The sequence below is a fragment of the Prorops nasuta genome, unplaced genomic scaffold (genome assembly GCF_024137725.1).
Source record: "Prorops nasuta isolate Cenicafe-Biocafe unplaced genomic scaffold, Cenicafe_Pnas_1.2 PNAS00018, whole genome shotgun sequence".
Classification (NCBI taxonomy): domain Eukaryota; kingdom Metazoa; phylum Arthropoda; class Insecta; order Hymenoptera; family Bethylidae; genus Prorops; species Prorops nasuta.
Window position 1 is genome coordinate 983848 of NW_027116815.1, and position 276829 is coordinate 1260676.

General features: G+C 34.7%; 39 protein-coding genes and 7 long non-coding RNA genes across 97 annotated transcripts in view; 23 read left to right on the forward strand and 23 right to left on the reverse strand.

Annotated features, from left to right (window-relative positions):
- The first annotated feature begins 7479 nt into the window (after window positions 1–7479).
- TwdlE (TweedleE) lies at window positions 7480–11764 on the forward strand. The gene is made up of 3 exons (XM_066738453.1): window positions 7480–7635; window positions 10504–10959; window positions 11047–11764. The coding sequence occupies exons 1-3, from the start codon at window positions 7621–7623 to the stop codon at window positions 11146–11148; spliced, it is 573 nt and encodes a 190-aa protein (XP_066594550.1). The 5' UTR covers window positions 7480–7620; the 3' UTR covers window positions 11149–11764.
- A 157-nt stretch (window positions 11765–11921) lies between these two features.
- On the reverse strand, window positions 11922–15955 carry nes (lysophosphatidylcholine acyltransferase 3 protein nessy). The gene is made up of 8 exons (XM_066738431.1): window positions 15041–15955; window positions 14535–14642; window positions 14344–14466; window positions 14144–14259; window positions 13906–14064; window positions 13610–13834; window positions 13232–13540; window positions 11922–13158 (listed from the first exon to the last, which is right to left on the reverse strand). Exons 1-8 carry the CDS (start codon window positions 15135–15137, stop codon window positions 12877–12879), a joined length of 1419 nt encoding a protein of 472 aa, XP_066594528.1. The 5' UTR covers window positions 15138–15955; the 3' UTR covers window positions 11922–12876.
- A 1309-nt stretch (window positions 15956–17264) lies between these two features.
- Window positions 17265–26925, reverse strand: LOC136780204 (putative sodium-coupled neutral amino acid transporter 11). 5 transcript variants are annotated; one of them, XM_066738415.1, is made up of 8 exons: window positions 26112–26925; window positions 25921–26031; window positions 22782–22975; window positions 21791–21878; window positions 21450–21659; window positions 20833–21085; window positions 19787–20135; window positions 17265–19579 (listed from the first exon to the last, which is right to left on the reverse strand). In XM_066738415.1, the coding sequence occupies exons 2-8, from the start codon at window positions 26009–26011 to the stop codon at window positions 19088–19090; spliced, it is 1677 nt and encodes a 558-aa protein (XP_066594512.1). In that variant the 5' UTR covers window positions 26012–26031; window positions 26112–26925; the 3' UTR covers window positions 17265–19087. The 5 variants fall into 5 exon arrangements, with proteins under 5 accessions (XP_066594512.1, XP_066594514.1, XP_066594516.1 ...); XM_066738417.1 differs by lacking the exon at window positions 25921–26031 and having other exon boundaries at window positions 22922–22975; window positions 26112–26914; XM_066738419.1 differs by lacking the exon at window positions 26112–26925 and having other exon boundaries at window positions 22922–22975; window positions 25921–25980.
- Window positions 22921–24771, forward strand: LOC136780228 (uncharacterized). Its single transcript, XR_010823737.1, has 3 exons — window positions 22921–23049; window positions 23138–23796; window positions 24669–24771. It is a non-coding gene; the product is annotated as an uncharacterized lncRNA (long non-coding RNA).
- Window positions 26926–27945: 1020 nt separating the features above from the next.
- Window positions 27946–35745, reverse strand: Tak1 (TGF-beta activated kinase 1). 3 transcript variants are annotated; one of them, XM_066738414.1, is made up of 9 exons: window positions 35650–35745; window positions 34938–35163; window positions 34758–34875; window positions 34354–34683; window positions 34161–34273; window positions 33731–34080; window positions 33565–33661; window positions 30080–30333; window positions 27946–29858 (listed from the first exon to the last, which is right to left on the reverse strand). In XM_066738414.1, the coding sequence occupies exons 2-9, from the start codon at window positions 34969–34971 to the stop codon at window positions 29685–29687; spliced, it is 1470 nt and encodes a 489-aa protein (XP_066594511.1). In that variant the 5' UTR covers window positions 34972–35163; window positions 35650–35745; the 3' UTR covers window positions 27946–29684. The 3 variants fall into 3 exon arrangements, with proteins under 3 accessions (XP_066594511.1, XP_066594509.1, XP_066594510.1); XM_066738412.1 differs by having other exon boundaries at window positions 35478–35726; XM_066738413.1 differs by lacking the exon at window positions 35650–35745 and adding an exon at window positions 35365–35506.
- Window positions 35746–35996: 251 nt separating this feature from the next.
- On the forward strand, window positions 35997–37331 carry LOC136780018 (uncharacterized). The gene is made up of 3 exons (XR_010823697.1): window positions 35997–36499; window positions 37064–37109; window positions 37191–37331. It is a non-coding gene; the product is annotated as an uncharacterized lncRNA (long non-coding RNA).
- Window positions 36532–37807, reverse strand: LOC136780017 (probable serine hydrolase). Its single transcript, XM_066738046.1, has 2 exons — window positions 37664–37807; window positions 36532–37543 (listed from the first exon to the last, which is right to left on the reverse strand). The coding sequence occupies exons 1-2, from the start codon at window positions 37803–37805 to the stop codon at window positions 36711–36713; spliced, it is 975 nt and encodes a 324-aa protein (XP_066594143.1). The 5' UTR covers window positions 37806–37807; the 3' UTR covers window positions 36532–36710.
- An 838-nt stretch (window positions 37808–38645) lies between these two features.
- LOC136780016 (putative ATP-dependent RNA helicase TDRD12) lies at window positions 38646–46467 on the forward strand. 6 transcript variants are annotated; one of them, XM_066738041.1, is made up of 17 exons: window positions 38646–38781; window positions 40330–40560; window positions 40620–40882; window positions 40959–41318; window positions 41393–41531; window positions 41603–41767; window positions 41841–41987; window positions 42051–42203; window positions 42435–42669; window positions 42734–42877; window positions 42935–43116; window positions 43183–43308; window positions 43382–43530; window positions 43592–43762; window positions 43835–44006; window positions 44069–44248; window positions 44314–46467. In XM_066738041.1, exons 2-17 carry the CDS (start codon window positions 40354–40356, stop codon window positions 44557–44559), a joined length of 3039 nt encoding a protein of 1012 aa, XP_066594138.1. In that variant the 5' UTR covers window positions 38646–38781; window positions 40330–40353; the 3' UTR covers window positions 44560–46467. The 6 variants fall into 6 exon arrangements, with proteins under 6 accessions (XP_066594138.1, XP_066594141.1, XP_066594142.1 ...); XM_066738044.1 differs by having other exon boundaries at window positions 38654–38781; window positions 40302–40560; XM_066738045.1 differs by lacking the exon at window positions 38646–38781 and adding an exon at window positions 38801–39773.
- A 190-nt stretch (window positions 46468–46657) lies between these two features.
- Window positions 46658–52881, forward strand: LOC136779918 (ankyrin repeat domain-containing protein 29). 2 transcript variants are annotated; one of them, XM_066737867.1, is made up of 9 exons: window positions 46658–47030; window positions 47180–47316; window positions 48078–48188; window positions 48333–48431; window positions 50762–50860; window positions 50964–51062; window positions 51244–51441; window positions 51586–51681; window positions 51770–52881. In XM_066737867.1, exons 2-9 carry the CDS (start codon window positions 47305–47307, stop codon window positions 51965–51967), a joined length of 912 nt encoding a protein of 303 aa, XP_066593964.1. In that variant the 5' UTR covers window positions 46658–47030; window positions 47180–47304; the 3' UTR covers window positions 51968–52881. The 2 variants fall into 2 exon arrangements, with proteins under 2 accessions (XP_066593964.1, XP_066593963.1); XM_066737866.1 differs by having other exon boundaries at window positions 46658–47316.
- Window positions 52882–53027: 146 nt separating this feature from the next.
- LOC136779917 (syntaxin-1A-like) lies at window positions 53028–59663 on the forward strand. Of its 2 annotated transcripts, XM_066737864.1 has the most exons (9): window positions 53028–53599; window positions 53696–53791; window positions 53870–53963; window positions 54018–54092; window positions 58751–58948; window positions 59017–59090; window positions 59162–59299; window positions 59372–59482; window positions 59551–59663. In XM_066737864.1, exons 1-9 carry the CDS (start codon window positions 53567–53569, stop codon window positions 59620–59622), a joined length of 891 nt encoding a protein of 296 aa, XP_066593961.1. In that variant the 5' UTR covers window positions 53028–53566; the 3' UTR covers window positions 59623–59663. The 2 variants fall into 2 exon arrangements, with proteins under 2 accessions (XP_066593961.1, XP_066593960.1); XM_066737863.1 differs by having other exon boundaries at window positions 53870–54092.
- Cap-D3 (Chromosome associated protein D3) lies at window positions 53417–58741 on the reverse strand. Of its 3 annotated transcripts, none has more exons than XM_066737861.1 (2): window positions 54649–58741; window positions 53417–54558 (listed from the first exon to the last, which is right to left on the reverse strand). In XM_066737861.1, the coding sequence occupies exons 1-2, from the start codon at window positions 58173–58175 to the stop codon at window positions 54150–54152; spliced, it is 3936 nt and encodes a 1311-aa protein (XP_066593958.1). In that variant the 5' UTR covers window positions 58176–58741; the 3' UTR covers window positions 53417–54149. The 3 variants fall into 3 exon arrangements, with proteins under 3 accessions (XP_066593958.1, XP_066593956.1, XP_066593955.1); XM_066737859.1 differs by having other exon boundaries at window positions 53417–54564; XM_066737858.1 differs by having other exon boundaries at window positions 53417–54570.
- Window positions 59664–59710: 47 nt separating the features above from the next.
- On the reverse strand, window positions 59711–61721 carry LOC136779916 (lymphokine-activated killer T-cell-originated protein kinase). The gene is made up of 4 exons (XM_066737862.1): window positions 60899–61721; window positions 60583–60822; window positions 60206–60499; window positions 59711–60081 (listed from the first exon to the last, which is right to left on the reverse strand). Exons 1-4 carry the CDS (start codon window positions 61020–61022, stop codon window positions 59711–59713), a joined length of 1029 nt encoding a protein of 342 aa, XP_066593959.1. The 5' UTR covers window positions 61023–61721.
- Window positions 61722–62204: 483 nt separating this feature from the next.
- Trp1 (translocation protein 1) lies at window positions 62205–66830 on the reverse strand. Of its 2 annotated transcripts, none has more exons than XM_066737806.1 (7): window positions 66162–66830; window positions 65250–65393; window positions 64422–64516; window positions 63468–63887; window positions 63037–63384; window positions 62852–62952; window positions 62205–62784 (listed from the first exon to the last, which is right to left on the reverse strand). In XM_066737806.1, exons 2-7 carry the CDS (start codon window positions 65326–65328, stop codon window positions 62625–62627), a joined length of 1203 nt encoding a protein of 400 aa, XP_066593903.1. In that variant the 5' UTR covers window positions 65329–65393; window positions 66162–66830; the 3' UTR covers window positions 62205–62624. The 2 variants fall into 2 exon arrangements, with proteins under 2 accessions (XP_066593903.1, XP_066593902.1); XM_066737805.1 differs by lacking the exon at window positions 66162–66830 and adding an exon at window positions 65595–65846.
- Window positions 66831–67698: 868 nt separating this feature from the next.
- LOC136779889 (dnaJ homolog subfamily C member 28) lies at window positions 67699–69363 on the forward strand. 3 transcript variants are annotated; one of them, XM_066737810.1, is made up of 6 exons: window positions 67699–68027; window positions 68088–68219; window positions 68286–68378; window positions 68441–68794; window positions 68863–69012; window positions 69097–69363. In XM_066737810.1, exons 1-6 carry the CDS (start codon window positions 67920–67922, stop codon window positions 69262–69264), a joined length of 1005 nt encoding a protein of 334 aa, XP_066593907.1. In that variant the 5' UTR covers window positions 67699–67919; the 3' UTR covers window positions 69265–69363. The 3 variants fall into 3 exon arrangements, with proteins under 3 accessions (XP_066593907.1, XP_066593906.1, XP_066593905.1); XM_066737809.1 differs by having other exon boundaries at window positions 67700–67988; window positions 68863–69363; XM_066737808.1 differs by having other exon boundaries at window positions 67701–68027; window positions 68863–69363.
- Window positions 69151–74024, reverse strand: Gart (trifunctional purine biosynthetic protein adenosine-3 Gart). 3 transcript variants are annotated; one of them, XM_066737802.1, is made up of 13 exons: window positions 73586–74016; window positions 73110–73282; window positions 72760–73007; window positions 72491–72690; window positions 72085–72410; window positions 71793–72003; window positions 71585–71720; window positions 71292–71514; window positions 71033–71227; window positions 70709–70958; window positions 70006–70628; window positions 69601–69858; window positions 69151–69526 (listed from the first exon to the last, which is right to left on the reverse strand). In XM_066737802.1, the coding sequence occupies exons 2-13, from the start codon at window positions 73278–73280 to the stop codon at window positions 69344–69346; spliced, it is 3024 nt and encodes a 1007-aa protein (XP_066593899.1). In that variant the 5' UTR covers window positions 73281–73282; window positions 73586–74016; the 3' UTR covers window positions 69151–69343. The 3 variants fall into 3 exon arrangements, with proteins under 3 accessions (XP_066593899.1, XP_066593900.1, XP_066593901.1); XM_066737803.1 differs by having other exon boundaries at window positions 73110–73287; XM_066737804.1 differs by lacking the exons at window positions 69151–69526; window positions 69601–69858 and having other exon boundaries at window positions 70043–70223; window positions 70328–70628; window positions 73586–74024.
- Window positions 74025–74601: 577 nt separating this feature from the next.
- LOC136779832 (succinate dehydrogenase [ubiquinone] iron-sulfur subunit-like) lies at window positions 74602–76209 on the forward strand. Its single transcript, XM_066737704.1, has 5 exons — window positions 74602–75000; window positions 75112–75374; window positions 75447–75744; window positions 75885–76007; window positions 76075–76209. The coding sequence occupies exons 1-5, from the start codon at window positions 74884–74886 to the stop codon at window positions 76189–76191; spliced, it is 918 nt and encodes a 305-aa protein (XP_066593801.1). The 5' UTR covers window positions 74602–74883; the 3' UTR covers window positions 76192–76209.
- On the reverse strand, window positions 75875–78543 carry lok (ovarian-specific serine/threonine-protein kinase loki). Of its 2 annotated transcripts, XM_066737702.1 has the most exons (8): window positions 78398–78543; window positions 78104–78299; window positions 77757–78035; window positions 77419–77672; window positions 77148–77351; window positions 76907–77080; window positions 76682–76846; window positions 75875–76602 (listed from the first exon to the last, which is right to left on the reverse strand). In XM_066737702.1, the coding sequence occupies exons 2-8, from the start codon at window positions 78240–78242 to the stop codon at window positions 76372–76374; spliced, it is 1446 nt and encodes a 481-aa protein (XP_066593799.1). In that variant the 5' UTR covers window positions 78243–78299; window positions 78398–78543; the 3' UTR covers window positions 75875–76371. The 2 variants fall into 2 exon arrangements, with proteins under 2 accessions (XP_066593799.1, XP_066593800.1); XM_066737703.1 differs by having other exon boundaries at window positions 77757–78052; window positions 78104–78543.
- A 145-nt stretch (window positions 78544–78688) lies between these two features.
- Window positions 78689–88993, reverse strand: Lis-1 (LisH and WD40 domain-containing Lis-1). Its single transcript, XM_066738126.1, has 7 exons — window positions 88849–88993; window positions 84934–85091; window positions 82408–82561; window positions 82106–82312; window positions 81519–81929; window positions 81028–81376; window positions 78689–80914 (listed from the first exon to the last, which is right to left on the reverse strand). The coding sequence occupies exons 2-7, from the start codon at window positions 84969–84971 to the stop codon at window positions 80841–80843; spliced, it is 1233 nt and encodes a 410-aa protein (XP_066594223.1). The 5' UTR covers window positions 84972–85091; window positions 88849–88993; the 3' UTR covers window positions 78689–80840.
- Window positions 88994–89046: 53 nt separating this feature from the next.
- On the forward strand, window positions 89047–90445 carry LOC136780072 (SOSS complex subunit C homolog). Its single transcript, XM_066738129.1, has 6 exons — window positions 89047–89167; window positions 89239–89364; window positions 89514–89608; window positions 89755–90010; window positions 90106–90230; window positions 90302–90445. The coding sequence occupies exons 4-6, from the start codon at window positions 89983–89985 to the stop codon at window positions 90443–90445; spliced, it is 297 nt and encodes a 98-aa protein (XP_066594226.1). The 5' UTR covers window positions 89047–89167; window positions 89239–89364; window positions 89514–89608; window positions 89755–89982.
- A 71-nt stretch (window positions 90446–90516) lies between these two features.
- Window positions 90517–91293, forward strand: Mettl5 (Methyltransferase like 5). The gene is made up of 2 exons (XM_066738128.1): window positions 90517–90856; window positions 90998–91293. Exons 1-2 carry the CDS (start codon window positions 90517–90519, stop codon window positions 91291–91293), a joined length of 636 nt encoding a protein of 211 aa, XP_066594225.1.
- Window positions 91262–93349, reverse strand: Aldh7A1 (aldehyde dehydrogenase 7 family member A1). Its single transcript, XM_066738124.1, has 7 exons — window positions 93166–93349; window positions 92850–93066; window positions 92397–92784; window positions 92218–92333; window positions 91917–92155; window positions 91601–91861; window positions 91262–91531 (listed from the first exon to the last, which is right to left on the reverse strand). The coding sequence occupies exons 1-7, from the start codon at window positions 93316–93318 to the stop codon at window positions 91319–91321; spliced, it is 1587 nt and encodes a 528-aa protein (XP_066594221.1). The 5' UTR covers window positions 93319–93349; the 3' UTR covers window positions 91262–91318.
- A 109-nt stretch (window positions 93350–93458) lies between these two features.
- On the reverse strand, window positions 93459–98136 carry ebo (ellipsoid body open). The gene is made up of 15 exons (XM_066738115.1): window positions 98004–98136; window positions 97602–97805; window positions 97343–97534; window positions 97115–97274; window positions 96793–97049; window positions 96544–96710; window positions 96166–96472; window positions 95997–96089; window positions 95620–95927; window positions 95208–95563; window positions 94818–95145; window positions 94555–94752; window positions 94207–94485; window positions 93969–94134; window positions 93459–93874 (listed from the first exon to the last, which is right to left on the reverse strand). The coding sequence occupies exons 1-15, from the start codon at window positions 98004–98006 to the stop codon at window positions 93797–93799; spliced, it is 3096 nt and encodes a 1031-aa protein (XP_066594212.1). The 5' UTR covers window positions 98007–98136; the 3' UTR covers window positions 93459–93796.
- Window positions 98137–98292: 156 nt separating this feature from the next.
- CYLD (ubiquitin carboxyl-terminal hydrolase CYLD) lies at window positions 98293–102394 on the forward strand. Its single transcript, XM_066738123.1, has 11 exons — window positions 98293–99207; window positions 99269–99407; window positions 99487–99702; window positions 100234–100412; window positions 100474–100593; window positions 100662–100882; window positions 100958–101130; window positions 101204–101500; window positions 101566–101681; window positions 101757–101973; window positions 102035–102394. The coding sequence occupies exons 1-11, from the start codon at window positions 98737–98739 to the stop codon at window positions 102223–102225; spliced, it is 2340 nt and encodes a 779-aa protein (XP_066594220.1). The 5' UTR covers window positions 98293–98736; the 3' UTR covers window positions 102226–102394.
- A 142-nt stretch (window positions 102395–102536) lies between these two features.
- Window positions 102537–105889, reverse strand: Maf1 (repressor of RNA polymerase III transcription Maf1). Its single transcript, XM_066738127.1, has 6 exons — window positions 105473–105889; window positions 104749–105283; window positions 104291–104440; window positions 103927–104208; window positions 103714–103833; window positions 102537–103632 (listed from the first exon to the last, which is right to left on the reverse strand). The coding sequence occupies exons 2-6, from the start codon at window positions 104829–104831 to the stop codon at window positions 103560–103562; spliced, it is 708 nt and encodes a 235-aa protein (XP_066594224.1). The 5' UTR covers window positions 104832–105283; window positions 105473–105889; the 3' UTR covers window positions 102537–103559.
- Window positions 105890–106059: 170 nt separating this feature from the next.
- Wdr59 (WD repeat domain 59) lies at window positions 106060–111292 on the forward strand. Of its 7 annotated transcripts, XM_066738117.1 has the most exons (20): window positions 106060–106503; window positions 106574–106664; window positions 106785–106834; window positions 106896–107031; window positions 107101–107311; window positions 107381–107514; window positions 107573–107722; window positions 107800–108039; window positions 108101–108167; window positions 108242–108450; window positions 108532–108795; window positions 108855–109002; window positions 109063–109256; window positions 109345–109478; window positions 109552–109761; window positions 109832–109958; window positions 110148–110177; window positions 110469–110629; window positions 110704–110957; window positions 111025–111292. In XM_066738117.1, exons 2-20 carry the CDS (start codon window positions 106611–106613, stop codon window positions 111153–111155), a joined length of 2904 nt encoding a protein of 967 aa, XP_066594214.1. In that variant the 5' UTR covers window positions 106060–106503; window positions 106574–106610; the 3' UTR covers window positions 111156–111292. The 7 variants fall into 7 exon arrangements, 6 of the variants coding, with proteins under 6 accessions (XP_066594214.1, XP_066594213.1, XP_066594215.1 ...); XM_066738116.1 differs by having other exon boundaries at window positions 106060–106664; XM_066738118.1 differs by having other exon boundaries at window positions 106060–106664; window positions 109832–109952.
- Ahcy (adenosylhomocysteinase) lies at window positions 111284–113690 on the reverse strand. Its single transcript, XM_066738125.1, has 6 exons — window positions 113527–113690; window positions 113017–113207; window positions 112266–112607; window positions 111987–112202; window positions 111699–111925; window positions 111284–111619 (listed from the first exon to the last, which is right to left on the reverse strand). The coding sequence occupies exons 1-6, from the start codon at window positions 113552–113554 to the stop codon at window positions 111322–111324; spliced, it is 1302 nt and encodes a 433-aa protein (XP_066594222.1). The 5' UTR covers window positions 113555–113690; the 3' UTR covers window positions 111284–111321.
- A 3106-nt stretch (window positions 113691–116796) lies between these two features.
- On the reverse strand, window positions 116797–117780 carry LOC136780130 (leucine-rich repeat-containing protein 23-like). Its single transcript, XM_066738249.1, has one exon. The coding sequence runs from the start codon at window positions 117778–117780 to the stop codon at window positions 116797–116799; it is 984 nt and encodes a 327-aa protein (XP_066594346.1).
- Window positions 117781–120286: 2506 nt separating this feature from the next.
- Window positions 120287–126190, forward strand: LOC136779928 (protein big brother-like). Its single transcript, XM_066737879.1, has 3 exons — window positions 120287–120751; window positions 121028–121219; window positions 124941–126190. Exons 1-3 carry the CDS (start codon window positions 120560–120562, stop codon window positions 125313–125315), a joined length of 759 nt encoding a protein of 252 aa, XP_066593976.1. The 5' UTR covers window positions 120287–120559; the 3' UTR covers window positions 125316–126190.
- Window positions 126191–136581: 10391 nt separating this feature from the next.
- On the forward strand, window positions 136582–137501 carry LOC136780121 (uncharacterized). The gene is made up of 3 exons (XR_010823716.1): window positions 136582–136633; window positions 136818–137076; window positions 137364–137501. It is a non-coding gene; the product is annotated as an uncharacterized lncRNA (long non-coding RNA).
- Window positions 137502–143958: 6457 nt separating this feature from the next.
- LOC136779986 (uncharacterized) lies at window positions 143959–146979 on the reverse strand. Its single transcript, XR_010823692.1, has 4 exons — window positions 146863–146979; window positions 146488–146604; window positions 144152–144423; window positions 143959–144055 (listed from the first exon to the last, which is right to left on the reverse strand). It is a non-coding gene; the product is annotated as an uncharacterized lncRNA (long non-coding RNA).
- A 2900-nt stretch (window positions 146980–149879) lies between these two features.
- kat80 (katanin 80) lies at window positions 149880–158277 on the reverse strand. 2 transcript variants are annotated; one of them, XM_066737700.1, is made up of 15 exons: window positions 158000–158277; window positions 157620–157750; window positions 157199–157543; window positions 156939–157129; window positions 156710–156860; window positions 156471–156634; window positions 156278–156399; window positions 156070–156123; window positions 155445–155967; window positions 155088–155370; window positions 154829–155005; window positions 154611–154687; window positions 154458–154532; window positions 152068–152187; window positions 149880–151980 (listed from the first exon to the last, which is right to left on the reverse strand). In XM_066737700.1, exons 1-15 carry the CDS (start codon window positions 158031–158033, stop codon window positions 151848–151850), a joined length of 2580 nt encoding a protein of 859 aa, XP_066593797.1. In that variant the 5' UTR covers window positions 158034–158277; the 3' UTR covers window positions 149880–151847. The 2 variants fall into 2 exon arrangements, with proteins under 2 accessions (XP_066593797.1, XP_066593798.1); XM_066737701.1 differs by lacking the exon at window positions 156070–156123.
- Window positions 158278–168938: 10661 nt separating this feature from the next.
- On the forward strand, window positions 168939–169313 carry LOC136780090 (uncharacterized). The gene is made up of 3 exons (XR_010823712.1): window positions 168939–168971; window positions 169105–169153; window positions 169234–169313. It is a non-coding gene; the product is annotated as an uncharacterized lncRNA (long non-coding RNA).
- A 1814-nt stretch (window positions 169314–171127) lies between these two features.
- LOC136779855 (forkhead box protein N3-like) lies at window positions 171128–174334 on the forward strand. Of its 2 annotated transcripts, XM_066737754.1 has the most exons (6): window positions 171128–171206; window positions 172443–172827; window positions 172906–173339; window positions 173415–173718; window positions 173787–173889; window positions 174048–174334. In XM_066737754.1, exons 2-6 carry the CDS (start codon window positions 172467–172469, stop codon window positions 174322–174324), a joined length of 1479 nt encoding a protein of 492 aa, XP_066593851.1. In that variant the 5' UTR covers window positions 171128–171206; window positions 172443–172466; the 3' UTR covers window positions 174325–174334. The 2 variants fall into 2 exon arrangements, with proteins under 2 accessions (XP_066593851.1, XP_066593850.1); XM_066737753.1 differs by having other exon boundaries at window positions 172906–173718.
- Window positions 174335–179714: 5380 nt separating this feature from the next.
- On the forward strand, window positions 179715–187952 carry LOC136779854 (interference hedgehog-like). Of its 7 annotated transcripts, XM_066737748.1 has the most exons (8): window positions 179715–179845; window positions 183086–183166; window positions 183251–183508; window positions 183580–184572; window positions 184634–184865; window positions 184947–185455; window positions 185529–185644; window positions 186163–187952. In XM_066737748.1, the coding sequence occupies exons 2-8, from the start codon at window positions 183097–183099 to the stop codon at window positions 186316–186318; spliced, it is 2334 nt and encodes a 777-aa protein (XP_066593845.1). In that variant the 5' UTR covers window positions 179715–179845; window positions 183086–183096; the 3' UTR covers window positions 186319–187952. The 7 variants fall into 7 exon arrangements, with proteins under 7 accessions (XP_066593845.1, XP_066593842.1, XP_066593844.1 ...); XM_066737745.1 differs by having other exon boundaries at window positions 184634–185455; XM_066737747.1 differs by having other exon boundaries at window positions 184637–185455.
- Window positions 180092–181357, reverse strand: LOC136779856 (uncharacterized). The gene is made up of 3 exons (XR_010823682.1): window positions 181219–181357; window positions 180756–181146; window positions 180092–180661 (listed from the first exon to the last, which is right to left on the reverse strand). It is a non-coding gene; the product is annotated as an uncharacterized lncRNA (long non-coding RNA).
- A 562-nt stretch (window positions 187953–188514) lies between the features above and the next one.
- On the forward strand, window positions 188515–195179 carry LOC136779821 (putative leucine-rich repeat-containing protein DDB_G0290503). 7 transcript variants are annotated; one of them, XR_010823680.1, is made up of 25 exons: window positions 188516–188880; window positions 188950–189132; window positions 189207–189403; window positions 189480–189495; window positions 189732–189814; window positions 189883–190015; window positions 190243–190440; window positions 190526–190708; window positions 191259–191303; window positions 191362–191439; window positions 191506–191607; window positions 191696–191788; window positions 192051–192212; window positions 192280–192339; window positions 192425–192562; window positions 192618–193058; window positions 193124–193291; window positions 193351–193524; window positions 193600–193857; window positions 193930–194019; window positions 194101–194229; window positions 194295–194390; window positions 194591–194653; window positions 194723–195006; window positions 195062–195080. XR_010823680.1 is itself a non-coding variant. In XM_066737672.1 (24 exons), exons 1-24 carry the CDS (start codon window positions 188659–188661, stop codon window positions 194876–194878), a joined length of 3468 nt encoding a protein of 1155 aa, XP_066593769.1. In that variant the 5' UTR covers window positions 188516–188658; the 3' UTR covers window positions 194879–195179. The 7 variants fall into 7 exon arrangements, 6 of the variants coding, with proteins under 6 accessions (XP_066593773.1, XP_066593769.1, XP_066593770.1 ...); XM_066737672.1 differs by having other exon boundaries at window positions 194723–195179; XM_066737673.1 differs by having other exon boundaries at window positions 191506–191595; window positions 194723–195179.
- LOC136779823 (early endosome antigen 1-like) lies at window positions 195085–197771 on the forward strand. Its single transcript, XM_066737678.1, has 11 exons — window positions 195085–195203; window positions 195296–195343; window positions 195410–195507; window positions 195563–195917; window positions 196005–196298; window positions 196355–196492; window positions 196562–196750; window positions 196819–196917; window positions 196992–197239; window positions 197313–197454; window positions 197516–197771. Exons 2-11 carry the CDS (start codon window positions 195314–195316, stop codon window positions 197672–197674), a joined length of 1752 nt encoding a protein of 583 aa, XP_066593775.1. The 5' UTR covers window positions 195085–195203; window positions 195296–195313; the 3' UTR covers window positions 197675–197771.
- A 1090-nt stretch (window positions 197772–198861) lies between these two features.
- On the reverse strand, window positions 198862–206788 carry Rab5 (RAS oncogene family member Rab5). 8 transcript variants are annotated; one of them, XM_066737686.1, is made up of 6 exons: window positions 206137–206434; window positions 204670–204841; window positions 203283–203434; window positions 202985–203201; window positions 202590–202736; window positions 198862–199539 (listed from the first exon to the last, which is right to left on the reverse strand). In XM_066737686.1, the coding sequence occupies exons 2-5, from the start codon at window positions 204830–204832 to the stop codon at window positions 202624–202626; spliced, it is 645 nt and encodes a 214-aa protein (XP_066593783.1). In that variant the 5' UTR covers window positions 204833–204841; window positions 206137–206434; the 3' UTR covers window positions 198862–199539; window positions 202590–202623. The 8 variants fall into 8 exon arrangements, with proteins under 8 accessions (XP_066593783.1, XP_066593777.1, XP_066593781.1 ...); XM_066737680.1 differs by having other exon boundaries at window positions 202612–202736; window positions 206137–206431; XM_066737684.1 differs by lacking the exon at window positions 198862–199539 and adding an exon at window positions 200608–202548 and having other exon boundaries at window positions 202612–202736.
- A 532-nt stretch (window positions 206789–207320) lies between these two features.
- On the forward strand, window positions 207321–212426 carry LOC136779833 (centrosome-associated zinc finger protein Cp190-like). 3 transcript variants are annotated; one of them, XM_066737705.1, is made up of 7 exons: window positions 207321–207414; window positions 207920–208178; window positions 208330–208469; window positions 208546–208782; window positions 208862–209660; window positions 209736–210131; window positions 210210–212426. In XM_066737705.1, exons 2-7 carry the CDS (start codon window positions 208017–208019, stop codon window positions 211233–211235), a joined length of 2760 nt encoding a protein of 919 aa, XP_066593802.1. In that variant the 5' UTR covers window positions 207321–207414; window positions 207920–208016; the 3' UTR covers window positions 211236–212426. The 3 variants fall into 3 exon arrangements, with proteins under 3 accessions (XP_066593802.1, XP_066593804.1, XP_066593803.1); XM_066737707.1 differs by having other exon boundaries at window positions 207920–208172; XM_066737706.1 differs by lacking the exon at window positions 207321–207414 and having other exon boundaries at window positions 207426–208178.
- A 22742-nt stretch (window positions 212427–235168) lies between these two features.
- Window positions 235169–237233, forward strand: Pif1 (Pif1 DNA helicase). Its single transcript, XM_066738082.1, has one exon. The coding sequence runs from the start codon at window positions 235348–235350 to the stop codon at window positions 237223–237225; it is 1878 nt and encodes a 625-aa protein (XP_066594179.1). The 5' UTR covers window positions 235169–235347; the 3' UTR covers window positions 237226–237233.
- A 622-nt stretch (window positions 237234–237855) lies between these two features.
- Window positions 237856–242574, reverse strand: brun (trafficking protein particle complex subunit brun). Its single transcript, XM_066738081.1, has 12 exons — window positions 241305–242574; window positions 240956–241229; window positions 240691–240889; window positions 240399–240610; window positions 240135–240333; window positions 239649–240063; window positions 239339–239559; window positions 238910–239270; window positions 238672–238828; window positions 238423–238600; window positions 238133–238356; window positions 237856–238067 (listed from the first exon to the last, which is right to left on the reverse strand). The coding sequence occupies exons 1-12, from the start codon at window positions 242243–242245 to the stop codon at window positions 237873–237875; spliced, it is 3576 nt and encodes a 1191-aa protein (XP_066594178.1). The 5' UTR covers window positions 242246–242574; the 3' UTR covers window positions 237856–237872.
- Window positions 242575–244478: 1904 nt separating this feature from the next.
- LOC136779881 (uncharacterized) lies at window positions 244479–245317 on the forward strand. The gene is made up of 3 exons (XR_010823685.1): window positions 244479–244638; window positions 244967–245048; window positions 245157–245317. It is a non-coding gene; the product is annotated as an uncharacterized lncRNA (long non-coding RNA).
- Window positions 245318–245939: 622 nt separating this feature from the next.
- LOC136779880 (girdin-like) lies at window positions 245940–249357 on the reverse strand. Its single transcript, XM_066737788.1, has 6 exons — window positions 249198–249357; window positions 248248–248451; window positions 247798–247990; window positions 247637–247734; window positions 247406–247542; window positions 245940–247343 (listed from the first exon to the last, which is right to left on the reverse strand). The coding sequence occupies exons 2-6, from the start codon at window positions 248293–248295 to the stop codon at window positions 246749–246751; spliced, it is 1071 nt and encodes a 356-aa protein (XP_066593885.1). The 5' UTR covers window positions 248296–248451; window positions 249198–249357; the 3' UTR covers window positions 245940–246748.
- Window positions 249358–254498: 5141 nt separating this feature from the next.
- Window positions 254499–262058, forward strand: LOC136779846 (glutathione-specific gamma-glutamylcyclotransferase 1). The gene is made up of 5 exons (XM_066737728.1): window positions 254499–255593; window positions 258869–258904; window positions 259358–259623; window positions 259756–259941; window positions 261693–262058. The coding sequence occupies exons 1-5, from the start codon at window positions 255429–255431 to the stop codon at window positions 261721–261723; spliced, it is 684 nt and encodes a 227-aa protein (XP_066593825.1). The 5' UTR covers window positions 254499–255428; the 3' UTR covers window positions 261724–262058.
- On the reverse strand, window positions 259948–263439 carry LOC136779845 (uncharacterized). 2 transcript variants are annotated; one of them, XM_066737726.1, is made up of 3 exons: window positions 262830–263439; window positions 262436–262751; window positions 259948–261726 (listed from the first exon to the last, which is right to left on the reverse strand). In XM_066737726.1, the coding sequence occupies exons 1-3, from the start codon at window positions 262940–262942 to the stop codon at window positions 261316–261318; spliced, it is 840 nt and encodes a 279-aa protein (XP_066593823.1). In that variant the 5' UTR covers window positions 262943–263439; the 3' UTR covers window positions 259948–261315. The 2 variants fall into 2 exon arrangements, with proteins under 2 accessions (XP_066593823.1, XP_066593824.1); XM_066737727.1 differs by having other exon boundaries at window positions 262436–263438.
- An 8252-nt stretch (window positions 263440–271691) lies between these two features.
- Window positions 271692–276829, reverse strand: part of LOC136779973 (neurogenic locus protein delta-like) — a 34176-nt gene continuing 29038 nt past the window's right edge. The window contains exon 6 of the mRNA XM_066737965.1: window positions 271692–276829. This exon is cut by the window's right edge and continues 245 nt beyond it. Coding sequence (XP_066594062.1) covers window positions 274914–276829 — 1916 coding nt within the window. The 3' untranslated portion in view covers window positions 271692–274913.

A 276829-nucleotide genomic window follows, 5' to 3' on the forward strand; every position in this document is an offset into this window, starting at 1 on the left:
AAACACCTGGCGCGTCCGGGAACGAGAAATTAATTCAGGATTAACGCAATTCGGACTGTTCTATAAATATTTAACTCGATCTCGGAAACCTCTTATGCAACCCACCGGCGAATAGCGGCCTAGGAGAGAGAGAGAGAGAGAGAGAGAGAGAGAGACTCGGGCTGATTCGTGAAATGGAATTCCTCGACATATGATCCTTGAACCATCCTGGAATTTTCGAACATCTCTCTCTCTCTCTCTCTATCTTTATCTTTATTATTCGAAGGTAAATTGTCCCATTATAGATGCGTTTCTTAACGAAATTTACATGATTCTTGACATTTGTTACTCGATCCTTTTACACGTCAATTTGTTAAACGGACGATTCTGTTATTAATCAATGCTCTCTTGCGTAGATCAAACTAGGTTGACGCTAATCCTTCTACGGTGCGCGAACGTACCAGCTAAAACTTTTGCACGATTTTCGACATTTTTAAAATGGTTTAATGCCTTGCTCAAATTGAATAAATATAAAAAAGGATAACTTTATACGTATCGCTTTATTTCGATCGCTAAAATTTCAATACTAATTCGTTGATACGATAGAAACGTTATAATAAGTGGAAAAAAAAGTATACGGAGAAAATTATTTTGGATAGCAAGAAAACTCTCCGGTCTAGAAGAATCGTTTACGAGTAATTACCCAGGGACTGAGAAAAGGAAGGGATATGGAGGTGGAACGTTAATGGACGTGGATTTTCTAAGGCTGGGAAGAGCCGAACATTAACCTGTTCCGCGATTGTTCCGCGTAATTCCCGACAAACCCGGAATACAAATTGCGCCTGCTGCACGAATTACGACTGCGTGAACGACGTGCCGCTTCAAAGACCTTCGCTAAGAAAGTTTTCTAAGATATTCCTCATCCCTCTCGTTATCCTTCAGAATAAATTCTAACAAGATCCTTAAAAAATGCTCCATTTTGCAAATTAAAAACCAGATTATAAATCCACCCTTCCCTTTATGAGCTATATTTAATCGAAACACCCCTCCAGTACTCGCACATACGTTATATATAGTTCACTACTTGCTATTCACGCCGCGAACCAGCCAAGTTTTGCAATTGAACCGTCGTCGTAGCGTACTCGTAATTAGTTTGACTTTCACCCGCAGGCCTCCTAGGATGCACCGTCTTACCGCTCTATACGCGAGAGAAAATCTATAAACCTACCACCACTACATATTAATCTAGTTTGAATTTTTTTTTATTAAAAATGTATTTTAGTAGAAAGACAGAATTTTCCATAAACGACATTATAAACATTTTTGGAGTACAAAGATGGAATTTAAAGACTGAAAAAAAGAGTACTGCGACAAGAAGCTTGCTAATTTCTCGCGATGGGTTATTGAGGTAATGAAAAAGGAAAAAATTGTTCCCATAATCGAATTTATGCAACAAGAGACTTTTTATATATGTGATTATACGTATGTGTACGTTCGTGGAGGGCTTTCGAACAAGGGAACGGTCTGGAAGGATCTTGTTAAAACTGCGTAAGCATATCGGCCGCTCGTTTTATAACGGAGCCTCTGTGAATTATTACTGCACCCGAGACCAGCTGTCGTAAGAATTAAATGCGATTAAGATGGAAGTAACGAAGATACCGCGAGTTGCCTCACCATACACGCTACCGCGAACACTAATATGTTTTATGAACTCTTTCAAGAATAGAAACAGCCAGTTTATTAATACACCTTGCGTTTTAATAATCATCCTAACCGAAAACCTCTATTTATTCTATCATACGTGTAATTATTTCAATAAAGCGTCATCCGATTCTCGAAGAAACTTTTTTAACGAAATGTATCGAGGCTACAGTCGATTCATTATACCGGGACAAAACGGCGCGTGCGCGTAAAATTGCCTAATATCCATGGGGATTACACCTGCACGCCATTTCTCGCTTCTTGCGTGTAACATTGAAACTCGTTCGCGCTTATAAATGATCTTGAAACAAAAGAATTCGTCCGACAGTCACGCGGTACGCTTTCGTCATACCGTTTCTCTCTTCTCTCTCCTCTCTATCTCATTGCATTGTCCACCTACATCCTTTCTTCCTTTCTTTCATAAATTCATATAAACTTCAGATTTTTCAATGTATTTAACAATTCTCCATCTTTGTTGATCAAAGCAGTTTAAAACTTTAAGTAAAATTCTTATTTATATCAAGGATTTGGTTTTTAAATTGTAATTTTGTGGAGAAAAGGGTTGTCGAAGCCCATAATTGTCGGGTACAATTTATAACAGGATATGTAATATGATTTTGCAATTAAATAAATATTTCGATTATGCTCGCGTTACAATTCGAATAATAAGAAGTAATTTTAAACGTGAAATATTTCACTTTCTCCGCGAATAAGGATGATGCGTTATTCTATTCCGGGTATGGTACTTGCTATTCCAACGAGTGTGGATGTGAAATGTGCAGAGTTTGGCAATGGAAGCATTGCTCGAAAATTTTGTATTCATTCGGCTCCTAATCTTTTCGTTCTTCCTGATAGATCCACTTCCTAACTGCACCGGTGCGTGTTACGAATGTTATCGAAAAAGGATTCCTTGGATTCTACTCAACTTTTCCACTTTTTGTTTTCACTCTTCTTCAGTTTTCCCTCTAGCACTCTGTGTGGAAGGATGAACAAAAGCAGCAAAAGTTGTTCTTGGGTGATTGTTGTAAAGCTGGTGGCTTCTTCCATCTTGCGAAAGTTCGGCCAGAGACTTCACAGGATCCTGAAAGATCTGGGCTAGATAAATATACTTACGATCGTGTATTATCGTGCGTGAAGCTGATCCACTTGATCCAATGTTAATTAACGTTAATTGGCAGCCCAACCCAGCCACTGATGCTCGGATTGAATGTTATCTTTTTTCATACCGACTTTACGAGCGATTGTTCTTTCTTCCCATCTCCTTTGAAGCACACACTGGAGCATCAACAATAACGTACAATTAAAATAAAAGTAACAAAAGAGCTAAAAAAACAAAATTATAAGCGAATAATGTTAAATATTAGTGTGAATAAAGCAATGAAAAATAGTAAAATTATATATATATATATATATATTAACATAACTAGATAAGCAATAAAATAAAGGTAACAAAAAAGCTAAAAAAAGAATAAAATTATAAGCGAATAATATTAAATACTAGTAAATAAAAGAAAGAAAAATAATAAAAATATATTAACATATCCCTGGATAAGAAATAATTAGTTAATACCGATTGGCCGATCAACTTGAAAGAGATTTTTCACAATGGAATTTCGCAAAGCTACGCTTTAAATTGTGCATGAATAAGAGAGTGAGTCTCATAATAAACTGCGCATAGGAAAAAGTTAATTTCCCATAAGTGATTAGCGTCTCGACGTAATTGCGTTTGGCCAACGATGAACGAAGGAGTAAACGCAATTCGGAATATAGAAAATATGGGTCACAGTTGGTTTCTTTAAACCTCGTGTGAAATAAAAAATAAAATCGTTTTGTAACAAACGTTACTCTAGAAGTAGCTCAATTTTTTTGTTAATTCTTCGGCAAAAGAATCCCATCACCAGTTCTGTCCAACCAACTTTTGATTTTCACCAGTCATTCCAGGAGACGCGTATGCTTTGTGGGTGCGTTCAGCTATAAATGCAAAAAAAACGCTTCGAGCCGATTATCAAATGTTTTGCGGTACCGAGCCAAAAGATGCTTATCGCAAAGTTACAGCAGAGCCAATGTACTTTCCGAGTTTGCCAATGACGAGATTACAGGTTATGTTAGATAATTATCTGAAAATGGCCTCTGGAAAACATGGAAATTATAGCTAACATACTAAAAACCAAACGAGAATAAATAAATAAATCGGCAATTTTCAGTGAAAATCTTGTTTTATAATGACTTATTCTTGGAAGAGATAATATTTCTTGCATAATCGTGTTCATTCAAAGAATTAAATAATTAGTGTATTATAGTCTTTTTTCTTTCTATATTAGTGACTTCTGATGTCGTGTGTGGTTCTCTTTTTATTACAGTCACACCTTATTCCTCCGTTTGTTTACTTTACGGATTCAGTCGTTCCCCGGTTTGTTTACCTACCGTATGCCCCCCTATCCCCCTCAATGCACTAGACGCGCTCATGCAAGCGCGCTCGTACAGATGCACGAATTCCTACGTATTAAATTTGTGCCGGAGTGACGACGCGAGCTCCAATCTCGCGATGATGGTTTACACAAAAGTGGACCGTGTACCCCCAGAATTGTCTTGACACGTGGGCGTACAGGAAGATGAAAACCATCTTATTTAGTTTCTTCATAGCCCAGTGACTTAAATGGCCGTCCAGACAACGACGGTGGAATTATTGACGCTCTCGCAATTCACTCTCGAAGAGCTTGCAAAAAAATGCCAACTTGGAAGGAAAAATGTGACACGCAGGAACTAGAAATCGGTTAGATGACTGGTGACTTTCAAAGTGCGTTTGCAGCCAGCAATAGGACTATACAATTTGTCAGAAGAATTCTAAGACACGGACCTTTCGATTTCTAATGACAAAACGTAATCGATCTTCCCAGTTTATCGTTCTTGCATCTCTTACTTGGAATGCATCCAAACGTGAAACGTGCATCGATTCTCTTATTTTATAATAAACAACATAATCTTCTTTCTTTCCGGATTATATAAGTTTTCTTTTTTTCTTTCACCATATATTACCTAATTTCTTTTTTTAAACCGATAATGAATTTATCTTCGCTAACATCATTAACGTAAAGAAAATTTGAAATTATTTTAATACACATACAAAAGCAGCATATTAAGCTTATCTTCACCGATACATTAATGTAAAAAAAATTGAAAATAATTTAAAAAACATAAAAACTGTATATATTTATTTACAATATTCTTAAACAATTTTTTCTTTTAATAGAACTTCTTTCAAACACAGAAAATGAAAGCTTACGCATATTGGATAGTAGAGTTGTAAATAGCTGAAAAAATAAAGAAGGATATAGTATAGAAATTCGTTAATGCAATTCGAGGCAAGTGTCACGGTCTCCTACACGAGGATCGCATAATGATCAATTGATTACAACTGCTTTCCTACATACTATTACTCTCTACCATCCGACGAAAAATGCAAAATCTTTGAATATTGTTTTTAAGAAATTAATAAAAACAAAAAAATTCGTTTTAATTCATAAATCATATTTGGCATTGTTTTATAATTTGTAAAATTCTCTGCACAATAAATATTACATCACATTTATTTGATGAAATAAATCAATTAATTTTAGAAAGGCTTAAAAACTCATGGTCAATGTTTTTGTTGACTGACGCTGTCTCGTATCTCGGAAAAATGTGCTTTTCAGCTTACGGCTGAATGGCACCTCAGAACGACAAATTGCCCAGTTATGCAAATAAAATTCATATCACACGAGTTATTCAGTAAATATTTTTTTATTGTAGGGCATAAACTCGCGAATTTATGAAATATTTTATAATCGATCCTTCTCGGAATAATTTCCTAATCTAACACATTCGATTTTTCAACGGAATAAAAAAAAACAAAATGGCCTCCTCCCGGGAAATATTCGAGGCTATTCAATCGTTTGATCATATGACAGCAAAGTAATAAATCAATGATAAACATAACGAATTGGGAAATTCGTAAAAGGTTTCGAAGATTCGTTTACTACGACCGATTTTATTAGAGAAAAAGTCTTCTCCTCATGTATAACTAAATGTTTCGAAAACCGTGAAATGGCGCCAAACGGCTTAATCTTGCCGAGTAAAGTTCACAGATCGCGGGATAGTTTTCACGTAACAGCTTCTTATTAGAGGGAGAATGGGTTAGGAAATATGTTGAAGGTTTCAACGATTAACCAGATTTTCGTGAATAAATCGTACGGTCTGCTGTCGCGAAGACTTTTTGTAATTCATTTTACATTCATGAGAAACTGGATGCGTTTCGCTTTTATGCTTATACTTTCTTCACAAGTCGCAATAAACACTGGAGTACACTTACCTCAATTACCAACACAACCACTTTTAATCCCTCGTGATCACTGAACGTATCGCGTTTAACGATTAAGCACTGAAAAGACGAAATATCACACTTAACTAAATTTAACCCGTTCAAAAGCACGGAACGTACCGAACTTTCTGCCGCATCAGTAGCCATCTTGAAATTACTATAAAGTTCCCACGTTTGGCGCTTTTCACTATAGATTTACGGACGCCCCCTAAACAACCAATCACATTGCTCCGGTGTAATCTAAACTATCTGAAGAAAAATATTCAGTCTGTAAAATTTTAACATTCACAAAATATGCAAATGAATGAGTTTTTTTAGTAACGAGATAATTTAGCGTCGGCTAGTTGAGTGATTCGATTTTATAAATAATTTAACCACGATGCATATTGGTTATTGAAGGAATCTAGATGTAATCTTCATATTCAACTTGTTTTTTGCAAAAATCTCAATTTCCTTCGCTACGTAACGATCCATGAAAATATATCATAATAGCGATGATCGATCTCGATTTCCAATCTGAAATGTTGAACATCATCTGTAATAGATCAGGAAGAGAAACGAGATATTACGAAATTACAACAGATCGGTCAATCTGCATTTCTTGCACCAACTGAAACAATAATAAATATGATGAACAAATGATTTCAATTTGTTCCATAAATCCGAAGACAGGAGAGGGGGTTAATCTATCTAAAAACCAAGTGAACAGAAAACTCTGTAGTCCGCATGCAGCAAAAAGCTTTCTAGCCGCAAGGAGGGAAATTACAAAAGCTAAAAAAAGAGTAGGTAAATTATTTTAATATAGCTAAAAAATTTCGTTCTCTGCCCGGGGGTATTAGAGAGGTTATACGACTTCGGTGACGACAAAACGTAACAAAAGACAAGGAAAGGAGATAAAAATAGGTTATTGAACAACTTTTTTCAGTCTCTTTATACAAAATTACAATCTCATTGGTGTATACTTACGAAGATTCACTGCAGTTTGATTTTGATTTTGCGCAATTGATTCTCGCAACTTCCAATCGTCTGCGATAGCCTACTCTCGTTTTTATCGATTCGGCTCGCGTATTAAGCACAATTTTTTACCTGGCTTGTAGAGTAGAAAAACAGTGAGAGATCGAATGTAAGTCGTCCTAATTTTGTTGAAGGACGAAAGTACGAGGAGACGGGGAATCGGGGCAGGATGGGGATACTGAAGAGTCGAGGATGAAAATTATGAACGAAAGGACTGTCGTCTGTGAAGGAATGCAAGAAGAAGGCCTTTCAATCAGTAAGGGGGGAGAGAAAAGATCGGTGGGTTCTGCGTTGACAATAATAATGACGTGGTGGTGGTAGACGTAGAAGGAATAAGTAGAAGGGGGAAGGATGTTGGTAAACGCAAAGCTGGGGGCGATCGCACGAGTCCATGGGTCCACCTTCCTTTTTCCTTTGCTTAACCCCCAACTCGGCTCCCCTATAAAAGTTCGTTGGATTCCGGCTGGTCGGCACACGCGTGAAAGCCATCGAGTGATAACCGCGCCATACTTTACTTCTTTCTTTCTGTTCTTTCGTCTGTCCTCGCGAGTGACGAGTCGCTACGAAACATGAGGCTGTTCGTTGTAAGTACCCGAGACCATAACCTAAAAACATCAAACTCGTTACACATCGTGTTTCAAAACTATAATTGGACCGTTTTAAGTTCTTGCAGACGTGAAGTTACTATTTCGCTACTATCAAGAGTTCAGAACAATCAAGTTATTAATTTTTTTGGTTTATCGTCCTCCCCGAGAGAACTTCTTTGTCTCCCGGACCGGAAGTTGCAGTCGTGAAGTTATTCGTCGCTGTGAAATATTTGCCGCTGCCCCTTAGTTTCTCTCTACAGTATTACCAACCATAAACACCAATGTGATTCTGGGACTTTTGGTGATTTTTGTGTTTATCCGCTCTGTTGGAACTTCGGGTTCGAAAACCCCTCTTTGATGCAACAGATTTATAATTATAAGCTTCTCCTGAGTAATTGGCAACCGGAAGTCGGGTATAAAAATTTTGGAGAACGTAAAATCCCGAACGTAGAATGGAGAAAATTGGGGTAAACGAATCGGTCAAGTTTTTTGTGGCTCGAGAGAAGATTGGGAACAGGTGCCGTTTAATTTGGGAAGGGGCTCGGAATGTGTGTCGAAATTAATGCGCGCGTACAGCGATAGCCGATCTTTCGGGTGTTCCCCTTTACGTAACTCGAGCGAGAGAAGCCTAGCTCGGAAGACTCGATTTCACCGTGCGACCGCGAAAGTCATAAAATAAGGATTTCCCGCTCTGGGATACTTTTTCTGACATACTCGCTACACGCATAATGGTCTCTCGCCTGATCATCCCGCACAATGCAGACACGGAAATTAAAAACAAGCATCTCCCACTATCTCCACTTTTTCCGATACCATTATTCCGTCATTCTGATCCGAACATCCCACGCGGTAAAGAAGTCAATTAAACTACTAACAAAACCCGCGGTGAAAGTTTTTCTCGCTGAAATTAATCAGGAGACCCTGTAATTTTCATCGAGAAACATGGAATAATTGTTACTCAAGACTTGGAACCGGAAATGATTATACACTGATAAAGAAGTAATTTCATTCGGATAAACTCCTTTTTTAAGTGCCAGTTAAATATTTACTTGATATTAATAAAATTCAATTAAATTGATTGAAACTAATTTTATTCAAATAAGTTTTACTTCAAATAAGTCAGTTACTTATTTAAACTAATTATACATTTTATTGTAATTACTCAAATATTTATTTGAATCAGAATTTTTTTTCTCTTCATAAAAGGAGATTCCGTAGACATTGAAGGGATTGAAGTCGATCAAAAAATTTGGAGCAATTTTTATCGGCAGTTACGAAGTCACGGTTAAAATCGAGTTTTCAAGTCTTATTTCAAGTCTTATGTAAATACTGAAAATCAGATTCAGCTATTATCAAAGGGTCGCTGCTGAGATTTGGACCCTTTCCTATTGAGGAGATATCTAAAGAGGGTCCCATAATAAAAACGGATTCGGTGCGCCAACGGGACTTAACGCTTTCGCGATTTTTGCTCGTGATAATTATCGACCGTGCAACCATGAGCCACGCGAGATACGCTAACCGTTTCCGGTGAAGGAGAAAAGAATAGCGCACACTACTCTGATCCCTTTTACTTTTGCTCGAGTCTTTTATCGACCATCGAGTTTCATCCTCGAACATTGCCCCAGAAATCCTTCGAGAAACGTCCATCAACGCATCCTTCTTTAAATCACCATCGATCAAACTCGTTTCCATTATGTTCTTTTCTTCCAATTCCTACAATCAATCTCCCAACTTCACTTTAATGCACTATTTATCAAAACCAGCCATTATACTATTCATTTCTAAATTTAATTAATTAATTTTCACCCATAGTTTCATTTGTCAATTTTCTTCTGATCGTACATAACCTCTTCGGCGTCTTTCCCACTCGTCCAATAGCAATTCAACTTTAAATATATATTTGTACCCTACGTTTTCCTACTTTACAAGTTCTCTTATTCCTTTAATGGAATCCGATGTCAAATGGGAAGTAATTCAGACAGAACACTGCACGTTTTATTCGAATGACATTAATCGTTCGTGACTCCCTATATGTACGACTTTGCCTTCCCGCCAATGATGATAGTCTTACGTACACATATACAGTATAGTAACATATATTATAAATGTCACGTGTTTCTGAAACAAATATCTACGTCAGATAACGCTTTGAATACGACGAGCTTTCTCCTAAGCAACGATTTACAATTCTAATTTCTTACCACAGAGCCATCTGGGCTTTTCACGCGTCTGTGTAGTCTTGTTTGTTGCGAGTGAAGAAATAGTGTGTATCCCAAGCATCTCTGATATAATCGTAGTGACTTCTAGATTTTCGCACAATCTTCAATTATATTTTAACCGAGGCACTTTTTTATCATCGTCATTTTTAATATTATTTCTTCATTTATTATTACTGTTTCATCTCAGCTTTTAATTCTACGTACTGTAAAATAATAAATGGTTGTCATGAAAGGCGGTGATGATCCGCCTTTCAACGAATCTTCAAACGACATTTGGTCATCGTCTATCAATTACGCAAGTTAGAAAGCCGCTCAATTGCAGAAGCTATCTCGTCCATTAATCAATTACATCATTTAGCGCTCAATATGATATTTTCCTTTGGACCACTTTGTATTAGAAGGCATCTTAAAAAAAAACTAGAATCCTGAAAGCTTAAACACTCACTCTCTCTATTCCTCTCGTCCCCTTTTCAAGAATTAATGAGTTCTTTTTATGGCTTGTTAACAAGTTTGTCGCGTGAAAGGAGATTACAACAGATTTATTACGTCCCATCGTTTAGTATTACAACACACATCTGTATACGATCGGTCAGCAAACGCAGATGTAAATAGTTGCAGAGCTGATGGGATAAATTTGTATTTTCAGACGGTTTTGGCAGTGGTCTTAGCCACGGTTTCCGCGAAGCCAGCGCCGGAAGCGCCGGTGAGCTCATATTTCCCACCATCCGTTGGTAGTTTCGGGGGCTCTGGTGCGTATGGACCACCAGCGCAATCTTACGGACCACCGCAGCAACAACCGGTGATTCATAAACACGTCTACGTTCACGTGCCACCACCGGAAGCGCCTGAATACAAAGCACCGAAATATCAGCCAGCTCCAGCGCCACCACAGAAGCATTACAAAATCGTCTTTATCAAGGCCCCAACTCCACCCACCCCAACCGCCCCTGTTCTCCCACCGCTCCCAGCTCAGGACGAAGAGAAGACCTTGATCTACGTCTTGGTTAAGAAACCAGAAGAGGCCCCTGAAGTCGTTCTTCCCACTCAGGCTCCTACACAACCCAGCAAACCAGAAGTCTACTTCATTCGTTACAAAACACAGGTAATTAACAATGTTGTTAATTCAGGTTTTCTAGAATGTTTTCTTTCCTTTTTAAATAATAATGCGACAATTTCTTTGCTTTTGCAGAAAGATCAGCAGAGCCAGGAGTACGGACCACCAGGACAACAGCCAGGTGCCCCCCTCGATAGCTACGGTGCCCCACAAAGTCCAAGCGGCGGACCATACTAAAATCTGTAATATCCATGAAAGGTCATCCTTCGTACTCTTTAACGACCTTCGCGCATACTGTCCCTTGTCGGGGCTCGACACACAAATCAAATAGGACTTAGCAACAGCCAGTTCGCTACCTGGAAAAGCCACCAGGTACAGCGAAATAACAAAATTTGTTAAAAGAAAATTCCTGAAAACTAAGAAAAGTCGAGACTGATGAAGTTTCGGTCAGTTTGGATTTTTCATAAGTTACCTGAAAAGTTCTACTGGAAGTGGTTTAGATTTTTGGGATTGAAACGTCGTCGGTAACCGGAAGCTCCGGAAGACAACTGAAGGATTTCTGGATTTCACGGACATCTGTGAAGTCGAGAAAGTCATCTTTAGAAAGCCGCAGGTCTTATAGAGCCGAAATTTACCTTGATGCGGTCGCAAAAGTGGTGGAAGACAAATTTGCTTTCGCCGATGCGTTCGCGCGCTCCCGAGTACTTCCGATGAGAGAGGAGCGAGTTTTTGTGATAAAACATGCTCGATAAACTCACCAGAGGTACAATTGTAGAAATTAATGCTAAAGGATATAATGATATATCCTGTTTTTTTTTCGTAAGAAAATAATGGAAAATACACTTTTTATACGTCTTAATTGTGATAATTATTTCCCTACCTTTAACATTGTCACATAAGATTTTTGTATTTTGATATAATGCAACAGATAAATAATTTTATCACCAAAATACACAAGAGTTTAGACCAAAAAATATAGGTTAGAAAGAAGAAAGAGAAAGAACTACGTATATAATTAACGATTTAATTTGACATTAATTTTTATACAATTTTGTACAATTTCATTAAAATGAGCGTTTGACTCGACGATTATTATTGTCTGGCAGAGCTTCTTATGTACAACAGAGTCACCTGCGAGTCTAAGCGCGAGCAGGAAGCGAACAACTGTGCGTCACGGAAGGTAAGCCGGAAGTTTGTAATGTTACTATTTCAGTTTTCTTCCTTCACGATTATGCACTAATGTATAGCGAACGGTGAAAACACACGCTACATTTTCTATATCTTTACACAATATTGTACAGAGTAAGATTTTCTTTTAAACATATAAAAAAAGATCACATTCTCTACAAGAATCTGAACTATGATTTATATCTCATTCCCGCATTAGCACATAGACATGCTCTGAATCAATAAGCTATGTAAAAATCAAAGTATATAGCTTTTATGTGCGCTTTATTCTGACTTCTACCAGTTCATCGTAATTAATTGTTAAACGCTTTATCTTTATGCATTAAGCACACGATGGAATAATAATCGCGAATGATCACAGACTCATATTTTCAATATAATCCCCGTTAAATTTTTTCATTTTCTATTCCTATGTATATCAAACAATCTTTTTTCCATAGTTATAAGCACCATCCGAATAATTTTTGGCATATTTTACCCTTATTTCACGGAAACATGACAGTTGACTAGTAGCCTTTGTTCCGGCTGAGAATTAGTTTTTTGTAAATGAATAAATCCTTATAAAATCCTGTATTCAACCACAATCTGTGAATTGTAAAATCTTGTGCTTGTAAAAATAATATTTTTTTGTATATATTAATATATATAGTGTATATATATATATATATGCTCTTCTAAGAATAGAATCATTAATCTTATCATGACTGCATAATTAATCAGTGCTAGTTGGTTAAAGTGTGCTAAATCATGTATAAGAATAGTGATAAGTTGGACAGGCTATTCTTGGTGTTGTCTTGAGGGTCTTTTTGGCTTTAAAATAAGTCGTTTGAGGAATGGAGCTAAAAGGGGGTAGCCCAAGAAAACTATGTGACCACAATAATACACGCTGGCAAAGACCTGTGTATAACTTGGATAGGAAAGATAAACAAAAGGTATCAAGGCATAACCCATGAATACTAGTACATAGACCTTCAAAGTTATCCAAATAGCTATCCTGACTAGAACACTTTCTGTTTTCAATTTTTGCCATTCTTCACATTTTTGTAAAACTGGGAAAAACTGAAACAATTTTTTTTATAAAACATTTGTATAAAATTTTTAAAAACAATCAAATAAATTAATAGATACTTACATCCTTTTCAAAGTACATAATAATAAATTCCATGAAGAAGCAAAGATAATATCCAGAGTGGAAACCATGCCACACAGATAAGAAAAGCAAAGTAACAAGTTGACTGTAAAGCTTTGACCCCAAGAATTTCAGTCTTTTATAAATATATTCTGCACACCAATGATTTGTGTTTATGTTGAAAGACATAATGTAATGGTTGAATTCTGAGCAATTTTCAAATAATCCTAGTTTCACATTTTCACAGCCATTCCATTTTTCTAATCCCTTCTCATCCTTTCCATTGTAAGTTAGTCCAAACATAGTACAAACCTAAAGAAAAATTAGTTAAAATAGACTTATGTAACCTTTGATTAAAACTTGTTATGCAATTATTCATACCCCTTCTGATATAAGCCAGCAGCTTATATATTTGTACAAATTGAGTCTGCCCCATATACCAAGGATGAAACACTGCTTGAAAAAGCCAGATTCATAGAATGATGCATTCAATAAATGCTGTTCATTAATATAAATCGTCCCAATTTTGTACACGGCCACATATACAAATCCAAGACTGGCTCGTGTAAATGCAGCAGTTAGACAATTTGGTTTTGATATTCCATCCTAAAATAGAAAACGGCTTCGTTAAAAATAATGGTTTGTTTGAAATGTGAAAAGTATTTCCTACACCATACACTATTTATTAGCTTTCCATTAACATAATCCTCGTATCTTCTGTAAGAAAATTGAGGGCCAATCAAAAATGATCCTGGAAAAAGGGTGAATGCTGAAATTTCTAGAAATGATGGCGCTTTCTTTATATTTGTCTCCTTTTGGAAAGCAGATAGTTTATCCTGAAATTTTTAATAGCATTAATATAGTTTTTTAAGAAAGTCATAAAGCTGAATCTTTAAAATTAATCTTTCCACTAACATCTGATATTTTTCCATCCATCAGATTAAATGCCAGGCCAATTAATCTCAATGTCAAGACACATTGTGGCATTGTCCACGTAATATCATAATTTTTTGTACTGGTAGTGTAATAACCTATAAAAATTTGTAACTGAAATTTTGATAGTTATAACACATTTTTAAACTTAACATTGTAGAAATATTTATTTTTGTACATACCATACAAAAGATATATCATATTAAACAGGAAAATTACTAGAACAGAGATTTGAGAGCCACCAATTATCTTTAAAATAAGAAAAGTTATGCATATCGCAGCTATTGGATGAACAATATTAAAACCTAGAATAAATTTGAACTAAAATTATAATTCTATCTTATATTGTATTTCAATAAACTAAAATTATTACCATAGTTCCAATACCCTAAAACCAGGCTGCTGACTATAAAATATAAATGTTGCTGCGTTGGATTCTTTCCATAGAGATAATGTCTATGAAAAAATGCTAGTGGAAAGCCTGAAAATACATTTTTCTATTAGCAAAAAGTAATCAAATAATAAAGTAAAAAATTAGTAATAATAATTAAATTGAATTGATAAAAGCATTTACATAATCGAATGATAGGTTCTGTTGTACAATAATTTGGTATAATCACATCTTTTATAAGATGGTAAATTTCAAAGAGTGGTTGAGGAACAAATTTATTATTATATATAAAAGCAGATGAAAGAAGTATTGAATTGCACGTGCGTTCTAATTACGATATTTCATGTTGGTACTGATAACAAGATTGCTACGCGTCTTAAAAAGGCCATTAACTTATATACGCACACGACACGTGATACTTTTCAATCTCTATATTCAGAATAAATTAATTCAAGACAATTTGTTTATGCCAAATAAAAGAAAATTACCCAATAAAATGGATACTAAAAGCCTGAGGGCAGCTTCTGGTACGTTTATCAAAAGGGCGAATTGCGCCAAAATTCCAGCTGTAGATGTCGTGTCCATTTGGTATTTTTTATTGGAAAACGGAAATCTTGTTTACGATTTCATGGAAGTTTTTTGTGCTTCGACCGTTTCACTACCACTTCCTGCGCTTTACTGACCGTCTTTCGCCTGCACTTGCACTTGCCTTTCTGCAGCTACGAACGTCGAGCAGTCAGCAGCCTACACAGTACATAGTAGAATACAACCTGATTAACCTCTTCTTCTCACATTCACAGCGTACCAGCGTACCTAGCCAGTAGTTCTCTGGCTCTACTCGGCCGGCTGTACTCTGCTCTCACTCCTCAGTGAGTCCTCACTAGTCCTCAGCAGTCCTCAGTACTCCTCCCTCACTCCTCAGTCCTTATAGTTTCTTTCATGCAGCAAACACAAAAACACGTGCACAAATACGCAAACTCACATAATAATCATTGACCGATACTAACAAAAATCTAAAACACGTAACTCATAGATATAATCTCCAAGTATAGTATTCTGTTTTACTAAAAATTGTGATGCTTTGAAATTTATCTTATTTTTTAAGATACTTTTTTGACATTGTAATTGAAATGTACAGAATTCAAATTAAGTCCTGCTGTTCCATAAACAAGAATCTGAAAATAAATACTAAATTAATACAGCAACTTAATTACCTGATAATTTGTTTATTAATTGTATGATTAGCTACTAGTACTGATACTTAATAGAAGTAATGACTTAAAATTTTCTATGATTATGATGCTGTTCTTTCGTCGATGATAAGCAATATAAGCAAAAGCAAAGTAAGTTGTGTTGTATTACATATATTTACATGAATTGATAAAGTTAAATTATTCAAAGATTGGATCGTACTCATCAATATTTACAATTGAAGCTAATTAGGGATATCGAAATAGAAATAGCCTATATTTGGCAATGCTTCAAAATTAAAGTAAATTGGATGGTTAGATATGATGGTAGGATATAAAAAGTAGGCACTCACGATTAAATTCATCTTATTTTCCGTCGCATAAAATAATAACTGAAGTTAACATTAACATGTAACACTCTTATTACCTTGGCAACAATGGATCTTGGGCACAGTGGCGCAGGGTCCATTGTAGACGCTCTTTTTCTATCACAGAATAAAAATGGTCGGTAGTCCCGCGTGGAAGGAGAACGCGCGGTCGCCATTTATAAAATACAACTTAGTTTTTTATATTTATATATACTATCTAGGCATATCTGTTTCTATTCGTTCTCACTTTTTCTTTTGTATCTAGTATTCGATTAATGCCCTGTAAAAATATCCGACTTAAATTAACGATAGATTCATCCTATTTAATATCTGCATGTTGGGTTTTGTTTACAAATATATTCGCTACGTTTACAGCGCTTCATCAACTCGTCTATTTGTAAAAACATAATAGATAAAACCATTCGACATAAATCATCGACTGAGGAGAAATTTAAAAGCGGAGAAAGAAATTTTCTTTTCAGCAGTGTTACTTTATATAATTTTAGGCAAGTATTTGAAATTACTTAAAAATGCTAACGGTATAAGAAGATGGCTTCTTAAATCTTTCACTCTCAAGAATCTTACTCCACTTTCGATAATTCTACTTTCATATTAACGGTACAACTTTCATGACTCGTAAACTTCGTAATAAGTTTCTCTTTCACTGTATAGCGATTGTCGACAGCGACAAGGAAAACACGTATGCGCGTATGTGCGCACCTCATGTGACATATATTTCTGTATAATATAGTATATATATTAATATAGTTTTATAATATTATAATACCTTTTCCCACACACACTATAATTATCATAAATAGGCAATATTTATCAATCGAATTTGCACATTTAAATATATATTTATTTTTTCATTAATAAACTCTCTTATTATAGCCACTTAATACTTTCGTTAGATGGTCATTTATGGATTTCCACATATTATTAGAAGTCAAAACAATTTTTATTATAAAATATATGTTAGTATATTTATTATCCAACTTGATCCAAATTCCATCTTTCATTTTCCCCTGATAATGACCGTTACTTATAATTTGTATCACCTTAATGAAAAATGATAACCTTACTTTTTAATAGTTGAACATTCTTTAGTACCTATATATTCTCTTTGTTCTTTTATTTCATTCTCTTAGTGCCTCCCTGTATTGCGTTTTATATTGCAAATTGTAATAGGTATTCAATATTCCTTATAGGTACCAATTCTTTCATCTTAAAATGGAAATTCGAAAATCTGGGATTGATCGCTTTCAGCGGCATCTATGGAAAAGAAAATATTCCGATCACATGCACGCTGCAGCTGATATATTGTCGTTTGCAACAAGAAACAGACATCGCGGACAGAGAAAGTAATATAATGATTCATACAAGGTGTCTCAAAAGTCTGAATTGCGTTAAATAATTTAATAGTAAAACAGTTTTAATAATAAATGTTAATAAAAACTTGTAGAAGTAAAAATAACTCTTTATCGACTTTATTAGTTTGATAATGAACACTTTTCAAATTTGAGTTTCAGCTGTATGTATGTTATTTTCCTCTGAAGTTATGTACACGACCTCTGCGCATAAAAACATGTATTAGCTTAACTCACTGCACGTTAGTAAACAGCACGGCAAATTGTTTACGGTAAACACTAGCCAACAAAATATAAAAAAAAGCTCACTGCACCCTAAGAAATCTGCTCAAGGATCTGTTACATTTCTGCACATAACTTGAAAATCAAACTATGATGCAAAAATTTGATCAATTTATGAAGCTCTTCCACGTTTTTTGTAATAATGAAACAAACACTAATTATTACATTTATTCTATAAGCCCGTATCATTAAACAAAGCTAACCTCGAACTTCAGCTGAGCATTTTCTTAAGATAAAGACCTAGCTAAACACGATTGAAGTTTAAAGCGAAGTGTTTACTTGATATTAGGGCAGACAATGATAAGCTTATGTTTCGTTTAATGATGCGGACCATAACGTTTCAGAAAGCTTTTGAGCCAAGCTACAAAATTTTTTTTGTGTTTTAAAAACTGAATGTAAGTTTGAAATGACATAATCCAAGGTAAAATTACAATAATAATAAAAAGTAAATTTTTCTCAAGTCCTGAAAGTTTTGTATAAAAAATTGTGATAAAAATACTGTAATTTAAAGTCATTTAAGGCATTCCAGACTTTCATGATTAAGTAACATTCGATACTTTACATATAATCACATGCTTTTAACGCACGCTCCTTAACCAAGAAATTTGAATTGCTCCCCAAAAATCTCAACGAGAGCCAAAAGCTCGATTACCACTCATTTATAACAGGTACTTATTTTTTCCTTCTTGGCTATATTTTTGTTTTCAGCAAACTTTTCCAACGCTTGTCAACACTCCTGTAAGCGCCAACCAGACCTTTCGGTTTCAATTTAGGTAAGTTCTACCAAGCTCTATTAAGTTCTGGTAAATTAATTATGCTATCTCATATGTTAGTAGAACATACCATTATTAATTTAATAAAGCTTGGTAGGACTTACCTTTACTGGTCGGTTTAAATCGTGTATATTTCACTTGATCTTAATCGTAGCTTGAATTTAGTTTTACCAATTTTGCTAGACTACCTAAAGTTATAGCTCTTTGGTTTCTTTTTTTAATATTTTTTCCTTTATTTATGGGTTTAGGATACACACGCTCCCATTTGCCCATAGATTCTTCTGGCATTCATAATATCTAAGAAGTTTTTTCACGAACAAAGAGTGTCAAAGTCTCTATCATTTTTCTACCGTAGAAACTATTCCAAGATGGCGGATAGCGTTAATCCGTTATTGTTCTGCAGCTAGTTTCACCGTTGAATGGACCTCGTCATTGCAACATGGGGCGCACAATTATCGCTAGCTATCTCCAAATCAAGCAACCATAATCATCTTTCATTAAACAGAAAGAATCCAGGACTTTTCTCCAGAAATCATGGTAATTTGCCATAATTTATATCACTGTAGTAAGATTACTAGAAGTCTCAATAAGGTTTGTTGTCAGTTCGAAAATGGTGGTCGTTATAATGGAGCTGGGTGTTGTTGATGGTGTAAAAATGGTGGAATTTTCTACGCAATATGGCATAACCTTTCCATGTACGCAGGAATCGGCGGTGTTGTTATTCAAAATGAGCAGCAATAGACCAGAAATGGCCGCCAAAATTCCAGCAGTCATCAGTCCCAAAGCTGGAAGTTTTTTCGATGATAAAATAGGGCCTTCCTCAAGTTTTAGATAGCAGAGACCTGGGAGAACATAAGCGAGTGGTACAGCAGCTAAAATTCCGTTCAGTTCCAATACAACGCCCAGACAATCCGTGGACATTGATATTAGATAAGCCACGATAATTATTCCCAATGTTATTATTAGATACTTTCGGTCGGAGTCTGGAACGTAAGCATCGTGGTTCTCTATTTCATCCGTTCCTTTAATAGCTGTCATTATAACCTAAAAATTATGTGATTAAGTTAATAAAATATAATTTATACTTAATTATTAATCTTTACAGGACGGCGCTAACTATTACAACGGCCACTCCCAAAAATTGCATAGATTTTCTAAAAGGAAGAAGGATGTTTTCTAACAAAAGTTTCCGTCGTATAAAGTTAAAAAAAATGGCAGATCGATATACGCAAAGTGAATGAAGAAGATTACCTCGCGTGTGACGAAACACTCTATGGGAAAAGTGAGCAAAATGGTTCCACTAAACATAACCCTGGCAAGATTCATAAGATCGTCGTCCCAGCAATAATTTTCCATTAGGTCACCTTGAACGTAAGCGGTGAAGGTCGCATACCCAGTAATTCCAAAAGCGGCAGCGACAAGGAACGAGGTGAATAGGGACCAATGGGTAACCGAGTCCCATTTTTCCTGCGTGGCGCGCTCAATGGATCCATAAATCAAGAAAGTGTTGTGATGACACATGAAGGCGAACGCCATTATGCCCACGGATGGTACTATACCCGGAAAATTGGCGAATCTCCAGCTATCTTCATGGGTCGGCCTACAAGAATTTGTCTCAATTAAACAATTATTGTAGAAACTTTCTATCAACGCATCGGCTGCGTTCAAGAGTATACTGTCAGTATTCATAACATCATTCTGTCTTTGTTTACCACTAGTCAAATGACAAGGATAAATTAATGCTCTGCCAATAATGACAATAGATCCCCTCGAACACAGCCTATATCATATTCAGATATATTTTTTGCCAAAAATAATGTTTAAAATAAAGATAAATAGAGAGAGAAAGAGAGGGAGAGAGGGAGAGAGGGATGTATTTCCCTTGAAAATAAAAAATACATCAATATTATTGAAAATGCTACTAAAATAATTAATTTAAAATCATCAAGCTTTCTCTCCTCTGAAAGCAATAACTCGTTCTATTTCGTACTTGACTAGATGTTAGTAATAAATTGCCGATTGGTTCCTGTAACCAAGATCGACACTACGAGGCGTATAACGTTGTAATTAATTAAAGAGCATTTTAGTACGAAGTAAGAAATGAGAGCTGGCAAAAGTCCAAAAGTCTTCCAAGCTCGAGGTGATTTGTCACAGAAATTATAATTTTGAACTTTCTCACCTGCAACCCATAAATCTGACAAACTTATTAAAAAGGGCTAGATATATATATATATTTTACATGTAACTTTGCTACCGCTTTTGTTTCTCCATTTTATTCATACTTTTTGTTAACTTACACAAGAGCAGACATGTTTCCCATACGAATGAAAATGGCCAAAAGGATGAAACCAACGCAGACAAGCGATAAGAATGAAATCTTTGCAAGTCTGGCTACATTTTTGTAAAGGCAGAGCGGAATTGTGACGCAAAGCGTCGCCAGTAGTATAACAACTTGTCTTCGTGCGAGCCAACTGGTTTCTTGCAATCCTGTCACTCTTATCAATACTTTGGTTACTGTGTCGCCAACCACCACGTTATAGGACACCATTGCTGGAAATAACATTTATTTATTTAAGTAAAGTATGGAACAGATTTCTTTATGGTACAAAGTACTCAATATAAATAAAGTTAAACTGCGAATTTCTATGAAATAGCTCTTGAGTGTTAATTTGCTTGTGAATCAATTAAAGCTTTATAGACTTTTGGGTTATCAAATGGCTTTAAAGCTTGTAGGTATCTGTTTCTTATTATCAGTAAACCTGTTGCTTGTAGTATAAATAGCCAGCTCATCTATAAATCGCTAGATAAAGTCCTATAGTGAGTGGTTGGACGTCAACTCGATCAATAAGATATATCAAGGGATGATATGCTTCTCATTAATGTTATTATTATACCTCGGAAATTTGAAACTCACCTATGAATGGGTAGATAAATTGTAGGATAGTAAGAATGTAAAAGCCTGCTCGACCAAAACTTGCTCTCATCAATCCTTGGTAACTCATTTCACCGCACAAGTGACCACTTCTCACCATCAGAATTAAAGAATAATCTGTTAACACTGCAACCATGATCAACAGAACTATTCCAAGGCCAAATCCTGCCTGGTGAAGTGCATAAGGTATGCCTACAAGTATACAAAGAATTATGTCAGATGTATTTTTAAATAAACTTATAATTTAATTGTATTTATTTGCAGGTTTTTCAGAGAAGAGGTACTGGAATTAAAAGGTTGAAAGTTTTAGAAGATAGACTAACCAATGACGCCACTGCCAATGATGGAGTTGATGAAATTGAAGCTGGCCAGCGGGAGGCTGGTAAATTTTCCGGAGTTCTTCTCCTCCTCCTGAAAAATAATCCATAGCCACTTGTTTACAGACTCCAAATCGAAAAGGAAAAAAATTATGAAAAGAGAGACACGCGTGCATTATGAATTAAGCTGTTTGGCATGCCATCGTTAAATATTAGTCAATTAGGCGAGTCTGTCATTCGAAGCTATTAATGTTAATTGAATTAAATAGTTACATTTTTATAATTATACCACTGCACTATAATGATTCGAAATTTTCATTCAATTAACATTGATTATTCAAACAAATGAAGTCGAACTGCGATCTTCGCGAATAAGAGGCGTCGTGCTATATATGAGTTCTATTTGCATAAAAATTTTATACTAAGGCTAGTATATATATAAATCATAATAATATTTAGAACATTAACATTTCCTTCTATAATACATAAATAATTTCTAACGTTTGAGATTTAATATTTGTCTAACCATTTCCTTCATGCTTAAAATTCATTTCACATGCAAACTGGAGCCTATGAAGAGATGTTAAACGACCAGGGTAATATTCATAGGCAATAAATAAATATGTTCATAAATGCTCTAAAATTTGGAAAGAAAAATTAAATTTTGGAATGTTTGGATAGAAATTTGACGCAATGTTCGTACATCAGAGTAGTTTAAAATAAGATGAAAAAAACGAATAAGTATTGCAATATAATAGAAAAAATATAAGAATTTAAGGTGCAATGGTATACGCAACATTGGAAAAATAATGTCAAAAGAAAGGAACTTGCTTCGATTTCCTTCTTCTGGCAGCTGACATTTTTGTCTCCTTGGTGCAAGAAAATTTGTGGATATACTTAAGCGCAGGAGTGCTTTTTCTAAAGACTATAGGTTTCTCGTTTTTTTTTCTTTTTTTTAGATAGAATAGAGAAGTCATGCAACAGCACATTTACGTACGTTGAGCAAAATTCTTGGCGTTTTCTCGGCGAAAGAAAATCCGGAGAAAAGAGGAAGCAAGCAAAGCAGTCGCTCCTTTGGCCACTGCCGAGAGAGATGAAAAAAGCGAAAAGAGCTGACAATTTCAGGCTTTGCCTTACCCCAACGAGTCGTCGCATGTCGTCGTAGGATTCCTCTGATCCCAGGCTGCCTCCCTGCCAAAGTTTCAACTCATCAGTCAATTTTTTCAACTTTTTTTCTTCACAAGTGATTTTTTCTTTATCAAAACGTATACTCTTGTTACAATTAAAACTTAAAACACTTTCATCTGTTCAAAAACAAGAGCTTATTGTTTGTAATTTTTATTGTAAATATAGAAACTATTATGTGGATCTGGCAATTAAACTGCAACAAGCAGTTAATTAATAGGAAACACGAGCGAAACTCAACCAGACTTGACTGCAGTGACGTAACCAGAATTAGAAGGGACCAAAAGGAAAATCAAGAGCGAAGCGAGGAAACGTTTAATTTGATAAAAATTAAATGGGATTTCACAGATAGCACTCGAATCAGTATAGGAAAATAGGAAATTTCAAAGAAAATTATTAAACGTTTTAACGAATGAAAAACGAGGAAGAAAAACTTGGAGACTTACTGCAACAATAAATGAAGGAAGTGTGAGAAGAGAAACTAGAAAATAGTTAAAACTATCGACACTTTAACAAATCGGAGAAAATGTGGAAACGAGAAAAAGCTTTTAATTGAGCAGAGTTGCAGAGATGAAAACTGAATTGGAGCACGTAAAGTGAGCGAAGGTGAAGAATAAAAGAGAAGCTGGAGTAGTTGAGACTGTAATGAGAGACAGAAGGAAACTGGCACGCAAGGTAATCGGTAAAGTTCTGACAATGCCCAGGAGTCTCTAGGTGTACAAGACGTGGGAGTAAAAGTGCCGTTGTTGGAGAGAGGAAAGCAATGGAGCTCGGTATGGTAGTCTAGCGTAGATCCACACCGAACCAAAGAAGCCTGACCATATCCGGTATGAAAAGTCTCAATTTGACACTGAGTTATCTCATCCACCATCCTCCTCTAATTACCTATATATAAATGTATATCATCTCCCAAAAAACTCATCGATAACTGAATGCACTCCATTTTCCATATTTCAATTCAAAATAATTATAATATCTCGTGGAAGAGGTTTCTCATTATTTTAATGGTACTTATAATATATAGCTAAATTAACCACCATAATAATGATTTTTTTCTTCAATTTTTAGATTACAAAACTGCAGCTTGTAATGAATCATGAGATTATATTGTTTCATTTCATTAATTGCGATTTGCAATAATATAGTAACTTATTTTAATCTCGTTATTCCAATTCCCAAGTATCGTGATAGATTACTAAACGCCAACGATATCTCTTACAAACTGATAACAACCAATTGCTTATTATTGGTGTTGGTAACTAAAAATTGATTTTCCCACAATAATTAAGCTTCTATCATTAGAGATACATTTTCACCACGAATCATCTTACTAAGATAATATAAAAGATGAACAGAGTAGTAAACATTTCTGTGATAGCGATAAAAAACTGATATTGACTCATTGGTAATGTTAAAAAAAACTGGAGATTTTTATCAACAATCAGTATGCAGAACACGATTTTCATTAAATTTTCCTATGGGCTCCTTTGATTGGGTTAAGTTTGACGTTTCAAAGTAGCTTAATAAAAAATATAATGAAGTAATAAAGGTGTTAAACGTTCATGCGTGGGAGAGAAATTTTAAGCTTATAGTATAATATTCAAGTTTATAACTGAGGGGGTTTATGAAAATTAAAATTTTCATGCAGTAGGAATTTCCAGATTCAATGTCGACCCACTTCCTTTTTTTGCTGCTCCAGTTTTATTCACGGGTGATCGAGGAGAAACCAGGAGAGAAGGTTGGGTGAATTGTCCAACACCCAAGATTCCATCGCTATATCAACGTGGAATTTTCAATTTCCGGCGAATCCTTCAACGATCTAGGAATAACCACTTCCTCGACTTTGCATTGAAATTTTATATGAAAAATGTTAAGTTTAATTGTTAAACTAGAGGTAATTCAATCACACGTTGCCTTATAATTTTCATTATTCACTGAATAGTTAAAAATAAAGAATTTATATAAGAGATGTATTTTATAGATAAAGAATAAACCTGAATGGAGAGAAAAGGAAGAAAATATAGAAGATCGCCACGTGGGCGATAAAGTAAAGTGCGCAGATGTGTAATCAACGCTTCTCGGATGTCAAACCATTTTTTGAACTCCTCTTACGATGAAATACGTTCTAGGCGACTTATTAAACGATTATTAAAACAACTGCAATCAAAAGTGAAATATGATAGGATATTTATATTTGATAGTGCGATGTATCTGTGGCCAAAATCATCTTATCAAACTTGACCCTAGTAAGTTATAAAAAGTTATATCTCAATATCCACATTTGTATATATATATATATATATACATTAAATTCAAGGAATGAGTAAATGTAATACTTTGTTGCAAGTCGTATAACATAAATCCATAAACTGCACAGATTAACAAAAAAATACTTAATTATAAAGATAAAATATTTTTATAATGTAATTTTAAGAATAGATCAGATGTTACGTGAAATAGAATATTTTTTTAGATGGGTAAAGATAAAATTGCCTGCGCAAGGCAAAAGTGAAGTAAATCGAACGTGCGATCAACCCGAACCAACTGAAGTTCACATGAAGCATGACAGGTCACGTCCCAGAATTGCTTCTCACATTCCCAAGCGAATCCCCATGCATATGTAATTAAATAAAATCGATAATACGCTCAGTTAAGAAAGAAATATTTAACAAAACAATAATTAAATTGCGCTGGTTAAGTAAATTTTCATATTAATATTTTTCCACAGCTGATGTTTGCCATTCATAAAAGTCTCACTTAAATCACTATTGACTTAACAATTGAAGGGATCACTCATTCAAAAGACTTCTGCAGTATAAGGATCAAAAGGGACTTCACTTTCAAAAATGTAAAAACAGGAAACAAATGTCGTTTACACTTTCAACTATTCAATTTGACGTTTCTCGCTTATCCAAAACTTCCCATAGATCTTGAGGAGCAAAGAAACTCACTTCCAAATATATCAATGCAACTGGAAACGGATAAAAATGTCATACAGATTTGTCTAGTCCACCCCGAACCCCTCAGCATCCATAGGTCCATTCCCAAATCTCACCCGGAAGCTGCAGTGTAACGAGCGTAACGTGCTTGAATGATTCAATTAAACCTGTGAATGAAAATGGAACTTTGAGCTTTTACTCACATCCTCGATATTCTTCCTGGCGTCAAGGATGTAACTCTTCTCGTCGGTTTCCATAGCTCAGAGTCTCAGATTACAAGACTGGATGGATGGGACGGGAGATTCTTATGCAGTTAAGAAAAGAGGAGTGAAAAAGGGAGAAAAAGGCAAGGAAGGAAAATTAAAAATATAAAAACTAGAGAAGTAGAGAGATATGGAAAGTAGAAAATGAAATAGGAAAAGGAGAGAGAAGGAATGAGATTAAGATAAAAGGAAGGTAATATAGAAAAAGAAACTGGGAAATGAGTGTGTGCGAAAAAGGGTGATAGCAAGAGTTAAAATTGGGGGAAGGAAAGGGTGCCCGGAGAAAAACGCAGAGAAACTGAAAGGGTGGGACGAGCGAGTGTCGTGTGTAGCTCCGCGGCTGACCGAAGTTCGAGCCTGACTCCACCAGTCTCTCCTTCCTGTCACATCCTAACCACCAGTCATATATTTCCATCTCCCTTACTCCGATAGTCTCCCCAGTCTGCTTCTGTTCCCCTAAAGTCTCATATCCCCTCTCTTTTGCTTCTATACTCTCATCACCACCTTTTTCTACTTACCAGCTATAGCAAGTATCTCTCTTTTGCACTTGTCTATTTACTCCTCTCCCCACAACGTGGTCCTTTTCTCCTCCCATAGCCCCCAACTCCACTCCAAGCGCCATCCACCCTGTGTCTCATGACTCTACATTAAGAGACGCTTTTACTTCATTTTTCTTATTATTGAATCATATTAATGATTTTTAGCTAACATACCTAGCTCTAATGAATTGTTTTGTCTATCTAACACAGTGGATACTATAGATTTAGTAACCATACCTCAGAAATGATTGGTTTAGAACTTTAGAGTATCCATTTTTGAATCACCATTACCAGATAAACTATAAATTATTAAATTACAAAGCTTATCACACTTAATGACCCACCTCGATCGTTTGCCTCAGCTTGCAATTTTTCTTCTTTTCATGTTTTTAAACAGTTTCTACATGCACGAATTTATAAATAGGTTAGAAAAGAAATTACTTTTATTTACTAAATATTTTAGTTTATTTATTGTTATTTTCCTTTATTAAATAACTGAAAATTATGTAAAGAAAAATTGTAAATGGTGGCAGAAGAAAATAGCAAAACACCCTATATAGAATAGGCATGCGAGTGATCTCATTCCTAGCACGGCTTCCTTACTCAGCTGGTGGGTTTTTCGCACCCACCATGCTCCCCCTTTGTCGGGAACCTCGGAAAGCACCCTCATTTCTGTATTAGGAGTTTATTGATTTCACTCCTTCATATGTATAATTCTCTAACCGGAGAATATTTACCCTGGTTTTAGTCTCGTCGACTGGCTGATTTCTGCGTGAACTCTACGCCTGCGCGTTATTGACGACTGCCAAACTAAAAATCCACACACAGTCAACACATGAAAACTCTTTAACTCCCAATCGTTCATTCCCCACTCCCAATTATCAATTGTAACTTCCACTTGACCATTTAGATTGCCAGAGCTTCTTATCTTAATATTAATTGTTGCCAGCATCAAAAACACTCGTTAATGGATGGCAAATATTCAAATCTTAAGAATAATTATCACAACAGGCATTTCTTCATTCATTAAAAGACTGTAATGAGTTAATAAACGATAATCTAAGTGAGTACAAACTTTCCTTAATTAGCGGCAAGTCTAAGAGTGTAAATATGTTCACTATTTTTATTTTTCTGTTTTGGTGTAATTCTTATGTTTCCATTATATTTGTTTTTATTCTTCAATAAACTGACACTTTCAAAACTGCAGAATATGTAAAATGTATGGCTAAAACAAACAGATTTGATAGCTTTTTTATTATCACATCTTTAATATTATTCATCATCACATTTTTTAGGTAGCCTTATTCTGCGAAAGGCTGCTTTATTAAAGACAAAATATGCCTATGTAGAACATATCCATTATACTTGTCATGTAATCATTCATAGACACTCATACATTATATCTAAGTTATCAACACAATTCATTCTTCTCTCTTTCCTAAGACATTTTCTAGCTGACTAAATTATCAAAGTTTCAATAAAAATGAACAGAGATGACATAACAACATTACTGCTGCTGTCCCTTAGTTCTTTACCCATTATTTACAATTGTCATTCAGAATTTAAAAAAAAACAGTAATGAACAGTTACAAATTAAATCCCTTAAATTCCGTAATTAATAAACATGTTCACTTTCAAACTTGAGGGATTTCTCGATTTTGTAATTATTGCTCGGAAAATAATTCTCTTAGGTATTATTCGTGGTCAGCAAATACAAATTCTTTATCAGAGATTAAAAAGACTAGATAAATATTTCAATTACGTTCATATGTATGAAATGAAAACAACAATTCATACGGCAATCCTCGCTATCTCGTAATGTTTTTACTTCCAAACACGGCTCAGTAACATCGTTTAAAATTCAGTCACAGCTTTACAATAAAACATCTCTCAATTAGAGTACATAAAATTAATCTGATAAGGTTTCAAAGTTATTCGGAAGAGTTGTGAGTTCTATCAGTGTACTAATATCCGTATGCACTTATAGATATGTAGTTTAAAATTACAGAAATAGAACAATGGTACTAGAGTCATTAAAGAAATTCATCATATCATCAGATGGAAGAAAAGCGAGTAGAGTCGACGTTGTTACGTCGTTTCAGTCTAATCAGTCGAACAAGACATGTTTTTCTTCTCGTCAAAGATTTTCCTAATAGGAACCGGACTACGAATGCAATTCGTAAAAAAATTGCTTCGCACATTAATTAAAAGTCGAGAAAAATACGTTTGCTTCTCGTGACAGATTTTCTTAATAGGAACCGAAATATGAATGCAGCTCGGATAAAATTGTTTTGCACATTAATCAATTAAATGTCGAGTAAGACACGTTTGCTCTTCTGCAAAGATTGTTTTCCTTATAAGGAAAATAAAAAGTGGCAACTTCTGCTCGAGTGTCGAGCAATAAATACTTGATGAGCCTAGTAGAGGCGCTCAAGTTGCTTTTACTTTCAGACTCGAGTTGTTTTTACCATTAGGCTCGAGTGGTATCTAAAATTCTAAGCGTTTAATTGGTCACATTCGACGAGAGTGGTAGAATTTACTCGAGTGTTCAGTAAAGACTACCAAACTCATGTGAGTAGAACTAACTAATCTTTTAGAAAGTAGATTTAGTTATGAGCAGAAAGCTGTCACTACCACTTTTTATTTTCAGTGTATAGGTAAATTACGAACGCACCTCTTCAAAACATTTTCTCACACATCAATTAATTACAAATCGAATAAAATATATTTGCTCATCATCACAGATTCTTTTCGTTGTAAGAATCGGATTTACATAGAGCTCGAAAAGGTTGATTCACCAAACCGACCCTCGCTTCACTAATTATCCAATTAAATCCTAGAATTTCCTATAACCCTCTCTGCTTAATGTAAAGAGCTCGTACAGAAAAATCAAGCAATCTTGGAGATGTATAAAAGTAAAATCGAGAGTCCTTCTCAGTTATTAAATATACAATTACATATGCGGCATGTTAATTCAGGAAAGTCTTGAAGGGTCTTGTTGACGGGGCATTACTACCCAGCCATTATTCTCGGAAATAGCTGTTCCTATCGTAGGCCCACTGGGATTGACTAGAGCGTTGTTGCTCCTGCGACTCTTCATTATTTCAAGTTGACGTTGCAGGTTTCGATAAAGTTTCACCAAAGACTCCTAAAAAATCATTTGAATTAACACTACACAGCTGTTACTTATTTTTTAATTAAATTGGTATATATATTCATAGTTTGTAACTTTTTTCATTGACCCGTTGTAAGCCAGTACATTACTAATAGAGATAGTTATTAACAGAATACTATATCATAATGAATGAGGCTATTTTAATTTTAATGATTTATAAGGAATAAATAAATTGTGTAAAATAATTTATAAACCTTCTCGTCCTCAAGCTTTCTTAGTTCCTGTTGTTGCTTAAGAGTATCGAGGCTCAGGTTTTTCAGCATCTCGTTCTTGTGTTGTCCCAACAATGCAATTTCGGTTTGCACTTTGAGGTATTCCTGTGCCAGCTGTTTGTGCTCTTCGAAAATCTCTCGGGACCTCTCACACGTTTGGTCTGGCGTAAGAGGTCTCAATTCAGCATCCAACAGCCTATAAACATTGTCCAAGTCCTCGTTCGTTGTGCTGCTACCTGTCACAAAAACAGAATTATTAATAATAATTTATCATTAAATCTAAATATCTAATATATCTAAATTAATATATATTTCGAACTTCATTAAAATTTAAAAAGCTCCGAAGATTCTTCAAGATTCAAAGCTTTTAAAAATTATTATTTTTAAAGATTATTGAGCATAAAAGGATCGCTCGTTATTGTGAGTCATTGTTTACAAGAACAATTGAACTGTCTACATAAATGGAACCGAGCTAAACGATTTAAATTCTTGTATTTATAGGATATAAGAATGCTTATATGACTTGTAGCCACCGTGGCACAGATTCAAGAAGGCAAAACACAATAGCAGGGCCGTGCCCGCTAGTCGCAGTAAGAAATTCAACATTTACATAATCAATTTTGAATCTGTACCCTAACATTTTCATCCCTTACATAATGGGTTTTGAATTCTTTTCTATTTAATACTGACGCAGTAGTACCCAGCAACGCTTCAATGTGTCTGTGCCAACGATGTTTGGATAATCGTCGCACATGCTGCCAGATTCAAGAGTCGTGAATCCAGAATTGCTTTCGTCTTCACTATCCAGTCGTATCCCAGGCATTACACGCCATACAGGGGTAAAACTCGTTACCTCGTCATTTAAATTTGACTCATCGCTTCGAGGAAATCACTGTGTTGCGATAATTGCTGAAACCTGAGTCAAACCTTGGTAAACAATACCGAAATGATCATTAAATCAGGTTTTTCTTAGAACCAAATAATTTCAATTGCTGCTGCAATTTAATTCGATCTCTTGTCTATCGTTAGTAAGATATTTAATGAAATTGAACGATATTACTTGATAAGTAAATAGAAACATTTAAAACTAGCTCAAAGATTTATTAACTGGTCAGGTTTATAAATTCAAATCGCTGAGAGAAATTTTCAGTTGCCCTCATCAACACAGAATTCGCAGTTGGCACTTTCCAAGAACCATAAAACGAGTTGCTTTCTCAGTGTGCTAGTCACGAGACGCTATGCAGAATTTGATGGTTCGGAGAGACGATTCTCAGGTATAGTGAAAACTGAGAAATGGTTTCAAAAAAATACGGAGACAGCAGAAAATTGCTGCTAAAATCACAGAAACAATAATCGTTGTTTAATAGTTGTTTGAAGTAAAGAATGATTGATTCCACAGCTTTTGATAAAAATTATAATTATGCTTCTTCAGTCTTTTCTGCACTCCTTGAAAAATTCTTCTAGATGCTTTTATTAGAAAGTTGACGAAAGAGGCTGAGTCCAGAGTTAAGATCCTGATTTTTGATATTAAGTTGAATATAATTCGAGAGAATTTCTGGGAGGACACTGGTTCCTTTCGTTCGATCGTTGGCTTTGTTAAGAATAGAGTTTATGATCCACGTTTGGCTAGCGTCGACGGAAGGTGCTCTTCCGTGGGGAGTCGACTCTCTACTAAACAAACGTGCGTCTATATCGGGGACGCTGACTCAGCCACACCTGCTTCTAAATAGTCCCCACTTCCTCCGAAGGGACGCCACCGCGGACTCGAGAGCCAAGCCAAGAACAAACGCGACTTGATTCATCCTCGAGAATCTCGCGGCTTCATTTTCTTCCCTCTTCTTTTTTTTCTCGCCTTTCTCGCTTCGCCATTTGAGTCAAACGACAAATGCTCAACCTTCCTACAGCCATTAGTCGACAGTTAAATTTAGTATTACCTAGCTTTCCCATGCCCACACATAATCATTTTTCTCTTCAAGATTCTGTGGTAGATCTCCAATCCCTACATTAATCCTGAATTCTGAATATATCCAACTTTTTACCGAATTCTCAATCCTCTAAAAAGGTTAAATCTTCCTTTTGGTTTTCCTCTCCTCCATGACATTAGGAAATAAGGATACATCTTCAAGTTAGAGCTCCAATAAATTTGTCTAATTCTTTGTTCATCCAAGCCATGTATTGTTGAAACCGGAACGAAGCTGCAATAAAAATGGAATTGTTACTGTACTGTTTTGGTCTTCAAGGTTTGTTGATCCACTGCAATGCTGTTTCTTACAGCCCCTCTTCCATTCTAACTACTGCTCCACTTTGTGAACAACTATAATACGATTTACTCACTGAAAATAGATCATTCATAAAGTTTCAGCTTGTGAGTCTTTTTTTCCTAAATCTCATTCACCATGCTTTCCTAAATCATATTCTAGTTTTATGTGAGCTCACCTCTTCAAAATTTTTGTTTACTCTGGCTTTTCCAAATTTGTTTAGTATCGTTTTTATATATTAAAACCTTGAATTGTTTGAATATTACTGGAGTTAAAAAATCCGTACAAACGTTTCATTCCTTCCTGTCCCCAGATCCATTTGTTACTACTTACTGTTTGAGATTTCTATTGTTGGTTAATTTATCAGTTTCCATTCTTGTTTCTATTATTTTTATCATTATTTATTTAATTATTATTACTGGTTCCCAAAATCGATTGGATCGTAGTCTTCGCTAATGAGTGAAATGATGTCATCGAACCGATTTTATGGGTTTCGTGGTAGTACAGTAGAGGGGAAAGCTCAGTCATTCGACGCATTGAGTGCAGAAGCATCAGAGGAATTCTTTACTAAAGCTGACCACAACGTAGCGCAATCACAGCGGGAGAAGGACAGAAGACGAACCCGAGGGAGGCAGTTGGTGAGTCATGAAGTGCTTAGTATTTTGGTCCAAAAATAATATGCTCTCATATACTCCGACGTTGTGATCACAGACTGCGTGTACACTAGTAATGCCATTGTACTGTATTATTCTCCCTTGGTTTGCCAACCAACCTCAAATTATTCTTCATACATATAAAATGGAAGTTGCCATACAAATCAAACTTTTATTATGTGAGACATTTCTCAAAATATCCTCCACGGTATTAAACAATTTTCCATAATTTTTCTTGTTTTACATTACTGTTAGAATTATTAAAATTTAACAGATTCTAATGTTACATTGGTAATTGTGTTAGGTCTCCTAAATGATTTGTAACTTGAAAACTTTAAATAACCTTTGCACAATTGATTTGGGCACTATTTAAGCCATGTCTTGTTTAAACAAACAGTCCAATATCATTTAAATTACACATTGAATCTGTGGGAAAAAAATCTTTCCCAAGAGTAGTTTAATTCGTTTTCCAGTAAAAATTATGATTAAATTTTGCATAAATTATATCTGTATAATAATTTCCACAACTGAAATCACACATTTTTCTATAACTTACTTTGAGGAGGTTTTTTCTTGTGAACCATTTTATCTAATCCCGCCATTTTTTGAATTTCCCAAGAAGAATCAGATGAGCTTCCAAAATCCCAAGCATTCTAAAAAATTATATTTTCTTAGTTTAACATGTAAAATTAACAGGAAAATGGAATTTATTATCGACTCACCGGTTCACATTCCACGTGTAATGGAGATAAATTCATTTGTGGTAGAATTTTTTTCATTGTTAAATTTGAATTGGAGGCGAGTTCAGGATAATGAGGTGAGTAGCTGGATGCTGGTTTTGATACTGCTTTGTAAGACTGAGAGTTTTGATTTTTGTCTACTTTATTATTCGACTCCTGCCCTTGAACAGTTTGTGGGAGCAGACTTATACTATCCATATCTTCAATAGAATTATTTGCTTTATGAGCCAAAATTGTGCCATTCACAATGGATCCATTTAATCTAGAATTTAAGGTGCTCGCCATATCCAAAGTATCATTTTTATCATCTTGTTGCTCCTCCCAGTCATTGCCTATTAATTTAATTTATGCAATATATTTCAAATTTTTTACAATTTTGCTATGATATTTAATTTTAATAATACGGCCCTACTTAAAGAATATTCAACAGGTTCCATGTGTCCACTGAAAAATTCTGAAAGCTCTGTCATAATTCTGACTACTTCGTCCATAGATGGTCTTTCTTCTGGAATTTTATGCCAACATCTACATAGAAAAATTTGGTTATTTACATTAAAAGTAACACTTATAATATAATTGTTGGTATTTATCTTTTTTAATTTAACCTGATCATAAGCTCCTCAATAGGCTTTGGACAGTCTTCTATTAAAGGAGGTCTCTGCCCTATGTGAACAGCCCACATAATTCTGTAGGTGGAACCACCAATATCGTCAAAAGGTTTTTTCCTTGATAAAACCTCCCATAAAATAACACCCCAACTAAATACATCACACTTTTCAGTGTATTTCGAGCCTTCAAAGACTTCTGGTGCCATCCAAGCAGCAGAGCCTTTGTTATTTGTCATATAAGTATTTAAGTCACAAGCTGTGCCAAAATCACAGATTTTTAGCATCTGTCCACCCATAACTAATAAAAGGTTAGGTGGCTTTAAATCCCTGTATGATAAAAAGAAAAGTTTAGCATTTATATTTTCAAAATCTATGAAAATAATTTCTAAACCTAATTTTACCTATGTATTAATGGTTTTGGTTTCATACTGTGTAAATAAGCAACACCACGAGCACACTGAAGCGCCCAGCTCATCGCATGACCAGCAGTATAATGCACTCTTGGATTGTTATGTAAAACTGTGAAATTTAAATTAATTAAGTAAAACAGACAATATCAAATTTACTGTACCCAAACTTACTATTATATAGTGAACCTCCTTCTGCATACTCCATTACCAAACAAACTGGATTTTTTGTACATGCTCCATATAGCTTAACAATATTAGGATGAGCAACCCTAGATAATTGTCTTACTTCTATAGCAAAGGCTTTTCTTTCTCCTTCCGAATTGATATGCTTCACAGCAACATGCTGTCCTCTCCACTTTCCTTTCCAAACAACTCCGAATGACCCTTTGCCAACTATCTACAATAACAAATATAGTCTAATCACTCCATTTTTATATATCTAATCAATTTTTTCTAATTAGTTTTATGTTAACTTAATCATTTTAATTGTCTGTAGAAATATCATAATGATAGTAATAAACGTAGTAACAATAACAATTAGAAAACTAATTTGATAACAAACAATGAATGATGAGAAAGCGAAAGAACTATAATTTACTTGAAAAACTGTTATTGATGGTCGAGCAAGGAAAAGCTGATGTTAACGATGAAAATAACAAAATAATAATACGTAGAAAATAAAATAATACAAAAGAAATGAAAGAGAGCTACCTGCTCTGTTTCAATCTCATTGTAATCAATTTCTTCGACGAACTGCTGCTGATGGCCGATTAAATCCTTGCTAGCCATCGCACACAGTCCACATCACATCTTTCTCACAGTACATTTAAACCGGCCAAACCAATTTACAGGGAAATGTTTACTTTACTTGGGCTCGATCTACCTCTCTTCTTAGCTCTTGCCATTTTCGATCTTCCCCATTGTGTGTATTTGTATAGTTAGCTATGTCAGTGTGGTGTAGTTACGCTTTTACCAGCGATTAGGGGGGAGATCCGGAAACGTAGAGTAGTAAAAGCGGGTAAAGGGCTTTTCACAACCAAGTCGTATGACGCTGTTGGATGCCGGTCGGGTGAAATATACATTTTTGGATTGGTCAGATTGGTCTGAAACATCAGAAACATGAAACGCGCGCATGCGCCCGTCATCCGACAGCATCATAGTACGACTTGGTGTGGAAAGTCCTTTAAAAGTTAGTTCAAAGCTTGTTCTACAATTGTCGTATTATGTCGCCGTCGGATAACGGACGCATGCACATTTCGTGTTTTGGATGCCCCCAGTGGAGCCGTGTTCCGTTACACTGTGGTTGCTTTTCAGTTGTCTGAAAATCTCCACATTCAGAGTAATTCAGACACAAATATGTACATAGTTTGTGTGACATTACAATGGGTGTTTTCCAGTTAATCTAAAAATCGGCACAATCAGAGACAAATATATAATTTATATGACATGGAATATATCAGTTGTGTTTATATTGTCTTATTTTAATTGATTGCATCAGTTTAATGGTGCAGCAAAAAGGAACAAACCCAGTGTCGATTTTCACTTCAGAATACTACGGTGCCAAAAGTACTTCACCACATTCTCATTGAATAGAACTTACTATACAGTTTTTAATTTTTACCAAGCATAGGAGAAAAACTTGTCCTAAACTCCATGTATAGCCACTTACTACACGCCATAGGATAATTTAAAATAACAAAATTAGCAATGCTGAATTCAAATATTAGTTTAATGTAAGTTGGTCATACTCGGTCTCTATTTACTTTATTTTTGTTGTAAAGAAAAAAAACACTTCTTTAACATAAATAATTCTCTTTAATAAACTATTATAAATTAAAAAAGCCCTTAAAATAATACTATTCACAGTAGATTTACATTATTATATTAAATATATATATATATATATATGTAGAATTAATAAATTTTTTAGCTAGCTATTTTATATTAGTCATACTTTTTTATAAAAGGAAGAATTGATTCAGCAACAACCTTTGGATTTGTTAAGTGAACATGATGTTTTCCTGGTACAACTGTGTGCCAGAAATCTGCTGACGTTCTCTTTAATATATCCAAAATATCATCATGAGCATATTTTTTGTCAAAATAAGGAGAATCAGTTGCTTTTATCACCATATAAGGGCAACAGATAAGTCTAGCCATGTTCTGATATTGCTCGTGTACCATACCAAAATGTGTCCAGTATTTTAGTATAGGATCTCTCGAAAAAGCAAACTTTCCTTTCTCCTTCTCTATAGCTCCTCTCTTCATTAAAATCTTACACGCTGTTTCATTTACAGATTTATTTGTACCTTCCACCCACCTTCTGATAGCTTCGTTTTCTAAGTAAACAGGATTTTCCATTTTTTTATCTTCAGCCTTAAATAAATCCTTAAAGGCCTTTGATATCAGTTTGTTATTTTCAAGGACTTCTGTTGATTCTGGCTTTAAACCATCTACAGAAACTACAAACTCAGTTTGACTTGGAAATGTACCAGCATATATGAAACTTAAATTCGCTCCCATTGAGTGACCTAAAAGTTTCACTTTTTTCCAGCCATAATGCAGCCTTATTCTCTCGATGGTAATTAGATAAAGCATCCCATTATAATAGCTTCCAGGTGACAACCAACTTGATAATCCATGTCCTGGAAAATCAATTGCAAATATCGAAGACCTTTCAGTCAGCAAAGGGGCTAGATTGTCAAAGGTTCCAGCATTGTCTTGCCATCCATGAAGAGCTAATATAGGCTGCTTATCACCTTTACCCCATATTTTACCTATACAAAATGAAAATAGATGAATGTACTAATGTATTTATAATAAATAACAATGTAAAAGCTGTTAAAATGAAAAATTGAAAACAAAAAAATTCTTTACTTGTAACTTATAAATTTCACCTGCTATTTTTCCCCATGGAACATTAATTTCCACTTCTGATGAACATTCATTCACTAGATCTTCCTTGTAATGTAATTTTCTTATTTTGGTTGATTGGATGCCAATTTGAGTATTACGATTAAAAATGTGTCGTAATGCCATTTTGAACAAATAATCCTTCTGGATATACTAAACACTTTAATTATTTATGAAAATTAATTTCAAAAAAGTTATTCTAATTTTTCAATAGACGTCAACTTTTTACAGTGATGTAAGAAAACGTGATTGACCGAATCAGCTGAATACGGGAATTCGAGACTCACTAATCTCACCATGACCTTCATTCGCTATGCTAGGTCTGCTAGGAAGTGTTCAGTCTGTCAATGTAGAGTAGTAGGGATCGCGCGAATTCTCACTTTTTTGCAACACGGGCTCTACTACTGCATCTCTAGATATGTTCCACTCGTGCCTCATGTATATATGTATAACTTCACTCTAAAATCAACCTTTGTACCCCTTTCAACTATAATAGCTTCGAAGAAAGAAAATATGCAACTTTCGCATTTTTTCGTCACGAAATAGTGATCAACAACTTAACGGGATCCCTCACGCCTACTTTATCGACAGTTAAAGTCAATAAACAATTAGTTTAATGAAATTCAAATGCGAGGTAAATTAAACAATCGTGCCTTTGTAGGACATGGTGCCAGTTCTAACGAGTCAAACGAATTTAAAAACACTCAAATTAGTTGAAAAATAACGCTGTACCATTGTGCCGCGTTCTTGGAGAGAGGTTACTTTTGGTTATTTCCACTTCAAGAACGCGGGACAGTGGTACAGCGTTATTCTTTATCCGATTTGAGTTTTGTTAAACTCGATTGACTCGTTAGAATTGGCACCTTGTCATAAAGAAGCCTGTTTTTTCAATTTGCTTCGCATTTGAATTTTATTAAACGAATTGTTTATTGACTTGTACTGTCGGTAAAGCACGCGTGAGGGATTAGAGATCGGTACGAAGATCGCAGAGAAAGACTTTTCAAATTGTCGTACACTATGTCGGTAATATCGGTATTTTGCGTACTCAAGATTGAAGAAAGCTGAAATGGAGTATTGAAATATTTTGACAGGAGGAGAAGAGGTTAGTGTTAGGAGTAAACTGCAGAAACAATCATTTTTAGTGTATTATACACTAGTTATAAAGAATAAATATCAGATAAATATTTCGTATGTCATATAAAAGTATATAATTATTTATTTACTTTAAAAGATGTGGATTCTTTGTATTGTATGTGTTACAGATTGTTTCCTGAATTCTAATATATAGCACATATACCTTCTGAAATCTTACAGTAAATAATTTTATTTGCTATTAGTACGGGCAATAAAATACATGCATTTAGTTTACAGCGAATACGTTTCAATATTATAGATTTATATTTGTTTCACATACATATTTGTATTTAGTTATATTTATATAATATAATGTATATTTATCTGTGGCAATATCCGGCCCAATCCGGCCTTTCTGGAGTATCTTAGCGTGATTTGCCATGATCTGCATTATCGTAAAATTAATAGTCTTTCTTTCGGAGTAATTAATAAAAAAGAAATTAAAATAACAATACAAGTCCAAAGATAAATCATTTAAATCTAAAAGTAAAATGCTCACGTTATACCGATCCGGTGAGTGATATATCATATTTACAGTCTTAAGAATATTTAGTTCGACGATATAGAAAAATCATACTGTGTGAATGTAAGGTGTGTACAAAACTACTCAGATCTATAAATATTACGCATATAAGAATAGTTCAAAGTGCAAACTGGTAATGATTCCTCTTACGTTATTCATTAATTGTGCAAATCTATAAATTACAAATCGTACATGAGAGAAGGAAAGTTTCAAGAACTTTCAGAGTAAGATTATAATTGAACGAAACACTAAGGGTACGTTCACGGAGAATGCTATCAACGCTACTGCGCACAGTGCGCAGTAGCACAAATAGCGCTAAATAGCGTCTCCGTGAACGCACCTTAAATGCTCTTGTGTTTTATTTATTTGTTCGAAAAAGATCGCTTATTGCCAGGGTCTATATATGCATAATGTGAAGTTATCAAGTAAATGTAAAGGTGAGGGGAAGAAGGGTGGCCACGCCATCTTAGTACAAAGAATATAGCTATATTATAATATTATATGTATATGTATACATATTGTGGTGTATTGTGGGTGCGTTCATGGAGACGCTACCAAGTCTACGAACGCAATTTAATAACACGGGAGTGAATGCTGTGAATGCAGAGGATTGGTGAATGTCAGGAAATAAGAATATTTACCAAGTGCAAGCTGGTGCAAGCTAGTGCAACTTGGTGCAACTTGTGCATTAGACTCATTAGAATTTGGAGTAACCTATAACAGGCTATTACCGCTATTATATAAACCTATTAAGGTATTTAAAATAAATAATAATTTGTATAAAATAACGTTGTTGAAAATATTGCACATTCAAATTAGCATAAGAAGCTTATAAAAATTTGCTTACATTTAATAATTGCATACCGAATAATTTTCCGCCATTCACCAATCCTCTACATTCACTCAATGTTATTAATTTTTGTCTTTGTTCACGCCGTTCACTCACGGTATTCTGGAAATGTTAGAGCCTCTAACCTCTAACCCGTATCATAGGTTGCCACAGTACCACAAGCAACAATGGAATTTGCAGGACCTGGTTGTAATATTCCTTTGACAGCTGTTGCTGTACACATTACCAATATCATTACTTTATACGACATGAAAATGTATGAAATTAAAGACTACACAGAGAAATTGGATATTATAAGTTTGGAGTTAATGCAGCTCTGGACATCTGGTTTCTTACAAAAATATAAAGATAAAAAACAATTAAAGTTAGGGGATGTAAGTTTTTATTTGATAATTGTATTAATGAATCATAAATAATTACTTTTATTTAACAGTACCTAGTTGTAAACAAAAATTCTAACAATATTGAGGAGCCACCATGCTGGGTTAGGGGTCAACTAGGACGAAAAAACTATCAAGGAAACTATGAGATCTTTTTAAATGATTATGGTACTGTAATCATATGTGGTATAGAAGATTTTATAGTTGTACCAAATGACTTGTTGTCAAGAAAATTTTTAACACAAACCATTGGACTATATAATATTTTGCCTGCTAGATTAGAATTTGATATAGGATCTTTTATAGAAAATGTTATGTTAGTATTAATTTCAAATTTTATTAAGATTTACATTTTTTCAAAATCAATTTATTACACCCTTCTTTATTTAAAGATTTGTAGAATATTGGACAGAATCAAGCATTCAATTTACAAAAGAAATATTAACTTCTGCGACTGACATATATTTTGACTATCAAGCATATGGAGAAGAGGAGAAAAAATATGGAGAATTGTACTTGTATATTAATAATAAGGCTGTTTCACTATCAAAACTTTTAATATCAAATTGCCATGCAATTTATTTAGAGGAGCCTAAACTCTTAAACAATGCAGGGAGTGATATTGACAGTATATTAAGTACTGAGACTGAGGAAGGATCTGTTAATCGTTTGTTAAATAATCAGACTAACCAATTACAAAAGGATATTGTTAAAAATGAATCTACAACAGAAGATGCCAATAGCTCCTTTGGGTAAAAATATAATTAAATTAATACAAACTGATTGTAATATTCAGAATTCAATCAATTATCCTTTGTTTTTGTAGTGAGCAAAATATTTCTGTTAAAAAGAAATCATTACATCCAGAAGAAGATAAATTTAATAAAGTATTAGTATATGGTTATAACAATTATGAATGTTTAAGTTCTGTTAGTGAAGCAAGATTCCCAAAAGAAGTGCATAAGGTATTTATTATTTTTAATAAGAATGAGGAAAGCTAAATTAAATGATTATTTTCAATTTCACTTTTCTCTAGGCTTGGTTATTTCATACCAATTCAAATAGACCAAAACGAATTCAATCTTATATGTGGCCAGCAATTAGGGAGAAGCTAGATGTTATTGCAATTGGAGCCAAAAATAGTGGAAAAACTTATGGATATACATTTGGAATTGCAGGCACTATAGCTACTCTAGATATTGTAAAAAATTTAGTTTACATAATTGAGACTTTTATAATTGTATAGTTATAGTTTCTATTTTGAATTATTGTAGACGAATTCAAGGAAACCAGCAGCATTAATTTTATGTTCCACTTCTATTGAAGTTTTCGATGTTAAAGGATTGTGTGAAGCTTTTTTACAAAATTATGATATAAAATGTGTTGCAGCTTACAATGGAAAATCTGATAAATCATTAGCAGTAAGTAAATTAATTATTTAAATATAGGAAAAATTATTATTTTAATATAAATTTAAATCGTAGGCAGAGATATGCAATGGATGTCAAGTTTTAATTTCTACACCGGAATATTTAATGCGATTTTTAAAGACTACTAAGGATTTTTTACATTTGGATGAATTGAATCATATAATACTTGATAGTGCTAATGTTATTTTAGAAAAATATTTTATTACGGTATATTCTTAAATTTATATCAACCCATTTGAGATCTGTTCTTTTTTTAACATCAATTCTTAAGCAAATTTATTTCCAAAAAAAAAAATGTGTTATTAAACTTTACCATCTTTTTTTTTTAAACAATGTACGATTTAGAAATTTGAATAAGCAAATGTGGTAACTGTAGGTCTCAAATGGTTAATTACCTCAGTTGATATATTTGGGATTTTTTATCTATAATTTTTACAGACCATGCGTTTATTAAAAAAATGCAATGTAATTAAAGTAAAAGATAAAGAAGAAAAAAAGAAGCAATTTATTGTGGTTAGCAGACATTGGACCAAATTATTAAAGCGATTTGTAAATGAAGTAATGACGGATCCATTCATCTGTATATCGTCGTATTTAGAAGCCATGATTTACAAATCAATACGGCCAAAATTATATATTACGTCAAGCGAAAAAAAAAAGGAAAAACTGTTAGGTTAGTTGCATTAGAATATTAATTTAAAGGGCTTTCAATGCCAAGTGATTTTCTTTAATTTCAGGCTTGCTAAGTGAAGAGGAACGCTTGTTTAAAACAGTAATATGTTGTACAAACATGGTAGAAGCGACGGAGCTAAATGATTTTTTGTCTAGTCGTAAACAAACCGTCCTAGCACATGAAAAAATGAATTTCCTTAATTTAAATGGTATTATAATTCATTATTATTATTTTTATACCAATATAAAATTTTGTTTCATTTTAGCGCAAAGAAACCAATGGAAGACATTCAATGCAGAATTATATACAATTTTAATTTGTACTGATGACATTTTATCTAGTATTAATATTACAAATGCAGACTGGCTTATCCATTATTCGATAGATTTAAGTCTGAAATCTCAGTTTAACTACAGATTTTCTACCCTCTTGGAAATTCTTCGAAGGGTAATTCAAATTTTCTGAGTTTTACTTCTTTAGTTTTTTAATTTTTTCGAATAATACTTTTTCCAGGACAATCCTAATTGCAAAATAACTATTTTTGCCGATGAAAAAAATGATAAGCAATTTTTAAGCGTAGTTAGATTGATGGAGAGAATTGGAACTGCATTTCCATTAATTATGAAGAAGTCTATTGATGTAATTTAATTCAACACTGTGCATTTTTCTTTTATATTTAGTTTTCTTTTTACTTATTTTTTTTTTTTTGTAGAGAATAGCTATTACTTTAGATCAAGAAAAGAGAGAATATCAGCTCTGCGATAACGTAAAATCGTTGGGTTTTTGTCCGTATAACAATACTTGCAATTATCGCCATTGCGTCCTTAGCGAAGTAGATAAGCCTATAACAGATATCCAAATGTAAAATTCCCTTTTTTTTTTATAAAAAAAAATTCAATATTTACAAAAAACGTCTTTTTAGAAATGACATAGTGAAACTGAAAGTAATACAATTGCACGATGCAAGTCATTTTTCTGCCAGGATAATTGAATATACAAAACTGGAAACATCAAAGACAATAAGTTTCTCCCAGACAGAATTTATTAATATATCAACTAGAATGCAAAAGTATTATACAATGATTTCAAACAGGTAAATTTGCTATTAATTATTGCTAATACAATGCAATTGTTACAAAATGAGATGTCAATTTCTGCTGAATAGAAAGAGAGCAGAATTCGTCAAAGTCGGTAAAATCTATACAATTGAAGAATCTGTGGACAATTACAAACGAGTACAAGTTTTGCATCTCTGTGAAAAATATCTAAATTATTTAAACGACTCGCCAATGGCACTAGTCAGATGTATAGACAGTGGGAATGTTTTGAAAATAGATGTAAGTTCTTTTCAATATTGGTTTTAAAAAACTGGATTTGGTTCAATTTATTCTTCTTTTAGGCAAGAAGTTTGATGGAGATACCAGAAGATTTGTTAAAATTACCAATACATGTTGTTGAAATATTTATGGATAATATTGTACCATTCGATAATGAGTACATATGGAATAGATGTGCAAATGATAGTGCTTATCAATGGTTTAACGATAATTTGGATAAACATTCTTATGTAACTGGCATGGTAAATATTAATTTTGAGATAACAGGATTTATTAAAAGTTGGTAATCTTATAAATAAATTTTTAGGTATCCCTTCATTTGGGCAATACGATCTGGCTCAGAAATCTTGAATGTAAAACAAAAATAATTGGTTACTCCGATTTGGCCAGATCAGAATTAAAGGCTTATTTAACAAAAGAAGGTCATGCAATTAAAGACGAAGATCACATTAGAAAACTTTACAAGCTATGCGAAAATGCAAGACTAACAAAAATCAATGGTTGCGATGTAGACAATTTAATGAATCCAAAAAGCATGACAATTGTGCAATAAATTAATTAAAAAGGTTATTCGCTATATGCATACCTACACAGTAGCATTAGGTTATGAATATTTAATGATGCATATACATAATATCAGAGCTCTGGCTATCAGTAAATTTTATTACTTTTGCCGGACTATGTTTATATATAGGGCATTTCACATCAAATCACCGAATTCAGGTCCCAACCATTTTTCTTTTTTTTTTAACATTTTTACTGTGTAGAAGTTTTGAATTTTTGAAAAAAGCTTGTGTAAATTTTCGAGAGCTTCTCATTAATCCTTTACGGGATCCCTTACGCCTACTTTACCGACAGTACAAGACAATAAACAATTAGTTTAATAAAATTCAAATATGAAGCAAATTAAACAAATGGGCGTCTTTAGGACAAGGTGTTAGTTCTAACGAGTCAAACGAGATTAAAAACACTCAAAATGGATAAAGAATAACGCTGTACTACTGTCCTGCGTTCTTGAAGTGGAAACAACCAAAAGTGACCTTTCTTGAAGAACGCGGGACAGTGATACAGAGTTATTTTACATCCGATCTGAGTGTTTTTAAGCTCGTTTGACTCCTTAGGACTGGCACCTTGTTTTAAAGACGCCCGTTTGGTCAATTTGCTTCGCATTTGAATTTTAATAAACTAATTGTTGATTGACTTGTACTGTCGGTAAATCACGCGTGAGGGATCCCGTTAAGAAAGATACGAATGTGTGAAAATGCAAGATTGTTAACGTTTTCAATGTTTTAAATGCTTAAATCTGAAAGAAAAATTAAGATATTTTAACGTTTGGTATGCCATTTTCTTCGTTTTCAATTGATTTTTTTTATAAATAATGAAATAAAATTTTCTGTATTATTTACTTATTTTTTTATCCAATTAAAAAGACAAGGTTTTGATTTTTCAAGGTGAACATCATTTTTCATTTTATTAGAAAAATTCTATGATAAAAAGCACAATCTTTAAAGCTAATGAAATCATGGAACGATTTTCGGTTCTTTTGTTTTCCTAAAATTAGAAGAAAATCACTTTTTTTAATAGGATAATAATTTTTTAATTAAAAGATATAATTTTCTTCTTATTTTTAAGAATAACAAAAGAACCAGAAATAGTTCCATGATCGCATTGACTTTAAAAATTGTATTTTTTATCATAAAATTTTTGAATTTAAAAAAAAAATTAAAAATGATGTACACTTTGAAAAATCAAAATCTTGTGTTTAAATAGATAAAAAAAATAAGTAAATAATACGGAAAATTTTATTTCATATTTTTATAAAAAAAATCAATTGAAAACGAAGAAAATAGCACGCCGAGCATTGAAATATCTTAATTTTTCTTTCAGATATAAACATTTAAAACCTTGAAAACGTTAAAATAATCTTGCTTTTTTTAAAAGTTCGTATTTTTCTTAAGGATTAATGAAAAGCCCTGAAAATGTATACAGAAGCTTTTCCAAAAAGTTCTAAACAGTAAAAAATGTTTAAGAAAATGAAAAATATAGTTGGGTCCTCAGCTCGGTGATTTGACTTGGAATGCCCCGTGTACAGCTACACAAACTCAAATGATGGCCACCGTGTAGGTTTGCACGGTCCTAATACCGACAATCCCTTAATTAGTTTAATTGCTTGGATGAAAAATAAGTGCTTTTCTTATTTATATCTAAACTATACTTTATTTTTAAACAACAATGACGGATATGCTAATCTCTGATTGTATAACTAGTGTTTTAAACAAAATGATCTAATTAAATTATAAATTACCTCAACTAGATTTTAGCATAATTAATGTTGATTTTTTAAGAAACAATTTTTATTTGTTGATATAGTCTTTTCATGGAAACATAATTTATTCAAAGAAAACACTATAAGGGCTGTAATTAACTATAGAACCCAATAAAAAACATTTATTTGTGAAAAGTTATTCCAATACAATTTACACTTGGGAAAGAGAAAAGGTCGGTAAAATAGGTAACTTGCTGGGATTGTACGATCTACCTTATCTTATGAATATTCCAGTAGTGCTGCTTTCTAGGGGACCAACATCAGGTATATTTCATAAAAGTTAGCACACCCACCCGACGGCCGACTTCGTGGCTCGTGCCTGTGCCCTGGCCCCTGTGCCTGCGCTTGCACTACCCCCCATCCACACTACCCACACTACTCTACCCACTACTGCCCACTACTAACTACCCACTACCCAGTCTGCTAAGTCTGCTTCTGCCGCTTCTGCAGTCTCTGGTCTGCAAGTGCAGTCTGCACCAGTGTACACTCTGCAGTCAGTCAGTAGTAACCGCCCGAAACAAGCGTCAAGCAGGGATCATCAGGATCATTCGATGACTTGTGGCTCATAGAGTCGGAGACCGGAGCAAGTTAGACGTCAGACTTAGTTGAAACTTAGTAATCAGTCGTCAGCACACAAAACTGCGTGTAATTCGAGACTGCTTGGATCTGAATCGGATCAAGTCTGGTCGAGTCAACCGGTAAATTTAGTTGTTTACTACGTTTCGACATAACGTTCATAAAAATCTCTTTGTTAAACAAGGAATTACTGAAAAAAATGTTTTTGAAATTTCCTTGATCAAACGTTAGGGAGATTATCATTAAGAAGTTATCACAATTGTTTCTGCAGTTTGTTGGAATAAGTGAACTAAACGTATTGCTGCATCTGTCACAATAATGTATTCGAAGTTTACAAATCCTTTGAGTTTTTGTTTAAAATGAATTCTTAGTTCTTCCTCAAGTCCAATTTAAAAAATGTCCATGAAGGTAAGTTTGTAATATTACAGCATATTTCTTTCTATAATTTGATGTACTTTTTTAAATGTTACTCTTTTAAAGCTGACCTATCATTGCCTGAAAATAATCACATTTGAAATTGAAATAATAGCAGAAATAAAACGTGAAACAATGAAAAAAACTGATTGCTAACTAAATACTTTACGCTTTTTATGTATAAATAACAGTATAACTCATATATATTTAAAATAATTAATTATATAATAATAAACATATATATATTAATATAATGAAGAAGGTATATAGAGTTGGTTTACATTTTAGTTTAAGAAAATAAGAATAATGGATCGATAACAAAACATTTAGAAATGAGAAAATAAGGCAAGTTATACATAATTTGATGAAGCAGTGATTCAATTCAACCCGATATAATTTCTTTACAAGCACATAGGTTTCTTGTTTTGTTTTGAATCGGTTCGTGATTTTTTGTATGCTTGGAAGAGCATATAAGTTATACTTAGAAGAATTGCTCACTGTCGAGAAGTTTCCGCACGACTGGACAAATTCTCAGACTCAGAGATTTCACGCTTTTCACGATTTTTTTCACCTAGTTCATCGGCGATCGACACGAAATAGTCTGAGCTAAAATTATTGTGAAAATCTCTCAATTTCCTCACCTATTTCGCTGTAAAACGCGAGATTTTAAGAATGAAGAAAATACTTAAACAAAAATATAAAAATAAAGGTTAGTTTATTGAAAATATGGAGTTAAATATTCATCAAATTTACAGAAGGAATCTCCTTGGGATGTGGAACTGCATTTATCCGCGGCACGTGGCGATGCAAAACGATTACAAGTTTTGTTGGACTCGGGTCGAGTTCACGTGGATTGCAAGGACAAGGTCAGTAGAGAACTATATTTTAGCCGGACCATCGTCTTCCTCTGCTACTGAATATAGCATGCGAACTATTACAATCTTTCTCGTATAGAAGTAACAGGAATATTAGGATTGTTAATAATAAGATTAATTAATATTTTTTTTTAGGATGGGACAACCCCTTTAATACTGGCAGCTGCAGGAGGCCACATAGAGGCAGTGACTGAGCTGTTACAGCAAGGGGCAGACCCAAATGCTAAAAGGCTGGTGAGTTTTGGACTGAAGGATCAATGAAATCCTCTGAAAGGATGAATGAAACCAACACTAGTGGTTGTGAATTGTCCCAGTAGCAAAACCCTGCGCTAGTGAGACTTGAATTGACCAAATCTTCGTTGTTAAAAAATTCAACGTTTTTAGATCACCGTTTATATCTTAAATCAACAAAGCGGAATGTGAGCTAGACAGGTCATAGTTTTTTACAAATATGACCTAGTTTTGAGCAAAACCGCACCTGCGATTGCGACAGGCTTGCGTAAACTTTGAGCATTATTACACTGGTTAACTTTTTCAAATAATACCAAAGAGAGTAATAATTTTATCATCAAGTTAAAAGAAATTCTTCCAAATATTGAGAATATTTTAAAATTGTAAATGAAAATTCGCACATTCATCAGGAGAAATATGAATTGAGAGGACATCCCAAGGTTCAATATTGAAAAATATGTAAATTTTAAAGAAATAGAAATATAGTATATAGAAGATAAGAAAAATAGCGTGATACTAATAGCTTTAATGACTGAATCTTCACGACACGCTAGCAATATTAAGAGCATCCAATTTTATTACCGATAGTTCATTATTATATTTTTCATCTATTTTTTTGTCTTTCAAATTTGCGGATAAAAATACAATTACTTCCAAGTATATTGTAAAAGATATCGGTTAATAGCAGAGTGGCACGAATGGAGAAGCAAAGCTTCTTGCTGAAAATATCTCTAACCTTTAATTACTGGCCCACTTTACAGTACTTTAAAACTCTTGAATTTTCAACCTGAAACTGTTACATCACTAACGAAATGGTATTAATACTAGATTCGTCATTCTTTGAATTATTTTTACCATTGCTTGATTCAATGAAAAGTCAATTTTTTTACATGTATTCTGCCAAAATCAATTTTATGTTGTTAGAGAATTTTCTATGCCAGTAAATCAATGCTCTTCATAAATTTAAAATATTCATGTTACAAAAATGAAGAAAATTCAAGCTCTTTAAATTTCAGAATAAATATTAAAAATGTTAAATGATTAACCGATATCTTATCAAAAATGTAATTTCTACATAACAATGTATCTGTGAAATTTATTATTAAGATTACTAGCAGTAGTTTTCTGATATTGAAAAAATGTTCGCTAAAATGTCATCGACTTGGCCAGCAGAGGAATATCTCGCTGTGATGTAATCAAAGAATTCTTGAGGCACACAGTTTAAGCTCCAACTCACGCAGCTATCACCATTGCATTTGTCGACGGCATAATAAACTGCTGGTCGACTTTTTATGGAGCTGGACCGTTATAGTATTCTAGTTTTAATTCGTCCCTCTTTTCCTGGTTCCAAATAGGCGAGTGAAAGTTCATTTGACTTGCATTCCCCTTTTACTTGGTAGCACACACAACTCCAGTACAGTTTCCTCTTTCTTCTCCACCTGAAAAAAATACCAACTTCTACGCCCACTTTCACTCCGCTCACTGCCATTTAATTTTAAATACTCGTCCTTGGACGCCACAAATGAAACACGAAAGACTAGGGGAATATATGAAGAATCACCTAATAATTGTTGTAAAATTTTATATTTCTTAATAGAAATATTATTATATTGTATATTAAGTACTATCGAATTGAGATTGTGTAAAATTAATGTTATAGGTATGTTAAAGAGGTGGAGAATTTGGAAAAGAAGAAATAGTTTACTGGTTGTGGCTGTAACTTTTAAGTACTTCCTCGAAATTCGATAAAACAAAACGCGCTGGGAGGGGGGAGCGAAGCTTTGCACACAACCGGTTTTACCACTAAAATTTACCGTTAAATTCAGATGCACAGCATTGAGAAATGAAAAGGCGGACGTGATAAGGCTGACATCAACAGGGTGAAAAGTTAAAAAATCAGCAGGAGTTGCTTTAAAAGTAAAAAATTTGAGATTGGATCAGCAGAAATATTGTATTTGTAAATCGAAGGATAAAATTGTTTTCTGTGAACAGCTCAAAATAGCCTCATTTATGTATATTTTATAAACTAACTATAAGCATACCTGCATTTTCAACCAATAGCATCTATTTCTATATATTAATCAGTCTTAGAAACGATTTAACTTTTTTGCTCTGACTCTTATTGTTATAAAATCGAATTGAATGAGTCATTTTAAAAACAATAAGAGTCCTCTCTCTCTCTCTCTCTCTCTGTTATAAATTAGAAAAATATAAATTATAAGTTTCACAATTGGAGATTTAGAATTTGCTGTACTTTAAAATGACTTATTTAATTGATTTGCTTCTTCACAGCTACAATGGGATATTAAATTAACCGAACTTTTTTGTCATAGACCGGGACAACAGCATTATTTTTCGCTGCCCAAGGTGGTTTCTTGGATATCTCTGATCTGCTTTTGGAGCATGGAGCTCTCGTGGATTCCTGTAGCGTTGTGAGTATTAAAAAGTTTAATAAACAGAAAAAAGCCCTTGTTTTAGATTTGTTAAGACATTTTTTATTGCAATTTTCTTGAGTGATATTTGACTTTATTTTAGGATGGAGGGACGCCCTTGTTCGTCGCGTGTCAATATGGTCATCTGGATGTGGTCCGTAGCTTGATCGACCGAAGGGCTGACCCAAATGCACACATGAAGGTAATACAATGTAATGTAAACTTAGTGATCAAAACAAGTGTTAATTTTCTTATGAGCCTAAAAAAAAATTGTGGTCAACATTACCACACACACACACACACACACACACACACACACACACATATATATATATATATATATATATGTTAATTATAATATAATTTTAATGATCTGTATTTAGGATGGAGCTACGGCCTTGTTTATAGCCGCTCAGAATGGTCACGAACGTATTCTGGAGGTACTTTTGGAGCATGGGGCTAAAACAGATGCAACGAGAACTGATGGCGCCACGCCACTTTGGATCGCAGCGCAAATGGGCCATGATCACGTCGTAAGAAGTCTCCTAAAAGCTGGTGCCAAGGTTGATGCTACCAGACATGTAGGTCATGTAAAAGATCATCACGTTTAACTAAAAATTTCAATTGCCCTTTTTTGCTTTGTCATTCCAAAATCAGATTATACGAACATTAATATAAAAATAAATGGTTTAATTATAAACAGAATTCTTGATATTTTCTTAAAGGATGGTGCAACACCTCTTTTTAAAGCCGCCCACAAAGGTCATACGGCAGTTATTGGTGAATTGTTGAAACACAGACCGTCCCTTGGCATTCTGCCGGTAGGTTATTTCTACAATCAATATTTTCGGCTGCATTTTAAGAAATTGATTTTTTTATTTATTAATTGTGACTTTTGCTACACTTCAGAATGGAGAAAGTGCTCTTCATGCAGCAGCCCTTTCTGGTCACATGACAGTAGCGAGGCAATTAGTAGGAGCTGGTGCAGATCCTCTTCTGGTAAACCAGGAAGGACTCAGCCCATTGCAATTGGCGATTAGGCACTCGCACAATCAAGTCGCCCATTACCTTAAAGATAAAGTAAGGGCGAGAACTGCTTCTCGTTAGTACAATTTCTTTTCCTGTACAGCAGTATTTTGACAGAGAATGTTTATGTATAGTATAGCAACAACTATTTATGTATCACAATTAGCCATAGATTGTTAAAAGGTACGACCTCGAAATTACGTATTTTATCTCCTACGCTTTATAGGACTAATTGTAATAACTATGAAAGCTTCCTCTTAAAAATTTATGAGACCCCAAATTTAACACTTTTTAAGATTTAATTTATGATTTTTTTTAATTTTTCTCAGATTTAAATTTGTAGTAAAAGATTTTCATCTTGTGATATTAACTTCGAAATATCATTAATTCTAACGTAAATATTCTATTTCTTGCAAGATATCTTTATTGTTTTCTAAAAATTACCACATTAAATATATAAAAAACATTGGCAATTAGTAAGACTGAATATTTGGCCTTTTTTAAAGTAAAATAGATTATAATTCTTGAATGCGGATTATTAAAGTGGAACGTAAAGAGTTTATTTTGATTAAAGAAGTCAAAATTTACATAACATTCTAATTGTTATAATTTAATTATAAATAATTGTCTTCCCCTAACATCAGTTATAAATTATACAAAATATTGTTATTGTTGAACAAGCAAAGATGTAAACATGAATCTTTTTATAGAAAGGTTTGTTATTAATATAATATATTATTTATAATTGTTAAATTCTTAAATGAAATTTTATGTAGAAAATCAATTATCATCGAAGTTTCAGACAACGTTGAAACAATCGATCAAATATTATAAGCGGGCACCAAGTTAATCTATGCCATTTTTAATGTAAACTCTGAGTTTTTACTGATTTATAAATATCATTAATTTTATATAAACATTTATCTTTGATATATAGAAATTAATTTAAAACCAAGTCATACGAATGTTACAAATAAAAAATGATATGCTTAATATATCACAGATTTGAACATTTTATCTTGGACCATTCTCAAGCTACCATCGGTATTTTATTAGATAATGTGCATTATTTAAATATATATTATATAAAATTTAATAAAGATTTTCTATTAATATATTAATTTTATTTTACAGAAAAATTTATGTTAGCAACGTCATATTTGCTTTACCCTTTATATAACTAAAAGGTATCTTTAAGATACAGTCCTATGAGATGATTAAAAAGTAAATGTTACAAGAAAATTTAAACTACCTCTCGAGCTCGGCCTTGCAACAGGCAGATGCTAAGTGCTTATTTCCTTCTCCGTTTGTTATGCAAAAGAACTCCAGTTAGAAACAGTCTACTTCTAACTCACAAGTGTCACGATAAAAACTTGGAAATAGATGCGCTTTAATATTAATGTTGATTAAAGTTTACTTTTAATTTTTACTTAACTAAAAACTTAAACATTAATTTGTATGTAAAGCTTCCCAAAATTCAACCGTGAATTTAACTGAGCTTCTTCATAATTTTAATTTTTAAAAAGGCAGGTATCCACCCGAACTCTACGTCGATGAATTTTATCAATTATCTTTAGTACGCTGATAAGGATATGAAGATAAGAAATTCACAGCTCTCGTAAATTTGTACAATTGTTTTCATTAATTGTGTTCAGTTATATACACCATTTTCGAATCATCATGGTCCGTGATAGGATGTCAGATTTGCATGCCGTTAGTGTTTTAAATATTTGTTTCTAAATAAATAATTTTCGCACATTACAACTGCAGCTCACATAATATTTATCTGTATATCTATTTCTTTTTTAGTTGCGAAGTAATAGCTCAACTTTTAATAAAGCATTTCTACAAGATATTATCATTCAGTTGTCTCAAAACAAGAAGTTAAGAGAAGTACTTGATGAAGTATGTAACAAATTTTATCCGATAAAAAGCTCTATTTAAATATTTAATTTTATATAAAAATAACAAATTTTGCCACAGGCAGAAGAAATTCGCGGTCTAATAAATATTTTGATAGAAAATATATCATCTGTCAGGAGTTTACATAATAATATTCTATCCCATACTAATAAGGGTAAGTTCTATTTACAAAATAAATTACTTATTCTAATTTTTAAATCTTTCCTAGATTTAAAAAATGAATTAGAAAATAGGACTTATGCCATTTCTCAAACTTCTTTTCGAATACATGGAAAGCTACGAGGTAAGATGCATGTATTATATTAATTTTCAATTCAGTTTAAAATTATAATTTTTAGATTTAATCTGAGTTATTATCACTGTCGAGTTCTGTAAATTTCCTTTTTAACGAGCGTCGATACTTCGAACTAATGCTACCAGATTCAAGGCTATCATAATTTGATTTGAATACTCGTGGTGTGCTGGTACTAGGTCCAGGCTCTTCTAATAGATTTTGGGACATCTGACTGGGGGACATACATATGTTACCACTGAAATTAGAAAGCTCCATAGATCCACCCAAAATTGGTGAAGGACTCTTCAAGTGTTTGCTAGAATATGTTAAGGATGAAAGTCTTCTTAAAATAATTCTTGGTGTTGGATAGCATATTGGTGAATTAGCTCTAATATCTGGAGTGCTAGTAACTAAACAGGAACTTTCGTTGCTATCAGAACTCTCACCATCCAATTGATTTCTTCTTTTGGATTTTCTGAAACTAATACTATGTTTTATTATTTTACTCTATTTAATTTACTAGTTTGATTGATTTTAATTTTCAAAGATCATGTTAATTAATTACCTGGTTTCGCTGTCGACTTGCTTTTCCATTTCTGGATACTCGTTTAACAAACTAGTCAATTGTTCTTTACTATAATCAGAAAAAGTTGTAACAAAATGTTTTTTGACACGATATTCCAAAGGTGATTTTAATTTTGCTAGCTTTTTCCAAAGTTTAGCTAATGTAGGTAGTAAAACTTCTAAACAATGTTTTTTCATGCCTTCAATTATAATATTTACAGCACTGGTTATTGATGAATTTATTTGAGTTGTAGTTTCCTCTTCTTGAATATCATCACTGCATTTATTTGAGGAATGAGCAGGCTGTAGTCGTTCATTCTTTAAAATATATAGTGTGTCTTTCAATATCCAAGCTCCTTCATCAGTTTTGATATCAATTATTCCATTACAAACTCCACCAAGCACCTGATTTGTCAATTTTACCAATAACTTTAATTTTCCTGGAGGATCTAAATGTTCCAGCATAAAATCATAAATTACTCTACGTTTTTGTTTGTTTTTTTTTCCAGGGAATGTCAAAGCTTTCTTCTCCTTGTCCCTCATTTTTCTATCATAGAACTTATGCTTTGATTGGTAATTGTTATAATGATAGATACTCTCCAGAAACTGTTGAGATATCAAGGTTTTATTTTTTGTTAAGAGTCTTTCTTCTATTAAAAAAACAGTTAACTCACGAATTGTTTCTTCTGGATCAGAAAGCATTGTTAATATATGAAAGAAAAAAGGTCCTTTTAGTTTTATAAAATCTTCCAGTAGTAGCTGAATAAATATTACCACAATAACTTCTCTCACTGTAGAATTTTTATCTTTCATCCCAAGACACATGTCTGGTAAATATGGCTCTACTAGAGCTGTAAACCTCACACACAAATCTGCTAAAGCTTTGGCAACGTTAACTTTTATGGCAGCCTTTGTCAAAGAATCTGCATTTACCTCATGTCTTAATAATTGGCCAAAAATTGGAATTATTTCCTGTGCAATTTCTCTGTCTCTCATGGATTGTTGTCCTAAGAGAGCTACTGTGAATGGCTGTAATTCTTGCAATTCCTTCCATGACTCTGGTAAGGAATCCCAATCTAACAAGAATCCTTCTAAAATATACAATGTAGACTGTGAAATTGTTCCTGTACATAAAAATGCTGTGTGCCCCAAAGTGCTCAATGCTCGTAAAAATATTTTTTTGTATTCACCAATACAATTTTTATTTTTAAAAATTTGTTGGATTTCTGTCTCTGATAATTCCATTAATTTTAACATGCCTGATTCTAAAGATGCATCACAGTCTTTATTAAATAAATGTAAAATAATTTTGCTTAAAACATCTAAGCATATGCTTATTAATCCAAGATCAACCTTAAATTCCTTGAGCTCTTCAAATAAAAAATAATACAGTTTTTTTATCTCTTCATCCATTAAAGAGGACCAGGAACTTCTAAGTACTTCCAGTATCATGTATGATCGAAATTCTTCTTGTAAAAGATTGTTATAATTATTGATATATTTTCTAATATTTGGTAATTGTTTGCTTTCAGACAAAGCAGCTAATAGTACCCATGCAGTTATGTCATTTTGGGTACCAATGTGTGACTGTATATTTGTCACTATCTCCTTCGTAACAATGTTTGTTTTAGTCCACAAATTACAAGCTTTTGATAAATGCTTTCTCATCTTCAAATTAATTAATTCATTTAAAATTCTCCATGGTAAACTTCCATCATTATCATCTACATAAATAGAAAAATTAGTAATTTTATTTAACAATAAATCTTGCAGACACTCTATTACTTTTTCTTGCACTTTAGCTTCTACATCAAATACTTGAGGCATAACCGATTTTACCCATTCTGCCATGAGTTTAAAATTACTAGGGTACCTCTGTAAGATTTCTGTCAAAACTTGCACAGCTGATTTCCGCACTAATAATGCAGGGTCTCTACAACGTCTACTCATAAAGGGCAATAAGTTATCCACTAATTCAGGAAAAATTGTACATAAATTTTTAAAAATCTGTATAGTACTCCTCCTTACCAATGCTCTTTCATCTTCAAATTTCTCCATTAGCATTTTAGTAACAGTATTTAATCCTGGTAATATATCTATGTCATTAACAAGAGACTCTTTTAAATCATCAAAAATTGGAAATGATTTATCCTTATCTATACATTTAAATATATCATGCATTATATTTTCATCATCATTACCTATAAAATCAGTAAATTCTGCAATAATTGCTAATGCTCTACCACGCACCATATTTGAGGAGTCTGTGCATCTACTTAATATTGTAACAATCAAAGTCTTTTTGAATCTATTCTTCATAACTTCAGTCACCACAGTACTAACTGGTAAACCTTCGGTTAAAAATTTAGCCATAATATCCTGAGCAAATATCCTACATGCAGTTTTATTATGATGAGAAAGTAATAGTAAGCTTTTAATGGCATCAATTAAAATTGTTTTTTCACAAATAGTCATTAATTTAACTATAGCCATTGCCTGTTTCTGACGTATTTCTCCACGTTCTGGACATTTTGTCATAAGATGATGAAACAATGTTACAAAACCAGCTTTTGCATCCGACTCATGAGTAGTTACCAAAGTTTTTAAAAATCTTATTGTCACCTCTCTTACATTTACCATATACTTTAAATTAGAATCAGAATGAGTAAATAAGAAACGTGGCAAAATATACTTTGCAATTAATGTTATTGTTACATCTACTGGGCCATGTTTGCAAGTACACAAGGCTTGCAAAGCTGAATATGCATTATATACCATTGAAGTTACTGTTGCGTCATTTGAAAAAGTGTGCAGCTGGAATTGGCTTAGATCTGCATCTAATTTGGTGACTTCCACAAGCATAGATATTGTAATATCTAATGACAAAAAATATTCCTTCAGCCAAAATGATTTAATCATTAAGATTAAATCATACATTATACTATTTAAACTTTTGATTAAAGTAATTTTTTGAGAAGACGTCAAAAGCTCATCAATCTGTTCTACTTCATCCATATATAAATTTTCCAAATCCATTGATCTATTAACTTTCTTCACTTGAGGTATTAAGTATTCAGACATCTTTAAAGTTTCTATTGTTTGTTTATATAAATTAGGATGGAACACATTAAAGGCATTACTACCTGGAATAGCTAATAGCATAAGATAAAGGCTAGTAGCTCTAAGACAAGCTTGCCTAGAATCCTCATCTGCTTGGTAACTTTTTCCACTCTTTATTATATAACCCAAGACTGCTAAGAAACTGCGAACATTTACATTTAATACAATTAAAGTCTGCCATGAAACATCAGACGTATCTCCTTCATTATTTTCTGTATTGTATAGCCAATTTTTTATAGCAGAGCAAGAATCTTTGAGCAATATCTCCATATCTTCACTATTTAAAAACATCAAGTATTCAGCCGGTGGTTCATCATAAGTTGTGAATTCTCCATTCCAAATTGAATCTACCCATTTGGAATTGACATCATTCAGTTTGAAGTTTTCTAAAATTTGTAACGGCTCCATTTTCAACAAAGTTTTCAAATCACTTTAACTATTACTATTGACAAGCTTGCACCACATACACTATGAGTCCAATAAACATCAACATAACCTTAATTATTATTGCATCATTTCACTTCAAATTATTTTAAATTACAAAGAGCATAAAACCGTTCAACATTGAAATGTCTAAGCTTAAAGTTTTCCGTTTTAAACGAAGCATTTTAAAACTTTTATCACGTATCATATATAACACTTTGTACACTGATAAACATCAAACTAACCTTCTTTTGCTAAAGAGATCCAGTTTCTAGTCAAGTTATCATGCTTCCCATTAAAATTGAAAGTTTTATCGTATTCCACTTGCAAATGAAAACGAAGCCTTCTATTTTTAATTTAAAATACATTTCAAAATCGACGTTGATTGAAGTATAAATTACTAAAATTAGACTTCAAACAACGATTATTGTTGACTACCGCGATTGCAATGATTAACTTTAAGCGGGAGTTTAATAACCAATCAGATTCTTCCATAGCCGTTAGGAGGTAAAATTGAAAATATAGGAGAATCGCATGGTCTTATTGTTCTTCCGTTTTAGATATGGGAAAAGGAATCTCCATCATTGATAATTTAACCATTAATAGTGCAAGAGAGGGTCCTGCTTATAAGCGTATTCAAGTCTTGCAATATACCACTATGTTAAAAATGTTTTCCGATACGATGTTGAGTTATAATTCGTCCTTGCTCAGGTATCATGATAAATGCACGCTACTTTTACTTCAACAAAGAAACCTAGGTGAGCCGTGAAACTTAAACATAAAATTATAAGTTAATTAAATACTGTTAATTTAATTCTTTTTATAGTGACAAAACACGTCGCAGACGAAGAATTAGATGTATTGCTTGACGATGAAAAAAATCATTTATTCGTAGATAACGTAAATATTCAAATTAAAATTTAAATAGTAATAAATTGCTTTATTTAAATAATGAGTTAAATTATGAGTAGATTTTAGAAAATAGCAGAATCGCCAGGCAACAATTATGTGAAATACAATCGAGACACGATGATATTTTAAAATTGGAACAATCCATCACAGATGTAAGAGATATTTTAGTTGAAATGGCATTTCTTATAGAAAAACAAGTAAGAATCTTTGATTGAATCTATAATAGAAGACAACAAGTTTTAACTGAGACACTTTTATAAATGTTTCAGGGTGAACTATTAAATACTGTAGAATTCTTCGCTGGTAGAACCACAAACAATATAGATCATGGACGTGTTGACCTTCAAAAAGCGAAAGAAACTAGTATCAAACATAGAAAGGTAATATGATTTTCTACTTATTTTAAATTATTTAAAAATAGTTATTAAAGATTATATAATATTTTCAGAGGAAAATCCAAATTGTGATTATTATAAGTATTGTAATTATTATTTTGTTATTACTAATAGTGTTTTTATAATAAATTTTTTTATAAATGATCATAATTTAACTAAATAAAGCCTTTTCAAAATATATTTGTGTAAAATTTAAGTCAAAATTAAAATTAATTATAGAGGCTTTGTTTGCTTGTTTTTGTAAACATACTCTTCAAAAAACTTTACCAAACCTTTTGCACTTGGCCTATTCTCGTATTTGCTTTCAGTACAAATAAAAAATGTTTGTAAAACTGTGTCATATTCTGGTCCTAAATCTATTGCTGGTAAAGGTGGTCTGGTAGCAAATTTTTCTTTTGGAAAATCATCAAAACTTTCATTCATACTTATATTATAAACTTGATTTTCCTTTTCATTCAAAGTATTAAATGATTCTTCCATCATTGAATCTTCAGTCTCAATGCGAGGTGCAGATAGAGCTATCATCTCCCATAAAACAAGTCCATAGGACCAGATATCAGCTTTGTCTGTGACTTCCCCATCACCTAAAAAATTAATTTTAATAAAATTAAAGTAATACCAGATGATTGCAAGAAGTTTATACATGATTCAAAGATAAATGTCAGTAACCATGTAAAAAAAATAAAAAGTGCAAATAAAAATAATAACCAAAAATAATTTCAGGAGCATTCCAGCACTCTGTGCCAATATAACAAAATTCTCCATTTGAGTCATCCAACACTAATTTATCATTAAGAGGCAAAGACACCCCAAAGTCACAGAGTTTAACTGTACTAAAATCTTTTGAAACTAATATATTATAACTCTTAATATCTCCATGCAAAATATGTGCTGTATTATGAAGATACTCAAGACCTTTTGCAACTTCGTACCCTACTTTTAAAATGTAATAAGCAGCAAAAGGATCTTCTGCATTTTCAAATTTTTCCTCAATTATATTACCTGTAACATTATAATAATATTAAAAAGAAACACATGAAAAATATATATTACAGATACTCAACTAAAAATTGATCTTAACTTACCAAGAGATGCATCCAGTTTCTCCATTGCAAGACAGGGGTCATCGTTTGGTGCATCCATGAAAGCTCTAAAGCCTACTACATTTGGATGATTTAATTTCTTTAATATATCTGCTTCAATTCGAATGCGTTCACTGTAAGTTTTATCCGTTTTGGGGGCCTTACGATTTCTTTTCTTTATAGCCCAAGGAGATCGTATAAAACCTACTTTTGGTGATCGTTCAAACATGTAAACATTTACACCTAATTTGTTAATAAAATAAAAGCAAACTGAATTAATAAAATCAATTTTCCTGCGTAGCAATACAAAAATACATACCACAACCATAACCAATTTGTTGGAGAAAAGGTGACGCTGGTATTTTAATCGGTGTTTGTAAATTCGTATTATCTACAATTTTCTTTCTAAACTTTTGTGAAGTAGGCGTTTTAAACTCCGTCATTGTTAAAAGTATAAACTAAAATTAATTTTAAATATAAAATTATCGGCTCCTGAATTATTGGAAGACGCTGTTGAATACTATTGAACGCGTAATATAATTTAAATTATTCGAAATTCAAATAAAACGATCAAAACAGCATAGTGATATGTACCAGTGCTGCCAAAGCTCTGGTTATAAAGAATACAAGCTAACCAATCCGATTCACAGAGAAGAAACGAAGTATAGTGTTTTAGGTATAATAATAGCCAATAACATACACCGCTCCCTCAACATTTGTCTCTACTCTCTACCAGTCTCTACTCTCTACTGAATGCAACCAACGATAAGTGGAAACGCACTCCAGATTTCAAACTTCTCCATCTTCTGATTGCTCTTTAGTTTTTATTAACCCTTTCGCTGCGCATGTCACGTATCCGTGACGTACCAATCTTTCGAGGGGTGCGAGCGGCACGGATTCGTGACGCAAGCCAAAAATCGTATATATTTGCATGTACATATACAAAAATTCTAAAATTATATAAATTAGGTTCAAAACTATTGAAAATCCGACCCACCACTTGGTTACACTTGTACCATTTTTGTTCGCAGCGAAAAAGTTAAAAAATGCAAATATATCTCACTAACTCGTAGATAGATGTTGGAATTCGAAATTGGATCTTAAAGCACTCGAAAAAAGCTAAAAAATTATGCAAAAAAATATAGATATTAATCGAAAAAATATTCATGACCTATAACGTTTTTCTAAAATTAAATATCTCATAAACGTTTTTGTGTTAAATTTTTAGTAAAAATAAATTTCCGTCTTTTGAATATATATATTTACCTATTTTTTTTTTGTTTTCGTAAGAAAACGGATATTTACTATTTATCTTTATTATCTTTATTGAAATATTGATAAACTCCCGATTCAATTACACTTACAAGGACAATGCTTGTACTATTAGCAATAATAATAATTACGACGTAATTATGTAGTGATAATAATTGTAATAATAATAATAATTGCGATTAAAAATGTTACATAAATATATAAAATCGGTTTAAAGCAATTAAATTTGCTAAACTCCGATGGTAAAATGTATAAACTTTTACCCATAAAAATTTCATGCTGACCTTGAGCTATATGTGGACAAATAGCTTACAGGTCCTTTGGAAAGAATTTTGTATAAGAGGGTATAAACATCAGTTTAAGCAGTGTTTATTTAATCAATAAAATTTACATTTAATTGCACGATCTTGTTATTCCCATGAAAAACAAATTAAACTAGCACAGAATTAAATAAATTCACCTAATTTTTACAGATTGAACACGAAGGTCCAATTTGCAAGTCACAGAATCCTCTCCAAAGGCCCATTGCAGGGTCAAGATCGTTTTTATTATTATTTAAATTGAACGAACGGTGCACCCATTGATTAAAGCCACGTGCCACCGATCGTTGAAATTCCTCAAGCTACCCAATTCCTGCTTGAAATCTGTTTTCAGAATAGATAATTCATAATGACAGAATTATGTATGGATTAATTAATTAAGAAAATAATTAATTAATCAAGAATTGACACGGCCTCGGGTGCTCCAGGGCTAATTATTGCCAGAATTAATTTTCAAAGCATCACAAAATCTTTGCCAGTATTAGATTTATCACTTTCTGATCCTTCGCTACCTTCCTCCACCTCATAAGTTTCTGATGAAGAAGCTTTTATTTTATCCACATTCTCACCTAATGCCTCTTCTGGTTCGCTTGTCTCATTTTGTTTCTCTTCCCTGTCCACAAATTTAGTTAATAGATATTTTTTAATTCTCAAAATAATCATTTAAAATTCATACTAACGTCTTTAACAATGGTGTATCTTCGTTATCAGAATCCTTATCCTTCTTTTTCTTTTTTTTACTCTTTTTATCATTCTCTGTAGAGGATCCAAAGTAATCATACTGAAAATAACAAATAATTTAAATTTTATATTTTATTAATTTAGTTATTAGTTCATTAATTTTTATTCATTAAATTAATGATACCTGGTATAAAGGCCAGAATGATGCAAAGAATCCAACGTCAGCAGTCAAATTTGGTAAGAGCCAAAAATGGCATCTACCCAGAGTGGGTATCCAAAGAAGGCAAAACACTATCATTCTTATAATCACTAATGCTAGAATAAAAATAAGAAGCCCAGCTGCTGCAACACTTAAATAATATACTCCATGACGAATAGTCAATGGCCACAATGGAAACAAACAGACACATATTGCACCCAATACAACAAGAGCCCCAATGCACCAATAATATATTGGAACTTGTTCATATATCCAGACATATGCATCATTACAATCAACAAAATATTGCTCCATGTGCATTTCAAGCCTCACCTGAAAATATTAACATTGTATTGAGTTTAAACTTTTAAAAAATTTAAGTTAATTATAACTGTTATTTTGATAATATCTTTTACCTTTGGCTTTTTCTTTTGTTCCTTTTTCTCTTCACTTTTATCCTTCCCATCTTTACTCTCTTCCTTATCATTTGATTTCTTCTCTTCTTTTGGTTCTTTTATCTTTTTCTTAATGCCTCTCATTTTACATAATTCCTCCTCTGATATTACTACCTTCTTTGCTCTGTGGAAAAACTTATGTCTCAGCATAACATCTAGGAATTCTGTGACCTGCTCCCTGCTTATAAATTTTGTCTCTCTCCATGGAGAGTTTTCCAGTAAAGCATCGACAGCTCTGGTCCCTGTGAAGTACTCCACATTGTGATGTCTGTCAAATTTAGTTTTCTTTGATGGTACATTGTTTCGAATCCATTTAGCTACTTCATACTCCTCCTTGGATGGCTTGTCCTGCTTAGTTTCATTCTCCAAGCTGGTAAGATCCTATTATAACAAAAAAGAAAGGAGTAAATCATAAGTGGAACAGGATGTTTACAAATACTGATTCATACTCCAAAATTAAATTAATGAAGAATAAGAATAAAATTCATAATATTTTCAAAATAGCAAACCATAATTTAGAATTCTCTAAAATATTTAGAGTAAAACTATATTATTTAAATTTAGGATGAATTCTGAAGTAGAATGTGTGTTACAGCTGGTAATCAAACACCGGATAATATTTAGTGTAGATAATTAAATGAAAAATCTAAGCTTCTAAAAAACCGGAAAAAATGAAGAATTTGGTGAAGATATTTTCTAGAAGAAAAGATGATTTTTACTAGGGGCTTGGCTACGTCATCTGGCATAGAAAAAACAAACGGGACTCTCAACCCGACACGTGTAATATATTATTTTTGTCAGGGGAAAAAAAGGAGCAAAACGTCAGGAACGTTCCTGAAACTTTTTAGCCAAGACGTGAAATTTTTTAGAAAAGTGAAATTTACGGATATATAATTAAAAATATGGTTTGCTTACATCTTTGCGCTTCCTGTTTTTCTTGCGTTCCGCCATGTTGTAAATTGTTGGATGCGCCTGCGTCATGGAATTCACGGAATTTCGCACTTCCAAAACTAAAAAAGATCAGCAGGCAGAAATTCTTCGCAAATATTCTAGCCTCTATGCTGTTGTTAACGTTGCCGTCGTTGCCTGATGATATGACAAAGTAATTTAATGGTCCGACTTAACCCGAAACCTAATCCCCTTCATTTTAAATGTTTCCACCCTATAGCCCCTTTAGGTAAGGTTAGGAGGATGATTAGATAAAATATTATTGTGCGTAAAAACAAAGGAAGAAATTAAACATTTTTATACCTACTTCTCCCTAATATTTTTCACAAAACTTATGATATTTCTATATAATAATAAATTCTTTGACTAAATAAACCTTTCATTTAAATAAACATATTTATATCAAGCAAATATAATAATCATATAAGACTTCAAGAAAAATTTTATGAAATTTTATAAAATTAATATTAAAAAATAAAAATGATTTTACAATATAATTGGACTGGTTAATTAATTGCTTAAACAATCAATATCAATGTTTATTTGTATGATATATTAATATATATACAGTCCCTCGTTCTATTTTCTATGGAAATTGTGTATGAATTTGTTGTAGTAGACATAGATTCTAGGACATTATTTATTTTATTTTATCTGAAAGATTTTTATGGCGTAAATTAAAGTGATTAAACTGATTAAAGTATTGTGTCATGAGGAGATTACACGATCAGCTGATTGAGCTACGCGATCCACGTGGTTACTAATACACAGCAAGCATGTACCATACTACCATACCATATTCCACAGGAGTGAAGTCAAAGTGGTGGGGGAAAGAGTCTGACCGCCATCTTGACTGTACTTCTATATAGCACATACTAACCCATGTGTGGACTTTATAATTCCGTGTGAACGAAAACTACAAGAAACAAGCACGACTATCTAGAAAGAAAAAGAAAATATTGGTTTGGCAAGTGGAGACTAGTATATTATTAAATACATTTGTGTTCTAAGAATATACTATATATGTAATTGACATTAGTTCAAAAATCTTTCGTTCCATAGATAAAAAAATTAAAAAGACAACAGAAGATAAACTAAGATATATACATATTTTTAGAGAAGATAAATTTCTCGAGGTACCTTTTCCACTAGATCTATTATTTCTTGCGAAAACAGGGGCACTTCGCGAAGGCTATTGTAACGGTCCTGAATAGAGTAAAGGTTTTGTTTGTTCTTATTTATTATGTTAATTGCTAAAATTAATTTATCTCTATAATAAAAATATTTGGTATACATATAAAAAGCAAAATATAAAAATTCAAACACGAACAAAATTCGTTCCACTTATCGCTGTTCCTGCAGAGCACGTGGTTGCTACTACATCCGGGAAGAGAGGGGGAAGAGATTTTTATAGGAGAAGGGAATCACAATATTTCAAAAGGAAGGAACCTGAAAAAGAAACCCTACTTAATACCGAAAATTATAATGCCTCAAAGCTAAAGGGCCTAACTATATCAGAAAGCTAACCCTGAAAAAAACACGCGCAAAATAGATATAATATCGTCAAGAAGAACCTGAACATTACGCAAAAAACAAGAAATGGTTTTAATCGAAGGAAGATCGATTATAAAACCCACCGATAGATTTTCAATTATTCTTTAGGTTATTGGTAAACAAACTTTCCACAGATTTATCCGTGGGACTCACTCATTCGCACTCATTCGGCGAAATTCCCCCAACGATTCATCTTTAGGATGCGGTAGTGATGACGATAACGATAACACTCACGTTGATCACCTGCGATAATTTAATTTAAAAACGGTACGTCGCGACACGGATTTTTTAAATTTCATTCTTAACGTGATTGTTTCAAACACGCACTTACATCCCAAAGCGAGGTTGCCCAATTGTAACAAAGAAATAAAATATGTATGTTATTAAATGAAATCGTTTAGAATTAATTTAGAATTTATTCAAGGTTTGAAATAAAAACAATGTAACTTTCAGTAGGCTATGAGAGTCCTTGAGAGGCTGTTGCCTTGGCTGTTGCAAGTTGCAACCACATAAACACAAACACACGCGCTGCACACTGACAAAACATATGCGAGAAGTTCTATTATTTAAAGTATTTTTATGTGCAAGCAAATACTTTTATTGTTATCACATACTGCATCTCAATATTATTTTGTACTTTAAAAAATTTTGCAATTATTAATTTAGAAAACTGAATTTCGGTAAAATTATTTTAATCTAATATTGATTAAAATTGCACATATGTGATACAAACAAGATAGTAAGTGTCTTTAATCGCGAATTTCTTTAAAAATATTTCAACTACTACGAAGAAACACGGCGTGCGATTATCTGACAGCACGTCCGCGGAAATTCGAAAACTCAACTGAACCGGCAGAGCACAATAGGACCATCCGAAAAGGGGGTAATCGCATCTAATTGGTTTAGAGCGTTAGGACTACGCCAATCAGGTGCTATTGTTTGCTTAGTAAGTTGTCAATGAACAATCCCGTCCTGCGGATGGTCCAAATACCGGAATAGAGACCGTGCACACTAGCAAAATGACAGTGAGATAAGAATTATTAAGAATGTATATTGGTGTATACTGTATATGCATACTATCAGCGCAAACTATCGGTCAATTTTCGCAGTTTTTGAGTGTAATTTATTTATACGTATACAGTTATACATTGACACTTCGATATCATTGTGTTGGTGTGCACGGTCTCTATAGCCCTGGAATCGTTTTGTAATTGAAATGGTGATTGCTAATTGGCTATCTGCATTCTTATAATCAATCAGCGGTCGGCATTCCAAATTCAGCAAATTACAGCATTTACAGCACAGGTGGACCGAGCATATTCACACCTTAGCACTAGGATAGCGCTGAAGATGCTGCTTTACTTATAAAAACGCTTTTCTACATACATATGTATACACGATGGAAATAGGCTAGCAAAACATGTTCATACATACATACATACCTACGAGAGTGAAGCCAAAGTGGTGGGAGAAAAAGGCTGACCGCCATCTTGCTTGTAGGTAGATATAACGGATATAACACATAAATGATATAATATTATTATGTGCTATAACTATTTACAATCATAATGGCGGCCGATCTTTGTCCCTCTACACTCTACAGTCTACATATCAATTTAGCTTCGCTAACCGCTTTTCTGGCCTGAAAACCCCCTCCCATTCAGGTAACATACGTGTACATACATTGATGTAATCAAGAAATTCCTGAGTATACGGGGTCAAGTTCACGCGTGTTTATTACTATTACATAAACAATGTGACTATAACCTAAAAATGATAATGACTGATGTTTCTTGTAAAATAATTAAAAGATGATGAATTGTTATATGTTCCATGTATTTATTATTATTATTATTATTTAATAGTAAAGTAACGAAACGATAACTTTTGAGAAAAGATATAAGTAACAATATGACTAATTTTTACCCTTGGAAATTATTGGAGAATATTCTATGCTTTTATTCTGGTATCAACTTGCTTGTAAGATACAAGCATCATTATTCAAAAGCTTCCATTAGGGTAAATTTAAAAATGATTATTTATAAAAAAATTACATAATAATTTTTTGTTTTTATTTAGAGATTATATGATATTTTGGGAGTGCGGGAAGACTGTGATGATGAAACCTTACGATTGGCTTTTGTATATTTAGCTAAGCGTTTTCATCCTGATAGTGGAACATCAGAAGCAAGTGACAATAAATTTTCTGAGGTAATGTTGAATAATTCTAAAGACACATCCATGAAATTGGACTTTCATTATAAAGTGTATTTACAGATTGAGAGAGCATATAGAGAAATTCAAAAAATTAGATTTAAAGAAAGAGAAATGCAGCACATTGAAAATGATGTTGAGGAGTTTGACATAAAGGTAAATATAATAAATTTGTGATTTTATATTTTAGTTATTAATATATTATTTAATTAAATCAGCACACAGCTCCTCAGCACCGTCACTATTTAAGTTATAATGTAGGAATAGGAACTCCAAGCAAACGTCAAAAACAATATATGATAGAAAAGGCTCAAAAAGCTGTAGATAATATTTTAGAACACAGGATGAAAAAGATTCAAGCAGCTGAGTGCAATACTTTGGTTGGTATTGATAAAAAACATGCTAAGGATATAAAGACCCGTTATGGAATGGACCGTCTTGTAGAAGATTTAATTCAAGAAGCAATGAATAAGGGAGAATTTAATGATTTACCCGGCAAGGGTAAGCCTTTAAAGAATAACTCCAGCTCTCAAAACCCTTACGTCGATTTTGTGACCCACAAACTCAATCAAGTAAAATAACATTTTTAATGATTAAAATTGTCAAAAAATTATTTTAGTTTTACTAACTATTTTTTAAGGTATTAATCGATAATGGATTTACACCAGAATGGATTCAATTGTCTAAAGAAATACGGGACAGTACGCAAGAGATTAAGAATAATTTGTCGAATATGCGAAATAATTTCAACCCAGAACCATTGAATTCAGAAGAACAATCCAAATGGGCGGTAATTGTGGAAAGCTATAGATTTTTAGAAAATCAAATTAATAAAAAAATAGATAAGTATAATTTATTAGTTCCTTTACTTCAGAAACAAATGATTCATATTAATCTGGAGGTAATAGCCCGGGAAATATTATCAAAGTCTCCTGAAAAAACTTTAATAAAAAATACAATTAATTATAAAAACTGTACAAAACAATACCAAAGCAAGAATTATACGCTCTTCGATTTTATCAATATGTTCTTTAAAAAGTAAGCTTTTTAACCCATAAGATTATCATAACAAATGTTACGATATAACTTAGTTACATTGCTGATAAGATGTAAATAATATATCAGTTCCATTGTATAGTTCCATTTGGTTTCAAAGTTAATTTTCCTGTGGCCAAATGTTTTAAAGCTCGCGGAAACGCACGATGTTCTGCAGTCTTTACGCGTTCTTGAAGAGTTTCCACAGTGTCATTAGGATAAACTAGAACTGTTTCCTGTTCTATAATAGCACCAGCATCAATGTCCACCTAGAACAAAATTATTGCAGTAAGTACATAGGCCCTTAAAGAAATAAATATTCATTTTTATAAATACTGTTTACCTCAACAAAATGAACTGTACATCCAGAAACACGAACCCCAGCAGCCAGAACATCTTCGTGCGCATTTGCACCTTTGAAGGATGGTAATAGAGATGGATGAATATTTAATAAGGCACCCTTCCAATGTTTTACAAATTTCTCTGATAAAATCCTCATAAATCCAGCAAGACAAACTATCTCCACTCCATAAGCTTCTAATTTTTCTGTCATTACCGAATCAAAACTTTCTCTATTTGGATAATTGGTGTGCTTAATGACCTATGTTAAGTCAAGTAATATTCAATTAATTATAAAAATTTAAAGTAAACCAAGTGAAATTAAAATAATTAAACACTATATAATTTTCATTATCAATTAATTGATATTGGGTAGATTAGGAATAAAATTTTTGAAGATTATCTTTACCATTGTTGGGATACCAGCTCTCTCAGCACGTTTCAACCCTTCAACCCCTGCTTTATTGGAAATTACTAAAACGATTTCAGCTCCAATGTGCTGGCTAGGATCCTGAGTAGCATTGATCAAAGATTGGAGATTCGTACCACTCCCTGATATTAGTACACCAACTTTTTTCTTTGGCTTAGCTAGAGAAGCGACAAGGCTCGGCACATACTTTCTCATATCTATTTCCAAAACACATTCAAAGTGTTTTACTTTAACTCTAATCTGTTCTCCTTCATAGCAAGAATTGACTCTCCCAATTACAACAGGATTTTCTTCTACTAACTTTTCCATCACTATACTTTTATCTTTCTCTGAACAAATTAAAACTCCACCAATACCACAATTGAATGTCCTCAGCATCTCTTGTGTACCAATTCCTCCTACAGCAGCTAACCAACTAAAAATAGGTAAAACCTTCCAATTCTTAGCATCCAAGGTGACTCCAATATTTTCTGGCAAGATTCTTGGAATATTTTCCAGAAGACCTCCTCCAGTAATATGTGCAAAAGCTTTAACCAAATTCGTTCTTAGTGCAGGAATTACTCCTTTTACATAAATTTTTGTAGGCTCCAATAGAACTTCGCCTGAAATAGAACTTTAAATTAGATAAATAAACATAATGCTACATTGATAGATTAAAAGATAGTTAAACATCTCCATATACCAAGAGTTTTTTCAGAAAATGGAGCAACGTCGGAATATCTCTTATTAGCAGTTTTCAAAACCTTTCTGACTAAACTAAAGCCATTGCTATGAACTCCACTAGATGGCAAACCGATCACAAGATCACCAGGTTCTATGCTTTGTATATTTGGGAGCAATTCGTCTCTCTCCACAGCGCCAACTGCAAATCCTGCTAAATCATATTCACCATTTGGATACATATCTGCCATTTCTGCAGTCTCACCACCAATCTTAAAAATAATTCTTTATATCACATGAGCTTTGTGTTATTATCAATAGTAAATTAATTTCGTTTTTTATTTACCAAAGCACAACCTGCTCTCTTACATCCTTCCACTATTCCGTTTATTACTTTTATAGCAGTGACGATATCCAAATGTCCACATGCCAAATAATCTAAGAAAAATAATGGTTCTGCACCATGTGCAAGAATATCATTTACACACATTGCCACCAAATCAATGCCTACAGTGTCATGCTTGTTACATTCAAAGGCAATCTAAAAATTAAATTGCAATTGAATCTATAAATTTTAGTGAGAAATTTCATAGGTTATTATTTACTTTTAATTTAGTTCCAACACCATCTGTGCCAGAAACTAGCAATGGATCTTTATAGTTGGCAGCTTTTGTGTCAAATAAACCACCAAAACCTCCGAGGGATCCCAAAGTTCCAGGACGTTTAGTGAAAGCTGCTACTGGTTTAATAGCAGAAACTAAGGAGTCTCCAGCTTCTATATCTACTCCACTACTCTTATAGGTAGTTTCTCCATGATTTAAAATAGATCTGTTTCATAACATATTATATCAAATTATTTACTACGATTACTCTTATTTCTAAAATTACTCTAATTTACCTAGCAATTCCTTTATGTGCTATGTCAGTTCTGAATTGTTTTCCATCAAAGGAAATACTATGGGCAGCTAATGTAGCTTTGGCTGTAGCTAATGCTAATGTTGGCGATGCGTTTACCGTGATTAATACTCTTCCACCTATAAAAATTAAAAATAATCTTTTATATTTTTTCCAACTAGAACTAAAAAGTTTAATAGTAAATATTTTACCATTAGTTAAAACTTCGCCTTTAGGAGATAAGGAAGTTCCACTATGGAAAACATAGTAGTTTGGTTTTTTGGAAATTTCTTCAATTCCTGATATCACCTGACCTTTTGAAGATGAGCTTGGATATCCACGAGAAGCCAAAATTACACCAACTGTAAATAATCTTTTTTCCCAAGATACTAAAGATTCATCTAGAGTTCCATTACAACAAGCCTAAAAATTATTTTATATGGTCTTTGTTAAAACAAAATTTACATTTATTTAAAGGATTTGTAGGATTTGACTCTAATTCACCTGCATTATTTTAAATAAATCAGATCTTAACAATGGTAATATAACTTGTGTTTCAGGATCTCCAAATCTGCAATTAAATTCTAAAGTTTTTGGTCCATCTTCAGTTAACATCAACCCAGCATATAAAATACCAGTAAATGGAATATTTTCTTTTTTTAAACCATATACAGCCTTTTGTAAAATATTTTTTGTTACTGATTTGTATTCTGTTTCATTTAGTAGTGGACAGGGGCAGTATGCACCCATTCCACCTGTATTAGGCCCATTGTCTCCATTAAAAATTCTTTTATGATCCTGTGCTGATAGCATAGGTACAACTGTTTTACCTAAATTTAGAAAATTTTTAATTAAAAATTTATCTTATAATATCACTTACAATCTTTTTAAAAAAACATAAAATATGTACCATCTGTAAAAGCCAGTACTGAAATTTCTTCTCCCTCCAAAAGTTCTTCAATAATAATTGTTTCTCCAGCTACTCCAAATATTTTATCTCCCAACATTTCATCAATAGCTTTACAGGCTTCTTCATTATCTTTTGCCACTACTACTCCCTTACCAGCAGCTAATCCGGAAGCTTTTACAACTAGTGCTTTAAAAGGTGCACTAAAAGTTTATAAAGTAATAGAAAAAATTCATTTTAAGAATTTCAAATCAATTTCGTATAAATTGTACTTTTTAACAAAATTCTTTGCTTCTTCTGTGTTTGTGAATCCTTTCCATCTAGCTGTAGGAATATTATGTCTATCCATAAAACTTTTGGCCCAATCCTTGTCAGTCTCTATTTGAGCTGGTGCATGTTTAGGTCCAAAACATAATATGTTATTCTTTTCCAATTCATCTGCCAATCCCCTACCTAAAAACTCTTCAGGTCCCACAACAACTAGGTCCACACTGTTCATTTTACACCATTCTGCTACCTCCTAACAAAAAATAATTCAAGATTTATAACAAAGGTGTTTAGCTAATATGAAACACCAATATGAAATTATGACAAGCGAATCATGCAAACATAAAATAAATACCTGATTATTCTTAACATTAATAGAAACTAGTAAAACTTTTTCTACACCCTCTATTCCTGTATTACCAGGTGCAATGAAGATTTTTTTCACTTCTGATGACTGTGAGAGTTTCCAGCAAATAGCATGTTCCCTGCCTCCACCACCAATTACCAAAACTGTATGCTGACCCATTTCTAAACTTGTTAAATATAAAAGATTGAATTTCCATTTATAATAATTGATTTACATTAACCCTTTGAGTGCTGATGACGCCAATTGTCGTCATTTGCTTCGCTAGCGGGAGGCTGATGACGCCAAATGGAGTCATGGCCCTTTTGACGTCCTTGTTAGGAATTTCGGATACAAACTTTTACTTTCGTGTCAGTATTAGATTAGAAATTCATTATTTTCCAAAAAACCTTGTCAGCCTCTGGGGTCGCATATCCAAATTTAATCAGCACTCAAAGGGTTAATAAATCCTTCCTTGTTTCACTCACCTTTTTACTTAATTTTGTATATTTACAATATTGTACAATTAATAATAAAATATTTATTGAAAACTAAATGAAGTTAACTCCTTTTACTATTTATTGTTGATAGATTTGTTATTTGCAGTAACTTCTTATTACTATTAATAGTATTTACATGCAACAGGTATTTTCTTCACAGAATTGTAGGGTAAGTTTAGGGTGATGATATTAACGTTTTATAACTGCGAACTGATTCAACAAATTACTTCACTTAGGCCTAAAGTTGCGATGTAACGGGAAATTCGTGCGCCCACTATGAATTTTAAATGCTACACGCTGGTGAACTCGTAGGAATCATAGTAGGAGAAAGAAATTACCACGAAATTGTGAGTTGCTTAGGCCCCTAAAGCCGTGTTGGAAGAAAGCGGGAATTCGATATTCCCACCATGACTCCCATCCCCTATACTGGTAAGCACAATAGAGTTAAAGTGGGGGTTCCGAATTCTCGCTTTCTTGCAACACTGCCCCAAAGACATACTCACGTGACTAAATATTAGCCAATCAAACCTGAAATAACAAAAATTTCTCAAGATTAATTCAATCGTAACCTTTTATCTTTGTGATAACATTCATAACCTTTGATAGGTCTACCAGCAATTGCCAAGATCCTTTCATTATTATTTACAACAATAATCCCAATAATATAATTTAATCCTATTCAGTAAAGTGTTTAAAAATTCTAGCAGATCATATTTTTATCGTTTTCGTCATAACAAACTTAATTATTTTAACAATTAAGTTTTAAAAATTAATTTTTAAAACTTTTTAGAAAATAATTGAAGAATTCATTTTATCTTAACATTATACGCTAGTAAAGTACTAATACAGAAACAGTGAAGTGAGAATGTGTAGTAATGCATATGCATACTAACAGCGTTATCTATCGGTAACATTTAGCATTTTTGGGAGTACGTTTTCTTATACATATATTGCAATACAATCTCCCTACATTATGATTGTATTAGTACTTTACTAGCGGTAGTTCTCAGACTTCAGAACTAAATGTTATTGAACGTATTCACTTCACAGTAATTTATTTACATTTATGCGTTTTCTTCACTTGTTTTTTTATAATCAGATTCTTAAATGAAAACAAATTACGCAAATGGTTAATAGAGTTGACGTTCTGTTTACGAATCGTAATTGTATTAAGTTAGATTAGAGAATTAAAGACTGCAGGGGGCAAGCATCTTCCCAAAATAATTAACCAAACGTTGGAAATAATATTTGTGATAGAGAAAAAAAAAATTTGGAAGTATATAAGCATGTTTTTTAAGAAAATCAACATTTTTCGCCAGAAATCCCTAAGGCACCTTGTGACAAAGCTGGAATTTTCATCAAAATGCGATACCCAATGTCAAGAATGTCCTGACGAAGTTGTTGTATGAAATAATATCTATCAACTGATCTTTTTTTTATTTTTGTTTACAATACAATTCCTTCTTTTATGAAATTTTATCGCCCATTTTTCTTGTAATTAATAATTTTATTAGGAAAAAAAACCGAAGAAAGACCAAAAACTAATTCCAGTTAGAATCTATCGCTGGAATCCTGAAAAATCTGATAAAAAACCTTATATGCAAAATTTTCAAGTTGACCTAAATGAATGTGGTCCAAGTCCACTGGTCTTAGACGTTCTAATTTATGTCAAAGCGAAGCTTGATAGTAGCCTGACTTTTCGTCGATCTTGCAGAGAAGGAATTTGTGGAAGTTGCGGCATGAATATCAACGGAGTTAATACTCTGGCCTGCATCACGTAATTTTGTTGTAGAATATTGACTTATAAAAATATTCAAAAGTACCAGCGATTCAAATTTTTGTTTTTCAGAACATTGAAATCCTTCACAAAGCCTTTAGTTATTTACCCTCTGCCTCATTGTTATGTCATCAAAGACTTAGTAACGGATATGACTTTCTTCATTGAACAGTACAAAAAAATTGACCCTTGGTTAAAACGACCAGGTGAAAGTGATTCTAAGTATTCGCATGAGCTTTTACAAAGCCCAAGAGAAAGAGAAAAGCTAGATGGGCTCTATGAATGTGTCCTCTGTGGCTGCTGCAGCTTTGCTTGCCCTCCATACTGGTGGCTTGGAAATAAATATATGGGCCCTGCCACTTTGATGCAGGTATTTGTCAATATTAAATAATTAAAGAAAGACACCGATTTGCCATATAAAATGTCACTTTATTGTAATCACGTTTTAATAAGAATATTTCTTCTTAGTGATAGTCAAGTACATTTTAAAGTAATATTAAATTCTTTAAGGCTTATAGGTGGATTATAGATTCTCGAGACCTAGCTCATAAAGAACGATTGTCGAAGCTGGAAGATTTCTTTTCGGTTTTCCGATGTCAAACAATTTTTAATTGCACGAAAACATGCCCCAAAGTAATTTATTAGTTATTTTTCTTAATTCTAAAATACTGTTTAAAATCTAAAAAATTATTTTTACCAGGAATTGAATCCTGGAAAAGCAATAGCTGAGTTGAAGCGACTGGTAACTGGCTTGGCAAAAAAAGAAAAACCAGATTACGACAACTCGCCGAAATCACAGAAAGATAAGAAATGTTGATCATTTTTATTTTGTAATAACAATCTAGCATATTTTCCTGAAAAATGTCTAACTTAATTTTTTATTAAAAATCTATAGTTTTATATTATATATCACGCAAACTTGTTACATACAATTTGTACTAAAAGTGGATACTCCAATGCATAATATTTAAACAAATAAATCTTTCAGCTTTAAGTGTTATTTGAATCGCGGTCTTTTAATTACAGTCTTGCATGTCTCAATTTCATTTAATTTATTATTATTATATTTGGCGCCAAGATCTATGAGGGGACCAAAATTCTCACCTAGTTTATTTCTCATTAAATCGTGAACTACATCTTGCATACTACGATCTTTCAACCAAGGATCCAACAGAACTTGATTAATTGTCGCCCTTTTCTTCGGATCTACAGTTAACATTCGTTTTATCTAAAATAAGAATTATTTTTTAATCAAGATCTTTTTCTGCATCTTTTCTCAGCTTAAAATTTAAAAAAGTCATTTTTACCAGCTCTTTTGCCCTGTAAGTTATTTTGCCAAATTTACTATGGGGAAAACAAAAACGCCCGCTTAATATTTGTTCTTGCAAACCCTTATTTTGATCATTTATTGAAAATGGCATTGCACTACTCAAGCAGGCATATAATATTATACCCAAGCTCCATATGTCAACCTGTTAGATTTTAATAATAATAAAAATCCAAAAAATTATTAATTTTTCAAGTTCATTTACCTGGCTTGTATAAGCACCACGTCCATGGGTTTTCAAAATCTCTGGTGCTACATACAGTGGAGTACCGCAAAAAGTTTTCATCATAGTTTCAGCATCCACTAGTTTTGATAATCCAAAATCTGATATTTTTATTAAGGTTACCTCTGCATTGTCTGCTAGCAATATATTTTCTGGCTATATCAATTTATAAAAGTAAATAATTTTTTCTTTTTTGATTTATGTTTTAATTATTATAATTTACCTTCAAATCCCTGTGTGTAATTCCACGTTCATGCAGGTAACGTACAGCCAATACCATTTGATAAAAAAATATTTTAGTTATTGGCTCTGGCAAACCATTTGTCCCTTTTATTCTGTCAAAAAGCTCACCTCCTTCCATTAATTCCAGCACTATGTAAACTGTTCGTGGTGTGTCCACTATTTCTTCCATTTTTATTATGCATGGCTAAAATTTGGTTTATATAATTTTAGGATTTAAAATATAAAGTCACCAAATCAAATAAAATCCTTACATGTTTCAATGTCTTCAAAATTTTAACTTCGTTCATAATTTTTTCAGGATCATTCAGTAAATTCCTTGGACCACTCGAGAATGTTCTCTTTACTATTGACTTCATAGCAAACCTCTTGCAACCAATTTTAGAAAAAACCATTTTTACTTCTCCGCAAGCACCAGATCCCAATTTTCTAGACACAGCATATTTACATCTTAATTCTGGAGGCAAGTCATTTCCTTCAAACGCTTTTGTACTCATAAAAACATAAACTAAAAATAAAATTCAATAAAATAAGACAAATTTTTAAGTCTTATAAAATAAAAAGTAATTAAATCATTTCACCAGTGATTTACCTGCAAAAACAGGTTGAGCTAAAGATATAATATCATTGCTCTCCAAAAGTATCCTTTTTCCCTTTCCTACTAAAACTTTATTAACAAAAGTTCCATTTTGGCTTGTATCTTCTAGATACACAACAATATCATCATTGTTCCCGTTAATAATTCTCTCCTTAATTATTTTACAGTGTACTTTGCTTATCACTCCAAGCCATTTAGGCTTTATGTTATCTTTCGTAAAACAAATATCACAGCTATCTGACCGGCCCATGGTATATTCATCCTTAATCATTTCTGAAAAATAGAAACATCTTACGAAAATAAAAAAGAAAGAATAACGAAAAGTACAAAAGATACCATACCCATAGTCTTTAAGGTCAAATTGTTTGGGCATAATCTACCCCAGATGATTGGGACAGGTTGAGAATCTTGCGACTGACTTAAGCCATCAGCATTTTGGGTGTCAGGCAAAGTTAATGGCATAATTTCATCAGTTATCATGATGATTATGATAATTACAAGATAATAAATAATAAAAACTTTGGCTATAAATCACACCTACATATATATATATATAATCATAAAAATTCTTTTAAACGATTGTTTAACCTAAACCATGACTTTGTCCTTTCTGAATAAGAATTAGAGTTTCCTACCAGTTCTGCAGATCAGTGAAAGATTCATTACATTTATCGATAATTAGCAATATTGTGGATTTTCAAATGCGCAAAATTTGTTTCGTACTTATAGCCAAATAAACCTATTTAGTACGGTACCACCAACTTAAAGTGGCTGAACTCGTTGTTATAAACCACCGGAAAAAATTTGAAAATAGTAATAACTGCGTCATTATTTTTTGTTGGATTCGTCGCGTCGATACAGCAGGTTTCGTATATACCTCAAATTAAATATTTGAATTGTGTGGAATTGGAGTAAATAACTCAAAATATGATCCTAAATTTATACAGTATATTTTTTTTTCATGACTTATTTAAAAATATTATACATAGTATATGTATTGCAGTCAGCGTCTTATAATTTCAATCGCAATTTGAGTTTTCTTTCTTTGATTGTGATTAACCTAAGAATAATAAGTCAAATGTTGAAGTGAGAAGTTCATTTATTTACCACGAAAATAATTTAGTACCACATCGATAATTATCTCTTAAGAGCAGCTCTATCTAAACCACGGTATAGAGATAAAAATCAGAAAGGACTTAGAATAATGTACAACCTGCAAATAAATCACAAGCACGGAATAGTAAATTTGATACTGCTTACGGCTGCCAATTTCTTTAATAATCAATCTTGTTCCATTTTTGTATTAGTATTAAACATACTTGCTGCACAGTTTACCTTTTTTTATCTACTTTGTCTGTGTGTTATACTATATAATGATGACAAGAGCTAACAATTACGGCTATTACCATCTTAGGGAAACTTGAGCTAACAAAAACACCTTTCGCTCTTTTCGCAAGGTTTCTCTTGACTGTTACATTAAATTTGCAGTTTCGCACGTTACTTTCCTATTGATTATCGTTATTATTATTAGTTTTATTATTATTAATGCACGTTTATAGGACGTAAGCTGGGTCGAATTATTTTTCCAAGGAGAATAACACAAAGATTATTAAATGCCTCTTCCTAAAATTAAACTCGAGTTAACAAAAATTAATTTCGCAAAACTTTTTTCTATTATTTTTTGTTGAAATTATAAATATAATATTTTTATATGAATTAGCATCGATATATTGATGACATACCACAAAAACCAAATTTAAAATATAAAGTAGGAAAGTAATCGTCGACAAGAGAAATCTAGAATAGAACGGATTAAATTAAGGGGAGGATAAAATACTCTTCGGTAATTAGTCGCTTAAGCTTGAACTGATTGCGGCTCATTTTTCTGTTTCTACGATTGTTTATTTTACAGCTTATATGCAATAATAAATCAGACATGACTCCTAAGTATGACTTGCAACGGGTGTACAGTAGCAATTCACAATTCTACGTACTAATCACTCGGTATTATACCAATCATTAGCAAAATTCTCGTTAATACCAAATATTGACAATCGATTAAGTGACGTTGCATCTTCTTTTTTAATATCGGATAGTCATGCATAATATATATAAGTAAAGGAGCAGCTTTGTTTCAATTTGTCAGATACAATCGAGGAGAGAGAGAGAGAGAGAGAGATAGAAAGAGAAATAATGAAAGGGAAGGAGGAAGAGAAATATATTTATATATAGAGAGAAAGAGAAGGGAATTTTTAAAAAATAAATTTTAGTAAAGTTATTCGGTCAACAGAAAACTTTGTAATCATATATAAAATTCTAAAATATCATTCAAAAAGTTTTGTTCACTTTTAAATTTAACAATTATTAATTATAAGGTAAAGAATCGTTTACATTTTTTACTCGAAAAGGACAATTAATTCTCTTCCAATGCTGTAACTTACAAAAGACTCATGTACAAGTGGAAAGAGGGTTGGTGAAATTAATCCAAGGGGAATGAAAGGGAAATAAAATATATATATATCCACATAGCTTAAAATGAAAGACTCTCACTACGCAATAAAAGCAAAAATATGTACAATACTTGAGGCTAAGGCTCAGCCCATTAGTCACGTCTAGAAAGCTATCTTAACGTTAAGAATAAATCAAGATTAAAACATGGCAGCGTCCTCTTCAAGATTCCTGGGCATCTCCGTATTTATTTTTCTTTAATAAATAACCTCTGAAGGAATTGAATGAAGGAAAAAGCAAAGGACTCGCTCTCCTCGAATAGTGCAGCGTTCTTAATTTTTTGTTTGTATGCTTTACCGCAAAACGATATATAATATTAATAATTACTAATCATATTTTATTATAAATAATTAAAGAGCTTTCTTAACCATACGTGTTTATGTGTATATAATTGTAGTAATATTAATATTAATAATAATAGTATGTACGATAGCTTTTTTGCAGCAGCTTACTCTTTCTGCCGTTTAACATTTTTTTGTTTTCTCGAGTTTCTTTTTTCTTCTTGACGCTATTTTGTTGTTGTTGTTTGCTACACATAAAGTCGCAAAGACAATATTCCTGTCCGGTTGACTAGCGACATTCCCAAATTTTCACCGTTTGATCTACACTACTGGTCACCACATATGGATGATTCTTGTGGAAATCTATAGGAAGATAAAAATTAGAGTTAGTTGTTAGTAATAGAGGGCCTGTTCTCTAACGGTGCATTGGTGCAATAACAATGAATAAATATAAAATAACAAGATTCAAGACTAACCAACGGCTGTGCAGAAATGTACGTGAGCCTCGAGGGTCTTCATTGCGCGTTTGTTACGAGTGTCCCAGACCCGGAGGGTTTTGTCGTCGGATGCGGAGACGATAAATTTGCCACCGGGATGAAAGACAATGCCTCGTACCCAATTATCGTGTCCCAGCAAGCTAAATAAGCAAACGCCAGCGCCAACGTCCCATATCCGGATACTTTTATCCCGTGAGCCGGAAGCCAAGAAAGGACCTTCGTGAGCTCCTTTGTTATCGGCACCTGCAGCTGCGTTTATCGACGCTCTGGCTGTCTCTGGAGCCCAAGCAATGCATTCTACGACGTGGTCATGATCTCTTAATTCCACCTAAAAACCATTAAATCATTTTACAAACTGAGGACTTATTTTTCTGTTTGAAGCTTCGATGGTCGTTACAAGTGTTTCATCGACAAAAATTGAAGATGACATTTTTCCATTAAATAATAATAAATTCTTGTATATTTAGTACCTTTGTCTCTTTAGTTGCAACACTCCAAACTCGAACAGTCTGATCGTTAGAGCAGCTTGCTATTAATTCACCACAGGGACTGACCCTCGCCATCCTAACCCACTCCCTGTGTCCGGTGAGGGTTTTTACGCAATATCCCGTAGCTACTTCCCAGATTTTTATTGTTTTATCCCTGGATGCGCTCACCACCAAATCCCCCTGCGGTACAAACGCTACGGAGTTCACATTGTGATCGTGTCCGTGCATGGTTTTCACACAGGCAAAGGTCTGAGTGAAATCCCAAAGTTTTATGGACATATCCGCGCTACACGAAGCCAGTAACTTCCCTGAACCATCAAATGCCACGTCTTGCACGCTGTCCGTATGTCCTTTTAACGTCCTCTCGTATTCCCCACTCTCAAAGTCCCATACCTTACAATAAAAACATACAATCAATCATTTATTTCAAAGCTAGGAAGCATATAGCACGAATTACTTTAACCTTTTAGCCTCAAGAAAATTATTTACTCTCTGATAAATCGTGACTAAAAGTCGTGATATTATTGTAGAGAGAAAAATAATGTAATTTTCAAATGTGATTCAATCACCTTAATTGTAGCATCTTCACTGGCAGATACTATGAGACTAAAAACAGGATGGAAAATGACTCTGTTAATAGGTGCTCGGTGTCCAGTGAGAGAATATTTTTCTGGTGGCCTTGGTATCCATTCAGCAGGTGACCTTTTACCTCTGGTTGGTGCTCCTTCAATAAATTCTTTTTCTGCTTCGGAGAGTTTAGACTCCAGCTCCATCACCTGGTAAAAAAATAATTATTATTTTCAAGCCTTTGTTAGTAGTTTAATACATTTGGTGATTATCAAGCTTATTGATCTCTATTTTTACATCATACCTTTTTCTGTAACCGTATGACCGAGGTCCATTTCTTTTCCAGGAGACCACCATATTTCCTCTCCAATTCACCTGGCATATCAGCCTCTTTCTTGAATGCTTCCAGAGCATCCTGATAACCGTTAGTACTGAGATAATCTGCGATCGCCTTATTTCTATAAGAAAGAAAAAAATTCAATCTTAATGTCCATGATTAATGTATTTTCTTCAGACAGATAGATATAATAGAATCAATGCAGAATTATTAAATTTCATTTAGAAACTGAATAGCTGGCTTAAGATGCAGAATGATTAAATTGCACTGAGCGACAGAAACAGAGTGGTCGAGCTAGATGAAGCCTGACGCAATCACCCGTGCCACAGAGTCCATTAATTACGCCCTCGTATCTCTCTTAAATACATGCCAATAAATACGCCACGGACTGTGCTAGATTCTAAGCTAATGATACACAATAAAGTACAAGGTAAACATACTATGGCCGGTAGAGAAGCTTTTATATGCAAAGCAGCTGGCATTCTACGCAAGAATAAATTATGAACGCCCAACTATCATAATCTTTCTCTCTCTTTCTCTATCCCGTCACCGCCAACGATAAGCTCTAATTACATAAGTTGCATTAGGATACATGAAATTGGAACCAGCGATACGGATTAATCGTGGATTTTGAAAACTACAAGAAAAATAGTGAAACTGAATACAACTTGGATAATAGAAAGTAAAAGAACGTACGGAAGTAAAAATAGAATAACAAATAACAAATTAAGAATAACAAAAGCATCAAAATAATTACTATAAATACAAACGATAAATTGATAGATTAAAATAAATATTTGAAAGTAAAGAGCTTCACAGTGCTGTAAAAGTACTTTACGACATTTAAAGCAAGCGTAATAAGTTTTTTGTTGGATTGCAATGCAGGTCAAAAACCATTCGATGGGTTTCTACCGTCTCGACGATTCTGTAAAAATTATGCGTGGCTGCTGGAGTTGTCTGAGAGAATCTAGAAAGAAGATCGCGCAGCGAGTAGCATCCAGGAAGAAGATAACGCGTCAAGTTCTGGAGGGTATTGATGAAGACGAGAGATAAAATTCTTCAGGAAAAAGATAGTCTCTCCGTGGTACTCGAGATACAAGAGAATGGTTTATAGTGGCTTTGGCCATGAAAAAGGACAAAGAAACGGCTCTAAAAATGGATGATATCCCAATAGGAGTTTTCATAGAAACAAAAAGCTTTCCTAGCTTTAAGGTAGAAAAATTAACGTTTTTTTGGCATTATTAAAAGATACGTAAGCGCGAAAGAGAGCGTTCTGTACGACTTGGTAGTACCACGCGTGGTGGCAGGTGAATAGAGACGAGCGTCCGACTTCAGGCCTTTCACCCTGCCCGACTTTCAATCTCTTTCCCACGTGCCTAAACGAGCCAGCGAACGTGTCTAAGACATCCATTGTGTGGATTCTACATCGAACACATAGATATAATCGCCTCCAAGCACGTTCCAGTTGAATTCAACCTTTTCATGGACCTCGTTTCCTACATTATCCACCAGCAACATTCTACGTTCCATGTTGCAAATTTTTACAAATCAATCCCTCTTTCCTCCAAGCATCGAGCAGCAGGTGCCTTGGGACACCCAAGACCATCGTCTTTAACAATTCGCAACGATTCTGGGAACCTCGTGTGAGTCCTTATAATCATGAATCGGTTCTCCTGCGAACAATGATTAACTCATGGCAATCCTAGCAATCGATTCAGCAAATAGCTGACTTTTGACTGATATGTAAAAGGTAGTTATCCATCGTGGAGAAACTTTCGACGTGGTTCTTCATGGACCTCTTTTCCTACATTATCCATCAGCCACACATTACGCTCCATGTTTGAAATTTTTACCAATATCAGTCCCTCTCTCCTTCAACCATCAAACATCATGTGCCTTGAGACAACCAAGACCATCTCATCTGTAATAATTTCCAACGATCCTAAGTATCTCCTGTAAGTTCTTGCCATTCTGAACTGGTTCTCATGTAAACAATGCCAAACTCCTGACAATTCTAGCAATCGATTCAGCAAATAGCTGAGTTTTGATTGATATGGAAAGGTAGTTATCTATCGTGAAGAGACTTTCAACGTGGTGAAAAGAGGAGGACGGGGGAAAGCAGATGTCGAGCGACTGGCTGATCGATGAAACCTTTTTCTCCCCACCATTTCAGCCATCTCGAGTCTAGCTTTCTCGCTCCGTTATCGATCTGACTAGCTGCGCCTGCTCAACACCCCTGCAAATCCTCTTCTCACCCTCCCAGACTTCTTCTTCCTCTTCAAACCCTTTCCGTTTGATTTCCATCATGAATCCTTGTTAATTTAATCCAAGACAAAAATATCCATTCTGATCGATACAAATGACTTGCAGCAATATCTATCCTCGTCCTTTCCTTCCATAACAAAATCCACTATTTTACATTTTTTCTCATCTCTCCTAAAACTCAAAAATTCCTATCGTTACACATGTAAGTTTTCTGTGGTCGATACTTACAACTCCTCCCTCTGACGTTGAGACAGCACCATTTTCATGATCTTCGTGTGTAAATCCAAGCTGATACCTGCTGGTGATTTTTGTTTCGAGCGCGACTAGATCCTCCAGTCAGGCAGCTCCTGAGTGAAAATCTTCTAATGATCTGCCATCGGTAGATCCTGAAAACGGGGTTTTGGAATTAGTTCTTGGATAATTTAGGCGAGGATTCGAGTGCCTGTTTCAGGGGTTTTAAAGCAATCCAAACGAAGATTGGATTCGCTCTCGCGCGCGCGCGAGGAAAGGGGATCTTATCGATCAAACTGAATCGGGGGAGGCCACTTTGCACTTTCTAGAAAACGCGAAAGGTTCTCAATATTCTGTGGCTTCTGCCATCCCGGTGACACTGATCGTGGAAAGTATAATTTTTCGTATCGTGCTCCACTTCGTTCATCGATTCTCCTTACTCTTTCATTTCCATTGTTATGAAATCTATTTTTTTTCCTTTATCAAACCAAAGTCCTAGTTAGAGTTTAGCCACTCGTAAAATTAAAAAAAGTAAATACAAAGACTAAAAAAAATAACAAAAGTATGCAGTGAATAAATAAAACATGTTTTTCTAAAATCACACAAACATAAACAATTTTTACGTGTTTGATGCTCGTAAAGCATAAATTATGCCTGCTCCAAATAATGAAAGGTACTTTGTTGTAAAGTACAGATAGAAACCCTATAGTCCCAGTGGCAAATTACCAACAAAATGCATTTCTCAGGCTACCATTAACCATGCTAACTCGCATTTTTACGACGTGAGAAATTCAACAGTAGCTTCTCCCCATTATGAATTTTTAACATCCTGCACTAATCACCGTTTATCCCTAATTAATTGCCATTCGATGCAACGTTGAAGCAGACGTTAATGGCATCATTAAATAATGAAATTCCACTATAATTAACATTAGTTGATCATTATTACTCGATTATTATTACAAAAATATCTAATTATTGTGAAAATTCATTTTACAAAACTAATAATATTCTACATTTCTATAGATTTTATATTAAGGAGCTGTGTAACAGTCCAAGCAAGCAAATTTCAAATACAATATAATGGAAACAATCTTGGAGCACAAATAATTGTCATTAACTTTTACAAATTTTTCCTGGTATAGTTTACAAAAATTTTTGCTACTTCGACTATTTTACATTGACTTTAAAAACTCTAAAATCTTCGCTGGATTTGATGCGATTGCACACATTTCTGATAATTTTTAAAATTAATTTTATAGAAATAATAATTTTCTCTTTTCCTAAAGCACTTGTATAAAAACTTCCAAAACTTCTCTGCTAGATTTGAATCTAACGAGGATTCGAGGAACATCCCTTATAAAGAATGATTATTATTTTCAAGTGACGCAATCACCGCTGGCAATAATACCGTCCAGAGAAGCACGTTTTGAATGAAAAAGAAGCAGCTGGACACGTGTGTAAGCGAAATGGCAAGGATAAGCTATCCAGTCATCAGAGTTATGACTCATGATCCACTCGAAACCTGTTGATAATTCATGGTAAGAAATTTACCGGTTTATCAATAATATCAACACGTGCTAATCATCCTTTCTCCATTAATTACTCCAAATTGGACTAATCATCGACCACGTGACGTCATAGTAACAATATCAATAATAATTATTTCTAACAATTGCTCAATTGTTTAAACAATTAAAAAGCGTTTCTGTAAATAATTTTCCTGCATTAAAAATAAGAGGAAAAATTATTTTCACTTTTCTGACAACAGTCTATTTTCATTACGGAAAGAGAGAGAGAGAGAGAGAGAGAGAGAGAGAGAGAGAGAGAGAGAGAGAGAGAGAGAGAGAGAGAGAGAGAGAGAGAGAGAGAGAGAGAGAGAGAGAGAGAGAGAGAGATCCACAATAATCGTTTAATTTTTGTCTAACGATTATCCAATTATTTAAACCATAAAAAATCGTTTCCATGAATAATGCTTCTGTACTTAATATAGGAGAGAGGATTATTTTGATCTCTGACACGTCTGTTTTTTTTTTAGGATAGAGAGACGATGGCAGTTTCTGCGGCTGAGAATTTGGCATTTATGAGATAAATTTAGTGGTAGGGCGTTGGTAACATAAGGGGAGTCGATGCTTCCTTGTACCTTTTGCATTCTGTTCCCTTCCTTTCGCACGGCCTTCGCTTATTTCGCTCTCACGAGCATTGACTTTTCTCACCGACTTCTCTGCCAAGTAGCTTCTTTCTCTGTCTCTCTTTGTGACTCCCCCTCCCCCCCCCCCCCCTCTCTCTCTCCCACGATGTCCCTTTCCTCATCCACTCATTGTACAGAGTCGCGTGGCTCCTGGGTGGAGCAACGGAGAAAAGGAACTCGAGCAAAATAAGACCTTGAAACTCGCGACGCTGGCGTCGGGGCGCCTCGCGACGACATTATCGCAGCGACGCGGTACGAATCGATAACCGAGATGCTTAGATTTGCTCCCAGCGCTATACCAGTCACCGATGCTGCACTCTTGTACTCATGCATCAACCTCCTTCACTTGATATATTTCCTCTTTCCATTAAAAAACAGAACTTAAAAAAAATAAACAAAAATTAATTGTAGAACATTGGTAATTTTTACTCACTGGCTAATGACTCACGATGTTATTTGCTTATTCTTAGAAAAACCTCCATCTTGTTTGCAAATTAAAGTGCGCGGCCCAAAAAATGTAAGAAATGTTGCCCAGCGATAAATTGCGTCACTTGTTGCAAAAGCTTTTCACCCCATTGGCGGATTTAGTATTGACCAGGTACACGACTTCCGGTATCCATGAAACTCAAGTCGTTCGGGTAAATTTCGACCAAGTGAAAACCTATCGGCTTCTCATCGCTAATGGGCTTCAAGTAAATTTCATTAAAAAGATCATTGACCGCTTTATTAGTCTCCACAGTTCCTCTTTTTAACCGTCTCTTCTTTTTTCTTGCGGGAAATTCAATTAGGCAAATCCCCGAGCATAATGAAATCATTCCAATCCAATTAGCAGGTTTTTGTTCGACACCAATCACGAATTTGTACCACTAATAATACAATTAAGCAAATTGGAAAAACAATTGAAATCATTATCTTGATTTGAGACAGTTTTACTCTCACAGTGGATTCGATGAATAGATTTTTAGTTCTTATTGATTTTTACTTTTTTTTTAGGTTAACTTTCTTAAAACGCTTCACCTCGAATTAGCCAATATAAGGTTTTCGAAGAGAGTCAGGGATCAAATCTCCTGTATTGATAGTAATAAATATAGTACTTCTGGCGAGGGTTGTCAAACACTCCAATTGACAGCCCTGACAGCTGATCAAAGCTCAACAAACACGATACAGGAAAAGTCCTTGGGGGGAGTTTTTCTCGGTTACTTCAGAAACGCTGGGGCTAAAAATCAAGTCTCCTGCGAATCGTCCAGGTAAAATAAAAAAAATCGATTGGCCCTATCGGGGACTAATCTATTATGAAAGAGTTCGGAGTCGCAGAAAAAAGCTCAATATCTTGGGGCGCGAAATGAAGTTTTCCAAAATACATCAATTTTTGACACTTCCGGGTCACGGGTCGCTCGCGAAGTTTGGCAGTGACTTTTTAAAAAACTTTTTTTCCCCCAGATATCGACCAACGACTATTGACAGCTACGTCACCGGAAGTGGATAAAAATCGCCGGGGACAGGAAGATTTTAGGGGTTAGCCGGGGGTTATCGGGGTGCTGGTGACAGGTCGAGGTGGTTGTTTGGCGATTAAAGTGTGAAACAACCGTTTGTTGTAGATGGTGAACGGCCATTTTGCTAGGAGCCGTCACGTCTGGCTTGGAATTTGCGGATTTTCACCGATTCTATCTAAAAGTTCCTTGACCTTTCGCATGGAACTTTGACCTTGGCTAAGTACTCACGTCTTTTTCACGGAGTAGCTGCGATCGGACACTCTTGGATTAGGAAATATCGCGTGGAAACCGGGGGAGCGCACGTAAGAACTCCTCGAGGCTGAACTTCTGCGACCTGACTGATCCCGACAGACGGCGCTTCCGTAGAAATCCATCGGCTCCGGCGCATGTGCGACGCTGACTACGTCACACACACTACCTTTTCTTGATTATCTACGAATCTACGTCGTGTCTTTCTTTCCTCATCTTACATTCGCACATTCATCTCCAATTTCACCTTTCTCAACTCATTTCCAATTTTGAACTCTCCTGCAACCATAGGACAATTGTAAGCCCTTGACTTTCGCTATAAACAGCACGACAGTCTTAAATTTAATTAAAAATTAATACAATTTTCAGAACTATAATTCAAGTTTCCCACCATACCTTATAAAACATTAATTCATGCAAATTCACCAATAGCACAACGCTCTTAACTTCCACCAAACAGGGAACTCTGCTTTCCTATAGCCAATGAAAATCAAGGTATAAATTTTTCTAATATTATTTATTTGTATTTTTCCGCATTTTATCTTTTTAAGATATTAATTTCTGAGCAATCTTGATTTTATCAGGAGATATAACTTTTTCTTTCCAACTAAACAATTATTTTTTTAAACGCTTGTGTCAAATAGGTTAGAAAATTAGAGAATATAAACGCGGGGAGCAGGGGACAGGACATAACCAATGGCAATCCACACCCACTCGAATTACTTAAATCGTTTATAAGGTTCGTTTTTTTTAATATATTAATTTCTATATTTTATTTATTTAATTAAATTATGAGAAAAGCGATTTTTTTAGATAGTGAGATATCAAATTAAATCATTTGTTAAAATTTAATTGTGATGTAATATATATTCATTGTTCTTTCAGGTTATGCTAGATCAAAATACACGTAGGTTGACTAGGTTGTAAACATTGGTCATCCAAACTCCTCAATTAACGTCAATATAATTTATTCGTCGACTTTAATTGAAAAATAGAGCTTGTCTCTTTTCTTTAAAGAGATAATATTGTTTATTTACAATAACCATATAAGTGTTCTGTTCTCTTTGTTACAAGAGATTCATAGGTTTTTAATTATTTATTGAGCTGCATTTGATGGCGTTTTCTCAACCAAATTCTAGGGGTAATTCTTTAATAAAGATATTTTTTAAAACATCTGATTATTTGTTTCTAGTCAACTAATTTTTTGTTCTTTTTTTCTGTTACTATTAATGATAGAATTACAGAATAGAAAGATTTTAGAAGAACTGCAGTTAAAAAAGCAAATGCTGTTAAAGCAAGGTGTTGCTCCAACTTTAAATAATCCTATCACTGTACCATCAGCTGCCTCTACTCCCAATTTGGTAAAATTAAGAATTTCTATATCAACTATTTTTAAATTTCTTCTATTTATTTTTTTATAATATTCTTCTAGCCTTCAACGCAATCTTCAGATGGAGTAACAATGAGAGCCTCCCAATGGGCAGCTCATACTGCCTCTTTTGGTTATTTTGTAACAACAGATTCTTCATTTGGAAATTTAATTTTACCTGTTCTTCCAAGATTCGATAGCAAATAAATTTAACTATTAAACGACTGTTCAATATTAAACAACACTTAGCTAAATAAAGTTACTAAAGCAGACGAGAGATGGCTGCACTACCACTACGAAAGTTGGAAGAGTATTTGCAGCAACTGGATGTGTTTGAGGAACCAAAAATATTATTAGAACAATATCCAACCAGTGCACATATTGCTTCTCATCTTTTATACACAGCTCAGTCACAGTTTGAGGACATTGAGAACAAAGCTGTGGCAGATTTAGGCTCTGGTTGTGGTATTCTTTCTCTTGGAGCTAAAATGCTTAATGCAAATTATGTAGTTGGATTTGAGATAGATTCGAATGCATTGGACATTCAGTATAAAAACTGTGATGACCTAGATTTATTTGTTGATGCTGTACAGTGTGATATATTGCAATACCTCCCAGGTAAAAAATGTAGAAAACAGAGTATTAAGAATCGTTTCATATCAAAATGCACAGGTCTCGGAGTATTTTTCTTAGCGCGTTTTGACGTGAAATGGTCCATTATAGTATAATTTAATAAAATAAAATGGTTGTTTCTTTCAGGGAAATTCGAGAAATTTTTCGATACAGTTATAATGAACCCACCGTTTGGGACCAAGCACAATGCTGGTATGGACATGAAATTTCTCGAAATAGCAGTAAAGTTGGCAAGAAATACAGTATATTCTTTGCATAAGACAAGTACTCGCAGGCATGTTCTTCGGGCAGCAGAGAAGTATGGTGCAAAGGGCACTGTTGTAGCTGAACTGCGATACGATCTACCACGAGTGTACAAATTTCACAAGAAGGGCTCTGTAGATATCGAAGTAGATTTTGTACGATTTATATTAAACAATTAAGTTTCACGATACTCTACAAGAGGCCTTATTCAAATTTAATGCCCTGGGCTAGTGGTAATTCATTGCCATGATTGACGGTGACTGTAGCTCTACGCATATAGTGCTTCCATGCATCTGAGCCACTTTCACGTCCCCCGCCAGTTGCCTTTTCACCACCAAAAGCTCCTCCAATCTCTGCTCCACTCGTACCTATGTTTACATTTACAATTCCACAATCCGATCCATGTGGTCCAACCCACTAACATAACAAAGTACAACATTAGTATTTATTTAATTTTAAAAATATTTTCTGATAAGCAAAAAGTACCTGGAATACGTTGCTAATGCTCCTTGTAAATAGTGAACTGCTCAAACCTTGTTCTACGTTATTATTGAGAGCAATTGCTTCATCTAGGGAACCAGCTTCTAGTATATAAACGATCGGGGCAAATGTTTCTCTCTGAATTACTTCAGCATCCGCTGATATACCGGAAATAATAGTTGGTTCAACATAGAAACCCGGACGTTCAATTTGTTTTCCTCCAAACTCTATGGTTCCACCTGACTCTGTGGCTTTCTTTATGGTTTCCTGTAAATTTTTGTCATAAAATCATTGATACAAATTTTTATCATTTTCTTTTTACTTTGTAAGCATCCACTGCTTCCTGATTGTGCAATGGTCCATATAAAGTTCCATCGTCTAATGGGTCGCCGATCCTTTCCAATATACTCTTGTAAGCAGTCTTCAGCTTACTTAAGAACTCCTTTTTTACTTTGCTGTGAAGAATTAGTCTTCTAGTAGTTGTGCACCTTTGACCAGCAGTTCCAATGCAGGAAAATACCGCGGCCCTGATAGCCATCTCTAAATCAGCATCTTGGGCCACTGTAATAGGAATTAATTAATTCAGGGAAGCATCTAGTTATGAAAAGCAAAAAATATTTTACCTATCAAAGCATTATTGCCACCTAGTTCAAGCAGTGATTTTCCAAACCTATCTTGAACTTTTAAGGCCACTTGTTTTCCAACTTTAGTACTTCCGGTAAAGGAAACCAAAGGCACTCTACAAAAAATTGAAACAAAAATATTAGGAATGTAAGAAGATTTACAATTTAGCGATAATTACCTTTTATCAGTGGCTAGAATTTCACCAACATCTGCCCCACCACTCACCATGGCAGCTACGGATCCAGGGACCCCGTTACGTTCAAGCACTCCAGCAATGATTTTAGTGGTAGCAATTGAGACTAGAGAAGTGGTCGGTGCTCCCTTCCACACTACAGTATTACCACACACCATGGCAATTGCACTGTTCCACCCATAAACAGCAACAGGAAAATTGAAGGCTGAAATAACACTGACGACACCCACAGGATTCCACTTCTCCAAAAGAGCATGATTTTTCCTTTCTGAAGGGAAAATGCTTCCTGGCAGCATCCTTGATAATCCTACTGCATAATCACAAATATCTATATACTCTTGGACCTCACCAATACCTTCTGGCAGTATTTTCCCTAAAAGAATGTTCATGTTAATGCATTAATACATTCAATCGCTCTATAAAAATAATTTCATTTACCCATTTCCAGAGAAACAAGACGACCAAGGGGCCTAAGATTTTTTCTCAATTCATCTCCAATCTGACGAACGATTTCTCCCCTTGCTGGAGCTGGTAATGCGGCCCATTGTGGCCAAGCTTTCCTCGCTTCTGTTATTGCATTACTTGCTTCCTGAGGAGTGGACTCTCTCACCCTGGCAATAACTTTTCCTGTAGCTGGTGAAATTGACTCGGCGATCTTCGTTAACATAGAAATTATTATATTTCATTAGATCATACTTGTTTATCAGTGTGCAAATATCTTGTAAATAAGGCAATGGCGAGAACCAGGGTTTACCTTGCCAGATCCTCCCCATCTGCCATCGAACAGTCCATGATTTTCAGCAGTGATCCCCAATTGCTTTAGAAAATCATATTTTGGATCTGTTACCAGGCTCCTGGTTATTATTAAACGCGGAGTAGCTACTTTTCCTAACAATAGCCGAGACATTGTCGACGATCACTAAACGTCTAAGACGGTAAGAAGAAGGATCGTAGGGTTATCTAGCTGATTTCATTTATCAGGAGTGGGGAAAAACGATAAGAAACTACGAAAATATCTACCCATACTTGGATAAACATACTGATAAGCTCTGCATCTCATTTATAAAGACTTCTAGTGTAAACAAACATTGCAATGCAATTTAATCAGTTTCTTTTATAAACTATTACAAAAAAGAAATTAAAATATCGTCTACTAAAAATTTGTTAAGGAGAATGATATCAAGGAAGTAAAAAGCAGGGCATTTATTTCGACTGTTGCCTGCAGCATTAGTTCTTTTTACATGCATACTTTTTTATACAGATTAAAAATGCTAGTGAGTGGTTCTTGATCCTTCCAATGGGAATGTTAGGATTTCATTTAGATGTCAGAGAGTTCTCGTAAAATGCACTTTTCTCAAAATGCTATAATTGCAGTTATCAGTCGTTCAACCAGGTCGGCATAGCTGATAACATCGAAGGTCAGAAATCAGTCTAAGAACAGACCTCATCAATGTTGGTTGATCCTAAAAAAAATAGTCATACCAATAATGATGATATATACTTGTCACAGTACCCTTTAGAGAAATGTATCATAATAATATTTAGTGTAAAACTTACGGTGGACTTGTCAAAATTGGTTAACAATGTCGTTCGTTGCATATCATCTATGCCATCACAGCTAACAAGAAAAGAGGGTAAAAATTGTGCAAAGAACCATCCAATGTTAACAGAAGCTAGACTATGAATAGCAGCTGCAATTTCATCAGCTAATAAATTGTGAGATCTAAAACATTTTTATTAGGTCGATTAAATTTATTATCGGTTTAGTCTACTGTATAGAAATAAATTATCTTACTGTTGGAATAAAACAGTGAATAGAGCCATTAAAAATCTATTTAAAAGATGCTCTTTAAAAACAGAACGTTGGTACAGTCTCCATCTAACGTTTAACTGTTCTAAACTTTGCAAGCTCTGTCTGAAAATATTGACATCTGGCTGAAGCAATGCCTGACCAAATGCCTCCAGAATAGCAACTAATTCCTCTTTATGCTCTACTAGCTCATCTCCATCCGGATGACCGAGAGTTCTTAATACAGAAGTATTATAGAAATACTGCCAACGATGCATTAAAATACTGAAAATGCCCGTCAATTGGATAAGATTATAAAATTTGACCTAGTGATTGTTAATATCTTTGTCATACCTATGGAAAAGCTTTAACAATACTAGAGTTGTATCTGGATGTGCTCCAAGATCATGCCCTACTGCAGGCCAAACCTGGCCCAAACACAAACTTGTAACGGAAGGAACAAACGCCTTAAATGCACTGCTAGGCGCTGAAACGACTAATATTAAAATTTCCAGTAGCTGATCCAGTGCTGGTCCCGCTGGTATATTTTCTCTGTTAACAAAAAATATTAATAATTGATTATCATAATTAATCTAAGCAATAAAAAGAATTTTTACCTTGTGTATATCTGTAACAAAGTTTGGACTGCATTTTGAGTAAATTCAGGACCTAGCTGTTGTTGAAGAACTAGAAATGTCGAGTGGAGAAAACTAAGAAGGGCCTCACACGTGCTCTGAGTCCTTATGCAGCAAGGTAGTAGCTCTAGAACTCGATTTATTACAGTCTCCAGACAAATATGAAGCATTTTTTTTATTGTTGTAGATGAAGAAGAACAATCTTCCAGTAATTGGGTCAATGGTGGCACAGTCATAGATATTGTTGAGTCCGAAGGTACTGCTTGTCCCAAAGTGCCCAGTGACTCAGAAAGAGCAGCTACCATTATACCTGTTGCAATAAGGTGTTAAATACTTTTCAAAAAAATTTAAAGCTAATTTTGATAATTATACCCATTAATCTCTGTCTTGTAGCTCCATCTCCATTTGGTAAAACAATAGCATTGATAAGCGCCCTCCTCAAAACTTTGACAGTGTCTGATTTCAGATAATTGTACGTCCCTACACAGATTAAATTTCTGAATGTTGGTTGATCCCATAAGTTAGGTTTGAGAATGACAATGACACTTTGGAATAAATGGGTGGCTGAATGTATTAGGTTCACAGGTGGAAGCTGATCGCAGGAAGTGTACGTTAAAACCCAAAAACAGGCATTGATGCAACGTTCACAAAATGATTCTCTTGCCTTCTCTGGTCCTTTTAGTATCCAGTGACACCAGGCTTGCAGCGAAGCTAGGAACTGCGAGTGACTATAAATTGAAAACATTAGATTTCTAATATTGCATGTAATTAGGCAGAAGCTCACACTTCAATTAGATCCAAAGCGATAGTGGGTGGCTGAATGGCGGCCCGATGAAGCTGATTGTCCTTTGCAAAAATGCAAACATCTAATGTTTGGGAAACCACTTCTTCTGCTAAAGTTTGAACTATATCTGGCTGCTCGCCAAGGAATATAGAATATAATCTAGCCACAGCTTGTGTCATTGATGCTAAATCTCTTAGGTGTGAGTGAACATTTGATGCATCTATTTCATTTAAAAGAATTACTTGGCCATTGCTCAGTGCTGAGCCTAATTTCCCAAATATTACCAACCCCTCTCTCCAAGATTGATACTGGAAATATTGAAATCGATTTTATTTAACTCATATAATAAATTTTGTTAAATATTATTCTATACTAACCAGTAATGTGAAAACTGGCATTGGAAAAATATCAGCAATTTTTGCCAAGCACTCTATATTGCATCTTAAAAAATGCTGCCATTCTGTTTCTTCCTAAGGAGATAGAAAATATTTATTAAAAACAATCATTTAAAATTAATTAGTTTTCAAAAATATTTTTGGTTTTTACATTTTCATCCAAATTTTCAGTGTCCAAATCCTTCAAAACTCTAGCATTTAATTTAAAGCTGATTTTTTGTAAAACCTTTTCGACTAATGCTAAAGCAACTTGGGAATATCGCGATTGGGTACTTTCAAACAAAATATTCCATACTTCTAAACAACGCAAATAACAATTTATCGTAGAGCATTGCTGAAATGTGTGATGGAATAAAAATTCTAGCAAAGCATTTACTGGAAACTTGGCACAAGATTCCAATCTTTTCAGATGATTTGTTACAAAAAGTTGTAAGAACTCTGTAATTTTTTCCATATAGCTGAAAGAAAAAGAATATTATTCCTGTTATATTTTAATTCTATTTGTACTTTTTTGGTATAAATTCTCTACCTTTCATCTATGGAATCCAAGCATTCCATAGATTGAAAGAGAAAGATTCCATTCTGAAAAATTTGCAGTAGTAAACGATCTGAAACTGTTGGAGAGCTTAGTGGACGATACAAAAGTTCATTTATTGTTGTCATTGCTTGAATTGCTGTCTCTATTTGCCTATTATTCTGTAATAAATAATTAAGATATTTTAGTGTTTTAATCAATATTATTAAATGAATAGAAAAAAAATTACAGAAATTTTTATACCATAGAGTCGTTATATCTGGCACAAGAGAAAATGGCATCTAAAAGATTGGTTGAGATTTGATCTGTAAGATCAATCCAACTGAAGAAATGTGCAATAACTTCTAATGTAGCAATACCAGCTTCGCTAGCTCCAGTTGCAAACCCTTCCACATCAAAAATTGCTCTTATAGGTGGAACGGTTTGCCCACTTGTTGGTGATGGTGGTGGAGTAACAGTTCCTGATCTGTTTTGTAATCTCATGGTTTCAATTAACAGCACTAGAAAAATTATTTTTTATTATAATTAGTAACAAGTTTTTAAAAATTTTCAATTTTCTACATACCAGTAAGTGTGTCTAATGTCAGAGGCACTTGGCTGCTTAAGAATCGAAATAATTCAGTCTTCCTTTGCAATGGTAAATCTTCCCTTGGTGTTGCCAGCTCCTCAGAAGCCGTTCTTAAATAAACTAAACCCAGCAGTCTTGTATGTTTGTGTTCAAATAACTTTTGGAAAAATGACAGAATTAATAAAAATCAATTTATTAATAATGAATTATTAAAAATTAATTTACCTGTAAAATGTTTGAATAAAAATCAGGATAAAAATGTGGCCAATCATGTCTTGCTATATCTACGACTAACTTAACTACTTTGTTTCTCACAAATGGAGCAACTCCTCTTTCAAGGGATAAAGTATACAGAGTGGATCTTGTAAGAGCCCTGTCTTCCCAAGGAAGTATGGGCCACCTCCTTGCAATAGTTTTCTAAACAGTAAATACAAGATTAATAACTGAAATATCAATTATTAACTTTAATATAGATAAAACTTACCTCCAATGTAGACAAAGCGAACATGCTGACATAATGATTATTTGTAGATGATAAAAAATGAAGGCAGGGTCTCCAGGAATTAACTTGAGCCGCAAATTCCTGAAAACTTTTTTCAATTGTTCGCTTTCGTTCATTACTGGTTTCTGGTGAAAAAAACTCTGTTGTTAGCCGCTCTAAGCTTTGAAGAGCAGCTACATCGTCATCCTAAAATGGTTATTTATTTATAGTAATTCAGTTAGAGTATAAAAAATATTGATAATCAGTTTCTTTTCATTTATGATTTTTAGATTATAAACAAAAACGTCAACTTTAAAATGACAGACATCAAATTCTATATTTGTCAGAGATACTGTTTCATTGAAGCCCTATTAGCCTTAAAGGTAAGAGAGTGATAATTCGTACCATATTTAAAAAGTCAAAGCGGATTATTGTTTAAAACTACAGTAAAAATTGTAGAAATCCATTAATTATTTAAAAGGTTAAACTGCAGGTTAAACTTTCACTTGTCAGACGTATAGTATAGATAGTATGTATGTATAGAAAATCAACAGAACAGGAAAGACTTCAGAGTAGCTAACTTCACTTCGTTTAAATTCTATAAATTGAAGTTAGCTGAAATGTAGTGACACATCTTAATAAATGTATATATATATAGAATGAAGACGAATTGCGCGAAAGGTGTATTGGATTGGAATTGGAGCCGTGATATGACCATGAAATTACAACAGAAGCAGATTCCCATCAGGTTCGGCCATTCTCTCTCATTCTTCTTGGTTCCATTGTGGACCCACTAATTGCAGCAACCCAATCCAACCTTCAAGTTATTAGTGTTATCACTATTATCAGTTGATACTAACGATACCAATGTTTTCAACACTTTACTGGAGAATCAGAAACCTGCAGATATCCTCTTCTTTACCCTCTTCTATGTATGAAATAAACGAGCCTAAACTGCAGTGAATGTAATTAATAATATGTCCTTCAAAACATTTTTTAATTCTTCCTCAATTAAGCTGCAATTATGTCTAAGGTTATAATAATTCAATGGAACACAATTGAATCCTACCATGTGTTTTCTGCGGTAGATTGAAAAGTTTTCTGTTAAAGATGTGATCTTAAATATTTACAATAAAACATGGAAAAGTGTGCTTACAATCATGGGAATCATCCACAGCAATTTTACATTGCTAAACGAAAGACAATTCTGACAAAACTATCTGGCAGCTGCAGTGTTAATGTAAATACACTGCAATTAGGAACAGTAGTTGAGGCTCTGGAAGAAGAAAAGGATAGTTTTATCAGGGTACGAGTGAGAGATGTTGAGTCTGATCTATGGTCTAACAGTGAGTGGCGTTGCCACAGATATGATTTACTCCCTATTCCTTCCAAATTATGGGAATTCTTACCTGCTATCACTATACCCCAAGAAAGAGTTGCTTTGATGGCTAATAAGGCCCTTTGTGAGGAACTTAAATGTATTTCTTTAAATGACAGAGTATGGTACCAACCTGATACTAATTCTTGTGTAAAACATCTAGCTATTGTGAAATACATTGGTCCTGTATCAGAACTTAGCACTGGATTTTATTTTGGATTAGATTTATTGGTAAGATGATAATTCTAACTTTATATAAGAATTTGTAACTTTTATTGAAATATTTTTACAGGATCATGAAGAATTGTCAAAGGTGTCATTATTAACATCAGAATATTTTGTATCTACTCATGCCAGTGGAGTTTTTGCTCCATTAAATAAAATTATTCCTTATAAAACAGAACCTGCAATCAGCAAAAGCTTTGAGAAAAGTATGAATGAATATAGCAAAATTTTTAATGTTGGTTTCTACAAAGAAACAAAAATAATGAAACTTATTTTTTATTTCAGCTTTACCTATAAAGAACAATTTGGAAGATGATTTTCTGGATGAAAAAAAAAACATATTACAATCTATGTTATTGGAAACATATGGCTCTTTTGATGATAGTAAAAATAATAATCATAGTATTGCCTGCACCTCAGATGCTCCAACAAGTTCATTGATCTACCACAATGAGCTTGATATTAGTGAAAAATTAAAAACACAAAGCAACTCACATTTAGGTAATGATAATTTTATTATTATTTTTTATCTATCCTTAAAATACTGAGAAGAAAATTATATATATAGCTGACAGTTCATTTAATCAATGCTTAGCTAAAATTTGGTAAACTTGTGTGTAAGTTTGGCTTTACTTTCACTTCCGTATGCAGAGAGAACTAATTATAGCCAAGGTGGATAAAAATAGACCAACTTGGTCTGCTGTCTGTAAGTTGTTACCTTCAAGCATCTTAGTGCTAAGAATTTTGTAGTTTTCTAATAACATGGCAGCACTACAAAACATTCCTACAGTTGTCTTGGAGCACAAGTGGAGTAGTGATATAGAGTCAAATATTTACAGTGACATAGACGAATTCAATCATCTAAATTTAATTAGATCTAGTAAGCTTATAGTGTTTTCTATTGATTTAGTAATTTTGGTTCTCAAATTAAGGATATATATTTCTAGACTTCTAAAAACCTACATAAAGCAATTATCCCTGAAAAAAAGCTTATTTTATTTATAATAGCAGAAAACTTAAAATCTTTTACAGGTAAAGCATTGGAAAAAAATGAGAATAAACGGTTCGGACATTGCGAAAATTATAAAAATTTAAGTATAGATTCGGTTGTAAAAGTATGCTTAGGCTCAGATGTTCATTATGGAATATTACGCTGGATTGGGACACCTGCAGGGATGGCAACTGGAAAATTAATGGCTGCTGTAGAATTGGTAGGGACTTTTATACTTCGGAGGCATAATATTATTTTACATATATATATTGATTTTTAAGGATGAGGTGCATCCACTTGGTACAGATGGAACTTATAATCATGTGCGATATTTTCAATGCAGACCATATAGAGCTATTTTTACAGATATAGAACACTGCTTTCAGTGTGATAACAAAACGGTAATCAATTTTTTTAACAAACTATATTTAATGAGTAAACTGATTAAATGATGACAAATATTTTACAGACAAAAATAGAGCATGGTTCTTACAATAGTGTGAATAATTATGAAAGTCAAGAGGATTCTGTTATTACAGGAATTGTAAGGCCTATTTGCGTAAAAGAAAACCTGGAAAGTATTTGCGGAAAATATCGTGGAATTCAAGGCCATCATAACTCTTGTTACTTGGATGCCACATTATTCAGCATGTTCACATTTACCAGCGTTTTTGATACTCTTTTATATCGGTAACAAAAACATTATTTATAAAAAACTGTGTGTGTTTAATATTATTCAAACAAATATAAAATTATTCTTACTAGGCCGCCTAATGAAAAAGACTGTCCTCAGTATGAAGAAGTGCAAAGAGTGTTGAGGGAAGAAATTGTGAATCCACTGAGAAAAAATATGTTTGTAAGATCAGATCGTGTTATGAAATTACGAACATTATTAGAAAGGCTATCTTCAGTTTCTGGTCTCACTAGTGAAGAAAAAGGTAAAAATATTTAATTCAAACATTTTAATAAAGCAATAGATCATAATGTGAAATGGTAATTATATTTTTTCAGATCCTGAAGAATTTCTCACATCGCTAGTCGCTCAAATTCTAAACGCTGAACCATTCCTAAAACTGAGTTCAGGTCAAGATGCTTATCACTATCAGTTATTTGTTGAGAAGGACGAGCAACTAAATTTACCTACGGTACAGCAGTTGCTAGAACAAAGTTTTTTAACAAGCAATATAAGATTAAAAGAAGTTCCATCTTGCTTAATCATTCAGATGCCTAGATTTGGCAAATCGTTTAAAATGTACCAAAAAATTCAACCTACTCTACTCCTAGATGTCACTGACTTAATAGAAGACTGTGAGTGTTATAAGACTTCTATTAATTAACTTAAGTTACTTAACAAATATTTAATTAATATATAGCACCTCGACAATGCACTGTTTGTGGGAAACTGGCAGAATTCGAATGCAAGGAATGTTATGGACAATGTGGAATGGGCTTGGAAAGCATAGCTTTTTGTTTGGCATGTCTAGAAAAAGTTAGTATTATTCTGAAACAGATAAAGCTGTTAAAAGCGATTTATTTACAAATTTATATATATAATTAATTCTAGGTTCATAGTCATGAGAGAAGAACCAATCATGAGCCTAAAAAACTGGTTGTACCCATGGAATTCGCAATTCTACAAGAGCATTGTCCGGTTCCACGTTTGTACTTAGAGCTGTCAGCTGTGGTTTGCATAGAAACCTCTCATTATGTATGCTTTGTAAAATGTGGCTCTGGATCTGAGGCCCTTTGGTGTTTTTTTGATTCAATGGCTGACAGGAAAGGTAAAGGATCATTTTTCTGGATAAGTTTATTAGACTTTATAGAAAATGTGAATTTCTTTAGGAGAGCAAAATGGCTATAACATACCTGAAATGGTGCCATGTCCAGATTTTCCATACTGGCTAAGCGAAGAAGGAGGAAATTACCTAACCGAATTAACAGATGATCGTCATCTTCCAGAACATGCAAAAAGACTACTCTGCGATGCTTATATGTGCATGTACCAATCACCGGATGTTATGATGTACAAATAGTCTTAAAATCCCCGTGAGTAAATTAGTGCCGATTCCAACAATTCTGCTTAAAAATTGAAATGAATTCAAAATATTGATGCGTCATGCAGGTTGGTTTAAAATCTGTTTAAGCTCCAATTAATATTAGCCAAGTTGGTGAAATCGGCTCTTAGTTTACTGTAATTATGCATAATATTAATGCTTGAATGATATTCAAACAGAATGTAAAGACTTTCTCCAAAGCAGGATATACCGATTTTGAACATTTATTCGATAATGGACATATAGATTTTTGGTCCAAATAATTAAAATGACATATATATTCGTACATCTATACTAAAAGCTGAATTTTATTCTCTTAACAAAGTTCTATTAAATTAATTTGAAAGCAAATTTGATTAAGATACAGATATAATTTTATCTGTTGACTGTTTATCTGGATATGAATTGCTTGATTAAAGCATCATCACACTGAACTGTCATAATATTGCACAGTTTCTGTAATAATTATTATTGGATAATTAATCTACGATGTGCATGAGCATCAAACCTATTTAATGAGATACATATGAAGACTCTTTGTTTTTTTTTTTTTTGTAATAATACAATTAATTAAAACATGTACATTTCTAATTTCATCACTATAATTTTGTACTCATTGTATTATTCTATTCTGTAATACATACAGAAAATTCCTATAATACCTCAATATCACCAATTACTGCAGATATCTATTTACAACACATAATTTTTTGTTTCAATACTATCAGCCTATCATTGTAAAATTTGGATCATCAACTGGAAAATGTCAACTAGAAAAAATTAATTATTAACGAAATTAGAAATCCACATTACTTTTACAAAAACCTCACAGTACTGTAAAATACTGATACTAATAATTAGTAATGGTCTGTTTAAAGTCAGTATATCTGGTAATGTTACTAAAATAATGAAGTTTATCACAAAAATATAAACTGTCATAAGTGAAGCTTATTTACAAAAGCTTTGTGAATGAATACAAAAAAAAGGAAAGAAAGAAAATAATATTAATGCTTTCTTTCATAAAAAAAAAAACTATTTTCAGTCTACCTTATCACTCTCACTAATAAAGCTATAAAAGCTGTGTACAGGTAAAAATTTAAAAAAAGTCTCTTCCTGATTAATCATAAGATACTGGAGGCTGAAAAAACATACTGAGATTATCATAATACAATTGTCATAAACTAAAGAAAAGCACGTTTACATGATAAAAAAAGCCCAGAAAGATATTTCTTTAAAATTTAAAGTAACAAAAAGGGTGAATGGATTAAATTGTTCAGCAGTTGCAAAGAGTTTTTAACAGGCTCTATATTGATTTAATAATGATCCTCGTCATCTTCGTCCATTGCGAAATCACTTCCAACTCCAGAATCTAACACATAGAGTGGACTGTAAATAAAAGAAAAAACCAAACGTAAATAATAGAAAAAAAAGTTTTTGAATGGAAAATTCAACATGACTTATACTTACTTTATTGCCCTACACGTAAAAAATACAATACGTTTCAGTTTTTTATTATAGAAGAAATAATTGAAAGACCACAAGCACCCATCTTCTCCAAATGGGTCAGATGCAAAATCCGGATTGTAACTTGAATTATCAATCATTTAGTTAATATAACTCTATTTAAAAATGTCCAGTAATCAGAGGAAATACTCTTATTTTAAACTGGTCAACAATTACCTGTAGATATCACATTCGTTTAATGATATTTCATCATCTACAGCAGCCCACAAAGCAGATCTTAAAGTACGGTAATGATCGCCGGCAGTAGCACTGAGATTACTATCCACGGCATTCATTACCCATTGTAAGCTAGGCTCTTTGCTAAATTCATGACTCTTAGCATCAGAAAAATCGTAATCAGGATGAAAGGCTGAATTCAAGGTTGCAATTAAGTAAAATAGAGTTTTGCGGCTGATAGTATCGCACAATGGGCCATCCTCGTCACCCGAAATGCTACGACTGGATAAAAATGTTATAATCAGTCAGCTTAAATTATTGGATTGAATTGAAAATTGCAAGTGATATCTTTTTTGTTATATACCTATATAAACCTTGAGCTGGAGAAGTTCCAAGTGACGTTTGTGGTGGTGATAAAGCTTGTAAATCATGCGGCTTGACGCCTTGTTCTGCGTTAAAACGTTTGTATAATTGTTTATCATTACCAGCCATTTTGCATGAATAGCTCTCTATCCTGAAATATTTTGTTATTTATCAAAAAAAAAAAAAGAAATATTTAATTGACTTCTAATGAAAGAGTGCCGTATCACGTACTGAATTGAGAAAAACCAGTTTTAAGTGACTATCAAAATTCATTAAAATGTTAGCAACATTTACTCTACTTCTATTAGCTCTTGAATATGTAGGATATGTATTACTGACAATTTAATGAATGTTAATAATAATTTTTGATTTCCTCATCTTAGTGTTTACTGCAGATACAGCATTTTTTCACTGTACTGCAGAGAAATGTTAATAAAATTTTATAAATTATTGATATACCTTCCAACAATCTTACTGTCTCCAGTCTTAATAGACAAGGCACTGTTTATAGCTTCAAAGCGCGTGCTCTCTAATAGCTTCATGGTGGCAAAGTAGCTTCTCTAGTAAGTAAAAAAACAAAGACTCTGTACCAGAAACTTTTGGTGCATCTCCAAAACTGAAATGCTTCAAGGGATACTCAGTGCTTCTTATTGCTCTGTAACACTGAATGAGAAAAAAGTAGACCTTGCGTAAGAGAACCTGGCCAGGGTTGCTCAATAAAGAGGACACGTCAAAAAACTTCTTGGACTTCGAAGATTTATCCAAACTTTGTACATTTTTTGTATGTCTATGAAGATTCCTTTCCTTTTCGAGTGTACGAAATTAATCATGGACGTGATGATTTTTCCTGCAACGTTCTGCTTGTACATCACAAATCACTAGCTATCCCAGATATTCCTTGTCAAATTTCAGCTGGCAGTCCTCTTTCTCTCTCTCTCTCTCTCTCTCTCTCTCTTTCAGTCTGACCAATTAATGGCAGATAAGCTCGCGATTTCTGCACAACAACAAAGGGGATAAAAGGAAATAGCCTGATAGCCTTGAAGATTCAATTAGGAACAATGATTTTTAGGGAGAATCCCTATTAGAATGTTTTGTAACGATTTGAAGGAAACTTTTCGGAAAGTTTAGGATTCACCACATACGATTTTAGAAGAACTTGGAATAAAAGTAACAGTTGAATTACCTCGCAATGTTGAGTGACCTTGAAAAGCAAGTAGAAACAAAAATTTAGCAAGAGGACGCTTCTCTGGATAGAGTTTGGGAGTAAGTTTAAGCAATTTATACGGAGAGATAAGGGGATTAATTGAAGACTAAAACTTTTGATCTCCTTAAGATATTGTCGGGGTGAAAATGTCACCTTGGCACTTGTAACGTCAGTGTCCGTTACTGATAGAAACAATCCATAGTCGCGAACATTGTTGTCATTCACAGATTAACACTTTTCAGAGCCAAATATAGAAAGGTGAATTCTCCTATATTTCTTGCATAAAAGCGAACTCGGCTGCAATTGAAATCGTCACTCACACTATAATCTGATGTTTTCTCTTTAAGCTTTTACTTGAAGAGCTTTAATTATTTGCGTATACCTGTCTTTGTATTAAGTAGATGCGTCTTACGTGACAGAAATAGCGCATGAAAGCGTCTTACCAGCCCTCTCTTTCCCTCTTTTTTCCTCCTATACTCGCTTTCGCTTTATCTCTTTCATGTTGTCCCCTCTCCACCATTTTTAGCCAATCAGCTGGTTTCTTGCAAATGCCTCTGCAGATTCCACCAATAACAGCACCCAATTTTTTATATGTGTTTGTTTATGCCGAAAAATCACATGCGATACTTTGAATATGTGTGATGCGTTATTAACATTTACTAAAATTTATTTACATACATATATCAAAATATTTGTCCTTTTGAACATATTTAGATTTGCAACGAATAGATTCTAATTATTCGTCCTGACTCTTATATTTTCCTTACTGATTTTTTAATATTCCACCAATCACAGATGATCTTTTACGGATCGACCAATCAGTAATGAAGATTTTCGTGAATTGCGTGGCAAAACATGTCAAATTTCTCAATGCGTGTATGTGTATTACTTTTGATTTCGTATACATGAGGTTGAGATTCACACTCTTCATAAATTTATCTTGTTGTTTATATAACAACAATGAATCCATAGTTGTATAAAGTATAGACCAATCAAGAGCCAGTGTTTCGGTTAGTAAGAATATTATTCGAGTTTACCATTGTTGCCCATGTGTTTGTGAACAGATGCGGCTGATTTTAGATTGTAGTGTTTATTGGAATTCTAACGACAAGTAAAAATGTCAAAACGCTGGAGAAGCAAGTGTGTAGTCACGGAGCACTGTGACTTACAGGTAAACCAAAAGAAAAAACAAACAAACTGCCTTTTAACAAAACATAAAAATGCTTAACCTACATATTTCTGTCAACTGAAAGATTATTTTAAAATAATTGTTATTTCTCTTTATGACAAGGCTAACACAATGGCTGTCAATGCCACTGAAACGCACGTTTTACTAGCTGGGTAAGAGATACTTAAAAGTTTGTGTTACTTTTGGCATTTACAACTGGCTTTTTTTTACTAGACGGAGATATTTTGCTATTAAACAGTTAGATGAGAGTATCGATACCCTAAAAAAGTTTCAAAGACAGAGCAAGTATGAGGTTGGATCTGCTGAATGGAATCCGACTGCTCCCAATTGTCATTTATGTGCAATTTCAGTATGAGCATAAAGCTATTGAAATAAATCTGAATAGATTTGCTATGATATTAAAATATTTTATTTTTAGAGCAATACTAGAGTGGAAATATTAAACTTAGCAAATGGAGGAAGTGAGTTACATACCGAGCACAGTTTGAAAGCTCATACACGTGTAGTAAGTGATTTAAATTGGCATCCTAAGGAACCAGATATTATTGCATCTTGTAGTATTGATACATTTATTCATATATGGGATATAAGGGATCAAAGGAAGCCTAGCATGTCCTTATCAGCAGTAGGTGAGATTAACATTCTCTTTTGATTCAATTAATTTTCTAAAAAGAAATATTAACAAAGAAAGATTTTAGCTGGTTCATCGCAAGTACGATGGAATCCTTTAACACCTCACATATTAGCTACTGCTCATGATGGAGATATAAAAATATGGGATCAAAGAAAAGGAAATAGTCCAGTACAATACATAGCTGCACATTTGACAAAAGTAGAAAATAATTTAACTTTTCTAGTGAAATTATTTCTAAAAAAAACATTTTTTGCAGATACATGGGCTAGATTGGTGTCCATTTAAACAAAATCAATTAGCAACGTCTAGTCGAGACTGTACAGCAAAAATTTTTGATATTGGAAATCCCAGAAGAGCAGAGGGTATTTTAACAAGTCTTTTTCCAGTCTGGAGAGCTAGATATACTGTAACGTTTTTTCAAATTAATAATTCAAAGTTGTATATAATAAATTCAAAATGTAATTAAAAAAATTATTCTTTTAGCCATTTGGTGAAGGATTGGTAACAACAGTTGTACCACAATTAAGAAGAGGAGAAAATAGTTTATTATTATGGAATACTTCAAATCTCAGTTCTCCCATTTATAGTTTTGATGATCATAATGATGTTGTCTTAGAGTTTCAATGGAGGCATTCGAAAATAGAAAATAATGATTTTGAACTAATTACATGGTCTAAGGATCAATGTCTTAGAATCTTTAGAATAGATCCTTTTCTAAAGAAGGTATTTCTTTATGTCATATTTAATTAGTGATAAAAAATATATATTAATAAATATTTTTTAGCTCTGTGGTTATGACATTAATGATGGAGCTTCCGATTATACACAGTATTCCGAAGGCAATAATTTAAGTAAGAACAGTTAGAATACAAAAGAAATGAAATAGATCTTGATAAATATTATTGATTCATAATTCTATTCTAAGGGGCCTTACAGACAGTACAGCAATTGCAACTAAATGACTCTCAACATGAACATGAAATAAATTTTATTTCTTCCAAAATCGATGAGACAATTTTAAGACCAGATGGCATAAATGAAATTGAAATTAATAAGGAAGTATCGTCTCCTACACAGCCAAAAACTTTGCAGCAAGAATTTTCTCTTATAAATATGAATATACCCAACATAGAAGTAAGTAAATTTTTTGTGATGTCAGAAAAAAATTGATTCCTAGCTTCCTAATAACATTAAAAATCTTTTAATACTTCTAAGCTAAATGCAATGGATGCAACTGAGAGAAGCTGTACAGTAACGGCAAGCAATCAGAATTACAATGTAGTATTAAAAGTTAATTTTCCTGGGAACTATCCATTTAGTGCCCAGCCAACTTTCCAATTTTGTCCAGGAACCACTATCGATAATGCTACAATGGTTAAGATTTTAAAAGTATTGAAACAAACTGCACAGCAGCGTGTTAAAAAAAATCGGTCATGTCTGGAGCCCTGTCTCAGACAACTAATAATTGCTTTGGAGCAGGTAATGATACATAAGAAACAGTACATTTCTGTAATTGTTATTAAACAAAGTAATTTCAGACATATAAAAAAGATGAAACAGATGGAAATCATTTGTACCACATACAAGATAACTCTAGTTTCTTAAGCAATCCTGGAATGTGCACGAATTATCAAGATACATATATCCCATTTCCCAGAACTTCCGGTGCCAGATTTTGTAACGTTGGTTAGTACATATTTTTCCTAAACAAAAGTTATTTCTAACGATTAAAGAAAAAAATTGCAGGTATCCTTGTTTGCTTTGGAAGATTATCTTACACTAAACGGTCCTCGGTAAAGTCAGATAGTGTTACTCCAAGAGCTTTATCTGCTCTTGGACCAGGAATGGGAAGCAACGAAGATTTTGTGCAGCTGTATCCAAATTCCTACACTCAAACATCGGATAATCTACCAATCAGCTCGTTTTATTTTCAAGATCGCGTATGCTATTTTTTTTATTTGTAGATTAAAAATTGACTTTATCTTATCATATTGATCCATAGTTACTTGTAACATATAAAAATTCTAGAAGAGAACACAACGTGGTATTCAAACTAACCGGTCAAACGACAGATCTTGCTGTAAAAATTGCCATTCCATGGTAACAATTTACGACGCCTCAGCTTTGTTTTTTGTAAATAAGGAACTTGCAAAAAGATATATGTGAGTAGGTCATATGTAACATCTATTATGATGGATTAAAAGAAGAAATAAAGATGAATTCTGTTGGTTTTAGCATCAACACTACTGATATTCCAGCAATGTGTCATTATAATGCAAATATAGCGGCATCTTTGGAGAGACCAGATCTAGTTCAAGCATGGTATTTGGCAGCTTTAGTAATTTCCCAGTCGCTTTTAAGTATAGGCCAAAATTGTAACCAGTCAGCAGAGATTGAGTCGCCCTGGCCTTTACATCCATTTGGCCAGAATCTAATTCATTCTTTGTAACTACTGATATTTAATTAACCTTAAATAATTAATAATTGAAATCTACGATCTATCGTTAATTTTTAGAATTCAACATTATGCTAATCAATCGGATGTTCAAATGGCAGGGATGCTAAGCTGTGCCTTTAGTCAAAGATCAGAAGGTTCGGATTCTTCCCAAACGAGAATTAACAGCAAATCAGTAAACGTTAGTGTAAGTTTGTCTCTATATGAGAAAAAGGAATTAATTATTAAAAAACTGTTGGTTTAAAGATTTTTAGCAAAAGGAAATTTACCTTAATTAGCGCTTTGACCGAGAAACCCAGAACCATGAAAAGATATCAAATCTCCTAATATTTTTGGCATACCTAATTTTATTTATTATTTGTTGTCTTTGTTATAGAGGCTTTCCACAGGAAAATGGCGCTTAAAGGTAAGATTTTGCCAAATTATGAGTTTCGTTGCCATCCTCTGTGTGCTGTTTATTGGTTCTCAGGGTTCTCCGTCACTGTAATTTACCACTCGTTATTGTAGACACTCATTACATACTTCTGAATTTTTGGCACAGTGCGAAGAAAAAGAAAATGCATGCAAAAAGCAGAAGAGCTCTTTGTTACTTTAGATTAATCATGAAATGAGATTTAACTGCGTTTTGGAACTGTATCGATTTTGTCTACATATTAATCGTGATTTACACCCGAAAATGATTAGTTTTATTTTATAGCCTGGTGGTTCTCCATATCACACGATACATTTAGCTGATACGACTATGGAGGGATGGAATTATCAGAATTTGAAACATCATAGATCCAACTCCTGGTCCGAATCTTTGGATGACTTAAAAATGGTTTCAGAAACTTTTGGGGAGCCCCCTAGGAGCAATAAGTATAATTTTAATTATAACATAATGAGTTTAGTAAAAAAAATTGATTTTATAGTTTCAATTTAATAATTTTTAGATTACTGGACGAGAAGTACACTGTATTGTATGATAGTTACAAGAAAGCATATGCCGAGGTTTTGCACAGGTGGAAATTGCTCGATGCAAGGGCACAAGTGCTGAAACACGTTAGCACAACACTAATGGATACACATAAAGAAGTCGATTTTCATTGCGAATGTGAAATATGCGGAATAGTTAGCTGGGGTCCGCAATGTTCTAGTTGCAAAAGATTAATTTTCGAATGTGTAATTTGTCATATTTCTGTTAGAGGTCTGTTAATTTTAATAAAACCCTCAAATTGCTAGTAAATCGAATTTTAAAATTCAATTGATTTCAGGTCCTAGCAACTTCTGTATTCTTTGCGGCCATGGAGGCCATACTCAACATCTAGCAGCATGGTTTTCCAATCAACAATATTGCCCAACTGGCTGTGGCTGTTTTTGTCGCCGAAAATCTCTGTTATTTTAAACAAAAATAAGTGCATTGATGACTCATATACGTAACTGTGATTTTAATGATAAATAAATTTATTTTTATTCTGATAAGTCTACCTATAGAAAATCAATTGAGGATTGACAAAACGTTGAAGCATTCACTGCTCTGCACAAAATTTATTACGCATTTCATCTGTAGATTAATATCTATAATGATCAGGTTTGTAAGGCCCATCGACAGGAACATCCAAATACTTGGCCTGTTCTGGTGTCAGTTTTGTTAATTTAACGCCAAGATGCTGTAGATGCAAGGCTGCGACTTCTTCGTCCAATTTTTTAGGCAACATATGGACACCAATTGGATATTCCTTGAACTTTGTCCACAGCTCGATCTGCGCCAGGACCTGATTAGTGAAAGAATTGCTCATGACGAAACTCGAATGGCCTGTTGCGCATCCCAGGTTAACTAAACGTCCTTCAGCTAGTAAAATGATGTGCCTGCAAAGCAAGATGGCTTGTAGAAAATCGTGGGAATATTCTTTTTCTACTTTCTTGTTAAAATTTGGTGTTTTCCCACCTTCCATTGCTTAATTTGTATCTATCCACCTGAGGTTTGATATTCTCTTTCTCTATAGCATGTTTTTCTAACCAGGAAACTTGGATTTCACAATCAAAGTGACCAATATTGCAAACGATTGAATCATTTGGCATTTTCATAAAATGCTCCCCTATGATTATGTCTTTGCATCCTGTTGTTGTAACATAAATTTGACCTTTCTGAGAGGCTTCCTCCATTGTTGTTACCTAATAAAAATTGGCAAAAGTGAGGAAGATATTTGTCAAAATTTTAGAGAAGAAAATCTACCTCATATCCTTCCATTGCAGCTTGCAAAGCATTTATCGGGTCGATCTCGGTGATAATTACGCGACCGCCTAAGGCTCTCAAACTCTGAGCACATCCTTTGCCTACATCACCGTAACCAGCAACTACGCAAACTTTTCCTGCTATCATTACATCAGTAGCTCTTTTGATACCATCAATCAAAGATTCTCTACATCCATAAAGATTGTCGAATTTGCTCTATTTAAAACATTTTTCATCAGAATCAACTAGGATCTCAAACAACCTTCCTATTCAACTAACCTTTGTCACTGAATCATTAACATTAATTGCAGGAACTTTTAAAGTTCCAGCTTTTAACATTCCGTATAAATTGTGTACACCAGTGGTGGTTTCTTCTGATATGCCTCTACATTCGTCTAAGTATTCTGGGTATTTCTTGTGTACTAAATTGGTGAGATCACCTCCATCGTCAAGGATTAAATTTAAAGGCTTTCCATCCTTAAAAATAAGTGTTTGTTCTATACACCAGAGATACTCTTCCTCAGTTTCACCCTTCCATGCATAAACTGGAACTCCTGTCTTTGCTATAGCTGCTGCAGCATGGTCCTGCGTGCTGAATATATTGCACGATGACCATTGTACCTTCAATTCAAGAGGGATCCTATTTCAGTTTAAAGCTTTCATTCACAAAAGATTTGAATTGAATAAAAATGTTTCCTTTTCATAAAAATTCTAGGTCATTCTGTCATGGGGTCAGAGGTGTGTTCTAAGTTTACATAAATACTAAAGATTCTTCAAATATGAGATATTATAAATAGTATAAAAAAAGGCTAAGATTAAGACAAGATAAATCTGACTCACGCACATAATTGTGTTTGTCACAGATAATGTTATGCAATCAAGCTGCAAAACAGCATTTCCACTTTCTGCTAAAATTATATTAATCTCAATATCAATTTGTAACTCTTGATAGCTTTGATTAGATAAATTTATCAATATTCTAGGATTGGTTGGGGAAATATGAATAGATATGACACTAATTTTAACTCACCTCAGCACCAAGCTCTACCAGAGTTTCAATTAAGACAGCAGTTTGAATGGTCATGTGGAGGCATCCAGCGATTCTAGCACCCTTCAAAATCTTTTGTGACCCATATTTCTTTCTGATAGCCATTAAACCAGGCATCTCATTTTCTGCCATAGTAATTTCTTTTCTGCCCCAATCAGCTAATGATATGTCGGCTATAATATTAATGTTTCAAATTATTTCTTCTATATAATTACGTTTAACCCATTATCTACTAACCATAATAATAATTACTATAAAAAATAAATTAATTTTACATTTTTTGTGAAATGTTGGACTCTTTATCAAATTAATTTAAAAAAAACGAATTAACAGGATGTTTATTAAATCTAAGAAATTAATAGAAGCACTTTTGATATGCAAAAATCAAATGTAATATGTGTTTTAAATAACGAAACTTTACGCAACATAAGCACGTGTTGCTCTAAAGGATTGACGTGCAAAGAAAATAAATTAAGGTATTTGCCGACTTACCAATTTTAAAGGGTTGTTTGCCTGCCATGTTTCTTATTTTCTAATACAAAGCACGTGAAAATCGTATTAATAATCCGAAATCAGCAGTACAAAAACGTTTAACCTGCACAGACTAAATAGACACAGGAACGCCGGCATCTGCTCTTTTATCCGCAGAAATTTCGTTCAAGAATATTGTCAAGTGGGAGAGGGGAGGTGGTGAAAAGATTCCAGATACTGAAGCTAAAGTGGTGGGGAAAATAGGCTAACCGCCATCTTCATTGTACATAGGTAGATACAGCATACAATACATATATGTATATATGTTACGTTCTAGAATTTACAATTCCGTAAATGAAGACTAAAATTAATATCACGAACAAACAAGAATGAGTAACTAGAAAGGAGAATAAAATATTGGTTTGGTGCAAGTTGAGACCAGCATATATCATTACATTCATTTGCTCTAAGAATATGTATTTAATATGTATTAATTAAAAAGCATTTTTGTTTCGTTGAAAATCAAAATTAGAAAGAGAACAGAAGATAAGCTGAAATTAACACATAGTTTTATAGAAAGGTAAATTTTTCGAGGTACCTTCTCTTCTAGATCCATTGCTTTTTGCAAATACAGGGCATAGGGGCGCCTCGCGAAGGCTATTGAAACGGTCCTGAACAAAGCAGAGGCGGCAGAGGCTTTGTTTGTTTATTTTTGTTGTGCTAATTTTAACTTATCTCTACGATAAACATAATTTTGTACATTTGAAAAGCAAAATAAAAAATGAACAAAACTCGACATAGCGTGCACTTATCTCTGTTCCTGAGCACATGGTTGCTCTTATCCCCTAGAAAGGAGGGGGAAGGGATTTAATATGGGAGAAGAAAATCACATTATTTCAAAAGAGCTAGAGAAACCTGAAAAAGAAAACTTGCCTAGCACCGAAAACTATAATACCTACCCAAAACGCAAAGCTAACGGGCCTACGGATTTTCGGAAAACTAACCTTGAAAAAACAAAATACGCAAAATAGTTGTAGTCGCAATGAAGAACCTGAAAAAGAAATCCTGTCTAACACCGAAAGCTATACACTAAACATATAGCTAAAAGGCCTCCCTATATCGAAAAGCTAAACCTAAAAATCAAGCAAAAAACAAGATATGGTTTAATCCGAAGGAGGATCGAAGTTTTTCGATCATCCTTAGGTTAGTAAAAAATAATTCCAGTTTTACCCATGGAATTCACTCATTCGGCGAAATTCCAACAATGATCCATTTTTAGGATGCGATGGTGATGACGCTGATGACGATAGCATTCACGTTAATCACTCGCGATAATCTAATACAAAAACGGTATAACGTAACGCGTATTATTTACACGGCACTACGCACACACTATGCGAAGCGGATTTTGTAATTTTAACAACGCCATATAGATTTTTAAAATTTTACAATGCAACGCAGATGTTCGAAACACGCATTTACATCCCAAAGTAAAGTCGCCCACTATAACAAAAAAAAATAAATATTGTCATTAAATGAAATCGTCTAGAATTAATTTGCAGTTTATTCGAGGTTTAAGATAAAAACAATGTAATTTACAGTAGGCTATGAGAGTCCTTGAGACTGTTGCCCTTGACCACTGCAACTACACAAACACAAGCACACGTGATGCACACTGGCAAAATATACGAGAAGTTTTATTATTTAAAATTTTGTACACAAGCAAATACTTTTATTCTTATCACATACTGCGTTTCGATATTATTATGTATTTTTAAAAAAAGTGCAATTATTAATTTAGAAAACTGAATTTCGGTAAAATTATTTTAATCTAATAATTATTAAAATTGCACATATGTGATAGAAACAAGATAATAAGTTATTTTTAATCGCGAGTTTCTTTAAAAACATGTCAGCTATTACGCAGAAATACGGCGCGCGATTAGCTGACAACCCGTGTCCGCGGAAATTCAAAAACTCAAATGAACCGCCGGTGCACAATAGGACTATTCGAAACGGGGATAATCGCATCTGATTGGTTTAACGTTAGGGCTACGCCAATCAGGTCAGATTGCTCGGTAAGTTGCTCAATGAACCATCCCGTCCTGGATGGTCCAAATGCCGGAACGGCTGCAAGGCGCAAGCAATTTGGATTTGAAATGGTGATTGCTGATTAGTTATCTGCATTTTTAACCAATCATTGGTCAACATTCCAAATTCAGCAAACAATTCAGGACGGATCTAGCATTAAGCATGTTTAGACTTGAAACACCTTAACCAGCATTGGGATAGCGTTGTTTAAAAGACGCGTTTGATTGGTCGAATTGACTGAATTGACTAATCATAACAAGAAGTTAAGGGCTAAGTTTCTGCTTTGCTTATAAGAACATTTTTCTACGATGGAAATAAGCTAACAGCATATGTCCGTGGAAGTGAAGCCAAAGTGGTGGGGGAAAGAGGGTGACGGCCATCATCATTGGTAGCATTCAGCAGAGGTAGCAGCTCAGTAACGTTACCAGATTTCTTTTTAAACTTCTACTTCTATTGGATAAAATTATAGGATCTAAGAGTAATAGCCAATAACATACACCGCTCCCTCAACATTTGTCTCTGCTGAATGCTACCATTGTATGTACGTATATAGATATTGGGATCTGAAGTCTGAACGTCTGAACTACCCGGCGTCAAAACCAATATGGCCGGCGCAATCCTGAAAAATATCACGTGTTGTGCAATACGAGTTTGAATATATATTAATAATATAGTGTATAAAATGTTTCTTACAACAGAAGGAGTATGCCGGTTTGCAAGTACAACTCCTTCTACGAGAAATTTTTTACATATGAGCTGTAACTTCAAATACTCAAATTGACTTTTCAGGAAAGAAATAGTTTAAGTAATGGCCACTAGAGGCGCTTTGGAGTTAGTCAGATTCCAATAATAATAATAACATTTATGTGCTATATCTACTTACAATCAAAATGGCAATCAACCTCTTTTCCCCTATCACTTTGACTTCGTTTTTCTGGCCTTGAAATGAAACTTACATTCCCTTCAGGTACTTCGTACCCTCATGTTCTTTTCCCTCACGGAAAAATATGTTAATAAAATAGAAATCTGCGATTGATCGCTGTTGGTAAAAGATGAAAATCTTATGGTAAAGAAGCTAGATATATAATATTACAAATAAAAATTCAATAAAAGTACTAATAATTACTTAAGATAGCAACAACTTAATTAATATTTTACTCCATAAATATTGGAAAATGCGTTAAATCTCGGAATTATATTTTATTCGTCAAGGCTGTTATTGTCACGTGTATCACTTTCATTAAGCAAATCACGAGCTTCCGTCCTTTCCTGATTCAAAACTGGATCCTTGTCAATTCTTTTGAGATTAATCAGCATAGACAAGATTTTTAATCGATAGGTCGAATCTTCTTGAGTTTCTTCCAACTCCGCAAGAGGGTTCTGCATAAGCAGGAGAACTTCCAAACTAGATAAACAATTTAATTTCTCAATCTCCGAGATCTTGTCGATACGATTCTTCCTTAAATTCAGATATTTTAATGGGCAGTTCGAAGTGAATCCATCCAGATTGGAAATTCGATTGTTTCTTAAATGCAGAACTCGTAAATTTACCAAGGTTCCTAATCCCTCTATTTTCTTTATTTTATTTCCAGCGAGATAAACATGAGTAAGATTGGGACAAGATATTCCATAGGTGCTTTCCAGTTTATTGAAACTTAAATCCAAAAATTGTAAACGTTTCAAGCCAGATGCATTTAATGTCACAGTGGATATTTTATTTCTTTGTAACTCTAAGCGTTCGAGCGTCGGATGTTCAATTCCAAAAGTATTGGATAATTTGTTTTTATTTAAGGTTAAAACTTGAAGATGGGCCATTGGTTTCAAAATGATGGAATTCAGTTTGCAGTTATCAGCTTGTAACATTAAAAGATACGTCATTTTCTCAAGAACTTGGAGAGATTCGGATTTGAGGTTATTTCCGGAAACATTGACAAAAATGACATGTTTAAATGTGGGTATAACACCTATATCTGTTAACAATTTATTAGAGGCGTTTAATCCGAGATAAGCATATCCAAATCCTGAGTCAATTTTACCGAGTGTATGCAAACACTCGCAAGCTTCTTTATGTGTCAATACCGTCTCTAATTCCGGTTTATTCAATACCAAAAAATCTTCCTCTTCTTCTACCGATTCATTTTGGATTTCATCATCTTCCCATTCTCTTTCAATCTCCTCCTCCATTTTTAATCTTTTACCTTATAATTATAATCTTTGTTCAAGAATATCACTATCGATGCGACAAAACGACTTATCTATCTTCTTACTATTTTGTGTTTTCAAATATATCTAGGAAGTGAAGTAGGCTGCTTAGAGATCGATATTCGTTACAGCACTCGAGCTTGTTCTATTTTCAACATTTTCTGCATCTTTCACTGTATACTTTTTTCATGATATCACTTTACACGGTCAAAGCTAAAAAACGAAAAACTTTAGTTGCTATTTTCAGAGATACAAGAAAGATAACAGAGTAAAATCCCATGAACTATTTTAAGATGACGAAAGATTTAATTTATTTCGATCAATGGTATTAAGTATAAATGAAAAAAAATTAAGTAACAGGGCCCAGCACTGGCAAAAATTTAAATCAGTGAGTTTTTAAGCACGTGCTGCATTGCCAAGCGACTCTCTGATTTTCAACCTTGGCTTTTTTCCTATGCATAATGTTACACAATTTCTTCACTAGAATAAAATTGTCTCTCGCGATTTTTGCCTGGCGTTCTTTCTCCAGTTGAGCTCGTTTGGCATTATGAGTCACGTGGGGTCTACATTCCGGTGGCACTACGTCTATCCGCGATGTGGCCTTATTAACCTAAAACACAACATATTAAGGAATTTTTCATCCGATAAACTACCTATAATTTCTCCCTTTACCTTGGATCGATGATATTCGTAAGCTTTACTGTGCTCGAAAGAAGCACTTTTGCAGATTTCTTTTCTACCCGGCATTGTCACTTCTTTTTCCAAAACGTTCTGTAGTCAGTAGTCTGTACAGTTCGTTTGTTTACCTAAGCGTTTGCTCGATACAGTCCCATCCGCGTCTCTCTGGCAACGCAAACTTCCAGCTATCGATTCGGTTCGCAAAAGCTTCTAAATTTGAATAAGGTTTTATAAGAAGCAAAATTCTTTTTATCTCCTTTTGCACATACGTTCGAGATTATTGTGATGGAACAACTCAATGCATTATTAAGTTTTTTGTAAATCCTTATTTAGTAAGCCTGAGGGATAAAAAAATCAATGATTTCTACTCGGTTTGGGCGTGTGTATTATTGAAGGGGACGGCGGGACGCACGCATTTTCGCATGTGTGTGCACCCCGTGAAATGGACTGCAGTGATTGGTCGAGCTCTTCCTGCCAATCCGAATGCTGTAGGCGTTACCGTATAAAAATTCCCCCGCGTTTCACTCTGGGGATGCAAAAAGATCAGGCGAGGCGATTCTGCATCACCTAACAAAAATAAAGCAAGTAAATTATTAGAACAATATAAGTTAAGAAGAAAAATCAAGAATATTGTGAAATAATATTTAGGTAATTTAGACACCTTAAATCTTAATGCTTTCTCTCAAAGGACCAAGGATGCTATTAAAAACGGTGGGTCTATTAGAAAGTAGTAGCAAAAAGGTTATTTACCGGTTGATAGCTGTAAAGTCTCATAAACTCGGACCATAAAATTGATTGCGCCTAGTTTTATTTTCAGTGAGCTTGCTGCATTTTACCCTCGAGGGTTGCTTCATAAAGTTTCTAGGAAGAACAGGATTTCCGACCTGCGGCATTTTTCTCAAAAATAATTGAAAAACAAATTGTCCCGTCGGTCGTGGCAATAAACTTTCTTTAGTAGGATAATCCGTAACTTTCGTTTTGCTAAGACACAGTTTATCTGTGTACAGATACAGTGTTGACAGTGAAAAGTTTTATGAACTAGAGAATAGCATTGGATTGGTATATATAAGAATTGGCAGGATGGAGGTATTGGGAGTAAAACGCGACGATGGAGGGAGGGGTAAAGGAAGGTGGTATTAGCGAGTATAGTGAAAATATAGGGATCCCCTCGAGGCAAAGGGCCCTCGTTCGTTGTCGAGTGGCTCATCCACTTGAGAGGATCATTGTTAAGGATCCATGCGATTAAGATCAACGACCCTTTGCACGATCCGCGTTACCAGCTATATACGTCCATTTATCTTTTTTTACTACCCCCCCCCCCCCTCTTTCAACGATTCCACTGTCAGAGGTAATAGTATCCGTTTTCTCCCTCCCCTCTTATATACAGTTTTCCATTCTTGTCTCTCACCCCCCGTTTTGTACTTACTTATAAAGATTTCATCGTTTGTTCGTTAACGACGGAAATTTCTATTCTAGCCGGCTTTACTTCAAGATCAAAAGACGCCAAAACTCGATCCTAACCTTAAACTTAAAACTACGAAGATAAATCATTCCAAGAGCAACTGACTATAATTTGTAAAAATTTATGATATATTCAAAATTATCCCGAGATGGCGCGCGGGAGACGAAAAATTGCATGAATTATGAGAGTTGCAGAGGGGTTGACAAGTTTTGGAGTGGGGTAAGGGAGCTACACCCAGAGGCGTGGCGATGGGAGCGCTCCCCCTAAGCTCCCAGAGAAACACCAGGTTCCTGATAATGGAGTGGGGGCATAAATCCATCCACTCTCCTCAGCAACTGTACTGTACACGAGTCTACACAACCTAGGCACATTTCGTACCAAACCAGTCTCCACTGAGACGCTGAACGATACACTGGGGAACCCTGTGATCTTTCTCGCTTCAAAATTTCGGCCACCTAGAGAATTTTATCTACTGCATGTGGAATGTTGGTGTATCGGATTAAAACGTAGAGACGAGGAGAAACCCCATAGAGATTTTTTTAGCAAAAGAAGAGAGTGAAGAAAGTTGGAGACTTGAAAGTGTTTTTGTAGTATAAGTGACATCTCAGAAGTTTTTGGAAAATGATGCACGCGATGAGTGAACACGCGGGTGGAGCCGGTGGGCTCGGTGTGGGCGTTTTGCCATTCGATGGCATGGGACTTTACAATCAACCACAGTCAAGATTTGTCTTCAAAATGCCACGAGTCGTGCCGGACCAAAAAACCAAATTTGAGAGCGATGAACTTTTCAGAAGGCTTAGTCGTGAAAGCGAGGCGAGTATTCTTCCATATTTTTGTTTCAAGCGGATAAAACTGAAAAATCTCCAATAATCTGTAACTGTTTAAAAATTACCTAGTATCTAAATAACGCGAAAGAGATGTTGTCTGCGCGAAAGAATTTGCATGGGGGGTATCTAATCTATGTTTATGAATTAATGATATGTACGATCTTACGAAGAATATAATAGCAGGAATAATGCTAAATTTCAAGCTTATTTATAACGGTTGATCAGGGATGTGTAAAAAGTGGTTTATTAACTATAATTACAGGTAAAATATACCGGATACAGGGACAGACCTATCGAGGAGCGTCAGGTTCGTTTTCAAAACGGTTGTAGGGAGGGCCACACTGAAATTGCATTTGCCGCAACTGGCACGAATTTGCAACTCGTGTTTAGCAGCACTTCGGGGAATTACGCAGTTGACCCAAGGGACTGTGATTTCGACAAAGAGCATGGCAAGGTGAGTTTCGCCGAATCCTTCAAGCTTCCATGAAAATTCCAAGAACAAATTAGATTCGTTCCACTTTTTCTTCTACATTTTAGTACACAATTGACCTACTTTATCTTACTCGATACAAATTGATTCTCCACAGAAATGCTTCTACACTATTTACACAGTTTTTCCGAATATAAAAGTCTTATTTCACGAAACATCGAAGCTATCTCAACGGGGGGTCTTGGGGTTCGAGGGGTAGGCGTCAGTCCGAAAATTTTCCTTTCTGACAAATTGGCGTCGGGCTGACGGTGGCGCCGGCGCAGCGCGACGGCTTCGCCATTGATTTCCCTCTATCTGCGCGCCACTCTTCCTCTAATTTGGTCGCCATTTTGCTAAACCCCCTAGAATAAGAAATAAAACTAGATAAATGATTGGGAAACTAAAAAGGAAAAACTAGAAATTGAAGGAATAAAAGTAGATAAAAACTACCTGTTATAAACATTTTAGACCCAGGTGTTGCGTGGCATGGGTTAAAAGAGATAAGATCGGGGAGATAAAAGATTTGTAGGGCTATTAGAGCGTAGCAGTGCCAATTAGCGGAACGTGAAAGGCAAAAGCGACGTAACGTCACCAGATGTTTCTGAAAAGGACGATTCCTGGTCAAAAGTAGCCTATAAATCTTTCCTCTCTACAAACTCCTCCGCAATTTAAAGGATCGCTTCGGAAGCCCCCAATCGTGACTCGTTTTCACTTTACAAGCTTAGAAAAGTTTCTCTTCGGATTTCAAAGGATCATGGAGAGATCTCGAGGAATCCGAAAGTTTCGATTTGGAAGGGAGATATGGAAATCGTATTGAGAGGGAGAGAGGGGGGGGGGCACGTGGGGATCGTTGTTTCAATCAGGAAAGCGAATCTCCTTTAATTAAACGCCCGCTACGGGGCACCACGCACGACTCGAGAAAATAATAGGCCACGTGTGGTCCTGCCTGGGAGACCCCCCGGTCTCTTTCCTCGCTCTTATTGTAGATTAAAACAAAAAGTTCATAAACACACAACCAAACCCGAGATCGTGCTGACGAATAAAAGCCTTCCTCTCCTACTTTCCTTTACAATTCTTCTTCTACCTACACCATCATTTATACACTCTCTAAAAAATCGTTTTCCACGAATTCCCGGCAATTTTAATTTTGTATTCTCAGTGCCGTAAAACTCGAGGTCTTTTTTCAAAGGATGAAAAAGGGGGCAGGGGGGATTTAGCGGCGTTGAGATATTATGTATTATAGTGTACACTATAAAATTTACAGCGACCGTTTGTAGCGTCGTTGGGGCGAAGGAACAACAAGACTGGACGTGAAAAAAAAAGCTGACCGTGCTTGCACGCCCTGTTTACTTGACGAATGACCCGGGCGAGACAGAGAGAGCGAGAGTGAGACCCTAATGGAAAATAGAGCGACAAAAAGGCAGGAAAAAGTCACGCCTACCGAAAAACAAAAGAGACCCGAAATAGCCGATCGTTTGTCTCAACCCTTTTCGCAAACTGTTCTCCGTCGCATCTTGTTCCATTCGTCACATGCAAATTAGCCTTAAAATTCGTTACGAGCTAAACGGCCAATCGGTAAAATCTAAAAGTTCAAGGTTACTCGTTGGAAGAACAGAGAAAAGCAGTTAATATCTCCACTAGAAATTTTCTTGATTTTCCATGAATTTTCCGATTTCGAACTTGCAATTATACGAGTTTTCTCTTAGCATTTTGAACGTCGAATAAGCTCTATTCGCGCTTATTAATTTTTTTATCACTCCACTAGCAGTCGAAATGCAAATTAGCCGTCGGCAATGGAAGGGTTAAACGCTGGTAGCGCGTTGCGTTTCGTGTCGTTGGGTTTTATGCGACGATAATGACTCGTCACGCCCAGTCCAATGAAAGAAAAAAAAACACGAAGAAAGGTTATGTGAAAAAAAGAAATTCAGACTTTTTCCCATGAGAAACTGCTACGTTCACGAGACGCATCCTTTGCCCCGCATATAACAATTTTTTTGAAGGAGAAATCAATCGATTAGTTGATATAAGAAGGCAATTATTTTCTTTTCTTTAATAGAGAAATTATGGAGTGCGTGGAGTGACCTACCTGGCTCGTGGTAAATAGTGGAACGCGTCGTGTGATGTCGGCCTTATAATTATGGAAATGGAAAAATTCGAATGCAGGAATTACACGGGGTGCGTGGACCGTGGAGTGACGCGCCTAGCGCAGGATAAATAATGGAACGCGTCGTGTGATGCCGGCCTTACAATTACTGAGATACATACATGCATTTCTTTCTATCTACGTCTCATTGTAATTTTTCCCCTTAAACTGATGCAGCAGTGAATAATTTGAAGCGAGAAAACGATAGTTTGTCTAATTTCAACAAATTGCACTAGTTCAGAAGCGCAGCGATAAAAAGACTTATTTTCACGATTGTTTTCTAGCCGCTTTTTTCTCTGCCGATAAAATAGACAGTGGCAAGTTTTACGATTCTCATGAGGTCGGCTTTTTGCTCGAGGTGAGAGCAGCAGCCGGACTTTGTATCTCAGCGGCATCCGAAAAAGGACCAGACTCCAGGATCCGTCGGAAAGTATAAAAAGACGCGAGATAAATCAGTCCGACACTTAATGGTCCTGCAACTCGATTTTATCCAATAACCAATTATAAACGAAAGATAATTACTGAGATGCGTGATCATCCTTTGTAAATATCGCTGAGACGATCGTTAGAAATTGGACGGATTTTTGTATTCATAATAATATTTACTCGAGTAGGAAACAGTTGGAACAAAAATCTTAGAATTTTTCTACAGCGAAATTTCTTGGTAAGTCGCGTAAACAAATGTAAACCGTGGAATTGTTTGGAAATTGACGTCCCGTCGCGCGTTCGTGTTTCACTGGAATTAAATAGGTACCAGAAGGGGGGGGGGCTTTATTCCTCCCCAAAATCTGCCAAACAGCTGGCAAGTTTTAATGAGAAGTCACTGTGAATCCCCCCCTTCCCCCCTTCAGGCAATTCTTTCCGAATCCTCGTTTTGTGAAAAAGCAGTTGAAAACGCACGAAAACCCAAAAGGCTGCTGAAAATTTTCATGCTCCTCTCTTCTCTTTACACGGACCGGAAATGGGTAGGAAATAAAATTGAAATAAAGTATAGGTCTTTCATAATTGACTCTTTTTACCTGCTCGAAACGAGAATCGAACCAACGAGGAATTCCTATGAAAAAATTCGATTCGAGGAAGGAAAATGCAGATGGAGTTAATTAAAAAGCTGAAAGTTTTAAGAATTACAAATTTTGGTAGGAATTCGGTAAATACGTGGAACGACTTGAGTAGTAATAAAACAGAAAAATATAGTCGTAGAGATGAAGAAAAAAAAAGAAGAAAACAGTTGAAATTGAATTTTGTAGCTGAAATGGGTCGACCGAGCCGACCTCGCAATTTCACCTCAGCGGCTCTAACCATCCAATCTGCGTAATCGTTCTTGGAAAATAAAGAAGCATTTGCGGCGAACTGGCTTGTACCTCAGTTGCTTGATTCTCATGAAACGTCCCACCTACAAAACAGAATAAAATTTTACTCAACTTGTTTATTCTTGCCGCTTTTGAAACAATATGCAGCATTGTTTTCTTTTTACTTACACAACAATACAACTTTTTTTCTGTTTGAATATTTACTTTTTCAAGTCTCAAAAAAAAAAACAATAATTTGGAATTTTTGTTTTAGGTGCATTTGCGTTCACATTTGATCATGAACGGTGTGTGTGTTCGCTGGCGAGGATGGATCGACCTTGAACGTTTGGACGGTGTGGGTTGTTTGGAGTACGACGAGGAACACGCTGCAGAAGAGGATGCTCTTTTGAGGGACCAGTTGGAGCGTTACAATCAAAGGTTGAGGGATTTCGAGGAGAAACAACGAGCTTACCGAAGCGGAGCTGCTCAACCGCCCCATCTAAACCATCATCACAATCATCATCATCATCACCATCATCATCATGGACACGGGCATCACGTGCCCGGTGCTGGAGCTACGGCTGGCCTTGAACCTCATTTAACCCACAGGCAGGACCCCGAAATGGAAGTCAGACTTCGTGCCTACTGAGGCTGCGAGAAACCTGGCCCCCCACCACCTCAACCTGCACCGGACAGCTCCTCTTGAAGCACACAGCTTCAATCCTCATTATCGTACAGCGTCACGAAACCATAGCAATATCGCGCGAGGACACCAAAAATTTTGTTTCATATATAAAATAGTTCTTCTTCGAGTACCATTGATCCGTTTGTGAATCTCTGTAATCGTGTCATCCTCGAGATATCCTTGACATCATGGTTTTCGTTAGGAATATGGAAGAATTACCAATATGTTCATATAAAGACCTGAAAGCAAATTTTAATAAATTCCAATCAATTGGGTAAACAGAAAGTCAGTCATAATGATATACTATATTATATATCTATCTAATAATATAATAGTAATGATATATACTATATACTGTAATAAGGAAAAACGGTTTCCTTACAAAACTCTTGGAACTTGATGAAAATTACAGTTTGATTTTCTGTTCTTTTTACTCTCTTGATTATATTTGCCTTCTATAAAGTTTCTTCTCAAGCGTTTGAATTATTTTTTTTATTTTGAAAATGGTGAGATAGAAATTAATAAATTAATAAGTGAGAAACTAAAAGTGCAACGCATTCAGGTAAAAAGCGATTAAACATTGAATGTTCAGCGAACGTACTCGGGAAATTACTCGCCTGGGTTATTCCAGTCTGACTTCATCGTCATTGGCGATTCGAATGATTAAAATTTTGCCTGCCACGCGATGACTCACATCTATTCGTTATAGAAGTGCGTTCTTCTATACTACTGATAAATACAGGTATATTATGTTTTTCGAAATATCTTTTACAACTTTTTGTTGTTATTGTAAATATTTGTAAAAAAATAAACAATTATACATAATTCCATGAAAAATACTCAATGAAGTTTTACTCCAGAGCAAATGTACCAAATACTGTTTTCAAATCATTGTTTATAAAACTAATAGATAAAAAAAGAAATTATGAATTGGAAGGAGGAAAATCGGTCGATTGATGATTCCTATAGAAGAATCGATAATGGATTTGCAGGGAACATAATTTGAAGGTCGTATTGGAAGTGGAATGGAATATTTCAGCAGAGTTGCCAGGGGGTCCCCCAAGGATCACCAGGCGTCGAAGCGTGAAAATCCAATGGGGACCTCGTGGAATACCCGCCCCAGGAATTGTTTTTATTGTTTCAGTTGATTCACAACGAAATTAATTTAATCCTCAAGAACGATATACAAACTAGGGGTCAGCAAACCAATGTTTTTTTCTTTTTTAGTGCAAATAATTGCAATGTGACGTAACGTTGTATATTTGGCTTGCTAGGGTGACATTTAACGTGTTTAAGTATCTATATATAACTGCAGGTGCGTTTGAGGGGCTTTAGGGACGAGGCTTTATACCGAAGAGCAGCAAATTAGAAGACGGACGTCTGGCCGATGTAAGACGGTAATCTACACGCAGGAATTCTTATAAGAAGCCCTGCTATTCGACTGAAAGATTCGATACGAGGGAGCCACTCATTCCCAAGCTTCCCACGATTCCCGCCTAAAAAGTGCAATACGCAGTAAAAAATTTTCAACACATAAACTCTGCTAAGGAAATCAGGAATAAGAATATTGCAAAGAAAGATATCAGACACGAAATTTAGCGTCGTCGATTAAAATTAAAACGAGACTGAAAATTATCGAGCATTATCACCAAAACTTCTCACAGCTGTTTCCCGTTTTGCGGTTTATAGATAAAGTGCTATCTCACCTAGTTACTGACTTCCCTGCTATTTTTTCTCTTTTATAATCATTAGTAATTATACAAAGGAAGGAAACGTTTGGATCGAATTGTTAGGTTAAACCGACCAGACAAATATATAATAGGAAGTACATACATGTAAATAATATTTAGAGATACGTTAGTTTTGTATTCTTACAGTGTTTGATCAAGTTATAGGTTAGAGACCGAAAAGAGACCCAATTATAGTGAAGCATATAAAATATGAAAACTGCATTGGTGAGGTTAGGAGAGAACTAGAAAGAGAAAGATGGGACAGTATTGATATACGATTCAAGGTCTAATATATTATTGGTAGAGGGGAGTGAAGTGTGAATATCTACTAAACGGGCTTGTATTTGTAGGAGAGGAAGGCCAGTCACACGTCACAACAGAAAAGTTGTTTAAGGGAGGACAACGCCTAGATGAATCGGACACCCGTCGAGTAGCGGCCGTAGGCGCTGCATCTGCCTTCGATTTATTTCAATCGTAATTGATGACTCCCCTCTTCTAGGTCCTCTCAATCTTGCCCACTCGAGTTTCCAGTTTATGCCGAAAATTCTCGAGTATCCCCCTCTATACAGAGAGAGAGAGAGAGAGAGAGAGAGAGAGAGAGAGAGAGAGAGAGAGAGAGAGAGAGAGAGAGAGAGAGAGAGAGAGAGAGAGGATCCGTCACTTAATAAATACCCTAAAGCATACATACGAAAACATTTGATTATTTTCGTAAGTATTTAAGGTAACAAATTTCTGCATAAGTTTTCTGAACTCAAATTGTAAGAGGTTTCCAAAAGGTCAGTGAAAAAATTTCATCTCTTATAGTTACGGAGATGTTTCCTTGCAACTATGCTTTGAAGTGTTTTTAACCCATTGTCTGTACACTATATTTTTCCGGCGTCATATATACACTATGTTCACAAATTTATATTGTTAAATGTTCTATTAAAAAATCATTATAAAAATATAAAAACATTACAATGCATATCATAATACCTCTATTTGTTAACCCCAAAATTATTTCGATAACCGAGAAAACGATACATTATTTATAATAATTTAAACCATACTAAACATTTCGTATTAAATTTTCATTGGTGCCCACAAGGACCCAGTGTGCAGACGAAGGGTTAAATAGCAAACTTTGTATATTCCTTTGCTCTTTATTTTAATTAATTTTTAAGATTACTCTTATCGAGAGGGAATTTAACATCAGATGCATTGAATAACAATTATTTTTAATTGCTGGGATTATTTCTAATCGAGTTTATGCTAAACCGACTAAAAACTTTCAATACTATTCTTAATGTAAAAAACTCGATTTTCTTTTTCAATAACAGACAACAATTCATTGTTTCAATGAGAGAATTTTATCTTTTCGAACGAGACTTTCGAAGGGAAGGAGACTCAAGGAGAAGCAGGCAGGGACAGATGTTTACGTTTACAAAAACAGAGTAGAGCCACTAGAGGCCGACCTGGAAAGGTGAGAAGTGCGAGTATAAAAATAGTGCGAGAGAATCGTGATTCTTCAATGGTTCCTCTTCCTTTGAGAATTGAGAGCTACTTTATATTATTATACCTATCTCTCTGTCGTCAAACAACGTGCTGTCGAGAAAAGCACGTTGCACACTCAAATTTATCACTTCTACTTAGACTCACCTTACCAAATACGATAGCTAAGCACGCTTCAAGTGAAATACAAAAGAGAAAAAAAATATGATGAAAATGAGGAAAAGCTACAGGTGTTAATTGGAAAATTCTAAATGAAGACGTACATATACGATCCTACTTAGACTCATCTTACTCCAAATAGTGGAACTAAACAAACTCCAAAGGCCAAATAAAGAGAAAAATTTACGATAAAAACGAGGAAAAGTACCAAGGGAAAATTGGAAAATTGATGAGATGGATCTAGAATTCTTTTGGATGATTTAGACTGCTTATACTGTGCCATCCACGTGGATGCGTTCCTCGTGCATAATAAACACGTACACGCACGATCACAACAACAATAGACTCTCGCTGTCCCGTTGAGTTTTGTGTGCCAACAAGCTAAATGCGTTTCACGCTTGGCCGAACGTCCTTAAAGCACACTACACTTCTCTACTCACTGTATATACATATATATATATATATATCTTGACGCTTAACATGACCCCCCAGCTATAAGAAGTACTCTCTTCTTTCCAAAATCTCTCTGACTTGTCAATTTTCCTTTGCTCTCTTTTACAGAATACACATCTGTCGATCTGCCCGCCATCTTGAACATAACCTTAGAGCTGCATATCACGTTGATCGCCCATTAAAATTCCATTCCCGCCCCCGATAAATGCAAAACAACAAAGAGAGAATTGAATCTTGCGCGAAGGTGGCGAAAGGCCATAAATCACGATAAAAACACGCACCGCACGTGCTCCCTTCCCTCGCTACGTCGACTAATCTCGCTTGGTTTTGCATATGTCCACATTCGGCACACTCTAGCCAAAACGAATCGCAGCAATTATCGATAGCCCTGATTTCTGTACAATGATTAAAAAAGAAAATTCTATTGCAAATTTTCCAGAACTTTCCCGTTTGTAGTTAAAAAAAAACATGATTGCTGTTTTGGAAGAGAGTCAAAGAAATTTTTTTTCTTTTGTATATGAAGTATTGGTGAGTATGTCGAGTAATATAGTTATATACTACAGTATACACAGGCAAGGAATGCAATATTCTTGACGAAGGGTTGCGCACGGGGCATGCAAACTATTCGATGAGCCCCCCATTGGAAGTGAAATAAAAGAAACAGCCCTTCGTGGAGGGGCACATCTGGGCTGCGTAGGCAGGGTCGTTCGCGTTTGGGATTTTATTTTATTAATTCACTCCGGCACGTCGAGACACAACGCTGGCCGTGCCCCCTCCACATTCCCATTTATTACTTAATTGCACTTCGTAAATTGCCAGCTCGTTTCGCAGGTGCTCAGCATTTCCTCCTAATGATCCTTCCAATCGATCGCTATTCCACTGATGCAATCCAATTAACGATAATGAAAATACTAACAAAAATAAGAAAAGCTTCACAGGTTATTTAAATTTTAAATAAAAAATTAACAGAATAGAAAATTGAAATAAAATTTCGGAAAATTCGTGAAAAGTAATTATCAGGTTTTCCTCCTCGTGCAAGCGAAGATCGATTTCACGGATTTTTGTTCAAAGGGGTGAAGAAGAGCACCCTTCGGTGCATCTGCGTGGGGGAAGAAGCATAAAATTTGAATAAATGCTCGGAACAGACCCGAGCCGGCTACGGCAAATCAACTGACATGCTAATCTCAACTCGCCTGTCTTCTATCAAATTGAATAATCACTCTGTGAGACACCTGCAAAAAATACCCCAAGAAATTGTCAGCATGACACTCTTCAATCATTGTTCTCATTATTGTTCAATGAAAATCATTCAACAAAATCTACTTGTGCCTTTTCTTATCTTCTCACTGCTCGAACATTCAAATTACAATTTGTTATTATTTTCTATTACATCTCTCTAACATCAATTACTCTCTCAGATGGAAAATTCCCATGGAATCCTTCTTGTGGAAGAAAAAAACGTGACGAATGAGAGACCTGAAAAAAAATAAAAAATAGTGTTACAACACTTTCAGTGTTTCATGGGTTAAATGTGTGAAATCAAGTGGAAAGTTTAGTAATTTTTGTGTCGGTATAAGTCAAGCTTTGCACCTGGTGGAAATTGTTGAGTTGGAAAAACGTGGAAAATTTGTGCATGTAGAGTGCAAAAAGGGGTTGAGGTATTTCCATGGATTTTACGTCCTACGTGTCATGGACCGATTTAATTGCTTATGGGGTGCTTTCCCTTTGGAATCCTAGGGATTTCACGTGGATCGCGATACGACGATCCTCTCCAGGGGCTTAAGGCAAATCGACGCATACTCAGGTGTCCGCTCTCCCACGTAATTCAGCCCCGAGATGAGGGATGCTCCCATGTTTGAGCAAAGCATTACGACAAAAAGCACTTGGTCCTACTACTCTTCTTCAACGCATCCCTTTTTCGTTAAATCCTAACCTAAAACAATCAAAGGTTCGATTATTTAATGGAAACTTATCAATAAAATCGCTAATGCTTGAATTTGAAAGGTATACTTTTTAGAACGATCTATATAAGATTTTAAATGTGAAATGGAAAAGGTTGAAGGGTCGAGACGAGCGAAATTTTGTCCTTGCATGATAATCCCCACGCACGCAGCTTATCCCGGCTGATCCCGGCTTATCCCAATCATTCCTGTCCTGCCTGGCTCCTTCCCAGTGCCAATTACGTCAAATCAACGTCACGTCACAATAAACTGCTTGTATTCACCGTTCAATCTAACGATAGAAATTTTCTACGCCAGAAATCCAGCCAGTAAAGAAACCCCTGTATTTTTCCGATTCAACGGTCGATTAAAAATACTACAGCAGTACCGCATACTAGACGTGCAAGTCATGCAACCAGCTTCAATTCATACTTTCTTCCTATATGTAGTAACTAAAACACATTCTACCAATTATGAATTTGATTAAACAATAATTAATGCAATTAAACGCGTGGAAGACAGTGAAATTAGATAAAAATCATAACTGGATATCATGCAAATTATTAAAAGCAGTAGAAGAAATAGGAAATGAAATATAATCGATATTCTAGTATTCTAGAATAGAAAATTTATAACCTACCTTTTTGGTAGTTCAAAACATCGAACGTAGCGCCACAGATGCAAATGAAGCGTAGCGTTGTACAAAGGGGAAGCCAATGAGGGCAGCAGCAGCAACAAATGTAAAATCTGTCATTTCACACTGGCCAAGTTTATCCGCGATTACACGTTATCGCCTGTGATGAATCTAAGCCGGATCGATCCGCTATCCATTACGATAATCCACTTTGCAATACTGAGCCCTATCTCGCACTCACTTATCACTCCCCAACTCTCCTTTTCTTTCTACGAGCATTTCAATCTCCGTCCCTTTGCAGTATGCAAATCCATCGTCTTCGAAAGCCAAACGTCCTATTTGAAACATCAATCCAGAGGTCAAATGAACAACGCAAGTAATCTTTCACTCCTAATTCCCAATATTGGGGGTCGCATATACATGTATAGCACGCGCACGGTGATATTAACCAGTGAAAAAGACATTCTAACCTCACTTTCAGTGTCTTTTGTTACGATCCCTGTTATTTGTCGATTTTTCTCTAGAAACTAGAAATAAAAATGCTATTTGCTAAAATATTTCGATCATTTATTTTTTCATATCACAATCGATGAATTGCAAGATGCAGAATTGTGAAAAGTAAAATCGAAATCATTCTTTCGAACGTTTTTCAGTGCTTAAAACGTGCAGTGTAATTAATTCTGTATTTTCGTTTTCGTTAATTGGAACTTCCTGGCTTTGAGAACGGACGTACATATACCGTTACAAGAGGTTCGCCGAGATCTAAACGAGAAGAAGGGAGGGAGAATAATAGTGAATAAAGAAAGAAAGGGAGATAGAGAGAAGCAGATTGGAGGGACAGCAGAGGGCGTAATTGGCAGGAAATTCGCAGACCTGTCGTAGGGGCTGGAAGTGCAAAGAGAAAATCCAGGGATACGGTCAATATTGACCCTAGACGTATATTTCAGATGAATGAGTCTGCAACCACCCCCGCATTCGTTTAGCTTCGACAGCCGGTTGGGTCGCTAGTAAAGCTGGAAACGCGATACGAGCCGATTTGCTTGTTTTGTTGTTTCCCCTCCCTCTATAGATTTAGAGAGAAACTACCTGTCCCTTTCTCAATGACTTTTGGAACTATCGGTGATTGACGCATCCATTTTACCAGCTAGATGCCTAATGATTTACCATTATAGCAGCATTATTCAATAATTTGCTGCTTTTACCCTGCAACAGCCCCATTCACGTTTCTTCCTCTCCGAATGAACTATAGAGACCCACGATAAAACGAACTTTAATCAGAATCCATCTCTTTTGCCAGAATTCTCCTTTAATTCTTTCTAACCTCAAATTGATTCCCGCGCACTGGTACAATAGCGTTCTAACCTTTTCAATCCTGGAAATCGCTGTAGTGACGCAACGGTGATGGATGCATTTTCCAAGTTTATTCCTATTACATCGAAGAAGTATAGTAGTTATAATAATAACACTTAAGGAAACAAGATGTCGGAGCTGTAAAGATTGATTAAGTTATAGTACAAAATTATATTAAATCAATAATGAAGATCAATTCTGTACTACGATACCATGTAATTTTGTTCAGTTTTTCGAACTTGAAAATCAATCATTATCTCTCTAATACCTGCGTATAGGCAGTTTTATATTTTACTGCTTCATTTGTGTTATTCCAAAGGTAAGCCTGGATGACGATATTTTTGTTATATATATAGTATAACTCGAGGGGGGAGTATAGTAAACGTATTCAAGCTCACGATCGAGAGCATAGAAGGTAGTAAGAGGAAAAGGAAGGAAGAGGACGTAATAATGGAGACGTCAGTATGGGAGACGCGTGACGTGTAATTAAACGTAGTCGTGTAGAAAGGTGGAGTCGCGTGGCCCTTGCACTTTCTGAAAGATCCCGCTGATCCCCCGTTGATGCCGGCAATTACTGCCAGCTTTGCTCTGGACAGAATCGAGGTAGGGGTGGGGGGAAATGGGACCCTCCAAGGGACACGTGTCCTCAACCGGCTACCATCCAATATTCATATCCTTTCTTCTCCCTATTTCTACCTATATCTTATATCTATTCGCCATTTTTTGAAATAATTAGAAACCGATCATTTTTATTCTGCGCGCATAATTTCCCTTCATGTTGGAGGATCAGGGGTCAAAAATCTTAGACACGCTCTCCATGTGTATGTGTGTGTAAGAATGAAATAAATATGCTAAAACTTAACCACAATATTCCAACCACACAATCGTGACTCTTTCCATTCTTTGGAACATCGTAAACTTCTGAATGCAAGAGAAACGTTCTTATCAGACATCCTCATGAATTACTTGTAAAATTTAATCCACTATAAATCTTTAACGAGCGTTGCGTTTCTGAATGACTAGCATTTTTCTCTCTCTTTATTGCATAGACTATAAATAAATTAATATATATTAATAAACAATTTGTTGATCCAGCATTAGAAGTGAGAAAAAACCATCACTTCTTCGAATATTGATCAATTAAATTACTATACACAGTATACATTAAAAAACTCACAAATATCCTAAATAAATTCCTAGAAAGTGAGAAGTATAGCCAAATATTCCGTGAATATACACAGTATCCGCAGGATATTTCACACTGTCACTGGTATAAAGAGGCGTCATTGGCTGTTGTGAAATATGAAATCCTATACGGGATAATTTTTTTGTTGCTGACTGCGCAATAAGGCTCAGGGGTTGAAAAAAAGAGAAAGAGATCCCTTTCTAGCCGGATAGACGTCTCAATCGTGCTCGAGTCGTTTTACGCGGCTACAAATAAATCCTGGTTGTTCGGGCGAGGGTTCAAGAGCGACAGAGAGAAGAGGCTGAAATAATCCGACGCGAAGGAACGATACGTGTTTGCACATGTTTTACATCGACGCCCCGTCTGTTTGTAGACACTAAATTATCAAGCACAATAAGCTCGTTCACCCCTTTCGTCTCTTCCGTTTCGTCGCTCAAACGGAAAAAGAGAGCGATGCTCTTTTGTCGCGCTCAGCTTTTCTTTCGTTCCCGCTTGGCAGTCAGTGGCAGCACCAGCGGTCCACGGACCGAATTTCACCATCCTCCCCCCTCTTTCTCCCTAGAAATACATAAATGCATGGATTTCGACCTGCAGACGCTTCTAAATCCCCACAATTGCAACGTCACGAGTTTTTCGATGGCTTTTTCTATTTTCCGGCGAACGATAAGCAGTAATTGATTTTCCGGCGACTGATTTATGTCGGGGTCAAAAGGCTTTTTGGGGTAAAAATTCCGGCAACCCCATCGTTTGGAGATTCGCGTTGTAACATGTGTCGCAGTTCCCCTTTTCTGGTAGAAAATTACCATGTATATCGACGTTTCACAAAAATTCGAAAGGGGTTTTTTCACGATAAAGTGAAGAAGGAAGGAGGAGGGAAGAGTAAGAACGCTGGTTGGTCCAGCGAACGAAGTTTACGGAAAGAGTACCGAAATGAAGTTGCCAGTTCAATTCACTACCCGTCCCGAGCACCACCCGACTATACCCGAGCAAAGTTGACGGCACGGCACATGATGCTGGGTCCGTGCTGGATTTGGAACGGAAATTGTTGATTGGCTAGTTGTATTGTTATAACCAATCAGCAGCCAGCGGTCCGGATGCCCCACGGACCTAGCGTCATGTGCCGTCAGCAAAAGAAAAGGGTTGCTTTCTAGTTATTTTGAAAATTGACACAATCAGAAACACAATATAGTTTGTATCACATACAATCTACTATTTGTTTGATTATGTCTGACTGTCGTATTTCAGGTTAACTGAAAAGCAACTAAGGTAACGAGTTACAGCATGTGTCATTGTTCCCCTTATCTGGCAGAAATTACCATATTTATCGAAGATTCATGAAAACTGTAAATGGTTTTTTTTCAACAAAGTGTTGAGGGAAGACGGAGGAGGAAACAAGAGGTTTATATGAGAGATTGGAGATGGAATGGCCGGTTGGTCGAGCGAACGGAATTTACGGAGAGAGTACTGGAGTGAAGTTGCGAGTTTGATTCGGTACACGAGTAAGAAAAGGTATAATAAGGGTTTAGTAAGGGGGGAGCGGAGAGACATTAAAGGGGCCACGACCCGCTGAGCGTCAAAGCGAGTTAACGTCGAATAAATCAAAATAAAAGGGCTCGTAAGCCCCGCGGGGTGACGGCCCAGAAAAATCAGAGGGGCTCCCAGCGAAAGAGTTACCTGCGCTTTTGCTTCCTAACCTCTTCTCTCCTTCTGGATCCATAATTCTTTCTAACCTCTCTCTTCCTTTTACTTAACTATTTTCATTATTTACCAATAAAATCAGAAGACAGAAACTGTGTTCTATATATGTAAACATAGAAAAATATAAAATATTATCAAAAGACACCAATATTAGACTGATGCATATTAACACGAGGCTTTGGAACTCGGCATGAGGAGTGATGCATATGCACATTAGCAGCACTACCTATCTGTAAATTTCATCGTTTTTGAGGTATCTTTTATATATGCATATACAATTACACATTTCACTTCATTGTCATTGTACACGTATGTAGCAGATCACTATCTTACACATTAAATTCGTATACCATAAGATGAAAATTCTAATCAAATACTATATAAAAAAATAATTTTGATGTATGGTATAATTTAAGCAGTATGAAAAATCATTACAGGGATTTCGTGGGAGGAGACGATGTACGAAGAAAGAAGAAGGGGGAGGAAGTGGGGGAAGTAGACGCAGGCGCCGCGACGCTCCCGTCGGCCATCGGGATCAAATTGGGACGCGTCTGTCGTCATGGATACCAGGGAGGAAACCAGCTGAGGAGCTTGGTTCTATCGATCGCGCGTTTCTCTCTCTCTTCTCTTCCCAATTATATGTATATTTAATATCCTCCGCATTTTCTTTCTTCCCCCAAACTTGTATTAACATACAATATGATAATTATTATACTTTTGATATAAATTTACATTTAAAATTGCTGACGCTTCACGGGAGGATTAACTCAAATCATCTAATCATCAAATCATTCTTTTAGTAATAAAAACATGAACTGTTTTCAGATACTACTCTTTGATGACGTCAGCAAGAAAATACCGGAAATATCGATGTCCGAGGTGACATTAAGGATTTTCACACGTTGGCCGATAAACGTCAAAACGTCAGAGGGCGAAACGGTGGCTAAGCCGATTTTGCCAGGTTTACCCGTTCGCTCCCGTCCCAGGAAAAAGCTAGGTTATTCTTACATGGGAAAGGCAAATAATGGCCGACCGCGCTGATGTCAACAATAAACACGCCCGAGATCCTACCCGAATCCGATAAGTACGAAATTCATACAAAATTCTCTCATGCCTTCAGAGATGTGTATATGGGCGTTTCATACTAAAGATTTCGTTGGTATGTTATATAGAGAAATAATAACAAAAGCTAAACATTTCTTTCAAAAAGAATTTCATCAGAATTCATGTTTTTTTTAAGAATAAGGACAATTGAGATTTTAGACTAATCTGTTTTTAAAATTTTTTAGGTATATAAGTACCAATCTACGAATCTGTTTCATTGAGACGTGGCAATCGATAACCTGGGTATATCCTCTTTGTGTCTTTTAGAGGGCGAGAAGACTCGTGTCCGTCGGGATCGTCGAGATCTCATCGCCTCCACGCTCTGCTTCTCACCGCCTGTACGAGTGAAGAGAAAGTAAAAGAAAAAAGAAGAGGACAGAAGAAGCTTGACGCGATGCATTTAGGGGGAGACGAAAGCGATCCAACAAGATAATTCGCTAAGAGTATCCATTGCAACCAGATAAAATCAGTGATCCTTCATTTCAAGGACCTCCGCGGGACGTCGTCGGCGCCCTTTGACGACGCGATCTTTTTTTCGATCAAGAATCACACGAAAACCTCCCACTATTTCTCTACGATCAGATACACTCAACCAAACTGCTCTGTGATCGATATTCTTCACGTGATGAAAATGATTTATAAGTAAAAACTTGTGGAATCAAATTTGATCATTGAAAATTGTGTGGGATGACGTAAAACGGTATTTTTGCATTATGAAAAGTTTGAGTTTTGGTTGAGGGAATGTGAGGAAAAATCACGTAGGATCCGTCAAAAATGTCGACGGGCGAACTACAATGGTAGTTTTTGAGATCCTCTTAAGAGCGCGAATTTCACGCTCGAGGAAATCCCAATGGCTATCGATCACGTTCGCGCACGCTCTGTTCAGCTATGCTCGAATAGACCGACGGCCACTCTTATACTTTTCCTTGCCCTCTTGTAACTGATATCCTTCGCTGGCCAAACGTGAAATGACACCTATCTCCCGGGAAACCCCAACGATGCTCTTCTAACGCAACTTAGGTTCTTTTTATATTGCACATGATAAAAAAAATATGGGAAATGAAAACAAAATTGAAAGTACGATATAACCCTATATAATTAACGTCATTCAATCGACGTCTTGTTTATTTAGCGAGAAGGATTGATTATTCCATACTCTCTTTCTCTATTGAAATCTTCAGAATATAATAAACAACATGTGAAAAACCTGAGGCTAGATACTTGAAGAAAGAGTCATCATCGGATTACCACGCTTTTCTTCTCTTTTTAATCGCGAGAAGTAGCATACATGCCTAGGTGTAATCCGTTATTTCGCTCCTGGCTAGATCCCTTTTTTGCCCCAAACTCTTATTTGTATCGTCCCACTATAACATTTTTTATTTTTCAACGGCTTTTGAATTCGAGTGCCACCGTGCTTTCTAAAGAATTTGTAATCCTAACCTGTTTGCAAACAGTACCTTGAAATCTGACGAACCACTCAACATACACGGCGCGTGGAGTGGCACGCCACACGCGCGGCAGCTAGTGAGAGGAACACGAAGCGAGTGACAGTCGAAACGCGCGTTCGGCGTTCCTTCGTTCACTCACTATTTACTGCGAGCCAGTCGCGTCACTCCACACGCCCTGTAATTCTGACTTTACAGTATAAATTCAAGTGCAGAAGAAATTATTAAGCTATCATGAAAATAATAATTTATAACTATAACTTAACAATTTGTAATCTAATTATTATCGATTTATTCTCATTTTCTATTTTAGAATATTATTCTGAGAAGTAATAAATATTGTTAGTCCTAGTCCTCGGCTCTTCCTCGTAACCCCATTCCAAAGCTTGCAATGTTTACTACTCGCAGTTTCTATACAGACAATTCTGTTGTCGAGAAATAACAACGAGGAATAATCGATAAATAAGGGGAATTTTGCACGCTGCTGTGTTGTGAAACTTTTTTTCTTTCGTCTTCTTGGGCAAATTGAGAATTCCCGGAGGAAACGGCCAAGCAAAGTAGCAAATGTTGACCGATGTGTTTATTTGTGTGCCGCGGACTCGAAGAGTCTATTGTGTGCTTGTCGACGGTTCTTTGACGGATTCGTTGCTCGTTTTTACACGGAGGAATTTCTGGCTTGGTTTACCTGGTCGAAAATTCGCCGATCTTTCCCTATGCCCAATGCGTCAGTTCCGCTTCCGCTATGCGCTCGAGAAGAGTGAAGGAAACTTTTGTACCGATCCGAGACGAATTCGTGCTCTCGAGCTCCTACAGCTCTTTCCACGCTTCTGATTTTTCTCTCTCCCTTTGCAACCAAACCCCCCTCTTTACCGCCGCGGATGGACGAGTACGATTCTCACCCAGGGACAACCGGAAACGATTGATTTTTTTATTCCCCCCGGTGTGACGTCGAAACGCTCGTGCCTCCAGTTTTTACAACATAATTGCCGTCCGACGGCTCTTGAACGGTAAACATTCTGAACTCGAAAACGAAAGTTTCTCCAAACCCTAAAAGAGCAAATATTCCGTAAGATCTGCCATAAATATGAGATTTTTGTTTACTATGAGCAAAAATGAAGAACAGATTTTGATGCAGACTTTCCGGTCTATTTTAGAGTTCTCTGTGCTGGATTGACCAATAGAGTGACCCGCCTGTTTCTCACGGGAGACGCGAGATTTATGTATCCTTTCGACGAGCAGTATAGAGATCTCGATCGACTTTACAAAACTGGAGAATGGTGGAATTCCGAGAAGGTTAGAAAGGAAGATGCAGAGCACCATGCGTCAATGTTGCGCCAAAGATGCAAGAAAGAAAAATTGGAGAAGAGTGCGAGAAAGAAGCGATGGGACGAGGAAGATAGAGTAGCAGGTAGCAGAATTGGTTGTAATACAATTTGGTGCCATTCTCGCTATTCGACACGAGTTTCTCTTCTCTCTCCCTCTCTCTGTCTCTTTCACGAACCTATGTCACAATCCCCTCCCCCCTTCCATAACCGGCCGGCCTATACCCCCTCTCTTTCATTCCGCCTATGTATTTCTTCGCTCTCTCCCCCCTCCTCCTTCTTCTTCGCTGCTCATTGTGCGCCCCTCGCTTTATACACGATGCCCATTGACGAAACGACTTCCCGTCACGCCACTGACGTTCCTCTTTTTGTCCACTGCAAAGTCTCTCTTGTCGTACGTGTCCCAGGACGGGACTTTTAGTGCTCGAAAAACTTATACGCATTTCCCTCATCCTCATCTACCGACAAATACCGACGGCTCAATCACCGTAAAGTCACTCTGGAATTATCAATCAAACTCGTAGCTGTCAGTTACATTAAAATTTTCAGTACCGAAAAACGGATTTTCCTCACTCAGACCTGCAACACAGTTGCCTTTCATAATTCATTTAGCATCTCGTTAGTGCGTGTTACGTTGCATCTCTTCGGGTCTCGTGTTATCGTTTAGTAATAAAACTCGTCATATCCGGCTTGCCCTTTCAACCCCCTCGCATTTGGCATTCTTCCCATAGAGCTATATTAGGATTATGAGTCGAAACGTTAACGATCTTCGGATAACCTATAAAATTGTCTACGTAAGAATAAATGAAATTTCTATGATGAATATCGAGTGTCATTAAGATTCCTTACTTTTCTTTCTACTCCTTGGTACTATGTAAGAAAGAAGGTAGCCGAAAAAGTCTCGCGCAAAGTTTAGCACCTAGAAGACAGTTACGATCGACGTTTGAAATGCGGCCCGTTGCAAACCGCTAATTTCACAGTCGTTTAAACGACGATAATTCATAGAGATTTATAGCCTGAGTCTAGTCTAAGACCAAGACTCACCCCTTACTTTAAATCATTTTTGACGCCATTTTTCTTCGTTCGAGTGTCGTCGTGAACTATTTCTTCGGTAGATTTTCTTTGTTTTTGAAAAGACGCGTTAAAATCGAATAATAAGAGAGTTTTCTCAATGACTGTACGTTGGAAAGTGTGTTCGGAAGAGAATTGGATCGTCGCCGTTGGGAGGGCGGTGACATGTCCGCGGGGGTCCAAAGGGGGTGAAGGAGGTGAAGGGTGGCTGCTAGTCAAGTTCTCAGCGTGATGTCAAAATAACCGAATGTCAACAGTGTTGCAAAAAGGGGCCCTTCGTATAGAATCATCGCGTTGGGAGGGGGTCGCTAGAAATTCTTTCGTCAATTAACACGCAGCTGCGCGCACTCGATTCTCGCTGGAAAGCATTGGCCATTCGCATTTGGCCATTTCACAAGTTCAGAAGGCTTGACCGCTAACGCCCACTAACGGAATCTCGCCAATTCACCAGGCTCTAGAATTACTAGCTGGCACTGACCACTGGTTCGTTTTCCGGTTCCTTGTAATGTGTAATAACCTATAAGGGCCAATTTGCACGTGACGGAACCACGCGGTAGATCGTAGTACTTACTACTTTAATTGTCACAAAGTTATTGGCCCGCCATTTTTTATCACAGATTAAATTTTGTATTTATCCTGAAGCGTTAATTAAAAACATTTTAAAACATGTTTGGAAATCAGCTGTAGATGTAGATCAATTTAAGATAGATCGTTGGTACTGTGTTGGAAATCGATTCGATTGGTTTTAGCTATATACTTGGAGAAATGCGTCAAACCGTTGAAATGTACTGCACTGATTGCACATAACAGAAAAGAGGTTATGATCTCTCTTACATTTTTTTGTTATTTTAATTAATCTCTACATAAAAGGTCAATAACATTCTTTCGGATCTATCTTTATTTAATCTAGGGAGAGAGAGAGAAACAATTAACCCCTATAGAAAGTAAGTATAAACTGTTTAGAGGTTATATTATTGAAAAATAACCCGTCAATGGGCGCGCGGGGTGTCCAAAGCACACCGAGAATAGAAATTTATCGGTAACTTAGCAAAAAATTTGTGCAGTCACTCACAAGTATTAGCGTTTAATTAATAGAAATAACTTAAAGACTTGCAACTGCTATTATATACTAAAGGAAACGTCGCATATATGATATTTATTGAGAAATAAATCTGAATTCGTAAATAGTTTACGTCCTGTAACGAAAAATAAATTTGGTGTCCGTGGCACCTCACGCACCTATCTACCTAAAAAAAAACACATGCCTATTGGCGGTTTAATTGCATAATCACCGTTAGTAAGAAAATTATAAACATTTGACACTGTGTTGAAGTTATCTCTTGAAAACATTGAAATAGCAAAAAGTACAAGAATCATTTTAGCTTTTTTTATGTTTTAAGTATATTCGTAGTTTGTTAAAATTTTATGTTACAACCTGTGTAAATTTTCAGAGGCTTTACAAAGTTAATTCAAATGTAATCAAGCCAATTTTTCGCAGTATTTATCACGTCTAGTAATGTGATTTGCTCTCCTCGGAAAATTCCTCGTTTTTCTTCTTATACGATACATAAAACGTATACTATAAATGTTCCCGTTTGCCGGGGAATCCCCAGGGATTTCTCCAGGGACGCTCGAAGCAAGTGTTGGAATGATTTGGGCAATTCCAGCGAGTTTCACTACAGCTAAAATTTTTTATCTTTCCAGGGACACGTGGCAGAAGTCTTGGAATCGCCCGAGCAATTCCAGCGAAACAGAGCGACTAGGACAGAATTAAAATTAATCGTCTGGGTGGCACGCAGTGCAGAAGAAGAGCTGGGGCAGTGGAGTGAAAAGGAAATCAGAATAAATAAACAACGAGGAACATACGGGGGGCTTTATGATCGCAATTTTATTGCTCCCCGTTCGTAAAATCAGCTTTGACTCAGCAGTGTGCCGCTCTCGGCTCGAATTACAAACATTTCTTAGCTGTCTCCAGTCGATAAATAAGTCTTTCCTCTAGATCTCCGTTCAAAACAATTCGTCGTAAAATCAGACGTCCATTAATTAATCCTATTTTTTACGTAAACAACATTTTTAAATTCCTTAAGAAAAAACTTATGTTTCGAGCAGGTAAACCAAGTCTTTCTTGTACTTAATTATCCTTACAATTATCATGTAATTAATCAAATCTCTAAATTTAAAACTTGTTAATTAAATATTTTATATATTTCACACTGCATGCGTAACAAAAGTGACAAAAAGTTTTCTTATAAAATTTCTACTGCTCTATTGTTATAATTATTATTATCATCAAGTTTTTGGTCGTTTCAAAGATGATACCCGGACCGGGTGCGTTTTACGAGGTGTTTTTCCTGTATGACTGAGCAGTGTGCAGGGCGGTAGCCCAGCATTGAGAAGATGTACAAAACGTTAATATCCTGCGACGAGGAGTTAATGGACAGAGCGTGGAGCACGCAGGAAGAGAAAAGCGCAGTAAAATATATATATATATATATATACTATATTGGAGAGAGCAGACGTAACAAGGTTGTACAGGCTGCACCCTTTCGCAAAACGTGACGAGGACAAATCGTAGGCCCACCAAGCCCTTTTCAGCTTCAGCCCTTTGCCTCGCGCGGTACGCTTGATGGATGGTCCTACCAGGTGATGCACCCCAATATCAACGCCCCCGTTTCACGGCTAATCATTTTTTACATCATTACAAGCAGTTTATTAAAAATCCTCTACTGATACACTCGACTAAAGAAAATCTAGCATGGAAAATTACTCGACAAATTTTTCCTCCAAAGTTATGCACTTTTTAATCCTTTTTGTCCGGGAAATCTCGGAGGGGAAGGGGGTGTCAAGTTTGATAAAGAGTGAGACAGAACCACGCCAGACGGTCTGCGCGATAAACTGCAATTACACGCATCCCCTTTCATTCCCTAATTCTCGTTTTAATTTAAACCAGCTCGCCGTCTTTTATTTCCATTTCGACTCCCATTCTCTTGCCACACTTTTTGTACTATATGTAGTACCTCACCCTATTTGCATCCATCGTAATCAGCTGTTACGCCTCTCATAACAATTGTTCAATTTTTGCTTTCAGAAAATTGTCTATTAGTTCAAACGTTGGAGTAATCTAAGGAAAAGTGGAAAATTAGTTTTAAGTGGAAGAGCATTGACAATAATTGTAATATAATGAATGTTTGTTTCCAGAAAAAGGAGGGAAATTTACACGTGTGTGTATGTGTGAGGCTGGGTGTTGCAGGGTGAAAAATAAGGTTGGCACGTGTTTACCGGCGGAAGTAGAGAATACTATAAAGCGTTGGTTCTGGCTCCTCGTTGATCTGTGTTTGCTCAGCCTGACCCCGAGGAGACCTCGGCTCTCTCAAAGGTCCTTAAAGGTCCTCGAAGAATTACCAGATGCTTATTTTCAAAACGAAATCACGACATTGACGATTCATGACTCGCTTCTTTTTCGCTGCACTACTAAACTGCTACAGTTAACTGAAATAAGAAAATTATGTGTTAACTCATTGTAATTCCATTGAATCAGTGCGAACCTAAAAGGTATAATCTTATAATTCTCAATTTTCCATTGATTTAATTTCTAATTTTAAATAGTGTATATATATATGTATATATATATATATTCTACAGAATTAACACAGATTCCATTTTCCAATTATAAATCACTATATGAACGATCACAGTTTTAAAACGAAATCACGACTTTGACGATTCACCGTTTGGTTCTTCACTGCACTACTAAATTGATACAGTTAACTGCAATAAGAAAAGTATTTGTTGACTCATTATAACTCTATTGAAGCAGTGAAACTAAAAAATACAACTTTATCAATCTTAGCTTCCATTGATTTAATTTCTAATTTTTAACACTTGGTATGCGGGCAACGTATTTTTTCGTTTTTTGCAGTCTGTCACTGGAGCGTGGGTCACGTAAAAATACGTAGTTGCAGTATATATTTAAGTGTGAAATAAAAGAAGTTTCGTTCATGAAAACGAAGTAGTTTTCAATTTACTGCGATTTTTCTGAATATCCAAACCTTCCGCGCGATTCACGAAAAAAACGCCCGCTGCACGCATAATTTGGCGGGGAAGTATACCCGAATGCCAAGTGTTAATAATGTATATATATTCACACAATTAACAGATTCCATTTTTCAATTATAAATCACTATTTGAACGACCCACGAAGGTCAGTGCTTTATCGTCGTGGCAGATTAGACGCGATGGAAGTGGAAAATCAGGACGATCACGGTTGAGCGTGTAGGTAGACGGTGATCGATATCGAATTATACGGCGTCTTGGATCGAGGATGAAAAATGATATGCAAAAACACTGCTGCGATCGGTTACAGCGACACGCTTCGCCAAGTTTTTCGTTGAGCTGCGGTTTTCCGATCGACGCTAAGGTAAGGAAAGAAACGCAGAATATAAAAGTAAAGCCGCGATAAAAAGAAGAATAAGAAGAAGAAGCGAAAGTAGACGCGGTGCAGGAGGGAATGAAGGAAGTAAAAAAGGACGAAAAAGAAGCTTCCTTTGTGCGGTTCTACACGGTCCTCGTAACTTGCACGAAGAGACTCTCCTGCTGCAGTTTTCACTGAATGAAACTCACCAGCACTAAATTAAGAAAAAAAAAAAACGAGCTGTTCAATGTGAATATTAACATTCATTCTTGTTACAGTTTTCATTGTAAAAGAGATCCATCATACGTACCGCGAATTGTTTGAGTGTTTTGAAAAATATTGTCTTTCTGGTTCCAAATTTCATTGTATAAGAAATTTAAGATGCGGTTCTACACGGTGCTTGTAACTTACACGAAGAGACTCTCCTGCTTTTTTTTCACCAAATGAAAAAAAAACACTGAATTAAGAAAAAAAAAACAAACGAGATCTTCACTGCGAATATTAACACTCATTCTTGTTACAGTTTTCATTTTATTAGAGATCCATCATACGTACTGTGAGTTGTTTGAGTGTTTGAAAAATATCTAGAGTCTTTCTAGTTCCATTTTCTTTGAATAAACAATTTTAAAACTGCGATTTTTACCAGTTAAGGAAAAATGGATCTCGATCTGAGAATAAAATTACTAAAAGTGAAAGAAGAAAAAATGTGAGAGAAATTCGGTTTCTATAGGATCAAAATCATGGTATTTAAATTACGCAAAGATTGCTTGATTAGCAACTTATTTGATTTGTTTGTTTCAGGAAAAGAATCATCGTTAACGTCGGAGACGTTTCTTCCTGGCGAGTTTACGCGCAAAGTAGAGCGCGTGCACGCTTGCCAGCTGGATATTTCCAGTTGTTTGTCCGGTTGTTCTGGGCAGTTCCTCGAGTGGCAGGCAAGCAGGCAAGCATGCCACTGGAGAACGCGAGGCCCATCTGGCATCGTTCGCGTGATCTCCTGCACGAATTATCCTGACAGTCGCGATGACTCCTTTCAAGGCCACTGCAATCTTTTCTTATTCTCGTAAAATCACTCAAAGAGAAAAAAACCCGATTATTCTCCTTGGAAATCTCAAAATTTACAAGTGATCAATGGCACGTACCGTTCTGCCCAGGCAAATTTTCTTCAAAGGAATTGTAGAGTGAAGAAACAAATTGGTGGAGATCAACGTACTTATTTTTGAAACTGGATCGAGAACTTCTTATTTCTGTAGTATCATCTAAAAAGAGAAGAAGTATCAGAGAGCAGTATGTGTATATAGTGATAAATGACACGTGCACCTGAATATTTTTTTTAGCTAGTAAACATTTTTATTGTAACAATGGATAGATATATTGATATAATTAACAGTTCATTTTAATAATGAAATTTCTCATGATTCGTTATATCCATAAATTTATTCGTTACTGCAGAAAAATGTTTACTGACTGAAAACAATTTTTTGAGTGCACAGTTTCACAAATTAACATTTACAAACCATCCACAAGCAGATTCGGACTGTGTAACTCACTTTAATAAGCAAGATGGATGAATGGAACGAAGACCATCGATATTTTTTACAGCATAGAGTACGACGGTCCCTGTACATTATAAAAATAGCATTGTGATCGTTGCTTGATTCGCGAAGAGACACAAAGCAAGGGACAAAATTCAAGGGTCGAGGAGGGTTGAAAATGGAAAGAACCGGCTGGCAGCCAATTCCGCGTTGCACCATTGTGCACGGGGGTTGGGGAGGATCTTCCCTTCAGAGTTTTCATCCCCTGGTCCCTCGGCGGGACCAGCCAGGGGCTCCTGAAGGAAGATTCAAAATCATTGGCTCGTAATAAAATTGCTGCTGCTGAATCCCTGCCTCCCTATTGGCTAATTATCCTCCGGAGGGTGAGTCCGTGACGTCACTGGGCGGTCTTGCAGGCCGATTGGCGGAACCAAGGAGGGCGAAACAACCCCCTTTAACGAGGAACCAGCCCCAGCCATCTAGGATCGATAACATCTCCACGAGTTTCCTGCTTTTTTTCTTTAGTTTTTCCTTTTTTCTCTTGATTGAAGAGTTCATCATCTTTCTTTCTCATCAAACGTTTTTCAGTTGTAAGTTTTACAAAATTTATTCATATTTCTTTCCTTGAACTCCTATTTAACACTTCTAATTTTTATTTTGTCCAAGTTTCTTAATCGTTTCTTTTATTTTGGTTTTAGATCTTCGAAAATACCTTGAGTCATACACGTAAGAAAATCTTGGTTTTTTTCTCTTTCTTTATAATTATTGATACTATCATGAATTTTGCATAAGATCTTTCCGAGTTCAAATATGTAAAGGTTTTTAAAAGGTCCGCAGTGTTGTTATTTAATATCCTTTATATTATTTCAGAATTGTATTATGGTCTTCTTGTATTTGCACTCTGAAGCATTTTAAATGACATGTCTTGTCTACATAATAATATATATATATATATATATATATATATATATATATATGTACTGATTTTCTGCTACTCCACAGTTTCAGAAATGAAAACTGATGCACTCGACTGGTAAACCTGGAAAATCGGATTACATTTAGTTATAAGAAAAATAAAGAAGATTGAGGTAAACTTGAGAAAGCGTCAGGTGTATGGGTAAAAAATGTAGAAATTGTGAGATGTGTGTGTGTAAAAATCGCTTTGGAAGTAAGTAGGCGAGCTCGTCTTCCTTCTGTTGTGACGAGATAAGTTAAGCCTCCTTTTTGTCGGCACCTCGAGCGACGAAAATGCTGTTTTCTCACAAAACCCGCCAACAATGCCACCGTGAATGACGAAACGGACCCGGGAAAACGCTATAATCCGCTTACGCAGGACCCAGCAACGATACCGATACTCACCTACACATACAAAACATTCACTTAACGATACCTGCCAATAACAATAGTTAACCATGAAAATTTTAAAACAAAAATTTTTCATCCATTTTCCAATTTCTTCTAATATATTCCTCTAGATTTTCCATTATATATATATATTTTATGAAGATCGAATTTTACGTTGAATCGAATAAAATAAATAAAGAAAACGAAAAGAAAAGAAACTAAGAAAATCTTGAAGGAATCGATGGTAATCTGGGATTATTCAGAGTATTCGAATTTCAGACTGAGCAGTTTTTTACGCATCCAGGATGTATAACATATTTACGAGAGGATCGAGATTAGTATCTTAGCTTAAGTAGGAAGCGTCGATTTTTCTACATGGATTCCTCAAAACAGTTCATCTCTATGGACTTATTGGATTTTCAAATAGACTAACACGTTTTTCTGATTTGTTTACTGATCTGTCTTATTTCAGTTTATCGCACGATAATCCTCGATATTCTGCAAATTTACTCAAAATAGCTCACATCTGTGGATCGTAGTTTCCTCTAGTACAGTATAATGTAATGTTTATATTACAATTTGTATAACAAAAACATAATGTGGTTTATTTATTAAAAGTGTATGAACGGTTTCAATAAACGCAACTAAGATTGAATTTTAGCTTGGAAAATACTTACTACGGATACTTACGACGAAGACTGAGTTAAGCATTGTATTAAAGGTTAGGGTGAGACAATTGATCTTAGCCAAAATCGTACTAAGCTAAGCTTAAGTTCCGTTATTGAAACCATCCTATATTTTTCTCTCATTATTATAATCTTCAAATTTTCTTATGTACTTTACTTAAACTTTCAGATGACAGTTATAATGGATTCTCGACTGCACTCATATTTCTAACATTTTTGCTGATTTTACTTATCTCAGTTTGTTGAGCGATAGTCTTCAATACACCGTGAAAACGGAGCATAAACTCTGGATAATCCGTGAAATATCGCGATCGTTTAAAAAACGTGCGCGTGCCGAGTGTTTGCGCTCGGATTATGTATTCATGGGAGATTACTCGTGTGCTAGAGGAGGGTTCAAACACCCAACCCCTTCCCTAACCTATAATAGGACGTTTCAAACTTATGAGAAGTACGTACGTTTTCAAGTCTCGTATTTTCAAGTCGTCACGTTAAACACGAATACTAAGTGTAAATGATGCGATAAGGACGTTTTTTTAGTAAACACAACTACTCCTTGATTTTGCGCGATAGTCCAATCATGCAAATTTATGAATTTTCGGTTGTACGAATCGCAAATGACGCAGAAAACTTAGTTTTACACGTTCGTCCAATCGTACAAATTTATGACTTTGGAGGGGAAATAACCCCTTCCCGTAAAATCACCAATTTTTCGTCATTCGACTCACAATCGACGCAGGAAAACAATCGGACATTGATGGATCTTCCTGCTTATCCTGTTATCGAGTTTTTTTATTTTTTGGAAAAAAGTGGAGATTAAAACACGACAGTGATCGATGAGATAATCTGGTAAAATGATGAATTTCGTTTGGATCTCACTATTTTCCATAAAAATAGAGATAGCATGAATTTCCCCTTCCTCGGGCAAAGTGGTAATGAGTATAAAAAAAAAGGTTTTAATTGTTACACGTCTTGTGGTTTTATTTTGTAAGTCGAAAGATATATTATTTGTATTCATATACTTTTGTTTTATATTCAGCATTATAATAAATGGTAAGGTAAATTATACAAGCAGTAGGCCTTTGATAAAAAAAGAAAAGCCATGGAAAACTTAATGGAGTTTTGTTTAAAATGTTACACATATTGTTGTAAACCACGCATTCCAATTAAATATTACACACAAACATACATGCGCGCGCAAACACATAGGGACTCTCGGTCACACATTCACAGTTGGTTAATTAAATTAATCCATCGCTACTATACATAAGGATCTATTAAAAAAGAAGCTATTTTAAAATACTGTACATAGACATCGTCGAGCTCGCTAATCGACGTGTCTTGAAAATAACGAACGCTTTCGGGCAATCACAGAGGGACTAAGAATTATTACTCGTTATTTATACTTAATTAGCTTAGTTGTCTTGGTTGGTTAGTCGCACCGCTTAAAGGCACTTCCCGAAAAGCCTGCAATATTATTCATTCTTCGCTTCGCTTAAATTATGATTCTAATTTTATACTATCAACCAATACAATTTCTTAAAACCTAAATCCAAAATCTCATTTCGTTTCTATACTGATTTTCGGATTCAATTAAAATTTACTGTAGGACACTGGATATTCTCACTATGTGAAAAAATATTCTTTTCTCTCTCTTTTCATGATTCACGTAACAGTAGTGATATCTCATCCTGATGTACCAAATTTTTATTATTCATTTGCTTTCTCTCTCTTTCCCTGTATTACACTTAATAATCGTATTAGGAATAAACGATTCACAACTATCAATCAGAATAAAATGTTTTTTTCAATTGTGCAATCATTGACTGATAATTACGCGATTCAAAAATATTTTGCACGGTGAATTCGCTCGGATGATCTTCTTTCTGGAAAATAATTGGACGGAACACATCTGGCGAAGAATCGCCTGTTCAACTTCAAAGAAAAATATCACCACAGTTCTTTTCTCCTGAAACAACAAGCTGCTTCTCTACTTATTTTTCGTCAATTGGGCAAAACCAGATATTTAATTATTGATATAAATGCATTCATTCTATTTAAGTACATAATAATAAAAGAGACCAAAAGATTTCGAATAAAATCATCTACTCGTATATCTGAGCTTTCTTCTAAGACGCTTCAGTAGTATATTTGCTAGAGAAAACCGAATTCGATAGTATTATAAGTTAAATTTAACCAGTGAGCTTTATATTAACTGTAGTCCTTTATAAATCTATTCGACTAAACTCGTCAAGAAAGTAGTATTTTTTTTACTTTAATTTATTATTTTTAAAAATTTAAGCGTTCCATGTTTTAATTTATTTGCCAATACAGTTTCATAGTAATTCGTGATTCTTTTTACAATTTTTTTGCTAGATTTTTGTCTCCCTTTCCTTCAAGATTAGATATATGTTAAAATTAGTACACGAATAGACTCTGCAAAAATACAACGTCTCAATAGAGACGATCTTATCTGGCTCCATCGTCTCTGTTATTAATTAACAGTCAATCTTTTCCAGAACCGACCTGACAAAAACGTCCTAAATTGGCAAGAAGACTATTCTCACTGGCCCATTCATAGACCATATTTTCTTAGTTAACTTAGTTGTTGTTAAATATCAGCAATTATTCACAAAATTTCCTGAAATTATACGCTCAAGTGGTGGTTTAAAAAACTGGACCACTCTAACAATGTTAATAAGGTTAGTGACTGATCGCAAAGTTTTCTAGAACTTTGCAAAGATCTTTAATGGTCACAATAAAAAATTGGAGGCCAACCGAAATTCCTGGATATTTAAGTTCGTTAGTTTCTCCGTTAATCATTGCATCTTACTCCTTTGACTACGATGGTTAATCTTCTTTCTGACAGGCAGCCTTTCATTTAAATTTGAATATCACTCATTTAATTCTTCTACAGACTTCTCTCTTCTTTCTTCTTGGTCATTCGAGGTTCCTTATCAGAATTGATAATTGCCTGAAACTGGCCCCCATCTTACCAGTTGTTGATTGTTTTTTTCTTAAAATTTCACGAATTGTTGAAAGCTTCTCATAACAGGAGAGACATTTGTGATACCTAAATCACAATAATTAAAAAATTACTGATCAACTTTAAAAAGACAACTAACAAATTAATTAATTTAATTCTGATAGAATTCATTACCTTTCCTCCCTGGAAACATCCACACCGATTGTGTGAAGAGGTGCTTCCACGTTTGATTTTATTACAGAAGAAAAATTTTTTAAAATTATTCTTAGTGCAGCAGAGCCCACATTCACGTACCTAAAATAAAAAAAAAACATCAAAATACATAAAATTTTCTAATATAAATTAATTCTTTCACAAAACGTTAATCGACATTTGTAAATAGAAATGAGATATGTCTGGATATAGAAATTGACTGAAGAGTGAATGAGAGCTTCATTTTAAAAAATATGATAAAGCTGCTAAAAGTACAGTAAGATAAATATATGATTAATCAAAAACTTGCAACAAATTTAAAACTAATCGCAAGCATTAGTCGACACACACACAATTTCCTTTAGTTACATGTACGTGCCTACTAGTCTGGAGGGTGGTTAGGGGTGAATTTCGTTACAGCTCGTCATGCCTAGTTGACGAATAACTGCTATTAGCCCATAACGACACCAATAAATAAGGAAAGGAATGAAAGGCTTGCTGGAAATTCGTCTCGCCAGCCAAAGGGTTCTAATCGGAATCTGCGAGACGAATTTTCGCCAATAAAATCGATCCTATCTAAACGGCTCAACGTAACAGTCAGAAAACGAAAGATTTTTTTTATCATTCATTAACTAGCAAAATCTAGTTACACTTTTCTCGATAGGAAATAATAGTAAACAAATTTTAATAACAAATTAAATTCAAAAATTATAATTAATTTGTACTTGGTGGATTATAACGAATAATAAATAAATAAATATAAAAATATTCTTGTGAAAATATAAAATGCTTTAAACGGTGCTTGAAGCTTTCAGATAAAGATAGCTAAACGATCAGGCGTGACGCCCTATGCCACGTGGCTGGGAAAGATGCGAATATATTCATCGACGTTGTTTTTTTTCTCACGCGTTTCAAGTCCCTGGGAAAACCGTGAATGATTTAGCGTGAAATTTCTCGGCCATTATATATGCAAACTTTAGTGAATAATCTCCCTGAAACGTTTGTATTTACTATTTGCACAGCAATTTGACGCTGAGTCAACCACTCCATTTGTTTCTTCAGATTCAGACACTTGAAAATGAAAAATTCGTCAACCTCGATAAAAAGTATGAAAATAACAAATCCAAATTCAATCGTGAAATAATTTTATCCGTTGGATTATGAGAAATATCACATTCGTTGACAACAATTATCAGAAATTCTTCAACAGTGGAAAAGGGATGTCTGATGATTCGTTGTACAAATTAAGGGCTAATTTTCAGCTTGGCTGAGTTTCCTCTTTAATTCAGCCGGAAGCACAGTCAATCTGTTGTATACAGCACTACTTAATCACAGGTAGAAAAAAATTAATGAATTTTTACTGTGATTTAGTGAAATTAAATAAGGTGTATTGAGAGGTCTTCAAACCTGTGATAAATCATTTTCTTAGTTATAAATATGAGTGAAATTTTTTGGTAGCCAAGTTAATTGTTAGAAGTAAATGAGTGTTGCGAACAAATGGGAGGGGAAAAAGCAAATTACAGAAAGAAGGAAATGCTCGTTTCTCTCTCAGTGACAGGACAACAGCTTGTGACTGAGCACCAACCGGTTAATTACCAGTTATAAACGCTGCTCAGTCGTAACGATAATTAGATAGATCCAATTATACCCCGCTCTTTAAATACTACGTCCATAAACTGTGAAATGCGGAACGCACAATTGCCTACTACACTCAATGACTTTTAAGTACGACTATTAATATTAGCAGCCAATAAAAGTCCATTTAACCAGTAAAAAATATCTTTAAAAACCTAAAAAAAAAAAAAAGAATAAAGTTTTTATAGGAGCATTAAAACACTCAATTTCAAAATTAATATGAGAAACAAGGTTTGATGGGATATATACAGATATATATATATATATATATAGAGAGAGAGAATATGAGCTTCGAAAATTTATAGGACGGACGAATCGATTTTCGTACGAAGACTAAAAGTTCAAGAGCTACACTCGACAGGATTTATAAGCGAATTTGGCATATGCACACCACGTGCTCTTCAGATTTCAATTGCAACGACAAAGAGTGAATGACAAGGAGGATTCAAGGCTGAAATTTGCATCTGGCAGTATCTCCCATTGTCTTGGCTAATTTCGCGAACCCTTCTTCGATCCGGTTTCGATGAATTATCCATTCCCATACTAAGGTTCCCCTCCAAATAATATTTTACCCCTACCACCATGGCCCCCTTTCACCAAGGGGACTCCATTCTCAAAGTATAAAATTTCAGAAACAGTATATCCCTCGCATCAAATCTATTTTCATCCATCCTTTTTCTCTGTCCATTAAAACCATTCTTGCTGCTGAAAATTTTTATGTTAAAACAATCACTCACATCTCATATTTACTCTGTAGAAGATCCCCTATAGGACCTAGTAACGAATTGCACAAATCCAAATTCCAGATCGTTCTGTAATAGATAGAAACGTTTATGTAAAAAGTATGTATGCCTTTTAATTCTTTTTTTAAAAAAGGAAGCAATACGTACGGTTTTAACGTGAAAATACTCAATAGATCTACGATTACTGATAAATCATTCATCGCTACTGCAGATTCTACAGCAGTCTGAAATAAAATTAGATATAATATACAATATTTAACCACATTATGAATAAAATTAAATACTTATAAACATTCTTAAAATTGTAATGTTAGTTGTTAAAGATTATGATTGACTAATCAACGAAATGATTTTACATAATTTACCTTCATATCTTTGCTATGCCACAGGGAATAAACTATTTGTAATGACCTATGTCGACTAGTAAGAACGGCCATCATAGGTTCGTGGCTTCTCATCATACTATTTAATACTTCGGCTTCTGACATTTCGGATAAAACTCCTATTTGTGAGTATCCAAGTACGGAGGACCTTGAATTTTGCTGCAAATATAGTAATCAAGTTAGCGGCATTAATTCGATTAGATATATTTTAATATAATTATCTTATATGGTAGTATTTTACTGGAAGAAACGTTTCAACGTCTAGGCCATAAGGTTTGTCTGCAGACATTGGCACAAACTCTTCCTTTTCAGGTGTGTCCATCGTTGCTTTCAGCTGAGGGACTCGAATATCGATCTTATGATTGGGAGGTACTTGAGCCTTATTAGTTTTCTTTGCTGTGCAATTGCGTGCCGATAACGGCTGTGAGCTGGAAAAATTTCTACTTAAAGGCAAAGATCGGTTTTGTGCGGTGTTTGGCCTGTTCAGTGCTGGATCAGATGGGCTGTGCCTTATATTGTTTATTCTGCAAATTTACATAATTTCATTAGTTACGCAACTAAACAGCTAACTGGCTAGCCAACCAACTAATATACTTACTTTACAGGGTAATCGCTTTCATAGCCAGGTTCACTGTCAGTACAGCTGCTTTGTCTTTTTAGGTAATGCTTAGGAGAGTCAGGACTGGGTACTCTGTTTTTTAGTTTACCATCATCCATAACTGGATGGACCGCAGCAACACGTGGGGTTAGAGTGGAGTTCGACCTCTGGGGTCCCAAAGGCTGAGGAGGAGAGACTTGATTGCCAGTTTGAACCCTCTTACCAGGGAAGGGTGTTATATTTTGTTTTAACGGTGGAATGGAGGAAAAATTCTTCGACCTTGCTTCGTTACTTAAATTAGTCCTGATCTGACTCGTGTTCGTTATCATGTTCTTCTGAATAGGCAACGATGACCTTAACGGTTGCACTCTCACTGGTACCGGTTTTGACAAGGACACAGTTGGCACTGGTACCGAAGATGGTGAAGAAATCGGCTGTGGCCTCGATACATCTTCGAAATCTCCAATATTTAAACTTGTTACCGATGTCGATAGATTCTCCAGGATCTGCGGAGCTATTGGATCTGCAAAAAAAGTTATGAATCAAAGAAGCATAATTTTTTTTTCTATATTTATTTTCAATTCATATAGTTCACAGTATGTCTATTTGCTCTCTACGAACTTACCTATTTCATTGGGCTCTGGGAAAGCCTCCGGCTCTGTGGGAGGTGTACGAGACACTGAAACATATCATGCGCTACATGCTCATTCACGAACAAAGTAAAACAAACTTTTGCGAAGAGATAGAAAGAAAGAGCGACTAATCCGGAATAAAATTAAGCACACTAATGTGTTATCGTTAAACATCGTATTTTCGTCTGATTTAAAACTTACATGCTCTATTTGGTTGAAAAACGTGACGATATTCTGTGGCATTGGGAATATCAGCGTAAGTAACTTCATCTTCAGGATCGGTCCCTGATTTATCTACTTCTTCGATCGTCTTAACTTCTATTCTGTAATGTTTTCATTAATTGGTTTAAATTAAACAATCTAGGTAAATTACTTTATTTACCATTGAACATACTTATGATTTCTTTGCCCAGTTGGTTTTTCTTTTGAGAAACTTTTCCTCAGGGAATTTCCATGGCTAAATGGAGAGGTAGAGGAAGAAACCTCGCCAATGGCTCCTGATTTCTTCAAATTGCAAACATAAAGAACTACGTAATCCGCACGAATAGTTGCTCCAATCTGAAATAAATTTCTTTAGTCAGTATCTGAATTTTTTTAGTGAATGAGTTTTACATAAACAAATAATCCAATTACCAATTGATTATGAGCTATAGCTATGTCTTGTACTTTTCCCCAACCAGTTAAGATTGAATCTAATATTCTTGCTGGTTCCCAACCATAAACTTTCAAATTATCTTGGCTGCCGGCATAAAGGCATTCTCCACCTTGACTGAAATATAGACACCTAAAGGGATTTTTAAAAATTTGTTAGTCTCCCATTGTGCCTTTTAAGCTACTATCTTTTCAGATAAAAATAATTTACCTAATTGCATGAGAGCTGGCCTGCTCTGTAGAGGATACTAGCTCAAATGATTCCAAATCCCAAAAATGAATAGTTTTATCTGCACCACCACTTGCTAAAAGGAATTCATGTGGATGAAAATCAACTGTGGTTACAGGTCCTGTGTGTTCTTCAAATTTTCTTAGTTGTCTGCCAGCTCTTAAGTCCCATAACTGAAAAATTCCATTTTTTAAACATATTTAATTTTGATAAGTATATTTAATGAATTTTAAATTTATTACCTTAACCATTCCTTCCTCCCCTGCACTAGCAATCCATTGTCCGTCAGGGCTAAACTTTAAACTATTTACTGTCCTATTATGTCCCTTATATGTAAAAATACAGCCTTTTCTTCTAGTGTCCCACAATTTAATTCCAGTGTCCAAACTTCCAGAAGCCAAAAGTTCCCCATAAGGATGAAATTCCATACAACGAATTGAAGCAGTGTGTCCAGTTAATGTACGTATGAGCTTTGCATGTTCCAAATCCCAAATTTTTAATGCCCCAGTTTGTGAGCCAGCACAAACTAGATCTTCTGTTTGACCAAATTTCACACATTCTATAGGAGTAGAATGGCCACTGAGGCTCTGCAAATATTAAATAACAAACAAATATAAAATTTAGAACAAAATTATATTTTTATAACAGTTGAAATATTATTACCATAATACAATTTTGCTTTCCAACAGCCCATAAGTTGACCTTTTTGTCATCTCCACCAGTCACCAAGACACGACCAGATTTGTGGCCAAGTGCGAGACAGTTGACATTGGATTCATGAGCAGCAAAATCATCTAGAAAGCGCAAGATTGATCATTTTCTATACATGAAGTATAACATTTGTCATGTGGCAACAAGGAAGGCTACCACCAAAGATGGTCAATGTTTTCAACAAATGGAAACCTGTTACTTCAGCAATAGTAAACATAGAACGTTTAACGACCTTCAGGAAAAGAGATAAAGTTAGGAAATAGTGATAAAACAGTTGGTGCGAAAAATGGGTGGATTTATGATAAGTGAAAGTGATTTGTTTGACAACTTACGGAGTTTCCATGATCTCTTAGTAGATGAAGCCATATTCTGGGACCAGAAGATTGCCTTGTACTCGACTTATTTGGCAGTGAAAACAATCGGAAATTTCAATTTCAGATGGGTTTTTTCTTGCTTGATTTTTCACACATCGTTCTCTACTACCATCGGTCAATGTCAATTGTTTCACAGCACGGGCCCATTTTCTCGATTGGGCTGTGAATTTTTTCCACTTTCAGGATCAGGAGAATTAAATCAGGGAGTTTTTTTCACACATGTAACCTTCCTTCCATGTCCGTGTGAAATGACAAAGAAGAAGCGTTGTTGCGCGCGCAGAGCTCATGTGTTCTCTCTCGCTCATAAAATCGGAATTGTGAAGATTTTCGGGATCTTGCTACAGATGGGGCGGTTTTATACGTCGATAAAGTCATAATCAGAATTGGCGTTTTTTACAGCCACCAAAAAGCGGTGGAGAGGGAATGCCAATCGTACTTATGTACACAGCGTATGTACATTCATATACATCTACATGGGCTATGTGTTTGTGTATGGCTCTGTAAAATAGTGTAAAAACGCCAAATCTGGCAAATGGCAACTGTCTGACTTATGCAGCCGTATGCAATCGTTTCTAAAAAGTAAGGTCGATACCGACATTACAGAGTGGTAATTTTAGTTTTCAAAAAATATCATTGTTTATAAACCGATTTTCAAATTTGTGGTGGTTTTGTAATCGCCAGAATAGCAGTTTTGGAATATAACGAAGAAAAATTGCAAAATTAAAAAAAAATATATGAAAATTAATTAATAAATATTAAAAATTAATTATGAAAAATGGTGAAGATTTCGCTATTTTATCTCAAAGGCGTTATTTTGCTGGTTTCAAAAAACCTACGAAAACAAAAATCGGTTCACAAATAACACTGTCTTCTGAAAAACTAGTAATTTTGATTTGAAACTTGTCCAAATAGACGTAATGTCGATAAAACAGAAAAGTTTTTGTAATAGAATTTATACCCATAAGAGGGCGCTGTAAATGCTTAATTTTGAAAATAAATGCATTCAAAACCAAATATGACATGCCTGATTTATTATTACATATGCGATATATTTGAAGATGCTCAAGCTTATGCTACAAGGAGAGCAATGCCTCGGGCGCGTTTACTTCACAATACACTGTGCTAAAACAACAACAAAGACGATCGGACTACTAGTTTGGATGTGTTAGGTCTGAACAAGGCTGTCTGGTTAGATCTTCCTTATCCCTCTTGGTTCGTTCGTAAGGAAGTAGATTCACGATTTTGCCCTCTTTAGATAAAGAGGTTTGTTGTAATTTTATTACATTCGGGATATCGTTGGTATCACTATGCGTAATTGGAATCAAGATGGTAGTTGATTGATAAGATTTGATGAGAGTTTTTATGTTGATTTATTATTGCTTCGTAAAATGAGTTTTTAAAGAATGTTAGTAATATGAAAATCACTAAGATGAATAGGAAGATCAGAAATTTACTTTAGCTGAACTCTGTTATTCGAATACGTAAAACTTATTTTCTCCAGGGTAATTCTGTAACTCTTACCGACAAATTTCGGTATCGTTAAGTAGAAGTTAACGATAAATATCGGTACGTGCAATGATAAAGGTATATATATATACTATATCAGTTTCGGTCCGTACCGACACCGAAAATTTTCGTTAAAGTTACAGAATACAAGGTCTGATAACTATTTCCGTTGTCACGAAAAAATAAAGTAGAGCTAAGACTACGAAATCGAAGCATAACAGTAACAGCTATAAGAGTGAAACTTGTAAGAAAATAATGAGTAACAAAAACGAGAGCGTCTGAAGGTTGTCCAGGGTTTTTCAAGAATCATCCCCTTGTTGAAGGAAAAAGCAGTCCAGCGTTGCTGTTGTGGACCAATCGGATCTTGGGTTTTCTCAAGCGTCGTTGCGTTGCTATGGAGATTTTGGAACTAGGAGTAGGGAAGACTAGAAGATGTTTTTTGGACTGGAAGTAGTTTTCTACGTTACAGGAGAGTTTTCTAAAAAGGTATAGCTAGTCAGATTATGGTAAAAACCCACGATAAGATGTGTACGTCACAGGATAAGCCTTAGGTATTTGGGAAAAAGAGACACTCGCGGATAACTGATCTGCACTGCAGATCAGTTTTCCCCATGTTTAAAAAGGATAGCTAGAAAAGAAAAAATTGTAGGTACGGGTTGCGGTTTATTACCGTGTTGGCGAAAGTTCAAGTAAAAAAAAAGGGATATAGGAATGCTCTCTGTATGACTAAGTTAAGAATATTTTCCTCTTAAAAATATTCTAGTAAAATCTAATTTCTAGTGTTTATTTATAAATTTAATGTCTACCAAATATTTAAATGTCAATGAGTATGCTTGTTATTTAGATTCATAGGTGCTGATGCTGGAGCGTATGCCAGCACGTAACAGATGCAAGAAATGTTTAAATCTATCTGAGCGTTGATTGGAAAAGGACAAGCGTAGTGATTTATGGTTCCTATTTTTTCTATCAATAAATCTCTAGAATATGCAATAAAATCAAGAATATGTAATGGATATAATATAAGTAGATACTAGTATTTATAGTTTTTAGCTTATAAGCATACGATTTTCTCAGATTAGAATGCTCATAGTTGATGACAGAATAAGAGCGACGCATGCCGTAATATCTCTATCCTTTTCCAACCAACGTTATATAATATTTAAACATTTTTTGTAGCTAAATCATTGGTCCGATCGAGATCATGTTTGTTTTAGCTGATAGTATGGTAATTAAGGAAGCTGTTATACTTTTTCAAGATTTTTGCCATCACAAATAAGCACGTGCTATCAAATTTAGTGCAACGCTTTTGTTGGCGCCCCTCTCCGGTATTCATAAACGAAACTTAAGCTCAAGTTCAAGCTTAAGACGTGTAAAATCTATATTCTATGTAGCTACAAAGTATCGACTTTAAAGTTGATGTTAAAATATAAACTAAAATGCACATGTAAACAAAAGATAATGCATTAGGGCCAGGTTCTACAAGTCTTGTTTAAACTGGATTAAGTTATAATTATGCTATATTCTGTGTTACATAAAATGTAGCAAAATTATCTTAATCCAGTTTAAACAAGACTTGTGGAACCGGGTCTGATTAATTCTTCGGATCTGACAAAGGGTTAAAGAAAAAAATTCTGCTTTGCTGATAAAGAAAGATTTTTTATTTTTGGTAGAAAAATACAGAAAACTTATAAAATCAGGGAAAGGATTTTTTTTCTTTTCAATATTTATTTTGGATGATATATAATATATAAAATTTAGATAAAAGTATAATAAAATACTACAATATAAATGGTCGCATCTCCCCCCCCCCTCACCATTGATTCTAATCCCTTTGACTTATTATCTTTAAAGCGAAATATGTATAAAACTATTTTCTCGCTCTTCTCTTCTCGACTGGGCCATTCCACGTCAAAACAGACAGATTTCGGAGTACAACACCGATTTTTTTTTTAAAAATATGTGTTAATATATAAGAAAATACAAGACTTTTGGCGCTAGTTTGAGTCAAAAATCTTTTTTCGTTTCGGAGATACGAGCTGTCAAAGTTTGCAGTTTTACTGTTTTTGGTAAAAACACGTAATCTTTGAAAATTTATATCTCCTAAACGAATAAAGATAGAAGACTCTGGCTGGAACGAGTGTACTCAGAAAGAATCATACTTTATTAGAAAAATATAAAAAAAGACAGTTTGTTTTAATTGGTTAAAACTATTAACAATTAAAATAAACATTTGAATTAACAAATGTGTTGTCATGCTCTGACAATTATAAAAAAATATCAGGAATGTTCCTTGGAATGTCCTCTACAAAGAAAAAAATTAAAACGCGTATACTCTCTTGGTGTTCATAGTGAAAAAAAATATTTTATCACGACGCGCTCGGCCAGAAGCGTCGTTCGAGCAGCGTAAACCGGTGAAGCGCATGCGTAACTGAGAGCGACTAGTCTCTACATGTCGGAATCCATCAATCTATGAATAATGCGAGCTAATAACATGTTTTAATTGTTTGTTTATGTTTTTATAAATATTATAAATTAACAATATATTTATTATTATTCTGCTTTATAAGCAGTCGTTATTTATTTACAAAATAATTAGCAATAAGACATTTGAACATGGCATTGAATATACAAATTATATACTAATTTATATTTACATATTTTATTAAATTATGGCAGAAGAAAATATTATGAATATGAAATTTCTGTACTGAAAATATTTAACAAACTTTAACAATTGTATAATTATCTGATTGAGGAAAAGCTTTAGTTTGTAATTGTGTCTTTGAATCTATCGTTAAAAATGCACGATAATTTCTAGTTCCTTTAACTATTTTTACTTTTCAAAAAAATCTCGTTTAAATTATTTTAATGCTTATTAAAACACTTCGTACGAGATTTTTTGAAAAGTGAAAATAGTTAAAGGAACTTGAAATTATCGTGCATTTTTAACGATAGATTCAAAGACACAATTACAAACTAAAGCTTTTCCTCAAACAGATAATTATACAAATGTTAAAGTTTGTTAAATATTTTCAGTACAGAAATTTCATATTCCTAATATTTTCTTCTGCCATAATTTAATAAAATATGTAAATATAAATTAGTATATAATTTGTATATTCAATGCCATGTTCAAATGTCTTATTGCTAATTATTTTGTAAATAAATAACGACTGCTTATAAAGCAGAATAATAATAAATATATTGTTAATTTATAATATTTATAAAAACATAAACAAACAATTAAAACATGTTATTAGCTCGCATTATTCATAGATTGATGGATTCCGACATGTAGAGACTAGTCGCGCTCAGTTACGCATGCGCTTCACCGGTTTACGCCGCTCGAACGACGCTTCTGGCCGAGCGCGTCGTGATAAAATATTTTTTTTCACTATGAACACCAAGAGAGTATACGCGTTTTAATTTTTTTCTTTGTAGAGGACATTCCAAGGAACATTCCTGATATTTTTTTATAATTGTCAAAGCATGACAACACATTTGTTAATTCAAATGTTTATTTTAATTGTTAATAGTTTTAACCAATTAAAATAAACTGTCTTTTTTTATATTTTTCTAATAAAGTATGATTCTTTCTGAGTACACTCGTTCCAGCCAGAGTCTTCTATCTTTATTCGTTTAGGAGATATAAATTTTCAAAGATTACGTGTTTTTACCAAAAACAGTAAAACTGCAAACTTTGACAGCTCGTATCTCCGAAACGAAAAAAGATTTTTGACTCAAACTAGCGCCAAATGACTTGTATTTTCTTATATATTAACACATATTTTTTAAAAAAAAATCGGTGTTGTACTCCGAAATCTGTCTGTTTTGACGTGGAATGGCCCGACTGCTAAAGACTAAACATTGAAACTATATAGCCTTGCTTATTTTGTCTTTAATTTTGCACAAATTAAATCCAAATATAATGGATTTATGATGCGTATAACGATTACATACCTGAACTTTTAATAATTATAAAACTTGATGATTTATCGCAACTACAATAATGAATTACATTTGATAAGGACGATACTAAATACAGGTGTGCATTTCGTATTTTTATCGAGAGAAAGAGAGGAAATAAGAATGCTAAGGTATCAAAACTATTAAATTTTATTTTTTCAAATGGCCATAAACTGCATAATCAACTTCATAATAAGCCTCGTTTTTAAACCGTTTGTTGTATGCAAAATACATTCGTTATCATCATCGTTACTACATTTTGAGCACCAGATGCTTCTTACCAATGAATCTACCATGGGATTGTTTTACCCGAAATGCGTTGCGCATCTGTCATCGAATTTTAAAATTTTACCAAAGCTGATTTTAAATTAATTTTAAGAGGAAATAAAAGTTCATACTTATTATTATGATTTATCCAATTGAGCAATTTGAAAATTATCCCCGCATGTCTTTTATATATGATTCAAAAATTGCTTTTCTTACCAAAAAAATGATGATAAACATATAAATCCCGCTAAAAATTTTTTACGTATTAAAATTAGACATTACTATATTATATTATGTATTTAAAAATTTATATTTTAATATTAATTAATTTTTGAATGGATAGTATTAATAGTTTCCATAAAACCCCCAGGGACCATTTTACCTCGAGGGATTATTTTGTCTCACTCTCCCCTAACTATTAAAACTTAGATTTTAAATTGAATATACATAGGAGTAAACATTCCTATCCTAAGAACAAAGAGAGAGCATCCCTATACCTTCTCTACCTGAATTATCGCTTGTACAGCAATAAACCACGAATCGTCTACAAAGCTTACCCTTTTTAGACGACTTTTTTTCCAAACGGGGAAATACATCTGCGGCGCAAATGAGCCACCCATGAGTTTCCCTTTTTTTATTACTATCCATCTTGCGACGTAAACATCCTGCCATGGCCAACTCTGTTTTTAGGAGAAATCTTCCTGTGACATAAAAGAGGTACTTCCCGTCCAGAAAAAATATCCTTAGCCTTCCCTACTCCGTGTACCAAAGATTTCTTCAGCAAAGGAACAACATTCGTTAAACTGAAGATCTGATTGGTCCAGAGCGTCGGCGATGGACCTCCTCCTTTTATTCCCAAGGAGGGATAATTCATTCAAAAACCCTTGTCAGCCCTTAGGCGACGTCTTTTTGGCTTTTTTCGTCTTTGGTGTTGGTTTTTAAGTTTTTGCTCTCAGCATATCAGCGAAAATCGAGAATTAATATCAGTTCATTTTTTAATTTACTGATTTCTCTGGTGAAATTTAGTGTAATTGTGTGAAAACATTGTTAAAAATAGTAAAAGTGATAAATACAGAAAAATATAACCTACAAATTAAACTATACATCATTCAACTACCATCTTCATTCCAATTACGCATAGTGATAACAACGGTATTCCGAATCTAAAAATCTTCAATAATAAAAATCTCTTTCTAATCCAAAGGAAAACGGTGTATCCTTTAATCCCCAGATTAAAACGAACTGTAGCTGTAAAGCAAAGTATCGTATAACCGTCCATTGTTCAAATTAAATAAGTGTTCCATAAGTGGATTATCAATAACATCGGTGAAATACATTTGAAGCATATATTAGAAAAATAGGAGTAAGTTTGTCACATAAAATCTCTTCTCATCGCTTCTACTAACATTTATAATTTTTAAATTTGTAACAATTTTGTTGATGTTTCTTTAAAGGATTTTGATAATGGAATCCGAGCAAGATTCGTCTGGAAGTGCTCAGTCCGAAAGCAGGGGTCAAACGCATCGAAAGATTTGGGAATCGGATCCTGTTTTGAAAGATTGTCTTCAGCCTCACACTTCCAATAAGAAAGCATTATGCTCCAAGCGCGCATCTTCCATTTCGGTGCACTATCATACATTACGAAAACACGCTCGAAGTAAGAAACATTTGGATTTGATGAGGGATACAAGTAGCACAGATAGTGTGGAAACAAGGGAAACTGCTTTACAACTTCAAAAAAAAGTAACAAGAATTGAATTAATTTTGACAGGATTCTTTGTAGAACATAACATAGCGTATCGTATAGTAGATCATCTAATACCTCTATTAGGACATTGTTTTCAGGATGTAGATGTTTGCAAAATGTTACGTTTGGGAAGAACAAAATTAACCTCTATGACAGGTGTAATAGCATCTTCGTATAATAAGAAATTATGTATTACTTTACAAAAACGAAAATTTAGTATACTGACAGACGAAAGTACAGACGTCTCCAGTATTAAAGTAATTTGCATTATTGTTAGATTTTTCGATGCAGAAATACAACGTATTCGTTGCGCTTTATGGGATTTAATTGACATTGATAGAGATGAAGATAGCAATGAAACACCAGAAAATTTATATAATAATATTATTAATTCATTTACTGTTTGCAACATTCCTTTAGAAAATATAATCGGATTTGGTTCAGACGGATGCAATAGTATGATGGGTTCACATAATTCAGTAGCGTCTAGATTTAAAAATGATTGTCCTAATATTACTATTTTTAAGTGTATATGTCATACTGCACATTTATGTGCAAATTATGCTTGTAAAACATTGCCACGTGAATGTGAAGATTTAGGGCGCAATATTTATAATTTTTTTCAACTTAATAGTAAGTGGCAACACCAATTTAAGGAATTTCAAATTTTGTTGGATGCTGAAGTGCAAAAAATGTTATATAGTGCTCAAACGCGATGGCTTTCCTTAAAAGCAGTTGTAGATCGAATTTTAGAGCAATGGGAGCCTCTTCAAATGTATTTCTCACAGTTGTGGGAAGAACAGCATTTACCAGCAGCAGAGATAATTTACTCATCCTTAACTCACCCATTCGTAAAATGTTATTATTTGTTCTTAGAATGGGTATTACCAAAATTTACAAAATTTAATTTACTATTTCAGTCTGACAAAGTTATTATTCCATTACTTTACAATCAAGCAGCAGTATTGTTTAAAGATATTCTAATTTGTTATATGGACAATAGGTATGTTCTCAGCACGAATGTTAAGGACATAGATCCTGGCAATGAGCTCCATTTTCTACCATTAAATGAAATTTCTTTAGGTTTAAAGGTAAATACCGAATTGCAGAAACCAGAAATAAAACAACAAGCGAAGCACGTAGAGAATTTTCGTCTTAATACGTTTAATTTTTTGAAAGAAGCAAGCAAAGAGTTACAAAAACGTTTTGATTTTACGGATTTACGTTTGAGAGATTTGGAATGTTTTATTCCTCACAAAGCTATTGATCCCGGATTTCATGTAACGGTACCAACATTAGTTTCTATTTTTCAAATGTTTCCTCGTAATTTAGATTCTTCCTCTTTCACCAGTCAATCAGTAGATAATGAATGGCGTCTACTAGCTTTCGCACAGCTACCACTCGACATTACAAATGAAAAGGTAGTAGATGTTTTTTGGGTTAAATTATTAAATTATGAAGATATTATGGGCCTACAAAAGTATAAAAATTTATCTCAATTTGTTTTAAACTTGCTTTGCTTACCTCATTCAAACGCTGAGTGCGAACGACTTTTTAGTAAAGTTAATTTAACGAAAACGAAAAATAGGAACAAAATGAAAACAACTATATTAAAAAATAATTTGACTGCATGGGAATGTGTTAAAAATAGTGGTACTTGTAAACTGTTTGAACCATCCGCAGATATGATAGATCATTGCAATAATAGCATGTACAATTTTCATACATCAAATAAAGATCATGAAAATATAGGTGTTTCCAATGAAGATTCAGAATGATCAATGATAATTTTTCCACTTAGAATTGTTTGTTATTTTTGCTAGTAGTTCTACTGAAAACAAAATTATAAGCGAAATTGATTATTTATAGGTAATAAATTTAATTATTATAACTTTTTTAATACAATTCTGCATAAACAAAAATAAAATTATTCTTAATTTTTATAAACCTGTAATTATAATATAATCAAACTATATAATCGACATGTACTCTAGAATAAATTCCATTAACCACAAGGACTATTTTGGAATAATTTATGTAATCAGAATTTAATTGTTCATATACAAAAGGCATAGCAATTAGAAGATTTTAAAATAATGTAATAAAACCTATATGTAAAATTCTCATATATACAATTTGCGTTTCTACTTCAAATTTGTAATGTTACATTATGATATAACTATTAAAATTAGATAAGTATAGTCATAATGTGTTTTTGTTTTATTATTATTATTAATTTCCATATTTCCTTATTCAAAATTCTTCCTTCTCCATCTAAATGTTGCTAAAAAATAGCATCTTCGAAAATGACTTGCTACGTATGTAGGATACTTACAAATGAAATAGAATATATTAGAATTAAATGCAAATTTATATATAATTCATAGTAAATTAAGAGGGCAGAAATACATATATCAACCTTCATTAGAGCCGTAGTACTGGTCGGAGAAAATTTTTGTTTCAAACGATCACGATCGAACTATCTTAATATACTGAGTGCATACTGCATACTATGAAAAATGTCCGTCAAGAATAATGAAATTTATTATTATAAGCTGATGGTGGCATGAATGCATTATATATCAATTAGACTACCAGAACTATCCATTACTTTAACGTTAATGTGTTGGTATAAATACAGGAAATGCTTGATTTTAAAATCCTTTTTCAATAAAGTAAGAAATAATCATAAAAAATTTTGTTTTTAATATTGAGGTTTTCATAACTTACAAAGAATATCGGAAGATAATAAAATATTACAATGTCAATAGTGTATTTCTATCTATGAATTTATTACTCCTGAATCTAAATTTTACCTCGGGAGAAATAAATTAATATAATCTTGCGCATTACTGTAGAATTTATGCTCTAATATATTCAATTTTTGTCCAGAAGTTTTTCGAAGTCTCTTGCTATTTGCTTTCAAAAAAGTTGTATATAGAAATAGAATATCTCTTATAATTAAGAAAAATTAGCGTCTTTTTGTATGTACATGTTCACACTGGGATGAATCGAGTGGCTATTCCTGTATAACAGAGATGGTTGAAACGATTAAGGTTATTTCCATCCTCAATGCACTCTCCGTATTAAAAGTAATTTTTTTTTTAAAGTATCTCTACCGACTTCCTTTTCTATCACTTCCTCTCTTTTCATATATTCTATATATAAGCGATTTTAAGCGTTGAACGAATTGAAATTTATAATTCAATTGAAATTCCTACATATACAATAACAAGAATAAATACATTGTTGTCTTTATATTGAGATCAAAAAATATAAATGTTTAAAAACTTACATATATTTTAACCCGATATTATAACGATTTTATAACTATTTTCTATCGATTTTATATCGAGTTTATCATCATAGTCGTTGTCAATTGTTTAATTTGCAAATTAATTCACATGGTTAGAAACAATCGTAGAAAAAGGAACTACAATGAATGTAAGTGCACAATTTTGATTTTCCTTGTTTTAAATTTACTTCATTCCATTTATACAAAAGAAAATACTTAAGTTTTAATATATTAATTAAACCCATATTGGAAAATAATTTATATTATTTTATTATGTTACAGAGTAGCCATAGCAACGTCGCCAAGGGCCCAAAGGAACAAGAAACTAATGGTAATTAAATTCAAATTGTTAAATTTTTGGAAATCACACATTTTTAATATACGTATATATAATATTTTATTTCTTTACAGATAAAATTGAGCAGCCATCGTGCAGCTTTTGCTGCAAAGGCAGCAAGAAAAAGGTGGACGAAGAGAAGGCCGAAGTTGGGACATGGGAGGAAAAGACTGATGAGGAGGTGGTGGAGGAGGACCAGGAACTCCGGGAGGCGAAGGAAGCTGGAGGAAGCAACCGCCAAATGAATGTTCCTCCGAAGTACAAAAGTAAGTACATTATATTAAAAATAGTTATAGAATGACTTTGTTTGTGTGTGTGTGTGGAAATTCATAATTGCTTTCTCAGTGCAGTGAGAAATATTTGATACGACTCGTTAATCAGTCAATGCTTTTTCAAATTAAATAATCTATCAAGTATTTTTCATTGTGCTAAGATAACTGTTATGTTTTTGACGCAGCCATTCTCAAAATCTTAATATCTGAGAGGTTATAAGTTTAACAGAGAAAGAGAGAGAAGAGAGAGGGAGAGAGAGTGTGAAAGAATGATGTAAATAGATTATGATTATGTTTGTTCATTTTTGTTCCAGAGACCAGGCGTAAATACAGGGCTGGCCGCCGTGTCCAGGAGCAGTTTCGACAGAGAGCAGCGGTGAATTCGAGGAGAATGATGGAATTAACTAACTTTTACTTTGACCAAATAATGGCCTCCATGGAGCGGCATCAGATGATTCGGCGTGGGAGGGGCAGGGGCAGGGGCAGAGGCAGAGGCAGGCCTTATTAAAGTTCTAATTTTATTCATTTTTAAACGTTGAAAAAAATTTCAAATTTATATAATTAAATCTGTTTTTACTTAATTTTGATAAAAACAAAAAAATATATCATTAATATTAATTAATATTAGTTTAAAATTGTATTCTCAATGTCGGTGCAATATTCACATTGTTAATAAGTTATTATTTATTCATGGAAGCATGGCATAACAGCTTCGTATTTCGTGGAATGTTAATGGTTCCATCAATTCCATCTAGTCCCATAGGTCCCACCGCTCCTACTGGAGAAACTGTTTTTCATTTAATAATAAAACTTGCATCGAAGTTCTTCATTATATATGTTGTAAGGTTGTAACTCAACACTGTTCAAAATTGAATCATGTACATGTATAGTTTCTGCTTCCCTGTATTATCTTATAGCAAAAGTACTTATCGCCAAATTGATTCATGCCCATCAGTGGCATCAGTCCGTCCCAATTATTCCCAAAGGGAAGCAGAACCTGTACGTGTACATACATGATTCAATTTTGAACAGTATGTATCCGAGACATTCCGAGATATACCGATGTAAAAGGCATCACTATTCACTGCTTCCTCCATGGTCTGGCTCGACTAACCACGACTAACGATTAACGATAAACGAATGCTAGCGATGACAGCGTCTCCTATGACGTTGTATGTGAATGAAAACTCCTTTTCCCTCATCACGCTGCGCCATCTAACCTTCTATCTTTAACAGCTTCACTTCACTCGATAATTAAATGATTAACGAATAGCCATGATCAGCAAATAAACCTAAAGTTTTTAAATGTTTACAACTATACCAAAAGAATAAAAAAATCCATTCGAAAGCAGAGAGAAATTATTAGATTTGTATTTTTTTTTTAGTTTAAAGCCATATTTCAAATGAATAACATTTGTTGGGAGTCGATTAAAAACTAAAGAATTAAATAATACTTTTAATACAATTAAAATTTAAAATGTAATAATTTTTCTGTGATTATACGTGAGTTTACAAAAGTTTTAAGAGGCCAAAAGAGATTAATACAGTAGATTTTTGTACTGGACTAGCTCGGCAGTCCGCACGAAAGGCTCGTCTAATCCAACCAGCCGGTCGACCTTATTTATTATTCTTCTTTTTCATGCCGAGGGATGTTTCGGTAACCACGTGATGACGTCAGAACATGGCGTCTCAATCAGCTGGGTGTTGTGTAGAGACTGCTTGAGATGGTCATCTTTGGAAAAGCAACAGGGACCACAGCCTATCAGCCAAAATATGTAAGTCCCAATGAAAGAGAAATCTCGCTCTCCTGCTTTAACGGTAATTAAAAAAAAAATCGTCTAAGACACCCACTGAACGTTAAATTAACTCTTAAAAATACAGTAAAGCTAGACAGACGGAAAAAGCTAGTTTCATTTGTTAAGTAACTTATATGCGCTTCTTCTACTTGTACCTCAGACCTGAAAATCCCAAATTTGTTTATATAGAAAACCTTTCTATTTGTCCGTCAATTAGTTATTTTTTTTATTAAAAAAATTGTCTTTTCCCTTAAGACTTTTGAGAATCTTTCTAGTTTATACAGTGCAAATTTCCAATTCTCTCTCTTTTTAACAAAATATTTTGTTTCTTTAGATCAACCAGAATATCCTGAATGATTTTTTTTTATCAAGTGTTATTTCTTAGTTGCACTCTCATCATCGCTTTTAAATGCCATGTTGTTAAAATGCAGTTTGAACGATGCCGTGGCCATTTTCGCGTTTGCCTGAGTTTCGTAATCGTTTATCAACTCCATATTTGAATTTAACGAGTAATGCAGTGAACGAAAATTACAGAGATCCCACGGGAATATCCCGAGGTTAGTAGAAAAATGCATTTTTGGATCCCAAGAAAAGGACATTCATGACGAAGACTGAAGCTAAACAACTTTTTCCACTTTCAACAGAAAAAATACAGTTTTGACACCAGCTCAAATCCTTTCTACTTTTTTCTTGTTTTTCTGGCATTACACATGTTGACCTGCAAATTGTGAAAATTTAGAAAAAATGGCTCGTAAATTATGGATGGGACTCTTCGGATACCTTTAAACGTGTAGGAACACGCATGGCAGACGCCATTTTACGAATGTGGTTTTGAGAATTTTATTTCTTTTCTTCGTGCATTTAGTGAGCTATCCATATTTCTTCTTCATTTCTTCTTGAAGAAATAAGTCATCTATGGATATCTATTAATTTTTCTGCAATTTTTTTACCTCTTTCAACCTAATAGTTCAATATGATACAAAATAATAATAGATCGGGCTTGAAGCTTATTAGTAGATAAACAAATGTTCCTATTGGTGCTTCGATTGTGGAATTCAATGACGTCACGATGGCGGTTTATTCAAATGGTTCTTAGAAGTATGTTTTTCTATATTAGTTTTTGGATACAATCATTTCTTTTTTTTGTGATTAAATTATTTTCATTCATTAAACTCCCATTTTCTCTCTCTAATATTATTTTTTTTTTTATTCCAGTGACAAAAAAACACTGGATGCACCATGCCACCAGATAGGCCAGATTCTTCAGGTATGGAAACTGCTGTGAGGATGAACACTACACAACCATATAATTTTGGAGAAATAGAAGAGAACTCTTATACTAAGGCTAATTCAGCAGAGGAATTAAACGAAGAGGTTTCAAACAATGTAAAAGTCATTGAGAAGAATAGCCAGTCAGATGATGATCTCACTTCTCTTAGCTGGCTACATCAACAAAATCTACTGAAGAGCCTGGATATTTCGGATCCATCCAAAGACATAAAAAATGAGAATATTTTGAATAACAATGTCTGTGATGATGCTGCAGATTATTCTGAGAATACAAATTCAATTTCTAGCTTAGATGATAATTATTGCTTGGGTATGATATCTTTTGATTTTCTATTTTCCCCATAAAAAAGCTAAAAATAGTGGTAACATTTTTTTAATATTTGTGCAGAGAGCAATGGTAAAAGAAATTCTCCCATATCTCATGGCCATGGACAGAACTACCAGAATTCTGGGAAGAATTATCAAAAATCAGTGCAAGTTTATCAAGAGACAGTTAAGACCCATTACAACTCATCCCAAAGTAATCAAACAAAGATTTCTTTGAGCAACAATAATTTACCTGTATCAAATCGCAATAAGCACCCAACCCACATACCTTATGATCCCCATTTACATAGAAACAGTAAACCACCGTACTCGTTTTCCTGCTTAATTTTTATGGCTATTGAGGATAGCCCAGTGAAAGCTTTACCAGTGAAGGAAGTATATGCCTGGATCCTGGACCATTTCCCATATTTTAGAAATGCTCCTACTGGCTGGAAGAACTCAGTCCGACACAACTTGAGCCTGAACAAATGTTTTCGCAAAGTGGAAAAAGCTCCAGTAAGTATATTGAACCAAACTATAGTAGACAAAGTCTGTATAAGGTATATTAATAAATTCTTGTTAATTTCTCAGAGTTTGGGAAAGGGTTCACTGTGGATGGTGGATGCACAGTATCGTCCCAATCTAATACAAGCATTATCAAGAGCCCCATTTCCACCGCCAACTGCTCAAAATATTTCGTCACCAGAAAAAACCCAGAAGAAAAATGTCAGTACTCGACTACCAGATCCTATACTATTTCCATATCTCTCCAAAAGGCTGGCATCCAGTAATATAGTTGATAGTCCTGAAACTGATGTTGATAGTGATGTAGATGCAGCTGCTGCCGCCATGTTGTCCTTCAAACATGGGCCTATTATTCTAAATCATAGCAAAGGTAGTCTGAAAACTTAATATCATATCATCGACGGCGTGGAAAAAATTAATTCCTGACTGAATTTTTAGATCGGAAGAAAAAATCAGAGCCAGAAAAGTTAGTTCCTATAATAACAAGGAGTTCCAGTGAGGACCACACGTACAGCTGCGTCACCTCTATAAAATTAGGAAGGTATAATTTACTTATTAATCACTTAAATAAAATACAATCACAAATAGCAAATTATATTTATACTACCGACATATTATTTTTCGTAGAAAGCATTAAGCTTGCCTGCTATCGCGTCGATAAATAATACTAATATAGACTTTTGAATGATTTTTCATCAGCAAATGTTCAAACGACGAAACGGGAGTTGATTTCGATGAGCAGAGGAAGATTGCAGAAGGTGCGGACGCTCTTTTAAATCTGGCTGGAGTAAACACGACGCACAGTCACGGTAGAGCACACCATGCACAAAGCGTAGCTGCGCCAAAGTCGGAAACTTCCAAATCCAAACGGCGATCCACCGGCAATGACTATCCCAGTCCTGCGACTGATAAGAAACGTAGACGCTGGAAAGAGTGGGGAGAGGGTAATCGTTACGTAAAACAAATTAGGGGTTAACAACGCTTCTCTTTCTTTCTTTCTTTCTGTTTCCATTTTTCTTCCTTTTCGTTACTTATATTTATATCATTATAGAGACCTTCTAAAAGCGTTTAAAATATTTTTTCTAAATCGTATTGCATAATATCAATTTCATAATTGACCATAATCTATCTAGTTTCATGAGCAATTATTGCGAACGAAATGTATCAAATGCTGCGTATAGTATCAAGTATAGAATCTTTTCACTACGTTTACGCTCAATGCGTGAAACGAAACGCAGCCAGAGTTGATTCGACACACAGTGACAAAACGCCTTCTTAACGGGATCCCTCACGCCTGCTTTGCCAACAATACAAAAGTCAATTAACAATTAGTTTAATAAAAATCAAATGCGAAGCAAATTGAACAAATAGACATCTTTAGGACAAGGTGCCAGTCCCAACGAGTCAAACGAGCTTAAAAACACTCAAATCGGATGAAAAATAAATCTGTACCATTGTCCCGCGTTCATGAAGAGAGCTCACTTTTGGTTATTTCCACTTCAAGAACGCGGGACAGTGGTACAGCGTTATTTTTCGTCCAATTTGAGTTTTTTAAAGCTCGATTGACTCATTGGGACTGGCACCTTGTCATAAAGACGCCCGTTTTTTCAATTTGCTTTGCATTTGACTTTTATTAAATTAATTGTTTATTGACTTGTCCTGTCGGTAAAGCACTCGCGAGGGATCCCGTTAACTAAAAAAAAAACAGATTCGCGAATCAAATCCAAACAAATATTTAACGACGAAGCGAATTTTTAATTTTAACTCGACATGAACAATTCAATTGCGAAATTCCACTATTCTTTTGTTTTAAGTTAGTGTAGAGTTTTTCCACTCTTTCTCGAACGATTAACTCGTCCTCGTACGAGGAGCCCGTAGATAACATTGCGTACTTAAAAATCGCGAGATGTTGAATGGAGAATTCTGTAAGATGCGTTATATACAGTTATCGGCAGTTGCTCAGGGTTCAAAACTCGCTATATGCCAAAATAAGTTGATTAGTACTAATGAAAAAGCAATAATAGGAGGAAGAGAGTAGCGTTAAAGGAAGTCTTTGCCATTTGCGCGTTTTTTTTTCTTCTTTTATAAGAATCGAATGTCTGAAAGATCGTTAGACTATTCTGAGAGAAGAAAAGAAAAGCTTGTGCGAAGCAATACTAATTTATATATTAGGCTAAACAATATTGATCTATCTAGAACTGTTGTGACAATTATAGATATTAATTCATAGAGAGTTTAATTATTCATAGATTTCTATATTAGATTTCTTTCTGTAGATATGTATAGAGATTAGTATATCTATTTGAAGGAGAGATTGATAATATATTTAAAATGATTATGCATATACATATACTGTATGTATATATACATATGGGTGTGCGTTAAATATACGAAACAACCATAAATACACGTATATCATAAATTTCATGCACGCGACTATCTTACACTTGAGGAAATTGATTAATGCGTACGTTGGCTAGCTGCACTTCGTATGATACTTTATAGTTCTATAATGTAATATAGAGCAAACATGCACACGAATCAATTTTCCAGAGGATGTATGATACGCATTAGGAAAAGCATCAATATTGAATCAAATTAGATGTATGATCTCTGGTATCCATGAATATTTGTGGACAAAAAAACTTCGAATCAAACGCCTTTTTATATTTGTTAGGTAGCTTTTGTCAAAATCATTTTCGACACAGTACTGTATATATACATATATGTAAACCCTGTAATTTATGCATAGGCCAGTTTAATAGGCAATCATTAAGATCCATTGAATTTAATCATTCTCAAACTAATCACAAATGAACTCATATATCGGTCAACGTGGAATACATATAAATTATATTATTGTATATTAAGGCTCAACTGTGATTTCATTATTGAGATAAATAATCGATAATGAAATGAGCGATTGCTAAAAGTCTTTAGTGGGGAAGGAACGAACGAAAGTTTTTCTGGCGTCGATCAATTGTCGTACGAGTTTAACTCGGGCGATTCATGATATTCAGTCAGTGTTTCGATCCCTCACATTATCACTAATTTGGCGATTAATTGATAAAATAGAAGCAAGACTTCGTTGTATTTTTATAAGAGAGAAAGGAAAGAAAAACAAAATAATCTTAAAGTTAAGGAGCAATTATTGGAGGAAGTGGCGTGATGTGAACATTTTTCAGAGGAAACAAAATCGATCTTGTGTACGATTAGTGTGCGTAGTTCTATTATAGAAGAGAACGTATATTTTTACAGGGCACTGCCCGTGTGATAAAAGTTCTTCCTAATAATTCGCTAACGGTTTATTAGCTTGTACATTTAATGAATTATTGAAATTTAGCAATTCACCTGAAACACGTATACATTAAAACACATTGGTAGCTACCCCGAAATATTTGAAAGAGCATACAACAAAAAAGTAAAAAAGAGAGAGAAAGACAAAGAAATATTTATTGCATCGAATTTATGGAACTGTAAAGAATTTTGTAAATTGTTTTTATTAGAGTTTATACCTATATAACTATATAAACGTATTGAGTTTAGGTAAATTCTTTGCAGAATTTGTTTTCTTCAGATTTTTATTAAAATTAATTTATTTGTTATAACTAAACGTATATATAGCATGTTTCGTTTTAACGTATCCAACAATTGTCACTTCATTTAGAAGATAATAATGTAAAGTGGTATCATTGGTTTCATTTTGGACTGTCATTTAAAGGTCACATGAAAGTCACCTTGGCCTTTTATAATGGAAGCCTATCTTTTTATTTCATACTGTTATAACTTATCTCTCAAACGATTTCCAAACTATAGTGATTTATTATTTTATTCAGTTGTTCATTAGATATTTCAATTATACATATAATGCGTATTGTTGTAGGTTTCGCAATAGTAGTGTATACGACCATCACGCGTACATACGCAGAATTGCTCGCCTAATTGTAATTATAAATACAAAATAAATTTTAAAAAACTGGATGAAATGATAAAGTAATGTATGGTTATGGAAAGCTATTATGATAAATTATAAGAATATGCAATAAAACATAGGGGTTCCATTTAAAAAATCCAAAGCGACCTTCAAACGAGGATTCAAGATCAAATCAATATTATTTTATATTCTCCTTAGTGTGAAAATACTTTTGATTGAAACATTTTTTTCTACAATCAAAAATAAGAATTTTATTTAGGATAGAGCACATTAACATGAAACATCCTCTATACACAGACTATATATTATGATATATACAAATTAATTAATTAAACTCTTAGTAGAGGTGTTTTATTTGAGAATATTTTACATACACTTTAGAGACTTTGCTTCTTCCAATAGAACATATCTAATTGTAAAATTTTATTAGACCTCATTTTATTTATTTGTTTGAAAAAAGGTAGTCTATTGCGATATTCTTGATTATTAAGAACACAAAGAAGAATGCCATGGTTTTTTGTTTTTTAAAATATCATTAAAAGTTTTGATGAAATGTTTTATTATAGTTGCACTTTGGAATTTGCAAGAGATAAAAAGGATGGAGATATGGTAGATTTGTAGATTTTGTTTTTTGTTTTTTATTATCTGTGATAATGTTTTATTGTAAAAATTTTTCTGAGAAAAATTAATTATATAATCATATATATGGCATTCTCGTTGACGCCTGTGTTCAAAATAATGTGTAATTCGTTAGCAATGAAAGATGGTTTCAGAATGTTTAGTAGGTTATAACTCTTTTTGCTATAACCGAATGTCTGTTCTTCCATGTAGCGTATTCTAAAAATCATCGACAAGAGACTAATTGTTAAAGAGAACCTCTTTCACGTGCCTGAACGAATGAAGATGTACAGAGATTTTTGTCACTCATATGAACGTTTAGCAACAAAGCTATTTATAAATTAAGTGTAGATGCGTTAACATTCTTCCGCTGAAAAAGTTTAATTTTTCTGTCTTTCAAACTGTCTCTTCTCGGTTCTAAATCGATTGAGTAGGGGTGGATGCCACTTATTACCACAATAGTAACATAACAAGAAAATAATCGCTATAGAATTAAATCACTAGAATTAATCGATTAGCCACATAATGTAAAGCAATACACCAGTAAATCCTGATGTTTTAACGAAATACTCTAGTCAGCCGGAACGCCTATGGATAATTATTTATCGTGTAGAATTTAATATTAATAATGATTTATCGATATTCATGATTGATGTTTTTAAAATAAATTGTTTGGAGATTGTATTTAGGAAATAAGGAAGACAAATTCACACATTCAAAGAAAAGCAAAAGATAAAAGTCAATTTATACTTTTTTAATTGTTTTATGAGAAGTTTTCTTCTTGTTCATTATGCAATGATTGTTTGTTATTCCGGCTGGCGTTTCTCACGAAAAAAATCTTGTAGTGAAAAAGAAAATGGAAAGTGGAAGGTAGAAAGAAAGAGAGAGAGAGAACCCATCACACACCAAAAACCATGGACAATCAAAATAAAGCATGGTATTTGATTTGCTTTCCTTATGCATTAATCTGTGCCAAATGTATTTTGTTTATAGAAATTCATAATGTAGAAGTCTAATAATATTATTTTACCCATATGTATACATACGCATGCTCGTTTGTGTACATATATATTTATATGCAAATTATAATATAAACATTGTTGGCGTAATGTGTAATATCTTGATTATTTTAAATGAGAGTTATTATTATTATTACTAATTTTAAAAGAAATTATACTGTAAAATGTTTGTTAAGTTTTTGACTTTGCTTATATTTCTTAAGTATATTTAAAATATTTTAGACTGTAACCATGATAAAAACTTTATCTAATGAAAATTACAAAAACATTCGATAAATAGTATTCTTATATTTATTCCTGTGATTTTAATTAAAATGTAAAATAGTAGTTTAAACTTAGCACAATGAATATTTTGAGCGGACACATTCAAATTTGCCGCCGTTTGTGGAAGGAAAAAATGGCGTTGATACGTATAACCTGGAAAAGCAGCTTAAAATAGGAAAAACTACATTTTTCTATAAATTATAGGATTTTTAGTGTACTAATGATTTATTTAAATGGTTTACTTAGGAGTTCCAGCGCTTATTTGGTAAAAAATTGCTATTTTTGATCATCCGGTTTTTGTCGTTGTCATGTGATCTGGTGACGTCACGATGGTAGAATAGTGCATGGGGGAGTTGTGTATACTGTATACTACACGAGCAAGAGGCAAGAATTCAAGTTCACCTTACTATATTTCGCTTCTACCGGAGCCGAAAACCTGTCGGTTCGCATTCCAGTGTCCTGGTGGACGCCAAGAAGCGTTGTGCTCCCGAAGGATATATCAAGAAAGGTGAAGCGTTCCCGCTCGTGCCCTCGACAACATGAAATAATACCACAGGCCAAGTGACCAGTGTAGTTACCCAAGCTCACTCGGAATTTGCATCTATTCTGGATTTTGCGACTGCGTCTCTTCGTGGCTTCCTCTTTTAGCTGATACGAAAAGGGTAAGCGACTTGTGTGCCTGCATCTTTATTTTGCCTTTTTTCTTCTTTCTCTTCCTCTTCTCTTTTTTTTTCTTAACTCTCGTTTCAACACAAGTTTTGCCCGACATTCCGTGCAAGACGAATTTTCGCGTTCCATCCGCAAAATTCCTGTTCTTACGAGGAGAAGCTCATTTCTCTTAAAACTTTTTGTCCATTACTCGTTAACAATTATTATATCAAGTTTCCTATATGAACATTGTACCGAAATACTATGTAGTATTCTTGATAATATTTTATTTCTCTTCTCATATTTCAAGATGTTTTAATTTGCACATATTTTCTTTTCAGAATTATCGATTTTATTTCTAAAAGATTTTTTTTCCAAGTATTTTGGTAGCGACTGGCCAATTTCAGTATTTTAGGAAATTGGAAAAAATCCAGGAATTTGATTTATGCTAATGTTTAAGTAATAAATATTTCATTTGCTATAAGGCAATGACTTTGTTATGCTTGTAAAGAAGGTTTATGGGACATTTTTCTGCTGGTCGGATTTTGTTTTATGGGGTCTCCCGGCATTGTCTTTGGTGGTATCTAACAATCTGGGCTACACCTGCGGGTTCTCTTATTGTGCACGGGATCTTCCCATGCGAAATTTTTCTCCCTTCTCATCCCCTAACAAAAACACTCAGCCCCTTCCTTCAAACCAGATATTCCCGGCTTGTTACTTTGAAATTTGTTGAACTTTTTCTCCTTTTTGCGCCTGCGCCTACATGCTTTTTTTTACTGCCACTTGTTGAACCTCGCAAAATTAATTGGTTTATTATTTATCGAATAGTCCTGAAAGTCCAAGAAATAGTTGCATCATGTGAAAAATATTTATAATCAAAAGCAAATATTATTATTTTTATGTCGTTATATTTGAGTTTTTTACCATTACTTGAATTCTCTAAAACTCAATTTTTGCACCAATTAATTATCGACAAGAGGGATATTTATAAATTTTCCATCAAGCTTGGGAGTAATTGATTTTTAAAGAGTTATAACTGAAACAAGCATTTACAATGAAAATACAAATTCGTCGTTGGAAAAAGCCAAAGAAGGAACTTCTAAGAAATCCATACATATTATGTCGTGACTGTCGCGAATACAAGGAACGCATAATCTGGCCGCCATTGATCCAGTGTTTGTTCTCTTATAAAGGGCACAAATAAAAGTTTGTATTCTTTCCACATAATGAACCAGAATGAACCTCCAAGAATTCATGAAAAAACGCATACTACTTGCCTTCTCCATGAGATTTACAAGAAAATTGACTGTCAAAGCTACAAAGTCCTATAGAATGAGTTCAGTTGACTAGAAGAATTAAATAAAGCAACAAGCGAGTGTTGTCCTACCAAGGAAAACGATGACACAATCTTCTTTCGATGATATCTCTTCCAGGAATCACAAGATAATCGAACTATGAGAGCACACATGGCTGCTTTAATAAAAATGCAAGAAGCAATCTGTTTTCTCGCTGGATTTAGCTTACTATTCACAAATGGGACAAAGCAATTAGTGTCAGAGGGCACATCAAGGGACACACTAAAGTCCTCAAAGGTCGTGAAGTGCCATCTATCATATTTTTCCAAACTTTTTGCGTAATTTCTGGCAGATTTTGGTGTTGCTTGACGAGGGGGGCTTATGATTGGTCGGGGGCTAAACAGGTTGATTTTTGAGCTTTCGGAAACTCACGTCAAGTCTCTCAGCGCGTCGTGGGTCTGTTTTGTAATACGGTTGACCGACGGAGCGTGTCTAATATTTGGAATTCGGGTGTGAAGAAATTAAAAAAGCGAGGCAGTGCCGCTTAAGTTGTCGTTAAATAGTAGCACGAATCTGCCGATGATATGTAACAGGTGAGAAGGTCCAAGTAGGCTGGTGGTCGACGACGTTGCCTCTCATAAAAATAAAGAAGTCGAATTCCAAAGCAGCGGTTGTCAACTCTGCCCCCGTTAACTCTTCTTGCTCTCCTCCACTCTACTTTTCTGTCCCCCCTGTCCACCTTTTTTTACCTTTTGCCATTCGTGCCATCTCACACACGCACACAGTCTCGGCCACTACCAAAAAAACCTATCTCCTCTCTTCTTTCAGCCAGCTCTCGTCTCGAGCAAATTTCAAGCTTGATTTTCCCAAGGCGGAGAACGATTTCCACCGACACAACTGAAAGTGAACGTGGGTGACTCGAACGTTTCTTTGTATGAATGGAACGACCCACGCAACTCGAACCTATAATCAATTTTCAACATCTGTAAATTCGTTTTTCTTCTCATTCATACCTTCTACTTTTTCTCTAGCATTTCCCTTACAATTTTTACACTTTTTTCAAACGTCAATTATTTGCCAATTTTTTTATCAATTATTCTCAATCAAGCTCCATCAGTTATTCGTTTTTATTTCTATTACTCGACTCATCGTCCCTTCAATATTTATAAGCTTTTCCTCATCACTCAACCATTCCATTAACCCCCTCCCCCTTCTTTCGCAGTGTTGTCACTCCTATCCTCCCGAACCACGTGGGTGGAAAATGGCGCGCGCCGCCAGATTTCGTAACCTTATATGGATTCTATCGCTAGTTCACGTACCAATGCACTCAGATTTTTTCCTTCTTTAATCAACCTAGCAATTATTAGCCGACCCACTTCATCCCGTAATTTTTCTACCCACGATTCCCATACTGCGGACGCAACGCTTTCTCATTGGTCCTCACCCCCCCCCCCCCTAAAAGGGTGACAAAATTCCCGACAGAACCAACATTAGATGGAATTCCAAAGATTTCAGACGCTTCCCTTTATTCGAAAACTTATTTGCGGTTCAACTGGACTTCCTGGTGAATTTGGCGGGCAGCCAGAGACTACATCTCGTTACAGTTATCTTCAATGCGGAAGAGGATCGATTCGATTTGTTGATTGCTCATTGAATAAAACAAGAATTCAAGTTAATTATCTTTCTGCGGTGAAATATTATTTCCTAGGGATTATTTTTCAGGCGCGTATAATAGAAATTATTCTATTCTCTTACTTTAGTCAATTTATAACTCTTTCACCCCCACCCTACCCTATCTTTTGGTTCGTCGCAGGGGGTATCTAAAGATAAACCAGGCATGAATTTCACTTAGTATCTCTCGCTTGACTTTTCTTATACATTTAGGTCATTCAACCTCCAAGCAACTTATTTTCAATAAAATTAAAAATATAAATTTAATGACGTTTTAATTGCTTTCAGAATGTGTCAAGATGAGACCAACCGCCTCCCTATGTGGCACCGTCACCCTCCTGCAACTGATTGTACGATGTTTTGCATCAGGTTAGATTTTACATTTTTCTATCTTTGAAAACGATACAAAAAACTGAGTGTAAACTGTATAATTGAAAATTTCGAAAATTTCAGGACAGCGACAAGAATTGGGAATGTCATTCGTTCGTCATCCTCAGCCCCTTGCAGTTCCATTGGGCGATGAAGTGAACTTCGAGTGTATCTTGGCCCTTGCTGCCGACCGGTTTGAATGGCGCCATAGGCCTCTCGGCACCGACAAGTGGAAGCCACTTTTTCACGCTTCCAACAGTAACCCTAGCAAAACGTCCAGGCACGATGTCAATTTCGACAACAAGGCTAAAGCTGGTGACTACCGCTGCATCGCTTTCTATGGTTTGTTTTAATTGGATCGACTCGATTTATCCACATAGCAGGAAAATTAACATTTCAATTTTTATTCAAAGGTTCCAGTGGAATAGCCTCAGACCCAGCAAGACTGACTTTAGCAACACTAGAGAATTTCACTGATAGGAGTAATGTGGAAACGACTGTAGCTGCAGGGAACACAGTACCAATCACTTGTCCGGTACCTTATTCAGCCCCAGAAGCCATTGTTCAGTTCTACAAGAATGGGAACCTGATCAGAAATGTGGATCTGATTGGTAGTAAGACGTTGGTCCTCGAGAATGTCCAGCCAATGGATTCTGGGGCCTATCACTGCGTAGCCAATAATTATATAACGACTCAAGCGTTCACCAGCAACTACAAAACGATACTTAACGTCCACTCGAACACGAGTTACCAAGCTCCAACCTTTATTAAGCAGCCTCAGACTGAATACAATGTTTTGCGTGGTAATAACGTAACAATGGAATGTTTCGGAGCAGCATATCCGGTGCCTAGAGTCAATTGGACTAAATTGGGCAGTGATTTGCCACAGAAATCTCGAATCACTTCAATGGGATTGACCATAACAAATGTACAGCCATTCGATAGGGGAGAATACGACTGCACGTGGAGCAATGGAAAGAGATATGTAAAAGCAGCCATTATTCTCACAGTTGCTGAAGCTCCAAAGGTCACCAAACCTCCAAAAGCTTCAACTTTTTCAGAAGGAGGTGAACTAGAGCTTTCTTGCAGTGCTACTGGCCAGCCAGAGCCCACAATCGAATGGCTAATCAATGGAGAATCCTTGGTTCCCAATGCTAACTTGGAAATAAAAAATAACCTCCTCATGATTTCCGAGGTTGAGAAAAAACATGCTGGATATGTCCAGTGTGTTGCCAGCAATGAATATGGCTCTCACTCTGGCTATAATTTATTGAGGGTCAATCCTAAGCAGCACGTGGGTGGCGTGGGCGATATAAGAACGGAATACGGATATCCCAACTCCAAGCACAAACACACCAGAGGTGGAGGTCGGAGAAGAAGCAAGGATGGAAAAAGAAAGGGCACTGGTAATATTGCATTTTTATTCCTTTGACTAGACTCGTTAATTTATTTCACAAATGCTTTCAGAAGTTTTGGTACCACCAAATCAGCCAAATGTGACAAGGCTCTCAGATGTATCTGTAATGGTGAGGTGGTCAGTACCCGAGAACAAAGGATTACCAATTCGGTTTTTTAAAGTTCAGTATAGAGAACTCGGACAGAAGATGAATGGGAAGCAAGCAAAGTGGATGACAGCCAATACCGAGATACCGAATCATGTGAGATCATTCGAAGTGACTGATTTGCAGCCTGATCACACGTACAGATTCAGAATAGCCGCAGTTTATTCGAACGACGACAATAAGCTTAGTCCAAACTCTGTAAGATTTCATTTGAATAGGGACGGTGGCTTCGAGAGTAATAAAATGCCGATTCCACTGTTGACAAATACAGAAGCTCTGGGATCAAACGAGGTTTTACTTATCTGGCAGAATCCAGATAAATCGGTCGACATTGATGGTTTCTACGTTTATCACAGAGCATCTACTTATGCTGGCGAATATATAAAAACTACGGTAGAAGGCAAAAATTCGTCCAATATCACGATCTCTCATCTCCAACCAGATACCACTTACGAATTCAAAGTGCAAAGTTTTTCCGTCGATGCAGCTTCAGAATTTTCAAAAATACTTAGGCAGAAAACGAAAAAAGCCGTAGTGGAGCCGCCGACGCAACAAGTGGTAGCTGAAAATAAATTAAGACCCACTGAAAATGACAAAAATGCCAGTACATATGCAATTATCGGGGGTGTAGTGGGGGGATCCACTCTTTTAGGAGGTCTTGCTGCTATAGCTGTGGTGTATAGGAGAACCAAACACAAACAAAGCAGGGAATCTTCACAGAGCGAAGGTAGTAAGCTATATAATAAAGTTTTATTTCATTTAAGCGTTAGATTTTTCAAAACTTCTTTTTTTTCCACCAGGAAAACCCATTGCAAATGGAAGAGTCATGAATGGAGGTGTTACAGATTCAAAAATCAATATTACGTCCAATCCATTGGCTGGTTTGGATACTTCTGAAGATATTATGCAGCCTAAGGTTGGTATTTGTAAGTAGAAATATCTGTACTTTTGCTCCAGTTCAGGAGAGAAACCTCTGAATTTTTTAACTGAACACACTTCAAAGTCTATGTCATATCATATGCAGGGTAATAAGAACATTTAATATTGCTGATAAGAACACCAAAAAATATCAGTTGCAGAGTTCAGACTGTTCTTCCCTACAGGGAGTGTGCAGCAAATACAATGATAGCGAAGTGTCAATGTGTAACTGTATACATATATATAGAATTTGGTACCCCAAAACTGCGAAAATTGACTGATGGTTTGTGCTAATAGTATGCATATACACATTCTCATCTCACTGTCATTGTGTTAGTATGCACGGTCCCATGAGAAGTTAGAGACAAGTCACTTTTCCCTGTACACTACTCTTGGTGAATTTTCTGCACTCTATGGAACTGCTTCTCCTTCTATTTTTCGTGAACACGACACACGTACTTTACTTACACACTCTAGATCTGAAAGAAGCGAACGAACACGCATGTTTCTGAACAGAGCGGACAGCAATCATCGATGGAAATGACATCGTTCCTCAATGGTCAAAATAACAACGGCAGCAATCATGCGAGCACAGAGCCTGCCGGAGCTGATTCCAATTTATCACACAACGATCCCATCCACCATGGACTGCCTATTGAACAACCACTGTGAAACTTCAACAACAAACTGGAATTCTTTATATTTTTTTGAAGATTGAATTTATTGATGAATGACAACTATAGTCCTTATTCTGATCATCCGCGGTTTTAGATTATTACTGGATTCCTACTTTTATTATAGGATTTGTTTTACCTGCTGCGGCACTGTTTCTCTAATTGATATAATAAGTAAAAATCATACAAAGTTTAGTTGTCTTATTTTCACTTATTGTAACAGTAGAATACGAATTAATAGACTTCGCAATTATTTACAAAACCCCTAAAGAACTGGTATTTTTAAAAGACGTTGCAAAACATTTCCTTAGCTCAAACTAAGATATAGAAAAGAGTACCTTGACCTTTATGTGGGTAAGATAATATTTAATGTACCTGTAAGATATATATATACATATACGTATATAAATTTTTCTCAAGAATCTGCCATAAAACCCACTTAACGGTCGATGTGTAATTTTGGGCTCATTTGAAACTTTATTCAACAAATGAATAAGTGGGCCCTGAACTGATGACCTTTATATCATTTTCTTCGTAGCTAGTGATGCATCGTGCATTTTAATTTTAAACGGGCAGCTCCTATATTACGAATAATTCTTAAGATAATCATTAAAATTACCGCATCGTGTAGTTTTTATCATTTTTTCAATATAGCTGCTTAATTTAACTCGATCCTGTCTGTAAATATTCGTCGAGGCTTTAACACTAAATCAATGTCACTACCGGTTAAATTGGCCATTTTTAAATGAAACAAATGTGTATAAAAATATTTCAGTAGATTTAGTGTTAAATCATTTAATTTCTGTTGTTTATTTTCTCTTTAACAACTGATGATATAAGATTCTTCACGAATTATCCAGTATTGTTTGAATTGCTTCCATAATTTGTGACTTACACTTCGTGACTTCTGTACATAGTTTGACAATTGTGTGGAGTTTTACATTATTTTTTGTAAATTAAGCTTACGGCAATTTTTTTAAAAATGTGCTAAAATATAATTCAGTTCAATCAACTGTAACTGATATATTTGTAGGATCTTTTTTTATTATTTATTAAAGTTAAACAATCATTTCTAGGTCAATTTTATCGTAGTCGTTTCTTATTTTCAATATTTGACGACCCTTTTTTAGCCTTCGAGTAATTGATTATAATCAGAAAACTTTGTGAGTTAGAAGAATAAAAATAAAAGTGAGAATTATGACTGTTAAGCGATAAAGTTTGTAGGAGTATGCAAAATTGTATATAATAGGATTTTTATCACAACAAATTTTAAGAAAGAAAGGATATTTTGTTCAACGTTTCGAAACGTTCGGTAACACTTATATTTATGTACTATACATAGTTATATTATTTTTGAAACGTTGTAATTTGTATTTTTGACATATCAGAGGCATTGTAAAGCGTGTAAATTTCCACGAGAACTCGAAAGTCTAGTAAACTGTTGTAAATATTAATTTTATTTAATGTTAATAAATGAAGACGTGTGCCTTGGAATCTTGCCTACAACGAATCTTGTTAAGCATAATAAAATTATTCTATTTATGTATATAAATATAAACGAATCACTTATATGTATAGATATGACACATTTATGTACTTAATTTTTAATAATAAATAATAATGTAAAAGTGACGTGCAGTTTTAACATTACAATTCATTTATTATTACCTTAATAAGTTTAAAATTGTAAAATTTAATTCAGTTAACTAATGGGAAAGAATTATTTTTTTAAACAGATTATTTATTACATAATAATATATACTCTACAGGAAATTAATTCATTTATGATTCAGAGGTTCAATCATTAATTAGCATGTTAAAATGCTGGGTGTAGCTAAAGATGTGGGTGCATGCCGCGTGTGTATTTTACGCACCGTATACTCGTACTTTAACCTGCTTTAACCGAATTGCACATGAATAAATTTCCCGCTGTGGCCTGTGTGCCCCTAAAAATTTTAGGGGTAGAAAACCTTCCATTGTTAACAACTGGTAACGTCACATGTACTTGTATTTACACACGTTACAAGCTTTTCTTCTCTCATTATAATTGATTATAAACTAATTATTACTCCCATGCATAAAATTGTTCAGATTATTTAACATAAGTTTATCCTGTGTTTGCATTTTTATTATTATTTTATAATACGTTTATAGATTGTTTTCCTTTTTGTTTGTAGTTTTCGTTAATCTCGTAGATGGCGATGGCGTTCCTAGGTTGGACTGGACCTAGCGACTAGCGTGTATATTTATTGGCATTAGAAGCTTAGAAGGGTGTAGAAATTAAAAAATCATTTATATTCTATCAGATATCAGATCCTGAAATATTAATTAGTGTGCCATGTATTCTGTTGATGACAGCATTGACAGTTCCGCTGCTGAGCAGGGAAATTGCTGCAAAGGACTTACTGATGAAGCCACAGGCCCGACGTGTCAAGAAAAGAAGGGTTTGCAAATCTTGAGAGAATTCACAAAACTCTATGAAGATAAAATACGAAAAGCCGAAGAAGAATCAGATAATGAGTCTGATAAAACATCCGTAGGCTCCAAAATTATTTTGCTTGTATTAATTGGATTCTGTAATTAAAAAGTAGATTTATCAATTGGGTTAATTTCACTGATTCTATCATAGATCAAACTACAAATTATGACAGATTGGATACAGGATTTAGGAGAGCAAAATACTATGCTGGTTCATGTGGTTGAAGAATTGGAGGAAGCTGCTTCAAGTAGGGTTAAATTACTATCTGAAAAATTGCAATTGTCTTCAGACTTAGCTATCAAGGCTCATGTCAAGGCCAATCATTCTGAGGAGGTATATTCATAGATTTAAGTAGAATACTGTATTTTTATACCATTGTAATAATTGTCCAATTTTAATTTAAACAGAATATCGACCTACTTTTATCTCAAGTTAATACTTTAAAGGCACAGAAATTGCATTTGACTCAAGAAATAGAGTTCCTGCAAAGCGATATTAGAGGACTCTTAGAACTGATTAGAAGAGCTCAAGAAGATAATTGTTGGAATACAGAAGGGATCAAATTCTTTGCAATTCAACCTTCAGATATTCCTGTACCTGTCAGGTGAATTTTACACAAATAATAATATAGAACTATTTAAAAACATTGTTTAAACTCAACAAAAAATTTTATTTTTCAGCTGTCTTTGTAGCCAGGTAAATGAACAAAATAGATAACCAGAAATTGTAATCAAAGTTTTAAAAATTCCAGGAGTAAATGTTTCATTTTTCATTAATTTCTAAATTTAACTAACACTTTTATTTTTCTACACCCTTTACTAAATTATTTGTTACTCAATAGTTAAATAAATACATTTTACTTTTATGCACTACATCAATGGAATTAAAATTAATTCATATAATTTATTTTACGAGCTATTGTAATTAACTAGGATATCGAAGGAGACAAAGGAAAAATCAATTCTTTGGAGCAGGAGATACAGAGGCTGCAAAATAATGAGACTAAAGCTCTGGAGTAAGCCTGTGTTATATTTTATGAATCTACTTGGATTTAATGAAATTTATTTTATAACTAATTTGTAGGAAACAAGAGGAATTAAAAGAGAAATTAGCTTACATGACAAAAAGAGTTCAAAATCTTGGTGATGCTTTGAAAAAACCATTCAATCAATTACGAAATAATCCAGATCTGTCAAGCATTGATCCCATTTCTCATGTAAGTTATTTTAAAAGTTATATAATAGATTCTTCATTAATGAACAATGTATTTTTGCATGCAATTCTTTCACAAAAACAAATATCTATTCTTGCAATTACCTTCCTTAAAAAGTACCAAGTATTGAACCGAAAACGTCCTCAGGCAACCATGCTGAAAAAATAATTTTCCCATAGTCCATATCTTTCTAAAAAATACTTTTAAGAGAAAAATGTGTTGCTGTTCAGATCGACTTACTCACTGACATAGTGGAAAATTTGTTAGTTGAAAAAGATCTTGAGGCTGAAAGCTTTCGCCAGAAATTGCAAGAAGCTGAAAGTAGATTTAATAAGTCCCTGCATGATACATCAAGTTTGCATACCCAACTTGAAGAGAAATGCAATGAAATCCTGAAGCTAGAGCAACAATTGACTAACTTGAACAAAGTTTGTTTTATGTGTTTTCTTTTTTATTATTTTTATGGAATTTCATTTAATGGCATCCCATGTCTTCATTATTATTGGTTTCTAGGAGTCCCAAGAGACAATAGAAGCTTTGGCAAATGAAATTGCTGAAAAACATGATACTGTAATGCAGCTAAAAAAAGAGAATGCTACTTTAGAGAAGCAATGTAGGCATGCAAATATGCAAACCCACTTTAAAGATGATATAATCAAAAAGCTGAGAAAGGAGAATAAGCAAGCTGCATTTAAGGTAATTTTTTTTTATAAACTTCGTTGACTAATTGTTTTTATTTAATATCTATTTCCTTTTAGTCCAAAATACCTGACCTGTGTATTCCTAGCTCCTTCAGTCTAAGTAACATTGAAGAAAAAATCATCCTTTCCAACAGTGAAAAACTTTTAATACCTTGCACGTTATGCATATCATCTTTCAAGAGTAAAAACGTCTCGTTTCTAAAAGATTTTAAAACTTGGGATGATTTGACCATGTCTCGGTTTTGCTTCAGAAACTCTTTAAATGACTTAATGGGAAACACCAAAATAAACGATAAAGAGATTTCAAGGCATAGGAAACAGCGAGAAGCTGATAAAACGATTTTACAGCATAATAAAAGAATTGATCCTCCTCAGAAAAAGTCAAAATTTTAAAGTCAATTGATGTAATTTTTTTCATAGTATAATATTAATGCTATAGAAGGAGTGAAATATTTTAAAACTATTTTGCAAATTTCAGTATGGTTGCCTTATCAATTTTTAAGTCTAATAAATCAAATTCTTAATTAGTATTCATTTTTTTTCAGGATTTTCCTCGAAGAGTTCGAATTGACACAAGCAGCTGTCAAGAGGTGAGAAGAAAAATATATTTAGTTGTTAATTAATTAAATCATTAAATTTCTTTTACAGAGATCTGTTTCATGTTCAAATAAAGCCTGTGATTTTAAAGATGATAAAGATATATCAAATTCCTTCCATGAACAACAGGTATTTCATTATAAAGGAAGATATCTTTTGGATGCTATTCAATAAAATTATTTATTAAATTTGCAGGATCAGATTATTCTGTACTTGACAAATACAAAACTTTTAATGGAAAAAGAAAAAGATGCCTTAGCTAAGTTAAAATTGGAAATGGATAAAGTAATGGGAAAAGTAACAAAAATGAACAAGGCTTTTAATAAAAATATTTTTGCAGTCATGTATATCAAAATAATGATTAAAAACTAATGTTTTGTTATAGGGAAACGACCATCAAGAAATACCTTACATTTATAAGAAACTTGAAGTTATCGAAAGTTTACTGAAGGAAAATATGTCTAAAGTTTCAGAGCATGTAAGTTTACTATTTGCTTACGTATTGACTGGTTTATTATTGATAAACATTTTTCAGTACTCTGTAAAGGTACAGAGAAAAAACAAGAGAGTGACATCTAAGTAAGAAAAGTGGAATTCCTGAAAAGAAACGAATTAATAATCTGTGGAAAACCATAAGGATCTCATTGGTCTTTCAAAAAAGTTATTAATTGGAAAAATGTTTATTGATATATCCAATTCGAATTATTTGTGATTATGTATAAATATCTTTAAATTTTTAGGCCGAACTCGAAGAGAATTTGAATAATTTTAGGGAAGTAAAGCTATATTTAACTGAGCGAAAAACTCCAATTGAAATTGTAGATACTATTAAAAAAACCATATCGATGATCGATCAAATGAACTTTGAAAAAGAAAAAGGAATCACTATCATAGATTATGTTGTATGTAAATATGACTTTAATCATCTATTAGAATAGTGCTAGTTTTTTATGGAAATTTAATTTTCAGATTAAGAAATTCAATACCCTCTGTTTGGCTGAAGAGGATAATAAGGACTCTATGAACATGGTAAAGTCATACTTACAGTTTACACTAAGATAAATTGGTTCACTAATTAATAATTTTATTTATGACTGTTAATTATGCTTAATAGCCAAGTCCCAATGCTATTCAGCAGTTTAAATTAATGGAAGAATTTAGAGTCTGTACAGTTGAGGCGCAAGCAGCGACTGAGGATATTCGAGAAGAAGTTGATTGCGTTACTTGCACTATGACTAATTGCCAGGACAAGGTAAATTAATGTAAGACTTTGAAGAAAAATTATAATAATTTCTTAATATTTTCAGTACACCAACCTAGCAAAGATGGTTACTGATACTTATGGTTATATAACTGCAACAAGAGAAGTTGTTATGAAAGTTATTAATAAATTAGATTTATACGAAAAAGAAAGAAATAGATATAACGAAAGAATCGAAAATGGAAGTGTTAAATTGAAAGACGTTAAAAATAATTTTAACCGAGCGCAAGCTGAACTTTCCCGGTGTATAAATAAAATATTGGAAAGCTCTCATGAAACTCGTTCAATGGATTTTCAATTTTCAAATGCTAATCTATGCAATGATCTTTTAAGTTTGATAACAGATGAGATTGAGCAGATTTTAAAAAATTTACAAGTCTTCCAAGTTCAGAGCTGTTGTACATTATCAACGCTAGAAGAGTTGAAGAATCAATTATTTATTGTAGATAATATTTTGAAAAATTTGCATCTGAATATGGATAAAACGGTAAATAAATTATATTTATTATTTCCTCAAGTATTTCATAGTTTATTATTTTTCCATTTTTACAGCTATTAGAAAATGAGTTATCACAAACAACTTTCTGTGAAAGAATGAAAAGACTAGAGAAATTAGAAGGGCAAGTGGATTGCTCGCAAACGAAAATGCAAAATGTTTTGGAAGCCTTTTTATCTACCAAAGACCAAGATAGTTTAGTTATTTGTACTGTGGACAATCAGGTAAAAAGTAATTTTATTTCTCTATTGTGTTTCTTGACTAATTACAATATTTATTTTAGGCTGAGGAAACGATAAAAACTAAAGAGGACCTCCATAAGTTAAGAAAAAAGTATAATGACCTGAAAATGAAAACAATGCAGGAATCTTGCCGAACGAAATTTGATGAAAAAATCAATCAGTGGGAGATTCAGATAACAGAATTGCAGAATCAAATTAAATTTCTACAAAACGAAGTATTTAAAATCTATAATTATCAAAATTATTCAATAAAAGCAAAAGTAAATTATGTTTTCTAAAAAAATTTCCAGAATAAAGGAAAAGAGGATATTACTGTAACTTTACAAAATAGCATTGCTTCCATGGAGAAAGAATTAAATACTGTACAAAATATAGCATATAATCTTAAGATAAGCCATAGTGCAGATAGTACGGAATTAAAAAAACAAATTTTAGAATTAAAAACCCAGATTAAAGCACAAAATGAAGTAGATGTTAGGAGATCGAAATATTTTTACTCAGAAGGTGAAGATGGTTCCGTCAAAAATGGTTATTGTATAAAACACGAGGTAGGGAAGTTTTACTATTTTGATCAGAATAAACAATTGATTCTTATAACTCATTAAATGTAATTTTTACAGAATCCATTAAAATTTTTTGATATTTTGCAAGCAACCATCACCTCTGCTAAAGATAATTTACAAGAGATCGAAACGGAGCTGAAAAATATGGTAATTTTTTGTAAAACTATAGATTGTATGGTAATTTTTTAAAGTACTATTTTTAATAATGAGCTTTTCATGGCACTGCAGGACAATTTTGAGAAACACGTTTTAATAGGCCGTATTATTAAAAAACTAAAGAAGTATGAAGAAAACATTAACAATTGTTCTGAAGTAATTGAAGATCTAAGGAATTTCTTGTGTAGTAAAGATGAACTTGTCAGTATTGATTAATTTTAAATCTTATTTATTATTCACAAACTTATTTTTAATTTTTTCTACAGGTTGAAAATTTAAATCAAGTTATTAAGATACAAAAAAATTCCATTTCAATGACTCAGATTGAATTAAAAGATGTCCATCAAAGGCTGCAGCAAAAGGTAAGCAAATATTTCAGAGAATGGATCACTTAATTTACTTCATATTATGTTGATTTGTTATGTCCAAATCTTTTTACTTTTAATTTAATTGGTGATCAAATTCATACTTTTATTGAAATCTTTCACAAGACTGAAGTTACTATTCCAGGTACGTAAAGTTTATAATTAATAAAGAAGAAAAATTTATTCTTTCTTCTCAGATTTCTGATCAGGAGTTAGTCATTTCTCAACAGACGAATGAGAAAAAACAGTTGATAAAACAAGTATGTTCAAATCTAACATATTTGTAAATGTATTTTTTCGAATGAAAATAATAATTTCTTTATTTGTAGAATGAACTACAAATTCAAACGATTCAGCACTTGCAAGATGCAGTGGTTGAAGCAAAACGATGTTTGGATCAAATGGGACATAAACCTGTGAATGAAGTAAATGAAATTTGGCCCACATCATCTGCCTACAGCCATGGAAATGTGCATGACGTTTAGACAAGTTTAATACGACAGTAGATTGTACATAATAGCAGTATCAATTTGCACTGTAAATATATTGATTAGTATTAATATTGTGATTTACATAGAAATTAAAAAGGCCGAAGCAATTACTTAGATACAAGGTACAAATTTTATGCCTGTATTTATTCAATAATTTTATTCTTTATCAACTTTTAGAGACAACCTAATGAATTTATTCATGAATCTTAACAATTTTAATGACTCATTGACCATGAGACCAATCATGATATTTTTATCATAGAATTATAATATATGTCCTAGAATATTGTATAGAATAAATTGTGGTGATACAAAAAATGTCTGTGATTTTTCCTATTTAATTTTATTTTTTGGTGAAATTAAAAAATGTTTTTTTGTATAGAAGAGTTTTAATAAAGTGATCTTTTGCAGGAACAAATAAATGCAAAAATGGACAATTATAGTACACTAGAGTTGCAGGTATCTATGTTAAATACAAAAATGATTGATTCTATAAGTAACTAAATTTTGATTAAAACATTGTAGCTGAAAATTATGATAAAGGCCAAAACCTGTTTGGAAGCAAAGTATATGAATATAAAAAAGTTGTGGCAAGAATCTGACAAAGAATTACAGGAATTAAAGTAATAATATTAATAAATAGCTTTTCTTATAAATATTCATGCTTTTTTTCTTTAGATTATTGAAATTGAGACTGAAAACAAGTGAGACTCAGACGAGACGAGTTAAAGTGGAAAATAAACTGTGCATTACTGATAATTCAACTAGCGGTACCGAACTAATTGAAGATTTAAAGGAACAAAATCAAAATCTATTAAAGGAAAACGAAGACATTAAAAACCAACTGCAAAAGTGCAGATTGGATTTTGACATTTTTGAAAAAGAATTCAATCTGGAAAAGGAACAATTACAAGGCAAATTAGACAAGCATACAAAGGAAACTGAGAATCTTATAAGGGAATTATTTATTATGAAGGATAGCAAGGAAAAATTAATAATGAAAATTTCAGAATTAGAAGAGAAATTAGAACAGGTATTTAAGTTGATGAAGCAATGATGCTATGACTCTATATGTTTAATTACCGGATGATTCAATCTTTAAAAATGTATTTTGTTATAGTCATTGGAAGTAAACGTTTTGTATAAAAGAGAATACGAATCAGAAAAATTGGCGATAGAAGACAATAAGACAGAAAAGAATTTATTTATAGAACTGAGCGAATCTGAACAAACAACTTCTGTACTTCAAGATAGGATTATCTCTTTAAAAAATTTATTAAATAAAGAGTCATTAAAAATGGTGAAACTGGAAGCTAATTTTAATGTCTTGAAAAATGAAAACACCATTCTGAAAACAGAAATGGGCATTTTGGAGAACAAAGCTACAGAGGAAATTACTCAATTAAAGGAGCAGGTTGTTTTTTGTTAAATCAAAAATTAAATAAATATCTTGTTATTTTTATTCTTTAGTTAAAAGAAACGCACATGGATTTATCTATCATAAAAGATAATTATCAAAGAGTAAAGGAAGATTTTGAAAGGATACAAAATGAACTATTGAAAGCTGTCAAACGAGAAGTCAGTCTACAGGAATCTTTCACCAATATGGTAGAATTTAACTGCTAGAGACTAAAATATTACATAAAAAATATGATATTTTTTTACATATTTTTTTAGGAAAAAAATTATTGTTCAAAGTTGATGAAAGCTGAGATAGAAGGTAGTAAACTAGAGGATCTAATAAACAAGTTGAACGAGGAGTTAGCGAACCTTCGGAAAGAACACTGTTTCAAAATTTCTGAACTGCGCCAGACTCAGATAATGTGCAAGTCTTATTCTGAAGAATTGTTAAATTGTCAACAAGACGTAAGTACAAATTTGCTCGTAACAAATGTAAAAAAAGTACAAAAATTAATTTTTGAAAATTGCGACAGATGAATTGCACAAGAGAGAAGATTGCAAAATTAGAATTAATGAATTGTCGTTTATTGAAAGAAATGAATGAAGAGAATGGTTGCAAGTGCATTCTGGATGTGAGATTTTTCTTGATAAATATTATAAATGCAATTAGGGATAGAAGCTTAAAGTGGAATATGGAATATTACAGCTGAAAAGAATGCACAGTGCTATAATGGAATTAAAAAGGGAGTGTCAGTCGAAAAGCGAATCTAAAGTCTGCATGAATGTCGAATTAACTGAGGGAACTACCAGCAGATCTGATATCTATAATGAATTTCAATATGTAGTTTCGTATATTCATACGTGGATCGAACAGCGACAACAATTAGTGGAGAAGCTCAATTTGAGATTAAAGTCCTTGGAGAAGCAAATCTTTAAATTGGAGCAAGAGAAAAAGTAGTTAGCTCGATACAATTGAAAGTGATAAAAAGCTATTAATTTTAACTGAAATGATATCCTTATTTTTTAGAGAATTGAGAAGAATAAATATTTCACCACAGAAAAGTTTTAAAAAGAACAGAAAAGCAAAGAGGGCCATGAGTAGTTTGAGTGCAGAATGCACTTTCTCTTCAAAACTCTCCCCCTGTTCCAGCTACTGTCATTTGTTCAAAGTATAAATATTTTTTAATGATTGTAGTTATTTAATTTAATTTCTAATCTCAAATTTATTAGAAATGCTCCGCTGGACCTATAAAATCGGCCAGGAGAACAACGATGAGAGGAGATAACTGGTACTTTCCAAAAATGGAACATATTGCCAAAGAAATTCTAATGAACAATGAAATTTGGCACACAAATTTTTGTCCTAAATCTAACAGTAATATACCTTGATTGAAATTAGTGACTGTCGATACCAACCTAAGATCAACATATACATATTTTTCTACAGATATATTGTTAGCAAAGAATATATTTTGTAATAAACATATATTTTAGTAGTTTATATTATTTATCCAATTTAAGTATTAGCTGATAATATGGTGAGCAAACTACACGTAAGAGTATTAAGTTTTCCATAATTAGTTCATTAAAGAGTTTCCAAATTTGTTCACACTCTGGCAGACTGAATACATAATCCATTTTTGGTGGATCCTATAAATATGAAAGATTTAGGAGAGAATGATAAAAAAATCCATACTTCCTAATACTGACTAGAACTGCATGTAACAAAAGCCCATTGTAAAAATAATCATGAACATCCTGCATTGTAAGGTGAGCATTTGTCATAAAGAAATTAAATGTTAAGTATATTAATCCTAGGAGTGCTGAACATTGTTTCTCAGTAAAATTATTGTTTCTGGAAAATAGAAAACACGTAGTTTCAGTTTTAGCTATAATTAATTTGATAGAACATATAGTAATGAAATCACCTGGCAAATACAAAAGATTTCCAAGCGATCTTCTGGAAAATTTCTACGTTGATTCTCTTTGTTGAAATTTCTTTGGTCAGTTTAAGCTCTATGGTAAATAGGACAGTGATGATAAATATAATTTTTCAGATAAAACAATAAATATATACCGCACAAAAGTACCAATTAGATATTGTAGTTTTGATTTATCGCGATAATTGCATTTCAAGAATCTTATATCTGCCCTAGAGATAAACTTCCAGGTACACAGAATCGGAGCAAGTTGAATATTTGATTTTACGTGAGCCGGATTCTCTGGCAAGGACCACGAACCAGTCAAATCTTCTTTTCTTGTTTTTCTAATAGGTTCCTCTGAACGTGATCTTCTCAAAACAATCTCAGAGCTTTTAAATTTCTTCTCAAAATTTGGTTCAGAAAAAAATTCGGCTGCTCTCAATTTCTCTATACTTCTTGGTAATCTATTGAAATCCAAAAAACGCTCTTCTTTTTCCATTCTCGAACTAATCATGAAAATATATGGAAATAAATAATCGACAAATTGATTAATATAAAAAACAAAAAACGATTTCACTATAAAAGTTAACTCGTTTATATTATAATATTCACAAGTTTATTCTTTTTCTTGCATAATTAATTATAATTTATCAATAAAATTAATATACAATATATTTTAGAGCGAGAAGTGTTATACATGTTACAGTCTAAGAAAGTATATAAGCATACATATACACATTTATAAATAGATTTGGTATTGATAAGTGTGTACATGTACAAATGTAATTATGTTTATGTATATATTTATATAGTAAATGTAGTAGCAGGAATGGCCTCTACTATCTTACACATGATGTTTCGCAGACTGTAGTTTTTGAAAAAGTTGCATTTTCATGGTGAGACGTACAGCTATCCTTACTTCAGTTATTAATTACCATCGATATTATTATTATTACACAAATCATAGTCACCTATTACGATCCAAGGTATAGTGTATTTATATATATTTATATATTTATAACGAACACCGCCCATGCTACTAGAAATTACAATTGGGAGCCCCTTAGCCTTCCTTTTTACTACTGCGCTGTATTTCGTATCTCAAAATAGATGATATTTAGTATTCTTCAAATACATCAGGGAGACACACTTTTAATAGTCAATCACTTGTTAGTTCCTTTTTTGTTTATTCAATTGTTCACTTGGCCATTCACACTTATAGCTCTTTTTCGTTTTATCCATTTAGTGGCTCATTAACGCTTGAAATCCTTTTGCAGATATTGCAGACACACTTATGGTGCACTTAGTTTTGTTGAAGAATATGGTACATACCTGGAATCAGAAACAAATGCAAGGAGAACCTTTCACTGGCAATGGTTTTTTTAAAATGCATAATTAACCAAACGCTTCTCAGGCATCACTTAATGACAAAAATCCAATCAGCCCAGCATTATCCAAAAAAAACTCTTTGATATTCTGTGTCCTTAATATCTATTGAATATACAACTGAACGGCGCGAATGAGAAAACAATGAAATTTAATGTATGAAAGACAAATTACTATCAAACAACCAATTATATTATAAAATTATATGTTGATTAATTATAGATTAATCATAACAAATTACTGAGAATAATTTATATTAATTTATTGATATAAAAGTGACCTACAATTGTTTTGAATTCACAAACTTATCGAGTTTTAGCTTTTTTCCCATTTAAATAATTCATTACTGAATTTAATGCAATATGAGTTCGTGAAAGAATGGCTTAATGCTATGCGGTAAGACTCATTATAACTGTAAATAAACTATAATTTTCACACGATAATATATAACGTTCGTTTATTTTACTTGTATATATATATGTGTATATATATATTCCACAATTTGTTACATTCACATTTTTATAAATTAACGCTTAAACTAAATTCGTTCAAGATTCAATTGAGAATTTACCAATAGCATCTTAAACCTTTTTATTACCCAACAATACTTATCACTTTGAACAAAAATGTATGAAAGGATTAACGAGTGGCATCCTTTACTTATTTTTATGTATGTGTGTATTTACACTGGTTCAGAGAAAATATAAGGATAAGAATTTCATCTACATAAGAGTGGAGCAAATATACATTTGAATTGGCTGCAAACATTTCCAAATGAGTACCGCAGCACTTTATTAAAGAAATATTTAAAATTTTTTCAAAACAATGGTATTCATTTTTAAGCTATTGTACAATAGACTCGAGAGTCAAACTACTGCTAGTTAATGTTTTACAAAAAGAAAATTGTAATGCACAAAGTTACACACTATAAAATTGATTTTTGGTTTTCCTTACGTATGACATTATTGAAAAAATATACAAATAAAGCTGCTTTTCAGAGAAAGTACGCGTTAATATTTTTATTTTACTTTATTTAAACAAAGACGAAAAAGCCATTTTGCGACTTACTTTCTCTCCATGTGCGTCAACAATATAATGTGGGCGATACAAAATTTTTTTCCTTAATAGCATTAATATATAATATATAAGCTTTTCACTTTAAACGTGATAAATATATTTATAATACAAGTATTCTGGAAATTCAAAACAAATCGGTTTGAAAAATCCGGTTTTAACGGGAATCCGTATACCGACATTACAGAGCGAAAACTATTTCGCATGCAGCGTCGTTATTTGTTGACGGATTGTAAAGTTATTTCAAGTTTTTGGAAATGCCAGAAGCTTGTCTACTAAGTTACGTTAGGAAAATTAACAAAAAATGAAAAAAAATTTTTGTTTAAATAAATATATTAACATTATTGAGAAACAACAATTAAATCGCAAAATCCCCCAACGTACTTTACTAGATAATGTTCATACGTTTCCAAAAAGTCCACAAAAATGCAAATCTGTCAAGAAATGACGATGCTGCATGCGAAATAAATAATGGAAGAATTTCGTGTTCGGGAAGTCGCCAACACGAAATTCTTCCATTATTTATTTCGCATGCAGCATCGTCATTTCTTGACAGATTTGCATTTTTGTGGACTTTTTGGAAACGTATGAACATTATCTAGTAAAGTACGTTGGGGGATTTTGCGATTTAATTGTTGTTTCTCAATAATGTTAATATATTTATTTAAACAAAATTTTTTTTCATTTTTTGTTAATTTTCCTAACGTAACTTAGTAGATAAGCTTCTGGCATTTCCAAAAAGCCTGTAATAACTTTACAATCCGTCAACAAATAACGACGCTGCATGCGAAATAGTTTTCGCCCTGTAATGTCGGTATACGGATTCCCGTTAAGAGTTAGAGAAATATAAATGTTCATTTATATATACATACAAATTAATTTATATATATATATATATATATATATATATATATATTTTCGGATTGGTGTCAGATATTTCCAAAAAATGAGAATATATTTAGCAAATTTAAAAATTAATCATTGTAAAAAAATACTAATAATTACGCGAATCGCATCACTTACTGCAGTAATTAAGCTGCAGCAGTTATTCATATTAAATGCCACCTTACAAGCTTGGGAAAATCAGAGCATACCGATTATTACTATAAATGTGACAAGAAAATTATATTCAAGCTTGTGAATGTACTAACTAAAATGCAGTTAAAAAAAGAGCAAACCAGTTGTTCTTGGAACGAGCAAGTCTGCATCTTTACCATTATACAAATTGCATCTTCGCGATAGCTTGGAATACAAATACTTCGTTTACACAAGAGACAATAAAAGGGACCCTTGAATTTTAACACCTATTCTTTTCTACATCGTGATTCTGCCTCTTCTTTTTTTGATAAGTTAAAGATCCTAACTGCACAAAAAATGCTATTGCTTTCAATCGAACAGCAATTGCGAACAATTGTTTGCTTGTTGTTTTGCTTTTTGCTGGTATCTGCCAATAAATATAAGGAATGAGAATAGTAATAATACATTTTAAATAACAGTAAACATAACAAGAAATTTAATGCCTGGATACGACCCAATAGGCATTAGATATTCTGATGGTAAATATAGAAATGTTACTTAAAATATCTCGTGAATTGCAAAAGTGTCATTTCATTATTATTTTAATTAGAAAATCGAAATGGATCATTCTGTGTATATGTTTGTATCTATGCTCGTACTGCAAACTATGTGTGTTATAAAAATATGCAAACGTACAATGTGTATTCTTTTTTTTCTCACTTTTTCTACTTGTTTTTTTGAGGAATCATGAGGAATCTTTGAGTTTCCAGTTTGATTCTAGGTCAACCATTTTTCTTGTTTAATTCCATCAATTTTTTCTTTATAGTTTTACGTATTATATTTTATCCTAATCGATCCATCGATCTAAAGAATGGTAACTTTAACTAATGTAAAAATAGATATACCAGTATGATTTTTGACACGTACGTATTTAGATAATCACTTGCAACAATTGCCGGTTGTTGCCTTTTGTCCTTCCGATTCGACTAGTCGACGCCCTTGACCACTTGTACTCGCATTTCCAGATTGCTCATTCTTCGGAAGTTTTTTAGCTGAAAGGACAAATCTGAATTAATTTAATTTCTAAATTTTAACGTGCTATTTGGCTTAATTTACGATACGAAAATTATATATGAACGAATGGGATATTATCAAGGTCTGCTTTATCGTGTTTGATTGATATTGGTGCCTGCGAAATACCGATAGTAAGTAATAAGAGACTGGGCAGCTCAGATATGTAGATAGTCTTGTATTGGCATGATCTGGAAATGTTTCTACTTTCGCATTTTTTTTCGTTTACCTATTGCTAAGAATATATCATTGACATTCATCGCTGTTTTCGCAGATGTTTCCATAAATAGAAGGCCATTTTCATCTGCGTAAGTTTGAGCTTCCTCATATTCAACAACTCGTTTATTCGCGAGATCCGCTTTATTTCCTGCTAAGGCTATCACTATATTTGGGTTAGCTTGCCGTTGGAGCTCCTTTACCCATGTTTGGGCACGCACAAATGTGTCCTGCATAATGATATAAATAAAAGTATATTAAAGAATTAGCACATTATAATATAACTATCTATTCTAACTACACTTTCTTACCTGGTTTGTTATGTCATATACCACAATTGCTGCTTGAGCTCCTCGATAGTACATGGGAGCAAGACTATGATAACGCTCTTGTCCCGCTGTATCCCAAATCTCAAATTTTACTGTTGTGTCATCCAAACATACAGTCTGTGTTAAAAATGCAGCTAAAAAGACAATTTTGTTTTAGACAATTTTCAATATATAATAATTGTAGGTTTATTATAAGTAGTTTATTCAACAGTAAGTTAAAGATTAATACCACTTTGACAAATCTTAATTAACATTCCTTTATTCACATAAAATACACATTATATCCATAAATATTATATTCTTTTACCAAAAATTTATTTTGAGAAATAAAGGTCAATTTTTCAGCTACAGTAGTTTAAACAGCTGACAACATTAGGTGAAATCTAAACAAATTTTTGTACTGAAAAAGTCAAAATAATTTTAAAATATGTAACTTCATAAAAACTTCACATTTTTAATAACAGTTACAAAATTTATTTGCTTTTGAGATATAGAAAATATTTCTTTTTTTTACTCTTCTAGAGTAAGTTTAGAAGGAACTATTGTGTTTATCATAAGAGATTAAAATCTTGGGGCACTTCGACGCGCTAGCTGTTTAACCAGTAGTTTCTAAGATTATGAAATGAAAATATTATTTTAATTACTTCGAAACTTATACCAAATAAATTTCCCTAAAAAGATTTTAAAAGATTCTTCATATTTTCTTTGAATAAAATATCTTACAATTTCAGACCTTCAAAGTAATATTACTCCTTAAATAAAAAATTAGTCACTTTTTTTGCCTACTGACTTCGAGCTCCGAGCGCTGATACTATAAAATTGAACACTGTAATAAGATATGTAACCCAAACCCTTTTTTCTTGATGTAAATTAAAATTTCTATCTTTCGAAAATAACTTAAGAAAAAATATTAATAATTTAGTTATATTTTTCCGATTAAAAAGTTCCAAATACGGTGTAAATCGGATTATTTATAATTATTTTATAAATAAATTTATTCAAACTTGATGTACATATTCCTAAATTAATTTCATTTATTGAATTTATTCTTCAATTAATGTTTATTTTTTAATTATGAGTTTAAAAAATAATTATCTATAAAATAATTAAAAATAATCCGGTTGACACTGCACTCGAACTTATTCTAATTGTAAATATGAATCTAAACTATTGATAATAAGATCATCAAACTTATGTAATTAACCAAACAGAGACTGTTTGCATTGACGAAAAAATATAAGGATTACTACTCGAAGCTAAGTGACAGGAGGTTAAAAAAATGTTATGGGGATAATTTGGCATTTCGCGCGTTACTAGGAAAAAATGCGGATCTTAACCGGGAATTACACATTTATTAAATTATACTTACCGCCAATGGTACTTTCCTGGTATTCATGAAACTGTCCTTTGACAAACCTTAGAACGACACTTGATTTTCCAACAGCCGATTCACCAAGTAAAACTAATTTGAACTGACAAATTTTCCCTTGTGCCGAACCATTTGGCCTCTGGGCTGTACCCCGGTTAGCCATGATAACCTGCTAAGATCATAAATCAATAAAGAGCCACCGATAAAAGTGCAATACTGCTAAAAATAATGTTCACTAAGTAAATAATACAGAGCAAACAAGGAGTCGATTAGAGTAAAAACAAAAAAAAAACAAAAAGAAAATAAACAAAAGACTCGTGGTTAGGTGCTTCGATTTGCTAGAGCGTTTTTTAATACCGACTGCAGTATCATTAGCGGAATTATCAGAATCTGTCCTAATCAGCTTTGTCCTATCAGAACAACAGTGGTAAGCGAATTGTAAACTGCAATAACGAGATATATTCTATAAAAAGCAGCGGAAGGAATTAAAAGCTGGTGAAAAGTAAGCAAACAGGAGGTGGAGAAAAAAAGGGCTGTAAAAAAATAAAAGGGAGAAACGACATTCGTTAATCATATTATCCAATTAGATCAATGATTCAGAGTTCGTGGCTCACCTTTTCTATAGACTGATTAAAAATAAAGATACAGACTCTGATAAGATGGACATCCAAGGAGAAAAAAAAATAAACAGAGATGGTGAGTGCAAGAGAATGAAGTCAGGGAAGAGAAATAGAATTAGAGGAGGGGGGGGGGCATAGTTAAGAAAAATAAATTAATTATCTTCGTAAAAAGAATGGGTAGAAAGTAAATGAAAATACGAGAAAATTTTAAAAAGATAGAAGTGAAAGGTGGGAGGGAAACGGTAGACAGGAAACCCTGATAAAAACAGCAATTACAAACAAATCCCAGTCACGTTCTTCCTACCAACCCAAAAGTCATTAAAATGACAAGAGTTCTTGGAGCATCATCACCAACCAAGAAAATCATAAGAAAAATCTTGGAAGCCGTTAAGTGGTAATCTTGGATGGGTGGAGAGACACGGTGATGATAAAGAGAGAGGAAAGGGGAGGGACACATAGGAAGACCGTAAGAGAGGCAGAGAAAGAGAGAGAGTGTCCGATTGTGCGAAGGAGAGAGAGGAAAGATAAAGGGGAAGAAGAGAATTGTTACAGCCCTGAGAATTATCACCGCCCGTGAAACGTCAGCAGAACGGAAATTATCGACTGGAATTTATCATAGGAAACCAAATGTTTTTCCTTTGGTAGAAAGGTAAACGGGGGGAAAGCATTCTGCGAAATCTCAGAAATGGCACACAATGAGCACATCCTGGCCGAACAGTGGGAAGCATAAACATGCAAGAGACCACGGGTTTCAGTGCTTGAGGAAAGACAGAAAGAGAGAAAGAGGAAGAGAGAAGGAAGATCCATCGGGATAAGATTCCTCAAGCGTTCCAATGGGATGATTAACCTGGTTTGCCTTCGGGGAGGAAGTCGAAGTTCTTGTTAAGGATGAGCCGCCACTATTAATGTCAATTCACTGCAAGTCGTACACCAGACACACGATTCACTGGGGGAAAATCGGCATAGATCGCGCAATTATATAGAACGTTCGGTTTGGTTGGCTCTCTGACAGCTATCGGAGAACACCGGAAACGCCCGAATATCACCGACTGTCGTCCTTCAGGTTAGGTCACTCCCCAAGGAGGAGGATCGTTAGGGCTTCGTCAAAGCTTCCGCGATGGAAATTTTACAAATAGCTACGACGTACTATGACTTTTTCTGCTTAGGATTCTGATTCTTAGAAAAACCAACCTTAACCTAGGAGAAAGTTGTCAGCGCCCGACACGATCTATACAACAGCAATAGCAGTATACTGTGCGTCACTTCTTTTCAGCTTGGAAAAAGAAAATGGCCACCACACTCACACTCTTGTACTACTCGCCAGAGTTCGCACTCGGTCGTCTTCGGCTATTTCCGCTCTTCTTTAGGCTGTTGTCGATTATTATGGACGAATCCTTTTCGAGTCACTTTCAAATAGCGAAACTCCTTTTAGTAATTTTATCATAGTTTCTTGGGGATAATACAGGTGAAGGGAAAAATTTTCCTCCGTTCCTGTTTCGCTGGGATAATATCTTCTTACCTTTGCTTAACCCCTTTTCGTTGCACTGCTTTATGTTTATTCGTTTCCTTATTTTATCCCACTCTCTTACACCCTATACCTATACCGTGCTATACCGTATTCTCTCCTCCTTTTCATCCCTCTCGTTAACAAATAAATCCCCTCTTTCGGCCATTTGGTTTTGCCGCTAAATTTAAGTTTCTTATATTATACAAACTGAACTTGCACATTACATAAATTTTTATCATTACTTTTAAGTTATGTACTTGTGGAATAAGGATAATAATACTTTTTCCTATAGAGTTCCATTTTTAGAAAGGTGAAGATATTTAAATGTTATATTGTTAAATAATATTATGATGGTATGTATGTAGTACAACAGGCACCGTGGCTGGGCTAGGTTGGTTGGACGTTGGACCCGTGATGAACCAATCAAAAGCTAGGAGAGTATATGATGATCCTAGTGAGGGGTTTATCATCTACATCTTTTTTTAATTAGTGCTTAAAGTTTTAAAAGCTCCATCTGTGAGTCAGTTCGCACAGTGGAAAGCTGAATTTCAGTTGTGTATTAAATTATTTTTTAAGAGATGGAGCTGAGTAGACAAATATTAAACTATTGCTAAATAGGTATGTGCAATTTAAGCTGCAACATGATTAAAGTCATTAATAATTAATAAGAAAATAATTTCAAGATCTTTCAACTTTAAAATATGTATATGACGATAGAGTCTTATGTGTGTTCATGACGCGTCATGCAGTCCAGCTTTCAATATTCTTATGTGGAATATTTTAATAAATTATATTTATTTCGCATTTTCTATATGTGATTTAGGAAGTTTTCTTCCCGCTTTGACTTTCCGGCTTTTAAATTGTAGTCACATATATTTTTAAATGGAGAACTATAATTATTGTAGTCCTTTTCAGATTACTATTGAATCTTTTTTTTATTTTCCATTAGAGATTTGGAATCTTTTATATGTAGAGTGTATATGTACAGTCAAGTAGGCTGGCAACAAGTTTCAAATTCTAACAATAAAATGATCTGTTTAAATCATTTTATAATTTATATGTTATATACACCTATATGTGTATAAGTATATATATATATATATATATATATATATCTTGACAGGCAGCTTCTCTTAGACAAGCAGTTGACCTGGCATTAGTATGGTCGTATTTATTTAATTCAACAAATTTGAACAAAGAAGACCATTAAAAACATATAAATGGGAACAAATCAAGAGAAAACTCTACCCTCAAGAGGATTAAAGCAGGTGAAGGTAGACAATTGGGGTACCTTCTTTTTACAACGCCTTCAGCAATTATATTTCGGCGAGGAATTACTTGATATTACTATAAAATTTCCTACTAGTAATATTAAGGTACAGGTAATAATACATGCATTGATATAATTCTTGTTATGTATCCTAAAATCTGCAAAAAAACTGTTTGATTTTTCATTTTTGTTTTAATAATATATCTTATATGTAAATATGTTTTAATAATATATCTTATATATAAATCTGTTTTAATCATTAGGCACACCGCTTGGTTATTACAACATGCACAGATTATTTTACACAGTTGGAGCGTCAACAGAAAGAGAATGATGAAAATTTTGATGGTGTTATTGTGATGCCTTCCGATATGCCATATGAATGTGTCAAATCAATTATTAAGTAAAACAAGCTAATATTATAGACTTTCTAATAGGATAATTGTATTTGTTAATAACTAATTTATTCTTTATATTAGTTTCATGTACACTGGACAATTAGAATATTGGACTTCAGAGCAGTATGCATTATACAGAACTGCCCAGAAGATGAATATGACTGTTTTAACCAAATTACTAGATGCTCAATTCAATACCAATTCACTTCAGCAAAATTATCCACAAAAATTACCTGGCAGACCAATAATAGGAGTAACTAAATCACCATCAACTGTAAAAAAGACAGTTCTTCCTAATCAGCCTTTACCAGGAAGGAAGTACGTACAAAATTTTATTTCTAATAATTTTTATGCGGTAAATTTTTTTAAATATAAATATTTTAAAAAAATCATTTAGACTACCTATTTGGAAGAGAAAGTTGGACGTCCGCTCACCCGGGCCACCATCCGACTACGAAGTTGGCTCGTATGTTAGATCTCCGTTTAAATCAAAACAATCTGAAAGTACCCCAGGACCGTCGCGTTTTGATCTTCCGGAGGCGGAAGATTTTGCTTTAGGCGTATTTTCTTCCTTCGATGATATTACATATAATACGAAACCTATCGTTCAAGCTTCCGATAAATCAAAAAGAAGTACCCCAGAGCGGAAATATCTTGCTGATACGGATGGTTACAATAAAAATGATACAACCGAAGATGAAGATGAGGAAGGGCAGGATAAAAACTCGAAAGAAGTCAATTCGGATGATGACTGGACATCTCAAAAAGAGGCGATGTCCCATAATGATCAGGCACCACCTACCAAAAAAGTTCGTTTTAGTCTAGAGGAGAAGGAAAACCCAGAGAAGACAAAAAGCCCGTCAAATTCCAATATCGATGAATCCATTGCCAATCATGCAAAGATTATTCGAGAAGTTCTTAAGAAATATCCTCATTTGGTTAAAAATAATAAAAACATTCGTCTAAAAATTATGCAAAAAGAATCAAAATCTTTAGAACCCAGTGGTCCTAGTAAAACTAAAGTGTCTTATGTGGTGTTAAAGTCAGATCATTTAATGTCGAGCGTCCTTCCGGAAGAAAACGACGGGAAAGTCAATGGAAGTCTTGATGGTTGTGAAACAGGACCCTGGAAATGTACTAAATGCGACATAGATGAGGAATATTCAAACTATTACATGTTCCGTCGGCATATGCAGGTATTGCTTCAATTTCAGTAGTTTAAAACACAAATAAATATAAAACATTTTTTTAATTAATACTCTTTCCCTTAGGACGTTCATGGTGAGAAATTTGATCCACGCGTCTGCGAGCATTGCGGATACAAAGCAACAAAACGCAACATCCTTATGTATCATTTATACACGAAGCACAACGTTCCACCGCCGAAAAGCATGTTTTTCCCGAAATGCCAGTTCTGCTCCTACGTAGCACTGTCCCAAACTTTATTAGTCCGGCATCAAATCAACCATAATCATCGACCAGATTCACGACATGCTTTATCTTCATCTGAGGAAATTCAATGTGGTCGGTGTTTGCGAACTTTCAAAGACGTTATAGAGCTAACTACGCACGAAATAAACTCTGGTCATGGTTCAGCCACGGAGGGCAAATGCGGCCATCGTTGTCCACACTGTGGTAGAACCTATGTCAGAGCTGCAAATTTGCAGGTAGGGTAAACAACTAGTAAGGGAAATAATATTGAAATGAAAATAGGCATAATGATCTATGTTGAATTAATTACTTAGGTCCATCTAAACTGTGCCCATAAAAATTTGAGGGAGCCACCTGTATTGGAGCCTTCATCGGAAGCTGAAGCATTAAGCCATGTGGCAAGTGGGATTGCGGCATCACTAGCTGTTGGCGACAGTGAAGAAACTACTACACTTAGCGTTGGTGATAATGCACCAGCTACGGAGTCAGTGGTAACCAGTGACACTAACATGACAGATTACAGCATTCCAGATATGGATCTTAACAATGCTTCTTCGCACACTGAAGATTTCTCAGGAGGAGAGTTAAGAGGCCAACCGATGATAATGCTTATAGACGGAAATGGATATCAAGATCAAACTGAAGTTCATCAGCAACCCCAACAATTAGATATTTGTGGGAACGAACAGATTGTTATGCAAGGAACTGATGATGGAATGATTGTATACATACATGGTGGTGAGGAGAGACAAGGATATCAAGATATTATCGAGAGATATCAAGATATTACCGTAAATCAAGAAGAGGAAGAGATTGTTGAAGAAGTCGTCGAGGAGGTGGAAGAGGAAGTAGAAGAAGTTGACGAAATTATGGATACTAGAGAAGTAGTAGAGGAACCCGAGAGAATTATGGAAGATTGTGCAGTTGATCAGATAGAAGAAGTAATACAATACGTAGAATACGATGAAGAGCATAACAGCGATAGAAGTAATAGTAGCGGAGATCATCAAGAAGCAGTTATGATAATAGAAGAGGAAGAAGAGGAGGAGGAAGAGGAGGAAGAGGAGGAGGAGGAGGAGGAGGAGGTGGAGGAAGAAGAAGAAGAAGAAGAAGAAGAACAGGTAGAAGAACAAGAACAAGAACATTCTGAAGAAAATATGGTTGAACAAGAAGATTCTACTATAATCGCTACTAACAGTTGCAAAATTGCTAATACTACTTCAGCAGATGTTATTACTACTACCACTACTAATACTAATAAAAATAGCGAGATCAATAATAAGACAGCAGATTTTGCTACAGAGTGGGATGAAGATAGCTCGAGTTTAACGGAATCATGAACCAATTTTGCACGAAAGAAAACAAATTATTCTATACTTTCATGCAAGCAATGCATGGTTTAATTTTAATCACTATATAATATTATTACTCCTCTTCTGTTCTATTATCTGTGTAAAATGAAAGTGTTATTAAAAAAAAAAATATTTGATGAAACAATTTAATAACAGTTTCCATTAAAATGTAACACTGTCATGATTTCGTAGCGTATTTAAACGTGAAAATGATTAATTTTACATCTGACTAAATCACGATTATGAGCATAATTTATCAATAATTTATAATTTATAGCTAAGAATAATTTCACAATATAGGAACAAGAGATCTATTCAATTGATAAATTACAGCATAGACATGAAAACACTCTTTTAGTGTTCATTACAATGAGGAACTTTAAAGAGTAGTATAGCAAAAAAATTAATGAAGATTATAAATATCCACTGAAATGGATGCAATGGGTATACATATAGTTAGTATTTTTCAATAATCATTCATTTTCTTAATCACTTGTTAATTCAATTTCTTTATTTTCAACGTTGCTTTTGTTTAATTACATTCAATATTTGTTATGTACACATTTTTGGAAATTTTTTCCTATGCGTAATCTAAGCTAGACTATATATGTTAAAAATTAAGGAAATTATGATAGCTTATTGACATGCTATGAAATATATGCAAATTATATTTTGCAATTTTGCAGAGCATTTACTGTCACAGTTAAATGAAATGATTGACTTAAAAGTATTGTTCCAAAACTGGTAAGGTTGTAGCATGTCTTCAATTATCAAATATGGGTTTAATATTATTTGTTTATCAAATTAATTTCAATAGACAATAATTTTCCATTTTATTACTGTATAATGCCAGCACAGTGAAAGATGAATTAAATCCTCTTTGAGTCAAATAATTATAACAAATACTTGTACTACTGATAAAACTGTATAAATGAATTATTTATACAATGAAATTTTAAGTAAGCAGTAAGTATAATGGATTTTAATTATTATCCCTACTATTTCTTTCAATACATTCAGGCAACACGACAGTAAAATCTTAGACATGATTGGACGTATATAATGTAACCGCCGTTAGAAAAACATCCTGTGTGTAAAAGAGTAGGTTTAAAAGAAAAGACATCATCATCATCACGTAATTTAAAAAAATCCTTTAAATTGAGTAAAATAATTACCACGTTGTTATATATATTTCTTCTATAAATTTTTCAAAAGTTAAATAATACATCAATTATAGCAAAATGTAACAATTAATTTGATACAAATTTTGACCGTGAATACTGAATGGAATACCGAGGATTCGACTATATTGACAAATACGACGACAGTTGATTACGGAATAAACTGAAATGGAGTAGATGTTACGTCTTGGTAAGGCGGCCTGGCTAAATCTTCTTTACTCCTTTTGGTTCGTTTGTATGTATGGACGTAGACTCACGATTTTGTCCTTTTTAGATATAAAGGTTTGTTGAAATTTTGTAGATTCGCAATACCGTTCGTATCACAATGCGTGATTGGAATCAAGATGGTAAATGATTGATGAGATTTGATGAATGTTTTTATGTTGATTTATTATCACTTTGTACAATGAGTTTTTACAAAATGTTGATAATACAGATGACACTAGGTCGAACAGTAAGTTCAAAAAATAGACTTTAACTGAACTCTGTTATTCGAATACGCATGACTTAATTCTCTGATGACTATTTCCGTTGTCATGAAAAATACAATAGAGCTAAGACTACGAGATCGAAGCGTAAGAGTAATATCTAAGTTAAGAAGTATGCATGAGTAACAGTTATAAGAACGAAATCTTATGAGAATTAATGAGAGAGTCTGAGCCCTCTGAGGGTTTTCAAGGGTTTTTAAAGAATCATCCCCTTGCTAGAGGAAAAAGAGGTCCAGCGTCGCTGCTCTGACCCCTTGTTCTGTAACTTTAATGAAAATTTTTGGTGTCTGTGTCTGTATGTACTACTCGGTACGGACCGAAAAAGATATATATAGATATTCATTTATCATTGCACGTATATACCGATAGTTATCGTTAACTTCTACTTAACGGGATCCCTCACGCCTACTTTATCGACAGTTGAAGTCAATAAACAATTAGTTTAATAAAATTCAAATGCAAAGCAAATTGAACAATCGGGCGTTTGTTGGACAATGTGCCAGTCCTAACGAGTCAAACGAACTTAAAAACACTCAAATTAGTTGAAAAATAACGCTGTACCATTGTGCTGCGTTCTTGAAGAGAGGTTACTTTTGGTTATTTCCACTTCAAGAACGCGGGACAGTGGTACAGTGTTATTCTTCATCCGATTTGAGTTTTTTAAGCTCGATTGACTCATTAGAATTGGCACCTTGTCATAAAGAAGCCCGTTTTTGCAATTTGCTTCGCATTTGACTTTTATTAAACAAATTGTTTATTGACTTGTACTGTCGGTAAAGCTCGCGTGAGGAATCCTGTTAACGTTATCGAAATTTGTCGGTAAAAGTTACAGAATTGCTCTACTGGATCAGTGGATCAGTCGGATCTTGATTTCTCATAAGCATTGTTAGTCAGTAAGTCAGTTGTCATTCGTGTTGCTATGGAGATTTTGGAAGTTACATAGGGTTGTATAGTGCATAGGAGTAAAGGCTAGAGGTGCGTTCACGGAGACGCTATCAACGCTACTGCGCACATATTGTATATAATCAGAAATGGTGTATGTTACGTGAACTATAGAATTGAAACTTGAGTCGAGGTAGAGGAACGATTGTGGACGTTTACGTTCGTGATCCGAATGTACTACGGTAGTACCGAAAGAACAGTAATCGCCAGGTATGGCTTTCCCATAATTTTTCGATGCTTTTAGGAATCGCATTAAAAAGACCAGCGCTTTTACCAGAGATGAAACGGGAGATTGCTCATGGCATTGTCCTAAAATAATCCTTGCCGGTAGGCGGCGCTGATGTTTGTTAGAAGTCGAAAATTCCATAAAACCACTAACGTCATCTGTCGGACGCGAATGGAAAGCACTTTGTTAGGCACACACACCATTACTGTGGTGCGAATGCGTGTGCAACCTCCTTCGGTTACCATCGCTCAGCTTCGGACATCTTCGCTATACATCGAGTTCGAGAGAGAACGGCATAGTTTTATCGGATCTCTCTCTCCCTCTCGATCTAACTTTCGTTTAGCCGAAGAGCCGAGTAAAATTCCTTTTCGTCCTGCTAGGCCAGGCGATAGAGCATTTTTGCATGACATAAATACTAACAGCAAACCGCCTGTGCGATTATATAGAAGGGGGTGCGTAGATTAATGGCTATTTTAAATCTCTATTGACTGGCCTATTGAGGCTTCTGCTCTTAATCGTTGCAAGCATTAACACACACACATGCGTGCAACTACGTTAATTATTAATTATCAACATATTATAATTCTTCGCAGGGTCAAAACTATTCTTAAATTTAAAATTTCTATGAAAGAATGACAAAAATATATTTTTCTAGGAAGGTAATTTTTTCGAGGTACCTTCTCTCCTCTAGATCCATTGCTTTTTGCTAAATCAGGGGCACCTCGCGAAGGCTATTGCAATGGTCTTGAACGGAGCAGAGGCTATGTTTGTTCCTTTTTGCTTGATTTAAGTTTTAATTTATTTTTAATATACAAATAATTCATATATATTTAGAAAGAAAAAGGCAAAAACGAACAAAACTCATTGCGCGTAACTCCGTTCCTGAGCATGTTTGCTCTTACCCCCTGGAAGGGAGGGGAAGGGTAATAAAATTTGGAAATGGGAACCTGAAAAAGAAAGCCTACCTATCACCGAAAGCTATAACGCCTACCTATAGTACGCAAAGCTAAAAAGCCTACCTATATCGAAAAGCTAAACCTGAAAGAAAATACACACGCACGCAAAATATGATAACACAATTGAAGAACCTGAAAAGAAAACACACGCACGCAAAATATAATAACGTAAACGAAGAACCTGAAAAGAAAACACACGCACGCAAAATATAATAACGTAAACGAAGAACCTGAAAAGAAAACACACGCACGCAAAATATAATAACGTAAACGAAGAACCTGAAATGAAAACACACGCACGCAAAATATATTAACGCAACGAAGAACCTGAAAGAAAAAAACACACGCACGCAAAATATAATAACGCAATGAGAACCTGAAAAGAAATCCTGCCTAACACCGAAAGCTATAATGCCTACCTAAAACGCAAAGCTAGGGGGCCTACCTATATCGGAAAGCTAAACCTGAAAACACAAGAAAAAAAGAAAAATATGGTTTTAACCGAAGAAGGACCGATTGGAAGCTACCGGTAGCTTCTCTCGGTCATTCTTAGGTTAAATAAATAAAATCCACAGTTTTACCCGTGGGACTCACTCGTTCGGCGAAAATCCAACGATGGTCGAGCTGCAGTCTGCGGGAGATGACGACGATGACGGAAACGGCACTCCCGATATTTAAATAATTGTATTATTTCGACGCGGCGCGACGCGCACTTTTTAAACGAGACTACATACGCGACGCGGATATTTAAACAAATTAAAAATCGCGGACGCGGAAGATTAAAAATTGCACTCGCGACGCGAAAGTTTCAAACTGTACTGCGAAAAATCGGGTTTAAAAATTCACTCCGCGACGCGGATGTTCGATTCGCGCACTTACACCTCAAAGTGAGGTCGCCCACTATAACAAAAAGAAACAAAAAGAACTCCATGTTATTAAATTCTATCTATTTGATTGTAATTGGATGTTTATTTCTAGCTTGAAAAGAAAAATAATGTACTTACAGGCTATGAGAGTCCTTGAGGCTGTTGCCCTTGGCCGCTGCATCCACCAAAACGATGCACTACCACAACACTCGCGCCGCGCACTGTCTTTATTTTCGATTTTTTTTCGAACGTAAATACTTTAATTTTAATCACACTATGCATATTTCACTATTGTATTCATTTAATTAAACCCGCACTGCGAAAAATATCCTCAATTAATGAATCATTTTTCATTATAACAATGGTTAAGTTTCGTTAATATAACAAATAAATTCATCGATTTAATAACGAATAGTTCATTACGTACTAAACTATTCGTTAAATGAATCAATGTATTTCTTATATTAACTCACTTTTTTCATTCTTATAACAAAAACTTGTTCAATTATTTCAGTATTTTATGTGGGGTATAATTAAAGAATCACAATAATAAAACTACACTTGTGTGATTAAAATAAAGTATCTTTAATTATTATTATTCGCGAATAATTAACTGGTTGTCGATGATTACGACGAAAAAAAAACCGGCGCGCGCGATTCACCGACAACCACCACGTGTAGATTCGGAAACTGAACTGCCACTTTTGACAAGCAACGTGCTCGTCCAGAAGTGACGTAATCGAATCTGATTGGCTGGAGATTTGGCTACGCCAATCAGTGCGATTACTGACTTTCGGTTTGGATGATTTAAAGATGGGAGCCATTTTGGATTTAAAATGGCGACTGCTGATTAATTATCTGCATTTTTATAACCAATCAGCGATCAGCATTCTAAATTCAGCAAACAATTAAGCATTAAGCGTGTTTAGACAGTTTAGCACTGTGATAGCGCTGCTTAAAATTAAAATGCGCCATGATTGATCTCGAATTAACAGAATTGACCAATCATAATATAGCGTTAAGGTATTTGGATTGCTAATAAAAATGATTTTCTTAAAATGAAACCAGGCTAGCAATTGGCTAGTTTTACTGGCAAGTCCATTTAGGCAGACACTATGCAAAAAGTATCAGGCAAACGCCGCATAAAGCTAAAATTATTCTTAATTTTGTGGCTTGTCCTTTCATAGAATGAAAAAAGGCCTATTTATTCTTAAAGGGATCCTTCAGGCTCTCGTCGTAAGCCGCAATAATGAAAAGATGAAACGACTTGAATGTTAATCTACACATAACGTCGTATCATTGCCCAAAAGTTTCAACTTAATAGGTGCTTTCGAGGATTCCCTTAAAAATAGACAGAAAATAAATTTTATACATAGGCCAGGCGATAGAGCATTTTTGCATGACATAAATACTAACAGCAAACCGCCTGTGCGATTATATAGAAGGGGGTGCGTAGATTAATGGGTATATGTTTTTCACTCGAGTTTCGTGTCCGGCTAATTGTTATAAACAATTTAATGCCAAAAAATCGCATTTTTTTCAGTTTTTTGCTTGTAACTTTTTATCTAATGGAGCAATCTTAATGCCCCCAGGAAATAAAATGTAGAGCATTAAAATACGAAGAGATTGCCGGGTCAAAAGTCCTGATCGGATAATTAGCAGCGGAGAAAAATCGGAAAAACCGGAAAATTAGGCGTTTTTTCAAAAATTCATAACTCGGCCATTTTTTGAGCTGGAGCACCGGGCTTTTGGGAAAAAGTAGAGAATTGTAGGTAGTTTATGTGTGCAAAACCCTATTACTGTGAAACAATTACTTTAGTCACAGCAGCAGTTTGAATTTTCGAGAGCGCGATTTTCGAGCGAGGCTGTATGAAATTCTGTTGGGGTGATTTTAATTTTGAAACCAGATTTGAAAAGTTGACATCGTGCCCTACAAAACTGCAATTTCAGTTTTTCGATAAAATGCTTGTAAGTGGGTGAAAAAGCTACGTAAAGTCGGCGAAAAACGGCCGAGCGCGCTCGCGCGGTCGAGGAGTGGAGGACCGACCGGCGGCGGCGGGGAAGATATATGCGCGCTCGGCCGTTTTTCGCCGACTTTACGTAGCTTTTTCACCCACTTACAAGCATTTTATCGAAAAACTGAAATTGCAGTTTTGTAGGGCACGATGTCAACTTTTCAAATCTGGTTTCAAAATTAAAATCACCCCAACAGAATTTCATACAGCCTCGCTCGAAAATCGCGCTCTCGAAAATTCAAACTGCTGCTATGACTAAAGTAATTGTTTCACAGTAATAGGGTTTTGCACACATAAACTACCTACAATTCTCTACTTTTTCCCAAAAGCCCGGTGCTCCAGCTCAAAAAATGGCCGAGTTATGAATTTTTGAAAAAACGCCTAATTTTCCGGTTTTTCCGATTTTTCCCCGCTGCTAATTATCCGATCAGGACTTTTGACCCGGCAATCTCTTCGTATTTTAATGCTCTACATTTTATTTCGCGGGGGCATTAAGATTGCTCCATTAGATAAAAAGTTACAAGCAAAAAACTGAAAAAAATGCGATTTTTTGGCATTAAATGGTTTATAACAATTAGCCGGACACGAAACTCGAGTGAAAAACATATACCCATTAATCTACGCACCCCCTTCTATATAATCGCACAGGCGGTTTGCTGTTAGTATTTATGTCATGCAAAAATGCTCTATCGCCTGGCCTATGTATAAAATTTATTTTCTGTCTATTTTTAAGGGAATCCTCGAAAGCACCTATTAAGTTGAAACTTTTGGGCAATGATACGACGTTATGTGTAGATTAACATTCAAGTCGTTTCATCTTTTCATTATTGCGGCTTACGACGAGAGCCTGAAGGATCCCTTTAAGAATAAATAGGCCTTTTTTCATTCTATGAAAGGACAAGCCACAAAATTAAGAATAATTTTAGCTTTATGCGGCGTTTGCCTGATACTTTTTGCATAGTGTCTGCCTAAATGGACTTGCCAGTAAAACTAGCCAATTGCTAGCCTGGTTTCATTTTAAGAAAATCATTTTTATTAGCAATCCAAATACCTTAACGCTATATTATGATTGGTCAATTCTGTTAATTCGAGATCAATCATGGCGCATTTTAATTTTAAGCAGCGCTATCACAGTGCTAAACTGTCTAAACACGCTTAATGCTTAATTGTTTGCTGAATTTAGAATGCTGATCGCTGATTGGTTATAAAAATGCAGATAATTAATCAGCAGTCGCCATTTTAAATCCAAAATGGCTCCCATCTTTAAATCATCCAAACCGAAAGTCAGTAATCGCACTGATTGGCGTAGCCAAATCTCCAGCCAATCAGATTCGATTACGTCACTTCTGGACGAGCACGTTGCTTGTCAAAAGTGGCAGTTCAGTTTCCGAATCTACACGTGGTGGTTGTCGGTGAATCGCGCGCGCCGGTTTTTTTTTCGTCGTAATCATCGACAACCAGTTAATTATTCGCGAATAATAATAATTAAAGATACTTTATTTTAATCACACAAGTGTAGTTTTATTATTGTGATTCTTTAATTATACCCCACATAAAATACTGAAATAATTGAACAAGTTTTTGTTATAAGAATGAAAAAAGTGAGTTAATATAAGAAATACATTGATTCATTTAACGAATAGTTTAGTACGTAATGAACTATTCGTTATTAAATCGATGAATTTATTTGTTATATTAACGAAACTTAACCATTGTTATAATGAAAAATGATTCATTAATTGAGGATATTTTTCGCAGTGCGGGTTTAATTAAATGAATACAATAGTGAAATATGCATAGTGTGATTAAAATTAAAGTATTTACGTTCGAAAAAAAATCGAAAATAAAGACAGTGCGCGGCGCGAGTGTTGTGGTAGTGCATCGTTTTGGTGGATGCAGCGGCCAAGGGCAACAGCCTCAAGGACTCTCATAGCCTGTAAGTACATTATTTTTCTTTTCAAGCTAGAAATAAACATCCAATTACAATCAAATAGATAGAATTTAATAACATGGAGTTCTTTTTGTTTCTTTTTGTTATAGTGGGCGACCTCACTTTGAGGTGTAAGTGCGCGAATCGAACGTCCGCGTCGCGGAGTGAATTTTTAAACCCGATTTTTCGCAGTACAGTTTGAAACTTTCGCGTCGCGAGTGCAATTTTTAATCTTCCGCGTCCGCGATTTTTAATTTGTTTAAATATCCGCGTCGCGTATGTAGTCTCGTTTAAAAAGTGCGCGTCGCGCCGCGTCGAAATAATACAATTATTTAAATATCGGGAGTGCCGTTTCCGTCATCGTCGTCATCTCCCGCAGACTGCAGCTCGACCATCGTTGGATTTTCGCCGAACGAGTGAGTCCCACGGGTAAAACTGTGGATTTTATTTATTTAACCTAAGAATGACCGAGAGAAGCTACCGGTAGCTTCCAATCGGTCCTTCTTCGGTTAAAACCATATTTTTCTTTTTTTCTTGTGTTTTCAGGTTTAGCTTTCCGATATAGGTAGGCCCCCTAGCTTTGCGTTTTAGGTAGGCATTATAGCTTTCGGTGTTAGGCAGGATTTCTTTTCAGGTTCTCATTGCGTTATTATATTTTGCGTGCGTGTGTTTTTTTCTTTCAGGTTCTTCGTTGCGTTAATATATTTTGCGTGCGTGTGTTTTCATTTCAGGTTCTTCGTTTACGTTATTATATTTTGCGTGCGTGTGTTTTCTTTTCAGGTTCTTCGTTTACGTTATTATATTTTGCGTGCGTGTGTTTTCTTTTCAGGTTCTTCGTTTACGTTATTATATTTTGCGTGCGTGTGTTTTCTTTTCAGGTTCTTCAATTGTGTTATCATATTTTGCGTGCGTGTGTATTTTCTTTCAGGTTTAGCTTTTCGATATAGGTAGGCTTTTTAGCTTTGCGTACTATAGGTAGGCGTTATAGCTTTCGGTGATAGGTAGGCTTTCTTTTTCAGGTTCCCATTTCCAAATTTTATTACCCTTCCCCTCCCTTCCAGGGGGTAAGAGCAAACATGCTCAGGAACGGAGTTACGCGCAATGAGTTTTGTTCGTTTTTGCCTTTTTCTTTCTAAATATATATGAATTATTTGTATATTAAAAATAAATTAAAACTTAAATCAAGCAAAAAGGAACAAACATAGCCTCTGCTCCGTTCAAGACCATTGCAATAGCCTTCGCGAGGTGCCCCTGATTTAGCAAAAAGCAATGGATCTAGAGGAGAGAAGGTACCTCGAAAAAATTACCTTCCTAGAAAAATATATTTTTGTCATTCTTTCATAGAAATTTTAAATTTAAGAATAGTTTTGACCCTGCGAAGAATTATAATATGTTGATAATTAATAATTAACGTAGTTGCACGCATGTGTGTGTGTTAATGCTTGCAACGATTAAGAGCAGAAGCCTCAATAGGCCAGTCAATAGAGATTTAAAATAGCCATTAATCTACGCACCCCCTTCTATATAATCGCACAGGCGGTTTGCTGTTAGTATTATGTCATGCAAAAATGCTCTATCGCCTGGCCTAGCAGGACGAAAAGGAATTTTACTCGGCTCTTCGGCTAAACGAAAGTTAGATCGAGAGGGAGAGAGAGATCCGATAAAACTATGCCGTTCTCTCTCGAACTCGATGTATAGCGAAGATGTCCGAAGCTGAGCGATGGTAACCGAAGGAGGTTGCACACGCATTCGCACCACAGTAATGGTGTGTGTGCCTAACAAAGTGCTTTCCATTCGCGTCCGACAGATGACGTTAGTGGTTTTATGGAATTTTCGACTTCTAACAAACATCAGCGCCGCCTACCGGCAAGGATTATTTTAGGACAATGCCATGAGCAATCTCCCGTTTCATCTCTGCTTTTACTTCGCGCACCTAACTCACTCGCTTGCTTCGTTCGTATGTATATACTACAACTATAAATTGAATCGTGTGTGCTTTCAGCTATAGTGTATAGTAATCATTTTCCATGTTAAATTACAGAGTGAAGCTAGCTGAACCATACACGATTCAATTTTCCACTGATTTCCTACTGTGCACTACATACACCATAGGAAATTGATTCGGTGACCTTTCAGTTAACTTCACTTCGTACTTTCTCTACGAATTTCAAAGACGGCGATCAATTTTCCACAGTGTCTATACACTATTAAAAAAACTTATAAAAAACTTCGTCTGAGCTCGGTAAATTTCGTTATACACGTCAGATGTAAGCGGGAACTATAAATAGTATAAATGCAGACATTTGTTTAACAGAACATCATTTATTATAACATGCAGATGTTTTAAAATATTTATTAACTACATTTTTTATTGTAAATTAATTGCAAAACAGCATATATAATGACGATATTCACTTACAAAAGAATTATTTTTAAACGGCACTACGCGACACGAATTTTTTAAATGTCACTACACGGCGTGGAATTTTTAAACGCGCATTCATTTTAGAATAAGATCGTCTAATGAATAACAAATATTATTTTATTAAACTGTAGTGAGTTCATTTTATAGTTCATTTAACTTCAAAATAAAATGATGAGAATTATGGATTAAGAGAGTCTTTGAGTCTTCTACTTTTAATCGTGCAAGCACTAAACACGCACACGCGTGTGCTGCACACTGACAATTTTTACGAGTTTTCTAATTATTACACTTCTTTTACAAATGAAAGCTTTTATTTTCATCACATACAGTATTTCATTAAATTATTGTATTATATAAAATCAATAATAATGAATGAAAATTTACTTAAAATTAATTAAACTGTAACAAAATAATTTATTTTAATTAAATTTACATAGATTTATTAAAGAGCGGTAAAATTTTATTAACATAATAATAAAATAGCACGTATTTGATGAAAATAAAACACTACATTATTTTTAATCGCGACTAATGCGAAATAAATGTCAGTGATTATAAAAAGAAACAGCGCGATTTACTGACAACTCATACGCGGAAATTTGATAGATAAACTGAAACTCGCGCTTCAAAAAAATACCATCCGGTACAGGTACTACTCGTTAAGATTCTTTTTCACTGGCTTTTAAAACGCTAAATTTGCCATATGATATAAAATTGTTAACATTGCAATGTATTAGCATAAGTATTTTCGAAAAAATGGTCAATCCGTACTTGGCAAAATAATCATTTTAAAAGTTGGTGAAAGAGATCCTACTCATACCGATAGCAGTCGCAACTGATTTGCGGAATATCTCAAATTGCAACCAATCAGGTGCGATTGCTAATTAACCCGCCCACAATAAGCGATACCTGTTCCGCATAGCCCTCTCGCGTAGCGGGTACATCAACTCAGTTATCAATTATCCGCGTACCGGTCGTCAGTGGATCCCGCGTTGTGGTTTTTCGTAACCACTGAGTACTGACATTTAGTTTAAATTAGTCGCGATTAAAAATAATTTAATGTTTTATTTTCATCAAATATGAGCTATTTATTTTATAATATTAATAAAATTGTGCCGCGTTTTATAAAATTTAAATAAATTTAATTAGTTTTTATTATTTTTATACAAACAATTTAAATTTATTTAAGATTTTATTAATTATTATTAATTTCTAAATAAATTTAAAATTCTGGTTAAAATTTTTTAATAGTGTTGTGCAATTATAAGTATTCGGCATTGGTGACAATAAATTGTTTAAAAATTAAACTTAACTTTTCTATATAATTTCCGCATATTTAATTATGTCAAGAGGGAAATTTAAGTAATGCAGTTGGGATATTTTAATAGAATATATAGTAATGAATGCAGTGTGTGATGAAAATAAAAGCTTTTATCTGTGTGTAATTCGCGTAATAAATAGAAAATTTGTGACTACAGTCAGTGCGGAGCTTGTCTATTGTGTATGTGTGTGTGATTGCTGCAGCGAATAAAGACAAGCCTCAAAGACTGTTAAAGCCTGCCAGTTTAACTTTAATTATATTAAAGTTAAATAAATTAAAATTAACTCTATAAAACTACATGCAATAATTTATTTCTGTTACGGTTAGCGACTTCACTAAAGAGTGAGAGAGCGCGTTTAAAAATTTCACGTCGAGGAGTGTCGTTTGAAAAATCCGAGTCTCGTAGTGTCAGTCGATAAGTGCTCGTCGTGGAGTGCGGTTTTCCAGAGTAGTATACCTTAAAATAAAACTCGCGTCACGAAATGCCGTTTGAAAAATCCGAGTTTCGAAGTGTCAATCGATAAGTGTTCGTCGCGCAGTGCGGTTGTCCCGCGTAGTATACGTTGAAATAAAATTCGCGTCGCGCAGTGCCGTTTGAAAAATCCGAGTTTCGAAGTGTCAGTCGATAATTGTTCGTCGCGGGGTGCGGTTCTCCCGCGTAGTGTACGTTTAAAAGAAATCGCGTATCGCACTGCTACTTTAAAAATCCGAGTCTGTAGTGTCAGTCATGAATTGCTCGACGCGTAGTGCGGTTGTCCCGGTAGTGTACGTTTAAAAGAAATCGCGTAGCGCACTGCTACTTTAAAAATCCAAGTCTCGAAGTGTCAGTTGTGAAGTGCTCGTCGCGTAGTGCGGTTCTCTCGCGTAGTGTTCGTTAAAAAGAAATCGCGTAGCGCATAGCTGCTTTAAAAATCCGAGTCTGTAGTGTCAGTCGTGAACTGCTCGTCCCGTAGTGCGGTTGTCCCGGTAGTGTACGTTAAAAAGAAATCGCGTAGCGCACTGCTACTTTAAAAATCCAAGTCTCGAAGTGTCAGTTGTGAAGTGCTCGTCGCGTAGTGTTCGTTAAAAAGAAATCGCGTAGCGCATAGCTGCTTTAAAAATCCGAGTCTGTAGTGTCAGTCGTGAACCGCTCGTCGCGTAGTGCGATTCTCCCGCGTAGTGTACGTTTAGTAGAAATCGCGTAGCGCACTGCTACTTTAAAAATCCAAGTCTCGAAGTGTCAGTTGTGAAGTGCTCGTCGCGTAGTGCGGTTCTCCCGCGTAGTGTACGTTCAAAACAAATCGCGTAGCGCACTGCTGATTTAAAAATCAGAATCTGTAGTGTCAGTCTTGATCTGCTCGTCGCGTAGTGCGGTTGTACCGGTAGTGTACGTTAAAAAGAAATCGCGTAGCGCACTGCTACTTTAAAAATCCAAGTCTCAAAGTGTCAGTTATGAAGTGCTCGTCGCGTAGTGCGGTTCTCTCACGTAGTGTTCGTTAAAAAGAAATCGCGTAGCGCATAGCTACTTTAAAAATCCGAGTCTGTAGTGTCAGTCGTGAACCGCTCGTCGCGTAGTGCGGTTCTCCCGCGTAGTGTACGTTTAAAACAAATCGCGTAGCGCACTGCTGATTTAAAAATCAGAATCTGTAGTGTCAGTATTGATCTGCTCGTCGCGTAGTGCGGTTGTACCGGTAGTGTACGTTAAAAAGAAATCGCGTAGCGCACTGCTACTTTAAAAATCCAAGTCTCAAAGTGTCAGTTGTGAAGTGCTCGTCGCGTAGTGCGGTTCTCTCACGTAGTGTTCGTTAAAAAGAAATCGCGTAGCGCATAGCTACTTTAAAAATCCGAGTCTGTAGTGTCAGTCGTGAACCGCTCGTCGCGTAGTGCGGTTCTCCCGCGTAGTGTACGTTCAAAACAAATCGCGTAGCGCACTGCTGATTTAAAAATCAGAATCTGTAGTGTCAGTCTTGATCTGCTCGTCGCGTAGTGCGGTTGTACCGGTAGTGTACGTTAAAAAGAAATCGCGTAGCGCACTGCTACTTTAAAAATCCAAGTCTCAAAGTGTCAGTTGTGAAGTGCTCGTCGCGTAGTGCGGTTCTCTCGCGTAGTGTTCGTTAAAAAGAAATCGCGTAGCGCATAGCTACTTTAAAAATCCGAGTCTGTAGTGTCAGTCGTGAACCGCTCGTCGCGTAGTGCGGTTCTCCCGCGTAGTGTACGTTTAAAAGAAATCGCGTAGCGCACTGCTACTTTAAAAATCCAAGTCTCGAAGTGTCAGTTGTGAAGTGCTCGTCGCGTAGTGCGGTTCTCTCGCGTAGTGTTCGTTAAAAAGAAATCGCGTAGCGCATAGCTGCTTTAAAAATCCGAGTCTGTAGTGTCAGTCGTGAACTGCTCGTCGCGTAGTGCGATTGTCCCGGTAGTGTACGTTAAAAAGAAATCGCGTAGCGCACTGCTACTTTAAAAATCCAAGTCTCAAAGTGTCAGTTATGAAGTGCTCGTCGCGTAGTGCGGTTCTCTCACGTAGTGTTCGTTAAAAAGAAATCGCGTAGCGCATAGCTACTTTAAAAATCCGAGTCTGTAGTGTCAGTCGTGAACCGCTCGTCGCGTAGTGCGGTTCTCCCGCGTAGTGTACGTTTAAAACAAATCGCGTAGCGCACTGCTGATTTAAAAATCAGAATCTGTAGTGTCAGTCTTGATCTGCTCGTCGCGTAGTGCGGTTGTACCGGTAGTGTACGTTAAAAAGAAATCGCGTAGCGCACTGCTACTTTAAAAATCCAAGTCTCAAAGTGTCAGTTGTGAAGTGCTCGTCGCGTAGTGCGGTTCTCTCACGTAGTGTTCGTTAAAAAGAAATCGCGTAGCGCATAGCTACTTTAAAAATCCGAGTCTGTAGTGTCAGTCGTGAACCGCTCGTCGCGTAGTGCGGTTCTCCCGCGTAGTGTACGTTCAAAACAAATCGCGTAGCGCACTGCTGATTTAAAAATCAGAATCTGTAGTGTCAGTCTTGATCTGCTCGTCGCGTAGTGCGGTTGTACCGGTAGTGTACGTTAAAAAGAAATCGCGTAGCGCACTGCTACTTTAAAAATCCAAGTCTCAAAGTGTCAGTTGTGAAGTGCTCGTCGCGTAGTGCGGTTCTCTCGCGTAGTGTTCGTTAAAAAGAAATCGCGTAGCGCATAGCTACTTTAAAAATCCGAGTCTGTAGTGTCAGTCGTGAACCGCTCGTCGCGTAGTGCGGTTCTCCCGCGTAGTGTACGTTTAAAAGAAATCGCGTAGCGCACTGCTACTTTAAAAATCCAAGTCTCGAAGTGTCAGTTGTGAAGTGCTCGTCGCGTAGTGCGGTTCTCTCGCGTAGTGTTCGTTAAAAAGAAATCGCGTAGCGCATAGCTGCTTTAAAAATCCGAGTCTGTAGTGTCAGTCGTGAACTGCTCGTCGCGTAGTGCGATTGTCCCGGTAGTGTACGTTAAAAAGAAATCGCGTAGCGCACTGCTACTTTAAAAATCCGAGTCTGTAGTGTCAGGCGTGAACTGCTCGTCGCGTAGTGCGGTTGTCCCGGTAGTGTTCGTTAAAAAGAAATCGCGTAGCGCATAGCTGCTTTAAAAATCCGAGTCTGTAGTGTCAGTCGTGAACTGCTCGTCGCGTAGTGCGGTTCTCCCGCGTAGTGTACGTTTAGTAGAAATCGCGTAGCCCACTGCTACTTTAAAAATCCGAGTCTGTAGTGTCAGTCGTGAACTGCTCGTCGCGTAGTGCGGTTGTCCCGGTAGTGTTCGTTAAAAAGAAATCGCGTAGCGCATAGCTGCTTTAAAAATCCGAGTCTGTAGTGTCAGTCGTGAACCGCTCGTCGCGTAGTGCGGTTCTCCCGCGTAGTGTACGTTTAAAAGAAATCGCGTAGCGCACTGCTACTTTAAAAATCCAAGTCTCGAAGTGTCAGTTGTGAAGTGCTCGTCGCGTAGTGTTCGTTAAAAAGAAATCGCGTAGCGCATAGCTGCTTTAAAAATCCGAGTCTGTAGTGTCAGTCGTGAACTGCTCGTCGCGTAGTGCGGTTCTCCCGCGTAGTGTACGTTTAGTAGAAATCGCGTAGCGCACTGCTACTTTAAAAATCCAAGTCTCGAAGTGTCAGTTGTGAAGTGCTCGTCGCGTAGTGCGGTTCTCCCGCGTTGTGTTCGTTAAAAAGAAATCGCGTAGCGCATAGCTGCTTTAAAAATCAGAATCTGTAGTGTCAGTCTTGATCTGCTCGTCGCGTAGTGCGGTTGTACCGGTAGTGTACGTTAAAAAGAAATCGCGTAGCGCACTGCTACTTTAAAAATCCAAGTCTCAAAGTGTCAGTTGTGAAGTGCTCGTCGCGTAGTGCGGTTCTCTCGCGTAGTGTTCGTTAAAAAGAAATCGCGTAGCGCATAGCTACTTTAAAAATCCGAGTCTGTAGTGTCAGTCGTGAACCGCTCGTCGCGTAGTGCGGTTGTCCCGGTAGTGTACGTTAAAAAGAAATCGCGTAGCGCACTGCTACTTTAAAAATCCAAGTCTCAAAGTGTCAGTTGTGAAGTGCTCGTCGCGTAGTGCGGTTCTCTCGCGTAGTGTTCGTTAAAAAGAAATCGCGTAGCGCATAGCTACTTTAAAAATCCGAGTCTGTAGTGTCAGTCGTGAACCGCTCGTCGCGTAGTGCGGTTCTCCCGCGTAGTGTACGTTTAAAAGAAATCGCGTAGCGCACTGCTACTTTAAAAATCCAAGTCTCGAAGTGTCAGTTGTGAAGTGCTCGTCGCGTAGTGCGGTTCTCTCGCGTAGTGTTCGTTAAAAAGAAATCGCATAGCGCATAGCTGCTTTAAAAATCCGAGTCTGTAGTGTCAGTCGTGAACTGCTCGTCGCGTAGTGCGGTTGTCCCGGTAGTGTACGTTAAAAAGAAATCGGGTAGCGCACTGCTACTTTAAAAATCCGAGTCTGTAGTGTCAGGCGTGAACTGCTCGTCGCGTAGTGCGGTTGTCCCGGTAGTGTTCGTTAAAAAGAAATCGCGTAGCGCATAGCTGCTTTAAAAATCCGAGTCTGTAGTGTCAGTCGTGAACTGCTCGTCGCGTAGTGCGGTTCTCCCGCGTAGTGTACGTTTAGTAGAAATCGCGTAGCGCACTGCTACTTTAAAAATCCGAGTCTGTAGTGTCAGTCGTGAACTGCTCGTCGCGTAGTGCGGTTGTCCCGGTAGTGTTCGTTAAAAAGAAATCGCGTAGCGCATAGCTGCTTTAAAAATCCGAGTCTGTAGTGTCAGTCGTGAACTGCTCGTCGCGTAGTGCGGTTCTCCCGCGTAGTGTACGTTTAGTAGAAATCGCGTAGCGCACTGCTACTTTAAAAATCCAAGTCTCGAAGTGTCAGTTGTGAAGTGCTCGTCGCGTAGTGCGGTTCTCCCGCGTAGTGTACGTTTAAAAGAAATCGCGTAGCGCACTGCTGATTTAAAAATCAGAATCTGTAGTGACAGTCGTGAACTGCTCGTCGCGTAGTGCGGTTGTCGCGAGAAGTGTACCTTAAAAAGAATTCGCGCAGTGCCGTTTAAAAATCATTTTTTCGCGAGTGCATAACGTCAGCGTCCTCATCTCCATCGTCATCATAAACGCCATTATCATCGCCATCAACATCACCATTCCCATCTTCGGTATTATCGCAGAATATGTATGAATTGTGGCTGGGAATTCGCTGAATGAGTGAGTCCCACGAGTAAAACCGTGGAAATTTTTTTTATTAACTAAAGAATGACCAAAAACCTATCAGTAGGTTACAGTTGGCCATTCTTCGGTTAAAATCATTTCTTGTTTTGTTTTTAATGTTTTTCAGATCCTCCGTATCGTCTATTACTATTTTGCGCGTATTTTCTGTTTTTCATTAGGTTTAGATTGGCGTTATATGTAGGCTCTTTAGCTTAGTGAATTAGATAGTCATTATAGTTTTCGGTATTAGGTAGGGTATCATTTTCAGGTTTCTTAATTCCTTTTAAAATAAAGGGAATCACCTCAACTTCAATTTCCACGGAGATTCTATCTTCCCACATGTCCAGTTCAACTAATAAAGGCACATCTTAATTGAATTAACGTTCACTCTCTCGAGAGAAAGATGCATCTCATTTAATAACTACAATCAAATACCATTTTCCCTTTTTTTTATAATCGTATGTTTTTGGTAGAATCTTCGTATTAAATACCATTTTTGCCAGTTCTTGAAATTCCAAATTATAAAATGAAATATGGAAATATTTTTTTTGAAAAACCTTCCATATTTCAGGTTAAATACTCGTTTTTCAAATTTTATTAACATTTCTTATTTTCAGGTGGAGTGGAAGAGGACTATTCCTAGTGGCAAAACTGTCCAATATCGATATATATTCGATATGGAATTCATACCAACCCTGTACCCTTTTCTCCATCAGTTGGAGAAAGACAAACCATTATTTGGAGTCAAACCGTCATCAGAGGAGGACGTACTGACAAATATCCTAATTATTTTTCTACTTTTCATACTTGCTTAATTTTTTTAAGTTTTAAGAGGGACAAGTATAGGGCAAGGCTGTCAACGAGTAAAGCTTAATTACCTGTCCGTTTACTTAAGTCCACATTTATTTAAATAATTTCAATGATAGGCAAATTTACTTTTATTACTTTCATTAATTGTTAATTCAAGTACAGGTGTTTATTGAGAAGTGGACTCTCGAGTGTCAACTGGCTCGGGCTGATCCTCCTTCAACGACTATCAACCCTTACTTACTTTGTCCTTGTGGACTCTCGACGTTGGCTCATTAAGTTCACCTAATAGGGGTCCATCTTTATTGATGTGTAAATCGTTTCCTCGACGTAGTAGTTCTTCGTGTGACAACTCGGATCCACACCAAGGGACAAAGAAAGTAAGGGTAATTAGTCACTGAGGAGAGTATCAGTCATGATCTGGTTGACCTTTGTGTGAATTAACATTCACGCTCGAGAGGAGGAAGCTTTTCAATTAACAGCTAGAAAGAAGTAACAATTTAGTTAGTTTCTCTATTCATTCACTTTTTGTAGCATGCTTTATTAATTTATATCTTTGTCTGTCTTTGAAATTCCTAATTAGAATCTGAAATGTGGGAATATTTTCCTTGAAAATCCTTCCACATTTCGGGTTGAATTCTCGTTTTTTTTTTCAAATTTATTCTAATTTTTTTGTTTGTTTCAGGTCGAGCGCTAGAGGACCATGGTTAGTGACCCCGTATCCAATATCGATATAAACCCTATAACGAATCGACACCTTTCATGCGGTCATTTCCACCTTAGGTTGGAGTGAGTCAAACCATCATTCGGAATCGAGCCGTCGTTGGAGGAAGACGTACAGGCAAATACATTCTTTTCTTATTTCTCATACTTGTTTAATTTATTTTATGTTTTAGGAAGGACGCTTATAGGACAAGGCTACCAAGGAGTAGGAAGTAAACACTCTCCGTTTACTTAAGTCCACATTTATTTAAATAATTTCAAGGATAGGCAAATTTACTTTTATTACTTTCATTCATTGTTAATTCAAGTACAGGTGTTTATTGAGAAGTGGACTCTCGAGTGTCAACTGGCTCGGGCTGATCCTCCTTCAACGACTATCAACCCTTACTTACTTTGTCCTTGTGGACTCTCGACGTTGGCTCATTAAGTTCACCTAATAGGGGTCCATCTTTATTGATGTGTAAATCGTTTCCTCGACGTAGTAGTTCTTCGTGTGACAACTCGGATCCACACCAAGGGACAAAGAATGTAAGGGTAATTAGTCACTGAGGAGAGTATCAGTCATGATCTGGTTGACCTTTGTGTGAATTAACATTCACGCTCGAGAGGAGGAAGCTTTTCAATTAACAGCTAGAAAGAAGTAACAATTTACTTAGTTTCTCTATTCATTCACTTTTTGTAGCATGCTTTATTAATTTATATCTTTGTCTGTCTTTGAAATTCCTAATTAGAATCTGAAATGTGGAAATATTTTCTTTGAAAATCCTTCTACATTTCGGGTTTAATACTCGTTTTTTCAAGTATATTTTTGTTTTCTTTCTGTTTCAGTTGGATCGGGAGAGGACCATGGGTAGTGACCACATTGTCGATTGTCGGCATAAATCCAACACAAACCGACACCAATCATGCGCCATAGCCACCCTGGGTTGGAGTGAGTCAAACCATCATTCGGAATCGAGCCGTCGTTGGAGGAAGACGTACAGGCAAATACATTCTTTTCTTATTTCTCATACTTGTTTAATTTATTTTATGTTTTAGGAAGGACGCTTATAGGACAAGGCTACCAAGGAGTAGGAAGTAAACACTCTCCGTTTACTTAAGTCCACATTTATTTAAATAATTTCAAGGATAGGCAAATTTACTTTTATTACTTTCATTCATTGTTAATTCAAGTACAGGTGTTTATTGAGAAGTGGACTCTCGAGTGTCAACTGGCTCGGGCTGATCCTCCTTCAACGACTATCAACCCTTACTTACTTTGTCCTTGTGGACTCTCGACGTTGGCTCATTAAGTTCACCTAATAGGGGTCCATCTTTATTGATGTGTAAATCGTTTCCTCGACGTAGTAGTTCTTCGTGTGACAACTCGGATCCACACCAAGGGACAAAGAATGTAAGGGTATTTAGTCACTGAGGAGAGTATCAGTCATGATCTGGTTGACCTTTGTGTGAATTAACATTCACGCTCGAGAGGAGGAAGCTTTTCAATTAACAGCTAGAAAGAAGTAACAATTTACTTAGTTTCTCTATTCATTCACTTTTTGTAGCATGCTTTATTAATTTATATCTTTGTCTGTCTTTGAAATTCCTAATTAGAATCTGAAATGTGGAAATATTTTCTTTGAAAATCCTTCTACATTTCGGGTTTAATACTCGTTTTTTCAAGTATGTTTTTGTTTTCTTTCTGTTTCAGTTGGATCGGGAGAGGACCATGGGTAGTGACCACATTGTCGATTGTCGGCATAAATCCAACACGAACCGACACCAATCATGCGCCATTGCCACCCTGGGTTGGAGTGAGTCAAACCATCATTCGGAATCGAGCCGTCGTTGGAGGAAGACGTACAGGCAAATACATTCTTTTCTTATTTCTCATACTTGTTTAATTTATTTTATGTTTTAGGAAGGACGCTTATAGGACAATGCTACCAAGGAGTAGGAAGTAAACACTCTCCGTTTACTTAAGTCCACATTTATTTAAATAATTTCAAGGATAGGCAAATTTACTTTTATTACTTTCATTCATTGTTAATTCAAGTACAGGTGTTTATTGAGAAGTGGACTCTCGAGTGTCAACTGGCTCGGGCTGATCCTCCTTCAACGACTATCAACCCTTACTTACTTTGTCCTTGTGGACTCTCGACGTTGGCTCATTAAGTTCACCTAATAGGGGTCCATCTTTATTGATGTGTAAATCGTTTCCTCGACGTAGTAGTTCTTCGTGTGACAACTCGGATCCACACCAAGGGACAAAGAATGTAAGGGTATTTAGTCACTGAGGAGAGTATCAGTCATGATCTGGTTGACCTTTGTGTGAATTAACATTCACGCTCGAGAGGAGGAAGCTTTTCAATTAACAGCTAGAAAGAAGTAACAATTTACTTAGTTTCTCTATTCATTCACTTTTTGTAGCATGCTTTATTAATTTATATCTTTGTCTGTCTTTGAAATTCCTAATTAGAATCTGAAATGTGGAAATATTTTCTTTGAAAATCCTTCTACATTTCGGGTTTAATACTCGTTTTTTCAAGTATGTTTTTGTTTTCTTTCTGTTTCAGTTGGATCGGGAGAGGACCATGGGTAGTGACCACATTGTCGATTGTCGGCATAAATCCAACACGAACCGACACCAATCATGCGCCATTGCCACCCTGGGTTGGAGTGAGTCAAACCATCATTCGGAATCGAGCCGTCGTTGGAGGAAGACGTACAGGCAAATACATTCTTTTCTTATTTCTCATACTTGTTTAATTTATTTTATGTTTTAGGAAGGACGCTTATAGGACAATGCTACCAAGGAGTAGGAAGTAAACACTCTCCGTTTACTTAAGTCCACATTTATTTAAATAATTTCAAGGATAGGCAAATTTACTTTTATTACTTTCATTCATTGTTAATTCAAGTACAGGTGTTTATTGAGAAGTGGACTCTCGAGTGTCAACTGGCTCGGGCTGATCCTCCTTCAACGACTATCAACCCTTACTTACTTTGTCCTTGTGGACTCTCGACGTTGGCTCATTAAGTTCACCTAATAGGGGTCCATCTTTATTGATGTGTAAATCGTTTCCTCGACGTAGTAGTTCTTCGTGTGACAACTCGGATCCACACCAAGGGACAAAGAATGTAAGGGTATTTAGTCACTGAGGAGAGTATCAGTCATGATCTGGTTGACCTTTGTGTGAATTAACATTCACGCTCGAGAGGAGGAAGCTTTTCAATTAACAGCTAGAAAGAAGTAACAATTTACTTAGTTTCTCTATTCATTCACTTTTTGTAGCATGCTTTATTAATTTATATCTTTGTCTGTCTTTGAAATTCCTAATTAGAATCTGAAATGTGGAAATATTTTCTTTGAAAATCCTTCCACATTTCGGGTTGAATACTCGTTTTTTCAAGTATATTTTTGTTTTCTTTTTGTTTCAGGTGAGGCGGCGCCGCCTCCCTCCCCGACGGTGTGCCACCTTGTCGTGGTGGGGGGGCTCACTTCTACAAGATCCCTTCCGATTAGTAAATGATTCGAATTAATTTTCTGATCTTTGGGAATCTTGTAGGAGTGCCAAGAGCACACCACACCTTAACGGGAATCCGTATACCGACATTACAGGGCGAAAACTATTTCGCATGCAGCGTCGTCATTTGTTGACGGATTGTAAAGTTATTACAGGTTTTTGGAAATGCCAGAAGCTTATCTACTAAGTTACGTTAGGAAAATTAACAAAAAATGAAACAAAATTTTTGTTTAAATAAATATATTAACATTATTGAGAAACAACAATTAAATCGCAAAATCCCCCAACGTACTTTACTAGATAATGTTCATACGTTTCCAAAAAGTCCACAAAAATGCAAATCTGTCAAGAAATGACGATGCTGCATGCGAAATAAATAATGGAAGTATTTCGTGTTCGGGAAGTCGCCAACACGAAATTCTTCCATTATTTATTTTGCATGCAGCATCGTCATTTCTTGACAGATTTGCATTTTTGTGGACTTTTTGGGAACGTAAGAACATTATCTAGTAAAGTACGTTGGGGGATTTTGCGATGTATATACGAGATAAGCGAGGATGAGTTATACATAGGCGCGCGTATTAGCACTACATAGTAAGAGCGCTGGTGTCTTTTTAAAGCAGTTCCTAAATACATCGAAACATTAGAGAAAGCCATACCTGGCATTGGTTGTTACTACACTTGGCAACCTTGGATCTGATCTAGATCACGATCCAACCTCGCCGCAGGAATGTAACGTCGAAAAAAAATTACTAGATGAATCAGAGGCTTCCGCGTGAGCTCGATGATCTCGATGATCGAGTTCACACGGAAGTCTCTGATCCATCTAGTGATTTTTTTTCGACGTTGCATTCCTGCGGCGAGGTTGGATCGTAACAGATCGTGATCTGGAATATCTGGATCGGATAGATCGGATATGATCGGATCACGAATGTAAACGTCCTGTGAATACGACGTGATACAACGATTTTTGTAAAATTTTAACTGTTCATTAAAAGCAGTGTAGAAAATAGGTATTCTGCTTCGTAATTTTATTCAAACTATATTATTTTTTAATATGGATACGGAAGACAGTTCAGTAACCTGCTCTGTAGTTTTGGAGTGGTTAAACGAATTAGGATCTACTGTGAGAAAAATAAATCACAGAACAGCTACCTTACGCTTGGTGAGAAATATTGAACGTGAAATATTTGTTGAAGTTCGCCCAGAAAAGAATAATCAAATTATAAAGTTAGCTATAAAGGGAATTTCGGTTTTTAATAAATTTATGGCTCAGGGTAAGGCGTCGATTAAATTTCAACAAAATAAATGTACTCTGTTCCTGTCAAATGCTCCTTCAGCTAAATTAATAGGATTTTTAAAAACAATATTTATTAAGATGACTGGCCATGTACCACAGAGCAAAGGAAATTGTAAAAACAAATTTGCTTTAAAATCGTTAGAAGGAATTCAAGAAATAAGTCCTGCTACTAGTACAGAGGTTAATAGAGCTAAGGAAAAGGCTTTGGCTGTGTCGCGAGCGACTGTTACAACTCCATCACCTAGTTCTGTAAGAAAGCGAAAGTTTTTAGAAGAAAATGGTGTTAAAATTCCTACAGCCAAAAAACTTTATGAAAATCCGTTAGTGGGAGAGATGACGGAAGAGCAAAAAGAAGTGTTGAAAGCAGTACAATGTGGAAGAAATGTGTTTTTTACTGGAAGTGCAGGAACTGGCAAATCTTATTTATTAAAAAAAATTATTTCTATATTACCTCCAGATGTTACTGTTGCTACAGCAAGCACCGGTGTAGCAGCTTGTCACATTGGTGGAATAACTTTGCATCAGTTTGCAGGTATTGGCCTTGGTTCTGCAGTATTAGAGAGATGCTATCAATTAGCTTCTAGACCTTCCATTGCCAGTATTTGGAGAAGAACTAAGCACTTAGTAATAGATGAGATTTCTATGGTTGATGGAGAATTTTTTGATAAGATAGAAGCAGTAGCAAGGCATATCAGAAGAAATGACAAGCCTTTTGGTGGAATCCAATTAATATTATGCGGAGACTTTTTCCAATTACCCCCAATAGCAAAAGTTAATGATCAAATTAATTACTGTTTTAAAAGTGAATCATGGAAAAAATGTGTTCACTTTAATTATGAGTTAAAAATAGTACATAGACAAAGTGACCCTGAATTTGTAAAGATTCTTAATAGTATAAGAATAGGTAGAGTAACTGAAGATATTACTAATAAGTTAAAAGCAACAGCTAATCAGAAAATAGAAAGAAATGGTATATTGGCAACAAGATTGTGCTCTCATATTAAAGAAGCTGATGAAATTAATAACTTTCAGTTAGATGAGTTAAAAGGGGAAGTAAAAGAATATAATGCACATGATTCTGATGAGTCCATGATGAAAACACTGGATCAACAGATAACTGTTCCTAGCAGGCTGATATTAAAAATTGGAGCACAAGTTATGCTATTGAAAAATATTAACATTAACAAAGGGCTGGTTAATGGAGCTAGAGGAGTAGTTACCAAATTTGTTGATGGAATGCCTTCTGTTCTATTTCGTTCAGGGACCAATTATTTAGTTAAGGCAGAAAAGTGGTCTGTAAAACTTAGTACAAATGCAATAGTATATAGAAAGCAGCTTCCATTAAAATTAGCATGGGCCTTTTCTATACATAAAAGTCAAGGATTGACTTTGGACTGTGTTGAAATGTGTCTATCAAGAGTTTTTGATGCTGGACAGTCATATGTAGCTCTATCCAGGGCTCAGAGCTTGGATTCTTTACGGGTTATAGACTTCAATGAACAACAAGTATGGGTTAATACAGATGTTTTACAATTTTATAAAAATTTTAGAAGAAATAGGCATGAAGTAGAAATTATACCTTTAGGAAAGAAATTGAAAATTGAAAAGAAAAATAATTACTTAACTAGATCTTAATAATTAAAAGTGTATACCTGACATCATTGAATTTCAATAGAATAAACTTGACAAAATAAATGTGACTCTTGTTTAGATAAAGTTATTTGAACTCTTGTTCACTATTTGACTCACTATCACACTTGTGTTAAATTTTCACTACAATTTAAGCTGTTCTCTATATTACTGCAAGTAAGTTTCAAGTACTGATAATCTTTATGTGATAAGTATTGTAGAATTTCAATATTTGCAGCTTACTTCCAGTAATAACGGAATATAGCTTTAGCTAAAACTTTATTCTGTAACTGCAATTTCATTATTATTTATATAAAGTATCAAAGAAATTTTGTATACTCATCTATTTTGTTACAAATTACCATAAAAAATATGCATTTGTCCAGTTTGAATGTTATTTTATAAAAACATTACACAGAATACCAATTGATTCCATTTCCTACTTATCAACAAAAGTTCTCAAAATATTCTAATTTTTCTTTCTCATGAGTGGCTTGACCCCTTAAATAAAATTATTTATCAATAAAAACAATTGTTTTGAGCTTCATTTTAACAGAAAGTGAAAACTCTATATATTATTCTTTCCATTCAATTACTAAGGTAGTTTTTTTTCTATAGACTTTACAAATTTTGTACAAATAGATTCTACAATTTCAAACATCATTAACAGTGATTTCAATGGGCGGTATATAACGCCATGTATGCCCAGCATTTGTAAGTTCTGTACAGCTTTGGGAATTATTGGAGGTCGTGGGATCTTTGTTGCAACACCGGATATCTGCTTTATATTGACCAGTATGGAAAAACAAAACTCGGCATTCGTGGTAATACGTGTTGAACTCCTGTAACTAAAATATAATTCTATTACTTTGATAATGGATAAATGAACAAGTGTAAAAATAGAGTCACATACAATCGGTATCATGGCTTTATTGGCACCAATAATAGATAGTTTTGTTTCTAATTGATAATTATGAACACCATTCTGGTGATCTTGGTAAAAACATATGGATAATTCTAAGTCTTTCAGCGGATAATCTAAAGCATTGGTAACACCTATTCCAATATCAACACATTCTCCTAAGTCACATGTAAGCTCATCTTGAACTTTAATTATCTTATTGTTTACTGTCACTTCTGGAAAGAAATTATTTCTTTAAATCTATCATATAATTATTTGAAATTATTTTAATATCAACATACCCCATTGCAGCGGACTCATTCGGACAAGGTCAAGCATGTCTTGAGAGAGTATGATATAAGATAACGTAGCCTTTCCTGTTGATTCAATACCCAATAACTGCCATCTTAAATCAACTAATGAGGCTATGTGTTCTGAGCAAATTTTTTGAATTTCTTGACCATCGGTTATCTCATTTAGCTGTTGACAACCATTTGCAGTTTTAATAGATTAAATAAATGATTGCATATACATGTTATTTCTTCAGTTACCTTGGTAAATTTATCAAGTGGACATCTTGCTACTGGAACTGGAATTCGACAAGGTTCCTTTCCTTCCATATATATACATTTACTATCTGTATAATAGAGTTCCATTTCATGATTTGTCATGTTCATAACGTCTAATACTAAGTAAAATTGAGATGGCCTGTAAAGTTGGACTAATTAGATCGATTCAGTACAAGTTATGATATATATATATATATATAGATTTAGAGATAATTTGTACAATTCTGCTGGTAAGACATCCCAATTCGTAATATGTACACTTGGCAAAATATCGATTGTAATGAAAACCGAGGAAATCCTGCAATAGCCAGCTACTAATCCGGCACCGCCAGAATATTTTATTTTCAATTCTCCTTCTATAACGTTCGATGTGTTTGATGGCACTGCGAGCTTAGATAAATGTTTACTTGCTATGGAAGAATGACCAGAACGCGAACTCATTCCGGATCTAAAAGACGACGTAAGCTCTGACTGTCTTTTTGTGTGATGATGTGGGGAATTCAATCTCGATGGCAATGAACTGGGTCCTGACTGCGACATTAAACTATTTGACTGGCTGAGACAGAAACTGTTGGTAATATCTAAAAATAAATAAATTTTAATTTATTTCATAGATTTTTTGAATTATTTACTTTTAGAATAATATTACCATCGTAAGGGCTGGGTACTACGAAGTCAGTAGCTGCATATACGTATAACGTAAAACTAGCACTGTTGTCAGGCATTAAAGGTAATTGAGTTATTAAGTTTTCATCGCTCCACGTGAAAACTTTTTTTTCCGTTACTGTATCAAGGGTAGATTGTATTGATAATTCTATTGTATCCAGGGGGACTTGGCTTACATTTTTAATCGTTATTGTACATTCGGCACTAAAAACCAATATTTTCATCAGATTTTCGTCATCTTAATACATTATTATATTATCTGGATTATTAATTGAAGTTACAGAATAAAATACCTTTCCCCACCGAATAAAGAAAGACTAGCACTTGTAACAATATTATCTCCTGAACTGAAACTTGCAGTTTGTGGGAAGCTCGTGGCAACCTCAACTCGTGGTAGAACAGGTATTACATCTACTGTATACTGCGGATGAGGCATACCTTCCATATGCCTTAATCGACAGTTTGATTTGACTCCTAAAGTATGAGTACTAAAACCTATTATTTCCAGCTCACCAACTTCGCGAGGTTTACCCGCAAGTGTAACTGCTATTGGCCCAGTTTGTGCTGGCAATGTAATGCTCTCTGGTAATGATTCAAATACTATTCCATTTGTTAAAAGTCTCATATTTGATACATGAAGCTCAAATGGCAATGGATTTATCAACTGCAAAGAAACCTCACAAATATCTCCTTCTACCCATAAATAATCTGCAATAAATTAAACATATTAAAATTACAAGTCTAATTTTCGTATTTACATTTATAAGTTATTCACTTACCAACTTTACTTTTGGAGGTAACTTTTCTCTCTAAAGAGCCAAAATTTATTGGTGTAAATAAAAATGGACCATGATCCTCTTTAACCCTTTGAATCTTTTGAGGCTGTAAATGTGGTTGGAGATTCTTTAACATAAAGGACTTAGTCTTTGGTATATTTACTAAATTTGCAGGTGGTATTACTATTCCAGAATCTAAAACCTTTAAGAAAAACACCTTACTTTCTCATTAACTTTATTGTTTGCATTGTAAGTAAAGATACCTACAAGAGGAACTGGTGCTCCTTCACATTGCTGGGCTACGTTTTGAAGCTGCAAGGCGATATCTTTCCTTTCATTTGGAGTTAAATAATTATACATGGTTTGTAATAAAAATGTTAAGTGTCGCGTGGCTAATGCTGGATTCCCCATTCGATTTGCGGCTGCAACTAGCTCAGTTAAAACTTGGATTTGTACAGCTGGCCAGCCTCTGCGGTTTTCTTTGCAGTTACCAATTTTTAAAATTATATAGGATTTGTTATTATCATATTAAACACATATATTAACTCTAGTATCTTACCAGGAGACATTTCTACTGGATCTAGCGATAGTTTAAACCCTGGTGCTGCTTGTAGCATTAAATTGTAACATTGTTGCCAATCTGGATTAGGATTATTTTGAGATACGTAACGTGTTGCAGCAAATCTTAAGCAAAAGGATGCTTTCCTCATAAACCCACAACATGTGTACAAGTCTGACAATGTAGTAAACCTATCGATCTAAAATATTTGTATGCATAATGGTACAAAGATAAATCTTAGTATTAATGAAAAAGTGATACATACCTTTTCCTGTTCACTCAATTTTAGATTAATAAAAATAACATTATTCAAAAATGATGCTGCCTGTAGTGTGCAGTTCTGCTCAATTGAGATTCTACTAGCTTTGAAGCTAGCTTCGGTTTCTATAACGCCTGCATACTGATATTTGCTATAATGAACAATAGCTTCTTTATACTTTTTGGAAATATCTTCAGGTTGTAATATGTAGGGTATATTGCTCTTTGTTGCTTCTATAACAGGTGGTGAAGGTAAAGTAGCTGCAATCTGAGATCCATGCCTTAAGATAGAAAATAAATTATTTTTTTGTATTAAGAAAATTGTTGCTTTTAATTATCTCAATATTTATACATACCTTTGCTTACCTGGACTTCCTTCCTGAAGAGAAGAATTCCTTTGTAAAGGGAGGTTTCTACACATATTAGGATATAAAATTAAGACTGAAGCTGCGCATAATCCTTCGCATGCTGCTCCTAGCCATAGCCAATCATTAACAGATTGCAAAATATTGGCTGCTGTGCTATAATGACTCAAGGCATCCCCTGGAAGCCCTGCTTGTAAACACAAGTCTCCTAAGTTTTTTGTTATACGACCAATGCATCTTTTTCGATTATTTCTGGATTCTAAATCAAGACCAATGAAATCTTTTTTTTCAAATGGAGCCAATAAAAGAGGTACACCACGATCAACTTTTTCTCTAGAACGCTCCAGCCTCTTAGATTCCAGGACCCAGAACAAAGAATTAAGGCACTCCATGATATATACTTCTAAATCAGGACAAGTATCATCCATATAAAAAATAGCTTGAGTTTTAAAATTGTTTGGTACAGTCATATTTGGAGGCAGTTCATGAGGAATATTGTTGTGAGCTGGTCCAAAGAAAATGGCACGAGAATCGTATAATGTCATGGTATATTTGGCTTTCAAAATTTCATGTTGCCTACATAATTCATCTAGCTCTATTTGGTTTTCATACCTTCCCACTGTGATTAGACCTAAGAGCTTCCTGTGAGTTTGAAAGTCTCCCCAATCATTATTTTCAACAGGATGGTCCCTGACAAATCTGGCAAGCATATCTCTCGATCCAATATTGGAATCATTTACAGTGAATCTACTGCCAGCTTTGACAATGCGTTCGTACAGCTTGGCAACTGTTTTTGGCTTGATTTGTGTACCAATCGGTCTAACGAGTAACAAGAGTGCAGCATGATCATGAGACGTTTGTTCATAATCAGGACAAGACATCTTATTGTCCGGTACCGGACTCGACAAAATTACACTAATAGCTGATCTCATTTATATATCAAATGACATTAGATGTCAATCAATTAGTACGTATTCTTTACAATTCTCTAGTCATACTTTCCTGATATCTATTGTTTTCTATTCATGATAATAATAAGATAAACAAGATATCTCAATAGAATGGCATTTGACAGAACTTCAAAACTTTCAAAACATGTGATAACGGTTAAGCCTAAGTTATATGGGTTTCTATAGAACACCTACTACCAAATACTTGGTCAATGAAAGGAAATCTAAAAAGACCAGAAAAATAAGAAAGGGAGCTATCTAATATTGGGCGGTTAGTTACTGGTTACGTTCGCAATCTGATTAGATTTCAAATTACGATTCGACATCGAATGGCAGTGATGCAACCTTCGGAAAAAAAACAGATGAACTGGGGCGCGTTCCAAACCTTTCCCCGGAGAGCATGGGGCGTATTGCACTTAACGGGATCCCTCACGCCTACTTTATCGACAGTTCAAGTCAATAAACAATTCGTTTAATAAAAGTAAAATGCGAAGCAAATTGCAAAAACGGGCTTCTTTATGACAAGGTGCCAATTCTAACGAGTCAATCGAGCTTAAAAAAACTCAAATCGGATGAAGAATAACGCTGTACTACTGTCTCGCGTTCTTGAAGTGGAAGTAACCAAAAGTAACCTCTCTTCAAGAACGCGGCACAATGGTACAGCGTTATTTTTCAACTAATTTGAGTGTTTTAAGCTCGATTGACTTGTTAGAATTGGCACCTTGTTATAAAGAAGACCGTTTTTGCAATTTGCTTCGCTTTTGACTTTTATTAAGGGGATGCATTGAGTGACTCAAACACTCATTCAAGTTTATTTCCCAAACTATTAGGAATATGAACTTTTTCGTAGAGATTAAATTTACTATTTTGACTGTAATGAAGCGCGCTACAAACTCGATTTCTCAAAATTACAAAAAAAAATTTCATGAAAATTATAAATAATTGTAATTTTGTTGGTCATAATAATATTGAAAATTAGGCCTTGTAGCGCATTAAGAAAACTTCTATGACTAATTTCAGACCAAGAAGAAACAAATATACCTAAAAATGTGGAAGAATTTTTTTAAAACTAAATTAGCTATTGAAAGACAAGTTTTACACTATTTTACCGACGGAGAAGTTTCACAGTGCGTTAGACAAGGACAGGCCTATTAGCTCTCTCGCTGTAGAAGGGGTAGTTATATGAGGCTTGCCTGTTTTGAGTGAATTGGGATCTGACAATGGCCGTCCAAAATATACTTATTGTTTGTAAAGTTTTTCTTTAGTCCAATTTACTGCCACAATTTTTAATTGCACAATAAACTTTATGGCTATTTTTTTATTTTAATTTGACTCATATTTGAATTTCTAAAGAAACAATATTAATAACCCATGGGTTTTTAATGGTTTGGTGTATTTTGAATAGTTAATTTTTTAGCCACCAGATGTCACATCAACCAATTCAGATCAGATCGTAATACATTGGCCCTCGGAGGGGCTCACCCTTAGGCTGCTTTCACATGCGGTGTAAGGTGCGTAAACGTAACTTACGCTAAAACGTTACCCAATCAAATCATTTTCGCGATAATACGCAAGCATGCTGCTGGCCGCTGGGTGCTGGCATTGGGAACTGACAGATTGGAATATGACATCTGGTGGTAGAAATCAAAACTATTTTAAGCATGCTTAGCTATTAATGGTATGATTGATACCTATTACTGATTATTAGATTTGATTAATATTATAAAAAATAAGAAATTATGGAAGTAGGAATTATTTTAGCACGTGAGAAATAAAAAACTAGGCTGTATTGTGCAGTAAACATTTGCTAAAGTAACTCCACGAAGGATTTAACCTTTACACACCATTCTTTTCCTAAAGCTGGCTATCATTTGATTATCATTACTAATTTCTTTGTCTCAGATTATCACCCACCCATGATATTATTTCAATTAAGTTTAAATACATTTTTAAACATACGTCTATATGTATTTCTTTATTATAATGCATGCTTCTTTCCGCCATATTTGCCCCCACTCTTCTCCCATGTCAGATCCCAATAGTATGTACATACATACTACATACATATCTTACACCGCATGTGAAGGCAGCCTTAGGCTGCGTTCGTTTATGTACTGCCAGTACTGAAAACCTATATTTTACGTGACATATATTGTAGAGTTTTAGTACTTGCAGTTAACAAACGAACGCAGCCTAGTCGTTGGTAGTCAAAAGCAGTAAGGAAGGAGCAAAAACATTTTCGCCGTTCGCCGGCGTCCCTGTTCGCTCTTCCATATTGGTTCCCGAGATAGAAGGTACTGCGTTTGTGTGATCCGCAAGAATCGAAGAATTCTAGATTAATCTAGTCTTCTTCACCGTCAATAATGAGAGCGAAGGTAATTGTTTATTTTCTACTGTAATTATTTTTAAAAATTTTGTTTGTATTTAAGATAAAAGTCCTGGTTTTATAAAAGTACAAGAATCTGATAATTTGGCACATATCCACTTTTAATGGTTTAGGAATTGCTGTTATTCTAATAACTCGTAAATTTTTTTTATGCTTTTTATGTAATTGCTGTTTGTATTAAAGAAAATTTTTTTTTTACGGTTATCAGCTTTAATTTTACTTAACCTAAAAGTTTACCACGCACGCTAACTCATGCTTAAAACTTCATATGTCGAGAATGGTTACGGAATAAATTTTAATGTAATTTTTATTTATAGTGGCGTAAAAAGAGAATGCGCAGGCTAAAGCGTAAGAGAAGGAAGATGCGTGCAAGGTCGAAGTAATTCATTCTCAAACTCTGTAAGTATTTATTCAAGCTATATTCACGATTCCTTTTCATTTCTATTTCTAGTACACAGGTAATATACTTCTTTATAAGATTTTATGTAGATGAATTATTTGTTATAGCTGTGAGAAAATCTTATTCCTGACATCATTCGTATCCAACTACTTCAGAATTTGGTGGAGATTGCATTGATTGAGGTTGAAGCACCTTGTTTCTACAGAGAGAAGAAAATTTTATAAAATTTTTAACTTGTATAGAACAATAAAAAGACTATTCAAGGTAATACAGTTTTTTTCCTGTAACCAAGCCAATAACATCAAAGTTAGTAATATTTGTGTTTTTATTACAAATTTAAATTTTAGTTTGTTTTTTGTTGCTTCCTATAATATTTCAGTAATTGGAGGTAGTAAACATAACCTTTGCGTTCATTATTAGTAAAGTGTATAGGACTTGTATTAGAAATTCTTCTTAAAGAAATAAGGGTGATACATATGAGTAACGTGGATAGGAATGCTGATTATTAACCATTATTAATTCAATATGTTGAACATTAAAGCATACAAGTTTGTACCACATATAGTTAATACAGGCTATAATTGAAATATACTTTTACATTAATTTAATTTAGAAATATCATTTACAAATCTGTGTAATTAATAAACTTTCCTATTAGGGTGAATTTGTAAATGCTTGAAGCAGTAAATGCAAGTATTCTGTAGAAAACTGTTTTTAAAAACAATTGAAAGAATGTTCTTTACGTATTATTACACTATATTATTAGATATAAATATATAACAATCATTTCAGACATAAGGGAGCATTGTATGATAAATATGAGTATTATTCAGATACTCCCACTTAATTAGAAATATTTAGTAGAATCAAATATAATAATTAATTATGTATTATTTTGATAATATGTCTATTTGTTTTAACAGAAAGCAGCTACACTTTTTATACTTGATGAACTTATAAGGATAATTTACACAGTAGATAAAGACAGAAATACTAACAGTGTAAGAAGTATAGTTAAAATGAACAAGCGTAATGCTGTTTACAAAACATAATGTGCGCTGTTAATTTTCATAAACATTAGATAAAAATTACATAATTATATTAAATAAGAGATCAATTATTCAATAAATACTTGAATACACTCAAACAATATCAGCTAGTCATTGGATGCTATTAATTCATGCTAATTTAGCAATACTCCTAATATTACATGAACATTGGTCATATGTAGATAATATTCCTTCAAACTGGTATTATACCTTTAATAAATTTAGACATACAATGTATTTAATTACTGCAGAGTGGTTAATGTTTTTAAGAATCTAGCTCTTATAATGAGAACTATATATCGCTTTCATATTAATTTTCTTTATATATATATAGATAATAATTCAGCAGATAAAAGTGATGCAAAAATGTATTGTAAATTGAGAAATCATTTTTCAATTTCATTATATTGAGTAAAGATACGTGGGGGTAGCCTGCAATCCATAACATGGTACATTCATAAATAGTTTGTGTTAGCAATATTTTTATAAATCATTAATATCAGTCCTGCTATAAGAAGCACTGTGCAGGTGACTGATATCCATGATCATAATATTAAGTATGCTCATTAGTTGTTACATATTGATATTTTTTATACATGTACACCTTGGGACATAGACATAAAGTTGTTTTTCATTGTGCAGACTTATGCTTATGAATCATTTGAATTTATATCCTTATTATAATTACGACGATTATAGCGTTCTGGATCTCTACGATCTCTATGTATTGTTGGTTCTTCGTTTTTACGATATTTGTAAATGCCAGGATGACGGGAGAATTGTGGTTCATAAAATGGAGAATCTGGTTTTGGTCTTTGGTTTGGAAGCTGAGGTAATAAAGCATTGGCTTCTGCACTATGATCAAACCAGTCATATGAATGTCTGCTATTTCTGTGACAATCTCCTCGCCTATGTTGCCAGCTGAATTGTGTCATGAGAGGTGGAAACTTGTAGGAGTTTGATTGTTCGTGCCCTGCAGTTACGGGTCCACGATCATGCCCGCGATAATTATAACTGTTATTACTTTCACGTGATCGAGCGCCTCTGCCATTATTTCCAAGATTTGCAGAGTTAGCTCTCAGTGCGGCTATCTCTCTTTTCTGATCAATATTTTGTTTTTTCAATTGTTTCGTCATTGCTTTAACATTTTCCAAGCTATTTACAAGAATTTCTCGTTCATAATCCAAATCATCTACTTGCACCCCAGAGTCTATTTTTTTTGGTGCTTGCAATAATTCCAATTGTCTGCATTCAACAGAATTAGTTAATTGTACTTAATTTTTATTTTATATTTATGCTATACTTACCTTTTTTGCTGCTGTATAATATCAGATAAATTTTTATTATTTGTCTGTGCCTGCTTTAACGAAGCTTTTGCTTCTTCTAAGTCTTTCTGTAAAAGTTCCACTTGGAGAGGTGTTTTGTTTAAATTTGTTGGGCTGTCCTATAATAAAAGCAATTAAATGTATTTATCTTATAGCAATACAACTAAACTAATATTCAAAGTTTATTTTTTTAAATGTATATATAAATAATACTTTTGTTTTCTCAGACCCATAACTATTATCTTCAAGAGAGGAATCTCCATTAAATGTAGAAGTACTTCCATTGCTAAGAACTATTTGAAATTGCAGATCTATAATAAGATAGATATATTGGTATTAAATAAATATTGTTCTATAGTAAATTGCAGTAATACCTCTATTTCGTTGTCGTAGTGTTTCCACTTCCTTGTGTAAAGCCATTAATGTTGCTTGATGTTGCTCTTGAAGAAATTTCATATTCTGTTCAAGTTGAGTTGCTCTATCTGTATGCATATTATTTTGTCTCGTTTGTATCAGGCCATCTTTCTTTCCACCTAATGCTACCATTTCTGTTGGTGTTTTTTTAGTCTAACAGGTTGAAAAGTCGTAAAGGATGATAAAGAAACTTGTATAAAACTTAAGGATGTCAAACTTGGATAAGTAAACACTTTAATCTTTATAACTAGAATACAGAGCCCACTCCTAGTGTTTGAAAATATTCTTGTAGCTAGAAGGACAACTGCATCAGTGAAAATTTTGAGAGAGACCATAGGTCTCACTTATCCAGGATTGACTATATATCCAAAACTGGATATCTTGTAAAATTAAATATTTATCTTACTAACCTGAGGGAATGGTACTGCTGGCAATTTAACTAATACTTTTGAAGCCATGTTAGAAAGTTATTATGATCTGTTTTTAATTGTTTAAATGAAGTGTTTCTATTAAATATTTCATTCAGTTGTTGACACACATATTTTAATTGTAATATGTGCAGAGAATGAAATAGAAATTATTAGAGTTTAATGTGTTCTTTGAAGTAAAGTGGTCTAGAACAAGTAGGACAAACAAGAAATTTATTTTTATTTTTAAATCTCTTTTATTAAACCAAAGCAAAAAAAAGTATAGAATGTATCTCAAAACATTATGCAATAGCCTTGTAATAAGTAAAAAGAACTACAAACATTACAAATATATGTATATATATATAAACATCAATTGATGTATTGTTGAATACACAATCTTTTAGAATTATTTCTATTATTTAATGTCAGCAAAAAAATCGATTTTGATCAAATAAATTAAAAAGCAGCATATTTTTTTCACTTTTTAACACGAATTACAAAATTTAAATTTAGATTTGTCAAAATGCGACGGATATTTTTGTAGTATTATATTACACTTTTATTAATTAGTAATAATAAGAATCAATTATCCACAGCTGCTGTCATTATACGGTCGCGTGTTTGATTGTTCCACATAAAAATCAAGAATTCAATGACATGAAAAGGGCAGTCGATAGTAGCACAATGAACCACAATAAGCAAAGCAGTAAAATAAGTTTGGAAAAACTGAAAGACGCATTATGATTAGTGTTACACGATATGCAACAATTATACTAAAGAGAAGTTATCTCAATCAGCCAAACGTTTAAAATCATAAAAGGTTTTCATATATACATAGAAAAATAAAGAATAATGCGAAAAAATGTAATAAAAGAAAGAATTAATAAAATAAATAAATGAGGATTATCATGCAAGGTACAGAGCTTATATTTGAATAGAATGTCCGTTACCCAGACGTTTAAAATTATAGAAGCTTTCCTTGAATATTGAAGGAATAAATTTAAGGGTGCTATGTGACTAGTGTTACGCTTTTCTTGTTGGTTTTGCGCAAGGCAATTTTGACGTCATTGTTCATATTAACGGGATCGTCGGGATCCCTCCAGCCCTCTGTTACCAACATTATGGAACGAAAAACGAGGAAGAATTGTCCAGCGTTATTTTTCGTCCGCTTTCAATGTTTTTGGGTTTGTTGGAATCGTTACAACACACATCTTGTAATAGCAAGCGGTATTTTCCAAAAAACGGAAAGAAAAATAACATTGTTTAAAAATTTTCATTAATAATATTTAAATGCAGAACAAATAAAAAAATCGGGCTTCTTTAAGACAATAAGATGCCAGACCTAACAATTCCAAACAAACCCAAAAACATTGGAATCGGTTTAGCTGTACCATTACCCGCGTTTTTTATAGGTGAACGAAAATAAAAGATTTTCAGGAAGGAAGTTAGCTTCTCATGCCTCTCACACTCTTACCCCTCTCACGGCTCATGCTCACGTGTTCTTGATAGGGATGAGCAAATTCTAGTGAAGTATCGATACTGGACTCGATACAGGGTGTTTCTTTTCTGCGGATTGGATCGAATTGGAATCCAGTGATAATCATGCAACTGACAGAAAAAAAACTAGATTCCCTAGGTCAATCCGGCGTGCGTATTATTGGATCGGATTAAAATGGCGTCGCACACACATGGCATTAATGATAACATGTCAAAAAGTTAGGTTAACTGTCATGTTTGGTTCAAGGTTGTGTTCATTTAGGCTTGTTAATGTATATTGAAGCAGTTAATTTAGATGAGTATAAATTGAAATAAAAATCATATATATTTAACGGGAAAATCTTTATACCGACATTACAGAGCGGTTTCACCAGAAATCTTAGTTTTTAAACAACAGCGTTGTTTATGGACCGATTTTCAAATTTGAGGTGGTTTTGGAATTTGCAGAATAGTAGCTTTGGGATAAAACAAAGAAATATTGCAAAATTACAAAAAAATATATGAAAATTAATTAAGCAAAAATGTAAGATTTTGCTGTTTTATTCCAAAGGCGTTATTCTGCTGATTTCAAAATGAGCGCGTGATCAAAAATCAGTTCACCAATAACGTTGTCTTTTGAAAACTATTAATTTTTATTGATATTTGTCCAAATAGACGTAATGCCGGTAAAACCGAACAGTTTTTCAAACAGCATTTTTTCCCACAAAAGGGCATTGTAATGCACAAGTTTGTAAATAAAAGCATTCAAAATAAAATACGGCTTACCCGATTTATTATTACATACAAATCGTACAATATCAGAGAATGCTTAAGTTGAAAGTACAATGAGAGCAATGTTTCATTTACAACATCGAATACGTCGGACTAATAGTTTGAATAAAATAGTTTGAATAAAAATAATGTATAAATATAACAGATTGATGGTTGGAAAAGGATAAACATACTGATTTCTGCTTCCTATTCTTTATAGCAACAAATCTCATATACATTCAACAATATAAGAAGATATAATGATAAAAAGATCAAAGAATAGATGCTATTGTATAGATTTTAACCTATAACATTATACTTTTGCCTGTTTCTAATGCTCAGCTGATGACAGAAAGAATACAACGCATGCTGTATTACGTCTGTACTTCTGCAATCAATGCTCCTTTCGACTGAAACATTTTTTGTAACCAAACCATTGGTCCGAACGAAATCATCTTTATATTTTAGTTGATAGTGTGGTAATTGTAGAACCTGTCATATTTTTTCCAGATTTTTTCCATCGGAAATAATCTTGTGCTATCGAAAGTAGTGCAACACTGCTTTTTGCCGCCCTCTTTCCCCTTCACAAACGCGTACAGACAGCGTGAAGTCAAGTTTCTTGGCTATTGCACGGTAGGGGGGAATATGCTCCGCTGGCTAGCGGGCGAGATGGAAGAAGACGCGAGAGGAAAGCAAATTTGGGGAGACGAATTTTCATAGTACGGGCTTGGCTTATTTTTAACGCTAGATTTACGGAACTCGTCAATTTCACGGAATTCAAACTTTTCAATGAAATATCTCGAGAACCACTGCTTCATCGATTCCAACCGTTTTGCTTCGTTAATTAATCAATTTTTTTAAAGAATTTATTCACACAGTTTATTTTTCCCTAAGTCTTGTACTTTCAATTTAACGGGTGCCACAGAGATTGGTATATAAAACATTCGTAAACCTTAGAGTTAAAGGGAAAAATCTGAAAAAAAAGTCAGGCATGTTCCTCACTAGACAGACTATGGGCTAAAACAAAGATATTCTCGATCCGACCAATAGTTTGGCTGCAAAAAATATTTTAATGCAAAACTTGCATTCCCCTCGCGTCTTCTTCCGTCTCGCCCGTTGGCGAGCGAAGCATTCCCCTTACCTCATACCGCGCAATAGCCTAGAAGCTCAGCTTCAAGCTGGCTGTACATAGGCGTTTGGTAGAGGGAAAAGAGGGGCGGCAAGAAGCAGCGTTACACTATTTTCGATAGCACGAACTTATTTCTAACGGAAAAAATCTGAAAAAAATATGACAGATTCCACAATTACCACACTATCAGCTAAAATAAAGATGATCTTGATCGGACCAATATAGTTTAGCTGCAAAAAATGTTTTAATCGAAAAGATCGTTGATTGCAGTAGAACACAATTATAAAAATTACTAATTCTGAAAGTTTGGCCTTATATTTCGGAATGAATCGAAGTACTTTTGGACTTTTTACAATCGTTGAAGGATACTCTTTTGAATGAAGAAGCCCATCTTCGCAATTGCATTTTTATTTTTAAAATATAACAATTTTGTTATTTTGAATATCTTTTTTTATTTTAATTGAGAAATACTTTTTTTGATTTAAAAAATTCATCTCCGAGGACTCAAAAGCCGTTGTAAATATTGAAATACCGTTGCATTTTGAAAACTAAGATTTTAGGTGGAGCCGCTCTGTAATGTCGGCATCTACCTTGCTCTTAAAAGCTCCAATTATAGTTAATTCTTACATATATATGTATATATCATCGGTAACATCGTTCCAAATTTTAGCAGAGTATCCCTACATGCATAAGTAACACTTCTTTAAAATTTTATTTAATACTGCAGAAATTTTATTGGCGGTCGAACCACCTTAAATTGCACGCGCGCATCCAATATAGATTGTTTTGTTATATGCTCTGATTACAATAAATACATAGGTTTCGTTGATAATGCAAATCGCTTGATATTCACAAATAAAATTGATCGAAAATCTAAAAAATGGTGGCTCATAATATCTTGGTACTTCACTGATGTGGCGGTTGTAAATTCATTTATCATATATAAAAAAATAAATACCGATAAGTCTGTGACTTTGAAAAAGTTTAGACTACTTTTAGTGGATGAATTAATTTCTAGAACTATCCCAACTAAAAAGGGAAGGAAGCGTCAGCCCTTATAATTATCGGTTATCAAAAACCACAAGTGTCTATTGAAAAAAGGCGTTTTCAATCAGCACATATGCCAATACACATTGAAAATAAAAAACGATGTGCACCTTGCAGTACAACAACAAATAATGCACGGACTCATTGGATGTGTAATTTGTGCAAAGTACCATTATGTTTACAATCGGACAGAAATTGCTTCTTGATCTATCTTTTGGGGAAAAGGAGAAAAAAATTAACGTGAAAAAATTGTAAAGTTTACTATGAAAAGTAAGATGAATTAAATTTAGGCGAAAGAAAAACAAAACATAGAGATGATAACCGCCATGTCCTCGTTCGTATTTCTCGGTTTGGCTGAGAGGGTATCTCTTTATTGATTCTACTATCCTAAATTTCTAACGATTCCAAATCTCTTTTCACAAAAATCTAAGCTCAGCTTCGTAATCAGCGACCCCGAAAACAATTGTGTAATAATTTTTTCTGAAATAAAATAATAATTGAAATTTTTGTCCGCCATCTTGGATCTGCAATTTGAATTTTTAGATCCTGACATCAGATTCGTAATCAGCGACCCCAAAAACTATTGTACAATTTTTTCCGTACGATGATGTTTAAAAAGTTCTTCAATAAAGTATTTAAAAAAAAGGTTTGTTTTTTAATTTACTAAATAATATAAATTAATTAACAAACAAATTTATACCTTATTGCATGAATTTTAATTCTGTAACACCCCACGATCATAATACTACAAAAAAACATTGATTAAATCGAATTTAAATTACTTCAAAATTGCAAAAAAATGTTTCATAAAAGGTGACACCATACGGTGCCACCGTGCTGCAAATGGTTAATAAAAAATTATTCTTAATTTTGTAGCTTTTCCTTTCATAAAATGAAAAAAGGCTTATTTATTCTTAAAGGGATCCTTCAGGCTCTCCACTTATTAAGCCGAAATTTCGAGACAAGACTATGGCTTTACTTAAAAACCAATTGTCGAGTGTTTTGCTGTTGCAATCATGCAGCAAGCTGTTCTATCTAATGAAATAGTAAGATTTTTAAAAACAGACAAAAATACGATTTCTTATATACTCGCTTTTTTAATATAATACTAACTTTTTGACCACCTTAGAGCAATTCATATTCGCATCACCGAAAAGATAAAACGAATTGAAAATTAATCTACAAATAACACCTTATTATTCTCCAAACTTTTCAACTAAATGGATACTATCGAGGATCCTTTTAAAAATAGGCAGAAAATAAATTTCATTAGCACCAGGATCAGAAATATAAGACGTCAGGAGGTAATGTTTGTAAATGGTATAGTTTAACATGTGTGCGCGTGACAATACGGAACGGTGAAGTACGAGCTTCTCTTGTTTATCGAGAGGAAAGTGTCAACGAATGTGAGAGTAAAGTAATTTTTCCGTTGCATCGAAACCCTGATTTATTGGTTTAAAATTGATTCATCTCAGCAATGATGCCTTTACGGATGTTATAATACAGGACTTTTCTACTTAGTTTATGCTCAAGAATATGTGGTTAAAATTAAAACATCATTGCTGTTACGCACCCTGTATATTAAAAAAAAAAGAAATATATAATTTATTATAGTTTAAAAAAAATCTTGGCGCTGTTACTAGAGGAAACAAGATCAGCTCACAGTTCTGTCAAGAATATATACGATTTGATAAAAAAAGAAAATTATTTTTGAAAATACAAATGACCTTCGTATCCCTACTCGGAATATTTTTGACTATAAAGCATACTAAATGACATTGGATTGTATATATATGTATCCATTAGAAACAAAGTAAGTTATATTTAAAACATTCTTTAAATCTGACGTCAGAAAAGAAACGATTTATTTATAAGTAGCTATTTCAAAAACTTGGTACGTGTTATGACAATAGAAAAGAGTAGACGAGCAAGTTAAAAAATTAATCGTAACTAGCAGTCGTAGGAGGATTATTACGAATGATAGATAACTGTGAGAGAAATATGAGTAATAATTTGGCAGTAGAGATTAGCTGTCAGGGCAAATCAGTGACTCTGTTTTCTGTTTACATGGTGGGGAGAAGTTAGGAGTGTTACGAGACGATTGTGCCGCGGTCCGGTCCGGGCCGAGCACGGGCAGTCCGGGCACTCTTGCTAGTTGCTTGCTTGGCCCTCGTGCGTGGCTCGTGGCTCGTGGCTTTCTTGAGAGAGAGAGAGAGAGAGTGACGCCTGTGACGCGTACACGACGACGCACGAAATTATACAAACGGTTTGTTAGCAATAACAGACACTCTTCTTTATTTGATCAGCCTTTTCCTCGTTGCATATGGGAGCTCGAATATTTCCGAATAAAGAGACGTATATAAAATGAGAAGCGAAGAAAAATCAATGGAAGAGTAATAAGAGTGAAGTGATAAAATTTATTAGTTAAAATTGAAATTGTTAATACAACGTCAATTGGTGACAGTTGTTTGATAAGGAGATGAGTGTCGGTGTAAACAGTGATAGAAGAATGTGCATTTGGAAGGCAGATTGAGAGAAGCACAACTTTTTAAAGTGGCGAGCACGTGATGGCTGTGACTGTAAACCAACGGCCGATTTCATCATCGAGATACTAGTTGTGTGCACTGTGCCCTGTGTGCCTGCCGGCCCGTCAGTCCGAGTACCCTGTGCCCCGCTGCGTTCTACACAGAAAGGCCAGGATTTCGCAGAGCAGAGCTACCTCACTGTACTAGTTTACGTTAAATTTTCTTAGTAGAGAATGGAGGAAATGGCAAACGAGGACAGTGGACTTTGGATATTCGGCTACGGGTCTCTCTGCTGGAATCCGGGATTTCAGTACAAGCGAAGCGTTCTTGGCTATATAAAAGGCTTTAAAAGGAGATTTTGGCAAGGGAATATTACTCATCGTGGATCTTTCGAAAGGGTAAGAACGATAAATTACACTCACCTGCTACTCCTGCAGTTTTATATATTATAGCCTGACATATGAGCAAAAGTACGAAAATATTAAATTCATCTTCTAAGAGAGATATTTTGTATTCGCTCATATTATAATCAAAATATTTCTTTCGTATTTTACAGTATTTTTTTAAAAGCCAAAACTCGTTGAAAATCTCACTAAATATCTTCGCATAGGTACTTAACTTTAAAATGTTTCATTTTATTATTTCATTGTTTACAATCATTTCGTATGAGTCGTCGCAATGTTTGCGTGTAAATATTTGTACTTTGAACGTGTGATTTAAGCTGGGAAATGCGTGATTTTATTTCGTCATCAAATTTTAAATTTAAAGTCTTTTTCGAATTTTTTGAATTTAATATTACAAGCTATATAAATATATATATATAAGGAGTGGGACAAAAAGATGCTCTTTGTTTTACTCATGCCTGAGACTTTCTTTGTTCTGATTCTCCAAAAGTGTTTTATTTGCGCAGAAAATGAGTCCTCTGGATGTCCTGATTTGTCGGACACTCGGAGAAATATATTCTGTCCAACATATAAACAAATGTTTTGAAGGGCCTTACTTTAATATCGGTCAACACTTTTCCACATCACGCTGGTTACCTGGTCTAGTGCCAAGTCCCGAGCGATAAACCGATAGCAATAAACCGAGAAAAGTCGAAGAACCCTGTTATACCTGATACTCTAATCACTAATCCAAAATTACAATTGTTATAATTTTAAGCAAATATATTTTAAATTATTATCAATACATTGCCTGTATTTTTAACATGAAAATGAGTCCAATGACAACATTAATCGAACCATTATTTCTACATTTAGATATATCTTGCAGCTTTCATTTTATTAAAGTCTAATAAAAATTAAATTTATTTTATCATAACATGTTTAAAAATAATCCAATTAAATATCTATTAAGCCCTAAAAAACCATACTAAAGGAATTGAGTTTTTTAAATTTACAAGGTAATTAAACTTTTTTTATCGAAGATAGTATTTTAAAATATTTAGATTAATCTATCGATTACATCCTCAAGTAAATTTTACATTAATTTATTGCTTAATAATGTTTATGTCCTTTCTAATATTGTGGATATTTATTTAAATTTAAAACATAACGAGGATATAAAATAAAATTGCAACTGTGCAAGGTATAACTAATGTAGAAATAATTATCCGATTAACGAAGTATTTGAACTCGATTTCATATTAAAAATACAATCAATGTATTGATAATAATTTCAAACGTGTTTGATTAAAAATTTAAGAATTGCAATTTTGTATTAATGATCAGAGTATCAGGTATATTAAGGTTTTTCGATTTTTCTCGTTTTATTGCTTGGAATTTAATGCTAGGCCAGGTAACCAGCATTATGTGGGAAAGTGTTAATCGCTATTGAAGTAAGGCCCTTTAAAACAATTGTCCGCATATTAGATAGAATATATTTCCCCGATTGGACAATTCATCTCGTCAAACTTTCCAATTTTGAATGGAAAAATGCACTGATTAATTTTTCCTAAGCGCGTGTATACGAAAATCTGACATTTTTAAATTTCTGAAATATTGCCGAGACATAACACTGTGATAATTGTTTCAGAAATGTGAAAATACCCATTACTTCGTACAAGTATTATTTGCAATTGCGTTAAAAATGTTTAAGAATATTAATTTTACTTTTAAATCCAAATTAAAATAAAAAAAATATGCTTTTAACAGAAAATTGAATTCTTTATAAGAAAGAAATTTCATAAGCTTTTGATATTGTCAATATTTATCGTGATGCTATTCGCAACGAAACGTTTTTATATATGCTTCTGCTGTGAATTGCAAGATAAATATTAATTTTGCTAAAATCGAACAACATACTATTAATCTGAAAAAAAAACATAATTTGCTCATTATTACAATAAAAGCATGCTACTTTGAATGCTTAAGGCGTAGCTGCTCTACCGAGCCTCCTGGTGTAGTGTGTAGTTACGCCCACCCGCTACCTTTTCGAAGAGTGGTTTTCAGACTGGAATGAGTTACATGGACACACTTTTTATTTACACGTAAAAATCCTTGGTAAACCTGCAATATTTACATCGACAATTACACTCGAATGTCACAGTTACTGAATCACTTTTCTCGTTTCCTTTCTTTATTGTTCTTTCTGCAATTATATCGCGAGAAAAGTTTCGTGGAACTTTATATAAACATGATATGGTCTTAAGTAGTATAAGGTTGAAACCAGTTACTACATTTCTGCGAAACAATATCTTGCTCGTTTCAGTGTATTCAGACAGTTTCAAATGTATACATGTTCCACATAAAAAATGTCTACCATTATGTACTATTTTATTTTGCCTCCCTCAATTGGCCACTTGTCATTTTTTTAGTTTTGTTTTTTTTTTTTTTGCGAACTATAAATCTTGACATTTCTAATGGCTAAATTGCTTTTAATAATTACTAAAGTTAATTGAGCTTTTTGATTGTTTATTCTTCTAATATTCTGACCAGCGTTTTTAACGAGGATTTCGTTAAATGTGCGATTAATTCGCAAATAATAATAAGATTATTGCTGAATAAGAAAGTTGGTTCGGTATAAAGAATTATGAATATTGTTATTATGATGATGCCATCGGTATAAATACGAAAAAAAATAAGTAGGCATTTTTTTTCTCCCTGCATACATTTCCAGCTTTATAAGAACACTATAAAAAAATATTGATTAATAGTTTATATTTTATTCTCATCATATACCCGTTGTGTGTGCAAAGACTCTACAGGATATTGCTATTAAGCCACAGCGTCCTTTTTGAAGTATTTGACATTCCAATTATTATAGGAGTCTTTTTACTACTATCAATTATATGTAATATCAAATTAAATCTATTATTCACTCTAATAAACTTTTATTTAGAATATTACTAACACATTGACTGTCAGTGAATATATATATATATATATATATATACAATAAAGCTCTCAATGGAGTTTTTGAATTTTATTAAATTCTCGTAATCTTAGTTTAAATTCCTTTAAAGTGTCTTAACAGATTGTGTAACATTTTTTATGAAATAATCGGAATAAGAGACTCTACTGTTCCAAAGATTTGATCAACGTTCTCCATTAAAATAATTCGTCCGTGGCTTAATTTATTATTGTCGAGTGGGCGGCAGTCGGTGTGTTAATGTGTTTTCCTTTAATTTCTTGGTTGGGGAATAGAATATTTTACGATTCTTCTCTTTTTCTAGCCTGGCAGAGTCGCAACGTTGGTCGAGGATAGAGGAGTAAGTTTTTCATCGGTCAATTTATATTAATTACTAATAACACTATTGTGTTAAGAATAAAAGTCGTAAGTGACATTTGTATGAAATTTTTAAATGATTAAACGTTCACGAATGACTGAAAAGGATGAAGGCAAAAAATTATTGAAAATATAGAAAATTGCGTAGATACGACTTCTATTTTTAACGCAAGAAAATATATAAATAAAAAAAATATCAGCAGAGGCAATAACATATATATATAGGAAGAAATTAATGGACAAACAGTATGTGATAAGCGAAAAGAAATAAAAAGCAAAAAACCTGCAAGAATACAAGAAAGCCTATATAGTTAGGAAAATAAAAGGGAGAACAGCCACAAATAATATTGAATGTACTAATTAAAAATTATTGAGAAGATGGCTTTGGAATTAAAAAGTAAAAAATTATTAATTTGTTTGTTTGACTGTGTTACAGAAAAAGGTTTACGGGCGTGCATTTTTGTTGAAGGATACTGGAGCGATACCCTACTTAAATAATCGGGAATGCTCCTTAGGGGGTTATCTTTTAACATATACAAATTTCTACAGTCGCGATGACAGCGGACAAAGTTTACCAGCCTTAATTTATATTGCCACTGAGAAAAATCAATTTTGGTTGGGCGAAGCTCCGTTGCATTGCATGGCAAATCAAATAATCGAGTGCTCCGGAACAAGTGGACACAATGTTGAATATCTTTTAAGGTAATCACTTAAAAATTCATAATTGATCTTTTTTCTAAATGACAAGTTTTTTTTTTATAATAAAACTGATTAAAACCTAAAAAGGAGGAACGTTTCTACAATAATAAACGAATAATTAATTTTTAATTACAGATTAGCAGAATTCATGCACCGTAATTTCCCTGGTGTTATTGACGATCACCTATTCGATTTGGAATTATTGGTGCGATCCGCGATAAAAGAGCAAAAGATGTGTATAAAGTCTCTAATGGGTAGCAAAGATTATACCTTAAATATGGAAGATCGAGAAGATTTTAAAAAATCAAAGGCCTTAACAAAGTAACGTAATTTATTGAAAAAAGTATTATCACCTTTCGAGGCGAGCGATGCTCGCTCGTTAAATGCCATACACACGCGCACACGCATATATACACATAAACATAACGTACGCACACAATCAATTCTTTCCTATAGCGTTTCACATTTCCTTGTATCATCTCGTCCTAACAGATTGACTCGTTACGAATATTTAGAGCGTTTATTGTTTATAATTTATTTATAGAATCTTCAATGTAACGTAGTTAATTCACAGCTTCTTCACCCACATCGTGTGCCCATTAAATTTTAATGAATTTTTACAGCGCTTCGCGCTCAATAGAGTTTCCATGTAAGCTCTCTTGTAACTACTAATGAAATAATAATTTATTTTTGTATTGTCGCCATAATTACACGATAACAATAAGCGTTGTTCGTCCGCTATGTATTAAATTGACATGTTATTTGACATGTATACTATTGCTATTTCATCGATTCTGCCCCCAAGATTAGAAACAGAGAGAAGACCATATTGACTAAAATGTTTGGATTGACAATTTTTTGGGAGCAGGATTGATGCTGGATTGAGAACCTTGAGTGATTTTCTTTTTGCAAGTTACTATTGGTTTTCGGCTTACATTTGCGCACATTGTTTTATCTTATATGTAATTAACTAAATCATGTGGTTTTCAATTTGTAATATAAAAAGAAACAATGTTTTTTTAATAAAAAAAAAAATAAACACTCCTTTATTTCTTACAATACTTTTACCCTTCCTACTCCTTTTTTACAATTTTTATTGTATTTAATTAAATATTATCTACAATAAGAAATATAAACATATCTCCCAGCTTTTAATTTCACCTAATGTTACTTTTCGTAAGTGAATTTATCACAAATTACTATAAGCGTACCATTACTGTATTAAAGACTTATAATTATAAAAACTATTTAACAAAATTAATGCTTGAAATTGTTTTCTCTTGTATAAAGTACACAGAACATGATTGCGAGTGATATGTATAAATGTATAGTATATTACTAATATAACGTAAACTAATAGCTGATTTTTAAAAGAAAGTTCTCTATGCATGTATAAGAAATAATAGAAACAGTTTAAACATGATAAAACAAATGTGATATATATAAATCAAGTAAATCCAATAGTTAATATAAACAATTCATAAACTTAATTATAATTAAGTATAAAACTTTTTTACGCATTTCTTTTACCACGGTACAGCTGATCATCATTCAATTTTATGTAAAAATTGCAGAAGCCCTTCAACACGGAATAGATCTAAACTTTTTCGCAATAAATCCATTGTAACAATGTTGTTTAAAAAAATATAAATCGAAACTTAGGAATCTTGCTCTTTCTAGTAAACAAATATTTAATTAACTAGATTCCTGCACTTTTGCTTGAAAAATTAAGTTGTCAATATCATTCATAATTTTAGCACGACGAAACTCATCAAACTCTCTTAATTTAATAGCAAGTAATTCTGCGTAAGCAAAACAAATGTCTCTCTCCGAATTTTTAGCTAATGTCTTCATGATATTATTTGACTCTATCAAGTGTGACTGAATAGTTTCCATATCCACTGCTTGTCCCATTTTGTTTTGTTTTGCTGATGGTGTATTGTTATTGTTTCGTTGACACATGTTAGACATAGAAGCCAAACCAGCTTCCATTGAAATTTCATTTTCTAACGAAGCTTTATCATTCAGCTCCATCTCTATTGCCTCTAACATTTGATCTTCTTCTGTTTTAGGTTCGTCTTCGATTCTTGCGCTTCGTCCTGATCTCTATAAAAAATAGAAATACAATATGAAATTAACCATGAATTATAAACAAAAGTCCTGACCATGTATTTTTATTGAACTGCACTGTCCCCTTTGTAATAAATTTTTATGAAATATCGTGCATTATATTACGGCATTACGAAAATGGTAAAATCTCAATTACTATAATTAATAAGCTTAAAGCAAATTTATGTTGTAAAGTATATAGTAAACTATCTTTAATTTATTAATGAATATATAGTTATTTAAGGAATTTGATAAAATTAATTTGTATTTAAATGTTAATTAAATCTTTCTTCTTTTTCTCAACAATCGGTATCCACATTCGATATTCAGAGTTGTTACCTACAATTGTTAACCGTTTAAGAGGTTATCAATACTATCAACTAAAGAGATTTTGAAATATCCAGTGAATTGATGAGAGAAAGAGAATTACACAAAATCGTCAATTTACAAAAACCCGATAAATTCGACTTGAATAAAAGCTGACTCGAGTTAAAAAACATTTTGGAGTAGCTAAGTTAGAGCCACCTAAACTGTCGGTAACTGACAGGGGATGGAAGAAACGTAACGACTGCTGCGCCATCACAATACGTTGTAGATATTATTCTAATTGCAGTACCATGCATGCTCACAACATGATATCCCACGTTAAACTTTTATAAAATCCTCACTTTTTTTAAAATATAGTAACAAAAATTAGTTTACTTGCCATGGAATGAGTTTTATATACTGGAACATATACTCCACGTAAAAACCTATCAAGTGGCTTATAAGGTGACCAGATCGGTGTGTAAACATTTCTTCCCAACCTTTTAGAGTCCGTAACTTTCCTCGATAATTTTCGATACGTTGCAAACAAAGTATCCTTTTTCTTCTTCATCTCCTTAATTGGAATGTTAAATCTCTTTTGCAGCCTAATCCAAGATCCATACACACTATCTCTGTCCTTGTGTTGTTTATGTTTGTGATTCCAAATTGGCTCTTCATCTTCAAGGGCCTCGATGAATTCAAGGATCTGCTCCATACTCCAGCCCATAATGAGAGAGAAATAACTTAAAAAAGTCTGTTGTGTAGACAAGATTATAACGTAAAATTGTTTTTACACTAGGTGAAACGATGCTTGTGTTTCGCCACAGCTCACAGTACAATAGATGAAAAATGCGACGCGACCCTCGAGCCACGGCGAGCTAGTGCGAGCTTGCACGAACCAACTCATACCGCACGCTCTGCCAGCGCATCAGCTATTCAGCAGCCATGCCTTCTTCTTGACTCGTGCACAAGTTTACCAACAGCCGGTGGAGCTCTCGTACGAGCCACGGCCCACGGGCTTCCTTATAGCGAGCTACCCTTCTAAACATGGCGCGAGGTTCGTGGCTCGCCCGAGTAAGATCAACGAGCCAACGTACGCCCGTATATACGATCCGTACTTTGCCGTACTTACGGTCCCGGTAAGTGAGGTCTATGCAGAGACTCTACTGTGATCTCTGCGCGTTGTCGGCGTCACGACAACTTGCGTGTATGTTAGCCTCCAAAATAGAAAACTTGAATGAACTTAACTTTGGTTGTGTGAAATATTAAGAGGCGTATATAAAGGTAATTGAGATTTTGATAACAATATTTTTAAAATGTCCTATATGAATAACCACCAAAGGTATATATTAAAAGTATGGTTTCAACAAGTTTTATTCATAGTGCTTGTATTTGAAACTTTCATAGTAAGATTGTAGCAGTAAAAAAGAACTTGGATGTCCAGCATTGTTATTAATGTAAGTACTGGACAATACAAGAAGCAACCACCATCAAAGTAACGTTATTCTTGAGTTACCTGGCCAGCTTTGCCGTCGCTATGCGTGACGAACGTTTCGCAAGCAGTAAAACTGCTCAATCTTCCTATCACGTATATTTTAATTCTGTTTAAGCAAATTTCGCTTTGTAAAAATTCTAATTAAAGCACTAACATTCTTTAAGAGTGAATAATAGTAATTTAGATTTAATTTAAGATGTTATTTAAGAAACACAGGACAAGTGTTAAAAATACGCCATGTTGTTTTACTTGACCTTGAAAAATTATTTGAAGGACAACATCAATCATTTAATTGCGGGAAGATTAGAAGTGGGTGTATCTCGTAATTGTGTTCATCATGCTATTTCGGAAAAGAGGAAGAAAGAAATGAACTCTCTCTGAAGTGAAAAAGAGAGAGAATGGGTAAAAGAAGGGTGTGGTAAAAAAGGATGGGGCAAATCGTGGGGAAACGGTACTAGACATAGCAGCAGGTGGATGATGTAGCATGATGTTTCTTATATTTCACCCCACTTTCCACCTATAGTACCTTTTACCGTCCTTCGTACCACGACTTTTTACAGCTATTCCACTGCCATCCACTGTGTTCCGTATATCCTTTATGATCCTGATAAAAAATATGCCAGTAGACTATATATATATATATATATATATATATATATATAAGCTTAGGTCTATCAATATCACCCTACTTTAATTATTTTTTTGATTTTTCTTGCAATGGACGAAAAAGCAGCAACGGTTGCAACTGAGTCAACTATGAGGCATATCTAACGACGAGTGCAGTGGTCTAAATTATCGGGCCCGAGGTTTCCTTGGTTTACTCGGTTTCCTCGCTGCACTCTCTTGCACGCGGCTCGCCGGCTCCTCGACCTTTTATAAGAAACACAGTTAGGCCTTTGACATTGCAACCTTTGCACGACTTGGCGCCAATCCTTCGGCTCTGCTTTAACCAAATAAATAAAATTATTTTAATTTATTTGCCTGCTTTTTTGATTCGTTATTTTAAAAAATTACATATATATATATATATATATATATATATATAAGAGAATTATTAATTTTTTCAATAACAAAATTGTTAAATTACTTGTTTTATGTTTTGTTTGTTTTTTTTTTAATTGTAGAAAAATGATTTAATTGGATGAGAGGAAAGATTTGAGGATTATATGATTGTTTGGTCTTTGATTTTGGATAAAACGTGGCATAATCGAGTGAACAGTGTATAAAGTGGATCCTAGTGATTAACCTAATGAGAAATCCGCGCGGGTCTAATACTCCCTGTCCCTCTTCTCCTCGAGGCCTCGAAAAGGGTCACGAAGCCAGTCAGGTGAATTCTTCTGGCTACGTTTAGTGAGTGGTTCTTTCCACGAAACCTTATTGTATAACTTATTCTGCTTCTTATTTGGATCGTTTAAAGGATCCTTCAATGAGCTCTACGAAAATAATTCTTACGTTTTAAAACCACGCACCTAATTTTAATTAATTTTTTATATGATGTATGAATTTTATGAAAGTGGAAAAAGAACGAGGAAAACAACTATCATATATGTATATGTATATAGTAGAAACCTCCAGAAATAAACAAGGTATGTACCAGTCTTACGCTCTTCTTCATTAAATTTATATGAAACAAAATGTTGTCGAAAAAATATAAATGTAATAAATTGTAAATTAAGAATGACGAGCTTCGATATGTTAACATTTAAACTGTTCCAGTTTGACGAATGGAAAGATTATAATAGAGATTCACCTGGAAAATCAACAGGGTAGAACGGAAGACTGCTGCACGTGTATAGTAAAAAGTCAAATGGGTTGAATTTTTGAGTATACGTGACACGTAAAATTAAATGCATTGAAAAGTTTCAATTAAATTTCGTTGCATAATTTTAATAAATAATATTTTACCATTAATTTTATTCTTTGGTAAAGTATTTGCATGATGCATGGTGTAGGCAGAAAGTTTAATTAAATCTGGCCAATTTTGAAGCTTATATATATATATATATATCCAAGAATCGAAAGGGAGCGTCGCGTCGCTCTTCTCTCGAATCAACAAAGTAATTTTTCCTGCCCATTCTTGTATACATCCAGCCAGGCTAGCAGACATATTGACTTTCTTTTCACAGAGCACTCTTTGGCAAGTAGGAAAAATGGCCGGTGTTAGTGACCTTTGCCTAAAAACTGCCCCCTCCCCTTTAATATAATAAAAAAATTTCAGGAAATTTATATAGCGCTATATACGTGTAAAATTATAATTGAAGAAACAGGGAAATTTTCTAACAAGTTTTTCAACGTGGCTCTCTGAATTCGATGGTTCTTTTCGAAGAAAATGCATATTTAATACCGTTAAGACACTAGGTGCTGGTCAATACCCGATTTCTGATCAGTCTGGCAAATAAATCATTTTCTTATATTTACAGTAATGTAATTTAAATATATTTATACATATTAAAATCAGAACATAAAGAAAAGATAAAAATACAAATTGAAAGGTCTGATTGAATGTTTTTTGATTGAAAAAATTCTGTAATTGATAAACGTAACTTAGAGGAATTAATTATGTAAAAGAATTTAATAACGATAAAAATAGTTTCATTTAAATAAATTTTCAAACATCTCAATTACAATATCGACAATATATCCATGATTATATATATAAAATGTAGTTCCTGAACTGAGATCATAGATTTATTCCGTGAATGCAATAGTAATCGGAAATCAGTCTCTTGTATAGTTTACGATAAATTCATTTAATTATAAATTTAATTATTTTTATTTCATAATTGTTTTAATTATTACGTACACCTTCAATGTATATCTTTTATACTGGAAAAAAGAAACATTTTGTAATTTCTTATATCTGTAGTTTAATATTGAGTGTAATGTGAAAATTTATCCTAACTGATCAGAATCTAGTGCCTCGACGGTATGAGTAAACTAAATTTTGAATAAAATTGTGTAAGAGGTGGAGATAAATGTATATGTATAATTATAAAAGGAATTTGATCAGGTTGGTTTGGAGTAAGACAAGCTAATGGAAAAATATTATTGTTATTGGGAAGAGGTGTATTAAGGAGGGGAAAAGAGAGGAACGCGAAAGGATTCGTGCCACTCGGTCATTGGTGAATGTAAAAGCATAGCCACATGGATAGGTGATAGGTAGAATGTACCGATCGTGTATACGTTTCGTGCTGGTGCATGCATCCTTCGTTCGATCGTCCGCACTCCGCAGGCCTCGTTGACTCTTTCCACCTACGCACGCAATATATCTGCGCAGCTTTTGCATCCTCGCAGAAGACAGAATCTCATTTCACTCTGTGCAAGACCAGACTCATCCTCCTTCTATCCGTTATCTATGACTCATTTCATACACACACACACACACACACACACACTGAGTTTAGACCAATTCAAATTGTATACCAGAAGTATTCTCTCAAGTTTCCATCAAACACACTGACCAATATATCTATATATATACAACAAATAAAACATTTTTCATTGTTGTTTCTGGCTTAAAATGTTGATAACGCTTTTTTTTTAAATTTAACGCGAAATAATGGACTATTCAATTATTAATAATTATACGTATAAGATAGAATTCATCTTTGCAGTACTGGAAGAGTTAAAACTTAACGTTAATAAAGAAAAAAGATTTTAAGTAGAGATATCTGAGATTCATTTCAACACTTTTGACAGATTCTGAATAGCTGCTTTGATGTCCCAAATAGCAAGCCGTCTAAAGGTAAAACTCAAATTTTTGCAAGAATTATAAAATTTAAAATTTCTGTAATTATTTATTCTGTAGAATTGTAAAATTATAATAATAAAAAATCCTTACAAAAAAAAATATTACAGTTTATTTATTTGATAATAATTGTAAAATAAAACATGTTGTACAAATGAGGTATGTATAAAAAAAATAGTGAATAAATTCTCCAGGTAATAGTTCATTAATTCTCACTCTATATATAGCATAGTTTTGTTTTCTTTTTTTCAGGTTTATAATAGAATTTCAGTGTTTTGTGTGCTCCAATGTTTAATTCGGAATGGACCTATGGGGACATGAAAAAAAAAATAACGAGAGCATGGGCGAAGAAGGGAGGTGGTGAGCTATAAAGGTTGTAATGGGGGGGGGGGGGGGTTCAGTTAGGAAGAGGTAGTAGTGCGCGTGCACGCACACTTATCGTTCGTTTTTCACTCGTCGTGGGAATCGGCCGGGTTACATCCGCCAATTAATTTTTTCGTCCAACGTGCACCGAAGAACGCGTCGATGCAAACCGAGCGGATCGCTTTTTGACGGTACCGCCTTATTTCTGCCTGCCAAATATCTCCTCGCACAGAGAACTCCCCCCTAAATCATCTCCCGCACTCACTCTTATCAATTTTTTCGCCTTTTCCTATATCTATATACTTTTATATTCTATATTGCATCGACGGATGCGCAGTGTCAACCCCCCCTCCCCCCCTTGAGAATTTAAAGAAATAATATAACAAAGAAAGTTTGCAATGTTATTGTTTGTGCCTTGAATTCGCCCAATAAATTTAGCCCTTTTCGTTGTACGTAACCTACCTTCTTTACTCCTTCTTTCTCATGAAACCTACAATCTCAATATTCATCTTATCGCTTGCACCAATTAGCCTTGTTAAAACTTTATGGTTAGTAAGTACGGTGAGCCGAATATTCCAAGACCATTTTACTTTAATTAAACACTTATTATGAATAATCTGCAGAATCAGCAGTTGAAAAAAATGTGGATTTATTTTTTCTTTTTAATTTCCAGTATTATTTGTGAAACTTTTAAAAATGTATTAAATTTTGTATGTAGATGTATATAAGACGATCTTACGTGGAAATGATTATAGGTTGTTTATTGCATTATTTATGAGGTAAGTAATAGTAATGATATACATATATATATATATATATATAGGGGAGACTGGGGACAATTGTATAAACATTCAAATTTGTGGCTCCGTCCGTTGATGAAATTGAAAATCGTTTAGTACCTTCGTTATAAATAATATAAGACGCTGAAATTGCAATAATTTAGGAACGTCGATTCTAAGCCACTGTTTGTAGAAATGAGAAAATCAGTTTTTCGCACTCTTTTGTAATTATTTCATTTTGTCTTTAACTTTGAATTGCTTAGTTACCATTGTGTATATATTAAAATTCAATACATGACTGAAATGGTCATTTCTTTGAGTAAATTTTTCAATGTCGAATGATTTTTAAATATGAAATGATATTAGCGAAATTTTATTACGCAGTAATTTGGAACGTGTGGAGTGAATTGTATAACAAGCAAATTGGTGCCGATTGTACCATGCTAATTTGAATAGGAAAATCATAGATGTTTCTATGGCAACATCAATAATTCATTACGTATTACGATAAACATCGTTCTGATCAAATAAATGTTCAAATGTTACAAGAAATAATAATATTTTTCATAAAAAGATTTTTATTTTTATAAAGTAGTCAATGATGGTTATTATGATTATTTACGAGTAAATTTCATCTTTTAATGCATGTTAATTTTTAGATAACATGCTCTGTTAATCAAAGTATCTTCAACTACTTTTTCATCCATGCACCATGGTAATTGCGCACATTTTTCAATTGAAAATCGATGTGTTACAATTGATACCTGCATGCATGGGGCCGAATGTAACAAATTGTATGCGCAGATACTATATTAATTGTTTGCTTATGGATTAATTAAAATATCACTTGAATAAAAATATATTTGCTTTCTAGACATATGTAGTAAGTATCACAATTTTTTTAAGATTTTTAACACTACTGGTAAGATACGCGGAATGAAATAAGACACACTTTTTGTTACAATTTTCCCCCATTTCGTCTTTATGTATAACACATAATAGAAGATAGAATGACCGGATTCTGGTAAAAAATAAAATAAAAATTATAAAAATGAATCGTTGTCTCTTTTTGGACCAAGACTAATTAAGTTATATAATGATTATGAACAGTGGGTGATGAAAGTCAGAAACGTTTAATAAAAAATTGAATTTTGACACGTATAAAATGTATTTTTAATGTTTGGTCGTTATATTTTATGCATTGGTAAATAAAAGTTGCAAAATGCGAGATCCCATGAATCTAAAGGAGAATACAGCGAGGCACAGGGACTATAGAGAAACGAAATGCATCTCAGCGATCTTGCAGGTGTGTACGTGCATATAACTGTGATGTATGTACCACACTGCATAGCTTATATAGCATATATACGTATATATATATATATATATAGAGACCATCATCGTCGGTTCGAAGGACTTTCACTTGCCCTGAAGTTCCAACGTGCAAAACCACCAGTCAAACTCAGAATCTCCATGCAATGATCTTTCTTTTATACAATTTCCAGCTATATAGAGACAGCATCATAAATCGATTCAATCTCTGAGATTGGATTGAAGCTTTAATTCAGCTTGTAGATAAAAAATCATCAAGATATACATATAGGTGATACTATCATTCGAAGCTGTACCATAATACACATTCCTGTCAAGAGTCACTAATGTATAAAATAAAAACATGAATAAAATTGAGTAAAACTTGCCCTATTATAATTATACATTATATCGAATTATTTGAATATAACAAAGAACGGGATATTATAAAATAAAGAATGTAAAGAGTATGAAGAAATAAATTAAATGATTAAACTGTATGAATCTTTGTATAAGAATCTGTTAAAAACTCATTGGTACACTTACCCTCCCCTTCAAATCGTAACTGAATAAATATACATCTCTTTAAAGAAAAAGCCACACATTTGCACTTGGTCGCAACTCCCTTTTAGTTTGTACTTTTTCGTCTTTGACTTTGAGCACTTAATACTGCATGTAAATTTGCTGCAGCACTTTTCTTAAAGAGAACCTAGATCATAGGTCCTAAGAAGAACAGTTACCAAACAATTATTCAGTTATTTGAAATACTTTGCCAAGTAGAAACGACTCTAAACCACTATCTGTCTGAGGTGTATGACATCAACTATTGTAATTTTCTTAAAAGGCTTCCAAGTACGTGGTAAGTAGATTAACCGTTTCTCTGATTTGTCAGGTTAAAACGAGTTTTAAACTCTCGGTGACAATCTGTATTTGAGAGAAACAACACATCCTGGAAAGAGCGTGCATTTCTTCCTCCTGTAATAGCCTCGAATGGTCATCTGTGCTCGATGGACGACGATTCCCACATGAGTTTCCATGCAGAGGATCGTAATTTTCTATAGAAAAAAATCGCCTCGAGTGTACTATATAGACTAGTTAACTTTTTGTAAAACACGTTGAAGGATCCCAGAAAAACAGCATTCTTGTTTCAAGAATATCAAAGTTTTTAACAAAATTTGTCACACATATATAGCATACGCATGGGAAATATTCGAGGAGGAATCCTCGAAAGTTCTTAGCAGAAGAGACCAGATTACAAAAATCTATATCTCCGTCTTAAAAGTAAGATTGATTGGAAATGAAGATATATCGCAAAGACGTATATAATTTATTATCAATGTATTCTTCTAAAATCGTTCACAGTCATTCGTGTGCGTGACAGCGTTATATGTATATTGACAATATCTCTCTATTTACACGATAATAATATTAATAATAATAATAATAAAAATAAAGATTACACTGCTACAACTACATTACTACTACTACCACTATGAATAGAGTAATAACTAAACGATAAAAATGATAAAAATATAAAGAGAATAATATTAATCATTGTACAAGTTTACTGCAAATATACAAATCTTTCCTAAGTTTAAATGCGTAGTGATTTATACAGAAAGAAAGAAAGAAAGAAGAAGTAAAAGAAGGATGATATTCTTCTCGGTCTTTACAATAGCGTTTTCTATGGCGATGGGTTTATTGGCTAGATAAAATACAATGGTGGCGCAAGCGCAGAGAGGAACGAACCTCGATGCGTCAAAGAGTGAAGAGAAAGAAAGAATTAATGGTATGTGTGTGTGTGTGTGTGTATAGTTATGAGCGATGATCTCGTAGCTGATGAAATATGCATTGATTCGAGTAAACTTTTTGGGGGATATTATATAGGATGTAGGAAAGAGGGGTGGGGGGATCGTTAAGATATACTCAGCGTTAACGACGCATTAAAACATGGAAAAAATTATAAGTACAAAAAATGACAACAGCTTTATTATACATTATATTCAAATAATATAATCGTTTATGCGTACGTGCTTCTTGCTACTTAAGAGTCGACGTCGGTCCGGATTGGTGGCGGTCGAACGAAAAAAGAAACAGTCGCAAGAATTTCTCGCTAAACGCCCACCGATCGCGGAGAGAATATCTAACTACAAACGCACTGAATTTTTTCTTCGTTACAACGCAATGCGCGAAAGAGACTCGAACGATGCTCGTTCTCCTTTCCTCCCTCCCATTGCTATTAATTCGATTATTTATTACAATATTATTTATAACAGGAACATTATCGAATCTTTGTTCGCTATATCGTCATCGTACGTTTACTTCGTCATCATCGCGAAATATCAATATTATCACCCTTGGCATTATATTTATCTTTATCATTTTCCTCATGATCATCATCATCATCATTAGCATACATAAATAAATAATTATGATTCAACTGTGCGATAAACGCACCATCGTCATTGGTCATGTTTCTACAGGCAAATTCAGCAAACTGTACAATTTTTTGAATTCTAAAATTTAAAGCGAAACGTTACATTCGTGATCCACACACACATACAGGCGCACATACACACATGCACATTAGCAAAATTACGCACTTTTACAGCCACGAGGCGCAGAGAGCTGCAAACGCGTTACAATGATTTTCCAATAGTAACGATACGTTAGTCGATTCATCATGATTGATTAAGAAACAGAGAGAACGATTGGTTGGTTCCTCGTCAGGTGGTCTATCGTCTAAATAACATTGTGATGCTCCCTTGCATCTCATCCGTACATACATACATACATACATACATATATATATATATCATCGCTGTCACATCACCCCTTAAAACCCATTACAACAGTCCGTTGATCGCGATAGTGACAATTAATAGCCCCACTACAATTTTTAAATACAGAGTAAACAGTGGCCAAAAAGGAGCCTGGCGAACGACGATTAAAATAAGAGAAACATTTGAATTTTTGAGCTACAAAAATATGCTGTTTTTACTCGGAATGCGCACGTGGCAAAAATCCAGAGGAGAATAATGATTAAAAATTGATCCTGTCCTTAAAAGATACTACAGTTGTTACGAATGAAACGAGTGTTGGACAAAAAGGTGCATCGTCAACGTTTAATCATTAGCACCGTCCGAGAAGAGGAGAGACTGCACACACACGCTACTTTGTTGCTAGGTCGAGAAAGAGATGAAGCGATAGAGAGGCATCGGCAGCACTGAGGAAGCAACCGAGAGACGGAAAAGGGGGGAGGGGGCTAGAGCGAGCATACCCACATTATTGTACATTCTCCACAGGTCGATCAAAAAGTTTGTTAATCTCAAAACTCCGAGTTAATCGTTTCATATACACATACACACACACACACACACACACATATATATATATATATATATATATATACCTGATTGTCTTATAATGCCAAGTCCATCATTACGTTGAAGAAACAGACAAGAAGAAGAACCGCGTACATGGAGAAGAGAGTACAATGATTCGCTCGCTACCACGAAACACACATACAAGCATGCTTTTCTCTCTCCTTCTCCCCCTTTACAATTACCACTACACATTAGTCCCTCTCTTTGACTTTCCTGCATTATACACGAGGATCGCACAATTTATTTCACAAACTTATGCAGGCTGAAAGTGCGCGCTTCGACGTTGCTTTCACTCTTTGTCCTAGGCATTGGCTCGTTCGTCGCTCTACGATCATTCAAATTCGATGGAATATTATCCGAGAGAGCAGGACAGCTGACCGCACGACATTGGAAGCTACAACGATGGATGCGTTCCTAGTGTCGTGCTGGGTCTCCTCGAAAAGAACGAGAAGCGAGAGTGAGAGAAACCTTTGCTTCTCGCTCCCTTCGCGTAGCGACTGGCGTTTCGAGGTGGACAGGATCGCTGAGAGAGAATCTTTGCAAATGGAGGGAAAAAGCTTCGAGCGAGGATCTTAAGTTCTCCAAGGAGCGCCATTTTTAAAATTTGACAAGCTCGCGACTCTCTTGATCAGCGACCCTGAATCACCGCCATCTTGGTTCGTGCTTTCTCGGATGATATCGTGCGTTAGAAAGCATCGTCCGAAATTGTAGCCTTTGAAATCGAAAGAAGAGTAAATATATATATATATATGATGTATCTGCATGTCGCGACCCGAAGGCGACAGCATTTCTTCCTTCTAACCGGTCGTACTTTCTCGCTCATAAATTTTCACGTACAATCTTCATGCGCTCCGTTCAGGGACGAGACACGCGCGCGAACATACATGCACACACATACAGAGATACACACAGACTTTGTACACGCAAGTACGCGTGTGAATGCGCGCCGCACATACGGAAACTAGTCGAATTGGCGGCAATCCTTTTGCAGCACAAACAAGTACAGTCACGCGACTCAAAAATTATCGAAACAATAATAATGCGATACAATATTAATACTAGTACAATAATAATAATAATTATAATTATAATAATATAATAATTAATAATTAATAATAATAGCAATCGTAATAATAGTAAATAACAATAATAATAAATTAGTTCTGTACAAAGTGCTTGGAGCATGACAATATTAATACCTAAGATGGGGTTGCAGCGATCGCGCCTCACCCCCACAGCGTTCAGTTGGCTCCCCCCCCCCTCTCCAAGCGCGCGGAGAGCATTTTACATTTTTTTCCTCTTTCCTCTCGGTCTCTCTCCACGTGGTCCGTCCGTCCGTCCCTCGTTCGGGTCGCGCTATGCACTCGACTCGCTCGCTCGTGTACTTTGTGCAAAATCTCACACACACACACGCAGACCACCCTCCTCCCTATACAACGATCCAACGGAGGATCGCCTCCCCGTGGATGGACTCTTCGAAGCAATGAAAACGGGTCGACACGCGCGTGTCAGCCGGGATAATGGTAGGAGGAAAAAGGAGGAAGGACACCTCCGGTGGATCATCGGTCGCCGTGGCACAAAACGAGATAAGAATAGCGCACGCGCACGCATTGTCCGGTTGAAGAAGCATGGAAGAAACGACGAGTCGCCGCGACCTACGCATCGTCGAGGAAGTAGCTCGTAAAAACCGACTTGTGTATACAATATTACAGAGACGCGTGGTGCGGCGAGAGTCAATGGGGCAGCCACGTTCGGCGTGGCCGTCGAGGAGCACCGATTCCCCTCCCCCCCCGGTGCTACACTTCGGTAGCCAGCGTCGCGGCCAATGCGGAATCGTGCCTGTAATGATCGTCTATCACGTAAACACCGCAGCCACTCTCCGGAGAACCGTTGAGGCCTCCACCGCCCCCGCTACCCGGAGAACAGACGCCGGACTCCGCTATCGTCGTCGGCCTCTTGAGGAGGGTCCCCCCTGCCTCGGCCGTGCAACAGTTGTTGTCCGTCGTCGTGGACGCGGTGGTGGTGGAGATGGGAGTGATACCACCGGTGGCGAACATGGAGGACCTCTTGGCGGCGTCCTGTAGCGCGGAGACGTTCACGCCGAGGCAGTCCTTCTCCTTCTGGTGGAAGAGGTGGTGAGACGCCCTGTGAGCGGCGGCCTCGGTGTTCAGTTGCTTCGTCGTCCTCGTCCTGCCGTCCTGAACGACCACCGGTTCCGCTTTGTATCCGGAGCAGGGGCCGTCTAGGATCACGTCGGTTTGGAAGGACGAGTCAAGGTCGTCCTGCCTGCAGGCGTTGGAGGCGGCGTTGTTGATGCTCTTGTTGGCCGTCCAGGTGTTCTTGATCATGTGGGCGTCGCCGGTACCGAGCGTGCAGACGCTTCCGGTCACACCGGCGGAGCTCAAGAGGCCACTTCCGGTCCCGAGGTTGCTGCTGGAGCAGAGTGCTCCGATATTGGCGGCGATGCTCGTGGGTCTGTTGGCGAGACCGGGAGGAATGGTCCCGTTGATGGTCGAGGAGGCGGCGGCCGCTGTGAATCCCGGAAGTATGGTCCTCTTGTTCATGCTGCTGTGCACAGCGTTCCTCTCGTTCTGCAGCCTCGCTTCCTCGTCGGCTTTGGCCTGCTCGCGCTTCTGCCGACGCTTCATGCACATCACAGCCACAGCCGCGACAAGAACGAAGGCCGGAACGGCCGTCGACAAGGTGGCAATGACCACGACGTGTTCGGTGGTGAGACCAGCGTCCCTGGCCTCGGCGGAGGCCACGTGACGCGAGAGGTTCCCGGACCAGTAACTGGCGCCGGAAGGCAGCACTCCGGGCGCCGCGGAGCTGGCAGCAGCCGCAGCTGGTAGCGCCACCACCATGCCAATGGCGGAGGCTGCTGCGGCCGCAGCAGCCGCAGCGGTTCCCTCCTCGAGTTCGCAAGACTCTCCTACCCAACCAACCGGACAATCACAGACAAAACCATTGACCCTGTTCCTACAAGTAGCTCCGTTCCTGCAAGGGGAGCTTCGACACTCGTCCACGTCGACGCTGCAATCTTTACCGGTGAACCCGGCTCGACACGTGCACTTGTAATCGTTGGTACCGGAAATGCAGTTGCCGCCATTGGCGCAGGGCTTGGCCAGACAGTAATCGACCTTATCCTGACAGAGTCTACCCACGTAGCCCGGCACGCACTGGCACCGGAACTGATTGATCTGATCGACGCAGGTGGCGCCGTTGAGGCAGGGTTCACCCTGGCAGTCGTCGATGTTGACCTCGCAGCGGCTTCCTCCGAAGCCCGTCTTGCAGCTGCACTTGTATCCATTGACAGTATCCGTGCAGGTGGCGCCATTGGCGCAGGGGCTGGAGGCGCACTCGTTCACCTCCTTCTCGCAATCTATCCCTGTGTATCCCGCAGGACATTTGCAGTGGTATCCCGCAAGGGAGTCCTCCTCGCAGATGGCGCCGTGGAGGCACGGGTTGTCCCTGCAGGACCTCGAGGTGACCTCGCAGTGGCGGCCGCGCCAACCGGAAGGGCAGCTGCACTTGTAGGAGATGCCGCGTGGATGGTGCCTTTTGGCGCCGACAGCGCCACCCTCGGACCTCGAGTTGTTGTACGGCGACGTGTAATAGGACGACGACGACGACGACGACGACGACCCTGGCTCCATGCTGCAGGTTCCCCCGTTCAGACAAGGCTTCGAGTGACAGTCGAGCAAGGCTGTCT

Bases quoted from the DNA above. Each gene is read 5' to 3' on its own strand.
- LOC136779845 (XM_066737726.1), bottom strand. From the start codon at position 262,942: ATGAGTTGGTTCGTGCAAGCTCGCACTAGCTCGCCGTGGCTCGAGGGT. The intron at 262,752-262,829 runs GTAAAAACAATT...TATGGGCTGGAG, and splicing joins CAAGCATCGTTTCACCTAGT to TATGGAGCAGATCCTTGAAT. The intron at 261,727-262,435 runs GCAAGTAAACTA...TATTTTTTATAG, and splicing joins TATATAAAACTCATTCCATG to AGATCAGGACGAAGCGCAAG.
- LOC136780130 (XM_066738249.1), bottom strand. From the start codon at position 117,780: ATGGAGGAGGAGATTGAAAGAGAATGGGAAGATGATGAAATCCAAAAT.
- Trp1 (XM_066737806.1), bottom strand. From the start codon at position 65,328: ATGTGCTATATAGAAGTACAGTCAAGATGGCGGTCAGACTCTTTCCCC. The intron at 63,385-63,467 runs GTAAAAGATATT...TAATATTTTCAG, and splicing joins AACAAAAGAAAAAGCCAAAG to GTGAGGCTTGAAATGCACAT. The intron at 62,785-62,851 runs GTTAGTATGAAT...ATTTGTGGACAG, and splicing joins GATACACCATTGTTAAAGAC to GGAAGAGAAACAAAATGAGA.
- LOC136779928 (XM_066737879.1), top strand. From the start codon at position 120,560: ATGATGCACGCGATGAGTGAACACGCGGGTGGAGCCGGTGGGCTCGGT. The intron at 120,752-121,027 runs GCGAGTATTCTT...CTATAATTACAG, and splicing joins GGCTTAGTCGTGAAAGCGAG to GTAAAATATACCGGATACAG. The intron at 121,220-124,940 runs GTGAGTTTCGCC...TTTTTGTTTTAG, and splicing joins TCGACAAAGAGCATGGCAAG to GTGCATTTGCGTTCACATTT.
- brun (XM_066738081.1), bottom strand. From the start codon at position 242,245: ATGAGATCAGCTATTAGTGTAATTTTGTCGAGTCCGGTACCGGACAAT. The intron at 240,611-240,690 runs GTAAGATACTAG...GTAACTGCAAAG, and splicing joins TCCAGTAGAAATGTCTCCTG to AAAACCGCAGAGGCTGGCCA. The intron at 238,357-238,422 runs GTATGTTGATAT...ATTTCTTTCCAG, and splicing joins AATGAGTCCGCTGCAATGGG to AAGTGACAGTAAACAATAAG.
- nes (XM_066738431.1), bottom strand. From the start codon at position 15,137: ATGGACACGACATCTACAGCTGGAATTTTGGCGCAATTCGCCCTTTTG. The intron at 14,260-14,343 runs GTATGTACAAAA...AAATTTTTATAG, and splicing joins TATGATATATCTTTTGTATG to GTTATTACACTACCAGTACA. The intron at 14,065-14,143 runs GTTAGTGGAAAG...TAAAAATTTCAG, and splicing joins TGGATGGAAAAATATCAGAT to GATAAACTATCTGCTTTCCA.
- Maf1 (XM_066738127.1), bottom strand. From the start codon at position 104,831: ATGAAGCTATTAGAGAGCACGCGCTTTGAAGCTATAAACAGTGCCTTG. The intron at 104,209-104,290 runs GTATATAACAAA...ATTTTTATCCAG, and splicing joins CCAGCTCAAGGTTTATATAG to TCGTAGCATTTCGGGTGACG. The intron at 103,633-103,713 runs GTAAGTATAAGT...TTTTATTTACAG, and splicing joins TTTACGTGTAGGGCAATAAA to TCCACTCTATGTGTTAGATT.
- Mettl5 (XM_066738128.1), top strand. From the start codon at position 90,517: ATGGCTGCACTACCACTACGAAAGTTGGAAGAGTATTTGCAGCAACTG. The intron at 90,857-90,997 runs GTAAAAAATGTA...TGTTTCTTTCAG, and splicing joins TATATTGCAATACCTCCCAG to GGAAATTCGAGAAATTTTTC.
- LOC136779823 (XM_066737678.1), top strand. From the start codon at position 195,314: ATGGACAATTATAGTACACTAGAGTTGCAG. The intron at 195,508-195,562 runs GTAATAATATTA...TTTTTTCTTTAG, and splicing joins AAAGAATTACAGGAATTAAA to ATTATTGAAATTGAGACTGA. The intron at 197,240-197,312 runs GTAGTTAGCTCG...CTTATTTTTTAG, and splicing joins AAATTGGAGCAAGAGAAAAA to AGAATTGAGAAGAATAAATA.
- LOC136779916 (XM_066737862.1), bottom strand. From the start codon at position 61,022: ATGACGGAGTTTAAAACGCCTACTTCACAAAAGTTTAGAAAGAAAATT. The intron at 60,500-60,582 runs GTAAGTTAAGAT...ATAATGTTACAG, and splicing joins GAAACTGGATGCATCTCTTG to GTAATATAATTGAGGAAAAA. The intron at 60,082-60,205 runs GTTATTATTTTT...TTAATTTTTTAG, and splicing joins TGCTCCTGAAATTATTTTTG to GTGATGGGGAAGTCACAGAC.
- LOC136779832 (XM_066737704.1), top strand. From the start codon at position 74,884: ATGTTTTTTAAGAAAATCAACATTTTTCGCCAGAAATCCCTAAGGCAC. The intron at 75,745-75,884 runs GTATTTGTCAAT...AAATTCTTTAAG, and splicing joins GCCCTGCCACTTTGATGCAG to GCTTATAGGTGGATTATAGA. The intron at 76,008-76,074 runs GTAATTTATTAG...TATTTTTACCAG, and splicing joins GCACGAAAACATGCCCCAAA to GAATTGAATCCTGGAAAAGC.
- Rab5 (XM_066737686.1), bottom strand. From the start codon at position 204,832: ATGGCTAACCGGGGTACAGCCCAGAGGCCAAATGGTTCGGCACAAGGG. The intron at 203,435-204,669 runs GTAAGTATAATT...TTGTCTTTTTAG, and splicing joins CCAGGAAAGTACCATTGGCG to CTGCATTTTTAACACAGACT. The intron at 203,202-203,282 runs GTAAGAAAGTGT...ATCATTATGCAG, and splicing joins TATATGACATAACAAACCAG to GACACATTTGTGCGTGCCCA.
- Gart (XM_066737802.1), bottom strand. From the start codon at position 73,280: ATGGGTCAGCATACAGTTTTGGTAATTGGTGGTGGAGGCAGGGAACAT. The intron at 72,004-72,084 runs GTGAATTAGAGT...AATAATTTTTAG, and splicing joins ATTTATTTAAAATAATGCAG to GCTTGTTGTAATGGAACTCT. The intron at 69,527-69,600 runs GTAAACAGTATT...ATTTTGTTCTAG, and splicing joins GTACAGTTCATTTTGTTGAG to GTGGACATTGATGCTGGTGC.
- LOC136779833 (XM_066737705.1), top strand. From the start codon at position 208,017: ATGGGAACAAATCAAGAGAAAACTCTACCCTCAAGAGGATTAAAGCAG. The intron at 208,470-208,545 runs GTAAAACAAGCT...TCTTTATATTAG, and splicing joins TGTGTCAAATCAATTATTAA to TTTCATGTACACTGGACAAT. The intron at 209,661-209,735 runs GTATTGCTTCAA...TCTTTCCCTTAG, and splicing joins TGTTCCGTCGGCATATGCAG to GACGTTCATGGTGAGAAATT.
- Cap-D3 (XM_066737858.1), bottom strand. From the start codon at position 58,175: ATGGAGCCGTTACAAATTTTAGAAAACTTCAAACTGAATGATGTCAAT. The intron at 54,571-54,648 runs GTAATTAATTAA...AATAAAACATAG, and splicing joins CAAGTCGACAGCGAAACCAG to TATTAGTTTCAGAAAATCCA.
- LOC136779880 (XM_066737788.1), bottom strand. From the start codon at position 248,295: ATGGCTTCAAAAGTATTAGTTAAATTGCCAGCAGTACCATTCCCTCAG. The intron at 247,735-247,797 runs GTATTACTGCAA...ATCTTATTATAG, and splicing joins ACTACGACAACGAAATAGAG to ATCTGCAATTTCAAATAGTT. The intron at 247,344-247,405 runs GTAAGTATAGCA...TGTTGAATGCAG, and splicing joins ATTATACAGCAGCAAAAAAG to ACAATTGGAATTATTGCAAG.
- Ahcy (XM_066738125.1), bottom strand. From the start codon at position 113,554: ATGGCAGGCAAACAACCCTTTAAAATTG. The intron at 111,926-111,986 runs GTAGATTTTCTT...AATTTTTATTAG, and splicing joins CTGCAATGGAAGGATATGAG to GTAACAACAATGGAGGAAGC. The intron at 111,620-111,698 runs GTGGGAAAACAC...CTTGCTTTGCAG, and splicing joins TACAAATTAAGCAATGGAAG to GCACATCATTTTACTAGCTG.
- lok (XM_066737702.1), bottom strand. From the start codon at position 78,242: ATGATAACTGATGAAATTATGCCATTAACTTTGCCTGACACCCAAAAT. The intron at 77,673-77,756 runs GTAAATCACTGG...TTTTATTTTTAG, and splicing joins AGCTCAACCTGTTTTTGCAG to TTTATGTTTTTATGAGTACA. The intron at 77,081-77,147 runs GTAAATTATAAT...AAATTGATATAG, and splicing joins TTACACACAGGGATTTGAAG to CCAGAAAATATATTGCTAGC.
- LOC136779917 (XM_066737863.1), top strand. From the start codon at position 53,567: ATGGTCCGTGATAGGATGTCAGATTTGCATGCC. The intron at 53,600-53,695 runs GTTAGTGTTTTA...TTTCTTTTTTAG, and splicing joins GGATGTCAGATTTGCATGCC to TTGCGAAGTAATAGCTCAAC. The intron at 54,093-58,750 runs GTAAGATGCATG...CTTCCGTTTTAG, and splicing joins AATACATGGAAAGCTACGAG to ATATGGGAAAAGGAATCTCC.
- Aldh7A1 (XM_066738124.1), bottom strand. From the start codon at position 93,318: ATGTCTCGGCTATTGTTAGGAAAAGTAGCTACTCCGCGTTTAATAATA. The intron at 92,156-92,217 runs GTAAAATATTTT...TTCCTATTACAG, and splicing joins TGGCAATAATGCTTTGATAG to TGGCCCAAGATGCTGATTTA. The intron at 91,862-91,916 runs GTAAAAAGAAAA...AAAAATTTACAG, and splicing joins AAGCAGTGGATGCTTACAAA to GAAACCATAAAGAAAGCCAC.
- LOC136779854 (XM_066737745.1), top strand. From the start codon at position 183,097: ATGAGACCAACCGCCTCCCTATGTGGCACCGTCACCCTCCTGCAACTG. The intron at 184,573-184,633 runs GTAATATTGCAT...AAATGCTTTCAG, and splicing joins TGGAAAAAGAAAGGGCACTG to AAGTTTTGGTACCACCAAAT. The intron at 185,456-185,528 runs GTAGTAAGCTAT...TTTTTCCACCAG, and splicing joins GGAATCTTCACAGAGCGAAG to GAAAACCCATTGCAAATGGA.
- Lis-1 (XM_066738126.1), bottom strand. From the start codon at position 84,971: ATGAAAATGGTGCTGTCTCAACGTCAGAGGGAGGAGTT. The intron at 82,562-84,933 runs GTAAGTATCGAC...TCTTTCTTATAG, and splicing joins CAACGTCAGAGGGAGGAGTT to AAATAAGGCGATCGCAGATT. The intron at 81,377-81,518 runs GTACTAAATATA...AATGGTTTTTAG, and splicing joins TTGCAACTAAAGAGACAAAG to GTGGAATTAAGAGATCATGA.
- LOC136780204 (XM_066738415.1), bottom strand. From the start codon at position 26,011: ATGGACCTATGGATGCTGAGGGGTTCGGGGTGGACTAGACAAATCTGT. The intron at 21,660-21,790 runs GTTAGTCTATCT...GTATACTTGTAG, and splicing joins CATTGGCAGTGGCGTCATTG to GCATACCTTATGCACTTCAC. The intron at 19,580-19,786 runs GTAATCTTCTTC...CATAATTTTTAG, and splicing joins AGTGTTTCGTCACACGCGAG to GTTATAATGACAGCTATTAA.
- CYLD (XM_066738123.1), top strand. From the start codon at position 98,737: ATGGAAAAGTGTGCTTACAATCATGGGAATCATCCACAGCAATTTTAC. The intron at 100,413-100,473 runs GTAGGGACTTTT...TTGATTTTTAAG, and splicing joins TAATGGCTGCTGTAGAATTG to GATGAGGTGCATCCACTTGG. The intron at 100,594-100,661 runs GTAATCAATTTT...AATATTTTACAG, and splicing joins TTCAGTGTGATAACAAAACG to ACAAAAATAGAGCATGGTTC.
- LOC136779855 (XM_066737753.1), top strand. From the start codon at position 172,467: ATGCCACCAGATAGGCCAGATTCTTCAGGTATGGAAACTGCTGTGAGG. The intron at 172,828-172,905 runs GTATGATATCTT...ATATTTGTGCAG, and splicing joins AGATGATAATTATTGCTTGG to AGAGCAATGGTAAAAGAAAT. The intron at 173,890-174,047 runs GTATAATTTACT...ATTTTTCATCAG, and splicing joins ACCTCTATAAAATTAGGAAG to CAAATGTTCAAACGACGAAA.
- LOC136779821 (XM_066737672.1), top strand. From the start codon at position 188,659: ATGTATTCTGTTGATGACAGCATTGACAGTTCCGCTGCTGAGCAGGGA. The intron at 190,709-191,258 runs GTAATTTTTTTT...ATTTTTTTTCAG, and splicing joins ATAAGCAAGCTGCATTTAAG to GATTTTCCTCGAAGAGTTCG. The intron at 194,230-194,294 runs GTCAGTATTGAT...TTTTTTCTACAG, and splicing joins TGTGTAGTAAAGATGAACTT to GTTGAAAATTTAAATCAAGT.
- TwdlE (XM_066738453.1), top strand. The intron at 10,960-11,046 runs GTAATTAACAAT...TTGCTTTTGCAG, and splicing joins TCATTCGTTACAAAACACAG to AAAGATCAGCAGAGCCAGGA.
- Pif1 (XM_066738082.1), top strand. From the start codon at position 235,348: ATGGATACGGAAGACAGTTCAGTAACCTGCTCTGTAGTTTTGGAGTGG.
- LOC136779889 (XM_066737808.1), top strand. From the start codon at position 67,920: ATGACTAATTTTTACCCTTGGAAATTATTGGAGAATATTCTATGCTTT. The intron at 68,028-68,087 runs GTAAATTTAAAA...GTTTTTATTTAG, and splicing joins ATTCAAAAGCTTCCATTAGG to AGATTATATGATATTTTGGG. The intron at 68,379-68,440 runs GTAAATATAATA...TAATTAAATCAG, and splicing joins TTGAGGAGTTTGACATAAAG to CACACAGCTCCTCAGCACCG.
- LOC136780016 (XM_066738041.1), top strand. From the start codon at position 40,354: ATGGAATTTGCAGGACCTGGTTGTAATATTCCTTTGACAGCTGTTGCT. The intron at 40,883-40,958 runs GTTAGTATTAAT...CTTTATTTAAAG, and splicing joins TCTTTTATAGAAAATGTTAT to ATTTGTAGAATATTGGACAG. The intron at 43,763-43,834 runs GTAAATTTGCTA...TCTGCTGAATAG, and splicing joins TATACAATGATTTCAAACAG to AAAGAGAGCAGAATTCGTCA.
- LOC136779846 (XM_066737728.1), top strand. From the start codon at position 255,429: ATGGAGGAAATGGCAAACGAGGACAGTGGACTTTGGATATTCGGCTAC. The intron at 259,624-259,755 runs GTAATCACTTAA...TTTTAATTACAG, and splicing joins AATGTTGAATATCTTTTAAG to ATTAGCAGAATTCATGCACC. The intron at 259,942-261,692 runs GTAACGTAATTT...CTTCTGTTTTAG, and splicing joins AAATCAAAGGCCTTAACAAA to GTTCGTCTTCGATTCTTGCG.
- Tak1 (XM_066738412.1), bottom strand. From the start codon at position 35,555: ATGGCTAGCAAGGATTTAATCGGCCATCAGCAGCAGTTCGTCGAAGAA. The intron at 35,164-35,477 runs GTAGCTCTCTTT...TTGTTATTGTAG, and splicing joins ATGAGATTGAAACAGAGCAG to ATAGTTGGCAAAGGGTCATT. The intron at 34,684-34,757 runs GTAAAATTAGGT...TTTATCATACAG, and splicing joins CCAAAACCATTAATACATAG to GGATTTAAAGCCACCTAACC.
- ebo (XM_066738115.1), bottom strand. The intron at 97,050-97,114 runs GTATGTAGAAAA...TAATTTTTCTAG, and splicing joins GACATTAGACACACTTACTG to TGCTGTTAATTGAAACCATG. The intron at 96,090-96,165 runs GTAAAAACCAAA...CTATCTCCTTAG, and splicing joins CTGAAAATTTGGATGAAAAT to GAAGAAACAGAATGGCAGCA.
- LOC136780017 (XM_066738046.1), bottom strand. From the start codon at position 37,805: ATGGCATTACGACACATTTTTAATCGTAATACTCAAATTGGCATCCAA. The intron at 37,544-37,663 runs GTGAAATTTATA...CATTTTGTATAG, and splicing joins TCCATGGGGAAAAATAGCAG to GTAAAATATGGGGTAAAGGT.
- LOC136779918 (XM_066737866.1), top strand. The intron at 48,189-48,332 runs GTCAGTAGAGAA...ATTTTTTTTTAG, and splicing joins ACGTGGATTGCAAGGACAAG to GATGGGACAACCCCTTTAAT. The intron at 51,442-51,585 runs GTAGGTCATGTA...ATTTTCTTAAAG, and splicing joins AGGTTGATGCTACCAGACAT to GATGGTGCAACACCTCTTTT.
- LOC136780072 (XM_066738129.1), top strand. From the start codon at position 89,983: ATGGCGTTTTCTCAACCAAATTCTAGGG. The intron at 90,011-90,105 runs GTAATTCTTTAA...TATTAATGATAG, and splicing joins TTCTCAACCAAATTCTAGGG to AATTACAGAATAGAAAGATT. The intron at 90,231-90,301 runs GTAAAATTAAGA...ATATTCTTCTAG, and splicing joins CTGCCTCTACTCCCAATTTG to CCTTCAACGCAATCTTCAGA.
- kat80 (XM_066737700.1), bottom strand. From the start codon at position 158,033: ATGGCTTCATCTACTAAGAGATCATGGAAACTCC. The intron at 155,006-155,087 runs GTAAAATACTAC...CTATATTTGCAG, and splicing joins ACGTTGAAACGTTTCTTCCA to CAAAATTCAAGGTCCTCCGT. The intron at 154,533-154,610 runs GTACGTATTGCT...TATCTATTACAG, and splicing joins AGTATTTTCACGTTAAAACC to AACGATCTGGAATTTGGATT.
- Wdr59 (XM_066738116.1), top strand. From the start codon at position 106,611: ATGTCAAAACGCTGGAGAAGCAAGTGTGTAGTCACGGAGCACTGTGAC. The intron at 107,515-107,572 runs GTAGAAAATAAT...CATTTTTTGCAG, and splicing joins TAGCTGCACATTTGACAAAA to ATACATGGGCTAGATTGGTG. The intron at 108,040-108,100 runs GTATTTCTTTAT...AATATTTTTTAG, and splicing joins TAGATCCTTTTCTAAAGAAG to CTCTGTGGTTATGACATTAA.